This window comes from Grus americana, chromosome 5, assembly GCF_028858705.1.
Source record: "Grus americana isolate bGruAme1 chromosome 5, bGruAme1.mat, whole genome shotgun sequence".
Classification (NCBI taxonomy): Eukaryota; Metazoa; Chordata; class Aves; order Gruiformes; family Gruidae; genus Grus; species Grus americana.
Window position 1 is genome coordinate 61,117,714 of NC_072856.1, and position 268,706 is coordinate 61,386,419.

The window sequence follows — 268,706 nt, forward strand, 5'->3', positions numbered from 1 at the left end:
TTACTTCTCCCTGGGGATAACTCGGCCCACACGCTCTGTTCCCCAACCTTCCTTATCTCTGTCTTTTTTTTTTTATCTTTTTTTTCTTCCTTTTTTTTTCCCCCCCTGTGCTATCCAGGTGGTGTTACGAACCATCTGCTGCAGTGATTCAGCAGAATCCATTTAGCGCTTTCCCAGAGAGGCCAGCATCTGCCAGGCAAGGGGGAGACTGTGGGGAAGCCCAGCACATCTGCTGCTGTGTCTGCGAGCGAGGTCTTGGGTCAGCCCCTAATCTCCGCCCAGCCACCCCGTGGGGTGCAGGTTGTGTGTGGGAGCACAGCGATCTTCACCTTCATCATCGTGGCTTGTCTGGCTCGATCCGGTTGGTTAATTATCAAATGGCTGTTTTGGCTTCGGCCGTGGAAGGGAAGAACGTCCCTTGCACTTTGTGATGTTCTGCGGTGTCTGGTCGGTGCTTGGCAGGCGCTGGGCTTCCTAGCTGGCACAAGACGGGAATGAGACAGTGCCATCTTCGTTTCCAAGGTCATACTGAGAGAGCTTGGACTTGAAAGCACAAGTGCAAAAATGTAGTGTCTCCAAAGTGGGGGAAATAAAAGAATTGCTTGAATTTTGTTCCAGGATAGGAGGGAGAATGATCTTTCAGATAATATGAAGAATTTCATTAGCAGTGCTGACTTCCCAACCTATTGGTAAGACTCACGCTAATGCTTGGCAGCTACTGCCAACAAATACTGGGTCAGTATAGAAAGTAGCTACCTGACAAGGTGTTTCGAAAGCCTGTACACATGTGAGCCTCTGGCAGGAAACATAATAGATCTTGTGTTCAAAAATCTATCACATCTGTGCAACGGGTTATGGCGATGAGCACTGAAAAAGGACCGGGAATGGGTTGCGACATTTCTCATGCTCTGGAAGCTATCTTTATTTTACAGAAGGCCAGCGACATTTGGAGGAGCAGAAGCTTCTCTCTCCCTTACTTTGTAAATTAGATAAAAATACCTTGGTTTTGGTAGACCAGGAGTAGTCAGAATGACTAGCACTTCAACTCTTCTAATGTCTAATCAGCTGTCAGGAGGAGTTGGTTTCCTTTTAATTATTTCCTTAGCAATGCTTTTACATGTAAGTTTTGTTTCTGAAATGTTTTGTAAGCAAACCCTTTCCCCCTGCCGCTGTCAAAGAGCATGCTCATAGTCCTGGGAAGAGACCCTGTCTGGGCACTTGATCTGTCCTTCTGCTCCTGGGCAGGGCCAACTCACTGTTAGTTTTACCTGACAAATATGTGCCTAACCTGCTTGTGGGGACCTCCTCAGGCAATCTGTTATGGTGCCCACCTGTCCCTTAACCTGGAAAGCTTCCCCCCCCCCCCCCCCCTAATTTCTAGCCCAGGTCATATGCTCTGATGCTTTTGCCTTTCCAGGTGGATAAGGAGTGGTCTCTACCAACAGTGTGAGGACTGAGCTGTAAAAATGGGCTTACGTGGGGAACTGACCCAACTTAGAAACTAGACCTGGATGCAGAGTCTTGGGCAAAGCAGCCAAGCTGCGGAAGGAGCTTATTCTAAAGCCCCCTGGGTGTTTTATTTCATGAACAGTAAGATACAGGAGGCCCCAGGGCGTAAGCTGCTGTCTCTAGGTGGGCAGCATGAGAAATGGGCTGTTGGGTCAATGCATGCAGAAGTGCCTTCTGTAAAACGTGCAAGGTTAAGACCTCAGTGCTATGTTCGCTCTTCAGGAAACTTTTAGGGACGTACATATGCTTGGCCAAACATGAGCTCTGTTCTCCTGTGGCTTATCTTAGGCTTTTGCTTAAGGTAGAATTTTGATCTCCTTTTAATGAACAGTATTGACATTTTTAAGGCGGGGGGAGGGGAACCAAATGTGGTTGCCTTCCCTGTCTTGTAGCCTTCAAACTGAATGTCTGGTTCTAACTTCAGAACTAACCCAATTAGCCTCTTACAAATGATACTATTTTTTTCTTGCCTTAAATTGAAAGGAGGGTGTCCAGATACATCATACTAGGAAAAGGGAGACGGGCCAGGCTACACCAGGGGTTATTGTGAGACCCATTAAGAGTGGAGCTGTACCAGCGTAGGACCGTGTAGCCTGCGATGGTGTTGGTAAGTGAATGAGGTGGTGAACGTGACGGTCCTTCCTGCATTCTGCCCGGTAAGGTCTGAGCGCTTCACCTGACGTATGTTGAGAGTGTGGTGGGGAAACGCACTGCTGGAGGGGAAAGGGTTCAGTGCTGCTGGGGCACTGCCAGGAAACACCAGGTCTGTGAGACCTGGTGCTGCACATACCCCATCATCTCTGCTCTGCAGGTTCCCCCATCATCTCTGCCCTGCTCCGGGCTGATGGAAGGGTGAAGCAGGATTAACGCCTGCTCACCATCATCCCTGGTTTGGGCAGTGCTTTGTCTCCTGGTGCTTCTCCTACACCTGGGAGACAAACTTTCAGTTCCATGCCTCTGAGGGAGCACAGAAAGTTTGTTTAAGCTCAAGTTTACCCAGGGGGGTGAGTTTTGCTCTAGCTTGTAAGCAGGTCTGAGGGAGCTCTGCCGAGCTGCTCGGCTGCCACCCAGTCCTAGTTTCAATGCTGTGAAACTGGAGCACTGAATTCTGTTCAGCTCCGCATATCCAGAGGTGGTACAGTCTCAAACACCCAATGTTGTCTTGTCTGGACCTTCTCAAAGCTGGGGAAGGGAAGGAGCTGGAGTCAGTGATGCCATTCAGTGCAATAATGCAGGGGTGGCAGTACTTGCCCGGGAGGTAGGCAGACAGATCTTCAGGTCTTTCACAGCATTTTGAGACTTGAACTTGCTGTTCCCAACCTTGACAAGTCCCTCATTGCTTAGGGTGCAGCCAGCAGTGTCTGCAGGCGGTTCTCCATCCCCTCCTGCAAGGGCAATGGAGGAGGTTGGAAGAGATGAACAAAGAGGAGAGCCAGACTCTGCACTGAGCAGATGGGAACAATTTTGGGGAGGGAGCAATCTGAGGTTGCGGACTTGAATGCAAAAGGGGCAATTGGTTTTTGGCGCAAAGTAGAGGGCTCTGGGCCGTGGTCTCACCCTAAAACGATGGTAATAGCGCTGCCGCTTCTTGTTGCTGGTGCTCACGGGGCAAAGGTGCTCTGGCTCCCACTGGCACCAGGTTCCAGCAGGGCAGAGAAACTGCAATACTTCCTGAGCGCTGCATTTAACTCCTCGCCATCAGCAGAATCAAACTCTTGTTACCTCTAAAATTAGGCTAAAAAGTCACCTGAGACTTTCAACAACAAAAGCCACTTGTTTTATTGGACTCAGGTTTTTTTAAGCCTTGCTGCTTGTAAAACTAGAATTTAAAACATCAGACAACACTTTGTTCTACAGTATTTGCAAACATCAAAAGATGCCAAAACTTACTGAACACTGCTCTGAAGTACAGTACGAGCACAGTGACTTTCTTGCGGTGTTTCACTGTGCCTCCAGTAGCATACTGGCAAATTCTTGCAATGCTTTATTATTCACCTTCAAATCAGAAGTTCTGGCTTTTTGTTTCATTTATTTCAAACCCAACAAAAATTGTCAATTGTTTTCAGAATAAGAAAGCGTAGGAGATTTATCTTGCAAAATGATTTCTCAAAATGTCCCTTTTTGTGTGTGGTTTTGTCAGTTTACTGGGTCTTCAGGGTACACAATGTGGCTGTGTGCAGTTGATGGAGTGCGGGGATGTATCAGGAATGTAACTACAAAACCCGGATTTGTCCCCCAGGATGATCTCATGCACAGCCATGATATCTGGATCTCTTAATTCTCATCTCAAGTTGACATATCTAAAAGCCTTGTTGCTAAAATGTCAGTTCCGGGAGTTTCCCTGGGAGATCCTGTCTCCACATCATGACCTGGCACAAACTCCCTCAGCTTTTACAACTGCATGGTGTTAAAGGGTTCTGTGGAAGAAAAATAGATGTAGTGAGAGCTCTTACTGCATCGCTGGCTGTTGGCACTGCAGCCAAAGCTGACTGATTCAGTGGGTTTTAAAATATGATTTTTTTAAAAGTTTTTTTTTTTAAATTTGCTAAGGAAAGCATTAGATTTGCAGCTTTACAGGTAAAAGTCTTCAAGTTTGCCGTTGCCATAGATTTTTTCAAGTGTGGAGGTACCAAATTGCAGAAAATGTAATGCACTTTCTATGGAAAGCGCGTGGTTCATTGATCCTATCCTGCGGAGCTCTACCCCGGTGGGGCAAACTCCAGTGCAGCGGTGCAGACTTTTGCCCACGTAAAGGCTGTTGGACGGGCTCTGATGTTGCATAACTTCCGAGTGGGCACAACAGTGTCGGCTACCTGCGAGCCTCTCCCTCTTCCTTGTGTACTTTGAAAACCCGAGGGAGGGAGAGCAGAGACTGAGTAAGTCATCGGGAACAGATGTTGAACAGTAGCAGTGAAACAAATATTTTTATGTTTATGCTACTTCCATTCAAGGGTAATGTTAACACCGATGTGTCTGTGTTAACTTGCCCTTTCCTCAGTATAATCCTGTCTTAGAGCCCTCGGAGCTGGTTACTAATAAAAGTCTCCTTAGAGAGGGGTGAGCACTGAGCTCCTGAACATGTGCAGTTTGGGTTCTAATTCTGCAAAGCACGTTGGTTATTCCCTCGCTTATGTGTCATTCCTTCCCCTGCCTGACCTGTTTACTATCCCTCCACTGTGACTGGCATTTTGCTTTGCATAAGGAGGAAAGACACTACCCAGAAGGACTCAATTCCCCCCCTCCCCCAGCTTTTCTTTTCCCCAAAGGAGTTTCTGGGTAAGAAGCAGATACCCTGTTGGTTTGGGGTTATTTTTCTTTCTTTTTTGTTTCCAGAGACCTACCTATGCCTCTCTCCAGGCTTCTCCTTATAGATGTGATGGGCTTGGGGTGCACAGCTGCCCCTCCATCCTCTTGTCCTCAGCTCGGTAGGCTGAGAAGTGCCCGGTTCCCCTGCCCTGGAGGATATTATCCCCGTGGCAGCATCTGGCTCTTGGCAGGCTTTGCCGGCAGCCGTGCTGGCAGGGTTTGGAGTTCCCTTTTAGCTTTGTCATGTGGTAATCTGTCAGTTGGCTCCTCGGGCTCCCTTGTTCTCCTGCATGCTTTTTCTTCTCGACAAACCTCTTAATTCGAAGCTGGTCAATGAAAGCTTTGAGAATGCTCCTTGGAATTGCTCTCCACGAGGCATTTCTTTTGCTTTGCTCCAAAGAGGGACTTTCAGCAAATCTTTATTGCAATGGTAGCAAGAGGGGAGAAAAAAAGCTGATCGAGTTGCTAGCGGCTCGGTGGAGTCTGTTAGTGTCAGCGGACAGGATAATTTACTCAGCCGATTGTTCTGGCTCTGATTATTTACAGTAATCCTAAAAGCATTGCCTCCCTCCCCAGGAAGGAAGCACTGGTGGCTTTAAACAGCAAGAAAAGACTTTAAACAAACCAAGAGTAAAATATGAAACGCCAGTTCTGCTGTCCCTCTTGAAAATGAACGTGTTTGGGGACAGATCCTCAGCTGAAGTAAATCCCGTCTGTCCCCAGGATTGTGTCACTGTGCACCATTTCAAAACCGTCCCCCAAGGATATTACTATTCTTTTCTCCGTGTATGAATAAGCCACTTACAGTGCATAGCTGCTATATTACAATTTCCTAAGAGGTGCTGGCATCTGGAGAGATTACATTCCACTGGCCCCTGGGATGGAAAGAATGAGTTCAAGAACAAAGAATGAAATCCTCACTTCTGCACTCAGAAATCTGATATTTGCCAAAGGGTAGGGGCGAGCTGGTAGCCAGACCTCAACGTTGCCGGTGCTTGGTGCAACCTTCTCTTCTGCCAAAAATTGGGCTGCACTGAACCATCCATAAAATTAAACTTAATACCACTCAGGCTGAACTCGGTGGGTGGGAGGGGAAAACAAAAGGAAAAAAAATCTCACCGGTGAACTTTACGACACCAAAATGTGCAGGATTAACAACTCTGCGATCCAGAGACTATTTGCAGGACTGGCGCGGTTCACGCCGTGGTCTTGGCAGCCGTCACGCAGCCCCGGCACCTTGCTCTGCAGAGACACCTTTCTGGGTGGGAGGAGGATGTTGAACGCCTGGCTGCCTGCCAGCTAGCGTTGAACCGCCACGCAAATTGTAGCGTAGCTGCAAAAAATTGAGATCGCCCACTCCTAGCAGTCTGTGCCATCGGCTGTCTGGCAGGATTGATGGTTGTCACTACCGAACGCTGCTGAGCTGGAGCCAAAATCAAGTGAGTGGATGTCCTCGTGAGCCTGCCTGGGGAAAAACTAAAAAAAAAAAAAGCAACCTTAAAAATCTAAGAACTTCTTTTCAGTTTAGAAACTAAACTAAAGAGGCTTGTTCCACTTTATAATTGCTTAGCTAGGAAGAAGGGCTGGGAAACATTCCTGCTGCATGCAAAAGTGGAAGGTCACAAGTTTTCACCTGCTTCTTGGTACTGTTTTGGGGTGGCGGAGTCTCTGGCAGGGAGCAGGGAGTGTGTCTTCTCCTGCTCAGCTGTCCCTGGGCCCAGGAGGGATGTTCAAGTGTGGCCAGCCCTGATCTTAACAGCTGTGGTGTAACGCTGGTTGTGGCAACAGAGGACGGGCTGGTGTCTCTTAATGTCTTTTCCCACAGAAGGCCGGTGCCAGGCCTGGACATGCTCTCGGTGACAGTCACAATGGTGGCTAATGAGTGATTGCAGTGAAGCAACTGGTTATAACCTACTTGGCAAAAGTGGGGACTAGATTTCTTGAATCTGAGCGAGTGGTGTAACCAAAGGGTTTTTATAAAATCCTGGTAGGAATGTGGTGTTAGAGCCTGGTTTGGCTGTAATGGCTGAATTGAGCTAGACCTACACCAGCAAAGCAGATCAGGCCCTGGCCTCCTGTAGCCCTAGCATGGGGTCTCCTCACCTTTCAGTCTCCAAATCGTTCACAAAATAGAGATAAGACGTATTTGGACCAACTTGTGCTGAAGGGTGAGAACAACCTGGAGAGTGGTGTGCATTAACCTGTGTTCCCTCACCTCTTGAAAGAGGGACAAAAGGAAGGAAAGCAAGGCAGAAAGGAAGGAGACGTGCTTCCTTTTCTCCTCTATGTTGAAAAAAAAAAAGCTTATTCTTCTGCCTGCTTCCTCTTTCCTTCCCTCATGTCTTTAGTGTGGTAAGATGCAGAGAATAAAAAGTGTTTTCCTTGACCATGTGTGTCAAGTTCCTCTCTTGGGATGGGGACGCTGTGGTGCTGCTGCTCCCAGGGCTGGGGAGGGCTGGTTCTGATCCTGCCTCTCCTGTTATTCCTGCTGGTACTGGTAATTTGTATTTTGGGGGGGGAAGATCTGAACTATATGAACTAAATCCATTCAGATCTGGGCCCTGCTAGAAAAATGGTGCAACATATTCTTGAGTTACGTCAAGGGGTGTGATGCCGAAGGTGTCTCTGTGCTTGCCTGGAGCTCGGGAGAAGCCTCCTGGCTGGTGATGTGGCCTCTCCAGGATGTGTCTGTATGTTTTCTTCTAATGTGACCTGAGGGGACTGACCTGCAGTGAAGGTGGGTGCATCCTAGTGCCTGCAGTGGGGAGCAGGGAGGGGACAGGGGCATGCTTCTTTCCACAGCATTAGCATTACCTATGTTGCTCGTTCCTGGGGGTTACCAAGTTGTAGAGCTAAAATGCATGTTATTTACTGGCTTGGCAGATAGCCAGAGCACAGCTACGTATGCTGCAGAAATTTGTGCGTTTGTGATCTTGCTGAGAGGCCGAGCACCAGCTACATAGTCCTGCCTGGTACAAAACAAGCGGAGAAATCAGCCAGAAGGATGCAATGGCAGCAGCAAGGCAGGGACCATGTCCCCTGCCCTGCAGCCCAGCACTTCTTCAGGGTCATGTCATCCAAGAGATAAATCCCTCCCTGCATCCCCAGGTAGGGAGGTGAAGTTCTCCTCTTCCTCAGGAGCTCCTTCCCCGCTCGATCAGTGATCTTTGCTCTTCAGATGGGCTATGAACATTTATAGGAGGAAGCATAAGAGCACTGTACCGGGCAAACACCACCATGCCTTATCAACACAAATTAGACATCTAAGTCGAGTTCTCAGTTTGGAGGCTACCTAAACAGCTTGTTTGAAACAAATGCTTCCTACCTCCCTGAGCAGGCACTTTGTCTCTGTGTTGGCTTCAGGAAGGATGCTCACCCCATCCTGCCTCCTTCCCACCTGCGGGCCCAGGTCCAGCCTGGCTTTGCAATCCCACAGCCACTTTCAGCCTGAGGGATCCTTCCATCGCTTCTCTGCTTTAGAGAAAACCAGGTCCAAGTGTTGTGCCTACCCCCAGGCAGGTGCGCAGAGGATCAACTGGCCACTTGTTTGTATCCCATCAAAGATCATACTTGGTTCGGTTCCTTCTCCCTCCCTTTTCCCCGTTAGGTTGGATGGTAGCTTTATATTAAGCGGTGCAAGAGAAGAATGAAGATTTAAACTCATTTAACCTTGAACATAGCCATTAGTTAAGCAATTAAAATTAAAGGGTGAGTTAATGGGCAGTGTCAAACATTCGGAGAAACATCTGTTGTAATAGAAGTCTGCCTTTTAGCTGATGAATAATTGATCTGCTGTTCATCAGCACCTAAGCCCAGCCGAGGCAGCAGTGCTGGTGCTGCCAGAGCATCTCCAGTGCCCTCTCCCCAGCTGCGGGCTCCAGGAGAGCAGGAGGACTCGGCCTCCACCATTTGAAGATACATTAGGAGAACCACCTGTGTTGTGCACCCTCGGCTGAGGTCGTCCCTGTCGGGTCCTTTGCTTTCCTGGGATCAGACGTGTTATTTCAGGTCTAGAGCAATCGATGGTCTATTTTTAAGTCTTTATTAATGCATGCGTGGATGGATGTGGTGTCTGTCTGGACACCGATAGCCAGGGATGTAGATGACTCAAACCACTTTGAATTGTATCACCGACGTAAATTAACTTGCTTTTTGGCAGGCAACGGATGTGAGTGAACGTCTTCACTAATGCATTGAGGGCAATACAATAAATATTGACCAGAGTTTGAGGGGTAAATAGCAGAAAGTGTTTGTCTCTTGGCTGTGGGAGAGTCAATAATGCTGAAGTCACTTCTTCAATGCTGTCATCTCCCACAGAAAGCCCCTTCTCCCTAAAATAACAAAAGATATTTGGGTGAAATCTTGGGTCCTGTGAAATGAAGGAGAATTCTGCAGTTCCCAGCAGCAGGATGGGATGTTGCCCTGGGCACCTGGCCCTGCAGACCCATCTGGGAGGTGCTTCCATGCTGGGCACAAGCTGGGTTTTGGCCAAACCAGGCTCCGTGTGGGGTTGGGAGTGCCTGCAGAGGGTGAGGTGATAGAGCAGGGTCTAGTCCTCGTGCTGAGCCTCCTCCACATGCCCTGCTGCTGAGGCTGGGAGAAGTGCCAGAGTGACCCAGAAACCGAATTGAGGCCATGAAACATTTGTCGTGTGGGATGTGGGAGAAGGAAACCCAGGTCACGGAGGATTCTTGACGTGCTGGTTTGCATATTGTGTCTTAATCCCCTAAAAATAGTAGGACTGTTGTGCGATTCCTCAAACCTTATGTGTGTAAACCTGTGCAATAAACTCACATAAACCAACCCTAGCTTCTTGCTCCAGCGCAGAAAGGACAGCTGGTTATTAGCAAGCCAAGATGAGCCCTTCCTGCTCCCAGTATTGGGGTTCCATAGCACAAGCCTCTTTATAGAAGGAAGTTGGGGAAAAGTGATGGGAAGGAAACAGAAAAAAAGAAGGAAAATGAATTTGAAGGTATCTTGGAGACAAATGTTGACAGACGGGGTTCTTCCCTCATCCTCAAGCTGAGTCTGGTCATGTTTTTACCCTTTGAAGTATGAGGCAATAATATCCATTTGGCTATTTGTTAGAGAGAAACATAACAAAAATCACCTCCACACTCCTAAAGAACCCAGTTGTATTAATATTTGTTATTCATGTACTCATCTCATCCCTCTTTTTTTTTTTTTTCCTCCGGACTATCTACAGAACTTGAATTTGTGCAACAGTCCAGGTTTTGTTTAAAATCATGTTAATCTGTACTCACATCGTAAGCATAAAGAAAGGGAAATAAACTGGGATGGGAAAATTATGTCTGTGTCTTCAGCTCGTTTTAGCTGACAACAAGCAGAACCTGTACTTGAATTTCTTCCCGCATCTTCCTCTCTGCATGCAGAGGCTGCCTTAGCATCTGCCCACACTTCTGCTGCTATTTCAACTTCTTTCTCTGCTGCTTTAGACTAGAGCAGCTCTTTTCTCAATATAAAATTGTCCCTGGATTATCGTCAAATGTCTGATGCCTTGCTCCACTTCTACCTTTGATTGACTCGTCAATATTGTCTTTAATGACATGCGAATGCAAACAGACCTTGCTTTGAAGCCTGTGTACAGCAGGCAACAAATTTGGCTTGTTCTGGAGTTCTTTGAGGCGAGATGTGTTTAAACAAAATTTTAACTGCTGAGGTTATGACTGTGCATAACTGCCCGTCCGAATGTGTGTGGAACATGTACAGAAAAGACGTTCACGTTGAACTTAATATGGAAACTTTTTTAAAGCAAAGATAACTGAGAGGATGGATGAAGTAGAGTATTTTTTTTATCCTAGAGGAGTTTTGTTTCAGGAAATGGGACCAGTTAAAGAAGGAGATTGTATTCAAAACTGTAATTTAGCCAGCCCAGCTCTCTCCCGAAAAAGTGCCATTTTCAAACTTCAATAGCAAAAAAACTCCTCAAATTCAAAAAAAATCTCAGAACTCTTGAATTTTGAAATTTACTTATTTCTATGTTTGGCTATATCGTAGAGCCAAAAGTGTATTTTTTTACTTTCCCCAAAAAATGCATACTCATAGGTCCATCTCAACCGCAACTTTGGTATTGTCCCTGTGGTGATGTGAGTGACACTGTTTCTGTTATAATAACCTGGTTATGTGACACAAAAATCATAACCGTACTTTATTTCACCCAAAGATTTTGGATGAAGGATCTCTGAAGAAATCTCTGCTAAGTTGTTTAGCTGAGGTTTGTGTTTATTGACTTAAATGGAAGCAGATTTGAGCCTTGGGAAGGCTGCTGTCCTTCAGATAACTTCCCCAAACACCACTTTTTCATGTGTATTAGATATTTTCTGAGCTGACTCCTTCTCAGCCCTTCTGTTTACATCTACAGATAATAAAAGGGGATTTACCCCAGAGCTTTCTTGCCTGCGATGAGCATTTGTCCCCCACACGCCACATCTCAGGGAGCCAAGCAGTGCCAGTTTATCTGAGGATGCAGGTTACAGGAACAGCTATTTTAGAAAAGTGGAGTTTATGCATGTGAATACGGGATAGCTGGGAGCTGCCGACTAATCTGCTGTAAGCTTACCCTGTATATTGTTACAGCAAAGGATTTGGGTGGTAATGCTTAATTTTTAATTGCATTTTTATTAGGATTATCAGCTAGTTATTTCATCCTTGTCAGCAGTGGCTGGGCAGGGAGGAAGGTGAGCAGAGCTACATGCACAAGGGCATCCTCTGCCTCGCCTGGTCCGAACAAACGCCGCGGTGGGGACAAACTCAGTGTCTCTGCCTGAGCTTCCCCGAGCCCAGATGCAGGAGTCCTCGCCTGAAGAAAGAAAACTTTCTGGGATCCCTGTGGGATGGGCTCTGCTGTTTCCTGACCTGCCTGCTGCCCTTTCTGCCCAGCACGCGCGGGTCTGTGCCTGGGAGAGGGCTTGGCGTGGGCACGGACAGAGGCACAGGGCTTGCTGCCGACGACACAGGCGGGGAGGAAGCAGGTGGAGCTCGGAGTGATGGCTTCGTCGGCCAGTGTCAGCCATGCAAATGAGCTGGGGAAACTGCATGGATTTGACTTACTGGCCTGCTGGTGAGTTTGGCTTTAAGTTGTTCTCCTTCAAAAATGGGAGTAAAACTGTGTTTGGAGGCCTGATATGGGGATGCTTGGCATAGCTGGTGCTCTCCTGGCTCTTGGAAAGGCTGGATTCAGGTGCACGACCTCTTCTACAAGGCTGCTTTTGGATTTCTTAAGGAAAAGACGGGTGTGCTCCACCCTGCCCCATCCCTGGGGACCACCTCTGCTGTAGGCTGAGGGTTGAGCATCTACAAGGAGGTGGCAGCAGGAAAGGGGACCTGAGCCTGGACCCCTCTTCCTACGGCGTAGCCACATCCCTCCAGCCCCTGTCCGCGGGTTGATGTGGGCTGCATGGTTTGAAGCTGCCTGGTGTGTTGCTGTCCCAGCTTCACTCCCATGAGAGATGGGCCTGAAGCTGTTCAGATCAGGCTGGGCTGGTGGGCTTGAACCAATTTCTGTCCAGAGCTGCTGCTGCTCCTTAGCAAGAGCAAAGCAGGGACGCTGCCAGCTTTTCCCTTCGTCCCTCAGTCTGGCTTTTCCCAATGTGGCCTCAGAGCCACCAGCCCCTGCAGATGCTTGGGAGGACAAAGTGAAGTTGAGGAGAGAGGAGGAAACCTCTTCACACAGCAAAGACATCCTAGAGATGCTGCTGGGGAAGGTTAGAATGACTACTGCTTCATTTCAAAATGAAAGAGGATCAAGTTGGCATTTTCTTCTGAAAAGCTGTTTGCGATGTTAGCAACTACCCAGGCAAAATAAAGGAGAACGGTGCAACTTCCCAAGCTTCGGGAGTTCCTCTCCTGCCAGCGACTGACAGCTCCGCTCCGCCTGTCATCTGCAAACAAGCTGAATTCCTCACTGTAACAACAGTTGGAAGAATCTGTTTTCATAGCCTAGAAGTAGGGGGTTTGGCCTTGGACTTTTTTGGTAATCTGTTTAGAATTTGATGGTGGTGATGATCAACAGTTGTTTAAAGCTGCTGGCAGCCCGCTGGTCTTCATGCAACGGCTCGGTGGTCTTGGGCTCTTTCCAGCTCTGTGCATTAAACATTGCTTTCCCATGATGCAAGGAAAAGGGTGCAGTCGACACTAAAAGGCAGAAAATTTAAACCTGATGAAAGGAAATGCTTTTCCACACAATTAGCCTTTGGGATTTGTTACCACATGGAGCTGCTTAGGCCAAACATTTCGCACGTCTTTGGAGGAGGAAAGGGTATCTGGGGATTTATATGGAAAACAGATTTTCTGGGGAAAAAGGTTTGAATTCAAATGAGGGGTCTGAAGTTCAGAGCAGGAGTTTCAGCTTCAGTGTGAGTACTTAAGATGCTCTCTGGACTGCAGCAAGGTCTTGAATTGCAACCTGCAGTCCCAGGTGAGCATCACGACTGCCGGTTACACCGTTAATCTCCTTTTAGAAATGGTTTTCCTACACTGGTTCACCCAGCAGCACAACCTTCCCCATCAGAGGAGTTTCAGCAGCGATACAATTAACGTTACCTTCCTCCCTGGGGCCGTACCAGCACTACGATGGACTGGGCTTGATGGTTTTGTGTGTGGGCAGCAAAGGCATTGGCAGCTTCCCCAGTCGCCCCAGCTGATGGGTGACTTTGTGCTGTGAGAGAGGTTGAAATCTACTTTCCCTTCAGAGAGAAGCGAAGTACAGAAAGTTTTGCATAAGAAATAAGCTCTGCTGGATGGGCTGTCAGGGCTGAAGGCTGGAGCAAACCTTGCTCCTGGGAAAGGTTTCTCCTGGCTGCAGCCTTGCAGGCACTGGGCCCCTGAAGAGCCACCTGAGCTGGAGTTTTAGCATAGTTATGATGGACACGGCACCCTCTAGTCACCTCATGTTGAAATTAATGTGGCTTTTTACAGTGGGTTTTCCTTTCTCTTTTGTTCTGAGAATGCCAGGACTGTTTTTAAAAAACAAAAAATTCCCCTCCCCCCGGGGGGGTTTTCCACCTCTCCCTGAAATTGCAAGCCCTTCATTTAAAATCCTTTTTTTTATTATTAGTTTAAATCTCACCTGACAGTCTGAATTTGCATCCAGGTGTTTTGTTACACTGGATTTGTTCCAGTGCGCCGCAAAGGGTTTCATCCTACAAAATGAGGCAGTTTGCTGAAAAGAGGGTTTTTAGAGAAAGTCTTTCAAACCAGCAAAATAAAACCATGGCAGAGCAAGACACTATTGCCACTATAAACAAGGGTTTGGTACAAAGACAAATCTCTGCAGAAGTTCCCTCGTTACAGGTGGGAGGGAAGGTACGGCTGCGTATCTGGATTATACATGTAGATGTAATCTTGGCTCAACAGGAGCACTCGGGTGCTTAAGGGTGTGCTTAACATTTCTGCTGGTCTCCATCCTCCAGGCTGCTGTGCGAACGAGTCTTGGACCCAGTAACACCCCTGCGATACCCCAAAAGATGCCGGGAGGATGGGGGCTCCTGCTTTCACCCAGCAGCCTGAGAGCAGAGACTCTCTGAGGCTGAAATTCAGGATTTTTGCTGAGTCCTGGGAGCTCCCGGTGCTGCGGTGTGGTGGGTGCTGCTTCACAGTGCTGCAGAAATGCACATCAGCCCCAAATTTCCTCCTTTCTTTCCTTGTTGTCTATGACAAAGATTACAGCACATGAGGATTTAGAAGTGTCCTTTATCTCATATTTGCCCCATATTCTCTGTCAAAATTATATCCCATGTAATGTATAATGAATAGGTGATTTAAAACAAAAAGAAAAAAGAAACTATTGGGCTCGTCTAAGTCCCTGCCTGCATGCATGCATATTTTAAATGTATAGTGAGCAGTAATAGCATTGCAAAAGTAGGTGGAAGTAGTTTTTGTCACTACTTTGTCATTTCCATTACACTTTTGTCCCTATGTGAACATTTTCTTCTTATCTTCTCTAAGCCTTGAAACACCAGCTAAGCCTTGGCTAAGCCTTGAAACACTTTCTGAGCCTTGAAACGTCTTGAAGCGCTGCAGATCGAGAGCAAAAGGAAGCAGTTTGTCTCTCACTGATGACCCAAGAGCATCCTCTAGTGTATATTTAAGGTAATACTTACACATCCCTTGCCTGGTTACCCTAGGAAAAGTGATATTGCCAGAGCAAAGGAGCAAAAACCCTGCATGAAGTTCATGGTAAAAGGCAGCACAAGGTGCTAGCTAAGAAAGCAAATGCAAACACAGGCAGTAAGTGCTCGGTCCTGTTCAAGGCTGGCTTCAGGAGGAGAAAATCCCACGAGGCTGAGCCTTTCTATGGGGCAGTTGGGTAGCTCTCATCTGTTAAAACACTGAGCATAGTTGAGAGCAAACCATTTCATAATATTAAATGTTTTGAAGTGGCCAGGTATATTAAAAATGGAAGATTTGCTGCAGACAAACACCTTAAAATGAATTAAAATGCATATTATGTGCTTATAGATTACAGTAGTGTCTGTGACAGGCGTGTTTTGACTATAAATATATTTTCCTAATTAGAAAAGGTAAGTGATAAAGAAAGGTAAATTAGAAAAGGTAACCTTTGAGGTTGTGGGATTTTTTTCTTTTGCTGTGAAAACCTACTTTATATTTTCGGTAACAGTAAGCAATTTTCCCACACTGGGACATTTTGATTTTCACTGCACTGTGGAAAATAGTGCATAATGAAGAGTGCAGCTAAAAATTTTAAAATAGCCTCTACATAGCTATTATGTGTATTTATACTATTATGGCATTATATGACATGAATCTAGTCCCCCTGTGCCTTATTTTTTTCTCCTGTAAAATGGAAAAAAAGCTAATTTCCCTGCCTCAGAAGGGAATAAACCTATTATCCTGAGTGCTCAGCTAAAAGACGATGGAGAGCTGTATAAATATTACAGGTGGGTGGACAAATGGCCAGTGACAACATACTACCTTCCAATGTCTGGTCAGGAGAAATGATGCCATACTTTCCTTCCCTGCCTCACCGCACCTTAGCATTTGGCTTTCCTCAGCTAGCAATCTACCCAGTTCCAATAAAGTCACGGCACCGATGCGGTTTCCTCTTGCCACCTCCTTTTGCAGAAAATCTACTGCAAGCCTGACTGTGCATTCACATGTGCAAGTTCATAAAATAGATCACAGATCATAGGATGGTTCGGGTTGGAAGGGACCTTACAGATCATCTAGTTCCAACCCCCCTGCCATGGGCAGGGACACCCTCCACTAGACCAGGTTGCCCAAAGCCCCATCCAACCTGGCCCTGAACACTTCCAGGGAGGGGGCATCCACAGCTTCTCTGGGCAACCTGTTCCAGTGCCTCACCACCCTCACAGTAAAGGATTTCTTCCTAATATCTAATGTAAATCTACCCTGTTTTAGTTAAAACCATTACCCCTTGTCCTGTCATTACATTCCCTGATAAAGAGCCCCTGCTGCATCTTTCCTGTAGGCTCCCTTTAAATACTGAAACCCTCCTGTTATCAGGATGGTTGGTTTTTTCGGTTGTTGCTGTTGACTGCTAAAAGCCTGTGGCAAAACACTGCTGAAAACTTCTGCTGGAAAGAAAGGCAGCACATACGCTCTGATTTGGAGAAGCACAGATATTAGGACAACTAACGTACTCCATTTGTGTGCAAACTTGAAACAAGTAGAGAGGAAGGGTGAGATCAAGACAGCCACAGGTTAGATTAATCTCACCTCGGTGGGATGAAAGGCTTTGAAAGAAACTTTGAAGGGATGAGCACTTACCAACATGGAAGCAAATAGAAAATGAGATAACATCCAACAGAGCTTACCCAAAGTCGACCATGCCAGCCTAACCTGTTAGCTTTCTTTGACAAGAGAACTGATCTTCCAGGTAAGATCTAATGCATCCATACATTACCTACCTTGTCTCTTAGAGCAGTTGATAAAGTCCCATTTGGGAAATTATGCATTAAGATAGGAATTAGTAGGAGCGTTTTGGTGGGGCAAGGAACTGGCCAGGGCAATGCGAGTGGTAGGGAAGGCCTTGGGGGAAGCTGCTGGAGCAGTTCCTCAAGGAGACTGGGAAACCATTACCAGTACGTGGGAGATGGTGTGTCCCAGTGGGGCACAGATGGAAAGAGTAGGAGAAGGGGATGAAATTCAGTTGCTGTGAGTGTTAGCTTGTGGAGTAACAACAGTTTCTGCCATAAAAAAGATGCTTGATGCTTGGGAATGACTGAGAAGGGGACCACCTCAATGCCTCCTCTGAGAACAGGAGAACTGAGATCCACCACCATGCCATGGCCTTGATGGTGGTGTGTTCACTCCAAGGATGTAAAGGGTGGGGATGTATTTCCAGTAGATACAAGGCAGGAAAAGGCCATGGTACAGAGGTTGGTGAGACTTCACCTGGGATACACTGCTCAGTCTGGTCCTCTGTGTGAAAGGAAGACAAATGTAGGAGGAGGCAAGGAGAGAGGAGCACTTGAAGGTGATGTGGCCACCAACGAGAGCAGTCCTGCCATTGAAGACCTGTCCTGGGCTAAAACAATATGTTTTGTTCTTTGTTGTTTGGGGTTTTTTTTCCTCTTTGTTTATGTGCCCAATGTGAATTTTGCACTAGCACAACCAAGGAGTATCTGGAGTGGGAAGCAGCAGCCCTGGTGAGGAAAAGGAGGGATGACTATTTCCAGGATGGTGTAGCACTGCACAGCATGGAACACGGTCTTCCACCATCACCTCTCATGCCAAAGATACTGGAGATGGCCAGTGGAGCCCAGTCAAGCAAACTGGAGCTGAAGGGGCCATGGCCATGTCTCTGGCAACACTGCTGCAAGTGGTATGGTGTGGGGACCATGCGCTGGGGAGGGTGAAGGGACTGGCTTCTGGCTTCAATGGTGGCACCAGGATCAGCAGATCCAGGTTGTCCCATGAGTAGTTTTGGCTGGGAATGAGCCATCTTCCAACTCTTGAGGCTGGAAGAGTGCCCTTGTGGGGATCAGTATTGAGAAGAGAAGCCCAGAGTGATTTTCAAGATAGAGCCTGATCTGTTCATGTGTGGGGTGTTGTGATGTAGTTGCCTGAGACTAACAGAGGACGAGGCTCATCCTGGGAGGTGTCTACACTTTATAATACACCTAAGGAAGTCTATGCTAAAAAAGAGAAATGGGGAAGGGAAAAGGATTTGAAATTTGAGAACATTTGTTTCAATACTGAGCAGTAAGAAAAGTCAGATAAGGCTATTTTGAGTGAGTGCTCTGAATGGAACTGATCATCGGCATATTCCACAGCAAGCGTGGCTGTCACAGGAGGGCTCATTTTAAGGCATTCCCTGCTCCTGTTTCACCTCACTATTGCATCCTAGATGCAATCATTTGGGTGCAGAAGCACCATTTCTCTTTCTACCTCTTTAACTATATTGGTATCAACATGAGAGACAATTCCTCACCCATCTCCCTCCTTCATGCAGACACAGTTTTCAGTATAAAAAGGATTGTGACAATTCTTTTATTTATTTTTGGAAGGGAAGATGGCCAGACAGGTATAAGCCAGCCTTACACTGGTGGGCTGCATTATGATAAGTTTATTTATCTTTCAAAAAATAGAGTTCACATTCTCAAAGATTCTTGAAGGTTGGGGTTTTTCTTTTGATTAAGCACACACTAGTGTATACAAATATTCATATATTTGTATTTAAAGCCGATCGTTATGGTATTCATGTGCTGCCCTGTATGGGATCACTGTTGAAACAGCTGAAGGAATCACAGCAAAAGCAGGAACTTAGAAAGTCCATTATACATGAGGGAATTTTAAAATCCCTTATTTCATTTAGACATTCTCCAAATGATTTTCTAAATATCAATATCTCTTGATGTGATCAAATATATGAAGGAGCAAGTTTGCAACCTATTACAAATCTTGGAGAGGACTGAAACCACAAAATGTTGAGCTCAGTTGACATAATACCTTTTATAGGTGAGGTTGGCAGTGCTACTTCTAACTTCCTCTCATAAACCCATTTTCACTTAGTTATATTCAGTATGAGGCTTAGTCATTTGGGTTAAAGCCCTCCATCCTCCCTTTGCCTCAGGCCCAAAACTGAAGCCAAGGTTTTTTTTAGTTATTTCTAAGAAAGACTAGAAGGGAAAGAAATGCTGGCAACCCACTCTCTTTGGAAACTCTAGCAATGCACTGTGTTTCAACGAGATGGTGAGATCTGGCAGGAGCTTGGTCTTCACGCCTGCCTCTCTTCCAACACCTGACCCATCTTCCTCACTCAGACACACTGACATATGACCAAATGGAGGTGGCCAAGTTGCCACCTGTGCCCCTTCACCTGCCATTTCCCATTGCCTGAGTCTTCAGAGCAGACTCAATGATCTTAAGGGTCTTTTCCAACCTAAGTGATTCTATGATTATGAAGGAGTAAAACAGCACCTGGATGAACCCAGAGCATCTGAATATGGCCCAGTCCTTACACCCTGGGCTTCCTATTCCCATCTACTTCTACACCATTTCAAGCCATGATAATGCAGGATTTTCAGAAAGCCATCTTCACTGGCATCAAGGAACTTAAGTAAATTCAATCTAAGGCACCTGCTTGGCATGTCAAATTTTAAAATAAATGTTTCTTGTGGTAAAACTACAAGTAACTGAGTAAAGTCCAATCTACTGGGAGGTACTGGGCATATCTACTAGGCAAGGCAGGTGGCTCTGGGGAGAACATGCATAGCTTTTTATAGGCAAATATTGCAGTTGGACTAGATGATAGTTGTAGATCCCTTCCAACTATTCTATTCTAATACTTTAAAGAGAACTGCTGGGCATACACCATAATTTTGAGCTTACTTCTTTTGCTGACTTGTGATTTAATCAGGTCATGGAGCTAAACACAAGATAAACAGGTTCAAGCAACACAGATCTTGAACATCAAAGCAGAATTGTTCATGTCACCAAGGCCACTCTGGATTTTGCCTCTTCAAGATGCTAACTGAATTGCAGGTTGATGAGTTTTGTGGACTGATGCCCTCCCATCTACATCTGGTGTGGTTCTGTGTGTTGGGAGTGTAAGCGTGTGTGAACATTTGCCCATGGACATGCAGGGCTGATTGCTCACCTCCTGCGCTGCCTTGATCCTGTGTCCTCTGGGTAACCTATTGCAATCCCACCTTGAGAGCACATAGGCAGCATTCAGTTTATACTGGCAGTGGCTTCAGTAGGACAGTATAGATATAGAAGCATTGCAACAAATGTATATCATGAATAGACACAGGTGGAGCCAAATGATGTCATTTGGTCAATAGAAAGCCTCTTAATAATACTTGATCTAGATCATAGAGCTGCTGCATAACAGTGCTGAGGGGAGGTGTTGCTGGAGCTATTCATCCAACCTTATGCAAAATTTTGCAACCCCCTGCCACATCCCATCACGCCCTGCTGAAAAGAGCAGCGGCTTAGCTGCCGATCGAAATGGGCGTTGGATCAGGTGCTGCTGAATGCCGTATTTTCTTCCACTTTCTGTTTTAATTGGTAATGCCACCTGCAGCGCTGACTGCCAGTGTTCTCCCTAGATATTGAGTAATGCTGCCTCTGCTGCGTTCTTGGTTTCTCTCTGCCTTCTGTCTTTCTAACCAGGTTTTTACCCACCCACCCAACCTATGCTGTTTGCCCCATGCCTGCTGCAGGAGGGTGGGCTCTGGAGTCACTTCTGTGTTGCTCTTTGGCTCCTTGGCTTCTGTAATTTCTCTGGAAATCCATCCTACCTTCCCAACACCCATCCCTGTCCCCCAAACCCAGCCTTCTAGCTATGCCATCTCCCTTCAAGTCTTAGATATCCAGAAGCTGCTTTTCTGCAGCAAAGGACCTAAGCTTGATTTATAAAGTCTATGGTTGTGATCAGTGCTGGCGACTGCTGAACTTCTAAGCCTCTCCTTTTCCCTAGAAGGCTTAGCAGTTGCAAGATCCTTTGTATTCACCTCGTGGACTTGCTGAGCACAGCAGTTGTGGTGGGAAGCCTTCCAGAGCCACATCGCCTTGTGCATGACTCAACTCAGGTGAATCATTAGCGCTCAGTGCCAAGAAATCACAGTAATTGCATAAAGGCCTGAAGGAAAACTCAGTGCAAACTGGTCGATAACAGGCTTCAAATGCAGTGACTCCTTCAAATACAGGTGTCCTAAATCCCCTCTGCCCCCACTGGTACCGGGGAGCCCACCATACCCTGGTAAAGGAAGGCAAAACGCGGCCCATGCACATTACGTCTCTTTGGTGCAATATTATATTGTGAATGATAAAAATTATCCTGAGTTCAAGGAGAGGCTGGGTAGATTCACAAAAGGCTGTTTAGCAGAGGGAAACCACACGGATCTCAGGAAGCCCCTGAGCCGGGAATGGCTGGCAGCCGGGCGAAGCCCAGGGCAAGTAGGTATTTTTGCATTTTTCTCCAGGAATTGACTTTGGCTGTGGCCAGAGAGGTACTGCTGCCTAGGTGGCCCCTTGCCTGACAGGGTACGGCCATTCCCAGGAAAACTGTCACTCCCCAGAGCACATGTGAGCTGTGAGCTCTTGGGTCTCCTTCTCATCACGGACTGGCTCTGCCTCTGCGTGGCTGCCCTCGGTGGGAGCGGGTCCCGGGGGCATCGGGAGCCTTTGTAGCCTGGACTTTCCTGCCTTGTGTCAAGTGCAAAGCAAAAGCTAGCGTGCTGCCCGAAATACAGTTGGCGGTGCTAATTTTGGTGAAGAGCTTTAAGTTTCCCTTCAAATAGCAAAGACTGCAGTTTAAACCTTTCCCTGAGTGCCAGACAATGTGTGTCCCTGACAGACAAGGACACAACGTGTAAAAACTTGCCTTGCTGAAGTCAGCAGTTTACCCCTTCACTTGACTGAGGGGCTTTTCTGGCCATCCCCTACCTTTCCATCATGAAGGAGCAGAGAGGTGCAGTCCCACACAGCAGTTTCAAGTCAGCAAATCCTCCCATTGGGAGCAGCAAATTTATGAATTTTCATGGTATCCATTAGTAGTAAGCAGAAGTTGCCTTGAGACAGACTTTTTGTTAATTAACCTTCTGAACACACACTTTTGTTTCTACCTGGTGAATGAATTTGGTGTTCAAAGTCTTCCCCACATGCCCCTGCTTTTTCTTTTTCTCTTCCAGGTTAATGGCTTTGTAATCCTTCATGGATAGTAAAATAATTACCAGGAGGCAAGAGAGGTAATTACACAGAGCAGAAAAAATGCACATGGTTGGACCCTCTGCTAACGTAAATTGATTTTGAGGGATCTATTTCTATGAGACGAGGGTGTTCAAAGCCTGTCCTGCCCTTCTTCCTCCCCTAGAAGAGGAATTTGGAGCATAACTTCTAAGGGATGTGAAATCTCGCTGTGTAAAGACGTTAACATCTCCATGTTTACTTCTTGGCTTTTTATTTTTACACTGTCCAGCAAAGGCAGTCAGAACACAGATGAAGCCCTCAGCTGTGCTAAATATTCCCAGCGTGACTGCTTTGGTGACTGAATACCATCCCAAACACCGAGGCTCTTTGCTCCCGTGGGTCCATGAAGAGGGATGAAGAAGGTCCGTGCGGCAGACAGGGCTGGAAGGTTTCCAAGAGCAATGCAGGAGAGGACACGGCCTGTCTCCAGCCAGCGGGTGATCTCCTGATCCCAGAGGATCACGGGGAGATTGAGGGGCTCCAATGGGAGCAGTTCAGATCAACTTGTTTCTGCATCTGACCAGCACTTGTCCCTTCTGCCATGGCCAGGGGAGAGGCCCCAGGGCTGAGCTCCTGTCCCACACACGCTCTGGATTTCGTATACCCGGAGGGACCAGCTGCAGCCCGGTTATACAATGATATTTTTTCATAGCCAGTTGCAGAGGAGGCAGTGGTACAAAACCAGCTGCAGCTGGCACTCCTACAAACCATGACATCCCCATTTTTTTAATTGGAGTCAGTTTTACACAAACGGCACAAACCACTCACCTTAGAAAAAGCAGCTGGGTGATGTTGGCTGCAGTATCAGGACCTGGTTACACTTCTGCTTCTCGCTGAGTCTACTGAGGTCTGTATTTTACTTAAGGCTTGCCAGTTTGTCAGTCCTTAATTCACTTACCTGACACTTTATTGTTGTTAGTTATTGTGGTAATTCATAATGAGAGTATTGCAAATGATCAAGCAATCTACAAAAGGCAAATATCTTACCTCAGTTTAGTAGCTGTTATCAACCAAACCAGTAATTTAAGGAAAAGAGAAAATCAAGTTTCTTTCACAAGATTTCTTCCCTGTAAATCATGCTGACCCCTATTATTTCCACTGACATTCTTTATTTGCTGACTTCTACACTAGCATTTCATTACTTTGCCCAGAATTTCTAGGCTGACTGGCTTAGAATTACTTACATTGCCCTAGTGATTTTTTTTAATGATTTACTCAAAATGCAGCATTTCTCCAGTCCTCTAAAACATTTGAAGTCCTCAAAGATTAAGTGGGAGTGGGTCAGAGATCCCTTGAGCCAATTCATTTCAGTCGTGAGGGTGACAGTTGTCTGGACCTGTTAAGGTAATAATGTTTATCTCTAGTAATGCTGTTTAATAGCCTCCTTGGTTACTAATGGGATGGAAAGTGCATTGTCCTCATGACATCAGTGCATGATTCTTCTTGTTTCCAAATTCAGAACAAAAATATTTATTGAACACCTCAGTCCCTTTCACATCATCAGCAACAATTTTACCATTTCCATCTAGTGATGCAAGTGCTTTTGAAGCCAACATCATCTTAAATGTAAACTAGAGCCAAATGCCAGCTTATTGCCCGGTTCTATTTAATGTACTTGTGAGTGATTTAGGACCTGATTGTTCGAGACTGCAGCAATATGAAAATCCCACTGAAATCCTAAAGGATCTTCAGGGATGAACTCAACCTTCCAGATGTTGGTATCTTTGCTACTGGCTGCCAAAAAGACTTCAAAGATTGAAATGGGCAATGACTGACACAGCATACGGTCTTACCGTTTTTGTTAAAGCTAAAAATGGCTGCAATTCAAGTTTTAAATTAGTCGGAAAGGCAGCGCAGTACTTTTCTTAAGCCAATGGCATTCTTAAATTTATTTTATAACAGTGGGCATCTTTCATACAATGTTTTTAAAAGCTGGTTTCTCAGCGCCGTCCACTCAAAGTGCTTCTAATGTAAAAGTTAACCAGCTATAGCACAGAGACGGAAGAAAATGTCTTAACTCTGACAGCACAGTGCAGAAATGGCACAGAGCTACAAAAGTGCACTGTGAGAAAGTGCCTGATGGCCAATGATGTCATTGCTGTCGCTCATAACATCTATGGTCTATGACCTGATCTTGTGATCAGGGCTCTGAAGGTACTGGCACCCCTTCACATGGGTTATGTTACATCGGGTAGACTTCTCTCTTCCTGGATGCTCTTGGGCTCAAGGTTGGTGCTGCTGTGAGCAGGGCAGCGGGGAGGGGGCTGTGTTCCTGCCGCTCAGAGGGTTCCTGCGCTGGGAGCACCCCGGCCCCACTAGTTCAGGGCCTCTCCTCCTATTCACTGCGTGTGGGGCTCTGCAGCGCACTAGGAATGATACAGTCGCTCTCGTCTTCCAACTACATCCCCTTTTCTTTAAGGAAAAATAAAAAGCATATTTTAAAAGATAGCTATTTTGGGTGGGTTTGGGGGTTTTTTTGCTTTAAAGCAGGAAATGTCACGTCTTTGAAAGCTATTGTGCCCATTTCTGTTTGCAAAGGCTGATCTGTAGAGGCGAGGAAGCTTAAGCCATACTTCTGCGTGACTTTTTATCCTGCCGTGTGGAACAAAGAAACATGGCAAATAATTGGCCAATGCGCTAGTCAGAGTTCAAAATGCTTTCAAGTATTAACTGGAGATTTCAAAAGTCCTTTTGTGTCACCAGGACAGTATTGTATTGCTTTTTTTCCTCCCTTCAAGTACTTGCAAAAGACATTTGCATAAAGTTTGCTGAATTCACTGTGAAAAGGCATAGCAAGCTCTCTGCAGAGCACGGTTAACCTCAGCTCCTCTCCTTGTCCAGACGTGTCCTGAGCAATCAGCTTATGGTTGAATAACACATCATAGGACCAGTTGAACTACACACTGGAGAATTTCCTATTCGTCTTATCCTCATGTTAATAACATGACTTGTTATAAATGTGATCATTTGAGTAAAAGACATTGCTCAGTTTCTTTTTTTCTGTTCAGCTATTACCAGTCCATCGAAGAAAGAAATTATAGACCACATCATCAACCTTAACTATACCACCCTCACTTTATTGTCTTCATAGTTAAATTCTGTTATCTCCAGTTTACCTTGGGTCTCAAAGGGATCTGATTTTCAACATTGCCAGGTATACATTAGCTTCTGTTGAGTGATTATTTGTGCTGAGAAGCTCAATGCATAGTACAAAGTATTACAGTCCCTGATTCAAAATGCTTGCAGTCTACTTGGGTACCAAAGAAGACAGGAGGGAAAATAGCTGCAAAGTGGGACAACTCTCATGTCCCACCTGCTCTCAGTCTTGTGCAACCACGTAGGTGTACAGTCCTCAGCCTTTTTCTCGCTCTCTCTGTATTTTCTTCTACGCTTGTTTTTACCTGGCCATCCAGTCTCAACCACACCACTTGGAGAACCTCTTCATGGCATCTCTGCTGTGTTGGCTCCTCTATTCTCCACTATGTGTTTGAGCTGATGCATATGCAGGCCCAGGAACTGAGAAATGTCTAATGTAGAGTGGAGGAAATAACCCTTGAGAATGAAAGAGAAATTAAGATAAAGTGCTAATGAGTGTTTCTGTATTTAAATTCAACTCACAGTGAGTGGGTGGAAAGCTCTAGGATGTTTCTTCAAGATCCCAAGAGAAGAAATTTGACCTGTAGCAGCTAGTGGCAAAGGCAAGATGAAGCTAGACATGACTGAGATGGTGATGTGCCATGGAGAAGGCTCTGCCCTGTGATGTGATGCAGAAGCTATTCTGCATGTTCCAGTGCAAAAAAGGATGGCTACAGTCCCTTAGTGAGATTTAGTAGTGTAATCCATTCTTATCTCTAAGTACGTGGCTGTTGGGCAGGTGTGACCAGCAGTGCCTGGTGTTACAGTCACTGTTTTTTCCTAGAGGCACTGTTTGCTGGTGTTATCTGCCTCCTTTTCTTTCTGGAACCAGTGCCATGGACACAAGTTGTTGAAAAAGAGGAAACCTGCACAAATATGCTGTGCTCCAGGGAAAGGAGAGTCATCAGACAAAACTGATGGCTGAACCCTCCTCTGAGAGATCCTACACCCTCTGATACCAGATCTGATCAGTGAGCTACAACAAAGTCCTTCTGCCTGCAGTGGCCAGATGCGATCAGTTCAGAGTTGTTTCTGCTAAAGCTTTTCCTGCAGAAAATGCAATTCATCCCCAAACACTGAAGCTGATATTAACAATGGCAGTTGGATGGTGCCGTTATCTCCCCACAGGCATCCATCTTGTAGGTATAGGTATTGAAAGGGCCCAGAATTTTAGTCATCTCAAAAAACACTGCAAGATAGTGAAACTCAGTGGAGGTGAGAAGTATTCTGAGTCTCTTTTGGACAATTTAAACACAGCAGCCTGTGTGTGTGTGGGAAACACACAGTTGTTTTGTGCTTGGCAGATAACCAACACTGTGGTACTTCTGGTTCTTCTTCAGATGTCCCTTCGCCTTCCTCAATCAATTATCTCGCCTACCCACAACTTGGTTTTGGGAGTTAATTTCACCAGCATGGAAATACCCTGGCACTTGAGACTTTCCAGGAGCATTGAAATGATACAATGATCCGTGATCAGCTTTCCTGAGAGCTTGTGTCAGTAGGGATTGCTCTGTTTACCTGAAATGGATGGAGCTTCTACTTATAAATCTATGGTGAGAAGGATAGCCCCAAGCATGTGTGTGCAGTTAGCTAACACACATATTTTGCAGGGTTTTAAGATGATTTAATGAATGTGGAACACATGGGAGTTCACGCACCTGCTGACTAAAGAAGATTATCCCAAAGTATCCTGAAACTTTTAAGAATCGGCATGTAATGAATCTGCTACTACCACATCTCAAAAATAATGCTCTGCTGGTTTCCTTCTGGTGGCTTTTATTCTCCTATGGTGCTGCTAATCCAACTGTGTCGCCCAGAGAAATAAATATTGTTCTGATGAGTTCTTATATAATGGCTGACAAGCATATATATCTCCAACCAGTGGCTTGTATGCTATAAATTACTAAAGCTGCCCCTACAGTTGACCCCATTGAAGCAGGCTGACACTGCTGACCTTTTCATCCATATTCATAATGTTCTTCCCCACCATTCTCAAGTGAAGGAAGAGCATTGCTGAAGATCAACACAGTGGAATATGGTTTTAACTTCACAGGGCAGAAAATGGGTGAATCTCCAAGTGATTTAGTAAATTATTCCCTGCAGGCCAGCAAATTATGAACCTTCTCTTCCTGTAAGGCCTTTGCCTCTACACTGGATGTTACTGTAGACATATCCTTCAATTTAAAGGGAACTATGATGTTTTGGGTTTTTTTCAAATGAATCTGTTAAGTATTTCATCAAAGCCTTTCATCTTGCAGGCAAAAATTATAATGCAATAGAATGCAAGAAACCAAGACGATAGTTTCAAGCAGAACTGACATTTTCATTAAACTGGAATGGTATGATCTAGTATCAGTCAGCAGAGCAAACACCTGGCTACAGAGAAAACAGTAATGATTCCCCTAGAGATGCAGTTGTCTATTGTAACCTAAAATCTCCCTTCTTTGCCTTATTTATAAGGCCAGCAAAGAAAGTTCAGTAGTCTTGGATTTCCAGTAAAATACATTAATTAGATCAAAACATATAGGGATGGCTTCTTTTTTCACAAGTTCTCATTCGCCTGTTGCTAAGTATCTGAGTCTTGTCTTAATAAGTCTCTCAGGCAAGGAGCAGCTTTGTGCAGTTCATAAATCTGTGAGCTGTTGAATGAAAATCTCTGTTTTCTTTAAACTGGTGTTTTAATTCAAATCAGGATTTTCATCCTCTTCATGAATATCAATCAAATGGTCCCAGTGAACAAAATATCAAGAGGATTTTCCTAGAAAGGCCTGAAATTGATCCAGTGGGAGAAGTTCCATAAAGCATCTTCTGAACAAGCAAACCCTTAGGACAGGGTAGTAGAGCATCAGCTGCGTGAAGCAAAGTCTGCAGCGAATGTACTCCCAAAATAAACCGTGGGCTGGGTCTGAAAATGCACAACTGCATGAGCAGAGTACTAGAAGAAAAGGAAGGAAAAGAAAAACAGACGTGGTTGCTGGAGCAAAACTACTTAAGGAAATCTTGCATCTCTGGTATTCAACCAAATATTCTTGCCTTACTGTTATAATAACAACCACAGAGGAATGGGAGGAGGAATTTGCTCACGGTTTGGGGGGCAAAGCATAGCTCTCTGGCCATGCATATTGCATCGGATTCTCCAGGCCACGTGAAATCATTTTTCTGCCTAAGCAGGATTGCAACGTTTCTCATAAGAAATACGCACATACACGAAAATTAATTGAACGAATAAGAGGAAAAAAACTGAAATAGAGATGATCTCCAGCTGCCCGTTGTTCCCATTCTCCCACACAGGAGTCCTCAAAACCCTGCTGCTTCTCTTATGAAACCAATCAACTTTCCCTGAGAAGCTATTTCTTTAAACGTGATCTCAAAATAGCTTCGACTTTCTATAAGGTGATTCCTATTTAAGATGCCACACCATACAACCATGCATCATCTGACCTAATCTCATCAGACAGCACGACATCATCATTGCTGAGCTTTTACTAATTAAAAATGCCAAAAATGAGATCAGTTAAGCGTATGTTTTTAATTCTTTCAGCAAAGTTTTATACCACACACATTCTAGATGAGACATTGTGACAATGTTCACACTATACCAGCTCCACTCTTTTATTGCATTGATATTTCTTCCTGCCCTCCCTCGAGTTATGAGGGTCATAAATTAAAAATAGCTCTACAATTTAGGCTATATAATAAAAAGAAAATATTTCCTGTTGCATGGCAGGGGAATAAAAGAGGATGACTAGAGAAGGCTATACTGCACATTCTGATAAGAAGTGTTAACACATATAGGGTTTTATTTTAGTAAATTCCATAGTAATAAAATTAAATGTCATGTTGGTACATAGGACTATGTTGTGGGTAAAAAAAATATAGGGAAAACTCTACAGCTGCCACAAAACAAGGACACCAAACTGAAGCCGCTTTGTGCAATGCTGCTACACTCCAGCTAAGAATCTGTCTCTATAGCTGGTTAAAAACGGGTTAAAAATATTAGTCTTGTAAAAATCCATCTTGTAGAACCATCCGAATGAGAGAGGCCTGTCCCAGTCAGACTGTATCTCTGCAAACATTTATGCAAGTGAATAACCATGCACATGAATGGTCTTATTGTTTTCCAGTTGACTAGGCAGGATTGGGGTCTGTTCCCGGCCGTATGGGAGATGGGAATGCTGGCAACCAGCACAACCGAGATATTGGGCAGAGCGAAAGATTGATGCTTAGGCAGAGGAGGGGCAGATTGTTTTTGCTGGTCCAGACTGTTCAGCAACATTGTTACACCAGTCTAACGAAAATTAAGATAAACATACATACTCTTGACAAATACCTAGTCCTTTAAAAATCAATCAATCAACAAGAAACAAACAAACAAAAAAATCAAGGGAAAGATTTTGAAAATGGCACTTAAAAAGTGCATGTTCAGAAGGGAGGACTATTTGCATTTGATGATGATCCAGCTTATGCTGACTCCCCGAACCAGTGATGAAAAGGTCTGGTCTCAGGCTCTACAGGAAAGGGCTCAGTCCCACACTTTCTGTTGGCAGCAGCACCATTAGCTGTATAAAGGACACAGGTTCAGACCTGCAGTGTCCTCTTGCAAAAGTCCACAGATTTTTCCTGCTCGCATTAAAAATCAACACAGAAATCCTGATCCGAAGTGAGAACGCTGCAGGCACACACCGGGAACGTATGCAGCTCCCTGCAGTGGGGCCTGAAGAACTGGCCTGGCTGCAGTTTTGGCTTTCTGGAAAAGAAAGTCATCGCTGGGGAGCAGAATCCATCCGAGTGAAGAAAGGCGTTAAGAAACCCTGCGTGACCTACTTGTGAACTTCTCCTGATGCATCTCAAAGTAAGTTAGCAAAGACCAAATTAAATAAACTTGTAGAATAGTACCTGATGACTACTTCTACTGTCTCTTTGATGCAAAGCAGTCAGGAATTCACACGCTGCACACGTGCCCGTGAATATATGTGCATGCAGCTGCACACTCTGGATTTCAGCCAGCCAGTGATGGGTTAATCAGGCAGAGTTCACCTAGCAATCCTGCATGTCTTTACTTATAAGCCACCCATCATGTGAATATCTAAGCAATAACCAAAATTATTTCTTTCCCTTATCTCATCCAGAGGGAAAACTGCCCTTCAGGGAGGAAGCCACATGGGATAGCTGGATCAGGCTATGACCAGTCTGGAACATAAACCTCCTCTGCAGCAAGATGCAGCAAGATGGTTCATGTTTGGGAACTCTGTCAAAAATCTCCCTTACATCAGTGCCTGGCAGAAAGAGCTTGATTTAGTTCAGCTCCTCTGGGGATGGTGGGATCTTCGTTTGGAAGCAGGGATCTGAAGTGGTTCTGCTCCAAGCAGCGATAGCTCTGGGGTCAGGGTGTCAGACAAAAGGTATTTCAGTAGAGTAGATGACTTGATTCAACAGTTGTGGACACAGAAATCTGGCTTTCCTATAGCCCTGTGACCTGCTGTTAGGCTTCTGCCTGGACATTTTATCTCACCTTCAGTCTCCTCTTTACTGGGAATATGAGTGCTTTGGGACAGGGACAGGTCCTTACTCTGCATCTGCACAATGTTCGGTACAATGAACCTCCCGCCACCTGTTAAAACAGCCGTGGGCATGTCCCTCGTAGTTGGAGGTGATGCAGATGAATGTGGAGAGATTTGCATGATAAGCACCTTCTGTCGCAAACTCAATGTGAGCCACATTGTGCTGCACCCAACTTGCTGAGGTCTTTCCCCCTGCGGGAAGAGATGGTTTTAAGACACCTCTATAGTATCGTATTTTCAAAGGCAGTTGTGCGTTTGGTCAGCCTGCAGTGTAAACTAGAGCAACCTATGGGTTGCAGTGGCTGCCAATGGGGCTTGTTCCAATAGGAAAAAAACCTAAAAATCAAAGTACGGCAGTGCAATGCATCTCTTTCCCACAGAGGCACCCTCTGCCTGGGAGGTAAGGATGACGGTGCAACACCAGGCTCTTCTGCAGCCTTGGTGCCAACACGCTATTTTGGGAGGGGTGAGGAGAGAGGAGAAGGAAGGACTCCACTTATTAGCTTTTTTATTCCCTTTAGATTACTGGAATAAAATAAAGAGGCTGTAATGCAGCATTCAGCCAGGCCCAGTGTATTGGCCTAAACTGCATCTTCAATCAGGTCAGAAGGCACGTGGTAGGAACAGGGACTATTTTTCTTCTCTATAAATAGTGAAGTATTGACTGCTCAGATAAATACACATGTATAAATGAACGGTAAAACCGGGCTTAAAGAGAGACTAAAGCAAACACTAACCTTTTTATAGTAACTTATAACAAAGATTTGCCTAGATGGCAGGCTTGTATAAAGAAGTAAATTATCCTACTTCCTTACAGCAGTATAGAGATGATCTACAGATCGGCTCATAGAGCAGCCTCTCCTGTAAATAGATGTAGTTCAGAGAAAAGCAAATAATATTTATAAAAACCTGAGCTATAGGTCAGCTAATTCAATAATAAAACATCACTCAATGACTAGAAAATATGGTGGAAGTCCATTTTTATTTATAACAGATTTCTGTTACTTTATGGCAGCATAAAAGTCTTTAAAGTGGCTGCTGCTTACTCCATCCTCCTGCCTGGCGTCCGAGGGACACAGCATGCTGCAAGGGTGTGGTGCTCAGCTCTGAAGAGATACCAAGAGCACTCCAATAAAATACAGATGCTGCAGCCTCAGCCAGCTTTGAAACCTTTGAAGATAATCACACCTTGAAATCACCCTGAGGCATGATGTATTTGCCAGGGAAGAAGTCAAATGTTGATTAAAGAAAGCAATAATACCATTAATTAAATAATAATGAAGTCCTGTAGCTCTTCAGAAAGAGGACAGAAAAGAAAAAATGCTGTTTTCCTTCTTCCCTCGCAGTCCTGCTGCAGGTCGCTTTGCCCTCCCTGGCTCCTCAGCCTTGCAGTAAGGCTGTGGGGTAGGAGTAAGCCCACGGAGTGATGCTGCTGTAGGACTGCCCCCAGCGAGCAGCGTATCAGACCTACGGTTTCCATGCCATCAGACATTACTAAGGAAACATCTTGAGCCAAAAATTCTAAGTGACAACACTGAAGACACCTAGGGAAGCTCCTGCGGGTGACTGAGGAACAATACTCAGACACAAATGTACAGCATATAAATGCAAAGGTGCCTTTCTAGCTGGAATATGAGCCTGGGGAAACATTGCTATGAACTTGCTGTTTTCCTATAGTCTTTCCTTAGCAGCTCCTGCCAGCTGCAGCCAGAGAGCCAGTGCAAAGCTGCTGCCGTTTGCAGCTCCCCTGACTTCTACAGGAGCTGGGGGCTCTCGTGAAAAAAAGCTTTTGCATTGACAAATAGTTGGATCCATTACCATGATACTCAGTCTTCCTCCTGATGGGAAAAAACAGTGGTCATTGCTCTCTGCACTTAGTGCTTTTCAGGAATTTTCTAGTTACCTGCAACTGAAAAGAACCCATAAAATGGTGCATTCTTTCACAGCACCCATTTCGGGCTCTTATTCCATGGTCAGATCCTCAAGATTAATTCAGTCCTGTCAACTGCCTTTAGGTACTGCCCTGCGAGAGGACCTGAGGGGTGCATGTGGATGTCAACCTATTCCCTGGAGCCCGGTGGGGAGTGAGGGGGAAGAGGCTGGAGCTGGGACCCCCTTGGGCAGGAGAAGAGGCTGGTGTTGGGGCCGGCCCCGGTGGCCAGCAGAGGCACATCTCCTGTCCCAGGACCCCGAGCTTGTCCCTTGGGCCTCCCAAGGTCAGGGACAGCCGCACCCTGGTCAAAGAGGTGTCGTGAGGCTCCGTTGACGTTCGACGAGCCCCTCAGGGAGCCTGAAATGAGGGATAATGAGGGATGCTGAACCAGGGCACGGCTGTTACTGCGCTGAGGGGCCGTAACCCAGAAACACGTCAGCCTTTGTCACACCTGCCGTTCAGGTGCCGGGCCCCGGGAGAGCGACGGCCCGAGGCCGGAGCCGGGCGGGGTGGGGTGGGGGGAGCACCCGGGACGATGGGCCCGGGCAGGGCCGCCGCACGGGAAGCGATCGGGCCGCGGCCGGGCCCGGCGGCTGGAGCCGCCTCCTGACGTCGGGAACCTGCCGCGCGCGGGGGCGGGGCGGGCGCCGGGAGCGGCCCGCGGGGCAGGCAGAGCCGGCTGGCGGGGCGCGGCGCCCGGCCTGCCACCGCGCCGAGGGCCGCAGCAGGTAGGGCGGCGAGGGGCGGGCGGCTCCTGCCGCACTGGGTAGGCGGGCGGGGGGCAGTCAGGCCCCGGCAGACAAAGGGCCGGGCCCGCCCCGCGGTGGAGGGGACCCCGCGCCGCACCTGGTCCGCCGCGGCCCCTCGGCGGCTCCGGCTGGGGCTGCCCGTCCTCCCCTCAGCAGCGAGCGCGGCCTGGCCGGGGCCCGGGGGAGGGGACCGGCTCCGGCGGCCGCCCCGCAGCTGGGCTCGGGGCGGTGCGAGGCGGCCACGGGGCCCGGCCGGTGGCTCCCCGCTGCCCTCCCCGGGCGCTTTGTCGGGGAGGCGGTGTTTCCCCGGCAGGGCCGGGCGGCGGGCGCGGTGTGGCGCGGCCGGTCGCATGTCGTGACACGGGCACGGAAGCCCGTACCGCCGGCTCCCAGAGCGGTTCTGCGTGTCCGCAGCGACAGAGAGGGCGGCGGGGCGTGCGGTGTCTCCTCGTACCCCCCCCCGGGCCCGCGCCTTGCCGGGGGAGGTCATTCATCCTCCCGCGGGTGTCATTCGCGCTTCCCCGGGGCCGCTGGGGTGGGGGAGGCCGGCGGTAAGGCCGGGGAGCGCCGCGCAGCCCAGATAAAATGGAGATTTCCTTCCCTCGCTGCATTTAGGAATACAACTCCGATCCCGGGAGGTGGGTGAGGGGAAAGCGAGAGCCTGATGTGTGCCGCTTTTATTTTGCCTCAGCTAGGGAGAGGAAAATGCGATATTGTGGGAGAGGGAGGAGGAGAGGCCGCAGGAACAGGCTGCCTGCAGCCGGGCTGTAGCAGCGACAACAAACAGGTGTGGCCGGGAGAGTTCCCGATAAGTGCTGCACACCGCTGCTGCCCTCGCAGGTTATAGCTGCCTGCTCTTCTGCCTGTCGTGGGGGGAAAGAGGAGCGGTGTACGCCAAAACCTTACCCTGGGAATTGCAGCCTGTGTTTCCTGTCTTGGGGTAGCAGTGTGGTTTGGTTTTTGGACCAGCTAAGGCAGTGAGGGAGGGAGGGGGAGGAAGGAAGGAAGGAAGGAAGGATTTGTGGGCTCCCAACTTAGATCAGTGTGGAAGTGGGATGAGCAATAGGCTGTTCTCCTCCCAGCACCAGTGTAACCGCTCCTGGGAGTGTACCGTGAAAGGTTATAGGAGCCAGGTTATGTCACCTTACTGATGTGCTGGTCCAGGTTGCTGATGATGGGGAAGCTCAAGCTTTGATTGGTGCACAGTGCTGGCGATGAGGAAATGTTCTGGAAAAGATGTCTCTTTTTTTTTTTTTTCTTCCCACCATATTTCATCATTTCATTAATTGGATTCAGCTGCCTGCTTCATTTTTTAAACAATCCTTTCTTCAGCCCCATAGTCTTACTTTGCTGTGGGAATATTTCCAGGGCTGCAGCGTTCCTACACGTGGCACAGGGGCAAAAGATCCTGGCACACACTTCAAAACTGCTTTGCCATGAGAAATTTAAGGCATGAACACAAAAAGCAAAAGGAAACGCTGGTTCCCATGGCACAGGGAAGTTTGGGAGCTGCACCTATGCACTGGTGTACTTCCACACTTCATTAATAGCTCACTGTGTGTCATGTTTATTTTGTGTTTAGGATGTGTAAAGATTAAGTGCCAAGCGCCAAAATGAGCGTGACTTCGTGGTTCTTGGTGAGCAGCACTGGCATTCGCCATCGGCTCCCTCGGGAAATGATATTCGTTGGCAGAGATGACTGTGAACTGATGCTCCAGGTAACGTGGCTTTTTTTTTGGTTATTTCTTCTGAAGATGCGGTAGATGTGAATGTAACGCTGGCGATCTGTAGAGATGTTGCATGCTTCCTTCAAATGACATCTTTTAAAAGGAACTTCCTTTTTTATGTTGAGTCTGCGGTTCCCATGAAGATTTCATATGTTTGTGAAAGTGCAAGTGAGGTTTCTTTCAAATTGCTATGTCATCAGATGGATTGGAGCTGTAGTGGTGGGAGATTAATCAAATAGATTAACTATCTTGATGCTACTAGAAGCAGTAAGCAAAGACATACCATGCTGTCCTGATCTGCAATTATGCTGCTGTTTTTTGTAGCCTTTAATACGTGCACTGTTTACTAGCATGTGGGATTTGAATGGGGGCAGGGTTTTTTGTTTGCCTATTTTTCCCTTTAAGTTTGATTAAATTGGCAGTGTTTGTGTATCTCAGGGTTTTTTTTTTTTTAATCGTGGTACAAAATACTGATGTTTAGCAGAGAAACTGTAGCTGTTCTGGTGGGGTGAGTAAGGTGGTGACCTCTTCCCAAAGTAATTGTGTTATTCAGGCAAACTTGCAGCTTCTGTTAGTGCTTCCCATACCAGTGTGTGTCTCTGGTGGACCTAATCCAATGTGTCTGAAGCGTTGACTGTGGTCTGATGTTTGACAGCATAATGTATTGGATGTCACTCCAAACAAACGGAGCTGGAATCTCGCAAAGAGCTTTTGACAGGAGCAGTTTAGCTCAGGAATTTGTAGAAGTTTAGAATTAAATTAGTGTTTCTGCTAGACCCATGCCGTGAATACCTAAATGCAAAAAAAAATTTGATTGCACCTGCCTGCCCCTCTTTTACCCCTTTACAAAGATGTCAAAATTAGAAAGCTGCACAACAGGAATTCACTCCCCATAATTTCCACTGCTAACCTGAGCACAGGTATGTCCTAAATGCTTTGCTGATGTTCTACCAGGCAGGCTGTGTTTGTAGTTGCTGCAGTGATTTTGTATGATATGTTAGTAGTGAGGTCTGTTTAAGGGGGTAGAAGTTCTTGTACAAGGTGTACTTGGAAGGCAAGGTGTTTTCTGGCTGTAATAAAATGTTAGTGTCGACAAAAGGAGGGCTTGCAGTGTTTGTACTGTTCTGCTAGTTGGCAGTGAATGGTATGGCTGTGCTGCAGTGGTAGAGTCTGAAGCATACTCCTGTTCAACAACAGATAGTTGCTGTTGGGTTTTCCCATGAATCACACTATTTTTTATTTCATGTTTGTACATGTCTGATTGATGAGACATTAAAAGTGTCCTGATATTTTCTGTAAATCTGCATTTGACTGCTCAAAAGCCCGATGACTGTGTTCCCTTGTTACTTGAAGGGAGAAAACATACGCAGTGGCCTTGGTTTCCAAAACCAGCCTGAGTTTTAGGGTGCCCATCTTAATACCTTTTGAAGGTACTTGAGGTTTTTTTACTGTCAGGGTTTAGCACTCTGAGAATCACACGTTTCAAGTTGTGCCCCCCAAAATAAAAGTAGCCAAATATCAGTCATGCTTAAAATGCATTGCTTGTTTCTCTGGTTATTTATGGGGTTAACTGGACAGCGTGGATCGTGAGCTGCTCCATACCACACGGAGTATTTTATGCTTATTTGCAAGTCTGAGCTGGCTTGTCAGTGTTGCATGTGGACTAACAACCTTGTGACGCTCCACATTTGCTGTGCTCTTTTCTCCAAGGTAAATGAATTGGGATTACTGGATGAGCCAGCAGTATGCGTGACAGTGAAGCGGTTGTATCTGGGGACTCATAGGTGGTGATGGTGGTAGTAAAGGAGGTTTTGATTATTTCACCAGAATGAAGGCTCTGGATTGTTTGTAAAAGCCAGTTGCTTATGTTCATGGGGTGAATTACATGTGACCTTTTCTAAGCATATTAGTTTACTGTCTCCAGTAATAAAGCTTTTTCTAGGATCACATGTAAGGTCTTATTTTGAACAGCACAGCACATTATTTTCCTAGCCATTTGCTTATAAAGATGTTTTCCAGAGCTACCATGGGCTCCAAATGAGATGATTGTAGTAAGACTCAGTGGGGAAGAGAGGCTGTGAACAGAGACTTGATATCCAAGCAAAGTTGTGTGTGAGCAGATGGAGGATGAGATCTAAAAATAGGCTTTTTTTCTACTGTGACTGTCCATGTCACAAAATTGTTGTGCAGACTGGCACAATCATTTGTCTTGGGGAAAGCTTAAGGAGCAGGGCAGTTATCAGAGCAGATGGACAGAGCTCTTGTGACAGTGTTCGCACCTGTAGTATTTCTGTGGTACTGACCCTGAAACTGTATATTCACTGCACAGTTATTTTGCTTATATATTTCAAGAGACTGGCATTTAATCCCTTAAAGTGCACAACTGGGAACAGACTGGCAGTGTCTGGGGAATGGACTGGATGACCTGGTTGGTGTTTTTTTGTCTCTAAGACCTTTACTGCTTAGTGATTTCATCGTGATACGGTTTGTGGTTCCCTGTTGAGACCATGCGTATTAGTGCACAAACACGACACAGAGATAACCTCTGTCCTGGAGACCTTGCAGTCTTGCCTTTCTCATTTTACTGTTTTACGAGTGTCTTGTCTTTTGATATTACCTTGAGGACAACATGTTCCAAGAAATCAGATCCCTAAACAGCAAAAAATGATGGCTTTGTCACCAAACAATCAAGCTTTAGTTTTGCCTGTGTTTACTTGTTTCATACAGGCACTAGATTTGCTTTCTGGTTAACAAAGAGGTGAAGAAACCCAGAGTCTTTAAGCTTAAAATTAAGTAGGTTTGATAGAGAGGAAACATAATCTACCTTGAAATCTTCTATACCTACTAAGAGGATTAGAAATATTTTAAGTGTTTTTGCAGCACTATAAAGCCTCTAGTACAAGTAAATGTGAGATTTACATTGGGTTTGAATGTTAATGCATGGGCGAAAATGCCATGTAGCATAGCTTGGCATGCACAATGTTGTTATGCTGAGTCAAGGGCTCAGTTCTGCCCTTTTTCTGAAGAACAGTGCTTGATTTCTTCAACAGTCTCACTGACTCACTTCAGGTAACAGTCAACAAACAGCAGGAGAATGGAAATCTAGACCTTTGCTAACTTGCCCTAGTGCATTTGGGTTTTTTTTCTGTGAAGCTTGGTGGTGATAGGAAGTGATTCTCTGGAAAGGTTGTTTGGTTTTTTTTACAAGAAATAAGAGGATTTTTGGACCATCTTGAACAAAGTAATTCTCTTCCCCCAAAACATTCCCAACTTCTTGGGAAATATAATTGCAATTTTTATGAGCTTTGATCATTTACTCAGTGTGATAGGTATTTACTCAGGGGACAAACATTTTGCAAATTCAGAATTTTCACTTAACCATTAAAACCTTCCCCTCTGCCCCTAAACAAAGCATCTTTTGCATTTTTGCTAAATGTAAATATTTAACAGAAGGGAAGCAGGGTCATGATTTCCCTGTTTTTTTGTTTTAGAGATGTCTATTGGAAAATTTGGGAAAGCAAAATATTTAGTCAGTGCTCCCTTGAGAATTTCCCTCTCTTCAGAGTGATGATTTGGGCATACTATTGTCATATGCCATGTGAGTTTGTAAGTGTGAGTTACAGCAGGAGTAGGTGTAGATGGCATGATGCTTTCTGTTTTATGCCTTTGTCCTGTGTGCCTTTTAAGACAGCTTGACACTTCCTATCATGAGACATTGTTTTCAATTGCTTGTAACTCTGGTAAACTTCGTAACTGTTTGGGATGAGAGTTTATGTTCCAGGCGTCTGTTTTAGGCACCGTGTTCTGAATGAGATCAGCTCCCTTCTTCAATCTTCACTGTGAGGAACTCTGAGAAAAATGTTGTTTCCTTCATATAAAGTATTTAAAAGTACGTTTAACCTGTTCTTTGAGGTTCTGGTATTGTAGAGTTGGGAGGTGATGCTTTTTGAGTGTGCATACCTATGTCAGAGGTGATTTACTCCCTCCTCCATCAATAATCTAAATGTATTTGATCAAGTTCCAAACCTTTGGAAAAAATTTGGTGTTTGCATGTAGTCAGCAGGGACTTTGATACTACTGTCTTAAGTCATGTTTCGTCTGGGAGTGAGGTTGGTGAGGGGATGGATCGGAGGACAGAACTGTCAAGGTTGGGCAAAGAGGATCTAGGTGCAGGGATGTACAAGGCTGTGCTACATTAGATCAAGGTGCATCTAGCCTGGTATCCTGACTCAAACACTGGTCAAAACAGCTGTTGAGGCAAGTGCAAGGATAAGCCAAGAGTATAATGATACTTCCAGAGTACTTGCTCAACCTCTTGACCTGTGTTTCAGGAAGCCAGGGGCCAGATCTTTGCATTTAATCATTGGATTTCTGCTCTATAAAGCCTCACCAGGAGATTAAGATTTGGCTGAGCAGGGAGGCACAGCAAGGAGTCTGTCATGTGTGCGGAATGAGAGGAGGAGCAGCAGGACTTGGAAAAGCAGAGGATGGTGCATCTAAGGCAGAAACTGTTCAGTGTGGGGAAAGCGGGCATTACAGGATGTGACTGCTGAGTGGCATCTCCCTTAGGCCTGAGATGGGCTCAAGACTTGCTTTTATTCTGGTGTCAGCAGCTAGCTGTGAAAGCTACTAGCCAAGCATCTGTCACTAGTCCATATGGGATGTTGCATGCTGCTTATGGTATCAATTAGTCAGTTCTGGTGGTAGGGGCTTGTGAGCTGAACAAACAAGTTTGTTCTGCTGGCGAATCGGATACATGGTAACTTGGTACTGCTTGAATAGAAATTTTCCTCTTTTTAGCTTGCTTTGGTGAAAAGCTAGGAAGTTACAAGCGTTCTAGGCACTGAAGGAACATTCTTATGGCTACTAAGTCAAATGTTTATAACTACAGAGCAGTTATGACATACCAGTGTGAAGATTGCCTGTGTAATCCTGCTTCTGCCCCTGTGTACATAGGCATGAAGATGCAATCTGTTATTGTGTCGTTACCGGATATTTTTTCCCTGGAGGATCTGTTCTGTGTTTGGTACGCTGGGTGCACGGCACACGCCGCAAATAATACAGTGCGATGGTGAACTCTGTGTGTATGTGACATCTGGTCAAATTAAGATTTCATTGACCTGACGTATCCTACCTTCCCCAGGCCGTACTTGATAATAGTGTCTCTCCTATGTAGTTTAGTAAGTGTATACATAAACAAGTGTGAATAGGTGTGGTGTAGTTTGTCTACAGCATTATGCTGGGGGGAAGCAGATGCTGTGAACTTGTAGGTGAATTCGCTGCGGTGCAGAAGTCGTATCCATCCATCACTCAGGTATTTCCTGCATTGGGAGCTCCCAGTAGAAGCCATGGGGAATCTCTGCTGCCTTTGCGTCCCCATCTCCTTCCCTATGGAGCGGGAAGCTGTAGTCGGGACAAGGCCGTGCCCTGCTTGTGCTGTTTTGCTGCAGTTATCCAGTGGGTGTAAACCAGCACCTAAGTTAGTCCCAGGGCGTTTGGAATTGCAGTGATCCCGAGAGTCATTCATTAGGTGTCACAAGGGAAGTAGGTGTCTTACAGGCAGAAGGCAAAGGATCTAGCCTTGGGAAGGCTCTGCTTTTTGACAGGTAGTGTTTCCAGGTGCCTGGGCAGCAGCTGTGGGAGGAAGGATGCACATCCTGTATTTCCAGGCCTAGAGTTGTTTTTTTGGCTCTTTCGTCTCCCATTGTTTTTTGTTAACGTGCAGTTGATGGGAAGATTACGATGTCTGATGAAATGTGGGTTGAGGAGGCTGGAGGCATGGCAGGACTGGAAAACCTGGGAGGGGAGTTCATTGCTGGAGGCAGGGTAGGGAGAGAGGTGATGGTGGCACTGCAGGCAGGTGGTTATTAGGGGTGAGAGGGCTGCCCACAGCTGGCAAGGTGCTGGAAGCCTGGCCTGCAGAGGAAGAGTTTGTTCCTCTCCAGAGTGAGCATGGAAAAAGGGGACCCCTTCCATGTCTGAGATCCTGATCCAGGCACTAGCACACAGCTCGGCTGCACTATAGAAATTCAGGCTTCTGTCCCACCTAAGGTGATGCTTTTCTGTGCCTCCTGGGTGGCCATGTAAAATCAAGGGAAAGTCAGTGCATCTGTGGGCAGCATGTTCCCTGACTGTGGTCAGGATCTGACGCTGGGTCACTTGCCCAGTGCTCCACTTGGGGAAAAGGTAGCCAGCAAGCAAAAACCCATTCTTCCCCAAAATAACGGGTTAAGTCGATATGGGAACTATGCCAGCCTCCAAATCCCTTTGCCAAGCTGTGGGGATTACAGTTTCATTTTCCTGGGGGATTTCTCTCTTTTGTTCAGTGCCTTATTTTTTGCATGAATACTCAGGCCTTGGTTCTGTCACAGATCCACTAAGCCTATGATCTTGAGTGCAGCAAAGCTGAAGGCAGGAGCCTCTGCAGCTTGGGAGCTGTAAAATGAGTCCAGCCCCAGGATGAGGTGGCTACACTTGGTGAAGAGACAGTTGTCTGCTTAGGAGAGTCATTTAGAAACCGGCAGCACAAGCCCCTGGGAGCAATCAGGCTGCCTCTCTTGTGGGGGTGTCTCACTTGCAACCAGCCTGGGGCAGGACGGAGCATTCACTAATATTCTGGAAAAGTACTGAAGTGGCCAATGTACACAACTCTGTGAAATGCATAGTGGTGAAAGAGGGAGGCCCAGTGTTCATATCTGTCATTGTGTTATCTGGGGTTTGAGTTTTGAGGAGCAAAAATCATACTTCAGGCCAGAATGCAAGGGATTTTTGTTTGGGATTTTTTTGCTGTTTGTTTTTGCTTTTGTTTTGTTTTGTTTTGCCTGTCTTCCTTCAAAGTGGGACACTGGGAGAGGTTTGTATTTCCTTACTGAGACACTTGTGCAGAGCACAGTGCTGGCAGAAATGTAACCTGTTCACTATGCAAAGTATTTGAACAAATGTTTATTGCGTGCTGCCACCAGAATGCTGCAGTTATCTTGTGCCAGACATGCACAACAGACTGCAGTGAGGAATAGGGAAACTGGTCTCGTTTGTTTATTTTATCTCCAATACCACGATGCCTCGTGGCACTGGCAGGGCTGAGGTCCAAATCTCAGCCCCGAGCAGTAGGTTTTTGCCCATGGTAATTCTCCTGGGGAAAAAGCAGCATCTGTATCTACGTAGACAGCTGAGCTCCGTCTGCTCCCCGGCCCTGTGGGGAAATGCAGGCTGGTTGGCTGTATATTTCCCCCTACTTTCCTAAGCAGGTCTTGTTTCCATGTGGGTTTTGCTTGGCATCTCTGCAGCTTGCGGTTTCATCTCGAGTGCCCTGTTCTGTTTATCAGTCCCTTCACCAAACACAAAGCTGTAGGGTATCTTAAGCACACGTAGCAGCGCGATACGTAGCTCTGTGGAGACTCCTGCATACTTCTAAAGCTGCTTTTGCTTCTTCCATGCTAAGCAGGGGCTTTTGCTGATTTGGTGCATGCAGTTTTGCAAATCACAAGTGAGCTGCCTGGTTGCATGTCTGATTGGGGACTGATGATCCCAGATGTTGGTACAGGTATGGGACTGGCAGACCCAGATGGGCCACTCCTATCTTTGATTTGGACTACCTGTTTAATATGATCTTGGTAGAAAGAAGAGCTATAAAATACCTCTGTCTTCAGATATATGCCACATCACATGTGCATTTTGTCTATGAGGTATTTAAAACATGATGCGGTGCAGATAGTATGATGGAGCAGCAGGAGAGCCTTATATTAGGAAGCGATTTGAATGTCTGGAAATGCAAGCCCTGGATGAGCTTAGCGTAGTAACAAATCAGTGTCCATGTTTTCCTTTCAGAGAAGTGTAAATGTTGTTAATCAGAAAAGCACACACTGTGTTTTCCCGAGAGTTGTTTTCATTTGATAACAGGCCCAGTGTTGGGACATGGTGTGAACGCTGCGTTCTTCCTTCATTCACAGCCTCTTGGAGTGTGGCCTTATTTCTTGCCTGCAGATCACTAGTGCTTAGGAGGACACCTCCCTTCCTTGCTTTCTTTTCCCCTTCTCAACCTCATCTGAGGTGCTCCAACTCTGGTTTTGTTGTTCGGATCCAAGCAGAATCTCAGTGATCCTTGCTGTAGCTCAGGAGTGCGGCTCACCCCATCGCAAGCACTTTTCTAGTGAAACAGATTAACTGCTAGGGTGTATGGTTATTTTCTGGTTTTGACATCTGCATGTAGGCACTTCAGGGTATTTTTAACACTTTACTGGAAATTGGACTCCTGTGTCCCCTCCCGACAGATGGATCAGTCTTGCCTTTTGTTGTGGAGGTTGTGATTGATCATAAGCAAGACTCAGTATTTGGTGCAAGTATGCATTTAAGCAAGAGAGTCCTCTTATATTTATGATTCAGTCAATTTAATCGCAGCTTTTCAATTTATAGTTGCCTAAAATCTTTCAAGTGGCGTTGCAGATGGTTGGGAGCTCTGCACCCGTGGGCTGCTCTGTAACGTGTCAAATGTGGGTTCTTAAATCACTGTCTGTGATTCAGTGGGTCATACATTAGAAACCACTGGCCTGCTGGGCTGAAGTGACTTCTGCAGGAGTGTTCTCGGGCTCTCAGCTGTTACCAGTCTGGAAACTGGTTAGTCGTTTCTTTGGAAGTGGAATTGAGGCAGTCTGCTTCTCTCTTGAGAACAAAAGCACGATCAGCCGCTGGGCTGCTGCTGTCACTGCATACAAGAGCAGTTTATGTTAAATGTGACTGATGTTGAAATAAACCACACCTCGGCTCTCAAGTAAGAGTGACCTTTGGCAAGTCTGCATCAACATAAATAAGGTGTGATTTTAGTTATTTTAAGTTGAGTTTCCTTGGAGACAGGCCCTTAGGAACTTCTGCCAGTTTGTGTGATGTTTGCTGGTTTAACTTAAACAAAACTAAGAAAATTTCTCTCTTCTCCACAAAAGCATGAAATTTCACAGAAGTGCGATCTGTGTAACAGTTTGCTGTGTTCCTGGTGTGCTCTTTAAAGAGATGCTGAGAGATTATATCAAGACCGTGGGTCAGATTTTTGCATATTGTTTTGATGTCTTTTGCAAAGGGTCATCTTGAACACAGCTGAAACTTCCTTGGAAGCAGAGAAGTTTTGGCGTAAATTGGTTCTTTTGGTGACCTCTTCCTGCTTTTATGTAGGGGAATATCATGTTGCTGGAATAACATTTCTGCTCCCCTGTGATGACCCTGGTCTGGCTTGGGACCCCTGAGTGGCTATAGTCAGCTGTTGTAAAATACAGCAGCCCAAAGGCTGTGCTGACTTACATCAGGGTCAGATGTAGGGCAAATTGAATTTTTGGGAGACAGCTGGTTCCCAGAAATAAACCCTTTTTTAAATGACCTGTGATTCACTTAAAATCAGATGCCAGATAAAATCTACCCTAATTTTTTGTCTGGATTAGCTTTTTGGGGTAGAAGCCTTTCTGCCCTTGGAAGGGGGCTAGAGGGATTGTTCTGCCTTTAACATCTGTTAATCTTTAGTTGAGTCTCTATGACATGCTGTAAAAAGCTAAAGCAAACACTGGTTTTTTTGGTTAATGTTCCCTCACATCCTGTTAGGAACAGTGATGTCAACAATTTTGGGTAGCAGAGGGACTGGGGAAGACCTTGCATCTGTGCTGTGCAGGCAGGACCCCTGTGCGTTGTTGTCTTTGAGTCCAGCAGGATGAAACATATTTATATAAATGCCCATGGATGGGGAAAGGGGATTTCTACCCGTGCTGCGAGCAGGGATGGTCTTCCCCCTCTGCTTTGTAAGGAAGGTGCAGTGAGCCCTCTAGAAGCCCCAGCCCAGGTGTGGAGCCCACACTGCCGGGTGGTTGTGGGGATGGACCCTGGGCAGGCAGAGCAGCAGCAGGAGACCCTCTCACATCCTCCCAAAGGGTGTGAGGGACTGTGTGGCAGGTCAGGTACAACCCAAGCTTGTGTAGCATCAGCTGCTGCCGTACTCAAGACTGCTGCTGGACACGTTTCCATACTCAGGGCCATGTGCTGAGGTGCAGGTCCTGGGCAGCATCCCTCAACCATCCTTACCTGGACTGTTCTTACCTTACGCTGCATATACCTGCCACAGCCACTTGGGTGATTGCAAATTGGACTGAGGGGCTGCATCTAATGTGAATAGTAACAGAGAAGCAGCAGCTTTGCACTGCAAACGCTTAAGACCTGCCCTACCTCGAGGTCAGGCACCAAGTGTGGGGATTGCTTTGTGTCGCTTCCTGCATTTAGGACTCGGCGTAGGAGGACATACAAGTGGGGTGTCCCCAACCACATTGTCTCTGCCTGTCACACCAGTTGTTTGTTTCTTTGGGGAGCAATCGATGTCCAAGCGGCACCAGTTGAGCAGCAAAGCATCAAGTGCTGCCTCGCTTTTTAGCTGGGACTTGTGAGCTGACACCTTGTAAATTCAGCAGAGTATGGATAACTGTGTTAGTGAGGCAGCTGGAGGCTTGGAGTCACCTGCCCCTCTCCTCGCCACCTCTGCTTGCAGTGGCATGTTGTGAATGGCATGAGGGATATTGCAAGGTGGAAGGCAGTCTTCTGTCCAAGTAGGTGCTTGCTTCGTATTGGTACTTCAGGGTCATTCTGGAGGACAGGTCTTCTGGGCTGACAGTATGCTCTGCAGGGGCAGGAGGTGCCGTTTATCAGCTCTTGGGATATTACCAATGTGCTTGACACTGGCAAGGGCAGAAGAAATTTCTGCAAATGGTAGCAGTTTGTCTGGAAAAAGCCTCTGTGTTTTAACCAAGGAATTCCCCTGCAACAATCTTTGCCTCTGCATGTTCGCAAGGAAGTAGATAATGGCTTGCTGAGAGCACTGCTGTGGAAATCAGTGTGTTTATACATGGGAAAAGGCAAGGACTTTTCACCAGGAGCTTGTTGGTCGATGCCTAGGCAGAGGAGGATTAGCTGACTTGGAGTATGGCTCATCTCCCTGGTCTGGTCGCATGTGCCATGCTTTCCTGGCCTGAGATACCAGGGAGATCTTGGTGTCACGTGTGCGTGCCAATGGAGTGACTGTTTTCAGGGACTGGTCGAGGTCAACTGCAGCAAGAATTCAAGTTGCAAGAGGCAATAGGTCTAAATACAGATGGTCTTTATAACACTTTGTAACACTTCCATAATATTTCAAAATTATTCGGAGATTTTGTTCTAACACTTTTTCCCCAGAAGTCTGACACTATTCTTGCTGAAGTATCATACTCTGTTTTGAAGATAAGGTGCATTTGGTACTTGTGCGTTGTGGCAAAGCCAGTGGCACCAAATCACTGTCCGGTTCAGTGTTCTCAAACCTAGCTTTAAATTTGAATTTTCCTAGAGTTGTTTTCTTTCTCATACCAAGTTTATTAATCTCCCTCCAACTTGGAAAACATCCTAGAATTTAAGTCAACTCCGGGACATAATCCTGGGAACGGTATACATTGTTGTGAATAAGTTTGGTTTGTAACTAAAGAAAATTATTTTTTTTCTCTTTGAAAAATAGGAAGAAATCATCCCAAATAGGAGTGTCACTAGTGAACAACTTCAGCTATTGATAAATGGAGCTCTTCTAGTTTGCCCTGGCTGAGATCCTGCCCCCCAGGCTTTCAGTTTGACTGGTTTTGTTTTCAGTGTGTATTGATATAATTTATTGAAATTATGGCGTAGTCTTGACAGCATTCAGTGATTTTTTTTTTTTCTTTTAGTCTCCATGCAAATAGTGTGTTGTCTTCAGTGAACTGTTTGAACAATCATGGAAGCATTTTCTGTTTATTCTGTGGTTATTTATAGTAGTAAATAATATTTAATTTTTCCTGCTCTTCCCCTGTCTCCTCCCTACCCCATATCAAGTTAGTTTAATGTCTAAATGTTGTTTTGATTAACAGTGTCTCTTACGCCTGACCAGTCTCACATTCATTGTGCTTTCATTGCCAGTCCCGCAGTGTCGATAAGCAGCATGCTGTAATCAACTATGACAAGGAGAAAGATGAGCACTGGGTGAAGGATCTCGGGAGCTTAAATGGCGTAAGTAGCAAACCTCCCAGCTGATGGAGGCGAACATGCGGCGTGCTGAGTCTCCAAGCGCTTGTGCGCTTACTTAATTATACTGTTAGACCCTTTTGGGTCACTGCAGCTGTTGGCATGAGTTAAGCTAAACATACATAATTATTTGTAAGACCTGAGATGGAGGTCGTGTGGCATCTCATCTTAGAAGAGGAAAGCTTTGGTGAATATTGTATTTCTTTTTCCCTTTCTTCTGGTGTCCTTGCAGAATGCTTCAGGGTTCACAAAAAACCACAGAGCCTCTTGCAAAAGAAGAGGAAATAAATTCAGTGTCGTTTTGGGGATGTTAACATTAAAGTGGTGAAGATTCTGGAGCAGCTGTTCAGCATGAGCAGGGTGACCTTTTGGCAATTCAGTTGTCAGTGCGTGGAGTGATTTATGGGATGATGAGACATGTAATTTCTTTGGGGAGTAACTATTTAAAAACACCACTTTTTTTATTTATAATAAAGATTGCTCTTTTGCCGGCCTTGAGCCTGGTTTGTGTGAAGACTGAGGGATAATGTTAGCCCAGAACAGGGAGCTGAGCCTGCCTGATTCTTAACCCTTGCTTTGGTCCCAATTCACACAGTGGTGTTAGGCAGCTCCATGAGGGCTTTGCCTGCCCACCTGAATTCTGTGATTTTTAAATACACCATCATACTTAAAACTGCCTGGATGTCATGGCATGCCCTTTTTTTTGGCTGTTTCTTCATACCAGCTATTCCTCTGCTGGAGCAGGTCTAAACTAGATTCACATAATTGTCTTCCCAGTAGGGGTTTTACTGCATTCATTGTTTTAGGCTTAGAAACAGAAGCCCTCCATCACTGGAACCGCAAAACCACAAGATGAACCCAGAAACTTGTACAAAACCAGTGGCTAAAGCAGGCCTGAACTGTTCTGCCTTTTCTGGCATCTGAAAACAGCAAGAATGAGTGCTAATCCTTCTCAACTGAATAGCTGAAGGCACGGAGCCCTGCTGAAATGAGAATATTTCCAGTAACTGGTCTGGGCCCTAGCTGTATCCCTGGTTCAAAACCTGTGGTATTTAACTCATTGTGGCAAAATAGCAGCAGAAAATTCTGCTTGCAAGAGATGGATGGCTTGTACCACTAATTCTCCTCTATCTTCACATGCTAAAGCATGTGAATTGACATTTTAATAAGACTTGTGCTCAGAGGGGCAGTGGAGTAGAATGAGTTACAGCAGTGCATGTCTTCTGCAGCTGGTCAAACACACTTCTGCTGGAGAAGACTGTTGTGGCCAAACTGAAATTATTTTGCATGAAAGAAACATAGGTCCTTATTTGAAAATTTTCATGCAAACTTGTTTCCCCCTTGCCCGAAGCTAAAGAAAGCACTTTTGAGAACCTTGATTTTAATTCTGTTTTCAGAATTTGCTTTTATTTTGTATTTACTTTATGGCTCGTCAACAATGCATTATATGGCTTTGCTGGATAATCTGGCTTGTATTAATTGTCTAAATGTTTTGTATTGTTTTTATTATAATGTTCAGCTGATTCTGCAGTCTCTATTAAGGGTCTTTTGGTTTCGAAGGTAGTATTTCTATCTGCAATAAGCAGTTTGCTTGGGTTATTTTATTTGAAGTAACCATGGACGAATAGGTAACATCAAAATGGGTTTTGTTGCAGACTTTTGTTTTGCAGAAAATTCAGGAAATAATTATTCCTGTTCCAGATCTGACTGTTGTGGGATTTTTAAATATTAAAAAAATTCATGCAAATAGGAATTCCGTGCCTTTTAACCAGCTTCACTGCTTTTATTCTGAAATTACAGGCCTGTTCCCCAGCTCCTCTGTAAGTTGCCAGGAAGCTGGAGGCTGCTGTCTGCTGAGGTTCTAGTTTCCTACTCTAGCATTTATTTTTCCTCTGTGGTTAATACTTGGTCTTATCATGTTTGGCTTGGCTGAGGTGAGAAGACAGAAGATGACTGTGCATCTGGTGAACGCATGTCAGTTCATTTTCTAGTATAATTTTGATTCATCAGAGCGTAGCTGCATTCATACTGAGGCTACAAAGACCCAGCAGCAGGTTCCTGGTCTGTGGGGCTGGGTGAATCCCACCTTGCAAGGTAGGGTAACTCCTGCTGTCTGTGACTGCCCTGGCTGCAACTAATCCCCATCAGCACACTGGTGCTTCTTCAGCTGAGTTCCTGATTGATTTTTCTTTGGCTTGGGTTATTACAAAAGTATATGGGTTTATTTGTGAAAGATGTCCATGAGTGCTTGATTGTTCCTCCATTGTTCTGCGAGAATTGCTCCCTAGGGGGTCCCCTCGGAAAGTAGGCATCTGAGACATCCGAGGCATTTGTTCACAGCTATGAAGTACATTTCTTGCACCTTTATAAGGATAACTTAGTTTCTTTGGGCCTCAACTGCCTGGAGCATAGAAAAAAATGAGTATGTGCATCTTTTGTGCGTGGGCCCTGTTGTACTGTTATATGATGTCTTGGACAATGTGGCCTTAGACATCATGCAAATGCTTGTTCTCCTGTGCATTTTCATTTCCCCCTTCCTCTGTGACAGACTTTGTTAAATTATCAGGCCTTGGGGCTGACACCAGTCTTGTTTGACATCCGGCGGAAAGCTGATTCCCAGCTCAGTAATTAGTGTGTGAGTTGTACCGTTTGCTGCTCTTGCTGGTTGTGAAGGGTGGAGGACAACGGGGAGCATCTGAAGTTTCTAAGTTCAGGCACCTCATTTACGTGTTCACGTTGGGGACTAAAATTTCATTCGTAGTTGGTGGAAAGGTAGACCTCCCTAGAGGTCCCTTCAGAGCACCTTGCTTTGAAGCATGATTGGGGTGCTCCAGCTTGCTCATAGGAGCTACTTGCCAGTGTTGATTTTTCTTGGGAACTTAGGTCTTCACCTGGCTGACTTTGTGCTAATGCACCCTGAATGTGTGCAGTGCTGTTGGCAGATGGGCACGGGTGTCCTCCAGGAGCCCTATCCATCTGAGATGCATCACGTCAATACCCTCAGTCAAAAACCATTCCTGTGCTTCTTTCCTGCAGACGTTCGTCAATGACGTGAGGATTCCTGACCAGAAGTACATCACCCTAAAACTGAACGATGTCATTCGCTTCGGCTATGATATCCTTCTCATTTGAAGAAAGAGTGGGATGTGGTCTTTGGGTTTTGTGCTGTTTGCTGCATGGACAGTTAACAGTGCTAATTGTTGCTAATGAGTAGAGGTGTTTGTTTTGTCTCCTGGAGCCTTTGGATGGCTCATAAGCTTTTGTTTCTCCATCATGGACCTGATTCAGAGCGTATTAATCATGATGCCTGCTACCTTCATTGGACTTTGAATCAGGCCTTGCATTGGCACCAGTGGCTGTGGAGATGTTTCTTCAGTCTCTTTCTAAGGAAGGCTTGTGCTTTTTATTTAGGTGGCAACTGTAGCTGGTACCAGCCGGGGAGCAAACATATTTCATATACTTTTGTACGAACTAATATCTTTGTATTTTTTTAATCCAACTTGGTTTTTTGTTCATCATTTCACCCAAATACTTGCTTCTGGACAATTTGCAGATCTTCAGCCTTAAACATTTAGCTTTTGGGACTTGTGGTCAGCCCTGTGACTGTATCGATTGAAGCTTGCCTGTGCAAATTGCTTCTGCCACAAAATACAAGAGTAAATCTCTCTTTAGCAATAGCAAATTTCACCTCGATTAAGGGAGGCTAGGCTGCAGTTGCTGCTTTGTTTACAGAGTCACAGATCCTGCTACTGTCTGCTAAAACACCTTTGCCTTCATCCATTTCCTTTTTATCCTGATGTGACTGTATGCCTGGCTATAAGCGTAGCCTTTCTGAGCCTGTAGATCAACAGTGGTAAGTAGAGGCTCCTATTGCTGCCTTTTCGTGTAATCTAATCCTTTTTTTCACTTTTTTCAGCTGCTTCGATCTGCCAAACTTTAACCACTCAGGCTGAATTTAGAAGTAGCAACTGTCTTCTCCGTGTTTCTTTTTTGTGGAAATTTAAGTTAAAACAGTCCGGACATTTCTGAGAATAGAGGCAGAGACTAAGTTTTACTGTTGGGGGGGGAAGGAAGTGTTTGGCTGGCTCTTGTGCATCCTTGACCCCAAGGCCACATTCTTGTGCCTTTTGTCATCCCCATGATAATCAGTTTGTGCTTGGCCATGCTGTAGCCCTTGAAATACTCCTTGCTGGAGCCCAGAGAGCTGAGGCAGTGAGGAGAGGCCAAGCCTCCCTGGTCTTCCAGCGGTCTGGGTACCTTGAGTCTAAGCAGTGACAGTGCAGGAGCACTCACTATTGCAACAGGATGCTTAAACTGATGTGCATACAGTTCTGGATCTGCTGGAAGAGAGGGTTTTCTAGGCCTTGTGTAAGATCATACTTTTGGTCTTGGTCTCACTCTGTCTCTTGCCATTTTAGAAACAAAAAATCCTTGCTTCACAGTAGTTGTTTGGTAGTTTGGTTTTTCTGTTGTTTTGTTTGTTGTTTTTTTTTAAAGGGAGGTAGTTGCTGAATCTTTTGAAAAAAAAAAAAAGAAAAAAGATTATTTGCCTTCAGATCTGCAGTTGATGAAGGTTCAGGCATACATGGGGGGAGAGATACTGGGTAGCCCCTTACTGAGCACTGTCACCTGGGATCGTGTCATTACAAGTGGCCTTTCAGTGCACACGTGGTGAAGCTGTTACAGTCCCATAGGCAAACTCAGTTCTAGCTTTTTGTGACTTTGCGAATGTTCTTTTGATGTAGCTGGTCATGTGCCTGCTCTCTAGACGTGTGGGGAAAGCTATAAGTCAGTGCCTAAAGCCTGGGTAGGTTTTAATGGCTGCGATACAGGTTTGAACAACTTAAGGAAAGCAATTCTGAGCACTAAGCAGCTGTGTTGAAGTGTTTAGTCCTGCAGTCCTTACATGGATATTCATGTGAGATGAATGACTGCATTTATGAATTGTAGAATTTATTGCCCTCAACAGAAAAACTTTAGGGAATGTAGGTTTTAGACTCTTATCTTTACTTCAGCATGGTTGGTACAGCAGTTACAATCTCCACCTCTCCTTTGCTGCTTTGGTGCCACTCTCTTTAGAAGTGCTTTCTGTGCACACCACATTCAGCTCGGTGTGGATGGCAGCATCTCCCGAGGTCTCTGAGTCAGCTGTGTGCTGTTGCATAAGAGCGTTTGTCTCTTTTCCATTTACAGTTTCACTTACAGACTGTGCGGAGTTTCCCTGCTATGCCAGTATCACTTGGTTTATTTTTAGTCTAACATTTTCCATCTTTCCTTTTTCCTCCCCTTTGCTCTGTGCTGTGCTGATTGGGTTGTTCATGATGACATTGCCAGATGCTTTTTTTTTTTTTTTTTTAAAAAAAAAACCACAGTGTTGCTGAGGATTATTACCTAGGCTCAACCATGTTGAACGCTTCCCTTCCTAAGAGGTCACAGCAGCTCATGACCTGATTTACTTTTCATCCAGAAAACTGCAGTGGCTGAAAGGCCTTGTCAGGGCAAGAGAGCACTGTAGTCCCAGACATCCCTGCAGGGAGCCGAACTCTACTGTTCCCTTCTCCAGAGCACACAAAATTGCCCCATCTTGGCCAGGGTACCACGGGCAGAGTGGTCTGCCTGGAGCTGCCAGCGGGATGTGAGTTGAGTCAGGTCTCTGGTTGCTCCCCTGGGTCCTGCACAGAGCTGCTAGTGCTCCCCAAGCTTCTCCTACCCTGCTCCCCTTGTCTGCTGCCCTTCAGTTGGCATGGGTCTGGCCAGCAGATGGGATTGCTCTCTTGCAAAACAAGCACGACAAAGGCCATGGTGGGATACAGCGCAGGCAACTTCTAGTACCTGTGTATTTTAAGCTTCTCTGGTTTTATGATCTTGTTTTCTTTCTGTGACTAAATGCTAGATTTCTCTGTCCATCCAATTTCTTTGCCATTTCCTTAACAAGTTCTGTACATTCGAACATGTACGTCCTGGAACAAATTCAACACAAAGTCCCAGAAGAAGCATTAAAGGTAAGAGTGTCTGGGTGCAGGTGCATTTTTAAAATGGTCAAGCAGCCTGAAATATTAAAATACTCTCGACGGCAGTAAAATGTTCCACAATGTGAGGCTCTCCTTGGATTGGGACTTAACAAAACCTTCCTTTGAGGAGGGATACATTTCCCAGTTATCTCTGCTCTGATCCCTCTTATCCCTGTGCTAACATGTATATGAAGTTATTTATGATTTGATGACTGCCAACAAAAAAGGTTACTAAAGCTATAACATAATAAAGAGCAGTCAGCACATTAACTTGTGGGTGAAGCACAGCAGAACTTGGTCCTTTCCAGAAGTGGAGCGCAGATGACTTTTTCTGAGCATGGTGACTTAGGCCAGCTCCATTACACTTCCTCCAGCGGGCTGAAATTTGCTTAATTTATTCCTGTATATCATCTCATTTTTGCCTTCAAGCTCCAAATTTTTACTTGCTGAGCGAGGAGTTTTTTAAACAAAGAGTTCAGTAGCAGGTACAAAATATTCAAGCATTTTCTTATCTAAGGCAGAAAAGCAGCCCCCTCTGGGCAAGAAAGCTGTCATGTTCAGCTGAAGGACAGGTCTATCAGTGCCAGGCATCACCTCTTGGCTAGCAGATACTGTCTTCTTAGCCCTGGTTCCATGTTTAGGACTTGGAGAGGATTGAAAATATAACAGCTAGAATTGGGCAAATGATACATTGGACTTACTCAGGGCAATCTGGATGAGTACACCCTTTTATTAATTTACTTGTAATAAACCCACTTTTAAATAGCTCATATATTATGTTAATATGGAGCCTGTTTTTAAGGCAGAATCGCTTTCGTAGGTGGAGACAGGGTTTGGAGAGAAATAATTAAAATATATTTTAATTACCTTTGCTGAAAAGCTGAGATAATGCAGATGAGCGCCCTGAAATAATTTATAATATTGCTTTAAGAACAAAGGGGATTTCAGGATTTGAATCCCTAGTGGAAAATGGCCTAAGTTCTGATTCTTCTCAGTTTATTCTTTAAAGGGTTTCCCAATTAGCCGTTTTGCAGAGCTAAATCACAATGACCTTCTCATGGACTAGAATTGTCACTTAATGTCTTCCAAGTGGGGTATTTGAAAGCCTCTCAGCTGCCATTTCTGCTGTTCTGTAGTCTCTACTCAGGTGTGCTTTCTTCTTGTTGCAGAACATAGCTGCCTCTGCGTGATTCGTTTGCGGGGAAGGGTAGTTTTTCTTTTCCGTGGGCTCGCACACAGATTGCATGGGCATCCCGCAACTGTTGCTTGTGTCTCTGCAGCATGAGAAGTACACCAGCCAACTTCAAATGAATTACAAAGGCACGACAATGAAGAGGGTGGAGCAGCCCATGGAGCACAGTGTCTACGCTGAGTCCCCGCAAGCAAAGCTGGAGAAAGGAGAGAGGAAAGCGATTACAGGTACTTGCTCTGGAACCAGTTAATCAAGATTCAGAACAAAGTGCAGCTCAAGCCTGCACTGGGTCACGATTCTGACAGCACAGTGTTGTGGGTTGTATCTAGGAGCAGTTCCAGAAAGGTCGTCTTTCTAAACCTCCAAGTATTCCAGACACTCAGTTTTTGGAGATTCAGCCTCCAAAAACAATCAGGTGGTGTGATGGCTCACACATGCCTTGTCGCTGTGTGTGTGCTGGAGAACCTGTAGGCCGAGCAGGTTTGGTAAGTTCTTTGGCACCTGTCTGGTCTATTTTTAATTTCCTAATCGTTAGCTGGTGTTTGAACAGAGACGGTGACTCAGAGTAGAAAATGTGTGGCTGCTGTGGCGTGGCGTGGTGCTGGCAGGCAGACAGGCAAAGAAGCAACAAGCCATTTCTTTCAAAAAGCCCTGTATGGTTTTAAATGGCTGTATTTCCTAATGTGCCAATATGTGGGATTGAAACTGACTGCCAAACTGGGAGACGTTTGCTTCAGGTTCGCTGTTCCTCAGCTGCAAATCTCTTCCATTTGAAAAATTACTTCTGTTCCCCATTTCTTTACCCACTGCTTCCTTCCTTTAAAGACCCTTTGTCAAACTTACTTCCTCCCTGTTTCCCATCATGGTGGGCCAAGACCTCCCCAGCAGTCTTGTCTCACCCATCTCACCCAACTTCCTACCTCCTTTACGTACTGCCCTGGCTCTCCCCAGTTCTGCTCAGGTATCAGTTGGTGGCCTTCTAGAGCTTGATGATGGGAAGAACAAATATGGTTTTAAAGCATGCCAGTGACGGATGACTGCCAGCGGTGGTCTCGTGGCACCAGGGTGGCAGAACGATTGGAAAGCTTTAGGGTTGGCAGAGAGACTGCCCAGTGGATCTGTTGGAGGAAGGAGCAGGGAGGTGAATGGAGGGAAGAGGATGGGAGAGTAGAAGAGTGAGACAGCATCTTGGGTGAGGTGACCTAGAGATAGATACAGCAGCTTTCTAGAAATGTGTACAACTTTGGGTAAATCCGATAAGGCTTCATGATAACTAATCAGAGTGGGTTGGTTGACCTTAATCTCCCATGTATTGTCTTTATGAAAATTCCTCTAAGCTGATGCAGCATACTGAACCAGTGTAATTTTTCTCCCTAGTCTTGTTGCCTCCAGCTGTGTGTGGAAGCACATGCACACGCATTCATGTGCCCAACTCCCATTTTCCGCACCACAAAACCTTTCTTTGTGTTGCTTTAGCTGTGTCTGCGTGTCGCTCTCCCCTATGGATCTGGCATTCGTGACTTTGCCTCACAAGCGTGCAGTTAAGGGGATGAAGTTAGCAATGATTAATCATGACACCGCAGAGGGTGAGTAGAGGTGAACCTCGCTATGAGGGGACCTCTCTAGCAGCCTGGCAAGGGATATGGGGTTCTTCAAAAGCACTGCCAGTAACTGGGCCGGTTTGCCAGTAACTGGAACCAGTTTGCATTTGCTGCTGCTTGATTGCATGAACATTCTCATTTTTATTCTTGCCACCTTCCAAAATACGCTCTGGTCGGTTTTAACCTACATAGCGTAAGCGGTTGATATTTGGAACGTCTTCAAAGTCAGAACGTTTAGTGACTCTTAAGCAAGGTGACCCATTTCTCTAGCGTGTGGTTCACAGACCTGCATTACGTTTCTGTCATCGTTAGCGGGCACAGACCATAGCTCTAAGGCAAAAAGGGCTGTGAGTACTTATTGGGGATGCAGTGGGACTGAGACACAGATATGAAAAAAAAAAAAATCTGTGAAGTGCTGCTAACATCACTGAAAGATGGAGGAATTTGGGATGTTTTGTTGGACGTGTTTTACTGGGTTGGACTGAAGCCTGTGGAAGCAAGGGAGAGAGTCTGAGCATTAAACCAGTGCCTTGCTCTCAAGAAAGCATCTCTGTCACGTGAGCAGAATGGTCAGTGGGTCCCTTTTTCATCTGTGATGTGACTAATTCACCTTGTCTTCAGCTGCACACATGCACAGTTTCTCCTTGGTTGCTCAGAGGAGTGGCAGCAATTTAAAATGATTAGTGGAAAGAAGAATGTAGTATTCTTACCCGGAGTGGGCTTGCTTAGTGGCAGCAGAATGAGGCTTTGGGGAGAGAGCTGTTTTGCTAAGCCCGTAGGTATTTAGGAATTTGCATTGACTAATTAAAACAAGGTCTGGGGTGACAAAAGCCTTTAGAAGGATTGCTTCCCAGGGCCCGGGTGGAAAAGAGGGAGAGGGAATGCAAGCTTTCAGGGAAGAGGTTTAACAAAACAATGTGAACAATTAGAGCTGCTTAGAAATGGGAGGAGGTGAGGGGCTGAGGATAAAGAGATCCAGCGGAGTGAATGGGAAACAGCTCAGCCATTTAGTCTTTATGCTGTTGAACTTGCAGCTTTTGGGTGTTTGTTGCCTGTAAGCAGAAAATCATCAGTCTTTGTGACGTGTTTGAGGCAGGAGCTTGGTAAGCCCTGTGGGTTGGATATGGATATGAATAAGAAACGTGCCCACAGTTCAGCTAGTTAATGCTAAAAATAGCCATCAGCTCTCATGTTTAAAATCTTAAGTGATCAGGAGACCAGGTACAGCCTTGAACTGAGCAGGTGTTAAGACTGTCACAATCCCCATCTGTTGCTACCTGAGTTGAGGTACTGGAAGAGATAAGCTACTTTGTGGTCTTCTGTTCTCAACACATAGTTAATCCTCAGGCTGATCTTTATTTATTTATTTTTTTTTAAAGCCCTCACAGGCTGATGGCACTAGATCATGCCAAATCTGATGACTAACCTGAATAACTGCTGCAGGCCTGAGTTTCCAGGGGTGGAAGCTGCCTGCAGCATCCAGCTGAAATGGGCATCACCAGCTGCAGGAGCAGGACTTGAGCTTCTCCCTGGATCTGTGAAATAGGCTCACTCGTCAGGTTAGCGTCTGTGTCATCAGGGAGTCCTCTCAAAAGAGTGGCCAACTTGAAAGTCTTGGTGTCCGGGGCTGAGGTCAGCAGGCAGCGTGGAAGGAGGCAGTGGGAGTTGTGCCCAGTTGTGGAGTGGTTTCCATGGTCTTTGGCTGCTTTCCCCATGAAATCATCATAATAGCTATTTAGATGTACAGTTCTACCCTAGCCTTTAATTTAAGGGAGTGGTGGTGGTGTATCTGCTTTTCATCTGAGCTAGGGTGATGGTACCTGCAGCACATTAAAGGTTTGACCATGCAATTGATACAAATAAATTTGTGATTATCAACCTGATTGGAAAGCCTCTGGGATCTGTATACGTTCACAGCAGATACAAAAGACCAGGGTTTAGGTTTGTCACACACACATGATACAAATACTGCAGCAAAGAGTTAGAGAATTGCTTTATGGTTATTCCTACTAGGATTTCTGAATCCTCTATTTTGGAGAGGAGTTAAAAAGCAGAGATGTAAGGAATTAATTTTAAAATGTTATAGCTAGATCATCTTCCCCCCCCCCCGCCCAAGGCCTCTACCATAAGAAGCCTACTCTGCATCTTCTGAAGACGGACATTATTGTTATTAATAATGAATCAAAAATGGTTTGACTTGAAGCAAGCTGGATTTCTCATGCTTTTGTTATGACTAGCTGTAGAGAGCTTCAAAGCTGCGTGTGCTGCTGTCAGCAAAGAAATTTGCCGTTGCTGTCTGTCTGTGTCTCGTGATGATTTGAAGCTTTGTGAGGACCTGGGCGTAGTGCAGCCCATGGTTCTGTCCCCACCACAGGGAACGCCTTCAAGGGAAATCAGACCCCTCTGCAGTGGAAACTGCATGCTTGTCATGAAAGCTCTTCTGCCCACTTGCTGATAGAAAGCAACATTAACACAGGCTTTCTCCTTTCCCTTTCATCACCTGGACTGTATTTTTGGTCCTGCCCTTGTGTTGTTCTGTGTGATTCACTTCTCCATAAATACATCCTTTGTATTGACATGTCTCATTTTCTGTCATTGTGGTGCCTGTCCTTCAGGTGATCGATAGTTCTGTGTTAATTTAACAGGCCATGTTCTTGTCAGACTTGTTAAACAAATGGACCTCCCTTGTTCTGTGCTAAAACATCCCTCATTTTTTCTTTTGAGTGACTGCCCCAAAGACTGAAATCCAAGAGCAGAACATGTGCATGTCAGTGGTCTTCCCTGTATTACGCTGTCACCGGTAGCTCAGGATTTATCTGGCTGAATGCTTGTGCTGACCTCAATTCAGTTATCTAAAAGGATGGTTTTCGGGCTGTCTGCTGGAATTGATGAGCCAAGAAATATGTCTAAATGAATTGGCACCATCTGGGCAGCCTGGCACAGAGTAGAGAGAGGTGGTAACAAGCTGCCATCAATTGGAGGAAGTCTCATGTCATTAAAACGACTGAGCAGTTAACTTTCATTGGTATTCCTTGCTTCACCGCTGACTCAAGCCTCAAGTCTCTCTGCTCCTGCAAGAGCCTCCATGTTACACTAAAATATAACAGACAGGTGGTGGCTTCAGGGTGGTATGCCTGTCCTGGGACACAGGCAGACGTGCTGCTCTGGATGCTGCAGGTCCAGGTTGAGGTCACTAGCCAAAATGCGTCCCAGCTGGTGAAGAGCAAAGCCCCCTGGCACAACTGCATATGTAGCTGCTACCTGGCCCGCTTCTGTGACAGCCATCTGGTTTAGCTGCCTTCCTATCGCACTTGCATTCCCCTCCCCTTTTTATACAATATTGTTGTGTTAGAGCTGGAGAGGGAAGAGGCATCAGGTCGGTTGTGCTGGCAAATTAGAAGGGACCAAAGCATCTGACACGAGCAGGGCAGCAAATTCATGTAGTGCTTCTGAAGTCAGGGAAATTCTACTCTGGCTCAGGATCTGGCCACTTTCAGCAGTAGCCAAGAATGAGGGTGTCTGTGTCACTTGATAATGTTATTCAAAATGCAAATTAATGTGAAAGCTCAGTGGAAACATTAATTGCTCTTAAAACGTTGAAACTGTCCCCAAATAGCAAGGATGCTGACTCCTCAGCTTCCCCTCTGTGCTTCTTGCAGTCTTCAGAATGAAGTTCCAGTTTATTGTGGAGGCTGGGAGAGGGAAGGAATGGAAAAAAAAACCCAACCCCACAGAAGTGAGCAGATGTGTTACACACGCTGTAACAGAGTGTTGCAGGTGGGGCCACCTGAGCTCTGTGCCATGGGGCAGAAGGGACCCCCTGCTGCCATGCAGGGAGTGCAGCGGGGCAGTCTCCACTGTGGTGCCCCAGGTCTGGCACTCTGGCCAACCTGATGCACTCTGTAGGTGCTCCTTCATGTACCCTGCGGTTTGGCTTTGTGCTAGCTTTTGTCAGAGGGGTAATTTGGGGGATTTCCTAGCACCTATTAGGGCTCATTAGGGTAGAGGGGGAAATTTGAGAAGGCAGAGGAGCTGCCTCATTATTCTTTATAAATCCTCTTTTTCCTTCAGCTTTCCTTGCAATCCCAAACTTCCCCATCAGCAGAAAAGTCTGACCAAGGTTGACCTGCTCCCCTTGCTGCCTTTTTCCTGTAGTAGAAAAGCTCCTGGGGGACAAAGGCAGTAGCTCCTGTGTCCTGTAGGCAGGTGGGACACAGATCTTGGGGCTGGAGCAGCTGCTGGGAAGAAGTCTGTCCTGCAAGATGGATGTGAGTTCTCTTAGCTCACTTCTGCCATTTGCAGTGTGTGCCCCAAAGAAGTGCCTGACATGGGTAGAGCAGATCCTGCGTGGTTGAGGTGGGGGTCTAGTGGACAAGTCACGGCACGAAGAGAGGGTGGTAGGTTTCTGCTAGGCTGTGTGACAGAAGGTCTCAGTCTAGCAGAGACCAAACCCTACATTTGAGTGCCTCTGTTCGTTGACAAGCTTGTGAATAGAGGGTTTTTTTTCCTTTGTTTTTTTTTTTTTGTCCTTCCCCTTTCCCTTGAGTGGTTTACCCATCTTCAGTTATGAAATGTATTGCTTGGCAATTCCAATTTATTCATGGTGAGAAATGCTTCCTCCTTTGAACTTTCAAAGGCCGCCTACATAATGGGAACACAGTTTATCTTCCACGCACTCTAGGCAGAGAGGAGAGTAATACTTTCAGCCTCTTTTGATCCTTAGTGTGAAGGGAGGCAGCATGGTTAATTTTGAAACACGAAGAAGATCTCTTGAAAAGGGCCTGTGGGCTGCATCTGTAAAGCAAAATTTTTGCCTGTGGACTGTCAATGTATGAGCTTATATATCTCTGGAACTATTCTAGAAAAAAACACATCTGAAGTAGTGGCCATTGGGTCTGTGCAGCTTTAGAAACAGCAGCATAAAATCAGCCTTCTCTTTTTCTTTGAATTATTTAATTCCCCTTCCTCTCCTGCTTCCTTTATGCTAATGACTACTTTCTGTCATGTCCCTATTAAAGTAGGGAATGCAAAATTGCAGGGCTGTTTGAGGGCTGCTTTATACAGAGCAGTGTGTGGTTTTAAAACCACAAGCTGAGCGAGCAGCAGCTGGCAGTAGAAGCCCGACTATGGCTCTGTAGCTAGAGCCTGGGTTTAGGACGTGATCATTAAGGTGTGTGCTGATGGCTGTTAAGGGTAGAGGCAGAAGCAGCTAACAAAGCTGGAGCTTAACCTCAGCCCCTTACCTATCCTTGTGTCTATCACCTCTAGATGAAAGAACAAAAGCTACTTTATTTGCTTCTCTAAAACTATTATAAAAACATAATAATAACTATACCACAGGTAAATTGAGGTGTATTCTTTCTGCTTGTTGCATAAACAGCAGCAGCCCAAGGCAGTGCCAAAACATAATCTTGTTTTGTGGGAGACAAAACAAGAAGCAGTGGATCGGCTCCTTTGGGTGCCTGTTGTTGCAATGAAGCCTTGATCTTTCAGTGAGTGCTCTTTGAGCTGAGAAAATGATAAAAGTCTGGCTCTTCTAGGGGAAGCTTCTCCATGAGAAGTCCTGCAGTGACTCTGGAATCTACTTGATTTAGTTTGAGCTTTTGAGAGCAAGAGTTTACTTCTTTATGTATGTGTAAGGAGATGGTTTTATAATTTTCCCTAAATTTGTAACGCTTCAAGAATTTCCTGTTGTGGGATGTGTGCCACTTAGAGTGGGAGTGGTGAAGAGTTGGAAAAAAATTGCTCACAACATCCGAGTACGTGGTGGGGCAAGAAAGGGCAGAGCCACAGTCTTCCTTGTTAGGATCAGGACAAAAGTCTGAGTTTCACCTGAATTGCAGATGAGTTGCAGACAATTTTGTGGTTGGTGTTTTGCAGTCTGTCCTGCCAAACATCTTCCGTTTCCTGTGAATAATGAGGCTAGAGAGGGAGAAAAGCCAGTATTTGGGAGGCGCAGTTATGAAAGACAGCAAAGGGAGGTGGAGTCGGCATCATGCAGCAGAATGTAAAAAAGACAAAATGGGGAAATAAAGAAAAGCCTGAACATACTCATTATTGTGTATAATTTGCCATTGTTAATAATGGCATTGTAACAGGTACATGATCTCATCTGACCCTGCTGTTTTTCCCTTTTTGGCATGTGGTTGACTTCTGTGAACCTGGGAAATTGATATTTTCTGTGTTAAAAGTATTTGCTTATCCTCTTCCTAGAAACCAGTACTTACCGCACCCCTCTTTATGGGCAGCCCTCCTGGTGGGGGGAAGATGATGCAAATAACAAGGAGGACAGAAGGCAAGAGGAACATTACTCAGGTAATAGAGGTGATTTGGGGTGGGAGAAGATGGGGGGACGGACGGACGGACAAAATTTCTGCACGCTTTTGATCTTTATTGTGTGAAGCCATCCTGCTTCAAGGCTTTATTTACCACTTTCTGTGCTCGTACTTGCATGTTCCTATGTGTAGGTTGCTGCTGCTGAAACCAGAATAAGGGAAGATTAAAGTGTTTCACCTAAAATATTTGAACATTAGAAACAGCAGTTGTGGAGTAATTCAGTATGGATGAGAAAGGCCTCACTAAGCTTGTTTGAGACCTAATTAAACAACAGTGCTATATCTGTGATCGTGTGTAGCCCACCTGAATAAACCATCCACTGTGTCTCCCAGGAGCTTCCTAACTAAGAGGCACTTTAAGAGATGATGCATTGACTGAATTTGATTGATGTGGAAGCAATCTGTTTCTCACCTCATCATCCTTGGAAGCCATTTAGTCTTACCACTCCTGTTGTTATGAATCTGTATGCGTGGAAGATGCATCTTTTTTCACTTGTACAGTAACCCTGATGTTTCTATCAAGCATATGCTTTACTGCACGAAGAAGTTTATTTCAATGCATGTGCGGTGTATCTCTTCTCTAGCAGAGAGAGGTTGTGATTAGCAGCCCTCCTAAGAAGTTGAATTAAACTAAGTGACCCTCTAGCCAAGAAGGTTGGGTACTACTGAAAAAATGTGGGTTTATCCCCCAGTGATGTTACAGAATTAGGTGTTGATCCAGCAAAAACATACCTGTGATTAGCTTTGCACGCTCAAGCTTTTCCTTTGAACTGTAGAAAGTTGCATAGGTGTGCATGTAAGTGAATTCAGCAAAGTGAAACAGGACATCTTCCTTCCACATCAGCCCATGCATACAGAAGTGTTGAAATACCACCAAACGCATAGGTTCTGCCAAAACATACACCATTGTGCATGTGTGTCTGCTCAGCTCTCTCTTTGGGGAGCAATGGAAGAAAGGGCAAAGTGAATATAACAAATGTTAGTCAGACTGCAGCAGTGCAGTAAGCACCAATTTCAGTGATGAGGCCAGAGTACAAAGCTATCTAAAACAAAACTTGTATTTTTTCTTTAATTAATTTCAGCTAATGTTTGTGAATTTAAGGTTTTCTTGCTTTTTTTTTTTTCCCCTTTTGTAGAAAGATCAAAAGAGATAACCCAACATGAAGAGGAACTGAATGGTAATATTTCTGCTTATAGAGATGCCCAAGAACAGTCTGTGTTTTCCTTCCGGAGAGAGCCAAGTTACTTTGAGATTCCAACTAAAGAATTTCAGCAGCCATCAAAATCTCCAGAAACACAGGTCCATGAGATCCCAACAAAGGATGTTGATGCTGTAGTAGCCCCCGTTGTACAGAGTCATGCCTCTTTCACCATTGAATTTGACGATGGTACCCCTGGTAAAATAAAGATAAAAGACCATGTAACTAAATTTTCGCTCAGACAGAGAAGACCATATAGTAAGGAGCCAGCTCATACAGAAGTGATGTCAGCGGAGAGCAAAGTGGCTGACTGGCTTGTCCAGAATGACCCAAGCTTGATGAGACGACAGTCTCCGGGAGACGATGTGTACAGTACAAAGAGTGACCTGCCGGTTCATGTGAGGACGCTTAAAGGTGAGTGAATGTCTTGTCTTGTGGACATAGTTTCTCTGTTGGCCATGCAAATGCAGCATAATAAAGGGAGAAAACCCTTCTCCTGTCAAGGAGAACTGGACTTAATTATCTCTGCTCCATATTTGCAAGATGAAGAATATTTCTTTAATGACTGTTAATGGTTTTGAATTTGGCTAGCAGGCTCTTCACCTGGCCCTGAAGTCATGTGTGATGCTGGCCTGGGGACACTCTAATCTGGTTCCTCTACATCTATAATGCCAGCTCAGCAGTAACTGTGATTGAAAAAAGGATTTTGATTTTTAAATGTCTAAAATAATTTCCATGTGGTCAGGCAGGCTGGTAAACAGATATTTCAGTAGATTTTCTTCTCTTTGCTTCTCCTAGCTGAAGGCGTGACTTTTTATTTTAGCTCTAGTCCAGAAGAGGCTAAGGGTGATCATCCTGATGGCTGTAATGACCAGAGGTCCTAACATGGAAGCTGGTGATAGAATTGAGATATGCAGGATCACCAATGGACAAAATTGTGCTTGTAGAAGAAGGTTTCTTCTCTTAAACTAAAGCTTCTCTGAAATCCTGCTCTGTTCAGAAACTTCAGGTTTCATGGACCTGTGTCCTGTTAAGTGTGTCACTATGAGGAATTCTTTGGGGATTTTCAAAGGTCTGAAGTGTAGTTTGGAGCCCAGTTCTTAGTGCAGCTGGTGTGACTCACATGATTCTCATGCAACTTTGAATATATTTTGCAAGATTTGGGCTTGCTTGGATGTCTCTCTTGGACCATGCACTGAACAGCTAGGAGAAGACCAGAGATTCCTGCATTCTCACTGCCTCTCACTGCCTTGCAGGCCTCTGGAAAAGCTACTGTTTTGAACTGCAGCTTTAACTGATGAAGTCATGTTGAAGGTTACCAGACCTACTAGTGCTTGAGGTCCTTCTTAAGAGAGCAATACCTTGTTTTCCCTTAAAGGCATATTTGCTTCCTCCTTGTTAACAAAACCCTTCCTCTCCAATATGAAGACCTCTTCTCCAATATGAAGAGTTTTACCCATTACACCTCCAACTTGCTGTTTGGTGTACAGTTTTTTGAGAAGGCCCTATGGTGAAAAAGGTGTCACGTATCCAGCCCTGGGGTTTGACAAGGGATGGAGATTGAACTATTTTGTTGTCATGGCTTGTTTCTAGTCCTTCTCAATAAGGGACAGTGTTGAGGTGCCCCACCTTATTATTTAGGGTCTTATTTTCAGTCTACTGTGACTGTTTGATGGAGGGTTTTGGGGCTTAGGTTGGGATTTTTTTTGCTATTGTGATACTGGATTTTGTTGACTTGCTGGAGAACATTGTCGAGGATAGAAGTGCGCTTCAGTAGTTTTGCTCTTTCCTCATGGAGAAAACAAGAGAGTTAGGCAGCTGCTGCTCATCCTAGGATTTTCCTGAGTGATACACAGGAATGCTAGACTGACTGCACTTGCCTCTTTACAGTCCATATGGCCCAGGAAAAAAGCTGAGGTAATTTAATGCATAATTTGCATATCAAGAAATCAACTCTTTGGACATTTGATTAAAACATACAGTGTTGGTGGCCTGAGGAGTTTATCCACCTCTGTTTTGGCAGAAGACAGGGTGTCATTTATCTGCGATAGCTGTGTAACGTGTTCTTCAGGCAGGGCTAATTCTGAAGATGTCTTGGAGGCTACCGCTGGCTGCCTACCAGGTTTGGGTCTTCAGGATCAGACGCCCACCGTCAGGATTCATTAGCAGCATTTGTTCACTTTCAGGAACAATGTGGTGAACGTAAAGCCTGATATCAAGACTGGAGAGTTCAGGTCTTAGCAGCTTGAGGGGATGTGCATGGGGCATCCATGGGCACAGTGGGTGTTTTTCCTTGTGTCCTCACGGTTTTGCATTCAGTAGAGTTCTTAGCCAAGACCCTTTAATTTAAGAACTTTCCCTTCCAAGGACGAAGCTTATCAGCCCTCAGGGTACAATGCAAAGTGTGCTGGCTTCCTTCATGAGGGTGTTAGGAAACTCTTCAGAGGACTGACTCCTGGGTTGAATGGATCTTGTATTAAATTCTAATCTTTCACAGCTAACTCGAGGTAATAAATGGTCTTCACCCATGTGTCTGGAGAACTTGCAAAGTAGGTTTGAGCAGTTTTCCTTTCAAACACGTGGTATTTTAGCCAGTATATCTTGCTGAATATTACAGTCTAGAGCGCAGAGACCTCTTTCCCCGTTCTCCCGATGACAGGTTCCTGGTCGTTGACTGAATCGTGTTGTGTGCCTTCACACCTGTTTCCTTCTCCAAAAAAAGGTTTGTTTTTTTGTTTTACTTTTAACTTTTTGTTTAACTTACTTTCTGAGAGTCCTGAACTAAGGCACTGGGGGGCAGAGCATCACTGATACAAAGAGAAGGTTGTAAAAATGGTTGTTGCTAACATAAGTGAAAATAATTGTAGACTTACTTAAGCTTAGTGAACTCTTAGTAATGATTTAACCTTTGCTTGGCTGGTGATAGGATGGTGTAATCCATGGGGGTGTCATGGTGCAATTCTTAAATCTTCAGGAAAAGTAAAGAATCCTACAAATTCACTTTCATGTTAGCCTCTGGTTTATTTCCCCCTTGTAGTGGGGGTGATGTGGGTGCTCAGGGGTGCATGCACTTGTAGTGCACTGATCCGGTCTTTCATTGTGGGGATTTGGTTTCATGGGATGCAATGTGTGGGGTTTATTTACTGATCCTGCAGAGACATTTCTGCTCTGTAACACAGGGAATTTAATGAGGTGATCTTGGACTACAGTAATTGGGCAGAACAGCAAAATAATGTCATCTTTTTTATTTAAAAGGAAAAAAGAAACAAACAAAATGTAAGGTATCTAAACCAATCAGCTTTACAAAATCAGAAACCCTTGGGGTTAAAATGATTTCTCGAATTGTTTTTTTAAAAACTTAACAGCCAACCAGTTGTGAAAAGTGGCGTCAGGAGACAGTTGCCTTCTCTTTTATATCCTCTGATGGGATGCAGTCCCTGTACCACAGCAGATGTCTTTGGAGTTGTTTAATCCTATAGGATTTTTTTCTTTTAACTGAAATGAGAAATTTCAACTAGGAGGTAATGACAGGGCCACAGTAAATAAGAATACAAAAGTCAAATCTACATACCTTGTTTCCAGGCAATAGGCACGAGGACGGGACGCAGAGCGACTCTGAAGACCCTGTGGCACCTAAGGCAGAGAAGGAGACAACAACAGGCAGTGAACGCGCAACGGAGCAAACCAGGCTGCAGCGCCAGATGAGGCGCGATCCCCACGAGATGCTGCACAACAAGCAGGCCTTCGTTATTGAGTTCTTCGAGGACACGCCACGGAAGAAGCGGTCACAGTCCTTCACGCACAGTGCTCACTCCTCCCAGAGCGACACCGATCCGGGGCTGAAGACCAAGGTCGAAAAGCGCAAGAACGCGTTGCCAGCAGAGAAGCCGGGAAATGCGGTACCGCCATCCCACCTTGGGGCCCAGGCAGGCAAACCCAGTAACAGCTCCTCTGGGACCCAAAGAACTAGCTCCTTCAAGAGGGAGAAGACGGAGGATCGGATCAACTCTTCGTCCTCCTCTGCTTCCAGAGCATCAGCCAAAACTTATGGGAGTGTTGGAAGGAAGTCTAAAATGGCTCAGGATTTTATGGCTGAGTACTTGCGGGAGACTGCTCAGTCTGGGAAGCCAAGCGCTGAGAAACTGGCACCTCTGCCCATGCCGGTAGCTCCACGTGTGGTTATATTGTCAGAACCAGAGTCTGCCTCTGCTCCACCTCCAGAGGTAAAGTCTGCCCAGGGCAGAAGGAATGATGAGGAAGACAGCGTGAGCGAGACAGGCACATACACCATTGAGACGGAGTCGCAGGATAAAGAGGTGGAGGAAGCGCGAAAAATGATAGATCAGGTAAATGCTGGTTTTCTATGCTTGGCCAGTGAGCTGAGGGCTGAAGGCCTGGGCTTCCACACTTTGTGCTGGAGGGTCTAACTTCATTAGCTGCTGCTATGAAGGACTGCTCCCTTTTGAATTGGGTGTAGCGGGGTTTATGGATTGGGGTGGGAAATCGTCCTGGGTGACCTGTATTAAGGATAGGCCCCAACAAACTGAGAGACTAGTCTTTTAAAAAAAACCCCTAAACCCAACGAAGTTACAAACAAACAAAAAATGGAGTGCAAGGAGGCAGGGTAAGCCCACAGCAAAGAGCTGCCTTGCTTCCAAAATGGGATTTGGAGGCAAAAGTGCCAGAGTGGGCTTGCCATCTGTTTAGGGGAAAGGCAACAACAGAATAAAGATCAGGCTGATCCTGCTGAGAGCCATAGCTGGGAGCAGCTCTGGTCTCTAGGACTGCTCCCAAGCCTCTGCCTTGGCACAGTGTCACCTCCCGCCCGCTGTTACTATGAGTATGGGAGCTGCAGCCCATCACAGATGCAGCATCCCGTGGTAGGCCAAAGGAAATGCAGGCCAGGGGCTGGTGCTCTTGATCCATCACAAGCCTTAGTGATGGGCGGTTCTGTATTTGGCTGTGCCTGGTTAGAAAGGGAGTGCTTGTTGGCAGAGCAAGTGGCAGCTAGTTGAGATAGCGAAGGGTGTGGTCTAGGGCAGAGGCAATCCTAGATGGATCTATACTTGTTTGGATTTTGCAAAGTGAATGATAGCCTAAAAACAAAACCCCAGAGATGAGGGAGAGGCTTAAAAAAACCCCACCCAACTAAGGAGCTGTAGGGTAAACCAAAGTTTGGCTGATTTTCAGGTTTAACTTTCATCTGTGGTCTATTATGAAAACAAAACTGGGAAGTTGCTATGAAGATTTAGTGAAGTGTAGGCAGGAGGATGGTGAGGTTTAGAGGAAGCCTTAATTGAACCTGGCTTTAGAGTTTTGTATGCAGTGTTCTGTGAGCCTGGATCTAGCTTCCCTCTTTTATTTATTACACTTGTTCCTTACATCTTGTTTGAAATGTGATCAGAAGCTTTCAGGGCAGGGTGTTTAAGCCACAACAAGGCCCTAGTCCGGACATTAGATGGTTAATTGTTCTGGTGAGGAAATATGAGGAAAAAGGCCACAAAAATACAAATTATTTCTGGGAAGTAGTCTTGGCAGCTGTGTGACTTGGGCAGGCAAGCTGGCCAAGTTCTGCTTCTGACGCTGCTGTAGACTTGGTGCAGTGCAGACCCGCCACTTGGGAAACAACTAATAACTGGATCTCAGTGTTTCTGTCCAGGAAGAAAGATGATAGGAATTTTGGACTTGCTGAGGTTTTGAGGTGACTCTGCTTTTTAATCCCCCACCATTGAGGGCACACTTTTTTTTAATAGAGGTGAGAGTGGAGAACTTTATGCCCAGCCTAGGTACCATCCATGGTGACATCTTCCTCTGAACTACTTGTAGTCAGGGAAGAGAAACAAGCCCTTCGGAGGCATGGATCCTTGTCACCTCCCTGCAAAAACCTGTTTATCTCCACAGGGAATCTGGCCAGCTAGCCCAAACACTCACCCATCTCTGAGGTGCATCCTTTCTCAGGTCCTCACATGGTAGAGCAAGGCAGCTTTGCTCAGCCCACTCAATGCTACAGTCTATGAAAGATGGAGCTTTCCCAGCTTTTTCTAATTCTCTGTGAATTAGCTGGTAAATATCTTTCCTGACACTCATCCTAAATTTCTCAGGGCTGAAAAGGGACTCCTTTTCAGTGGAAGTTACTACTGTTAAAGGCAACACACTGAAATAATGAGGGTGAGAGAAAAGGTGGGTGTGAGTGGGATTCTATGAGTAAGTGTATTTAAAGCTGCTGCTGTGGAGTAGAGAAAAAGATGATTTAGTTTGTATGGAAGCGTTGGCAAGTGTTTCTGGCCCTTTTGGGATCATAGTTTGTGTGTGACTAATACTTCATGGATTTGGATTTTGGGCTACTATTTTCCTGTTTTCTTGGTTTTTAATCTTTCCCATGCAAACACCTTTCCAGGTTTTTGGTGTACTTGAGTCGCCTGAATTTTCCAGAATCTCTTCAGCATTTAGACCAATAATTAAAGGTGAAAAAGACGACTCCGGTTCTCATCAGCATCTAATCAGTGAAAATGGCACTAGTCAGAAGTCACCCTTGCTCCAGGCATTTGCCTCAAAAGCTGTGAGTGGGTCTCAGGCTGATGCACAGGTATGAGCAGTCCAGGTGGATTTGCTGGGATGGTGGAGGTGTAGATGGGTTTTCTGTCTGGATGGAAATGTCATGCGTAGATTGATTTCCATTTTGAGGAGACTGAGTGATATGTGTATGAGAGGAGAGATTTTGTGGCTAGGATTTGGTTTACAAGCTGTCTTTCTGAAACTGCCTTCCCCACCTTGTTGTAGGTGTCTGCGGCGTCTCAAGGGAGTCAGAAGTGGGTGTCTAGGTGGGCAAGCCTTGCGGACAGTTACTCTGACTCTGGGCAGGGTGATGGAGGTGCAGGTAAGTCTCATCCTGACATTACTTTTTGAAAGTGTCTGAATCTAAGCCAGGATGATATGAAAAGCAGGAATTGAGGGGTTCTGTGCGTCTGGCTGTGGCTTATTTTCTGGTTTAGCTAATGCGTTTGGCGATGGGAAGGACAGAGTGAATCTACTCCCAGTGGAGTAAAGATGGAGAGAGCTTCTGGTTTGCATTTCAGAGTCATCCAAGAAGTTCTTAAATGTTACATTTGACATGACTAAAGGGCACCTGGGAAGGAGAAAGATCGTAAGGGCATTGGGTGTTAACTAGCCCCGAGTAGTGATTCTTTAGACTGCCTTATGATGCCAGATTAAAGCCCTCTGCAAGTTGCCTTGGACTTAATTGCTGACTTGGGCTTTTTTGTGTGCTTCTCCTGTGTCTGGCTGTGCTGAGAATTTTAGGCTGTTCTGGGGTGTGCTGTCAGGTGGCAGGTTTGAAGCGTGGAGATCAGTGTAGAAAACTGCGTATGGAGGGGAGGAGCGGGAGGAGATCATGCTCCCATCGTAACTGGGAAGACAGCTTGCAGACCCTGTGGTCCTGTATGTGAGAAAGGGAGAAGAGTGCTTTGTTGGCTTTTGTAAACGTTTTCAGCTTTTTTTGTTGGAAATATTTGTCGTTATCTTCATGCCATCGGCAGCTACAGACAGATTCACTAAAGATTAGAAGAAACCTTTGTTTTGGAAGTCATTGCCACTGTTTTCACACTGTGTGAGAACCTGACTCCCGGAGCGTTTGAAATATTACCATAGTCAAATAACCAGTTATCCAGGTATTTAAAGGCGGTATCAGATATGAAGTCCTGGCCAGCAGCGTGGGTGAAATAAAAGCGCTCTTTCTATGAAGTGTGTCTGTACTGATAAGCCTACCCACGCTGGGGCGGTGAGCTCTAATTCAGAGCCTCCTCATTGTTACAGGGTCTTTCTCCTGAGACTTTGCTGTGGGATATGATCATATGAGAACTTGTACTGTGAAAAACACCGTCTATTTAGTCAAATGAGCTATGTTGTGTAGAATGGCACTTAAAACTCTGCATCTCTGCAGTGATTTGTCTGATTGCTTTTCATCTCCTTCCCATGGCCTGATTTATGGTAGATTGATGCCAGCAATGCTGTTACCCTCTGAAGTATGTGCTTGTACTGAGAGGTGTATTATGGGAGAATGAATCTGAAATCCTACCTGGAGACAGGGAAGGTGTTGAGCACTCTGATCCAGCAAAGGAATGAAGTACAATTTTACTTACTTAAGTGTCTGTACTTACTTACTTAAGTGTCTGTACTGATAAACCTGAGGGACTGAGCAGGAGGCAGGGCCTATTAGTGTTCATATTACATAAAAGCTTAGTTCTAAGCACGTAACTTGTGAGTGCTTTTGTGGACTTGCGCTTTGCAGGATCAGGCTCTTCCTAAATAAACAAGTGGTATAGTTGTACAACAGTTGATTCTTGTCCACTTAACTCTCTTCAGAAAGCAGTGTAGCCCCAAAACCCGGGGAACAAGAAAATGCTGTGCCCTTGAGAACAAGGCGCCTTCTTCCCCAGCTCCCACCAAGTGATAAATCAGACAGCCCCACGCCCACAGTCCTGGTCTGTCAGGAGTCCTATTCTGAGGTTACCAAGAGAACCATCGTGAAGGACCACTGCGTGGAAGCCTATAGCGATCCCAGCAGCCGCCTCTTCATCCAAGAGGACTTGGATCCAGATAGCCTTAGCGATGCCAGCAGATCTGATGATGGCTTCAGCACGGAAAAAGGCAAGAAATATAAAGAGAACAATAAAATGCTGGAGCAGATGGGGGAAGAAACAAAATCAGAGAGCCGACAGCCAGGAGCCTCCCGGGTCTCAAACGTGAGAGCTGTAAGTGAGCCAGTTTCTACTTCGTTCTACATTGGTGATGATAGCAGTGATGCGGGGATTCCCTCAAAGCTCTCTCTGAGCGTGTCCCATGCTCGAGCAGACAAAGACAGCAAGGATCAGGAGTTTCCCTTCAAGTCTGCTGGCACACCAGTTCCGGGAAAACCACCGGTCAAAGATGTTAGCGCTTACATTAATGCATCAGGAAAAGTGGTTATTTCCCTTCACCAGAGTCTTCCTCAAGATCAGGAAAACATGTCAGGAAAGGAAACATCATCTTTTGTTAGACAGGAAAGTTTTACCAAAGATAAATCAAGCGGTGGTGTTCCTCAAAATAAACTCCCACATATTTCAAGTCACCCTCTGCTTAAAGATTTAGAGGCTGTTCGGTCAACCCGTATGGACTTTGGTCAGGAGACTCATCTTCTCCTTAAGGACACTGAAACTGCTTTGGCAGCATTGGAAGCCAAATTACTTGGTCAAAACCAACAGCTGGAGCCCTCGGAAACTGCTGGTCAGCTGGAGGACTCCTTGTCAGGGGACTCAGACGTGGACACCGCTAGCACTGTCAGCTTAGTGAGTGGCAAGAATGTCCCAACGAGCGCCCCAAAACGCAAAGCAGTGACGAGCTTGCAGAAGGAGAAATCTTCCTCCACGCCATCCATCCAGGACCAGTGCGGGCAGCCCAGTGCTCGGGACAGGCTGACGGAGAAGCGGAAAACACAAGCGCCAGAGGCATCAAACCGTGCAGAGGCTGCCAAACGCTTCCAGATGAAGCGGAGCGCTGGGGCTCGAGGGTCGCTTGACTTCACAGATGATGAGAGAAGCTCAAGCCTGCCCTACTCACCGGTCCCTGATGCAGTCGTGTCTGACCACGAGCACTCTGTAACACGGCCGGTTCCCAGAAGGAAACCTTTTACTCAGGCCACCAAGGAGGACCACAGCAAAACAACCTCAAATGTGCAGAAAATCCAGCAAGTTCTCACCCGCTCCAACAGTTTATCCACCCCACGGCCCACGAGGGCCTCAAAGCTACGTCGTGCCCGGCTGGGAGATGCTTCAGACAACGAATGTGTTGATGCGGACAAAACGGCCTCCAACCCTGAAGCCACTGCTCCAGGCCCTAAGCAGTCCACGGAGACAAAGAAGCTCTCCCGGCTGGACATCCTCGCCATGCCAAGGAAACGGGCAGGTTCATTTACAGTGCCCAGTGACTCTGAGACAGCGCAGTCGAGAACGGGATTTTCGGGCCGGAGCGTGGAGACCTATCGGAAGACAGGTGTTTCCGAGGTTAGAGCCGCAGCGAGGAAAACAGCAGCCACTGCCTCCGCGAAGCAGCCTTTCAGCAGGACCCGTTCAAGCAGTGTCAAGTATTCCTCTTCGTCCAGTAAGTGCTCGTGCTTTATGTTTCTCTCCTACTGCCCTCTTTCTGATTTATAGGCTGCACGTGGTTGCTAAGGATTGGTATCTCAGTAATACGAGTGCTGCATTGGTGAGTACAAAAGTCTGCACTAACGAGCAGTACGGAGGTTGAGATTTCCTGTGGGTTTGGAGACAGCAGAGCATCTCTCATACCCAGTGAGATATTATTGTGGTGTTGTCTGTGAGGATATTGTAAATAGCTATTGTTCTTCCTCCCCCCCCCCCCCCCCCCCCCCCCCCCCAGTGATTTTTGGTTTTTGAACAACCAGTTGCCCTTTGACAGGAACATGTTAGCTATTTTTCTGGTAAAAAGGTAGAATTTAATGCCTTTCCAGTGCTACAAGGAATTCTGTTCTGTTTTTCTTTGACTTCTAAGATTCAAAGTTTGCTCCAAGAAAGCTTATAATGGTGTTGATGACAGCTGGTGTCCAAGGTGTCAGGTTTGAAGGCATCTGAAACAGGAGAGCAAGAAATAAATGTCCCTATGTTGTGAAGGCTGTTCCCTTGTTCTTCCTGTAAATGCAAATGTGGAGGTGGACGCTATGTGTTGATTGCCCTGAAAGATTCCCACTACTATGTGTCTTCATTCACTTTTGCCATAGGGAAGGCAGGTGCACAGTTGTCTTTCCCAGGAGGCGGAGGTTTGGAGCTATCATAGAATCATAGAATCGTTTAGGTTGGAAAAGACCTTTAAGACCATCAAGTCCAATTGTTGACCTAGCACTGCCAAGTCCACCACTAAACCACATCTACACATCTTTTAAATACCTTCAGGGAAGGTGACTCAACCACTTCCCTGGGCAGCCTGTTCCAGTGCTTGACAACCCTCTTGGTGAAGAAAGTTTTCCTAATACCCAATCTAAACCTCCCCTGGCACAACTTGAGGCCATTTCCTTTTGTCCTATCACTTGTCACTTGGGAGAAGAGACCAACACCTACCTGGCTACAACCTCTTTTCAAGTAGTTGTAGAGAGCAATAAGGTCTCCCCTCAGCCTCCTTTTCTCCAGGCTAAACAATCCCAGTTCCCTCAGCCGCTCCTCATCAGACTTGTGCTCTAGACCCTTCACCAGCTTCGTTGCTCTTCTCTGGACACACTCCAGCACCTCCATGTCTGTCTTGTAGTGAGGGGCCCAAAACTGAACACAGCACTCAAGGTGCAGCCTCACCAGTGCCGCGTACAGGGGGACAATCACTTCCCTAGTCCTGCTGGCCACGCTGTTTCTGATACAAGCCAGGATGCTGTTGGCCTTCTTGGCCACCTGGGCACACTGCTGGCTCATATTCAGCTGGCTGTCGACCAACACCCCCAGGTCCTTTTCCGCTGGGCAGCTTTCCAGCCTGTAGCGTTACCTGGTGGTGTTGTGACCCAAGTGCAGGACCCAGCACTGAGCCTTGTTGCACCTGATGCAGTTGGCCTTGGCCCATTGATCCAGCCTGTCCAGATCCCTCTGTAGGGCCTTCCTACCCTCCAGCAGATCAACACTCCCGCACAACTTGGTGTCATCGGCAAACTGACTGAGGGTGCTCTCAATCCCCTCATCCAGATCATTGATAAAGATATTAAAGAGAGCTGGCCCCAGTACTGAGCCCTGGGGAACACCACTTGTGACTGGCTGCCGACCGGATTTAACTCCGTTCACCACAACTCTTTGGGCCTGGCCATCCAGCCGTTTTTTTTACCCAGCGAAGAGTATGCCTGTCCAAGCCATGAGCAGCTAGTTTCTCCAGGAGGATGCTGTGAGAAAAGGTGTCAAAGTCTTTACTAAAGTCTAGGTATACAACATCCACAGCCTTTCCTTCATCCACTAACTGGGTCACCTTGTCATAGAAGGAAATGAGGTTAGTCAAGTAGGACCTGCCTTTCATAAAGGCCTGATCACCTGGTTGTCCTGTACGTGCCGTGTGATGGCACTCGAGATGATCTGCTCCATACTTTCCCCACACCGAGGTCAGACTGACAGGCCTGTGGTTCCCTGGATCCTCCTTCCGGTCCTTCTTGTGGATGAGCATCACATTGGCTAACCTCCAGTCAAGCAGGACCTCTCCAGTTAGCCAGGACTGCTGATAAATGATGGAAAGTGGCTTGGTGAGCTCTTCCACCAGCTCCCTCAGTACTTCAGTTTATCATATTGAAATCAACGTTTCATTAAGAGGTGGGGACAATGCAGATGACAACTCTAAGGTGGTAACTGGTAATCGGACACTGTCCCTGACACCTTTGGTCTAAGTCCTGGTCTGTGCCTGTAGTCCCTTAACCTACCGTGGATGTAGCAAAGTAGTTCTGTTTGCTTAGGTTTTTAGGAATGACGGGGGAGGTAAAGCAAGAACCCCTTTGGCTGGGTTTCTCAGGCATCTTGAGAGGGATGCTATTTTCAGCAGATCTGTGGTTTTGTAAGGTGTCTTAGAGTTCTGGATGTGTGCTTTTTGTGTATTTTCATACAGTTGAAGTAATTATTCTTCTTGCAGTATTCATTTTTATTGCATGCTAAAAATGTTATTCGCTGCTTATTTTGATTTGGATTGTTTTAGTGCATACAGCTTCCCTTTTAATGATTTTTTTCTTACACATTTGTATATGCATGTAAATCAATGTGAATAAGCTAAAAGAGAATGTACAGTCTCTTCTCTTGCCTTTTTTGAGATGATGCTATTAATGACTTCTTGTTAAACAATAACAAATTTGAAGCGAAATAACGTGGTCAGAGTTTTCCAAACAGGAGGCACTCTTTGCACTCCCTCTGCCCTTGGACCACAGACTTCAAATCATTTGGAGAAAAGTGATAAGTGTTGGCCAGTTCTTGGTTTAAATGAATTGGTTTTTGATTTCCAGAGCTCTGTAGCAGCATGCTAACACCCTTCCTTGTGCATAGTTGCAGCAGATGATGCTAATCCTTTCTCTGAATTAGTTGCTCTTAAAATACTAACCTTCTAATTCCTTGATAGGATTGTGGACCTTATACAAGCTCTAAGTATACTAGTGTATTTCATGCTTCATCGTGCTGTACCAAGTGTGTGATGCATGTTCCTGTACTAATGCTATTATAGATCTAGTGAATCAACACCTAGCACCCTGTTCCTGGAACAAAAGTGAAGTGTTGATAAACCGAACTCTTGCACTGTGCCATCAAGACATTTTTAGCATGATACAATAACCCTTGAAAGCATTGAGGGTCAAGCCTTGGGAGTAAGAAGGCAGATGTGGCTGATTTATTGAAGGATTTCTTGAAGTGTTTAGCTAACCACAATAGTTTCCAGCTCTCTCAGTGAGAAAAAGTTAATCTCGCTAACAGAGGAACAGAGTGAACTATCTGGCCATGAGACAAGAAATGCCAGTAGATTGTCAGGCCATCTGAAGTAACTTTATGTGAAACACAGATAACTTCAGAATAATCCAGATTACCAATTCTGAAAGCTAAGGGCCTGTCTTCCCTGCTCCTCTGTGTACACAGTGTGTTTACTCAGTGTAATTTAAATGGTACTGAGGGAGTTCATTTTGATTTCCCTTGGCATACAGGGATGGAAAATCAGGCTCTTAATTTTAAAATTGCTGTTAATGACAGGGTGACCTCTTGATTCTAAACCTGTATAAAAAAAAACCAAACCAACAAAACCTCTACTGATGGAATATGAACAAATTTATTTTTTCTGTGTGTGTATATATATATTAAGCTAAGAGCTTTATACAGCTCATAGTTGAGGAATACTAGGAATACTTTTTTTACTATACAGTAATTATCTATAGTTTTTACCTGCATCTTATATGCCAGATTCATTATTTTTATTTGTATGATCTATGATGCTGGCTTAATTTGCTTGCAGTGTTTCAGCGTTATGATAATCTTGGTAACACAGTGAAGCTTTTAGGTGTTGTAATTTTAAATAACTCAGCTGGTTCCATGTTTGGTGGGACTTCATTCTCGAGGGAAGGATGGAAGGGAATGAAGTGGTATCCATAGAGAACATAGTGAGGCAGCAAACACCAGGAGCCCAGTTTTCAAATAGGGACATCTCTATGCTTCCTGTGCAAGGAGGACCTGGGTGTCTACAGATCTGCAGAACCAGTTGGGATAAGTGGGCAGCTTCCACTTGGCTCCAGGGGTTGGAGCTGGTCCTGGCTGTGTGGACACTCTTTCTTGTAGAGTGTCATTAACGGTGAATTGCGAGGCAGGGGGCGAATGTGGGGGCGTGGACTCTTGCAAATAACACCAAGCACCATAGTCTGTTCTTCACTCAAAAAAACCTCCTTTTGCTTGTACTTGCAGCTAATTGACAAGGTGTCTGCAGGCTTGAAAATTGGGCTCTTTTTAGAAAAGGACTTCTGTGGGACTGTGAGGAGTCTGAAACGTGTGCTACTTCTACACAGAGCTTCTGTGCATGGAAAGCCAAGTCTGTGGTAATAATTTACTACATTGGAGTTGTTAACACAGTCATTTTGCTTTTCCATTGGAATTTCCCACACCAAATTTGTATCGTGAATTGGAGCCATCGAAGTGCTCAACTTTGAAATAAGCTCTGAGAACGTGCTGTTTAACTTAAAATCTGCACAGAAACTCTCCTTTCCTTGTGTTCTTGGGCTAGTTTTGTGTTACCTTTTTGCCCGTTTGTAGTTATTCTTTACTACTTTCCTCAGTCTGAAACCAATTCATTTTTTATAAGCATCAAGGCGGAGACCACAGGGTTCAGATTACACTTCTACTTCGGAGGAGGAATATGGCTCAAATCACAGCTCCCCTAAACACAAACGCTCCCATACTTCAACAGCCACACAAACACCAAGGATACGTGGCTCTGGGCTGAGCAAGCAGAAGCACAACGGCAGAGAAACGGATGACGATGAAGATTTTGATGACCACCCTGACCCCTACAACTTCATGGCGCAAACAGCAGAGATAGCAGAAATAGCCAGGTGAGGGGGGGCTTTATGCATCGGCCCACGTGCTGAAAATGGGATGAGTTTTCTTTGGTGTTCAAAACAAACCCCGGTGTGGAGGTAGAAGGAGAGGCGGTCTCTCCTGTTGTTTGTGTGCTTCCCATCTCCTTCGTGTCTGAACATCAGCTTGGAAGGTTTTCATGAAGCTTTACAGCCTGTGCTACGCAGAAAATGCCAAGGCACAGGGAAGTGAGGTTGTATCTCAGTTTGTTTCTTGTTCAAGCTCTGGACGGGTATCCTCTTTTAGCTCTAAGTTTGTCAAAAGATGTAACTGCCTATACTTGCTTATCTCTGCTTTCTGCTAGAAGTCACTGTGTGTGCACGAACCAGTTGGTATGAACTATCCTAATTCTCCACAGATGGATTAGCAAAGACTGAATATGTAAACTGTCGAAGCTGCTTTGCCTGAAGCCGGTGAGGGAGCAGTAAGCAGTCACTGTGGGGCAGAAACCTCTTTGCTTGGCACAACTGAATCCAAACAAGAAAATCTGTCTGGGCCCCCTGTATAAATGAGTTGTGGCTTAGCTTGACGTTCCTGGATACGGGACCTGTTGTGTACTGGTGGTCTTCGTGGTTGCCTGGAGGACCTCAGCAGTAAAGCAAATAGATTCTTTTTTTGAACAGTGGTATTTGAGGTTTGACATCTCTAATATGCAACTGTGTTATGCCAACTTTCCAGAAATACTGGTCTTCCATTGTACTGGCCGTACTTGAAATACTTTCAACTGCGGAAGCTGTCTTCTGTCTGCTTTTGGTCAGCATTTCGAGGTCATGCTTATTGCTTGCTGCACTGAACTCAAAAGGGATTTTCTTGCATGAACATTGCTGTCAGGCTGCTAGAAAGTGTGTCAGCCTTCAAACCAGGCCACATTACCTGCACCGCACAAAGTGCGCGTGTGGGAGACGCTGGCTTCCCTCCCAACAGTGTTCCTAGCACGGGAGAGTGCTTCAGGTTGCAGCAGCTATAAATAAATGGTTGCGTCAGACTTGTCTGGCACTGTACGTTGCAGGGCTCGGTCACAGAGTCTGCTTCATAATTGCAGTTCTGATTTCCGTTGCTGCTCCCAAATTAACTGGGAGGGGTTTAGAGGAGTCAGAGAGAGTTAAAAGGGAAAATGCCACTTGTTTATAGTAAGTGAATCATATAATGGATGTGTTCGGTGACAGCTCTATCCAACTCACGGATAGGGGGCACCTTAGGCAGGCAGATCAAACTGCTTTTTATTAGTTAAGTTATGCATTTTCTTTCCAAGGAAACGTTTTGATGAACTGACAGTTTTATTACATTGTTTGTTTTTTTTGAATTAAAGGAAGTGTCTTTCAGATGAAGCTAGCTAGCTGGAAGATTTTTTTTTCCTCTTAGAAGCTTTTCTTTAAAATTACCACAGCAGCTACTTTTAGTCTGAAGGACTTTTTTTAAGCTCTGCTAGCAACAATTGGAGACTTAGAAACTCTTTTTGAGATCTAGAGCAAGAGCAGCAGAATGCTGGAATCGCTGTGTGTTAACTGGATACCTGTCAAAGGGCTTGAAGTTTCAAGATTTGGTTGTGAAAACCAGATCCCTCTAAGGTATGCCATGCTTACTCTGGTAATCTCTCAGCCCTTCTGGAGAATATGGAGGTGTATTTTGATTTACAGTCTATAAACCACAAAGGAAAAGAGTTTGAAATTTTATTATTCAAATAATAAAGAAAAAAGCTTTTCCCTGTATGGGCTTTTTAATGGAAAAGAAAGAAGTCTCAAGAAGAAAAAGTGGCTGTGTTCTATTAAATTTAAAAAAAAAAAAAATTAAAAAAAGGAGGAAGTAGAGTGGATGGATGGGGGAGCATTAACATAACGCTTCTTTATGGATTGTGTCCAGTACTTTCTGGTAGCATGTAGTGACTAGAATTTGCTTTTTATCAAACCTCTGCTTCAAAGCTGGGCTCAGGAGGGGAGTGGATTTACTTTCTTCCTCTTGTATGCAGCCAGAGTATTCCTTGGCACCCTGCCAAGGCACCCCCCAAAAAACCTGCTTTCCCTAGCCTCTGCAGAGGTTATAATTAATACAAACTTTTGGTGGGTGCTCCTGTTATATTTTATGAGTACGAGGCTTGTTGTATCACGTGTCCTAATGGCTCATCTGCATGCCCTGTGCTTCAGACTCAGCCAGACCTTGGTGAAGGATGTGGCCATCCTTGCTCGAGAGATTCACGATGTTGCTGGAGACGGGGACTCACAGAGTTCATCGGGGACGGGACCAAGCACCTGCCTCAGCTCTGTGCCCAATACTCCTGCTTCCACCATATCAGCGAGAGAAGAGGTAAGATCCTGAACGACAGAAATCTCTGCCTCAATGCGAGCAAGTATGCGGGGTACGGTTGTGGTGGGAGACCAGGGCAGCATCCCCAGTTGCTGCAGTATTAAAAAACCCTCACACCCTGCTCCCCTATAAAGCCCCAGCAGAAAGATTGACTGCAGTCCATTTAGGGTGCTCTTTATTTTGCCTTCCCCTGTGCCACAGCCAGCCTTGCAGGAGGTGGGAGCAGGCTGCGTGGGTTGAGAGCTATATTGGATCTGGGCAGATTTTGCTTTTGTTAGGGGCATCCTTACTGTGCCTACAGGAAGCAGGAGGGCCCTAGTGTCAAAATGTTAGATTCCTCATATTATTTCCTAAGGATCTCGTGGCCTCTAGTTGGACTTTGGTCCCTGAAGTTTGCACTGAAGAACACGATGGCGTGGGTGTGCTGTGCTGCTGTACCAGGGAGCCTCAGCCTCTCTTCTTGTTTCAGACAAGGCTCTGACTGCGTGCTCTGGCTGCACGCTTTGTATCAGCTGTGTATTTTGTAACCTCTGCTGTGTCCTTTCTGCCAGGGCAGTTGAAGCACTGTGCAGGTGTTTCTTGAATCCCTTCCCCCATCTGTGTATTAATGGACAAGGCCAGGGACTCTGCTCTCCAGCTCTTCAGTGAAGCTGTGGCTTCCTCCTGAACTGTGTAACACAGTTTGTCTGCACTGGAGTGGGGAGGAGAGGGGATTTCTTAATTTGACTCACCTGGCTGCAGCGCAGGAACTCAGCTCAAACTTGGCTGGAAGGTCCCCAGGAGGCTCCAGCTGCTAACTCAAAATTGCCTTTGCTGCTGTTTAAATCCAAATTCCCTCCTGTATACCACCAGCGTGGGCTTAAAAATATACACAGCTCTCTTTATCTGCTCTTCAGATAGGCCTCTTGGCCCTCTGTTGTCTTTGGCTGTTGTGAGAATTGCAGACCCATCCTAAGCAGGGCTCAAAGCTGAGAACCAAAACTGTTACCCTGCCAAGAGAGTAATTGGAGGCCCTGTGACCTGCAGTGTTTGTCACTGAAGGTGCAAAGCAGAAGTTTAGGGAGATACCATACTTGTGTTAAACTGAGGCCAACTGGAGCCTGCTCAGGGAGGGATTTTTTTCCTGGGGCTGTTTGGAGCCACGGTGCACAAATGTTTCACAATCTCTTCAGGCTCTGAGATAAAGTGTTTTATTGCTTTGTTTCCATGCAAGTGCCACACCTGCAAAACTACCTTTTGTGTTATTCTTTTTGAGCAGTTAAAGTGATACGTCTACCTTACTTCTGACTTGCAAATGAAGCGTTTGCTGTGGGTTGGTAATGACCAGTACTCAGCACCTGCTTCCTTGCAGAAAATCAGCATACCTACTTTTTTGTTGAATGCCACTGAAGGGTATGGCCATAAGTCAGCTCATACAGAGGGATGCCCTCTACTGCTAGAGGAAGAACACCTGCAAAATGCAGTGTTTCTACTCTGTGCAAAATTATGGGCTCCAAAGCATATGGTTGTGATGCTGAGTGACAGGATCACAAAGCCAGGATTGCTTGGACCCAGGTGAATTGAGGGTTTTTCTGTGATGTGGCTTTGCAATGCTGTGTGGTACATGCCAGTCAGGCCCCCTCGCAATAGCTAGGAGAGCAAATGTAGGGCTGTGTCGCACTGCAGGTAATGCTGCCGGCAGTACCCACTGCTAGAGTAGGTTTTGAGATCTTAGTGGTATAAATGAAGAAGCACTGTTAGGAGCCTCTGAAGACAGATCAGGACCCATAACCTCTGGTGTGTTCAGCCAGTGGTGAAAACCATAAGGGCTTTTAACTAGACTCACTCCACATAGGATTGGAGAGCACTGTGATTTCAGCAGGGCCCAGCAGCTGGGAAACTGTTTAGAGTTACACCCAAAATGCCATTATGCATCAGTGGAGCTGCCCTATGTTAGGGATGGCTAGGAACGGGTGAAATCAGCAGGGCTTTCTACGATGTGGAGACATAGAGCTGAATCCTGAATAGCTTGGGATCCTGAACTGTGCATCTTGGGGGTCAGGTTATGAATGAGAGCAATATAAACTGATGTGGGTTTAATAAACATGCATTGCATCTTTGGAACTGGACTAGAATCAGCAGACATGCTTCCCTCGGTCTGGGTGCTGCTGAATCTGTGCTAAAATAATTATTTTGGCTTAAAGCAGGGAAGTTGCTAGGAAATATCTGAGGATCAATGTGCGTGATGCTAAGCACTATGAATTTTATGAATATTTATTAAACAACTTTATATTAAATATTCTAGGAAAGGACATAGTGATGAGAAGTAGCTACCATAGTTATAATATTAATGTGTTGAAACATCTGATAAAAGGAAATATGTGAATAAGAAACATTTGCTGCGTGTAACTGTCTCTTACACTGCTCTGGCTCTTGCAGTGTTGTATGCCGTTCTGCTAGCTCTTGATTTTCTACTACTAAATATTTATACCTATTCTAATAAAGTGGGGAAAAATGCAGGAAAAATAACTACTGATGCTGGAATCATTTTTGAGGGTTTAATGCCCTACCAGAAGCTTCACTTTGGACCAGTGTGTGGCACAGCATTTCTCAGCCTCAAATGAATTGCTTTTTCAATTACTTTTATTATGAAGCTTGGTTAAAGATCAGAATCATGAGTGTTCTCTTAAAAATTAAGATGGAGCCTTAGATTTAAACCTAATTCTTCAAGTTCTGTCCTTTCAGGTCCAGTGTTGGCTTGGATGTTTGCCAGGGAGGTTTTCAGTTTCCCCAGTGAATGTTTGGGGTGGGTTTGTTTGTTTTTGTAGCCTCAGCTGGATAGTTTATAATAACCTAGATTCTTGGCATACTGAGCTGAGTAGTGCTACAAATTAAGCAAAAAAAACCCCAAACAAACCAAAAAAACAGTTCAGCAAGGGTGAGACCTTCATGATTCCTGTTTACCAAAGCCATGGGTTGTTTGGGATGCCTGGAGTTGTGGGTGTGTAGGTTTCACAGGACCCTGCTTTCTGCAGAGCCGAGCAGTCAAACCGAAAGCTCAGCTGCTGCAAGCGCAGTCCAGTGGGTCATCCCAAATCACTGGCCACTCCTGCAAGTTTTATCCCTGCGTGAAATGCTTTTGGTTGGTCTTTTTTTCAAAGTTGATAATGATATAGCAAAAAACTTGAGCCCAATTATGTCTGTTAAGTTACTGTTTAACATACTCAAAGTTAGTAGAGTGTTGATATGATATGACAAGAGGAAATGCTTACAGGCGTGACAGAACAGAAAGCAGGAGAAGAGAAATCTCCTGGTGATGGGGGAGCAGGTGCCGTCCTTACCATGTTTTCAACTGGTTATGCCGAGAACTGCTGGACTGTAGGAATATCTCATTCCCTTCTCGTGCTGCTTCACTGCTGCAAGCAGCCTAACTTACTGTTTCTGCACTTCATGAAAGCCTGCTTAAAAAAGAGAAGCTTATTAGCTAAACATTTTGGCTCTTGTGCCCCGTACCATAATATCTCATACCTTCTGCCTGTGTATAACCCGAGTGCTATTGCATAGAGTGTGGGGAGCCTGGACCTTGGATGGCACATGGTTTCCTCACAAGAGCTCTGTGCTTTGGCAACCAAAGAGCCTCCTGGGCTCTGTTATGCCTTTGTCTGTGCTCGGAGGGCTGCTGGATTCCACTCAGCACAGTCTGTTTCGAAGTAGCTGGGGAGCTGCCCGAGACTGCCTCTGCAGAACTGGTTGGTGACCAGGACCTCCATGGGCTTCAGTGCATGCGGCGGGTGGGCACCGAGTGCTGGTCCTCAGGAATGCGCTTTTGGGAATGTCAACCCAAAATAACCCCAAACCACGTGTTCTCTTTGATAACTTGCTGTCACAGTCATTCACTAGCATTGATCTCTTTGTTTCTGTTTTAACACAGATTGCTCGTAGATCTTTTCGGCTGGCATATCCATCTCAGGTGCACTCTCCATCCCATTATTTTTGTATCTCTGTCTTGTCACTGTTATTTTCCTTCCCTTCTTTTAGAGTTTTTGTCTGTCAGTCAACCAAACAGGAGTTGGTGTCTGTCTTGCCTTTTCTGTTCTTCCTGTTAATTATTTGCGTTATCAGTGGGTTTGTATTGCTTTTTCATCTCTTCCATGTGTTACTACATGGTTTCTGATTAATTTTAGTGTGGCTTTACTGTTGTATTGATATATTAAAACATAAAATATGGGAAAACAGGGCCTTTTTGAGTTTTAGCCTAAATTCAAAAAAGGCAAAGAAGTACTTTTCAACTATGTGCTCAAGTCTCAAAATTATACAGTGGAATAGCCCCACTGAGTTTCGTAGGATGACTCCAGTGGGTAGATGCTTGCAGGATTGGGGTCTAGTAATTTGCTTAGGAACCCATACCTGTCTGAACAAGACTTAAATGAATCAGTGTTCCTCTGGGGCTTGCCTGAAAGTCTGCAATACCTGCAGTGAGTGCCTGTGTGCCTTCTTCCCTACTAATTTTTAATGATTCATTACTCATTATTTCCAAGTTGGTGCAGCACATTCCAGAAGCAAGTCTGAACTACCAGAAAGTGCCTCCGGGATCAGTGGAACTGAAGGATTTTGACCAAAATATGAACGATAATAGAGAAGAAGATGCCTCAAGAAAAACGAGGACGAGAAACCGTGAGGAGGCAGGCCACTTTTTTCTTTACTTTATATATGACATTGCTTTAAGCTGCGTATGTATACCTGCTCTTTCTCAGCTGCCGAAGGAGGCTATTCAGAAAAAAAAAAAAAACAAACCAAAAAACCCCACTTCTCAAGACTCCTGACTTGGAAGTATAGAAACAGTGAAACAGTGTTTAAAAAAGAAAAAAAAGAGGAACAGAATTACCCTTCTTGCCAATACTGCCTGGAAGTGTCCTCTCTTGTGTAAAACTTCATTAAAACCTGAGGCTTGGTCACTTGATATTTGGGAGGAGGCATTCAGTGTCACAGCCCACTTAGGATATTTCACTGTTCTTTTAAAGAAAACCACAAAAATCTCAACTTGGAAATCTGCAGCACTGGTAGTTTAATGGCAAGAACTCACGGCATGAAAACAGTTGTTCCTAATCAATAAAGGCACCTTATTTTTCTGCAGTGAGTGTGCTGGTCAGAGCTGCCCATAGAGTAGCAGTGGCAGGATCTGGACCTTATGAGGAGTTGGCAGCTGGGCTCCTTGCTGTGCCATGCTGTGCAGACAGCAAGCCACTTGTTCTGCATTGTTCCCTCCAATGTGTGTAATTTGATGCAATTCTGGGGTGAGAGAGCAGGGTAACATGGAAAACACTGGGATGATGCTAAAGGGTGAGGAAGCCTGGCCTGAAACTTGAGGCTGGGGATGGTGTGGGAGTGAGGGCAGTAACGGGGTGATGGTAAGCGGAGGAGCAGGCTGCTGATGCTGCACTTGGCTCTTGCTTCCTTTTGCTGTCTTGCTTTCTGCCTGCTGGCTCTGGTTGAGAAGGAAGAGCTGGGGCAGAGGCAGGAGGGGAGAGCTGGGCTCCAGCACAGTCAGTCTGCTGCTCTGGAGGGGGGGTTGATTGAAACAGACTGGCCTGAGCCAGTGGTGTGCCGATCCTGTCCTGTGACTGACTTGAAGCAATCCCTCGCTCCCTTGTGGAGACATGCCAAGACTAAATAAAAGGTGCAGGTTCAGAGTACCCCCAGCTGATGTGGGCTTTCCTGGCAGAAGCTTGGGGGCTCTTTCGAATCACAGGACTTGAATATTTTTTAGTGGTGTTGTTTTTAATAAAGCAGAGTGCAACATGGTGGGATTACATGGCTGTGAAGGTGGCTTGAACTCATATAAATCACATTAGATGGTTTTGGTGAGCCTGCTTGTGGGACTTCTCACATTGTGATTTGGCTTTTGGGTTTGGGGGGGGGGAGGTGCCTGTGAGGCTTGGAAAGTCTTAAACTTTTTCTTTCAGAAATGCTAAAAGAGTTATCTTACTGCAGACAATTCTGTCTCTTTGTACACTCCTCAAGAAAAAAATTCAAACAAGTTAGTATTAATCTTTTTGCCAAAGTGCTGCAACAAAACTGCATGTTGTCTTAATCTCCCTGAAACTTCAAATATCATCCCCATCAATGAAGATTTTTCAGTGGGGATCATTTACTGTAAAAATTTCCAGTTTTGTAGTATGCCTCTTCTGCTAAAAGTTCTCTGGTCTGCCCTTATATTTTAGGTAATTTTTGACAATCTGATGTTGAACCCAGTGTCCCAGTTATCACATACAATCCGTGAAAATACAGAAAACCTAGCTGAAAAAATGAAGTAAGTAATTTTTTTAGTCCTGGCCTGAAATGTTGATTTGTTGCTGAGTTTGTTGGCTTGCTACCTGTGGAAGATAATGCATTGTTGTCTTGAAAAGTCTTGTTATCAGGATGCTGGGAATCCAGATGTTGGAAACGGTGTGTAGTGAATAAAAGGTAACATGAATATTTGCCATGTCTTTTCCTCATACGTTTAGCCTTTGGAATTTTAATGCTGAATTTGTAATGCCTCTTGATGCCTTTACTTTGAAACGTTGCCTGCGCAAAGAATTAGCAGAAAATGTGTTCCTGTGGTGGATTGTCTCCTCATTCCTCCACTGTCCCAAGGCTCTTAGAAACCTTGCAGGTCACCAAGGCTTGTGAGGGCTCTTCAAAGCCTGTTGTTGTTCTAGAAGACATCAGTTAGGGAAGGACTTTGGATTGTTCCTAAAGCAGCTGAAAGGTGATTTGTTCAATCACTAATCCACTAATCTCCTTTGTTGCCACATCTTGTGATAATTAAGTCTTTTAAACAAGTGGCTTTTGGATGGCAGTTTTAAGACCTCCTCCGTTTTTTGTGCTGTAGGATTCTGTTTCAAAACTCGGAAAGGACATGGGAGGAGATGGAGGCCAAAATTAATTCAGAAAATGAAGTGCCAATTCTGAAGACATCAAACAAGGTAAGGCCATGCGAACGAGTGAAATACCAAAGGCTTGCATTCATGAAAGCTTTGTAAGAAACCAAAATAACAAGCTCTGTCCCTTCTTAAATCCATTTCTGAAATTTCTAGTCCATGTGCATGTGTTGAACTGCTGGGTTTTGTTGCTGTTTGAAGTATGACAAATTGAGTTCCCCTAGCTGTTGTGTTTCACCTCACTCTTCCCCTCTCCCTTTGTGATTCATCTTCAAAAGCCCAGTCCCTTAACAGATGTTTAAGTTCAGGGTCATTAGGCCTCATTTAAACATCTACCAAACGCATCATCTACCATGTGGTTTCCACAGCTTCAGTTGTAGACAAGTGTTTCTTGAGAACGTTTTTCTTCACCTGTAACAGTTCAATAACAGAGCAATAAAAAAGCTTCAGCCCTGGGGTGGTATTTGTGCTCTCATGACCTCTTATTGTTTTGTTTATGGGGACTGCCATCTGAGATTTAAGTACAATAATGGACCCGGCAAATATGGTTAATGCTAAGTGTAGAGATAACTATGCAGGACCTGCATAGCTCGGTGCTACAGCAGTATATATGTGGCCAATTGCTTTGTCTGGTCTAGGAGTTGAGTTTGCAAATATCTTCATGCATTTGGTATTAAGGAGGACGTGGAGGAACCTTTGTACAGTTAATCTGGCTAGTGTTTCAAATCTAAACCCCACTGTGGCTATGAACTGTGTGGTGTAGTAGCACTTGGTGAAATGATGCAGAGCAGAGGTTCCCATGCACTGACCAGTGCACCTAGACACAGATCATCCAATCATAGAATGGTTTGAATTGGAACGGTCCTTTAAAGGCCATCTAGTCCAACCCCCCTACCATGGGCAGGGACATCTTCAACTAGATCAGGTTGCTCAGAGCCCTGTCCAACCTGATCATGAATGTTTCCAGGGATGGGGCATCTACCACCTGTCTGGGCAACCTGTTCCAGTGTTTCACCACCCTCATCATGAAAAATTTCTTCCTTGTATCTAGTCTAAATCTACCCTCTTTTAGTTTAAAACCATTACGCCTTGTCCTATCGCAACAGGCCCTGCTAAAAAGACTGTCCCCATCTTTCTTAAAAGCCCCCTTTAAGTATTGAAAGGTCATAATAAGATCTACCCGGAGTCTTCTCCAGGCTAAACAACCCCAGCTGTCTTAGCCTGACCTCATAGGAGAGGTGTCTCATCCCTCTGATCATCTTTGTGGATACTAGCTTTGTCTTTTCTGTTAAATAAGCAAGGTTGGAACTGACTTTGAATCTTCTTGATCAGATAAGACAGAGGGAGCAAGACTAGATTCCTGTGTCAGTTGAGTACTTTGTTGCTTAATTTTCCATTCTGATGCTTTTGTTTCTAGGAGATCAGTTCTATCCTGAAGGAGCTCAGGAGAGTTCAAAAACAGCTTGAAGGTTGGTCATGTAAAATGTTCTTTTTGTCTTTCAAACGTCAGTAAGTTGCACAAAATAAAATAACATGGCTTGATTTGCCAGTGAAAGCTGGGAAAGGATGCAGAAGTTTAGTTTGTTAGCATAGTGCTTTCTGACAAGTGCATATGGAATGAACAGTAGATTTATCTTGTGCTGCCAATTTTCTTAAAAATTGTTGACTTTTGCAATGTGAAAGCTGTTGTTGTGGAAATGCTTCATTTGTGGTAATTAGCATATTCCCATAAGATGAGCTGGCAACGGTCTGTTTTGCTGAAATAATATTTAGCAGCTCTTTCAGCCAATAAGATATGCTGTGCTTTTTGGACTTGAATTTTGCACATACAGCTCCATGCAATAGAAGAGGCAAGACAAGCTCTTGCATCATCTAGAAGCTTAATAAAGACATACAGGTGTAATTTTGGGCTCCTGCTAAAAACTTGCCGTTTGGCTGCTGTAGTTTGTCTCTTCCAATTGAACCAGAAAGTTGAATGTCCTTGTAGCTTCAGTTTGGGAGGGGTTTTGCTTGTTAAAGCTGCTTAGGCCTGAAGGTATTAATGAAGAAAACATCATGACTAAAATGAACACTAGTACTGCCTACAGTTCTACTGCCTTCAAAATGAAGGCAGCAACCTTCTGTTTAGAAACTCTGCTGAGTGCTGCTAATATGTCTCTGTATGTCTCTTTTTTTCTTTTTTTTTCCTCCCCCCAGTCATAAACGCCATCATTGACCCTACTGGAAACTTGGACATAGTTGCCAGTAACAAAGCATCTTCTGCTGCTAAACAATCTACAGCCACTAAAGTCAGGACTGCTAACACCTCTGGGTCCACGCTGGAGACTTTGTCCCCAGCACAGATGAGAAACTACACGCAGAAATCGAACTGTGGGTCTGCTAGCTTACAAGATTCGAATTTCATTCCAGATGGAGAGAAATATGTGATTTGATGCGATATTTTGTATTGCTATCATATTGTAATCTACTGTTGCATTAGTATTGTGTATGAGTGGTTTGTGGACAGTTTGTGTGGAGCAGTTGTTTAGATTGCTAACACGTTGCACAAAAAAACCCCCAATCTATGCTGTGAGGGTGAATGGAAAGTCTGTGTATGCCTTTTAAACAAGACTAGCACTGTGGAGCAGCACATATTCAGCATAGAGGCAAACTGATTTTTAGAAAATTGCTCACTTATTCTTCCAGTGTGCCATAAGAAAACAGGCTTTGCATACGCTCCACTCAATACTGCCGAAGCTAAAGTGTTCTTGCATTGGCCTTTTAATTCAGTTGTAATGAGGCGCAATTTAAAAAACACTTTTTTTGGTACTATATTTGTTTCGGTTTTGTTGTTGTGTTTTGTTTTGTTGGGTTTTTTTTTTTTAATTATGCAAGTGAAGCATTACAACTCTGTTAGAATCAATGTGCAAATCCAACAGAATGATTGTGCAATATTGTGAGTTTCTAGGAGAAACTCTTCGTACAGTTGTGTAAGAAGTCCTTTTCAGCGGTCATAAAAAGATGACCACACTGAAGTTGTGCATAGTCTTATTTTCAGTCCGAAAACCAAAATAAGACAGAATAAACCCTTTGTTTTTCTCTTGGGAAAGTGTAAATGTTAATAATGGTGTGAATGTAAAGACTACTAATACAGTTACTATTTTAGATGAGCCCAAAGTTTGGGGTAGGTACAAAAAGTCAGATTTTACAGTTTAGCTTGCCAGATTTTCATTATTTTGGTACAAATGCTGTCTTTAAACTGTTGTTTGTTTTTGTTTTTGTTTTTTTTTTTTAAATATACAGTCTTTTTACAATGAGCTACAAATGCTCTTGGCTGGGCCAAAGACTAAGATGTTTGCGATTAGCTAATTGCTAAGAAAGACATCTGTTCCAATGGCTCATGTAATAAACTTAATTGCACAGTTGCTGTGAACTAGTGTTCACTTGACAGCACTGAAAAAATAATGGCTTAAATGTAGCTCCACCTTTACGGCTAGTTCTGTTACGAATTTTTTTTCAATACCAAAGTGCTTGAAGACCACCATTCTGTGGTATTCTTCAGAAACTATTCATCAGTGTCAAGCACTTGGTACAATTGGGATTTTTGTCTGGATTTTTTTTTTTGGTCTGTTATAATCCTAGAAATACTAAGGATTTTGTGCAGTTGCACTGAACAATTCCGTGCTTAAAGTTGGGCTTTGTATTCTGTCTTTCAGTTAAACTGCAAAACACTAAGCAATTTCTTGTTGCTTTAAGAACAAAAGTTTTGTTTTTGAGGGGACCTCTTCCACACATGTTTGCTCCCAGTTTTTTCTGTCTTGTATTGATTCCTTTTTCATTCTTCCTGGTCAATAAACAGTAATCGGGTAAAGAAATTCTTTTGTAGCTGTGGAGGATACGTTTACTGGGAAGGGTGAGCAGATGAGTTCCACTTTGCCCTCATACAGTGTGTAGTCTAACCAGTGAAAATGGTTTCCCAAGCTTGATTGCTTCTTGTGTGCTGACTTTATATTTTGGGGTGGGTAGTGGATTTCTTAGTTAGCTTCAGTAGTTACCTGAGCTTTTCTGCTAGACTGTTGTAACAGTGGGAACCTGTTAAGGTAATTTAAATAAATAGAGATGCTCACAAAGTGTTTAATCTTACTAGAAAGACCGTGACTGCTTTCCTAGTAAAGCCAGCGGGAGCTTTCTATCACTTTCAGCAGAAACAGGATCAGTCCCAAAATGGGAGTATGCTAACAGGCCATTCGTTTCCTTTTGAGCGTGCAAGATGCTGGCTGGTAAACAATAGGTGCAAATATCCTTCCAAGATTTCCAGTAGGTTATAAGACTCATCTGCTTGTGTGGAGATGCTCTTCCATGAAGAAATCTGCTGGATTTCATGTAGATGAATGCAGAATAAAAAAAGAATTTGCCCTTGATGTTGTTCTGCCCGTAATATACGCACTGTCTGAATGTGTTCATTCAGTCATTTATTCTGATCAGTCTTTTCTTGAAATACCTGACTGTGTCCTTGATGAATATCATAAGTGGTGGTATCATTTCTGACATATGAGACACAATTTTTCAAGCCCTTCTTGATTAGGGTTTGAACCGACCAGGTGCTACCCCAACTCACTAGGAGTTGAAGGACCTTCACAGATAAGGTGTTGCTGTTAGTTTTGCTGTAGAGACATGTGAATTACTCAGACATCTGACTTTTATTATTATTTGTTACCCACATTTCCACATCTTCATGGCTATGCTCTAGCGGATTTTGTTTCTCTACAACATGTCCTTGATGGGACTTCTGTTTACTTTCACTTGAAAATTGCTTGATTTTTCTTTCATTCATGAACACATCAGGGATGTGTTCTGAACTTGAGAGCGCCCACAGACACCTTACATCAGGTAATCAACCCGCAAAATGTGGTACCTCTTCGAGCGACTAATAAGGATGCAACAATCGGTGTCTATTTATACTTTGGGAATGTGTGTGTGAAGCAGGGGGAGGATGCACAGCTTGATTTGTTTTATTTGTGACTCAGCCAAACTATAAAATGCTTCTGTGTCCTGACACAACGTTCATCCTTGGCTCTTTGCATTTAAAACAGTTTTGCTAGTCAGTGATGAAATGCAACATATTTTCTCTTGTATTCGCTGCTTTGGAAGAACACCCCATTTGCACTTGTCTGCTCCAGATAAGCCAAAGAGCTAGCCACCTGACTGTAACTCCTTCGGTCACTCACTCTTCATTCTTACAAGCGTACTGTATGCAACCATGAAAACATGCCTCTGTGTGACTCCAGTGTGACCGTGGCGGATGTGTAGTGGTGTGTATGGGTGACCCAGGATCAGCGTGTAAGGTACCTGTTGGCTTCCCTGAGCTACGGATGGGCCTTGTGTTGAGCTTGGTAGGTGTGACGCTGACCTGTGGGTCACTCTCATACCATATTGCTTTCATGTGTTTTGTATCTGACTAAAGAAATGTAACAAAGGGTGGGATTTTCAGAGTTAGGGAAGCAAGTGCTCAGGTCTTTTTGGGTTTCTGTACACTTTGGGTGCCTGATGCCATGAGCACCTTTCAAAATCCCAGCCCTCAGCTCTTCCACTATACTTGAAAACCATGTTCTCAGTTTGACGCTTTCAAATGTAAAAACCTGTTACTCTGTTCTGATGGAGTGAATGTAAATTCCTGCGAGAATGTGTACGAGCTTTGTGAGCGAGGTCCTAAATGTATCTATGGTGATGTCATGTTGTGGTCGTGCTCCAGGAGAAAAGAACGTCTGCATCATCTTTGAGTATTTTAGTAAAGGTACAACTAGGGGAATGTTTACATACAGCCTACTGAAAAAAAAGAGGAGACAAAAAAAAAAAAGATTAAAAGGTGTAAAGTATTTAAGTGCAAGATTCTACTAGTTTTTTCCTTGTTTTGCAGATCACACTAGCTATTTTTGAAGTTCAGTAAATGTGTATAACTTTTGCAAAGACCAGACAGAACTACCTGTTCACTTTCGATGTGCCCCATGCTGAATTGTGCCTATTTCACTCTCTGCTGTTGTTATGCTGCTGATTCTGCTGTTCTGAACTGTTCACTGGATCATTCCATTTGCATGCAACACAAATGCAAGCTGAGCTGTCTGAGAGTAAAGCTGAAACACGTTTGTATAACTTGAATCGATTAATGACTTTCTTTTCCACACCCTCTTGAAATGCTGTGTATAATTTTGAGTAGTTTCTCCTGCCCTGATTTTTCCCCACTTTTTGGTTTGGTTTTTTGGTTTCGTTTTTTTTTTGAATGGTAATTTATTTTTGTTTGGATTATAGGCAGTATCTGTACATTTTGTTTCAAGGTGATATTGTGGACATCTTTAAAAAAATAAATTGTTATTTTATATAATTTTATCATAAAGTTGCTCTAATAAATCATTCTTTTATCATGTGACAATGATTCTGGATTTCCTGTGTTAATTCGGGGGGGAGTATGTGTTTGGATTAAATTTTTCAACTGCTTGTTTACATTGGTGTTAACTACAGTCTCATGAAAGAAGTGTCAGCAACTGCAGGCTCAGAGCGGAACTGGATCCGTCCTGCTGACACCGATGGCTGGGGCAGACCCCTCCCCAATAGTACCGGAGTCCCCTTTCCCCTGCCATTGCAGGACTGAAGTCCGCAGGTCCCCATCGCCTGAGGGTGATCTTACTTCTGAGTATGATACGGTGATATTTGATTTTAGTACTGTTTTATTTCATTGCCATGATTAACAATGGTAGTTAAATCCAGCCTGGATATAATCATTCTCCAGCAGGTATGTGATTATAGAAAAAACATTATTTATTATACTCACTCTTTTGCTCTCATCTAATATATATATTTATATATATTGGAGTTTGTGTCTGTGAAATTCTTTTTGTTTTTCTCTTCATTCCATCACTGTGCTCCTTTCCTCCTGCAGTTCCTGCAGTGCCTGCATCCTTCCCGGCACTTCTCAGATAACATTAATTCCTCCTTCCCCTCTGCACAGCTTTCAGGTGCCTGCAGCCTCCCCCACCGTGCTTGGTGCCACGTGGGACTCTGGCTCCACGTTCTCTGCATTAGCACAGCTTCTGTAGGGAGTAGAACATGTGTAGCTGTAAAAACATTACATTATTTGCCAGCAATAACTAAAACACAGACAAAGGGGGGAAAAAAAATATTAGTACCTAACCAGGATCAGTGGAAGACTTACCATCCCCTGGTGATCTTTGTATTAGATACTTGAACATGAGATCTTTCATGCTTATAGGGAGGGATCTTGTGTTAAAAAACAAAATAATTTAAAAAATTCTTCTGCCTCTCTTAAAAACCTTTCTTAAACTTAGCTTGCGTGTGCTGTGTCTGCAGAGAAGGCTTTTTCTGTTCTCTAAAATAGAGGGCTGGTTTGCACACTGAGTGTATTGCCTCTCCACAGGCTTCCCCAGCAGCACGGAGTGGTGGTTGAGTAGGAATGCTGTGCAAAGTGCCCTTTCGAAATCAATAGCGCATCCACTTCATTAATTTTTAACAGTCTGAATAAATATAAGTGGTAGTGGAACAGTGGCCAAAACTCTTTGCAACATAATGAAAGCTGCTATCTGACAGAATTTAAAAATAAAGGAGAGATGGCAAAAGTACTGATCTCCCCTGTACCTCTTCCTGCTGAGTGTTCAGCGGCGATCCTGCCTGGCTCTTCAACTTTCTCGTGTGCGTTGGGAAATAGAGCCTGGCTGGCCATGTGTGTGTAGAAGGGAACACCAGAAAGCGATGCCTGCAGCAGGGTTTGCAGGATCCTTCCTCAGAGCGAGACTTCAAGTCATCGGAGAGACACTTCATTTTTTGACGTCATGTGAGGATCTACCAATAGACCCTCCTCGTCTATTGGGTCCTGCCCATGTGATGCTGTGGGAGAACCGTGCCTTTTTCAACAAGGGCGTTTGTGAACTGTGCAAGAGCAAAGCCCTGCCCATCTCAGCTTTTTCTGGTGGGATGGGGTTGGCCTGGGGCAACAGTGGGTGGTTTGGCTGAGGGGGGGTGTTGCTTTCCTCAAGAGGGGTACAACCATTTGGATGCAGCCATGCAGATACTTGGAGCACCTGATGCAGTTTTTCTAGAAAAAGTATTTTATTTTAATGGTTTGGCTGCTTGACATGAGCTGAGCAAGGGAAGCCAAGAAAAATGAACATCAGAAAATAGCACTCACTAGGACACTACCCTGCTTAAGCTTTTTTTTTTTCCTCCTCTGAACAGAAATTACTGAAAATACTGTACTTTCCAAAAGAAATGGTGCCAGAAAAGTAACGCTTCTACCTCTGTCAACATCCAACTTGGGGAAACATAGGAAGGAAAAAAAATTACAAACCCAAAACATAGCATCCACCTGGCACCTGGGGACAATTTGTAGGTGAGGAATGATCCAGAGGCACGGGTGAAATTCGGTTTCAGCCAGAGGACCTGCGGCTTTAGCACAGCAGAACCCATCGATAGCAGGTCGCTCCTTTGGGTGGTACGTTTCTCCCAGGGAACGGAACTCCCTCCTGGCTGGTGATAGCTGGGCAGGCTCAAAGAGGATGGCTGGTATCACAGCCTGTAACACACCTTCTCCACAGGCAAAGCAACCTCTGTGTAAGCAAGAAAAATGTTCTTAATCTTCAGGAGGACAACTAGATGATCTTTAAGGTCCCTTCCAACCCAAACCATTCTATGATAGCAGTTGCATCGGGCCGGTGATTTCCTGGGTTGCCAAGTACTTTGCAAATTGGAGGAATATAATTTTTTTAATACTAAACCAGATATATTCAAGGCAGACGCAACATCCCAAAGCTTTTACTAATACTTGTAGGTCATCTTTCCTAGGCATGACTGGAGGGCGAGTGTCATGCAAGAGGAGTGACACGACTGAGATAGCAAAGGACTCTCTGAAAGAGCACTCATTAGAGCTATGCAAATCACTAATTATTTTTTAAATTGGAATAAAACTTTTTTTTCCAACCAAAATACAGATGACAAGCATTAAATTAATTATAGGTTGAACAAAATGATTCCAGGTAAGTACTGAATGTTAAATGCTTCAAGTTAAATGTTTGAAGTCTAGGGTTAGATATTTTGGTGAATTTATTGCATTTTTTAGAAAGTGGAAATGGATTAAATCTTTAAAAATATTTCCATTAAAAAAAAAAATCACAATATTAGTTAGACCTTGAAATTTTCTCTAGACTTGTTGGCTGAATCACTTCCCAATTCTTGACCTGAAATGCCTCCCCACCACCCCCTGCTCATTTGAGTATACAGTCTTTTGGCACAAAGTATAAATAGAGCATTTTTCTTTCGAAGCGTAAGGACCCTGGCTGTTCCTGCCTCCCATCCTTCTGTCAACTGTTGGTGTTGGGAGCCCAGCCGCCTAGTCCTCGTGAAACAGAAAGTGTAGTTTTGTAGTAATCTGCAGCGGTAGCGATGTTTTTCTCTATTATTAGCTCTTGGAGATGAGAACGTGTTAAACTGGCAGTTTCTTCTTAGCGAGCCTCCCACACAGGCATTAAAAGATCTTTCACTGTATCTTTTAATACACCCTTCTCATAAACTGGAGTCCAAGCGTGCTTTTTAGAGGGAGTACGTTAACCACAGCGTGGCATCCAACTGTGAGAGATGTATTTACTCCGTGTGTGGGATGGTGGCAAGCCAGCCAGAGCAACTGGTAGAAGAAGCCTTGTCTGAGACATGGGGAAGAGGAGGAATAAAAAAGATCACTTGTTTGCCCTGAAACTTGCCAGTCTTTTTTTCTTTCCTCCCTCCAATTGCATGAGTTGGTCAAATAAACTGTATTAATTCTCCCCACAAACCCACTTCCATCCTTAAACCCTCGCTGCCAGTGCGATCAGAAACACATAGTTGATGTTGGGCTGGTACGTGAGATCAGATAAGCAGAGGGAAACCAGGCCTTTGCAAGCTGGAGAGGAGAATGATGAGATTAATCAGAGCTGGAAGTGGTTAGAGAGCTGCAGAGGAGGAGAAATACAGTTCCATTTTCTGGAAGCTGCTTTTCCTTCTGATATAACGCAGCCTCTCCCAGTTTGAACTAAACTCATGGTATTGGAGGAACTACTGATAAGTCCTGAACTTCAAACAAATGTGCTGCTGCTTGTCTGGTACGATCCTGAACTCGCTGAAGTCAGTGGGAGCCTTTGTGATTTATGTCGGCATAGTTCATGCTGTGATTTCAGTCCGGCACATAAACAGAGCAGGGCGGCTCGTTGCTAAGCTTGATGACGTGTGCAGCACATGCTGACTTGAGCTCCTGAGGTGCTTAGCTGAAACATTTAGCTTGGTTGCTCAGCCTCTGAAGTCAGCAGAGGGACAGGGACGCTTCCCAGAGGCGACCTGGACCTTTAGCGTGGTGGCTTGCTGGAGTTGCCTCTTCTCCCTGACTGCAGGTGAAGCCTCGGTCAAGCAGGATCCTGCCTTCAGCTTTCTGGTAACCTGAGCCTAAAGGGATGGCGGTAGCCTTTGCCTTGTTTTTAAGCCCTGTTTTAAGAGAGATTTGGGATGGCCCCAGTGATCTGTCTACAGCTGTAAATTCAGGAGAGAGCTGGCTGGTCAGGCAGGCGTCCTATCCTGCTCCACCATCATCTTTTCTCTCACTTTTAGCCTTCATTGAGTTACTGCTTGTGCTTCGATCCCAGGGGAAGCAGAGGCTTCGTGACACCTTCAGCTTCCCAGAGAAAGGCCTCTTTCTGCAGTACCTGACCTCTCCTCTGGCTCCTCTTAGTTTTTCCACCTTCAGCAGCTTAATGCAAGGTATGACAAAGCCTCACGATCCTTCTTGGATCTCAGTTCTCTCTCCATTGTTTTTTTTTCCCCCTACAGCAGCCTTCCTCAGGTACTGAACTACAGAATTACATCCTTCGGTTCAATAGGTTCAAGGGGCTGCCTGGAGAATGACAGCATCATTGCCATATTCAGTTGTGTCGACTGAGGTGCAGCCTGTGGATTTTTACGGAAGACCTGATTTCTTAGGAACTGCCTCAAACTCAACATTGTATGTAACCTTCTCCCTCTCAATATGACTGCAAATTCCAAATACACTCGTTTTAAGACAAAAGCTGTATTATTTCAAAGGAGCTAGTTTGCTCCCTTTAGTTTGTCCAAGGATGATTGGTCAGGAGAGTGCTTGCAAGAGGAACTGAGTAGAGAGGTGGTTTTGGAGGGTTTGTTTGTCTGTTTAAAATGAAGCTTCTGGTGGGTTAAGAATGAAGCAGTGAGAATACTGCCGTGTCTGAGACGCAAACGGCACCGAAGCCGAGCAGTCCTTTCAGCCAGTGTCTCCTGGTGTGGATCTAGGCTCTGACCTTACACTGCTGCGGGCAGTGAGAACTTCACCATTCAACAGAGTTCAAGCCAGGTCAGGCACTGCAGAAAGTTATGTCAAGTAGGTGAAGATCAGGATCTGGAGTCTTAAGAACTGGGTAGCAACAACTAGATGATAATGTGGGACTCTGGCTGATAGTGTGTGTTGTGAAACTCGGTGTTTAAGAGGAAGTAAATCTGCAGCAGGAGGAGGAAAAAACCAGAAGAACCCAAAAGAAATCTGCTGGTGAAAAGCATGTATGCTGCCTCTTGTAAGTAGAGTTGGGAGTAACATCAGACTACAGTAGGATATCCACACAGGACGAGGTCTTCCAGGATGGTAAGTACATTTGCCATTGTCTTGAGTGTGCGGGGGGGTGGTCATGGAGAGATGAATGCACTTGGTTCATCTGAGGAACTTCAAACAGCTTCCGGGGAGGATTTTGTATGCTGAAAAGTCTCATCCTTGTGTTTGAAATCCAAAAGCCGAAACAGCTTGATGCTGATGGAGAAAAGAATTACCAAAAGTTATTTTGGGGACAGGGAGAAAGCAGCCTTAATGTTATAAACAACAGTCTCCCGTGTGTACTCAGCAGATTGTGGTGTTAGATTGTGTTCCAGTCTGTGAAGCAACGCTAAGTAGCGCTTGTATTTATTGCTCTTGGATGAACTTTAGTCATTGAAATTGGCAGCCGGTAAAGCCCTGAAAGCTTAGAGGGAGCCATAGCTAATTACTGACCAGCTACAATATTATTCTTAAGAATTCTGGTGGAGTCTGTGATGTTTTCTTTCTTGAAAATTAAACTGTGATTTTTAGTGCAGTTCTCATGGCTTCAGTGTAGCAGCTGGGAATCTAACCCATCAGCGGTCAAAGATATCAAGAAGGACTTCGAACCAAATGGTAGATGACTCCATTTTGGCACAGATGAGATCTCTTTGCTCTCATATTTTAAGAGAAATGCTGCTTTTTTAAGCCATTTTGTAACTGTTACTGAAAAAGAGAACTGAAACAAGTTGTTTCTCATAAGCCTCCTCCTTCTGAAGCCATCGCACAGCTGTAAGTGCACCTGCAGCTGCAGTTCCTTACCGAGACACTGCTTGGGTCGCCGAATGTATGGTGGGGGGCATTTCAGCTCTGGGGGGCTGGAGGGACAAGATGACACCTCTCCAGCTCTGGTTGTGTGATGAGAACCTCCCGGGAGGGCTGTTTGTTACTGGACAGCCCAGCCGGTTGGGACAGCTACAGCCAAAGCAGCGAGCTGCAGAGCGTGACCTGCAACCTCACTGGGCTCTCCTGGCCTAGGCTGAAGGGCTGCTGCCGTTGTTTTTCAGCTGCCTTTCTCCTCTTCCTCTAAAATCCCTTTGCCTCAGTTTCCTACCAAACTCCTTAGGCTCTCCTCTCTTGCTCTCTCCTCCTTTTGCTCCCACTAATTTTCTGGGTTGGTATTTGACCACTTTATCTCAAAGTGGGGGAATGACGCGTGTCGCTGTCACACAGCTTTCTCTGCGTGGTGTTACATCTCCCTTCTCTGCTTGGGCTGTAAGCTCTTTGGGTTAAGACAGCACGTCTTTGTATTATGCTTAAAGCATGAACTGAGATTTCAGGAGCATGGGGACGTGCCATTCACCAGGGAATGGCCAACTGTCTGTCACTGCTGGCAGCAGCTCAGTTTCTCCAGGGCTGGGGGAATGAGTGTTACCTGCCAGCGTTTCTAACTATTTCTCATGTAAAAGCTTGCATCTGGATCTGTAGCAGCAAATGAAAGTGCCAGTGAAAGGTGTGAGTAAAACTGCCTAGGAAAGTAGTCACTGCTGTACTGAGTGCAGCTGATAATAACAACAAGCAGACCCTCAAATGGAAATTTAGCTTTCACCTCTGCAGCTCCAGCATGCTTTTAAGCATGACTGTTCATACTTTTTCTTCCCTCTCCTACTTTCTCATTCTCCCTTCTCTGTTCTTGGGTCCTTTCTTTTCGCATCCCTCTCCACATTCCCCAAGTCACTGTTTCAGACCCACCTCCCTTGTCTCCCAAGACATCCTCCATTTCTTTGGTTCAGCCCAACCAGTTCTTGTGAGTTGGGTCCCACAAGAAGCCTTTGGGGCTACATCTGTGCTGTGTCCAACTCCTGCCTATTCCATGTGGCCACAGCATCCGTACAGAAAGGTGGAGTGGGTAGAGTTGGATGCAGCATGGACAAGTGTGGGAGGACAGACACCATGAGCCCATCCAGTTCAGGTGACAATAGCTGTGAACATATGGCAAGATGGATGGGACAAGCCTGGCAGGATCCTTCCTACCTAAAACTTGTTCAAGTGTGGCCACCCACAGAGCAACTGCATATCTGATACCATTACAGCATGCTCATCCTCCAGGCTGCAAACACCCAGTGGCTCAGGGATAGGAAGAGGTAGTCTGGGGACTGGACAGGTGGTGATATCATCTGGTAGCACTTTTTGAAATCTACCATGCCCCAGGATGTGCTTCTTGCTTCCGAGCATGAAAAATGACAGCTGACTCCTATGGGGTAAATTCACCTCTGCTGGTGCAGGGATGATTCATGACCCATTAGGCATGTGTGAATTTTTTGGTTTGACCTTTTGAGAAGGCAAAATAGGCAAGTGGCCAACAACCCCTGCCCTACCATCTGCTTTGAGTTTGGACATATTTTGGTATTTGCCCTTGTGGTTGCCTCTGCTGGTGATAACAAAAGACTAGGAGCAATACCGTCTGAGGAGGAAAAGAAGTTAGCTTACTTCCTAGAGTCGTGGTTGCAACGGAGGAAGAAGAGTTTAGATTTTAGCCTGGTCCCCGTCCCCTTAGCAGAGTCTCTTCTGGAAGAGACACCAACATTGAAGACAGCTCACGTGCATTAGAAGAGAGCAGGAGCCTAATAGAGTCCACACAGGATGACATTGATGCTGTGCACTATCACCCACAGCTTCTGCATTTAATTATTAGCTTGTTGGCAAACGTGTTAGCTTGCAACAGGACAAAAGTGGGTGTTGAAGGATAACTTGAAGAGGCAGGGATGCAGTTGTTTACACATTAATTACCACAGTGATTTTTGTGTGTAGATAGCACCAGGGAAAAACTGCGGGGACCTCTCTCTCTGACTTTGGAGTCTGTTAATGTCACTCAAGACCTGTAATGTAGTGAGGATGTTGCACAGATCTGTACTTAAATCTCAGAGCATTCTATAAAGCAATGGCAGTAACCTGCATTTTTAGTTGTAACTGGCTTTGTACAAATGTTGCCATAAAGCTTAATTTTTCCCCTTGCATACATTTCTGTTTTTCAGATTGTGAAAAAAGCATTAAAAACATCCCTGATGTTTAATGAGTCCTCCAACATGAAATTAAGCGTGAACAATCAAAAACACGTCAAAACGGTAATTATGGGGATACACTACATTTGCTTACAAGAGCTGAGATTACGCTGACATTTCCGAAAAGAAATAACAGATTAAGAATGATTTTATTGCCTGTTTTAGAAATCCACATAGGTTTCAATCCTATTTGTAAACAAGTGAGTGACAAAACCCTCATTGATTTATCCAGTAGACTGATCAAACCTTGCCAAGAGGGAGTGATGTGAAGCCTAATCCTGCAGCCCTGGCTCAGGACAGTAAACCTTGCTCGTATAAATAGCACAGCACTTATTTATTCAGCATGCCTAGAGCACCTGGACATCACAGTGTACAGCATGGTGACAGCCAAGATGCGACTTCAAAATAGATCTCTTACCTTAGAAATTTCTTCTAAAACCTGTGTGATGTTTAAGTCTTGCCAACGTGTTCACAGGATGAAATGCAGAGTTAAAAATGCATAAAATGCAATGTTAAAAATTGGAGGGATTTTTTTGCCGTCAATGAGAGGGAGAACAAACCAGAGGGCAAAATTTTAAGTAGTCAGTTAAAAAATGTTTTTCTCATTCAAATCACTGCCTGAAATTGATGGCACCACTGTAGATCTGGAGAAAAGCAGAGAAAATGAAAAGAAACTTTATCCACAAAGAAACTGAAATAGGTACTTTTAGAGGCAACTGGTTTCTGTGCAATTTTCATATGTACCCTTTTGGGAGGTCACGTTTATAGCTACAGACTCACGACCAGACTTGGTTCTCCTGCCTGGAGGTTGAAAAGCTCAACTCTGCAGTGCACATTGCCTGTCACAGGGTGGTGGATGGTCCCAGCTCCCAAGAATTGCCAGCAGGAGCCAGACATGATAATTCTTGGGGGAAATGGATCTGACCTGGTGGCTGTCCTTTCCTCCTTATATAGGGCAAGATATAGAGCTGTATGTTATAGCAAATGAGTGGCTGGACTCCAGATCTGGATATACCAGGTGGTCAGGATATTTTTTTTTCTTTCATCTATATTCAGGAAAAAAAAAAAAAGGAAGTACAGAAAAAGAGAAATGAAGCTAACTCACCACACTAGAAGGACAAGGAAATACTATACACTCACCATATGAATAAATGAAATTTGTGTAGTTTCACTTAAGTGAGGTCTAAGTTAAAAGGCAAAACCAGAACATGTTCAGAAACCACAACATGTCCTTCTGCTTCTGATATTTTCAGACCTGTTTTTTCTCCCCGGATTTCATGAACTTCCTCTTTATGGTAATGCTGGGCTTGATCCCACAGCTAATCTTGTTTTATGCATTTCCTTGTTTTGATTTTGGTAGAAATTTTGTTGAACACTTTTTTGTCTTGTGCTAAAATAAAGCTAATCGATGTCAAACTAATCATAAGTTTTGGGAAAAAAACAGGTTTTTGATATGTTGGCACAGGAAAAATCAAAACAAAACTAAAATCATGGTCCTCATAAACCAATCCCTATGTAGTTCGTGGTCCTCTCTTTCAGTCGTGTATCTAAGAATACAGTCTTTTAGTAGCTCAAAGCAGAACTATCATTCAGTGATTGTGATTTACTCACCTGCAACAGGTAGTCATCCATTAGCTGGTGTATCAGTGACTTGGTGATCACTTAAATCTTCTCTTATTTGGATTCTGTTCTAGTTTCAAATCTTAGGGACAATTTTGATACTTAGTCTTGTTGTCCTGATGGCTGTTTACTTCATGAGAGTGGACAGCATAGTTGATCCTAATGGAGAAGAAGCAGTTGTCAGCATTTATGAAGAGGTAGAGGAGGAAGAAGGACTCTATGGAGATCTCCCAGGAACCACAATAATTGAGGAGGACACCAATAGGTCCAATGATTCCTGCAGGTAAGCCATGTCCAGTGGCACATGGAGAAGTAATCACCAGGTGGAGAAATAGTTACAAACCTGACAATATCAGCATGGCTGTTGTTCTTTCCCCATTGTATAGTGAGTGATAAAGTACCACTAATTTGGAAAAAATGGAGGTGTTTAGGCATCGGATCGTTAGTATGAGTCTGTTATGAGGGGCGGTATTGCAGCTCCACTACTGGTCCTGTGCTTCTATGTTCAGCATAGCTCTGTAGCTGCTCCACCGCCTCCAGCCATCCTCCCTTTGTGGCAGTGGTGGGAGGCAGTGGGGCGACCAGTGGGCAAAGCAGCCTCTTTCAGGGGCTGGAGGGGGCAGTGGGTGTTTGTCCTGGCAGAGGGTGGAGAGGGTACAAAAGCGACACCCAGCCCCAGGAAGTTATTTTTCTCTTCATCTTTAGGATGGTAAAATTCAAAGCTCAGAATGGCTACTGAGAAACCATTCTGCTGGATTTGGGAGGACAATGTACACATAGGCTTGGCTATAAAAACCGGGGATGCAGAGTACTCCCAGCTTATTAGTCCAGCTCAACTTGTTTGCTTTTGAGGTTGATGTTCAAAATGGCCCACTGTACAGCAGGTGCTTGTTTTCTGGCTTGGGTCAAGTTGTTTGCTTCATGATATACATTTGCCATTGCAGCTTCGAACTTGTGGAAAACGTTCCTTATGACTTAGCTTTCGAGATAAATAGCACTGCAGCCAAGCCCTTGTACCAAGCCTGGATGAGACTCCTTGATATAGCCCAGGAAAAAATTCATGTGACTTCTTACTATTGGTCTCTTACTGGGAAGGATATCAACGTCAATGATTCATCTTCCAAGCAGGTAGGAGAAAATCAATGACAAGCACATCTATGATTGTATGTCTCTCATACTGTGTGGTCTGTCTCCCAGAGACATTGCTTGATTCTTCCTGCAAATGCAGAAGGGTTTTCCATGCTCGTCTGAAGCAGAACACCAACTTTCCTTCTCCAGTCAAGATAGACTCAATCTGAGTATTTCTATGCTGTGTTTTAAGAGCAACGCAGAGGTCAGTCTCAAACCCACACTTGCTTACCCTGCAGATTGTCAGCCTGTGGTAGGGGCAGCCCATGGCATGGCTGAAGAGACTGCAAGATCCAATATACACAAGTGAACATGCCAATTCCCACTGGCTAGCCAGAAAAGTCAGGAAGCAAAGTCTGCTGGACTTCTGTCAGGCGCTGCTTCTCCCCACCTACAGACACAGCATCTGCATTCGCCCGTTTTGCAGGTGTCCCTGAACCATGCCGTTGGACAGCAGCTCAGGGCATTCGCTCTCCTTTGCAGGGCTGTCCTCATGGGCACCCTGTGCCACCAGACTTCCTGAGGGGCGCCTCTGGCTCCACCACCAAAAGTAAATGACAGAGACCATGGCACAGGCTCACCTTGTGACCATCCATCGTGTTTAATTGTACCTTGGCTCTCTTTAGGCCTATGGCAGCTGGCAACCTCCCAGACAATCCTAAGCAGAGTCTAGGGGACAGTATGGGCTGGGGACTGTTCTGAGAAGCAGAAGAGACAAGGCCGCTCTATTTCAGGCAGGTAGGGAGTTTAGTCAAGTGTCAGGTATCATGTTGTTTGATGATAGACCAGACGCTGGCCCGTTTATTACTGTGGGCAGAGCCTCTGCCTCCCTCCTGGCACAGCTTTCTCATTGTCCTCACTCTCTGGGACTACTCTCCTTGTCTTCCTCACCAGGTGGGTCTGGTACTGTAAGATGACTTGTTTTCTCCACATGAGAAGAAGTAAAAGTGACAGATGTAAGGCTGAGCCCTGTGTCTGCTAAAGGCACAGCTCAGTTTCAGACAGTCTCTGTTACTTTTATCCTCAGGGAGAAATGACGCAGCGTATCTGTTGAGCATCAGCATACAACAGTTGATCTTCATTGGGGCATTCGCCTCTGAAGTCTGGGATGTTTGTGATTGTACTTTTAAACCTTATGTCTAATAGCATTAAATGATAGAAAATAAACTCTGATCCATACGTTGGATTAGAATCTTTGTTGCCTTTTTTCTCTGATTGAAACACTCCTGAAACAGGTGAAATTTCTGACCTTCCTTGTGTTGGTGTTCTTCAAAGGAAGCATCCATTAGTAACACTATATTTGCATATATTTTACTAAATGTTCTGTAACAAAATATAAAAATTAACAAACAATGTACCATGCAGGGTGAAGATATTCTGAAGAGGTTTGAGAAACTACTTGCAGAGAATGTCTCTGTGTATGTTGCAGCAAGTATGCCAACTTTGGCTACAAATTCAACTGACCTTGAGCTTTTAGAAGAAAAAGGTAATTATCTCACTTCAGGGATGTTCTCAGAACTTCAGTAATGCAAAAAGGCATCTGAGAGATACTGGTGTCCAAGGCCTATTCTGGCGTGGTGCTTACATGGGTTGACAGGACAAGCACTGCATTCACTAGTTCACGATTTCTGTGTATGTTGTCATGCCCTTAAGGATTTTTCTGATAGTTCACAATTTGTATATTTTTACAAGTTACCGTATTCCCAGGAATAAGTGCTTGTGAATTTTGGTAGTTATTACCAGTTGCAGCTATTGGACATGCAGACATGTTCTGGTTGTCAGGGGAGCAGTATAGATTATCATCGCTATGCTGTATCTGAACTCTTTTTTTCCCCTCCCTATCTTTCTTCAGGGGCTCATGTAAAAAAGATTGATTTTGGGCATTTGGCAGGAGGAGTATTGCATAGCAAATTCTGGATTGTTGACATGAAACACATATATATTGGTAGTGCCAATATGGACTGGAGATCTTTATCGCAGGTAGGCTCTGCTGCTGCATATTGAAAAATCTGGGGGAAAATTAATGTCCTAGCACATAACAGAGAAAAATCATAATGATGTGAAATAGTGACTGAGCGGGAGAAACAGCAAAGAAACCCCTGGAGGTGATTCTTTCTGGGGCTGTGACATAGCTTGCTCTCTTTGCAGGTGAAAGAGTTTGGTGCTGTGATACACAACTGCAGCTGCTTGGCCAAAGACCTCTGGAAAACGTTTAGTACTTACTGGGATCTTGGACATGCTAATGCTACCATCCCATTCCCTTGGCCTCTTAATTATTCTACCCACATTAACAAGCATCGGCCTCTGGAGGTAGAATTTAATGGAATCTTGACAAAAGCCTATTTTTCTGTAAGTATGTTTTAAAATAACAAGATAGACTGTAAACTATGTTTAAGCATGGCCAGAAAAGTTTATTCAGCAGTCCTCAGTTACTTGTGCTCCAGTTGGATAATAATTCATTCAACAGGTTTCTCTGGAACTACTCAAGGAATAAGGGTTGACGCAGGTTCGTCTGTCAGGTAGTACGGCAAGGATGGGGGTGCAGGTCTCCTTTAATCACCTGTGGGCTCGGTATATCAATGTTACCTGACCCATCAGGGCACGGAAGGCATAAGGCATGCTAGTGGTGCACCTCAAATGCTTTGTGCTGTTGTAATGAGAACTGAACAGATCTGAATATAAATGAATTGCAGTCTGACAGAAAAAGGATGAAATCACTGACCTGCGTGTTTTCTTCTTTACAGGCTTCTCCTCCACTATTTTGTCCAGACGGTCGCACCCATGACCTCTTTGCTATAATCAGTGTTATCAGTGAGGCACAGAAATTTGTCTATGTTTCTGTTATGGAATATTTCCCTACCAGCCGTTTCATTCATCCAGAAAGGTACAATTTTAATCCTGAGCAAATCAGCTGACTGTGCACTATTTAAAGGAAAAATGTGCTATTTTCCCCCTTCTGCAATGAAAATATTCAGCATGGAGAGAACTGAGGCTTTGCTCTGCATTTGTGCATTGCCTTGTGGACTGTGCAAATACTGATGCTACAGGAAGGATGGTATCCAATACTGCCCACGTGCTTCGCTAACGTCTTAGAGCAGCCTCCTGTGCCCTTCACACAGCAAGAAAACTGTGAAGTGCAAGACTAGGGACAGTCAGGTACAGCTCCCTTCAAAATACGACAGAGCAGAGGAATGGGAACAGCAGAAATATATCTGACATCATACTTTTCAGAGAAAAGATTGCTTTGCTCCTCTCTTCTGCTCTCTTGCTCTTCTTTTCTTTTGAAGACTATTGACTTCTGGCTCTGCTGCCTGTAGTACTTGACCCATAATTTAGGGGGTGATTCTTAACTGTCCTTGCTGACTTCTGCAACAGTAGCTGAAACAGCCTCTAAAAGAAACTTCTGGGCTTTTATTTTCATTTTTTTATAATTCCATCTAAGGACATCCAAGTTCCTGAAGTGTGCTGGTGCATGCAGCAGCAGCTCTCGAAGATAAGGTGGTAGTGGTGATCTGGAGTGATCAAGTTTTGCCTGGTGGACCACTGCCACAGTCCCAGTGGGCTGCCCAAGGTCACAGCAGAATCATGCAGACCCAGCACATCACTTCAAATCTGAGTAACACAGAAAGTCAGTGAGTCATGAGGCAACCACTGAAACTCCAAATCCTCTTAGATATGCTTGAATTGTGATGTTTACATGTAACCGAGTGCTCTGAGTATTATCTGTTTATAACATTTCTGAGTTTTCCAATCATCTAAATAATCTGAGAAAGAAGTTCAAGCAAAATAATTATGTACAGCATGGCTTGTAAAGAATAGGGTGAGCTCTAGGTGGCCATTTAGCCAGAATTATACCACACATCATGTCCTGTGGCATGACTGTGTAAAGTCTCTGTTGTTCAACTGGCATGGGTATATTAGCAGGAAGAGTGTAGGATAATAGGTAGACACAGATAATTCTGCTGTCCTTGAAACAAAATCTCAAAGACTAGCTTTCACTTGGAGGATATTTTTTTTACAAATCAAACAGCTTAGAGGATTTTTCAGTTTCTGTGTTGTACGGTTGAATCTCTGGGTTTCTCATCTCCTGCTTTTTAGCCAAGAATAGATTCACAGAAAGTCTCTTCTCCCCCTTAGGAACGAGTGTGTTAATACTCCTCATTCTTCATCTGAAGCCTTAATCCACCATTTGTGACATCTAGGGCCTGATCAGATGCAAACAAGAGTTTGAAAGGCCTAGGGAAAGCGGCGCAGGGCCTGGGGCTATCTCCACAGCAACCAGCTGTAGTGTAATGAATTGAGGCTGATTAGTTCAGGTTAGGTTCCTCCAGCAGCTGAGGCAGAGGGAACAAAGCTGCTCTCTTAATGCCTGAGTGTTAATCAACTAGAAACTGATATATTTGAAAAAGGGAAACTGTTCAAAATAGCATTTCTAAATAGTGTGTTTTTCCAAGTTTTTTAGGATCTACATGTCAGCCCGATTCTGAAAGCACATGGCCGGTCTGTTGATCACGATAGGACGATGTGTGAGGCAGGGCTTGAGAATTCAGGCCTTTGCACATAAGACCAAAAGGAATAAGTTAGGCAAATTAATTCATCATTGCTCATGGGACTTGAGCAAGTGCTAGACCTCTCTCAATATCAGTCCTGCAATCTGTACTAATGATATTTGTCTTTCTCCGTGCAGCACTTGTTAGGATCTATGGAATGAAAATGCTACATGGGTGTTTGGAATTATGAGTCCTCGGAAGCACATTAGCTCTTAGTGTTGTGTAGTTGGGTGAAGGATGTTAAAAATTTTCCCCTAAGCTACTGCCAACACAAATGTCAGGAAAAGGGACAGCCCTGTGTTCAGGAGAGCACAGCTGTTTGTTACCTTGGGGGCACACGGCATGCTACAGACAGCAAGGAGGGATGGGGAGGGATAGAGCCTGCCCATGCTGGCTGATGGCACAGGACCACTGGGGACTCTAGAAACAGTCTCCAGGGGCCTGAAATGGCCATATTCTGCCAAACGGCTCTGAGGCTTTCCTCAGGGCTCTGCACTGTCCTTTTTACTTCATGCTGTATGACCTGGCTTTACATTGGAGTTGCTATTGTTATTTTTAGTTTCCTAAGGAAATAAGCATGATGGCACCATGCTCTGTGTGTATCCGTGTACCTGTACTTTACTAAATTTTAAACTTTTTGATCAATTTCATCCCAGTTTGGCAGAGACAGGAGGTCTCAAAGGACACTGGGATAAGAACTGCCTGGGTAGAAGGCAGAAATCTTATTTAAACCTCCAGTGAAGGCACATGTGCTTCTCTTACTAGACATCAGAGATCCCATCTGTGCATGGCATCACTTGAACTGTTTCAAAAATATCCCTTTTTCCACCCACCTACTTTTCTCTAGATACTGGCCAACCATCGACAATGCTCTGAGACGTGCCGCTTTCAACTACCGAGTACAAATCCGGCTTCTGGTCAGCTGCTGGACCCACTCTGACCCAGCCATGCTCTACTATCTGAGGTCCCTGCGTGCTCTGAACAACCCGCATGCCCACATCAATGTTGGCGTGGTATGATAAGAAACCTGATTTTGGAAAGACAGCTTGAGGATATGGGCCCCCCACTGATTTCTGAGTCTAAGCTGCCAGTTGCATGTGCAAGTATCAGGTTTTAGAGAAGCAGATTGTCCATTGTTGCAGCGACTGTTTTGGGTCCTTGAGAAATTAAGGCCCAAGAGATAACCTTTGAGGAAGCAGCTATTGCAAGTTAATAGTGATACCAAGGGATGTGCCTAGCTGTAGCACTTGCAACATTATTCAGGCAATCACTTTTGCTGAGCACCATGACAGTTTATATGACAACTTAGTGCTCTTTTCATAGACCTTTTCCTGTAAGGAGTATCTTAAATGGGTCTAATTACTATCATTTTTTTTACAGTTGGGAGCTCTGCTGACTGCCTATATAAATGGACCCTTTTTTGAACACTGAATATTACACACAGGCCATTAGATACTAGGCTGGAATGTATTGAGTGGGGTGGGGATGGTGTGGAAGTTCCCCATGTAACGCAGTTAGAGAGAAGTCACAGAAGTAAGGAGGAATGGTGTTTTTTTAAAAAAAACCAAAAAACCCAAAAAAAACCCAACCAAAAAAAATCCCAACCCCAACAAAACCCAAACCAACGAAAAAAACCCCCACCCAGAAATGTAGATTTTAGTAAGAGTTAACACAAAAAGTTAGGCACTATTGTTGCCTGCAGTACCCCTCGTGTCTGTGATCAGCCCATTCTAGCACAAAATAAGAGCAGCAATCAGTGGTAAATGCAGATCTATTAAACAGCTGCCTAAAACTGCATTTAATTGTCTGCCCTGTAATGATAATAGCTGTGCCACTAATGGAACATTGTGAAGCAAACATTATCCTTATCTGATCTCAATCGCTTATCCAATTTTATGTATACTGGAAGTACTATTTGTTGGTTTTCTTGGCTAAGAGTAAAATCTCTTTTATGGTACATTTAATAACAGTGTGTGACATTCTCTTCTGTTCTTTCTGTACTATTCTATTCTTTGAAAATATAAAAAATCTGCATTGTCCAATTATTCGATCTGTTCCTCACTCTGGTATTTCTATTCATATTTTTAATTTCTCTCCCTCCAGAAACTCTTCATTGTTCCAGTTCTGAATCACACAAATATTCCTTATGGGAGAGTGAATCACAACAAATATGTGGTCACTGATAAAGTAGCCTATATTGGTATGTATTCCATTATTCAAAACACTTACAGTATCTTCAGATCTATAAGACTGAGACTGAGATAGGATGGGCTGCAATATCAAAAAAGATCTAATTTTGCCAGGTAAAATATATGGCTTTATCAGAATGTCTGCCCTGGGTAAAGAAGTAGAGTTGTGAAGGGAAGAAAATAATGTAGGTCAAGTTCAGTAAGAGATTATTTGATATGATTGTGAACCATTAAGAACAGAGCATGACAAGTCTGAGTGCACAGCCTGTGACAGTCACAGTAGGAATTTCACAGACTGTGTGCTCAGAATGATGCAGTGATAGCTGATGCTCTACTATGTAATGTTATTGCGCTTTAATAAAAAGAAATTGCTAGGAGGAATTAATTCCATGCACTATTTGCTGAACAGAACTCTAGGAATGGAAATGAGAAAACAGCAGTGTCAATTGGTGCTCAATTCCTGAAAGTCAGGATGGTGTTTATTTTTCACTCTTTTATTAGGATCCCTCAAAAAAGGGAACGTTAAAGGGCTCTGTCATTTCAGTCAGACTATCCTCCAAGCAATGCAAATCAGCAAATAGCCCGATCTTCCAACGGGCTGAGGACTTGCCATTCCAATTGCCTTTAATTGAACTTGTTTCTTACCGAGTTGTCTTTTGAAGACAGATATGCAGATAATTTGTTTTCATGCCTAAGCACCTTCTGGAATTGGCAGTAGATTTTTCTGGTTAAGGTGAACACTAAAAGTTCTAAGTGATAAAATGTATATTTTTTTTTTTAACAAGTAAAGAGCATTAAGTCCATTAAGGAATTGTTTTTTCCTTTAAACACAGGAACCCATATCAAGCAATGGCTTTTAACTCCTCTTAATACCCAAATGTTGCACTGTGTACCCATATTTATAATGAGTAGATTTGTGTATCTCTGCCACAGGCTGTAAGGAATCAGAAGGTTATGAAACTTCATGGTTGCAGTTAATACTGACTTTCCGAAACCTGAGGTCTGGAATAAGAAGGAGGTGACCTGGTTTTTGCTGGTCTTAATGTGATTTGCAGTTGTACAGCAAATCAGCAAAGCCAGGCAATGTGGGCTTAACAAGTATGGAGATCAAACAGAACACTGGGAAATGAATGTTTTCTAATTAGCTGCTTTTCCATTGCATAGGGACTTCCAATTGGTCAGAAGATTACTTCATTAATACAGCTGGCGTGGGACTAATTATCAAACAGAATTTGACCAACCTGCAAAGAAGGCAACTGCCTATCCAGGAACAATTAAAAAACCTTTTTGAGCGAGACTGGAATTCCAAATACGCAGTGAATCTGGAAGATGTGCAGGGACAGAAAGACTGTAACTGGAGGGACCAACTCTGAAGTGAATTAAAACATACATTTTAAATAGAAACAAAAATATATTTGAATCTTGTTTCCCGTGCAAAACAAGGACCTTTCTTCTTTATGTCTTTGTCAGAGAAATCACTTCCTTGTGATGTCCACACTGTTTGATGATGCAAGAACTTCTCATAGTTGACTCTGCCTGAAAAACTGTTAGCCAGTGTGTGACATTCCCTTTTCTGTGTGATTACCTCATCCCATAGTTAATGAAATGCATACAGCGTTATATGACAAGCTGTCTGATATTAAAGCAAACATGGAAGATACAGCCAGATCTTAATAGATCAGAGATGCAGATCATTATTGCTGTTCTATTTTATCTTAGGAAGCTATATATTTCAATCTCAATGTTCCATTAACAGTGTTTGCTTACATGTGTTTAAGCATATTTTTAATAAACTCCTAGCCACTTTAAGATTTGAGCCATGTAAGTAATCACCTACAATATCGAGGGCAGATTTTTAAAAGCATGTAGGAATTAGAGGCACAGGGAAATACCTGTATTTCAATGTTGAGGCTAGTCACCAGAGTTAAATGCCTGGGATTTGAATCTTGCGGCCAGCTTCCAGCTCAGCTGCCCCGGACCCCTGTGTGTCCGGAGGTATTTGGATGTCTGTGCAGTGGCCCCATGCAGTGAACAGGATGGGGGGGGAGCGGGGTGAAGCTGCTGCGTGAGTGCTGGTGTGGCAAAGGCATCCCACCTGCACTGTGGGCAGTGCTTGGAGACCATCCTTGCTCCTTTAGGGCTGTCCTGGTGCTGGCCCTGACCAGCGCTGTGTCTCTGGGCTGCCCTTCCTTCTGCAGTCTCACAGGGACCATAAAACTGAGCCATCTGGTGCCTCATGTCCTTATCTGTGGCTCTGCCCTGGGCGACTCAGCAGTGACGGGAAAGGAAAGCAGGGCATGTGCTCCAGCCATGGAGGGGTGTCAGTGACACTGGGCTGGGGCTCCGTGAACCTTGCCAGTGGCAGGCACCTTTGCCCAACACTGGAAATGGAGTTGCAAAGTGGACTTTTTGCTTTGGGACTGATGTACAGCACAGGTGAGAGAGCCCAAGGTAAAAGCCCAGAGCGTGGCTCCACAGAAGGGTCAGACAAACGCCCTGTCCTGGCACTCCATCCCTGAGCTGTGAAAGCACAGAGGACCTCTCCAGCCCCGAAAGACACGTGGCAGCTCGTGGCTTCACTCCCGTCCTGGCAGGGCCCCATTTGGTTGCATTTTAGCTCTGAGGCCATCTCTCTTGCCACAGACACAGCACTGAGTGGAGGGACTACAGACTTCCCCATCACTGTACAACCTCCCCATCCTCCAGAGGAAGTGTTTTGGTGCTTTTAATCCCTGCCCTGTGCTGAGAATGACAAAGGGACCTGCTGTGATTGCCTGTGTGTGAACTGATTTATACCTTTGTGAATACACACAAATCCCCGTTCACATAAGGCCCCTTCCCCATCAGGTCTTTTGAAGATGATCCCAACCGATTTTCCATTTTTTTGCTTCCAGGCTGCTCCTTAGCTGTCCCTGCCAGACACTTCCAAGATTCCTTGGATTGTAGTTACATTTACAGATAACACTGAAATTTTGTGAGTATTCATATATGTGCAAACATATTGAGGAAGATGCAGGTGCTTTTAGTGCTCTCCTTCCCTATTTCCTTTCTAGAGGCTGCATGATATTTTGAGATTTCCATTCACTAATTAAAATTTCTGGCAAAGCAGAACCTCCTCAGCTGGTTTTCTCTACCTCCATTTCATGGGTTTATTATCCTGTACCAGCAAATACATCTGGCCATGCGCTGTATTAATACTTGCAAGCAAGAATGACATCGGACAGATTTTCCCCAGTGCAATGAGCATACGTGAATGGTGGGTCAGTTTCAAAATCTTTGAGAAGTTACATCCTCAACCAACAAAATTTTCTCTAGAGGAGTGTAATCCTCTAGATGGCACTCGAAGCTATCTTTTCACTGTATGGGACAGTTTCTGGGCAAGCTGGGAGACTTGTCTTCTGGTAATGTAAGACTCGTGTGGGATATGGTTCAGCTTTATAAAGGAAAAATTGATGCTCACGAGATTGCTCTTTCTTTACTGACACCACCTGTGTTGTTTTTCCTCCACATATGAAGGAGGGGTTTACGATTAAGACAATGAGCTTGAGTTTATTTCCCTGGTTTCTTGTGAGACTTTTAGGCCCCTTCGTAGCTTGATTAGCATTTACTTGTTCTCTATTACAAAGGTGGAATATGGTGTAAATTATAACCAGGCTTTGAGTCTCTTAGTACTTTTCCATTTATGAAACAGGGTTAATAATAGTCCTTATCCACCCACCTGTTGTTTGTGTCTTTCATTTAGATTGTGATTTCTTCAAGTTAAGGACTGTATCAAATATAAGCTGGGCCGTCCAGCAGTATTCATTAGGATCTGTTTATTATCCTTGGATGGATTTTCTAGTTTGGAGCTCAGCTAAACCCTGGTTGCAGGCAGTTCAGACATTTGAGTCTTGAGCGTGGATGCTCTCCTCTGATCAGCTCATCTCATGTCCCTGTGTTATGATGGAGTACAAACTTTTAATTTACCATTTATGCTATATCAATGTACACTTAATTTTTTTTGACTGTCATAGATATCTCCATAATCCCTGAAAGATAGCTCTTCTGTCATGGGCACTGACTCCCGGACCTCTGCTCTCTACAGTTTCCTGAGGCGGGGAAGTGGAGAGGCAGGTGCTGATCTCTTCTCCCTGGAATCCAGTGATAGGATTCATGGGGATGGTTCAAAGCTGCATCAGGGGAGGTTCAGACTTCATATTAGGAAACATTTATTTACTGAAAGGGTGTTCAAACACTGGAAAAGGCTTCCTAGAGGTGGTCAATGCCCCAAGCCTGTCAGTGTTTAAGAGACATTTGGACAATGCCCTTAATAACATGCTTTAACCTTTGGTCAGCCCTGAAGTGGTCAGGGAGTTGGATCAGATGATCACTGTAGGTCACTTCCAACTGAAATTATTCTATTCTATTCTATTCTATTCTATTCTATTCTATTCTATTTTTCTTCATATTTATTACCTTATTCAGGATTAATTTCTCTGTCTTGTCTTTGGGATACATGAGAGGTCCTGCTTCAAATATAACAACAAAATAGCCAACCAATAGAGATGTATTCATGCCTTAACAATGCAAGATATTGTTGGGGTGGGAGTGTCTTTCTTTTTAATGCATTTATACCTTCTTTTGCATGTCAAATCACAGTTGTAGGTTTGTTTGGCTGGAGACTGCACGTAGATGTTTAGCTGAACAGCCTACGTCTTCAGATGTTAAAAAATAAGTAGCAGTAATCAAGGAAACCTACCACAGTTAAAAGAACAACCTAAGCATCTCAAACTAAGTATGAAAGTGGGGTCAGGAGCCTGTTGACAAAACGTTTATGTTCTGCAGGTTTGCGTCTGTGCTGCTTGCACCCTTTTGAACTCTGTTCTTAGCTATTCCTTTGGTAAGACCCTTGGGTAATATGCTTTTTTGCATCTTTCCCAAAGCTGACAGTAGCCTATTTGGAGGAAGATTTTATTGCTGCTTCTTTTCTCTACTGCTCTTCCCTTAACTATTGCATTCATCTTTTAAAAATATCATAGTGATTATTGCTCTGTGATCATTCTTATCTCAGAGCTCAATTCTAATTGATTTCATTCTTTCACCTTTGCAACAGACTCCTACATTCAGTGCTGTCTAGGTGGATTCCTGTTTGTGGGCGTAAGTAAATGGACACTACCTGAGAAACACTTGAACATGTGAAGGCTGCTTTGCAGGCAGACATGAACTGCTGTTAGAACAGGATGTCCTTGATTACATAGACTCAGAATGGTTTGGGTTGGAAGGGACCTCAAAGATCATCTAGTTCCAACCCCCCTGCTGCAGGCAGGGACACCCTCCACCAGACCAGGTTGCCCAAAGCCTCATCCAACCTGGTCTTGAACACTTCCAAGGAGGGGGCATCCACAGCTTCTCTGGGCAACCTGTTCCAGTGCCTCACCACCCTCACAGGAAAGAATTTCTTTCTAACATCTAATCTAAATCTCCCCTCTTTTAGCCTAAACCCATTACCCCTTGTCCTATCACTCCATGCCCTTGTAAACAGTCCCTCCCCATCTTTCCTGTAGGCCCCCTTCAGGTACTGGAAGGCCACAATTAGATCTCCCTGGAGCCTTCTCTTCTCCAGGCTGAACAATCCCAACTCTCTCAGCCTGTCCTCATAGGAGAGGTGCTCCATCCCTCTGATCAGCTTCGTGGCCCTCCTCTGGACTCGCTCCAACAGCTCCATGTCTCTCCTGTACTGGGGCCCCCAGAGCTGGATGCAGTACTGCAGGTGGGGTCTCACAAGAGTGGAGTAGAGGGGCAGAATCACCTCCCTCAACCTGCTGGTCACACTTCTTTTGATGCAGCCCAGGACACGATTGGCTTTCTGGGCTGCAAGTGACATTGCTGGCTCATGTTGAACTTTTAATCAATCAATACCCCCAAGTCCTTCTCCTCAGGGCTGCTTTCAATCCATTCTCCACCCAGCCCATATTTGTGCTTGGGATTACCCTGACCCATGTGCAGGACCTTGCACTTGGCCTTGTTGAACTTCATGCAGTTCGCATGGGCCCACCTCTCAAGCCTGTCAAGGTCCCTCTGGATGGCATCCCTTCCCTCCAGTGTGTCAACCGCACCACACAGCGTGGTGTTGTCAGCAAACTTGCTGAAAGTGTACTCGATACATACATCACCTTTTTCTGGACGCAATTTTTCTGATTTTATAACAATGTTTTCCTCAATCCTGGTATATGTGGTAATTTTGGATCTATTGAACAATGAATTTTAAGTTTAGGGAAACTTCAGGGAAATGCTGCATGATCCACATAAATGATAGATGCCTAACACTTACGTGAACAGTCTCTTCAGAGATAATTAGAGTTCTCTTTAGAATAACTGCCAGCAGTTAGAATATTTAAGCCTACCACAAAGATATAAAAATGAAGAACGTCTCAAGCCACAGATGGTTAGACAACCAAGTACGCTTCCTTTACAACCCAATTTCTAAATGTTTTGCTGTGTCTGCTTTCCCTGTACTAAGTAGAATATGGAGAAAGAAAATGGGAAAACTACTATAATGAAGCATGTCTGCACATGCAATTCCATAAAGCTCGGGATTGTAATGAGTGAAAAGTCTCAGATTAGTTTGTAACCATTATCACCAAATATGGAAATATTACCACTAAATATAGAAACTGTTCTGTCATTCAGCAGACAGTGGGGTATACTCAAACTTTTTTGCAAATTTAAGCTGGGATTTTCAGAACCAGAAAATGCTAACAGCACAATCAGTAACTCACACTACTCGAGTTGTTATTCATATGATGAGTTTATTGTGAATTAATAATACAGTGTTTCAATGATACACGTGAAGGCTGTCACATACATACTCTGTTTTCGTTGTGCACTTGAGAGAAGCATTAATATAAACAAAGAAGTAAATAATTATATACATCTCCTTTCCCAGAAAATCTTTGAAGCAATGCCACCAGTGTGGTAGATCACTCTGTGCCTTTAACTATCCAGTAAATATATACATTAACATTTATTTATCCACATTTTAATAATTATTCTTCGTCAGCATGTTTTATTTTGGTATCTTAAAAATGTGAATTAGTTATATGTTTTTGGTCTTGAATTTATTCTGTTGGTTTTTTAAAAATTCTTTTACGGCTAAATATGACCCACCAGAATAACCAAAAAATGAGAAGAGAGGAAGGGGTAAAGCGTTAGTCTCTCTAAACTAGTATTTTTTTATTATTTTGCATTGTAAAATGTTTGTGGAATATACATATTACCTTAGCTGAAATAAAGAAAAATATTTTAATAAGAAAGCAAAAGCAGGTCAGAAAGGTCCAAAATCTAAACAGGTAAGTATAGTTCTCATAGTACTAGTTTATACTCCGTTCCGCAAACAATCTATAATCTAAACGTGATCAATGTGTTTTTGAGAAGCCTATTTAACAAGTCTTTTTGCTATCATCAAAATTTTCAGTAATTTACTTTCATGGTTCAGGTATCTTTGCAGACTTTGCTAAAACTATGGGCTCCTCTGTACCTGTAGAAATTGTTGCCTTTGGGGCAGATTTGAAGAAATCAGTATTTTTATTAGTGCACAGTACAGCACATCCATGTAGTTGAAAATTTAAGTGTGCTAAATTCTGTTCAACTGTTTTCATAAATATCAGCTTTGGGTTTTGTTTAATTTTCAGTTACTAGAATATTAAGAAAATATTTTTTTCAGTACATGTAGATTATTTTATTTTCATTATTTTCATTGAGGGTTGCAAAAAAACCAATTTTCATTTGGTTGTATCTCCAGGAAAATTAGATTGACCATCTTTTTCTTCCTCCAACAAGATTAGTTCAGTTCTTGCTGAAGATGTCACGATAGTTCGAGAAACTGGAACATTAGATGAGGCCCCATCAGTTTCAGCTTTTTCACCCTCTGTTTCTTTAGGTGATAAGCTTTCTTGTGCATCAAAAAATACATCAGGTTTATCTGATGGGCTATCTTCATCGGAGATTCTTCCCTCTTTATGACCTGTCTCCTCTTTGTCAACAGCCTTAGCCTTTTTAGAAGGAGATGTGAAACCAAGCTTGGGAAATCTAAACCATCCAGTTTTTTCAGTTTGCTTAGAAGTTTCATTGTCTGATGTGTCAGCAGGTTTCACATCTTCTGGAACTGATTTTTTTACTTCTGTTTTTGAGTCTGTGCTCGTTTCATCACCAGATGATGAAAAGCCAATAGTTGGAAGCCAAAATTTGAATCTTCCAGGAGATCTTTTACTATCAGTCTTTTCTTTTTCACCGGTTATGTCTTCTTCTTCATCTTCTAGTGCTTCAGCTGCATTCTCATCTTTAGAGAGAGGACCTGCATTTATGCCCTCTGGTGACTTATCAGGATGACTCTCTTCAAGTTTACTGGAAGGCTTTACTTCAATAGCAAATGTTTTTACCTTTGACAAACTTACTTCTCCACTAGATTCTTTAGTCTCACTGTGTGGTTTGTCAGACAGTTTAAGCTCAGCACTGCCAATACTTTGTGCTGCTACTCCAAAGCTTTCATCAGCACATTTATGTTTGCTCACTGATACATCTTCTGTCGAATATGGCTGCTGGACTAGCACTTCTAAGTTGCTATGTGATTCAGGCAACTTCACCTTGAGCAATGAGAATCCCAAAGTAGCAGTTTTGACTTCTGATGAGAGAATCTCTGATTCTTTCAGTATTTCAGTAGTGTAAATCTCACACCTTTCAATAGCAACATGTTCAGGTTCTACTTTCTCACTAACTTCTTGGCCCTCTACATATGACCAATGAATGTCTTGCCCTGCATTTGAAAGGGAGGACTCTATGGTAGTAGTCATCTGTGCTGTTTTAATGTCAGGTTCAGTGAGTGTTAGAATTTTGCTTTTTGCCTTTTGAATACCACTCTCTAGAGCTTCTGGTGTTTCTTCATGGACAGCAGAGCTTGCTTGCAGTTGCACTACTTCAATGTCAGTACTAGATCCCTTTGGATCTGTTACCACTTTTGACATTGAAACATGAGCTTCAGTTGGGAGAGCTTCGAAAGTGAATCTTGGTATTTTTAGTTTGGGAATTTTTATATTTACTTCTGGGCCACCTTGTGATTTGTCCACTGTTGTTCTGGCAGACATTTCCGAATGATCTAGAGCTGAACTTTTCAGGCCAATGGATCCTTCTGATTTTTGAAACTGCATTTCTGCTGTGCCCAATTCTGGTTTAGATATTGAATCAGTTTCTGACTTTGGCAAATTGATATCATCTTCAAAAACCTTCACTTCTGAATGCAACACTCCAAACTTTGGGATCTTAAACTTGTATGTTTTAATTTTACTTGTTTCTTCTCTGTCTTCTACTTGCACTTTCACCTCTGCAGACATGTCCTTTTCAACACTTTTCACTTGAGGTTTCATTTCAGGATCTACTGTAGCAATTTTAACATCCATTTTCACTCCTGGAACTTCTACCTTTAGATCTTCCAGCTTAGCTGTAACATAAGCACCATCTTCTGATCCCTTTGTTGTAGACCGTTCAAGTGTAGACCTTTTTAATTGACTTCCTTCACTGTCTTTTCCTATAATTTTCATCTCATCCTTTATCTTTCCTTCTTTAATTACTGCCTCTTGATCTTGAATATCTAGCTCTTCCTTTGGAAGACTAACACCTATTTTCTCCTGTGTTGCATCCAGAGTAATTTCAGCTGATGATGGTTTACATCCTATTTCTGAAGTCTCTAACTTAGTGGAACTTTCTACCTTTGAGACCTGTATATTCTGTGATTTGACTTTATGCTCTTGAACAGTCAGAGTACACGTAGGAAACCTATTTGTTAAACTGTTGTCTTTGTCAATTTCTGAAGCAGTTAGGTATGATTTAAACAATTCTGCTGAAGACACTGTGAATTCGGAAGTATGTGGTTTTTGTCCTTCAGCACTGTGCTTAACTACATCTGCGTAAGTTTCAGTTTTTGGAATATTCACTCTACTGTCTGTTCTTTCTGGGGACAATGAAATATCTCCTTCCATCTTTGGCAAGCTAACATCAGAACTCTTCACAGAATCTCCTAATTTTGGAATCCCTTCTTTTCCAATAGTTATTTCAGCAACTGCATGTGGTAATGAGAAGGTATTTTCAGGAATACTTGTTTCAGTTTGTACTTTGGCAGAGAGAATGCCTGCCTGAATTTTTTCCATACTTCTTTCAACATCAGCATCACCTTTTTTTTCCTTTAAGGATGTCCTGCCAAATGCAGGTATTCTGAATTTTGGCATTTTAAACCATCCCTGATGTTCTTCAGTCTGAACTTCTTCAGCTTTTATTTCATGTTCTTCTTTTAATTCGATTTCTTTCTCTTCAAGGCTCTCAATAGCTCCCTCTGTCATTGGTTTAGACACTGTCTGGGGGCTTATGTCCACCTTTGGAGCTTCCATGCCAGCTGTCAGAACTTGGGGCATTTTCGTGGTACAAACATAAACACCTACTCCAGGATCTGACACATTAGATGTAAGTTCTGATGCTGGAACTCCCACAGCAATGTCAGCAATTTCATTTGTAATTTTTAGCTGGGGTAGCTCAGCTTCTATTTTTGGAGAGCTAATCTCTGTCTCTGGGCCCTTCCCTTTTGTTAAAGAGATTCCAAACTTTGGCTTCTGGAATTTGGGCATTTTAATCTTCCCTTCAGGACCTTCCAACTTCATCTTTCTTCCATCCACAACTGATGATCTTTCTTTTACTGTTTCTGGGCTCCTCAGTTCAGTTGAAGCTTGTCCTTTGGGGAACTTAATACCTGTTTTATGAATCTTATCTTCATCGGTAGAACTCAATTTTAGGACAACCTGTTGAAAACTCCCCTCTGAGGGAGGCTGAGCAGCATCAACCTTTGCTGAGCTGACTCCCACGTCAGTTTGGGAGGCTCCAGTTTCTATTTTGGAAAACTCTAGAGTGGGGATCTTAACATCAGCCAGTTTTATGCTTATTTGTGTTCCTTCTTCTGTCCTTTCAGAATGACTTTTTTCTATATCAGGTATCTGTATGGAAGCATCACACTCTCTCTCTGTTTTAGGAATAGCAGCACCAGCTTCAGCTTTTGGTGAATGTGTCTGAGATTTGGGAACCTTGATCTTGGAGAGTGAAATTTTAGGCATGACAAATTGAGGCTTTTTAATTGGACTTTTTTGTTCAACTTTTCCTGCAGATATGTCCAGATCAAGGGCTGGCTCAGTACCTTGATCATCAGTTAGAGTTCCTCTGACTTCTGTGTCAATTCTGCCTGACATTACACCAAGTTTATGATCTTCCAAATTTGCTCCAGAATCTGCTTTAACACTTGCTTCCTTCTTTGGTGACCAACTGAAGGATGGCAGTTTGAATTTTGGCATTTTGAAATGTCCTTCCTTTTCTTCTCCATCTCCATCTTGCTTTATTTCCCCTTTGATTTTTAGTGCTGCATCTGAATCCTGAATATCACTGTCTGGTTTTGGAATAGAAATGTCAGCTGATGGGAGGTGAGCATCAGCCTCTGCTGCCTTATTGTCAGCTTTGGTCATTTTGACTTTAGGGCTGTAAATTTCTGATCCTGTACCACATTCCACCTCCAAATGTGGTGCTTCAACAGCAATGTCAGCTATTTCAACCATTGCTTTTAGTTGGGAAACCTTGACTTCTGATTTGGATTGGCTGACCTCGCTTTCTGGCCCTTTCCCTTTAGAATGTATAATACCAAACTTTGGCATTTGGAATTTAGACATTTTTGGTTTCCCTTCAGGACCTTCAATTTTCATTTCAACGTCACCCACAGCAATTTCACTTGATGTGCTTTCAACACTTATGTCAGGAATCTTCACCTCAAGGGAGCCTTCAGTTATCATCTTAATATCTGAGGTGGAGAGGCTGGCATTAGCAGCAGCTGATTTCAATGTCAGGTCATCTTCTTCACATGTAGGAAGTATGACCTCACCTGTAGGCATGCTAATATCCATCTCTATTTTGGGAGCCTTGACTTCTGGTTTGGAAAATTCCAAAGCTGGGACTGTAACTTTTGGCACTTCCATGCCCATTCCTGCCCCTTCTCCACTACTCCCTTTCTCAGATTTCCCTACTGAAACACCTTCTTTTTCTTCTTTGGGACCACAAACGTCAGTTTCCAGCATGGGCAGAGGGACATGGACTTTCTGACCCTTCATTTTAGGAAATGAGATCTTTGGCATGCTAAATTGGGACTTCTTGTTTCTGCCCTTTTCACCATCTTTTTCTGTTGATGTATCAAATTCCTCATGAATGTATTGATTCTCAGGGGTAGGAAATGTTAATTCAGATTCTGTGTCTCCAGGTAAAGTAGATAAAGTGGGTTCTTCCAGATGTGCCTCAACTTCAGAAGAAGCAATAGCTTCTTTCTTTGGTGACCAATGAAATGAAGGCAGTTTGAATTTTGATGTTTTAAATTTGTTTTCTTTCTCCTCACTGTCCTTCTCTCCTGAAACTACTTCCTGTTCTGCCTTGCTCTCTAAATCTGGGCCATGGATATCCACTTCTAATTTTGGCACAGTAACTTGCATTGATGGGAGACTGACATCACACTTCGGTGAATCCAGAACAACTTCAGGTGAAGGCTTGTGCATCTTTATATCTAATTTGGCATCAGGAATCTGAGTTGGTTTCTCAGTATCAGTATCAGTCAGATTAGATGTCATCTTTCCCTTGGAAATTTCAGTTTCCATTTTGGAACCAACATCACTTTCTGATAGTTTTCCCTTAGACCATGAAATTCCAAATTTTGGTTTTCGGAATTTAGGAATTTTAACTGTAAACTCTGTGTCACTCACATCTATTTCAGCAGCTGGTGTTTTCTCTCCTGGCTTCAGACTTCCTTGCTCAACAGAACCATCGTCCTTTAAAATTTCAAAATCTGTTACTGAAAGATTCTCATGAGCAAGAGATGATAATTTTGATTCAGATTCTGCAAGATTAATTTCATATTTAGTAAGAGTAATATCCCCTTTTGGTAACAGGGAATCCTGTGCACTTTTAGAAGAACCAATATCGACTTTAGAGAAACCCAAGCTAGGAATTCTGAATTTAGTATTTTTAGAGCCACTATCTCCCATATTATCAGGAAGAAGTTTAGATTCAACACTGCCTGAAAGATGAGCAGGAGTTTCCTCTGTTACTGAACCACAAAGAGTTTCTGACACTGGCACTTCAAATCCATACTTACTCTGTGCCTGAGATTTAGAACATTTAGAAAGGGAAACCTTGGGCATTCTGAATAGGGAAGTTTTAGCTTTACACATCTCATCCTCTTTTCCAGAGGAGGAAGATGTTACAACTTGAAAACTAGGCGCTTGGATCTCGGCCGCGGGCAGGGTCACGTTGACTTCGGCGGTTCCCGAGGGCACCGTCACTTGGGGCTCCTTGAGGCTGACGTCCGCATCAGCGGCCACGGTGCCCTTGGCCTCTCTGCTGCTGGACCAGCCAAAGGAAGGCATGCCGAACTTGGGCATCTTGAACTTGCCGTCCTTGGTCTTCGCGGCCTCCTTCTCTGGGGCTTTTGCTTCCCCTTCGAGGGTGAGGGCCGCCTCGGGCGCCTGCAGGTCGACGCTGGCCTTGGGAAGGGTGACGTCGATGGACGGGAGGCTGACGTCCACCTTGGGAGCTTTGATGTCAGCTTTGGGCATTTTGAGGGAGGGCTTCTCCACCTTCCAGCCGGCCCCTTCGGCCTTGGCGCCGGGGACGTCGGCTTTGAGGGCCAGCGCGGGGCCCTCCCCTGCAGCCGTCACGGTGGCGGAGGGGAGCTCGACCTCTGCGGCGGGCAGGCTGACCTCGACTTCCAACCCTTCCGCCTTGGGAGGCGACACTCCGAATTTGGGCTTGTCGAACTTGGGCAACTTGAACTTCCCTTTCAGGCCCGCGGCTTCCGGCTCGGCGCTGTCAAGCGAGCCTTCGCCAGAGGGCACCTTGAGGTCTATCTCGGGTGCCTGGAGCTCGAGGGAGCCTTCGACAGAGGGCAGCTTGGTGTCGGGGGCCGCAATGCTGATGTCACCGGTGCCGGCCTTGAGGTCTGCCTCTGGGAGGCTGGCGTCGACTTTGTGCAGGCTGACGTCTGCGTCCAGTTTGGGAGCCTTGACGGTCGGCTTGGAGAAGACCACGCCGGGCACCTTGACTTTCGGCATGTGTATTTTCATGCCGCTGCCCTCAACTTTGCCGGCAGCCACCTCCAGGCCGCCTTCGGCGTCGGGGCCCTGCACGGCGACTTCGCCCTCCGGGACTTCGGCCTGGGCTTTGGGCAGAGAGACCTCCGCCTTTGGCAGGCTGACCTGCACGTGGGGAGCTTTGACTTTGGGCAGCTTGACGCTGGGCATCTTGACGTCGGGCATCTTGAATCGACCTTTCTCGCCGTCTCCTCCGGCGGCCGTCTCGACGGTCACCTCCACGCCGGGCGCTTGGATCTCGGCCGCGGGCAGGGTCACGTCGACTTCGGCGGTTCCCGAGGGCACCGTCACTTGGGGCTCCTTGAGGCTGACGTCCGCATCAGCGGCCACGGTGCCCTTGGCCTCTCTGCTGCTGGACCAGCCAAAGGAAGGCATGCCGAACTTGGGCATCTTGAACTTGCCGTCCTTGGTCTTCGCGGCCTCCTTCTCCGGGGCTTTTGCTTCCCCTTCGAGGGTGAGGGCCGCCTCGGGCGCCTGCAGGTCGACGCTGGCCTTGGGAAGGGTGACGTCGACGGACGGGAGGCTGACGTCCACCTTGGGAGCTTTGATGTCAGCTTTGGGCATTTTGAGGGAGGGCTTCTCCACCTTCCAGCCGGCCCCTTCGGCCTTGGCGCCGGGGACGTCGGCTTTGAGGGCCAGCGCGGGGCCCTCCCCTGCAGCCGTCACGGTGGCGGAGGGGAGCTCGACCTCTGCGGCGGGCAGGCTGACCTCGACTTCCAACCCTTCCGCCTTGGGAGGCGACACTCCGAATTTGGGCTTGTCGAACTTGGGCAACTTGAACTTCCCTTTCAGGCCCGCGGCTTCCGGCTCGGCGCCGTCAAGCGAGCCTTCGCCAGAGGGCACCTTGAGGTCTATCTTGGGTGCCTGGAGCTCGAGGGAGCCTTCGACAGAGGGCAGCTTGGTGTCGGGGGCCGCAATGCTGATGTCACCGGTGCCGGCCTTGAGGTCTGCCTCTGGGAGGCTGGCGTCGACTTTGTGCAGGCTGACGTCTGCGTCCAGTTTGGGAGCCTTGACGGTCGGCTTGGAGAAGACCACGCCGGGCACCTTGACTTTCGGCATGTGTATTTTCATGCCGCCGCCCTCAACTTTGCCGGCAGCCACCTCCAGGCCGCCTTCGGCGTCGGGGCCCTGCACGGCGACTTCGCCCTCCGGGACTTCGGCCTGGGCTTTGGGCAGAGAGACCTCCGCCTTTGGCAGGCTGACCTGCACGTGGGGAGCTTTGACTTTGGGCAGCTTGACGCTGGGCATCTTGACGTCGGGCATCTTGAATCGACCTTTCTCGCCGTCTCCTCCGGCGGCCGTCTCGACGGTCACCTCCACGCCGGGCGCTTGGATCTCGGCCGCGGGCAGGGTCACGTCGACTTCGGCGGTTCCCGAGGGCACCGTCACTTGGGGCTCCTTGAGGCTGACGTCCGCATCAGCGGCCACGGTGCCCTTGGCCTCTCTGCTGCTGGACCAGCCAAAGGAAGGCATGCCGAACTTGGGCATCTTGAACTTGCCGTCCTTGGTCTTCGCGGCCTCCTTCTCCGGGGCTTTTGCTTCCCCTTCGAGGGTGAGGGCCGCCTCGGGCGCCTGCAGGTCGACGCTGGCCTTGGGAAGGGTGACGTCGACGGACGGGAGGCTGACGTCCACCTTGGGAGCTTTGATGTCAGCTTTGGGCATTTTGAGGGAGGGCTTCTCCACCTTCCAGCCGGCCCCTTCGGCCTTGGCGCCGGGGACGTCGGCTTTGAGGGCCAGCGCGGGGCCCTCCCCTGCAGCCGTCACGGTGGCGGAGGGGAGCTCGACCTCTGCGGCGGGCAGGCTGACCTCGACTTCCAACCCTTCCGCCTTGGGAGGCGACACTCCGAATTTGGGCTTGTCGAACTTGGGCAACTTGAACTTCCCTTTCAGGCCCGCGGCTTCCAGCTCGGCGCCGTCAAGCGAGCCTTCGCCAGAGGGCACCTTGAGGTCTATCTCGGGTGCCTGGAGCTCGAGGGAGCCTTCGACGGAAGGCAGCTTGGTGTCGGGGGCCGCGATGCTGATGTCGCCGGTGCCGGCCTTGAGGTCTGCCTCTGGGAGGCTGGCGTCGACTTTGTGCAGGCTGATGTCTGCGTCCAGTTTGGGAGCCTTGACGGTCGGCTTGGAGAAGACCACGCCGGGCACCTTGACTTTCGGCATGTGTATTTTCATGCCGCCGCCCTCAACTTTGCCGGCAGCCACCTCCAGGCCGCCTTCGGCGTCGGGGCCCTGCACGGCGACTTCGCCCTCCGGGACTTCGGCCTGGGCTTTGGGCAGAGAGACCTCTGCCTTTGGCAGGCTGACCTGCACGTGGGGAGCTTTGACTTTGGGCAGCTTGACGCTGGGCATCTTGACGTCGGGCATCTTGAATCGACCTTTCTCGCCGTCTCCTCCGGCGGCCGTCTCGACGGTCACCTCCACGCCGGGCGCTTGGATCTCGGCCGCGGGCAGGGTCACGTCGACTTCGGCGGTTCCCGAGGGCACCGTCACTTGGGGCTCCTTGAGGCTGACGTCCGCATCAGCGGCCACGGTGCCCTTGGCCTCTCTGCTGCTGGACCAGCCAAAGGAAGGCATGCCGAACTTGGGCATCTTGAACTTGCCGTCCTTGGTCTTCGCGGCCTCCTTCTCCGGGGCTTTTGCTTCCCCTTCGAGGGTGAGGGCCGCCTCGGGCGCCTGCAGGTCGACGCTGGCCTTGGGAAGGGTGACGTCGACGGACGGGAGGCTGACGTCCACCTTGGGAGCTTTGATGTCAGCTTTGGGCATTTTGAGGGAGGGCTTCTCCACCTTCCAGCCGGCCCCTTCGGCCTTGGCGCCGGGGACGTCGGCTTTGAGGGCCAGCGCGGGGCCCTCCCCTGCAGCCGTCACGGTGGCGGAGGGGAGCTCGACCTCTGCGGCGGGCAGGCTGACCTCGACTTCCAACCCTTCCGCCTTGGGAGGCGACACTCCGAATTTGGGCTTGTCGAACTTGGGCAACTTGAACTTCCCTTTCAGGCCCGCGGCTTCCAGCTCGGCGCCGTCAAGCGAGCCTTCGCCAGAGGGCACCTTGAGGTCTATCTCGGGTGCCTGGAGCTCGAGGGAGCCTTCGACGGAAGGCAGCTTGGTGTCGGGGGCCGCGATGCTGATGTCGCCGGTGCCGGCCTTGAGGTCTGCCTCTGGGAGGCTGGCGTCGACTTTGTGCAGGCTGATGTCTGCGTCCAGTTTGGGAGCCTTGACGGTCGGCTTGGAGAAGACCACGCCGGGCACCTTGACTTTCGGCATGTGTATTTTCATGCCGCCGCCCTCAACTTTGCCGGCAGCCACCTCCAGGCCGCCTTCGGCGTCGGGGCCCTGCACGGCGACTTCGCCCTCCGGGACTTCGGCCTGGGCTTTGGGCAGAGAGACCTCCGCCTTTGGCAGGCTGACCTGCACGTGGGGAGCTTTGACTTTGGGCAGCTTGACGCTGGGCATCTTGACGTCGGGCATCTTGAATCGACCTTTCTCGCCGTCTCCTCCGGCGGCCGTCTCGACGGTCACCTCCACGCCGGGCGCTTGGATCTCGGCCGCGGGCAGGGTCACGTCGACTTCGGCGGTTCCCGAGGGCACCGTCACTTGGGGCTCCTTGAGGCTGACGTCCGCATCAGCGGCCACGGTGCCCTTGGCCTCTCTGCTGCTGGACCAGCCAAAGGAAGGCATGCCGAACTTGGGCATCTTGAACTTGCCGTCCTTGGTCTTCGCGGCCTCCTTCTCCGGGGCTTTTGCTTCCCCTTCGAGGGTGAGGGCCGCCTCGGGCGCCTGCAGGTCGACGCTGGCCTTGGGAAGGGTGACGTCGACGGACGGGAGGCTGACGTCCACCTTGGGAGCTTTGATGTCAGCTTTGGGCATTTTGAGGGAGGGCTTCTCCACCTTCCAGCCGGCCCCTTCGGCCTTGGCGCCGGGGACGTCGGCTTTGAGGGCCAGCGCGGGGCCCTCCCCTGCAGCCGTCACGGTGGCGGAGGGGAGCTCGACCTCTGCGGCGGGCAGGCTGACCTCGACTTCCAACCCTTCCGCCTTGGGAGGCGACACTCCGAATTTGGGCTTGTCGAACTTGGGCAACTTGAACTTCCCTTTCAGGCCCGCGGCTTCCAGCTCGGCGCCGTCAAGCGAGCCTTCGCCAGAGGGCACCTTGAGGTCTATCTCGGGTGCCTGGAGCTCGAGGGAGCCTTCGACGGAAGGCAGCTTGGTGTCGGGGGCCGCGATGCTGATGTCGCCGGTGCCGGCCTTGAGGTCTGCCTCTGGGAGGCTGGCGTCGACTTTGTGCAGGCTGATGTCTGCGTCCAGTTTGGGAGCCTTGACGGTCGGCTTGGAGAAGACCACGCCGGGCACCTTGACTTTCGGCATGTGTATTTTCATGCCGCCGCCCTCAACTTTGCCGGCAGCCACCTCCAGGCCGCCTTCGGCGTCGGGGCCCTGCACGGCGACTTCGCCCTCCGGGACTTCGGCCTGGGCTTTGGGCAGAGAGACCTCCGCCTTTGGCAGGCTGACCTGCACGTGGGGAGCTTTGACTTTGGGCAGCTTGACGCTGGGCATCTTGACGTCGGGCATCTTGAATCGACCTTTCTCGCCGTCTCCTCCGGCGGCCGTCTCGACGGTCACCTCCACGCCGGGCGCTTGGATCTCGGCCGCGGGCAGGGTCACGTCGACTTCGGCGGTTCCCGAGGGCACCGTCACTTGGGGCTCCTTGAGGCTGACGTCCGCATCAGCGGCCACGGTGCCCTTGGCCTCTCTGCTGCTGGACCAGCCAAAGGAAGGCATGCCGAACTTGGGCATCTTGAACTTGCCGTCCTTGGTCTTCGCGGCCTCCTTCTCCGGGGCTTTTGCTTCCCCTTCGAGGGTGAGGGCCGCCTCGGGCGCCTGCAGGTCGACGCTGGCCTTGGGAAGGGTGACGTCGACGGACGGGAGGCTGACGTCCACCTTGGGAGCTTTGATGTCAGCTTTGGGCATTTTGAGGGAGGGCTTCTCCACCTTCCAGCCGGCCCCTTCGGCCTTGGCGCCGGGGACGTCGGCTTTGAGGGCCAGCGCGGGGCCCTCCCCTGCAGCCGTCACGGTGGCGGAGGGGAGCTCGACCTCTGCGGCGGGCAGGCTGACCTCGACTTCCAACCCTTCCGCCTTGGGAGGCGACACTCCGAATTTGGGCTTGTCGAACTTGGGCAACTTGAACTTCCCTTTCAGGCCCGCGGCTTCCGGCTCGGCGCCGTCAAGCGAGCCTTCGCCAGAGGGCACCTTGAGGTCTATCTCGGGTGCCTGGAGCTCGAGGGAGCCTTCGACGGAAGGCAGCTTGGTGTCGGGGGCCGCGATGCTGATGTCGCCGGTGCCGGCCTTGAGGTCTGCCTCTGGGAGGCTGGCGTCGACTTTGTGCAGGCTGATGTCTGCGTCCAGTTTGGGAGCCTTGACGGTCGGCTTGGAGAAGACCACGCCGGGCACCTTGACTTTCGGCATGTGTATTTTCATGCCGCCGCCCTCAACTTTGCCGGCAGCCACCTCCAGGCCGCCTTCGGCGTCGGGGCCCTGCACGGCGACTTCGCCCTCCGGGACTTCGGCCTGGGCTTTGGGCAGAGAGACCTCTGCCTTTGGCAGGCTGACCTGCACGTGGGGAGCTTTGACTTTGGGCAGCTTGACGCTGGGCATCTTGACGTCGGGCATCTTGAATCGACCTTTCTCGCTGTCTCCTCCGGCGGCCGTCTCGACGGTCACCTCCACGCCGGGCGCTTGGATCTCGGCCGCGGGCAGGGTCACGTCGACTTCGGCGGTTCCCGAGGGCACCGTCACTTGGGGCTCCTTGAGGCTGACGTCCGCATCAGCGGCCACGGTGCCCTTGGCCTCTCTGCTGCTGGACCAGCCAAAGGAAGGCATGCCGAACTTGGGCATCTTGAACTTGCCGTCCTTGGTCTTCACGGCCTCCTTCTCCGGGGCTTTTGCTTCCCCTTCGAGGGTGAGGGCCGCCTCGGGCGCCTGCAGGTCGACGCTGGCCTTGGGAAGGGTGACGTCGACGGACGGGAGGCTGACGTCCACCTTGGGAGCTTTGATGTCAGCTTTGGGCATTTTGAGGGAGGGCTTCTCCACCTTCCAGCCGGCCCCTTCGGCCTTGGCGCCGGGGACGTCGGCTTTGAGGGCCAGCGCGGGGCCCTCCCCTGCAGCCGTCACGGTGGCGGAGGGGAGCTCGACCTCTGCGGCGGGCAGGCTGACCTCGACTTCCAACCCTTCCGCCTTGGGAGGTGACACTCCGAATTTGGGCTTGTCGAACTTGGGCAACTTGAACTTCCCTTTCAGGCCCGCGGCTTCCAGCTCGGCGCCGTCAAGCGAGCCTTCGCCAGAGGGCACCTTGAGGTCTATCTCGGGTGCCTGGAGCTCGAGGGAGCCTTCGACGGAAGGCAGCTTGGTGTCGGGGGCCGCGATGCTGATGTCGCCGGTGCCGGCCTTGAGGTCTGCCTCTGGGAGGCTGGCGTCGACTTTGTGCAGGCTGATGTCTGCGTCCAGTTTGGGAGCCTTGACGGTCGGCTTGGAGAAGACCACGCCGGGCACCTTGACTTTCGGCATGTGTATTTTCATGCCGCCGCCCTCAACTTTGCCGGCAGCCACCTCCAGGCCGCCTTCGGCGTCGGGGCCCTGCACGGCGACTTCGCCCTCCGGGACTTCGGCCTGGGCTTTGGGCAGAGAGACCTCTGCCTTTGGCAGGCTGACCTGCACGTGGGGAGCTTTGACTTTGGGCAGCTTGACGCTGGGCATCTTGACGTCGGGCATCTTGAATCGACCTTTCTCGCCGTCTCCTCCGGCGGCCGTCTCGACGGTCACCTCCACGCCGGGCGCTTGGATCTCGGCCGCGGGCAGGGTCACGTCGACTTCGGCGGTTCCCGAGGGCACCGTCACTTGGGGCTCCTTGAGGCTGACGTCCGCATCAGCGGCCACGGTGCCCTTGGCCTCTCTGCTGCTGGACCAGCCAAAGGAAGGCATGCCGAACTTGGGCATCTTGAACTTGCCGTCCTTGGTCTTCACGGCCTCCTTCTCCGGGGCTTTTGCTTCCCCTTCGAGGGTGAGGGCCGCCTCGGGCGCCTGCAGGTCGACGCTGGCCTTGGGAAGGGTGACGTCGACGGACGGGAGGCTGACGTCCACCTTGGGAGCTTTGATGTCAGCTTTGGGCATTTTGAGGGAGGGCTTCTCCACCTTCCAGCCGGCCCCTTCGGCCTTGGCGCCGGGGACGTCGGCTTTGAGGGCCAGCGCGGGGCCCTCCCCTGCAGCCGTCACGGTGGCGGAGGGGAGCTCGACCTCTGCGGCGGGCAGGCTGACCTCGACTTCCAACCCTTCCGCCTTGGGAGGCGACACTCCGAATTTGGGCTTGTCGAACTTGGGCAACTTGAACTTCCCTTTCAGGCCCGCGGCTTCCAGCTCGGCGCCGTCAAGCGAGCCTTCGCCAGAGGGCACCTTGAGGTCTATCTCGGGTGCCTGGAGCTCGAGGGAGCCTTCGACGGAAGGCAGCTTGGTGTCAGGGGCCGCGATGCTGATGTCGCCGGTGCCGGCCTTGAGGTCTGCCTCTGGGAGGCTGGCGTCGACTTTGTGCAGGCTGATGTCTGCGTCCAGTTTGGGAGCCTTGACGGTCGGCTTGGAGAAGACCACGCCGGGCACCTTGACTTTCGGCATGTGTATTTTCATGCCACCGCCCTCAACTTTGCCGGCAGCCACCTCCAGGCCGCCTTCGGCGTCGGGGCCCTGCACGGCGACTTCGCCCTCCGGGACTTCGGCCTGGGCTTTGGGCAGAGAGACCTCTGCCTTTGGCAGGCTGACCTGCACGTGGGGAGCTTTGACTTTGGGCAGCTTGACGCTGGGCATCTTGACGTCGGGCATCTTGAATCGACCTTTCTCGCCGTCTCCTCCGGCGGCCGTCTCGACGGTCACCTCCACGCCGGGCGCTTGGATCTCGGCCGCGGGCAGGGTCACGTCGACTTCGGCGGTTCCCGAGGGCACCGTCACTTGGGGCTCCTTGAGGCTGACGTCCGCATCAGCGGCCACGGTGCCCTTGGCCTCTCTGCTGCTGGACCAGCCAAAGGAAGGCATGCCGAACTTGGGCATCTTGAACTTGCCGTCCTTGGTCTTCGCGGCCTCCTTCTCCGGGGCTTTTGCTTCCCCTTCGAGGGTGAGGGCCGCCTCGGGCGCCTGCAGGTCGACGCTGGCCTTGGGAAGGGTGACGTCGACGGACGGGAGGCTGACGTCCACCTTGGGAGCTTTGATGTCAGCTTTGGGCATTTTGAGGGAGGGCTTCTCCACCTTCCAGCCGGCCCCTTCGGCCTTGGCGCCGGGGACGTCGGCTTTGAGGGCCAGCGCGGGGCCCTCCCCTGCAGCCGTCACGGTGGCGGAGGGGAGCTCGACCTCTGCGGCGGGCAGGCTGACCTCGACTTCCAACCCTTCCGCCTTGGGAGGCGACACTCCGAATTTGGGCTTGTCGAACTTGGGCAACTTGAACTTCCCTTTCAGGCCCGCGGCTTCCAGCTCGGCGCCGTCAAGCGAGCCTTCGCCAGAGGGCACCTTGAGGTCTATCTCGGGTGCCTGGAGCTCGAGGGAGCCTTCGACGGAAGGCAGCTTGGTGTCGGGGGCCGCGATGCTGATGTCGCCGGTGCCGGCCTTGAGGTCTGCCTCTGGGAGGCTGGTGTCGACTTTGTGCAGGCTGATGTCTGCGTCCAGTTTGGGAGCCTTGACGGTCGGCTTGGAGAAGACCACGCCGGGCACCTTGACTTTCGGCATGTGTATTTTCATGCCGCCGCCCTCAACTTTGCCGGCAGCCACCTCCAGGCCGCCTTCGGCGTCGGGGCCCTGCACGGCGACTTCGCCCTCCGGGACTTCGGCCTGGGCTTTGGGCAGAGAGACCTCTGCCTTTGGCAGGCTGACCTGCACGTGGGGAGCTTTGACTTTGGGCAGCTTGACGCTGGGCATCTTGACGTCGGGCATCTTGAATCGACCTTTCTCGCCGTCTCCTCCGGCGGCCGTCTCGACGGTCACCTCCACGCCGGGCGCTTGGATCTCGGCCGCGGGCAGGGTCACGTCGACTTCGGCGGTTCCCGAGGGCACCGTCACTTGGGGCTCCTTGAGGCTGACGTCCGCATCAGCGGCCACGGTGCCCTTGGCCTCTCTGCTGCTGGACCAGCCAAAGGAAGGCATGCCGAACTTGGGCATCTTGAACTTGCCGTCCTTGGTCTTCGCGGCCTCCTTCTCCGGGGCTTTTGCTTCCCCTTCGAGGGTGAGGGCCGCCTCGGGCGCCTGCAGGTCGACGCTGGCCTTGGGAAGGGTGACGTCGACGGACGGGAGGCTGACGTCCACCTTGGGAGCTTTGATGTCAGCTTTGGGCATTTTGAGGGAGGGCTTCTCCACCTTCCAGCCGGCCCCTTCGGCCTTGGCGCCGGGGACGTCGGCTTTGAGGGCCAGCGCGGGGCCCTCCCCTGCAGCCGTCACGGTGGCGGAGGGGAGCTCGACCTCTGCGGCGGGCAGGCTGACCTCGACTTCCAACCCTTCCGCCTTGGGAGGCGACACTCCGAATTTGGGCTTGTCGAACTTGGGCAACTTGAACTTCCCTTTCAGGCCCGCGGCTTCCAGCTCGGCGCCGTCAAGCGAGCCTTCGCCAGAGGGCACCTTGAGGTCTATCTCGGGTGCCTGGAGCTCGAGGGAGCCTTCGACGGAAGGCAGCTTGGTGTCGGGGGCCGCGATGCTGATGTCGCCGGTGCCGGCCTTGAGGTCTGCCTCTGGGAGGCTGGCGTCGACTTTGTGCAGGCTGATGTCTGCGTCCAGTTTGGGAGCCTTGACGGTCGGCTTGGAGAAGACCACGCCGGGCACCTTGACTTTCGGCATGTGTATTTTCATGCCGCCGCCCTCAACTTTGCCGGCAGCCACCTCCAGGCCGCCTTCGGCGTCGGGGCCCTGCACGGCGACTTCGCCCTCCGGGACTTCGGCCTGGGCTTTGGGCAGAGAGACCTCCGCCTTTGGCAGGCTGACCTGCACGTGGGGAGCTTTGACTTTGGGCAGCTTGACGCTGGGCATCTTGACGTCGGGCATCTTGAATCGACCTTTCTCGCCGTCTCCTCCGGCGGCCGTCTCGACGGTCACCTCCACGCCGGGCGCTTGGATCTCGGCCGCGGGCAGGGTCACGTCGACTTCGGCGGTTCCCGAGGGCACCGTCACTTGGGGCTCCTTGAGGCTGACGTCCGCATCAGCGGCCACGGTGCCCTTGGCCTCTCTGCTGCTGGACCAGCCAAAGGAAGGCATGCCGAACTTGGGCATCTTGAACTTGCCGTCCTTGGTCTTCGCGGCCTCCTTCTCCGGGGCTTTTGCTTCCCCTTCGAGGGTGAGGGCCGCCTCGGGCGCCTGCAGGTCGACGCTGGCCTTGGGAAGGGTGACGTCGACGGACGGGAGGCTGACGTCGACGGACGGGAGGCTGACGTCCACCTTGGGAGCTTTGATGTCAGCTTTGGGCATTTTGAGGGAGGGCTTCTCCACCTTCCAGCCGGCCCCTTCGGCCTTGGCGCCGGGGACGTCGGCTTTGAGGGCCAGCGCGGGGCCCTTCCCTGCAGCCGTCACGGTGGCGGAGGGGAGCTCGACCTCTGCGGCGGGCAGGCTGACCTCGACTTCCAACCCTTCCGCCTTGGGAGGCGACACTCCGAATTTGGGCTTGTCGAACTTGGGCAACTTGAACTTCCCTTTCAGGCCCGCGGCTTCCAGCTCGGCGCCGTCAAGCGAGCCTTCGCCAGAGGGCACCTTGAGGTCTATCTCGGGTGCCTGGAGCTCGAGGGAGCCTTCGACGGAGGGCAGCTTGGTGTCGGGGGCCGCGATGCTGATGGCGCCGGTGCCGGCCTTGAGGTCTGCCTCTGGGAGGCTGGCGTCGACTTTGTGCAGGCTGACGTCTGCGTCCAGTTTGGGAGCCTTGACGGTCGGCTTGGAGAAGACCACGCCGGGCACCTTGACTTTTGGCATGTGTATTTTCATGCCGCCGCCCTCAACTTTGCCGGCAGCCACCTCCAGGCCGCCTTCGGCGTCGGGGCCCTGCACGGCGACTTCGCCCTCCGGGACTTCGGCCTGGGCTTTGGGCAGAGAGACCTCTGCCTTTGGCAGGCTGACCTGCACGTGGGGAGCTTTGACTTTGGGCAGCTTGACGCTGGGCATCTTGACGTCGGGCATCTTGAATCGACCTTTCTCGCCGTCTCCTCCGGCGGCCGTCTCGACGGTCACCTCCACGCCGGGCGCTTGGATCTCGGCCGCGGGCAGGGTCACGTCGACTTCGGCGGTTCCCGAGGGCACCGTCACTTGGGGCTCCTTGAGGCTGACGTCCGCATCAGCGGCCACGGTGCCCTTGGCCTCTCTGCTGCTGGACCAGCCAAAGGAAGGCATGCCGAACTTGGGCATCTTGAACTTGCCGTCCTTGGTCTTCGCGGCCTCCTTCTCCGGGGCTTTTGCTTCCCCTTCGAGGGTGAGGGCCGCCTCGGGCGCCTGCAGGTCGACGCTGGCCTTGGGAAGGGTGACGTCGACGGACGGGAGGTTGACGTCCACCTTGGGAGCTTTGATGTCAGCTTTGGGCATTTTGAGGGAGGGCTTCTCCACCTTCCAGCCGGCCCCTTCGGCCTTGGCGCCAGGGACGTCGGCTTTGAGGGCCAGCGCGGGGCCCTCCCCTGCAGCCGTCACGGTGGCGGAGGGGAGCTCAACCTCTGCGGCGGGCAGGCTGACCTCGACTTCCAACCCTTCCGCCTTGGGAGGCGACACTCCGAATTTGGGCTTGTCGAACTTGGGCAACTTGAACTTCCCTTTCAGGCCCGCGGCTTCCGGCTCGGCGCCGTCAAGCGAGCCTTCGCCAGAGGGCACCTTGAGGTCTATCTCGGGTGCCTGGAGCTCGAGGGAGCCTTCGACGGAAGGCAGCTTGGTGTCGGGGGCCGCGATGCTGATGTCGCCGGTGCCGGCCTTGAGGTCTGCCTCTGGGAGGCTGGCGTCGACTTTGTGCAGGCTGATGTCTGCGTCCAGTTTGGGAGCCTTGACGGTCGGCTTGGAGAAGACCACGCCGGGCACCTTGACTTTCGGCATGTGTATTTTCATGCCGCCGCCCTCAACTTTGCCGGCAGCCACCTCCAGGCCGCCTTCGGCGTCGGGGCCCTGCACGGCGACTTCGCCCTCTGGGACTTCGGCCTGGGCTTTGGGCAGAGAGACCTCCGCCTTTGGCAGGCTGACCTGCACGTGGGGAGCTTTGACTTTGGGCAGCTTGACGCTGGGCATCTTGACGTCGGGCATCTTGAATCGACCTTTCTCGCCGTCTCCTCTGGCGGCCGTCTCGACGGTCACCTCCACGCCGGGCGCTTGGATCTCGGCCGCGGGCAGGGTCACGTCGACTTCGGCGGTTCCCGAGGGCACCGTCACTTGGGGCTCCTTGAGGCTGACGTCCGCATCAGCGGCCACGGTGCCCTTGGCCTCTCTGCTGCTGGACCAGCCAAAGGAAGGCATGCCGAACTTGGGCATCTTGAACTTGCCGTCCTTGGTCTTCGCGGCCTCCTTCTCCGGGGCTTTTGCTTCCCCTTCGAGGGTGAGGGCCGCCTCGGGCGCCTGCAGGTCGACGCTGGCCTTGGGAAGGGTGACGTCGACGGACGGGAGGCTGACGTCCACCTTGGGAGCTTTGATGTCAGCTTTGGGCATTTTGAGGGAGGGCTTCTCCACCTTCCAGCCGGCCCCTTCGGCCTTGGCGCCGGGGACGTCGGCTTTGAGGGCCAGCGCGGGGCCCTCCCCTGCAGCCGTCACGGTGGCGGAGGGGAGCTCGACCTCTGCGGCGGGCAGGCTGACCTCGACTTCCAACCCTTCCGCCTTGGGAGGCGACACTCCGAATTTGGGCTTGTCGAACTTGGGCAACTTGAACTTCCCTTTCAGGCCCGCGGCTTCCGGCTCGGCGCCGTCAAGCGAGCCTTCGCCAGAGGGCACCTTGAGGTCTATCTCGGGTGCCTGGAGCTCGAGGGAGCCTTCGACGGAAGGCAGCTTGGTGTCGGGGGCCGCGATGCTGATGTCGCCGGTGCCGGCCTTGAGGTCTGCCTCTGGGAGGCTGGCGTCGACTTTGTGCAGGCTGATGTCTGCGTCCAGTTTGGGAGCCTTGACGGTCGGCTTGGAGAAGACCACGCCGGGCACCTTGACTTTCGGCATGTGTATTTTCATGCCGCCGCCCTCAACTTTGCCGGCAGCCACCTCCAGGCCGCCTTCGGCGTCGGGGCCCTGCACGGCGACTTCGCCCTCCGGGACTTCGGCCTGGGCTTTGGGCAGAGAGACCTCCGCCTTTGGCAGGCTGACCTGCACGTGGGGAGCTTTGACTTTGGGCAGCTTGACGCTGGGCATCTTGACGTCGGGCATCTTGAATCGACCTTTCTCGCCGTCTCCTCCGGCGGCCGTCTCGACGGTCACCTCCACGCCGGGCGCTTGGATCTCGGCCGCGGGCAGGGTCACGTCGACTTCGGCGGTTCCCGAGGGCACCGTCACTTGGGGCTCCTTGAGGCTGACGTCCGCATCAGCGGCCACGGTGCCCTTGGCCTCTCTGCTGCTGGACCAGCCAAAGGAAGGCATGCCGAACTTGGGCATCTTGAACTTGCCGTCCTTGGTCTTCGCGGCCTCCTTCTCCGGGGCTTTTGCTTCCCCTTCGAGGGTGAGGGCCGCCTCGGGCGCCTGCAGGTCGACGCTGGCCTTGGGAAGGGTGACGTCGACGGACGGGAGGCTGACGTCCACCTTGGGAGCTTTGATGTCAGCTTTGGGCATTTTGAGGGAGGGCTTCTCCACCTTCCAGCCGGCCCCTTCGGCCTTGGCGCCGGGGACGTCGGCTTTGAGGGCCAGCGCGGGGCCCTCCCCTGCAGCCGTCACGGTGGCGGAGGGGAGCTCGACCTCTGCGGCGGGCAGGCTGACCTCGACTTCCAACCCTTCCGCCTTGGGAGGCGACACTCCGAATTTGGGCTTGTCGAACTTGGGCAACTTGAACTTCCCTTTCAGGCCCGCGGCTTCCAGCTCGGCGCCGTCAAGCGAGCCTTCGCCAGAGGGCACCTTGAGGTCTATCTCGGGTGCCTGGAGCTCGAGGGAGCCTTCGACGGAAGGCAGCTTGGTGTCGGGGGCCGCGATGCTGATGTCGCCGGTGCCGGCCTTGAGGTCTGCCTCTGGGAGGCTGGCGTCGACTTTGTGCAGGCTGATGTCTGCGTCCAGTTTGGGAGCCTTGACGGTCGGCTTGGAGAAGACCACGCCGGGCACCTTGACTTTCGGCATGTGTATTTTCATGCCGCCGCCCTCAACTTTGCCGGCAGCCACCTCCAGGCCGCCTTCGGCGTCGGGGCCCTGCACGGCGACTTCGCCCTCCGGGACTTCGGCCTGGGCTTTGGGCAGAGAGACCTCCGCCTTTGGCAGGCTGACCTGCACGTGGGGAGCTTTGACTTTGGGCAGCTTGACGCTGGGCATCTTGACGTCGGGCATCTTGAATCGACCTTTCTCGCCGTCTCCTCCGGCGGCCGTCTCGACGGTCACCTCCACGCCGGGCGCTTGGATCTCGGCCGCGGGCAGGGTCACGTCGACTTCGGCGGTTCCCGAGGGCACCGTCACTTGGGGCTCCTTGAGGCTGACGTCCGCATCAGCGGCCACGGTGCCCTTGGCCTCTCTGCTGCTGGACCAGCCAAAGGAAGGCATGCCGAACTTGGGCATCTTGAACTTGCCGTCCTTGGTCTTCGCGGCCTCCTTCTCCGGGGCTTTTGCTTCCCCTTCGAGGGTGAGGGCCGCCTCGGGCGCCTGCAGGTCGACGCTGGCCTTGGGAAGGGTGACGTCGACGGACGGGAGGCTGACGTCCACCTTGGGAGCTTTGATGTCAGCTTTGGGCATTTTGAGGGAGGGCTTCTCCACCTTCCAGCCGGCCCCTTCGGCCTTGGCGCTGGGGACGTCGGCTTTGAGGGCCAACGCGGGGCCTTCCCCTTCAGCTGTCAGAGTTTGAGAGATGTCTTCGTTTTCCTTTGATGATATACTGAATTTATCCTGTTTTATTTCAATAGCAGGTTTGTTAATGAGTATTTCTCTGTCTGTCTCTTCGAAATGTTTTTCCGTTGAGGAAGTTTTTACTGTTAGTGTTCTTAGACTCGGTTGCTCGAGTTCTATTAATTTTCTCATATGCTTGTCCTTGATATTTTCTTTGTAGATCCCAATTTCAATTTCAGCACTTGGAATCTGTATTCCTTCTGTTGATACTCTTATGTCTGGTTTTGCATCATCTTCCACTGATGGCCCTTTTCCTTCCCTGTCACTTACTTGGGTTTCAGTTTGCCCTGCCTCATCCTTTGTAGTTGCCCACGTAAATGTAGGTAATTTCAACTTCGGTAGTCTGAATTTGCTCTCTTTTACTTCTATATCCTTTTCTCCTGTCTTCATGCCAGTGTCCATCTTCAACATTTTATTACTCATGGGCATGCCGTCGTCTTCTGTCTGTTCCTTTTTTACAGTATCTACTGCTTCAACTGTGCTTTCTTCTGTTGATATTTTCTGGTCTGCCTTAGGTGTTTTTGTCATTTTGAACGTTGGTATTTGTATTTTCCATGTAGATGCTTCTGATTCTGCATCAGGCATATGAGGTTTCAGATCTAAATTCCTGCCATCCTCTGAACTTATTTCAGCAGTTTTTTCAGGTACTGAATGTGGAATATCACTTCCCGGTTTTGTTGTTTCAGTCTGTGGCTCTTTTCTTTTGTGCATTGAAATCCCAGATTTTGTTTTCTGAATCATTAGTATTTGTGTGTCGTCTTCTGCTTGTTTTTCTCCTGTTTCCACTGTGTCAGATTTTGTGTGTAATTCTGCTTTAGCAATGCCTATTTCTAGACCTTTTACTTGTATAGATCCTTGTGCTTTGTGACCCATCATGTCTATGTTAATTCCACTTTCTCCTTCTGTTTTATCTGCTTTTCCTTTCTGTTTCTTTTTTCGGGACTTTGATGAGGGTTGTGGTGTTTGTTTAGTTGGGCTTTCTTTCAGATCAGTTGTTTCTAAACTGGGCTTTGATATCTGTGTTGTTATAGCTGGTGCTTCAGGTATAGTAAATTTTGATGTTGATTCCTTGTCTTTTTCAACACTTATTTCAACTTCAGGGCTTTTTTTTGCCTGAGATGGAATGCCATTTTTCATATCTTTTAAGTCTTTTGGTAAAGTTTCATGTAGTTCCTCTGTTTTAATTTCATAAGCAGGAGATGTGGTATATTCAACAGTTAGTATTTCGGGATTTTCCAAGCTGGTATCTTCTTTACGTATTTTTTCTCTTTCAGATAACAGCGTAGTTTTTATTTCTTTTTTTTGCTTGTCTTGTGTTTCTGGTTTGGATCTGTGCATTTTGAATCCAATGCTAGGGAACTTCAGTTTCTTTTGGCTTCCTTTTTTTTGTTTGATAGGGACTTCTTGTTGAAATTGAGATTCTGTGTCTGTGCTTGTAGGGGAAATATCCTGTATAGCAGGCTCATATGCATCTGAGGTACTATGAGATCTTCTGTGCCCCAGTATTTTTTTATTTTTGATTGACTGGAATTTTGGCCACGATAATCTATCTTTTTTAGGTCTCTTGCTTCTTCCTACCCTCTGGCTTACAATTAATGTTTCCCTGTCTTCTTCTGCAATGGCTTTTCCTGAAACATGCAGTGTTTCTTCAGGAATGCTCTCACTGAGCTCTTTTTGCTGAAAGAACAAAGGATAGTCAGAAGATTAAAAGTAAACTAAATATAGATACAACACAAAATAAAATACATGCTATAAAATATACAGAAAAATGTGCTTTTTATTCACAGTATCTACTTGTTATATAAAAAAATCCTGAAGATGGTGTATATAATTCGGACAAAAATAAATAAAACAAATGGATTATATGACTGTAATATGTGGATTTCTGAAGGTTTATGTTCTTGCAAAACTCTGCAGTAAGTAGAGGTCTCTATATGTGTATCTCTCTATGTATGTACAAATATATATAATATTTATATAAATGTATATGAAGAGAATAATAATTTTCAATGTGATGGAGACCTATGAAAAGATCATGTCTATGGAGATACCAGTGATTAAACACATATTTTTAACAGAAAATTTCACTGATGAACTTTTGAGAAAAATATTTACTGATATTTTACATTTTGAAAAATACTGAATATAAATATTACAGAGCTTATCTGAGCCAGTTCTATCAGTGGACACAACAACAAAAAAAGTGCTGACTCACTAGAGAAGAATGTTCTTCTACCCTAACACAAGATTTTGGCTTTATCCAAAATCTATAGTCTCGCCCAGGATATTTATAAAGTTGCATATAATGTTTGGGATTTTTCTCTTTTCATGAATATTCATGTTTGTAAGTTTAAATACGTGCCTAAGTCTTAAGAAGACACAAGTGTGTATATTCTGGTCTGTCTTGACACAGCACATTACTACTAAAGTGTTATCCAAACTTTGTAAAATAATCAAATGACTACCTGACTTAATCTTTCCTTTTTGTACTGGGCTGCAGACTGAATGTATTCTAGTTCTTCTTTCCCAGCAATTTTTCTTTTGAGGCTGAATTGGACTCTGTATGGCTCAGAATACTGGAGAATCTTGAGTGCATCTTCATATTTGATATTATCGAAAAATATGGTAGCACTTAGAAGCTGATCACCTGCAAGTGGAATCAGACATTATTTTAATTAGTTTGTGTTTTCTTGCAGTTCTTCAAATTTTTTTGAATTGATGCTTATTTAAAAAAGTAATTATCACATCCTATTTATTTAAAATAGAAAATGATGTTCACAGAATCACAGAATAGTTAAGGCTGAATAGAAGGGACCTCTGGAGATCATCTAGTCCAACTGCCCTGCTCCGGGAAGGGTCAGCTACAGACGGTTGTCTATGTGCAGTCAGGTTTTGAATATTTCCAAGGATGGTGACTCTGCAACCTCTCTGGAAAACCTGTTCCAATGTCTGACCACTCTGATAGTAACAAAGTTTTTTTCTTATATTTTTCAGTATTTAGACTCTGGACTGTTCTTATTCAAATCATTATTTTTTGTAATTTTGTGGAATACTATTTTGTGAAAGAATCAAATAAAAGTTCTTCATCGATGTTATGACTTGGGGTTTTTTCTCCATTTTATTTATGTATACACTACTTTCTATGTATCTTTTCACAGTTCCAGTGAAAATTAGATAATTTTTTTTATGGCATAAAAAAAAAAATTCTTTATTGTTTAAGAAACTGATCTTTTACATTATTAATATGGAAAGGTTAAGTTCACACATAGTATTTAATTGGTTTGGGATCTACTTTTCCTGTTACCTAAAGAAGTGACAGATCAGGTAGCTTTCTATATGCACACACAGCTACATACCTGATTATTTTAAGATATATTAAAAAAACCACAATAGAAAATCAGACTGTACCTTCTCTCAGACTAAATATTTTTGAAGCAGGAGATTCCTTAAGTACTTTTTTAATAAATATTCCTTCATTTCCTCCACCCGTCACACTAAAACCACTAGCACCAGCTTCCACTTCTGTTTTCAGGGTCACTTCCATTGTCTCCTAGATATAGAAAAGAGTGTGAATTTATAACTTTTATTCATTTGTATCAAAGTGTTTTACATTATTCTACAATAAAAAATTGAGTCTCCTCAGGTATATTTTCAGTAACTCAAGAAAGATTATCTAAGATATAAAATGTACTTATTCAGCGTGGGTTTGATTCTGTTCTAAATTAAAATTAAGCACATGTGTTAGGATTATGCTGGATCACAGCCATAGGGAAAATAGGTTGTAATTCTAAAAACATGAAAGCTATGGAATCTTTTAGGGCTGAAAGATCATATTTTCTGTGAAGATGTTAAGCACCTGAATTAGAGTCAACGGGCCAGAAAAGTCAGACTAAGAGCTAATGCTGTACTGTAATCAAACCAGAGAAGGCTAAAGAATGCTGAAAAGAACTATGGAAGGACGCTAAACAGGACAAGTAAGTGTTCATGTCTGTGTCACAGCTAGGCAATTTGTGAAGTTCCTGGTCAAAACAAGTCGAAAGTGACTCTTTGCCTATTTGTCCTTCCCTCTGTTCACCCATCCACATCTCTGTGTTGTAATGGACTTCAGTATTTTGCAAACCACATGCCTAGAACTACTGAGTGCTTTTAGACTGACCTGTGGATGACTCTGTTTTGATTTGTCTGTAGAATATTTTTTGTTTTCTTCCTGTAGCTGAAAAATAATTTGCAATTTTTTAGTGTTCAGAAGTCGTGCTGTTGTAAAGTACAACAAAAATCCTACATCAGTTAAAATGCCTGGTTTAGACTAAGAACTGAAGCTGACTTTAATAGCAACAGAGCAAAATTGGAATCTACAAGTGCAATGGATAATGTGAATTTTTTAACCATATTATTTCCAGTAGTAAGTTAGATACCAAGGCCTCCCTGCATTGTACCAAAATTTGCATGAAATGAACACCAGACACCAATAGCACGAAGAGCTTTTCTGTGTGTTACTAATGTAGCACACTTCTCATGCTTTCATCTTTGTGAATATACTTTTTTTTCATTTATTGGACTTCAACATGAATTTCAAACTGTTGCCTACTTAACATGACGGTACTAGTTAAATCTAAAAGAGGTACAGGTAATTTTTAAATACTTATTAGTTAGATTTAAGCCAGTTAAATATTCTAATAGGGAAAAGTATTGTGATTTCTTGACGCTCTATGACCAAAGTCCTTTAAGGAATTAAATCAAATTATTTTTTTTTGCCAAGAAACAAGAACATGGCCAATGACAAGTTCAGTACACTATAAAACCATCAGTGAACATGGCCCTGATTTTGGTGGGGACAGGAAGAAAATATGGCTGCAACAACATCCTGCTGTGTATCAGTCTTGGCTAGTTGTAGGACCTAAAGCCTCTTGGCGCAACTTGATAAAGCCAAGCATGCATGAAAACTCAGTGTCTTGCCTTTAAATATTCCTCTTCTATGGAATATTCATAAACTGGAGAGGATCCTTGTGGCCTGGGACGGATGTCTTCTACTGCCACTTCATTAACCTGTGGAAAAGAAATGAGTCGTGGGAAAGGAATATCCACCATTAAACAGTGACCCATTTTTTTAGGAGAGGTTTTCTTCTTAGGCATAGTCTTCTTCTGTGTACCAATCTTTCATTACTAATGGTGGATGTGGAATAACTAATAACTCTTTCCTTAAGTCAAGAACAAATGCAATTCTCATTTATGGATGTTACTCAGGAACACAAGGGACAGCCTCCTGAGAGACAAAAATAATGGTATGCTGATTTTGGTTCTCTTTATGAATTGTATGCATCTATGGGTTGAACAAACTGAAAATACTGACACATCAATTAGTTATAATTGAAAAAGGCAATAAAAATTCCCTCCCCTGCTTTATTTGGACACCTAACCTTTGTATCCTGTGGCTTCAAACTTTATTGCCCTCTATAATCACGCAAACTATGGAAGCGTCCCAGCAGGAATTTCCGCTGACAAACACTTGGCATGTTTCCTTCTGGAGTCAACAATAGGGAACCTAAACTGGCTAAAGCTTTAAAGAAAAGTTACTGTAGTCAACAGCCATGAAATAGTTTGCTAAGTCTTGATATTAAACTTATGCTAGTGAATCATGGCAAAAAGCAGATCACTTTAGATTGAAGCATCATTCTGGCTTTTGAGATGGCAGGAGAATCCCAAGCAGAAATACAACATTTTTGATGAGGAAAAGAATCACCAGCAAGACCCAGCTATAAACAAAATAAGATTCCATCTTAACAAGGAAACTGCCAAACCCCCATCCCAAAAAACCACAACTCTCAAAAAACTCACAGAATCTTCATCTTCTGCATCTGCATCAGCATCAGCATCTCCTGGAGGCTCAGCCGGTCTCAGCTGTCGTCCAGAACCTGAAAGCAGCATATAGGTGGTTGGTGTCTGTGAGCCGCACAGCGCACAGAGCAGTTAGCTTGCAAGCTGAAGCTCTCCAGAGCAGCACACCTGGGGAACGCGCACAGGCCAGCTGTAGAAAGTCCTGCTTTCATTTAGATTCCTTATCTCAGATCTCATCATGTTGATCTTTCCAAAGATACCAGAAATATTCATACTCAGAAATGTAAAGGCTTTTGTGAAGGAAAAAATCCCCAGATTGGAGAAAACGTAGAACTAGGTCAGATTTATTTTTTTTTTAATTACCAAGGAAGTCTTGAGGTGTGTATTGGGCAGAATTGGCAGGGTTTTGGCAGCAGTGTGGCTGTGGGGTGGTTTCTGTGGGAGGAGGTCATGGACCACCCTGTGCCAGATGCAGCCACTTGCAGCCAGCTCCGCCTGCAATACAGAACTGATTGGAGGAGTTTCTGGCACCTCTTTGAAAATGTGTTTAAGAAAGGGTGGTAAATGCTGAGAAAAAGAGACACCACCACTAGAGGAGGAGGAGAAAGACAGCGAAGACCACACCAGAGCAGGAAGAGAGAGGAGAGATGGAAGAGCAGAAGAAATGCTGGAGCAAAGTAGGATCTTGAGAAGGGGCTGGAGGAAGAAAAGCCACCTGAGCAAGGGCAGAGAGGAGGAAGCTTGACTCTGATGGGTCGGTGGCTGCTGGAGGAACCCACCCTGGGGCAACTGAATACAAAACAAACAGTGGAAAAAGAAAGGCTGCCACCGTCAGCTGACCCCATCTCCTGCATCAGCCCTCACTTCCCCAAAAGGACTGAGTACAGCCCACAGTGAGGGGACTGGAGACCAGAAAGAGGGGAGGAGACGTGTACAGAGGGGAGCTGAGGTGCTTTTCCCTAATTGGTTTTATTTTTTTTTAAATATCAGAATCAGTAATTAAAAGTTCATTAATTTGCAATAAATTAAATAAATTGAAATTCCCCATCTTGAACCTCTTCCTCTCTTGATTTTTAAAGGTATTGAGGGCAGAGAGAGATGTGATGAAGGAGATGGGTTGTTTGAAAGTATGATTCTGTTGAAATGCCTTAAACTGGGCATCAACAAATGAAAACAGTATGAATACATTCTCATTTTCAGAGATCCAGGCTTAGCCAATAGAGGACGGTGTGGCTGAATTACGCATTCGCTGATGCACAGGCTATTCTAATACATGCACAAGTCCTTGTCCTGATAACTACGTCTCTTTCCTGTCTCCATGGTCCATTTTTTCAAGCCATCAGGCTGTCTAGCTGTCACACCCAGTTCTGCAACTGCCATTAGTATACATAGTTTTGACTCTCCTAAACAGATCCTCTGGCTTAAAAATACGCTCAAACACTAGAGAGAACAACCACAAGCAGAAATGTGCAGCTCATTCATTGTCTACTTTAAATGAAGAATCCTTGGGCTGGAACACAACATTTCTGGATGTGGCTATTACATGCTGTTTGTGCAGACAAGCTGGCATGACTTATGCATGTATGCAATCACTCTTACACAAGTTGCCAAGCTCTTGTTAAAATGGCTGTGATTTTGCTATCCTTTCTTCATAGTTTTCTGATCTCCTACATTTATTTTTTCCTTGACTTTTTTGATGAAATTATTTAGTACAGGCAGGGTTTTGAAAGAGTTATGCCACGTGATCAGTGATGGACCACTTTGTTAAGACGAACAGTAATAGCATGCTTCCAGTGGGGATATCCCATGTCAGTCTGTGGGCCAAGTTTCCAATCTTGACAGAATAGAGGGCATCCACATTAGCCATATGTACATCATCTAAATAGCTCTCCTGTGGTATTTTAGCTCCAGAGAACTAGGATCAACTCTGAACACATCAGGGCTGCCATATCATGCCTCGTTTAGCCTTCACAGGACTAGTCCTGACGCCTACGATGGACAATTCTAGAAAAAGGTCTTAATGCAGACCCTAATTCAGATTAAAAAGACATGCATAAATTGGCTTGATTTTTTTTTTCAAATGCTCTAGCACTGGCAATTTTCAGAAGCTCAAGAAAACTGGAAAATAAGCATAACCTTGTTAAAAAAATTAGATGTGGATTTATGAACCTGATTTTAGGCATTTTTGCTTGAAAATTCTGGAATCCATTCATGAAGCTCTTCACCACATGTATTTTAATAAGCATCATATGTGGAGAAGAGCTGCAGGTCTGAGGCTTGATTGTTTAATTTGCTTAGTACTTCTAAAGATTCAGGTGACAACAGCAAATTTTATGGCTGTTACTAAAATTCCAAGAAATACTAAGAACTTAGTCTTGTGGCATTGCTGTATTTTTCACTTGGGAGAATCCCACCCACAAGCCCTGCAGTCCAGTAGAATGACTTAACAGAATATTGCTTGGATTGCATATACTCTTCAGTGCTGCACTTCAAGGCTAATTACAGCATTGATCCCTGGTGGCTGCCAATAATTTTGCTACTGGAAAAGAAAAAGGAAAGAATTATCTGGGTGAATTCTTGGGCTGGTTCACTGCTGTTTCTCTTGGTTTACTCTGTTGTAACTTCAGTCACATTTTAGTTGCTAGAACTGGAGCAATGCAAGTATGGGGAGCTCCGTTCTCAGGACTTGAATGGCCCTAGGTAGTTTATGCAGTCGATTTATCATCACCCAGTTGGGCATATCCTTTGAGTCTAGGGTACTGTACAGGTGGTAACAGAGGTAAAACTTTTAAAACCAGATGTTTTAAAAAAGGATACTTAGAATGATTAGGTGACCAACAACTTCAAAATCTTCCCGTTGCTAAGACCGGGCTACTCATAAAATCCAAGAGAATTAGATCACTTCCCTCATTGAGACTTGAACACTTATTTCCCATTGGGATGACATTATAAAACAACAAATGACACTGCCAAGCCTTGTTCAGTGTGGATGCAGAGAGATAGACCTGGTCTGGATGACAACTCACCTGGGCCTGGACCAGGACAGAAGTTTCTTATATTCGACCAGGTGTTGATCAAGCAAAGCAGTGGTGCATGAGGCACAAGGGTGGCTTCACACGCTTGGCCCAGTATTGGGAAGCGACTGCTCCCCTTGTCCTTGCTAGAGGGGCTGCAGATCAAGGTTTGCCAAAATGTCACCAGGAAAATCCTCTGCTGTTAAGATGAAAATCTGTCAGCATAAATGGCCTCTTTCACCCACTTCACGATGGCCAGGAAGGGACAGAGTCCTCCCGTAAAAGCCTTTAGTAAACTGTTACGTCTCCTAAATAGTGGTAATAGGACACTTTCCTACAAAATGGAGCAACAGACTACTGTCCCCAGGGCTAATAGGGATGTGACTGAGATTGCATGGAGGGACATCAGCTACACAAATGACCTTCCTTCCCAAAACTTCACACTGAGGCCTTTCCATCCACCCTGATTTCCCCAAACTTTGCCTACTCTGCCCTTCTACCGTAGCTGACCCATGTCATGAAAGACTTCTTGTGCCCCTGATTGCCATTGTAGACTAAGATTTGCTTCAGACTTTTTTTCCAATTCAGAATGCATTGAAAACAAATCTATAAAAGAGGGGAATTACAGTACATCGATGAATTCCATTTTCAGCAAAGCCTTCTCTCTGTGTATAAAAGACTGTGCCAATAAACTATGATTTATGTGCATGTCATTCGCATGCCCCAAATAGTAGCGATGCCAACATTTTATAGGTTTTAACTTTTTTTATAAACTCTGGACAATCAATGCTTTGTTCAAATTGTTTTCATAAACAAGATGGAATTTACATCAGTGACTACTTCTAATAGTCACTGAACTGACTTCAGAACAAGGGAATTTTTTGAAAGTAGGCAGTAGGAGTTATATAGACTGGAACATTTTCATATCATATGACTGAAAATTGTGTTTTCTTTTTTAAATGCAATTTAAAAAAAAATTATTTTATTTTTAATCTAGCAGCCCAGCTGGACTGTTTTGGGTAAAATCGCAAAAATGTAAAACTAAGTTATTTTTTTGGTATTCACATTCAGTGGGTAACAGTCTCCAAAAACACTTTTGAGACATTATAATAAATTTAAAGTATGACAGACTCATTAAATTCCAATCAATTCTACTTTAATATATTGTATAAACTGAAGAGAAACTTAGTTTTAATTGGGACACAGGTATATTAATTTACCATAATCTGTATGCTTTAAAATCAAATTAACAATAAACCAGCACATAACAATATCTGAGATGTTGTTAAAAAAAATAAACTATAATGTCCTTTGCTGATCATCCTAGCTTACTTGCTTACAAATGATATTTCTTTCTCTGCAATTTTTAGATTTGGGCTTTCTGTCTTTGAAGACTTTATACTAAATTTGCGATTGCATATGAATGTAGAGATTTTAAGTAATCTGCTCTTATTTTTAAGCATATAACTTTTCCTTGCATCAACTTCTTATGCATTATCTTTCCTCCTAAAAATGGTTTGATTTTATTTTATTTTATTTTTGTTTTTGTTGGAGAGAACTAAAATGCTGCTGTTGTGTTGCTTTCCCTGGGATTTTAATGTAGATCAGTTTAAAAGACAAGAGTAGCAATGGTTGTAATGCACATGTTTTTTACAAAGGAGCAGGTTAAATATTCCCCATTCTCAAGTAAAACCCTCACAAGGAGAAGAGGTTCCTTCTTGCCATATACTGACTGGCATGAATTATCTAAATTCACTTCAACAACTGATTTCTCTTAAGAGACAGAAACCTGAGCTGTGGTAAACATCTGTCCACAGGTGAAAACTTGTATGCTTTGCTCACTCATTTATTACTGTTTGTTGATATGTGAAGATCACAATCTGTGCCTTTTCTTTACTAGGATTTTGGTGTTTGCTAGTTACCATTTCTTAGCTATGATAAGAAACAAAGAGTGCTGTTTGTGCAGTATTGTGGAAATGAATAGCTTTGAGCCCATGGCCTGTTAGAAGATTCATGCCTAGACACGTGGGCAAGGCTAGGACATCTTTAGATCAGGTCTCTTCTGACAATGCAAAGCACACTCTGGGCACATAACCTGATTTGTATTGTTAATAAGGAGAAGGAGGAGTGAATAATTGCAAGACAAACAACAATAATAATTTAGTATCATTGACATTGTTGGCACTGTGTTTGACCCAGCAAAGAATTCATACACGTAGGTCAGCAGTTTTCACAGTACTCCCTCATGTGGTTATGTCTCATTGTAAATAAGGTTGTGTTGTCATGGACAGCTTCAGCTGGGTCCTGTATCAGACCCCTCTTCCTGCAGCCATCTGTCCCTGTATCAGGCATCCTGTCATGGGCATGTTACTTCTCATGCATGCACGGCTAGTCACTGCTAATGCACTGCTCCAGAATTCCTCATATTTTTTAAATTAAACCCCTTTATCAAAATGCCTGATTTTTTCCCCCCACAGCTTGTTCTCCCTCTCTTGCAGGTATCGCAATTACTGGGATTCCTCTTCCTCCCTCAGAGCTCTCACAGCCGCCTGAGCAGTGCTGCTGCAAAGCTCCGCAGCCCCTTCTGATTCACTTCTTATATTTGAAATAGAGAATATTTAGAATAGTTAGAATGTTTAAAATTGTAGGTCCCGGTTCAGAAAAGCACTTGATAACAGGAACGCTATGTACATGCTCGGCATTCATCTTGGCCTCTCAAGAGCAATTTTTCAGATATGTAAGTTCACCTGACTTTAGTTTACTAAGAGAAACTTTTCACTTCAAGGTTATGGGCAAAAAGGCAGCAATTCAAACATTTTACTTTTTCTTTGGCAACTTCAGTGTTTCAGTTTCCATGTCTGCTTCTTTCTTACACCCAGCCCAATCCACTGTCTCTATTATTTTGAGGAGTTATTAAATTAATGCACCTTGCAATGAGTTCTTTAGGTTTCGCAGGATATCCCAGAAGACTAGAGACTGATGAATAAATGTAGATCAACCAGCTAATTAAAATGTCACTTCAGCTAGGCAGCGTCATCAAGCATGTAAGCTATTGCATTCATGGTTTGGTGGTTTTCTTAAAACTCCCATGACTGAAAAATGGCCTAAATAATTTTTTTTTTTTTTAAAAGCCCTCACAGACAACATTACAATGACAGCAAAAGGACTACCTTTTCCATCTCAGCTACCATTTTCTGGATACAAACATGAATTTTTGACACTTAACTATTTTCACCACTTTCCAAAACCAGCTCTGCTAAAGATCTCTGAATCCACAAGTAGATCTTTGTTTCCTGCTAACCACATCAACTGGCTTGACGAGATGAGATTTGCTGATCCCTGCGCTAAACACGTTGTGCAAATGATACACACAAGCACAAAAATAGTTGCTCAGTATCAGCAGCAGCCCAAAATGTTTCACTATTTCTCTTTGTTTCCCCCCCAGTTTTTTTCTTCAGCTCACATCACAAGTGCAAGTGGTGACCTAATGCTACACTGAAGAGGAGTAAAAGCCTGGAGATTTTGTAATGCTTCAAGGTCTATTATTAAAAAGAAACAAACCATGGCAGATTTGTTGTCCAGAACTCCTGTCTGGAGGCTACATGCAAAGAGCATCTGCTCTAACACCGCACCTCATGTTCCACTGTGAATCTCTTTATGTTTAAATGCCATGGTTCAGTGTAAAGACCTTGAACAAAACCAACTAGGAGCACAGGAGTGTAGCCGGGCTGCTCAGTGAAGGGGCTTAGCTATGGCAGTTCAGAGCAATCATTCCTACCACCCAAATCCTCCTGGCCAGTTTGGTGGAGGAGTCACGTTGTTCCAAGCAAGCAATGCTGGCTGTGAGGGAAACCATCCTGCAAGCATCATTTGATGAAGATAAGAATCTGAAAGTGCCTGCAAATAAACTCATTTATGCATGCACTGTGTTCCTTGAGGAAGCTGCCACGAGCTTTAAAGCACAGCCCATGGCACAGGCTCCAGCACAGTCTATGTAGGCTTGACCATGAGCTCCAGCAGGCCCATGGCATTCCTGGTAAGCAGCTCCAGCTATGCTGGGAAAACCACCAGTGGAAAATCAAGAGATTCATCTTCTACAGAGATTTCCTAGCACATTCCAGAGACCTGGATTCATTCCACTGTCCTGCAAGATCCCACAGACTGAGTTACAACTGCTGGGCAGGGCTCTGGGGCACAGCAGGACCGCAGCAAGGAATGCCGCGGCTGTCACTCTATCCGGGCAGGATACATGGCAATGGGGAGATGCGGGCGCAATGTCACGGAGAGGACTGCCTCTGCCAGCCCTCCGTCATCACAGGAATGTAATGTTACTTCACTTGAGCTGCAGCCAGCGGGACAGCGGGGGCACCCAGTAGCTCCACCTAGACAAACCAGCTCATCAGCTCTGAAATGAATGATTGCCACAGCAGAAAAAGCAGCCGTTTTGCCTCAGAAAAAGTGATAAAGTGAGGAACAGCACCTCCCCTTTAGTGTTTGCCCTCTGCCCTGTGCTGGGAGTAGGACCCTCCCCACCAAGCCCTGAAATTCTGGTCTCCCTAACTGTTTCTGCGGGGTGAAGACAAAGCACGAGTCTGTGTAACGAAGATAAAGATTTTGCTGCTGAAGGGGTTTAACAGGCCTTATTATCTGCGGGATGCTATCAGAACCAGCTAGGCCTGTGCTGAAGGTATACTCCCGCCTTTGTTTTGCATTGGGTTTGGTAATGCCTCCTGGCTGCACCCTGTCACTGGGCTGCATTCTTGTGCTGTGATGGATGTAGCTCAGGCTTTGGAGCAGAAAGCAGGGGCTCGTAGCACCGCAGAGTTAAAGGAGCAGCTACTCCCAAATAACCAATGTGTGAATAGTTTCCTTCCATTCAAGGCACGAACAAGATGTTTTGTTTCAATGCCGTGGTATGTTAAGCCGCCCTTGTCGGCAGTTAGAGTACTTCATTAAAAGACTTCAAATCATCTCATCTCAAAAACCTTCTGAAAACAGAAAATATGTGTAAGTTACAATCATCGGTCTCCTTGCCCAGCTAGAGACCTGTTCGTGAAGTTAGCTCCTACTTTTATCAAAAGGAAAGGGACTCTGCTCTGCAAAGTACATCCAAGTAGAGAAATGTCTAGGGAATTAAGGTTTCTTGCAGACTGTACTGAGTTCTGTAGGATTTTATAGGGCATTTTCTACAAGTTGACTAATATCAGGGAAGATGTGGAAGAGCACTGGCAACTAGGAACAGATATAAACACTACCATAAAAAGAGAAACTAACAGCCCCCAGATGAGAAGGAGAATGAATGGCTTTCCTGTGAGTGTGTGTTTATTGATAAGCTCTGCCCACAGATTTAAAACTATTAAAAGCATGCCTGCTCACACGTCACAAAAGGACCAAAACCTTTAATGACACCAATCAGAAAGGAGCTCTTTATTTTTACAGTGGTCCATCTTTCCTCTGATGGTAAAGATAAACTTAATAGAATAGAATCCATAGGAGATTTCAAAGCATGAGAATAAATCATTCTGGTGGGGCTCTGCACAGACTTTCTCAGCTTGACTCATCTTTAAACATGAAAAGCACAGGGGACTTTTTTTTTTTCAATTGTCAAATTGAAATTTCCCAGATCCTGTGTTAATGAGTTTCATTCAGCTATCACCATTTTTTGGTTACTTTGCTATATAGGAAATGTAATTTGGCCAGATCTACATAACTCTTCTGGTACAAGAATAAAATATTTGCTAAAATATTTTATTAGTCTAATATTTCACCTGTTGCTAAAAAAGAATAACGTTTCATAGGAGTAACACAGTGTTTGAAAATAAGCTTTCAACCAAAGTTTATTGGGAGAACATGACTAGAATGATGTCCAAAAGAGACAGCGAAAGCAGGTGGCAGTGGTTGGTACCTGAATTTGTCCCTCCTGGTCCATCCCTCCTCTCGCTAGCTAAAATACAGCTGCAAGTGGCAGGGTGAAAAAGACAGCCAGAGAAATGCTCATGGCACCCATCAGATGACCAGAGGTTCAGTGCTGTTTCCCTCTACACAATGATTCTGTCTCAGAAGTACAAGTTCTGCATAGTCTCTGGAGTTTCAGTCTAACGATTGCCTGGAGGGTAAATGTAATGTCCTGTCCTGTGTCTGTGTGTTTGCTTGTCTTAGGCAGGAATGCTCCTCTCGCTCAGGTTTTACGTGACAGAATGAGTTTCCAATGTGTGTTTTACTTCCTGCATGAATTCCCATGCTGTTCTGGTGTATAATTATTGTGATGATGGTGTGACATTAGGGCGCTCTCTGATAATTACCAATTATGATCATTTTTCCAGGACTGCAGGGCCTCTATTGTTACAAAGTCAGTAAGAGAAGGGAATAATTTTTAGCAATTGTTGTTATGTATTCAGTCCTACCTCCTGGACTGAACCAAAATTGCTTACCACACTTTTGGACAGGGCAAAAGCAAATTAGAGATTCATAGCCAAGTAAAGCAATAAAGACTGGTCTAATCCACTGTGATCCTCAACAGTTTTATCTCCTGGGACTCCCAACAATTTTATCTCTTGGGATATACTGCTTTTACTTGCGATGGAGTCTCTACCAGTGACACAAATAGCTGCACAGATACCCAGCTAAAATATCCCAGGGTGTCACTGTCCATCTGGATGTTCTGGATTTTAAGAAGGTCTTCAGGGGCATGTTGCAAGTGAAGCACTCTCACTTGCTTACCAGCTTACCAGCTTCAGAAACCCTAGTAGGAACTACTCTGCAGTTATTTGGTTATCCAATATATTGACAAGGCATGTTGCAGCTTTTATCACTCAAAAGAAATGCCTTCACCTATATAACAATCTAGTCTTTGAAAGTGAACGCAAAGCTGCCTTCCTCTCGAAGCGAGGGGCAGTTGGTTCCTACTGTCCCCCCTGTTTGATAGCTGTGAACTCAGCTCTTACCATGCCTTGCCTGGAAGCGGAGGCAGGTGGGTGCCTCTTGCAGATAAAGCCCATAAAGCTCACACAAATTAACTTTCCCACATTCCTTCTCTTCTGATTCATCCCCCCAAGAATCCAAGCTTCTCCCAGAGCAGATTGCCTGTTCCACTGCCAAAGCACAGCCCTGCTCAGATTTAGAAATGAATCAAATGATTACATTTATTAAAAATGGTCATACTGCCCTTGTAGGCTCGAGACTCAATTTCTCTGGCCACAGAGCCAATATTGCTTGAGAAGCAGGGGCTGTAACATCAAGCTCTCTTAAAGTACTCACCCAGAGAGCCAGGAAGGGAAGTTGACTACAAAGAGTAGTCACATTAAAGGAGGATGCTAATTCTTGGTGCTTTTGGTAGAGAGCACGTTCGTCCCCTAAGAATAGGTCTTAAGAATAAGAATAGAGGATCTACTAACATTATGCAAAAAGCCCAAAGCAACTGACACAGGCTTTATATAAATGGCACTTACCATTCCAAATTAGAAACAGACTTTTCAGACCAAACTGCTCTTCAAAATCACTGCTTAAAAATATCCTCATCAGAATCAATGCACAGTAAAACTTTTTGTATTTATATGTAAATACAAACATATACAGACATACATATATATAGAGAGAGCTCACATTAAAGATAATTATGGTCTAGGAAGACTTTTATTTCTCTTTACTGATAAAATTCAGTGCAAAATTAAGTGTCCAGATGCAGCAATATTAATGGAATGATGTTAATTTGGCTGTTTCCCTGGCATGCTGAACATAGGCCCTCTCAAAACAGGAATGCAGCAAAAACCTTGTAGTTTTTCCACAACCTTTTATGGGGGATTTTATATAAATATCTGCCCTTGGAAACAGGTTTTTAGTTTGAGAGAAAATTCCATGGGCAACTTGTTTGGATATAGATCACCATAGAAGAAAATATCTTTTAAGCTTTTAAATTCCTTAATGTATATGTAATACAAGAGATATGGGATAAAGGTGACAGAAAATTATTATGGGAAAATATTTTACATCAAAGATAAAGTTAGCAGTTCCCTCACTTTGTTAAGATAAAAATCTTTTCTGTCAATAAACAGTGATGGTAGCAAAATAGTATTTGGCACAGCTCACTTTCTCTTGTTTTTGTGTGGTGTAGGAGAGTCTCTTTAAAATTCAAGAGAATTTCTGGATGCAGACTGTGGGTTTACAAAAGCATAAAAGCTCATTTACAGATAAATTAATCCACTGAGACAGATAAATAAATTAATTAGTATAGTTCTGTTCACATCAATGTAATTCAAATCAGAATAAATGGACTATAAACTTGGTTTTCAGTCCAAAAAAGGTCAGATTTCAGAAGAATTCAACAGGTGAGCTGCCAAAATATTTTTAAAAATGTTGTCTCCTTATTTCAGTCCATTGGTTTACACATCTTTTCTGAACATCTTTCTCTAGCAGATGTATACCTTGCCCTGAAATTTTCTAAACTTACTGTTTGATAACTTTCTTATTTTAAAAATTAAATCTGTGAACTTAATCTTCATCATTTGAAATTAGAAATAATTAGATATGTAAGACTGAAAACCATTGGAATTTTAAGTGCATATTAAGTTATAGAAGAAAAACTGAAGATGACAAACTTTCATTGCATTATATTATTGAAAAAAAATAAATTAATCTTTGTGTGTGGTTTTAAAATTATTCAATGTTCATTTTTCCTCTCTGTGCCTTCTAGCCAGTACTGAGGCACTGAAAAATAACAAACCAGCATGCTTGCCTAATGGATTAGAAGAAAACACAGTTTAGTTAAGGAAATAGATTTCCGCTTTATGTCTCACAGAGGTTAGTATAAACGATAGGGAGAAACCATTTTTTAAAAGACTCATTACTGCAGTTCTGGATTTCTTTTTGATTAAAGACTCAAATAGCGAGAAAGTAACTACACTGCAGATCGTCCATGTAGTAACTGGAGAATGAATTGAGATGGGTGGAGTTGTTTGAAAGCACTAAGAGGACTATTTCTTGGATTTGATTATCAACCCTAAGGCTGATTCATAACATTTCCAAACATTCAGAGCCTCTCTGTAATAAGAAAATAATGATATCTTATGGAAATGAGTTTCTTTATCATAACGGTCTATTCACACACAGGTTAAATATTTTTTAACTCAGTTAAAACAGGATGCATTCTTATTGAAGGCACATGGCAATATTTGTCTCGATGAACAGCTGTGCCAGATCCAGACTAATGTATAAGGGAGAGTAAATTACATTTTGCCCTTTAGCTACTGAAATCAACAGCCTTGTACCAATACAAAGTTAGTATAAGGAAAAGGAAGACCCCAGGGCTTCAGTTACAGTCTTTGAGATCTAATGCAAGTAGGAGGACCTGATCCTTCTCTCAGGTGGCTTCTTCTTCAGTCATTTAAATCTGTGCAAGAGGAGGGCAATCCAGTGGCTTGTCCCCGCTTTGCAGAATGGCAATGACCACCTTGATTTGTGGAGTTGTGGAGAGTTTGAGTGCAAGAGGATAGAATGGGAGGCACCTAGAGATGCCCCCCCCCAGTCCACCTGCAGGTTTTTCTGCACATCCTTACAAAAAGTATTTTAAAACCAATGGTGTTTTACTACTTATGCACCGTGCCTCATGCAACAGCCCCAGTGAGGATTCTCTGCTTTCTGCATGTGAGCTGCGGTTCATCATGTGCAGCAGAGAGACAATTACTCTCTCCTAGGGAAGGTGCGTTTGCTTTCCTTACCCCACCACTGTACACAGTTTACAGTCAATGAAGCCAGAAAAAGAGAACGATTGCTACCATGAAATTATCCTGTCTACTGTTTACAAAGTGGAGTAATTTTTACTTTACTGCCAACAACCCACATGTAGCCCAGAGTAAGTCCTACTTTCAGGGCCTGCTAACTGAAAAACAGGTCCTTTTACACTTCTACACCAGGTAAATCTACCATTCAGATTATCTCAAAAGGTTGTGAAAAGACGCCAGGTCTCAAGTGCGTAGGACCCTGAACCAACAATGCTAAGCAAAGCACAGTGAGCAGGGCCAGGGTTGAAATGTAGGATCTCCTGGGGCATGTTCTTCTGCTTACGGGTTTGGTTAGGGAAAAGAGCTCTTTGGTTTTGGAACACAGCTTGGCCAATGCTTGGTGCTAGATCTTATTCTTGATTCGAATGGGAATTTGAGGGTCCATTCTCAGAGGGTCTCTGCATGCATGTGCAAACTACATGTTGCTGCGGGAATATCCTCTGCAGCTGGAACCACTGGCCCAGTTAAAAACTTCTGGACTGGCAGGTACAAGAGGCGCTGAGGGTTTTGTTACTGTCATCGCTTGGACACGTGGATATTATACACTACTCTGCACACCTCGGAAGCAGGGAAGGTCACGAACACTTCACAGCTGAAAATGTATCTGAACAATTTCTAGGGAAGTTTAAGCTCTCCTTGCTGAGCAGTGCCAGCTCAGGGATACTGGAAAACACATTTTTCATGCATGTGTTTTTTATTAAATGCAGCTGTCAAAAACGAGGAGGGCTCATGTTCCTGAAAAGGTGCAGTGAAGAGAAGACAAATGGCTGGAATAAGGCATTAACAGGAACGTGCCTACTCTGCCTAGGCAAAAATCACCACTTCTGCAGAGCCTTCAGGGCAAACTTTAAACTAGCTGGCTCAGGGACCAGTAGCTGCCTAGCTGTGGGATTTCAGCGAATGCCGTACAAACCCCGCCAGCTCCCCAGGGGAGTCAGTACTTGCTGCACAATCCACTCCTCCCCGTCCCCACATGGGCTGGATAGACACGGGCTCTGCACAAACTACACCTTCCCAGTGCTGCGTAGGCACATCTGGAGAGACACTATCTGTAACTAAGCCTCACTCTCCCTGCCATGCTGCAGATAATGTTTTCCAAGTGTGTCGGCAGTGAACTTAAACCACCTACCGCAATCTGATAATGCCTACCTCTAATCATTTTGCTGCACTAAAATTATGGAGGTGAAAACAGCAAAGGCAAAGTGAGTCTTTATATGCTTTATGATAATTTTCTTCTTATTCAACAGATATAGATTCAGATTTTGTACTCTGATCTAAATGCATATTCTGAAGGAGTTCAGCTGGATTTATACCAGTGCAATAGCAGAATTTGGCTTGTGATCTTCAGATGACAACATCCGTTAACAGACTTGCTTATTTTTCTGGGTTTTCTATGAAGATCCTATTCAACAAGCATACTAGTCTAACTATGATGCAGTTCTGTGGCAACAGCGTACCACATAAATTAAGCTAACTCTGGGTAATATCACAAAAAAATATGTGTTTATAGCTTCATGCCAGTTTCTGACTAATGCTTTTGTTTGTTGCTATAGCAAACCACACATGAATCTGATAGCCAAAAGCATGTTTATGACTAACCTTAGCTCTCTGGGGATTGAAAATATGGAATTAAAAAAAAAAAAGCAACCACAACACACAATGCGAGGAGAACATGATAGGAAACACCTTTTTTGGCATGAATTACTACGAACATTAAAATGAAGAACATTGTGAGTGGAAAACATTAGGAAATGGGAACTGTGGGAATAACCGGCTTTAACCCACGACGATTCAAACACAGCTTTTATTTCACATCGCAAAGTTGTCTGTGCAGGACTAGAGTACATTGCAGGAAGTCCTGGCTGCATATTAAGGGACAGATTTAAGCCTCTGAAGTCTGGAGAAGCTTTGGATCACACTTTAAAACATACACACCACTTTACTTGAGATAATTTTTACACTCTGCCTTGACACCTAGGACACTGGTATTCACTTAATTAATTTTGATTGCAATTTATACTTTGGTAGTTTCCAAGAGCCTGTCGCAAGACTGACACCTCATTATGCTGCACAAATACACAGTGGAGAACAGTGCCGGCCCCAAAGAGCTTTCTGTCAAACTAATGGGAGAGCCGAAGGGAGAGGAGGATGGACAAAGAGTGGGAGGCAGAGGCGATGTGACTGCACCACCCACCAAATCAGAGGTTGAACCCAGGTGTCTTGCACCACAGTTCACTCGACTGATTCAGGTTGCCAAATACGTTACTGTGGGAAGAAGAATACATCATGTACCCTGCAGAGGAGGGAAAATCAATACAGCTAAAGTGATTCCTAAACTAGGATAGCTTACAACAAAGCTACATTATGTCAGGCAAAATTTATACTAATGTTGCCCTGTTAGTCTTAATAACCTCTTTCCTTCATGGGTGAAAAAATAAAGGGGAATATTGCTGTATAGTGTACAGATACAGACCAGTTTCTATCAATGTTTTCTATTGATATTAATTACTCTGGCTCTAGACTGCATATTGCATCTTTATTCACAGATTTGTACTGTGCATAAAGGCATATGATTATCACAATTCATGGCAAGCTCTTCCATCATCTTTCCCAACACTCAGCAGAGAGCCTTGAGATCATATACAGCTTTGTGGAGAGGGAGGTCTGACCAAGCTGTAGCGTTCCAGGTATTTCCAAGGAAAGTTCATGCAAGACATCTTGACCTATCGGTAGGTTAAACAGGACAGTGTCATAAATGGAAGCTCACAAAAATTTGTAGGACTTGGATGATACCTGCTGGTCATTTAGTGCCACAGGATCAAGTATTGAGATTTAATTCTGTGCCTGCTCAAGCAAGACAACCATTGGCCTCAATGAAACTGATATATGGCATGCTACATCACATTCATCTTGTAATTCAGACTGTGATATGAGCCGAGATCAGCTTGGATTCCATCTTGTAAAATCCAGCAGAGCACACAGCATTGCACACAGTAATCATGCCTGCATCCTTGTAAGAGTAAATACTTTTAGAAAAAAAAAATGCAAGCATTTTTTAGATTAGCCATTAATTCAATTGATGCATACAGCAAGTAGCATTAAGACATCAGTGTTGTATAAAGCGAAAAACAAAGGCAAATAAGATACAGGCAGAAGTTTTCCAGCTAGCCTAAATATCACTTCTGGACTACAGAGCAATTGCTGGTGACAGGCAGAAGGCCATATATGACTGTCTCTTTGCTTTCACATGCTTTTTCAGTTCTTCACATTTGGCAGAAAATACATCTTATAGAAAAGAAAAAAGAAGTTGCCAGACGTTGCCAGGCTCATTTCTTCCACACTGAGAACCTGAAAACAGCTTTGGGTACTGGAAGCACCATACAGAGACCATTTCAAAATAGCTACCTCATTTCCCGTGACTTACCCCAAAAGCAACTGCTCTTCCCTGCGAATGGTGCAAAAAAATGAGATAAAAGGTCATAAGTGTAGGTGAAAGATGTTGCCAACTCAGCTCCTGTTCTGAATGACTTTCTGATCTGTAGCAGCAGAAGGCACTGGCAACTGGTACATACAGATACGTATTTATGCAGCCGCAGTGCTACTTAGTGAGCATTTTTCTCTTTGGGCTCTCAAAGGGCATAGCTACCCCCCTTGCACCCTCTGGAGCATCGATCTCACAGACAGCATTGCCTGGCACATATGAAGATGCCAGCTTGGCAGCTGCAGCATTTGGTCATGGTCACCAAGAAAGTCCCTGCACCTGCCCAGAGCCCCACCTGAAAGCAGGCGAGCTCTCCCTGCCTCACAGAAAGTAAGGTAGCAAAGCAAAAAACCGACTCGCACAAAGTCACAAAGCAAGTTGGCAGCAGAGCCAGCACTAAATACAACCCAGATGTCCTGGATTCCACCTCCTCCCTGCACCATGCTGCCTCTCTTAGCTCAATGCTGGGAGGAAATGTTTTACATTTACTCATCCCTCCTTTTCCTTTGTCAATAGAAATTAAAGCAGGCATCTGACTGCCTGAGCCTTGAATACTCTGCTGGTTTCCAAGGCTTGCAGTGAAGTCAGCCAACATTTCTATTGAATCCAGCCCTAATGGACAACTAAAAGTGATTTCTTTGACAACTAGCCTATCAGTGCAAAACTCACCTAAACACATATTACTTTTATATAGATATGCATCGTGTATATATATATATATATTTTATGACTTTGCAAAGAACCACTAATTACAAAAATACTGTTGTTGCAACTCAGCCAAACAGTGAATAGATGGATCTACTACTATTAAAAAATCATTGTTTTTCTAAGTATAGGTTTAAAACAAGCTTCTATACCTTTTTAATGTGTTGAAAGGTAGGAGGGTCTGTCAGGATGGTTCTTGGTTCTTGCATTGAACCCACTCAGGTCTGCTTAAAGAATGATAACTAATTATCATTAATTGTCCGCTAATTTATTTTGTGAGCTGACTGTCCAAAGATTTAAGGTTTGCTCATTAAGCTATGTAATGGTGTCTGTGTGGAGGGCCACTTCCATGTATTTTCCAAAAGCAATGTAAATCTCATTTCCGTGGGAATACATCATGTCCTGTCAGCAAAATATTCATACTGCTGTCAGCCCAAGGTGAGTCCAGGTCTCTGAGTGGTTGAACACACTCTTACCTGCCTTTTTTTTCACCCTCAAGGCAAATGCCACTCCATTTTTCCTGCCTGCCATCATAAAAATCCATCTGGGAGTTGTAGGTGTTGTGCTGCTGTTGCTATAACTCCACTGCCAATGTGTTGCTCTGGCTACTGAAGGGAACTTCAGAGGAGCCGGACAGAAGTTAAAAAGAAATGCATTGCGCATTGTATCCTCCTCTCCGCTGAACACCCGAGGGGCATGAGAGTGGGAACAGAAACTTTAGCAGCTGCAGGTTGCCTAAAATACTTAACGCGTCTTTGCAGGGCTCCCTCATTTTTCTTGACTAGAAAACAAACGCACATTTTCAGAGCAAGATTTTGCATTCAGGTCTCCAAGCAGAGGTCTCTGACCCTCCGCAGGGCAGCAGAAGGAGATCCCACCCATGGCAAGATTGCAGTACTCCTGCTCGGTCGTACTATGTGCCTCCACCACGAGCACTTTGCATGAACCTTCTTGCTGGATAACTGCATCCACAGCTTTGCTCCAGCCAGCAGGGATTTATTATGACTGAGAACTTCTGAGATCTTCTAGACAATGAAACAAACCAAAATGCAGCCCAAAAAAAAGGCTTCCTTCTCTCTCTGTAAAACTGTTTCCGCTGTTTCCTCATTACTGCCACCTCCGTTTTGCTCGACTTGCTTGACACAAAGCTTGTCAGTCCTCCGAGGCACATCCGGGTAGGTGGCTATATATCACTTAGCACAGTGGGAACCTTAACCTGCCATCAGACGGGAGCAGCAATAAAGGACAAGAATAAGCCTTGACAAACATGGCTGGGTTGTGCCATTTTTGCACAACAATAGTAAGTTTGCCTGATTTGAGTCTGCCTTCATCCCAGAGACATCGCCTTCTGCAAAGCCTCTGCAAAGCACGAAACCCTTGCTCCTTCCCCTCAGAGCTGTTGGAGCCAGGTTAAGGACATTGCTCCTCGCTGCCATTTGTCAGTGCCTACTTAGCAAGTCCCAGCTCTCTTTCCCCGCGCGCAGGCTTTGGCTGGCCTCGCACGTAGTTCCAAGTGTGTCCGAGAGCCAAAACCTTATCGCAGTCCATCTCTGTCTCCTTGCAAGAACAGTTAGTGGAGGAGTTAGCGTGGTCTGTTTGTGCTGGTGTGACAGCCAGCTCCTGTTTTGGATTAGAGGATGATGGTTTTCCCTCCCTCTCCATCCCTTATTTGTGGGAAGGAGAAAATGCTCATAGCTTTTTGTACCTCTTTTGCCCTCCCTTTGCTCTGGTGCAAATGAAAGCCCCAGGCCCAGGCTCTGTGTGTGCTGCCCAGGGGCCTGACTTTTGTCTCCACAGCGTGATAGTGGAGAGGTGTTCATGCAGCACCTGAATTTACCTGCATTTCCCCCACACAGAGGACTGCTGGCAGAAGACCAGTTTTCAATGCATGTCACAACTTGGGAGAGCATTGCAAAAGCACTGCTTCCCTATCACAGGGCAGGGTGGAGATCTGCTGACTCCAATTCCCATTTTTCAAAGCAGGGCAGAGACTGAACATGAACCAGCAATGAGCCCCAAACACAAAGGAGTGCAAATAAATTATAAAACACAGCTGAGAATGGTGGGGGCAGCGGTCAGCAGAAACACCGCAACCCCCCTGCCCGCTGTGAGGACTGCTGTGTGTCTCACCGCTGACGTGCCAATACAGCTCCGCAGCGCCTGGGTCTGATGGAACGTCTACGAGGTGTTTCCCCTGGGCTGGAAAGGCTGTGGTTGCCCATGGGGATGAGGAAGGGGTTTTGTTGTGTGGGTTGTCTCACCCACACTGGTTTTCACTGTTGTGTGGCTGGATGTGTGTGTATGTGTGTGTGTGGCCCTGCTGGCTGCTCGCTCAGTGCCTTTGAGAAATAATCCAAAATCATTGGTTTTCTTTCCCTGCCATTTGCTTCTGTCCCTGCTCCGGGGTTTTCTTTGACTCCACCACTGCATCATGAGGGTTTGCAGGCACCTTTGGGCAGTCTCGCTGAGGCACTGGCAGCGGGGCGTGCTGTGGGGTCCTCTGCTCCCAAACCTGTCTATTTGCCAGGGTATCTTCTCTCAACGCTGCCTCTGCCAGGTAGCCTGACCCCAGAGATACCAGCCTGCAAAGGACTTCAAGGTGGGCCTGTCACAAGCTTCCTTCATGGGTGTTGTACAAATTTAAACTTTTCTTCAGGAAAAAACCTCTAGAAACTGAAAATAGGAAATCAGGTTTTTTTCCACAGTTTTTCCTACCCAAGCTTTGCCATCAGCTGTGGTCCATATTCAACAAGTTAATCTGACTCAGCTACTTCAACCCCTCTGTTTCAGAGCACCTTGCACCTCTCCAGTGGTGAACACCCCTGCCAGCTTTGTGCTGCCGGGCTGAGCCCCATTTGCATGCATGCAAACACCCCACCTGCTGATCCATCAACCCATCTGCTCTGCCATCTGCTCGCCACAGCCTTCCCCACTGCTGTGCAGTTGTCTCCTGAGCAAGCCATGGTCCTATACTGAAAGAGAGGGATTGCATCATTTTTTAAATCAAGAGAGAGAGGTATTTCTGCATTTGTATGGCAAGGTGCTCCAGAACCTATAGGTTGACTGGGACGTCATCTTGCCAGGCACTGACTGGATGTACAGTAAACGCTGCTGACACATGTAGCTATGGGTGCTGGCCCTGAAGTGACGAAATTCTGCTGCCCTCCAAACAACATTTGTGCTACCAGATTCCTCCTACCTACAGCTGCTGAGATCCTGCCACTCTGGGACGCTGTGTTTCCCGATACTCTCTGAGCAGCCTGGCCTCCGAATAGACACACCTCATGCGTCCTGTGCCCCACACGCTCCCAGTCCTGCTGTGCTTAGTAGCAGCAGAAGAGGAATGGTGTTCCAGATCTCTGGGACAAGCCCCATGAATTAGGGCTGGCCTCAGGGTCGGGATGTGAGTGATTCTGCAGGATCGGGACTGTTTATCCACGATAGCAAAGCAGAAAAAGGGAGAAAGGGAGAGAAGGAGGGAGAAGCACAGGGCAAAGCTCCTAGGAAAATGTGCTGTGGACAGTTTGCTTGGGCTCCTCAGAGACTCCTGACGGCTGCTGCGATCTCACCATGAGACCCAGGGATGATTTGTTGTCACATGCACTGAGCACCCTGTTTTCTTTCTAAGAAACAAGCTGGTATATTTAGGAGAGATTACATTCATTCTTGAGCTTATCTGCAAGTGCTAGGCTTATTCTCTGGGCTTTAAGGTTTATTTACGATAAATAAGGTTTATAAATTTGGTTGGTGAAGTATGCGTTATAATTATGTAATTAATGCCCTAATCTCTGTGATGAGCTTTCCTGGCATAACCCAGTACAGTTATCCAAAAGCTTCTTTTTAATCTCTGAGGAAGGATAATTCTAAAAAGAAAAATATGATTTCTCCTACTATCTCTATCCAAAGCATTTCATTCACATATTCCTCTTAGACTGACTGAAGCAGTTGTTAAATCCACTGTGGATATATAATCCAAATACAGACGTAAGATCACAGTGCCATTACTAAATATATTTCTTTCATAACGGTTCTGTGGGGGTCCTGCTTCCATCCAGCTCTGTAAATCACTGAAATGTCCCCTTATAAATACCTGTGTGTGAAATGCCTTTCAAAAGTCTGTTTCACACCACTTACACAGTTAATAATTTTCTAGTCCAACACATGCCCCAAAAGAAGAGAGTGATAGCAGAGCCTAAGAACATATTACCCTTCACGACCATTCCAGCACTGTCTGTTCATAGGAAGTCTGATTAATAAGTTAGCATCACAACTGCAGGCATCATTTGCCTTTGTAGCCATCCATCACCATGAGTACAAATGCCGCATGTAGTCATTCTCATGTGAAAATGCCCAGTTTGCCTCCAAAATGGGCTCTGACTAACTGGTTACTTTAATTAGGCACTGAGTTGTCTGAGCTATTTGTTGCGCAAATAATTTTTTTCTCATAATCAAGCCCATTATGTGAAAAAGTCAACCTTGAGGAGTGTTCATATAAAAATCAATGCAACCTTTCACTAAAACATAAATCAGATCAACTCTGACATATATGAAAATATTTGGGGAATGCTTAATGACATTTTTGTGTTCTTGTAAATTATTTGCTTTCGGCTGATTTTAGAAGCAGGGATAGGGAAAGCTCAGCTCACACCAGGAAATATCAGCAATCGAAACCACTAGCTTTCTCATGATAGTGTCACAGATCTTCGGCTCATATACCTTCCAATAAACCCACATACATTTCAAACAAAAAAACCCAACCCAACCTTTTGGATGCTTATCTGATCTGAGGGAGAGTTGCTAACCTCTTTGAGGTTCACCAAAAGCTGATTTCTAACTATTTTTTCAAAATAACGATGCTTAGTCCCACTTAGACATTTTCCCCCTTCAGAATATAATGCAAACATCAGTTAAAGCAGTTCTTGCTGTGTAGAAAATTTATTATCCCATTCACTACCAAACTCTGATTTTTGCTCCTGCATGCATGTCCTTTGAGTTTCTTCTTCACGCTAAAATCTCCATTTTGGAGTTCACTCCTCCAACTAATTCTGCTAAAGCTGGTTCTTTGGATTAAAATGAGTGTGACATGAGGGAAGGAAAAGAAAAGTTCCTGAATGTACTTATTTTGAGGGAAAAGGAGAGTGTTGTGGCTGGCTGACAGTCAAAAGGCTGGGTGGTGGGACAAACCACACAGCAAATAAATGCAGAGGTGACCTGTGGAAAGCAGAATGACATTAGCTTTCTAGGGCTGGTATGGAGTATGGAAAAAATAACGATGGCTGGACTAATAAAATGTGTGAGCTTTCAGAACTCACTGCAAGGTGTAAGATTTTATATCTATACTAGTTTATTAGACTATTTAGCTAGGACTTGTAGAAATGGGAAGAAATATGTTCAGCTCGAAACCTTTGCTTCTCAGTGCTGGTTGACTGAGGCGGCAAACCTACTGCTCTTCAAGGGGAGAGAGCTGAGAGTTCAGTGGGCAGGTAGAAAGGTATTTAAAATCAGATGGCTGCATGGATAACAGCTGCTCCCCAGACTCTGCGAATGTCAGGCACTGCCCACCGCTATCGAAATCAAGTGGTGTTTGTTCTCTTAACTACAGAGAAGAAATAACATTTGCCCAACAGTGAAGAACAGTTACTATGTCTTTGGAGTCTCGAGCATTTATCAGCAGGCTTGGAAATCATATAAACCTTATCTCCTTGTTTGTGTTTTTGAAAAACAGATAACTGCCCTCTGAAGACACTGCTATCTTTATTGGGCAGATGAAGAGGGCTTGGTGCCTGTTCTTCTTCAGGCATTCACATTCCTGCTCCCTGAAATTTTGCTGGGATTTGGGCTGTTATTTACATGCCATAATAACCTTAACATATTTTGACCTGTTCCAGCCACTCTGGACTACACATTTGGCCGGATTTGGATGGTGAACCCCTGGGTTCCCTTTCTCTGATAGAAAGCTGTAAACCCATTCTCTGCAAAAAGTCAGCAGATACTTCCAGATATTTGGCTACTTATAGCCTCCTTGCAGGAAGTAAAAATGTTAGTAGGAAGTACTTAGTACATGAAAGGTCATCTCCTAGCCTAAAGTTTTGTTTTCCAATATAAAATAATGAATTCCAACTTTGACCTTAAAATCTGGAGTGACATGAGCAAATGTGTGGATTTAATGAGTTTCCCTAGGTGCAGCCATAATCCTCCTGCACCGGGGCCAGGCACAGCTGTGGGCCATCCAAAGGATCTTTCTTGCCACAAGAGTGCTGTCCTGATTTCTGTCACATGTGGAAAGATGGCAACCAAGTCTTGGTAGGGTTTAATCTGAGCTCCCTCAGGAGCTGAATCTCCTATGTTACTCTGTGCAGCTCCACCACTTGGCTTTGGAGGCAAAAGCCTGCTAGGCAGATTGGAAGTTACAGCTAAGGGAAGCAGGAAAGGCAGTAGTTGTGAGATGACGTTGTCAGGAAAACAGGTTTTTAGCGCACAAGGGCTCAGGGACATGGCAAGCTGCCTGAAAGCAAAAGCTCGCCCTTGCTCGATGTGCCTGTGCTGGTGCAGAGGGCCAGGTCCCCTCCTTGCTCAGAGCAGGGATAACACTGAAGCTGTTTCCAGCCTTACTGGTTTGGATTGAACCTGCAACATGGAGCCCAGAAAGACAGTGAGATGTTTTTCCAGAGGTAGAAACCCTGATTTTTTCAGTGCATACTTTGCTGCTCCCTGATGTGAGGGACATTATGGAATGCAAAAATAGCTAGATGTAAAAAAATAGATTGAATCTATTTACTCAAATATTTACTCAGAATATAAGCCAGTAACTTTCACACCTTTCAAATACACTGCCTTGTATTCTGATTATTTAGGTCTCCTGATGTGAGGAATCCTGGAAAAAATCTTACTTAAATACCTCAGTGTTTTACACTTGCATAGGATGAACTGACTTCTTTGCCCTAGTAGAAAACTTGAGGGGAAAAAAAAAACCCAAACCCCAACCCAAAGCTCTGTGCATCTTTAGAGGTTCAAACCAAGGGAATATACATTCCTGTGGCTCCACAGAAGACACAATACTTCAGTAAGATCCCGATGCTGTACATCCTACTCCCTTCGCTCACACTGACAACGTTGAGCAGCCTGTGAAGCTCCTGGCATGGTTTCCCAGAGAAGGGTGCCTCTGAGCACGGCCTCTTTGCACCGAGCAAGGGATGCTGAACCCACTGAAGTCAACAGGAGGTTAACTCAGATCATAGCTATTCCCCTGACCGTGTATTACAGACTGTTGGATTTTGTTTCAGTGATGAGCTTCAAGTACAGCCAAAAGTGAATAGAGGCATGTTGACCTCATAGTCCTGAATACAGATTGCGCGTCCAAGACAATTAAAAGCAGAAAATACGTGCCATCTCCAAACCCCTGCTGAATCAGTGCTAGAAGTTACCGCGGCCCCATCTGACTGAAAAGATGTTAACACCCGCTGTAGAGGAGGTTGGAAGGCAGCCATCCTCGATGGATTGCTTATAAGCACTGAGTAGAGTCAAACCAACTTCAGTCGGGAGATTTACACAAGCCTCGTAATCTAATAGTAGAGTTTACTTTATGAGAGTGCCACACCAAAGATAGTAAAATGCAATTTTAGCTAACAAATCTACATGCTTCCACAGAAAAGCTACAGCCATCATGGAACATGTCAGCACTACAGAGCGCCTGGCGCAGATTTATAGTTTTCAGTTTATTGCTGAAGAGTTATTGTTAATTCCATTGTTATAGAGTTACTGCAATTAAAATTTCCAGTCACACTTATCATTTTTAAACATAGCTAATAAAACCCAATAAATTCTGAGACATTATATGTTTTCCTGTGCTGTTAAACATCTGAAACTTTTTCATGCTGGATTTTCGACCTAAGTTAGGATAGATTTTGGAAGTAAAATGGCTGTTGTAAGCTGCTTTTCCTCTAATTTGCTTGGATCTGCAAAATTGCTTATAGTTTTTCTTTATTGTAGTAAGAGATATAGCAAGGCAATACTTAGTTTTCCCTTATGCATGCCACAGGTGATCATAAGCTAAGCGCTGTATCTCCTAAGAGTCACCTTTCAACTTTTTGTGTTTCTTGTTTCATAAATTATGAAGAAGAATGGTTATTTTTGTTGCAGAGGGGTAGACTTTCATGTGAGTAATGTTTTTTCTCTTTTCTGTCAAAGCTTTAAGAACACGTACTTTTCATTCTCTCTACAGGCAGCTACAGCGGCTACAGCTACAAATCCTACTTCTGATCATCTGTATTCATGTGTTCGGAAACACACTAAGATACATGGATGGGGAAAAGAACCTAGACAGGTGGACAGAATAATTTTACCCAACGTATTTCCTAGCACTTTGTGAACTAGCCTCAGCAGCCTCACAGTGAACACATACAGGATCCCACTTCTACTGACAAGGTTATGGATCTGGTTTTTAAATGCTTCAAGATTAATCTTAGTCTCAAATACCAGTAACATACAGAGGTCCTAGTGCCAAGTCAGTGTATTATGATATATGTATTGCAAATGGTAGCTATTGAGATATAATATCCACACAAATAGAATTCCTCTTGTAGAAGCACAGATACTATAAAAATCCAAGCATATCTACAGGGAAAACAAATAACAGAAAACTCATATTCAACAGAAACCAACTTCCCTGTAAGTAAATTGCAATTTGCATCTTGCAACAACAAGGACTGGCTCTTTGTACTACAAAAGAGAGTTTCACTATCTTTGAGATCATACGATGGGTTAAGTATACAGACAGAGGAAGTAAGGAAAAAAACGTGCAAGATGTGGAATAGAGATTACTGAATGGAAGGGTGTGTATAGGACTGAGAACCAACCTCCCTCTGAAAGCTTTGGGAGGCTTAGTGCACAAGCTTGAAACCCCTGCATAAAAAATGTGGATCAGAAACTTTTTAGCAGGCTGAATGCATTTGTTCATTCCTGATCTCTCTTCTTCCCATACACAAGAAAGAGACAAAGCTTTACGCCAGGTGGGATGCACCTTGGCTGAAGTTCTGGCCATATTTTTCCCCAGCACTATTGCTTAATGCACAAGCATCTTCAGGTTTCACTTATCAAGCACAGCAGCTGGGAACATTATGTCTTTATAATCAGAATGTCCAGTTTCTGTATCAAAGGACGTGAAATACACACGCCCACATCTCTTTGCAATTTTAAAAGCCCATCACCTACTGCAAACTTGTGCAATCCGCATCAGAGATCAGAAAAAAAGAAAGAAAGAGAGAGGGTTTTGTTTAAAAAAAAACAAACTTACCAAAAATAACTGAAGTTCTCTAAAGTTGCCCTGAAGTTGAAATAGCCCAGAACACCAGTGCAGAGCTGCCTTAAACTCTCTCTCTTTCTCACTCCCCCTCTCTCTCCAGCAATTGGAAGGAGGGCTGTGCAGAAATTCAGCAAACAATTTTCCTTCTATGTCGACCGGGGCGTTCCTCTACGGGCAGAAAGGGGATGGCTAAGCCTGGGTGAGGCTTGTTGCTATCCCTAAGCCAAAGAGCGCTGTCGCAGATTACACAGCCCGTGAAATCCAATCCCTTTCTCTACTAAGGCAACAGCTGTACGGCTTCAGCTGAGGCGGGAGCAGCGGATAGACCCTGGGCTTGTTGCTGGTCAGGCTTTCCATGCGGGGGGACGCAGAGGAACGGGGGTACACGGGCTTTCCGTAAGCTCTGTGTCTTCTCCCTGCTTACTGCCTACAGCTACAGGCACGAGCGTACACAGGGTGGAGATACGGGGCAATTTCCTTGGGACTGAAAGTATATGGGATGTGGGCGCCCGTGCAAAACAAACATCTCTTTTCCTGAAATTCATTCCCAGCCTTGCTTCAGGACATAAGTGGGTAATTAACATTATATGTATTAGTAAATTCTCATGCAAACATGCACACACACAGGATGCAGTCTGTCACAACAGCGTGGTTCAAATGGATTTCAAGGCTGTTCTAGTGTCCTCTTAAAGTTCATTTTTCCTTGTCATTTTTAGTCAGCTGTTTAATTCTTTCCAAAAAAACCCAGAACGCTGAGCTGACAGATCTTACACCACACGAAGTGTTACTGTGGCTCGCAGTGTGGGAGCGCCGGTGTGCTTACTGCTGCCTTGGCAGTGTGTCCTGATACTAACACATGAAGAAAGCTGCTTAGCACCAGCAGAAATGGATTTATTAAAATTCTCAGCCCCTCCTCTCACCTGTTTCCCCACCCCCTGCAAAGGAAAGAAATTCGTAGTACTGCTGATTCCTCCCTCTCTGAGGAATTCCACCGATCCTCTGATTCCTCCTCCCTGAAGCTTTAAAAAAAATCACAGCAACAGATTTCAGTTGGGGCTTCCTTGCTTCACAGAAGTATTTGGCTGCTCTTTTGCATCCTGTCAGATAGGTGTGAGGTGAGAGAGGAGCAAAATGCAAATAACACATAAGCAGCCCTGGAAGCGTCCTGCAATCGCTCTGACTGCTTTGCCAACACGCCAGAGCAGAATGTGAACAGGTAAAAAACCCACCACTTGAGTGAAAACCCCCATATTTACAGAGCAGCCTCATTTCGTGCTGGAGCAGATGTCGTGCTGGGGATTTTTATGCTGTTGGCTCTGAATACACTTCAGTACCTGCAATTCTGTAGATGTCAGATTTCTGAACCCAACTTTGGAATGGGCATATAGCATTTCTACAAAGGTCGTATGGAAATTTGACAGTGAAAACTGAGTGTATAGCTCTGCTTCCATCCTCTGTGGGTACTTAACATAGGCATTTGTGAAAACTGGTTCCTAACAAAACTCAGTATATATATTAAATAAAATTCTGTAATGATTTTTGTGTAATTAATGCATACTATTGTATCTAATGATATACTATATATTAATTATATAAGATCACCTATATAGCATAATTTAGAAATACTATGTGTAATTTTATCTAATTATAATGTACAGTTTGTCTGCATATGAACTGGAAAGTTGGTCATAAAATGTGCATTTTTATTATGATTATATTGTATGTATATTAAAAATATATCTAATATAATGTATAATTATATACTATATATCTAATCACATGTAATTAATATAAATGTTATGTGAGGCACTGTGTAGTTCATACGCAACCTCCATCTGCTTGTGAGTGTAGCATCCACATCAAGAAAGAAAAAATATGTTGGCTGTAGCCAATGCAGGGAGGTACGGCAGCGAAGGAGGTGATGGGACTGATCAGCACAAGGGATGTGAGACTCTACGAGGTGACACGTTTCAAGCAAGACCTGCCACAGCTGCCTCGAGAATGAAGGCAACCAGAAGCAAGAAAAGCCTCCTGAGGTGCAGTCAGCAGCAGGAAAGGCAGTAAACTGTGACGGCTGGGGAACGGAGCAAGACCTCTGTAATAGTCAGCTAGTTTGGGGCTTGCTCTGCTGCTATCCCCATCTCTATACCCAGTCCTTGGGACTATACCAAGGTCCAGCCTTTCTGAACCATCTTTCAACAACACATATTTTTAGAAACAGACATGCAAACAAGAAGTCCAACCTGATGCCGTGGTTTGATGTGGAGACAGCTCATTTGGATGCAGAAATCTGGCTCCTACCTCCCAAGCCAGCAGAGCAAGCAGCAGCACTTCAGCAGGCACAGACTGTGGCGTAACAGCAGCAGTGTGCTCGATCCCCATGCAGTGCTTTATTTCAGCTGTCTTTGCTGGATATATCGATGGGCATCATTTCGATCTTTTAAGATTTTTAAAGCCCACATGAGACAAAACCTGGCTAAGTTGAGAGAAGCCAACTGGTTTTCCATAAACCTGGAAGAAATGACTATATTCTTTTTCAAGGTATTGGGAAATCTATGTTCAATGTCACTGGCTTTTCTCCAGTTTCATCTCAGAACTGAACGTGCAAGCCCTAACGTCAGAGCAGTGCCCTGCTGCTGTAACTCTAGTGAATGCAATTCCTATATTGGAGATTTATCCCCACATAACTTCAAGCCTAAAATCTTCCCTCTTGTCAGCCAATATGGTGGAGTTCTGTGGCTATTATATCATTTGAACATTATTCGACTGACATGAATGCATAACGCTCACTTGGTTTATTTTTAAATATTTATCGAATCAACTGCTTGTCTACTGAGCTATTAAAAAAATGCTACAAAGCTGATAATTTCCAATTCTCCAAATGATTCCAGCACAACAGAGAGGACTTATTCAGTGGGCATGCTCCAAATAGCCCTTGTGTTTACTCTTCTTGACAGATGTCTAAATATTAAAAGATAAACTCTTTGAATTATGCTGAAGCAATATTGAATGTTCCTCTCTGCTTTATTGCCTTGCCAGGGAGTACCACTGTATCTCACATTTCTCTATCCCACCTCTAAGCCCGTTTCCCAATTCCCTATATTACAACTTTGTTTTCTTTACTTGGTTCACAGGTAAGGCTGGGAACACACACTTGAACGACACAAGGTTTCTTTTATTAGTGTTATCCATACCCTGACCTGTGAATGGACTGATGTTAGGCCTGAGCATAAGGCACAGTAATTGAGAAATGAGATGAAAAACAATGGGAATTTTCTTTTTTTTTTCTTTGGTCCAAAGAGAGGGAGACAAAATGTTCACTGAGATCATAGTAAAGCATGCTCTGGAACAGAAATTCCTGCAGTTTATTGTGGAGGATGCAAAGGTGATCATTTCTATTTTTTCCTTTTTAGCAATTATGAATCTTTAGACATTTAGGTGAAAAATATGAGGCCACAAACTTCCACATGTAGACGAGACTGGGTAGCAGAGATGACCAGCTACAGAAAGTGAACTTGTCAGCACAACTCAGAAAGGAGTTAAAAAATTGAGGATCTCCAGCTTAAAGAGAAATGGGCTGCCAAGAGAAGGAACCACAAAAGAAAGAAAAAGGAAGGGAAAGCCAAGATCAGTGTGAACAGAAGATGTAGAGAAGTAGATGGAACGGAATGTCAGACTAGCAACAAGAGGAATGAATAGACGGCTGTGGAGGGAGCTGGCCACCAACTCTCAGATCAAGCCCAGAGGAAGATAAATATAACATTAATCACCAATTTACAGACATCTATGCTTTGTCTTCCATGACTCCACATTTTGTTACGACATGGAAATGTATATATTTATATATTTTACAATAATTTGGTTTGAATGAAAATGTATGTCAGCCAGCCGCACAAACTTCCTCTGAATTTCTTCTCTTTTGCAATATATAAGCCATTAATTTGATTGATTTGCTTCAACTTTTTTTTGCATAAAACTCTTCCAGCTGCAGGTAGGCATATAACCTCATAAACAGAGAGCGAGCCAGGTATGGAAATGAGGTTTCATCACTGCCTCTTTTAAGAAGCCTTGGTGTTGGACTCAAAGACCTCATTCTGAAGTTAGTCAATTCAAATGAATAACCCCCCCAAAAAAAGTGAATGGGTGTCATTCACGTATCTTGTAACGTAACTGGAATCTGTCCTCCAAATAGATTAGTCTTGTGTTCTTTATGACCTTTTCATCAGAGAATTTACTTAAAAGAGGCTCCAGTGTCTACCTGCTCTTGGTAGGTTCTACCAACACTACCTGCAAGCTGCACTGACAGCAAGCTGCAACTGCTAGTATTTAATGTAGTAATACCTTTCTCCTTTGTGAAGATAAACAAATGTCAAATCCACATCATGCAGGGACAGAGTAGTAAAAGCCAAGCTCAAGGGAAAATAGCCCAAACGAACCCAGGGAAGAGTTGTATGTTTTTCAGAAAGTCAAATGTTCTCTTCCGGGATTCCTAAATACATATTTTTTTTCATTTTAGTGGTTAATATTCTTGCTGATGAAAAAAAAAAAGAAAAGGAAGCTAAAACTGCTGATCCGCAACAGCATAAATAAAAACCCCACCAACAACAGAGAAAGCATTATTTAGAAATGAAACAAAATGAGACATTTCCAAGGCCAATCCTTTCACTAACAGGAGGAGAAGAAAAAGGAAACTAATTCACTCTGGACAGTTTCTTTTACTTTATCCTGGGGCATATGCTCCATCTCCCTTTGTCCCCCAAATGCGTTTCCACTGGCCCTGACAGTGCTGGCATTCACCTTCTGCAGCCAAAATAGCTCGGACAGAATGAACCAGAAAAAAGGAGCCAGCCAGATCAAGGGGCAATGCAGCCATGGCCACGGACCTGGGGGAAAACTGCTATAATTAGCAAGTCCTGTACAGGAATTGCAGAAAACCATGGTCCTCGTGGAGTTGGTGCCTTCCTGCCCCGTCAGCTGCGTATTAGCTCATTCAGAGCGGAGTGGAGCAGAGCCATCGCCTGCAGAACTCCTCGCACACCCCGGCCCCACGAGCCACCTAACCATCAACGTCCTCCTCCTCTGCCACTGGAGATCTGTCTCTGGACTGTGTGCTGTGGAGGGCTTTAATTAAAAGTTAATATTTACTCCATGTTCCCCCCAATCATCTCATTCCCTTCTCTCTGCTGTTTTTAACTCCCCGCTCAAGTGGAGTTCAGAGCTGGCTGACCCTGGACCTTGATTATTTTACGGTTTTAAAACCTATGATATTGGATAGAAAGCAGAACCAGGCTCCTCCCTGAAAAGTGAATATTAGTGACAAATAGCCAACACCATGAGAGCAAAAGCATCTTTTCTAGCTGGAAAGATAGGTGTTAAATGCCCATGAATAACCTGATTGTACTAGGTGGTAATGTTCAAGTATCTGAAAAATCAATTATTTGATCCAAATTATTTTTCTTTCCGCAATGTCATTATGCTGCCTTAAGGCCTTTTCTTGCCACAGTTTTGATACTTATCACCAAGTCTACAGTTTGGAAATCTAGGAAAAAAAAAACACCCTAAAGCCTGCCAAACTGTGCATACAACATTCACAAGCTCTGTATTTTTGAGCCACTGTCTACTGAGTTGGGTATTTCTGAAGAGAACAGTACTTTTAAGAATCTTTGTGGGACATTTGTTGTATTTGATTGAGATACTTTTTTCCTATTAACTTGAAAGTTAAAGGGTGTTGCCACTAATGTTTCTAGATCTCACAGAAAAAGCAGACGCTGGTAAAAGGCAAGTATAAACATTTCAAGTAGTAGTTCAGATACCATTGGAAAAAGCAAAGTTTTCAGTTGTTATAACAAAACACATTTTGGTTACTTCACTATGATTTTTTTTTTTTTGGCTCTTTTCCTTTTTATCAGTCACTGTATGGAGGGGTGGAGGGGTATAAACTCTTGCTTTTTGGGGGGGGCTTTGTATGGTCAGGGCTTATGACAAAGTCTATTTCCAGTTGTGGAAATTATTCTCTGTGAACCCTCCCTTGTTGGTTTGGGTATTTTGGGGTTTGGTTTTTTGGTTTTGGCTTTTTTTTGGTTGTTGTTGTGGGTTTTTTTCCAAAGCCTTAAAAACAGTTCTTAAACAAAAATCTTAAAATAAAAAAGTACTGGCAGATGATCTCACTATGTGCCCGGGGGTTTCCATGGCATTTAGCGAACCACCAGTACGTTTGCTGAAGTGGAGCAGATAAAGGAGTAACTGGGAAGTGCACTGAAATAATCCCTCTCCTCTGGCTCCAGGGTCCCAGTGAAACCTGCCCTGGGTGCTGGAAGGGGTGTCAGTACGTCGTCACTGCGGGACCTGGCTGTGCCCGTGCAGTCTCGCTCCGACAAGGGCAGTTTGCCGGCAGTGGCTCCGGGCACAGGGGTACAGTTCTTACAGTTACTTCTTTTTGAGAGTGTTTTAACCCAGGCACTTGCATGCATCTTCAATACTATCTGTTATGGGATTACCTGCAGCGGATACTGTGCCCTGCTCTGTGGGCAGGAGCTGGCAGACGCTGCCGTGGAGCACAAGCGAGAAGCCCAGGTGAATGGGAAAAACAGGAGCGACTCCCTCAGACTGGGAACAAGCAAGCACCGCTCCTGTCTCGCTAATAAAATAAACCGTCTGCCTCCAGATCGTGAATGATCACCCTGTTTTGTCCCTCCGTTGCAGGGGCACGCAGGGACTCTGGGGATTAAACGGGGGTATTTCACACACACAGGGGTTTGCTGTGTGCCCGTGGCTGGCACACACAACCATGGAAAAAGAGGGTCAGCGCTGCTGAAGTGCCTGTGACTCGGTGTGCATCTTCAGGGCGTGTGGGCTGGGACAGGGAAAGGACTCAGCAGATGACAATGGGGCTCACTGTTTGCCGTCGAAGGTCGGCAACACAGCAGGGTTTATTTCTTAATGAAGTGAGTCACTTGATCAGCATCAAGTATCTGTTAAGCCGAGTGATGGGGTGGATCCAAATGTTAGAGGACCTTGTTTTAAATATACCATTCACTGCTCTGGACTGGCTTGTGCTGTGTAAACAACATCCCTGAGAGATGGAAGTACATTTGGTTAATTCCACCTGGGGCTGCAAGGTCTCCTGCTTCCTTACAGAGCTGAGACTGATTTTCCAATGACACAAAACTCACCTCAAAGCCCTGCATCCCATTACACGTAAGCCTTCCCTTGGAAAGGGAAAAGCCAGAAGTACAGGGTAAATAAAATCAGATAATCTGCACAGTTATCTGACTTCTGAACTTCAGCTTACTCAGCTGAACTGGCTGAAGGAAACCTGTGGGAAACGGCAGCCAAGAGGGAGTAAGAAAAAACTGCTCCTTCCACCATGCATTTATGGAGCAATGTTGGCTCCATCCTCTGCCGTTCTCAGCATCCTCAAAGTTGCCATGAAATCTTTGGGCATGAATGGTCTTGGCACATAACACCTCAGCATCTCAGTGCTTTGTAGATTCAGGCTTTTTCATCCCGTTTGCTGTCACTGAAATCAATTGGAGTTTTGCCTTCGACTTTAGTGGGTGCAAGATTGAGCCCTTTAATGCTTTGTTCCCAACTTTTTTCCTCTGAACAGGAGAGGGAACAACAGGAACTGACCTCAGTCAGGCGTGAGAAATACCTCATGTTGCCTTTCAGCAGGCTGGTGCTGGAGAAGGGTAAAATATTACTGATGGTTAGCACTGACGCTGCCCGACTCCTTGATACACATCTGAAAACTGAAGCTAAACTGTATTTGATGCTGCTGGCAGAGAAAATCAGCTTGATCAGTGTGAACAGGGTTTCTTCACGTTCTGATGAAGTACTCAGTAGCAATGTAGCATTTGTGTGTGAAGTGGAGAGAAGGAAGGAGCCTTGGTACTGGTCACATCATAATGAAAAAAACTTTCCCCAGCACTTTGCTAACATCTTTGAGTTCAGCTGCCAACCACTTGGTTGAACAAACAAACCCAATGTGTAATAATTAATTCCTCCTAATTTGATAATGATGCTAATGGTAAACAACATTGCTGTTCGGTCTGGCACAGCACACGGTGCTATGTTGGTTCTGGCTGCGTTTGCCCATAGACAGGAATCAATGAAATCAGAGCAAGTAACTCACATTGTTTTAAGAGGAGATGTTATACATATTGTTGAGTTTTGACAGCAGAAGTGTTCTCAGTTTCTGATGCAAACTCCCTGAACACAGGCTGAGTAGAGCCCGAAATGGCCAGGGGGCTGGGGAGCAGAGACGAGCCCTTTGGGAGCAGAGCCAACTGAATACTGTCAGCAGTGTATTCTTCCATAATCTGTTATCTCACATGAGTGCTTGTGTTTTCAGTCTTTCTTCGCTTGTAAAGAAAAATATTTTCCTCTTCCTAAAAAAAGAGGTTTTTGGAAATAATTGGGGAGTAGGAGGAGAACTGCATTTTAAAGATTTTTCCACAATGTTCATTAAAGTATTTGGAAAGATAAATCAAGAAGTACTGATAGTTTGGCTTTTTCTTTATCTTTTTTTCAAATAAGAAATTATCTAAAATTATGTTACCAATTAAAAGAATCCCAAGAAGTACCTAGATTGACCAGTGACAAAAATACAACAGCAAAAATGGAGAGGGGATGTAACTTTGCTGTTTTCTACCTTGTGCTTGGTCAGCTTAATTATATGTTAGCTTTGTTTAAATACCTTTCTTTTTTTAAAAAATGGGGAAAAGTCTCCTTAAAAGTTTCTTATTTAAAATGAGTATTCCTATGGATAAATGAGTAAGAAGTTATTGGGGAATTTTTAAAACATATTTTTTAGCCGCTGCTAAAGTTCTTGCTCAAGGAAGTAAAATGAATGCCTGCAGTGCTCCTTATGGCTTATGTGATCCTTCTCGCTCACACGGTCCTGAGCTCCCTCCGAGCCCCACTGGCAGTTGCAGGATCCTGCGTGGACCAGGGTCCTGCCCCGGCAGACCCGCGTGCTGCATCCCAGCCTTCGTTTCTGAGTAACGTCGGTGAGTCAGGCAACAAATGCACGTGGCAGCTCACAAGCAGCTCTGTGAAGGCTTCCCATTTCACACTGAATAGACACATGATTCATCACCTTCTTCTGCTGACTGTACCCTATGCGTGGAGTGATTCACTTAAGCAGCACTGACCCTACAGATTTCCAAACTCTAAAGCATGGTTTCAGGAAACTATGCCTTTTCCAAATATTCAACAAATACATGAGAGAGGAAAATGTGTGGTAAGGAAATAGAAGAGCAGAACTGCAATTAGCATCTGTCACTTGTTTAAGTCTGATCTTAAGTCCTTAATGAAGGTCTTTGGATGCCTGAAGAGAAGTATGTTATCCCTAAAGCAGTATCCATGAAAAATCAGGATACTGAATGTGCTGGTATCCAGCACAGGTCACGCGGAGCCACGGACAAGCAGCGTGGGCTCTGTCCCCGGCGCTGCCTCTGTCTCTGCACAAAGACCCACTGGAGTCATCACAGCTACGTGCAGCAGGGGCCGGCTCAGCCCCTAATGCAACAGAATAAAGCTCGATTACACAGCCTTATTTAGTTGGATTCAAAGAAAGTTTACCCAGGCATTTATTTACAGCAGCAGAAGGGCTCAGCGTGTCTTACGATAAACTGCTGCCTGAAGCCCATTTCCATCTGTAATTGTTAACGCAGCTGATTATTGTCCCTGGGTTAAAGGAATCGCTCGTTATTCTGGGCTCCGCTTCATGACTCAGCTCCTGAGAGCTATTTCGAGTGGCAGAGGGGAGAAGCTGCCAGGCTGGCATCCCCTTCTGTTTTCTTTGTGGAAATAGGATGTGGCTTCGCACGACAGGCATTTTATCTGCGGAACAAAGAAAGTGCGTTCGTGCTCTGCGAACTGTCTGAAGGGATTACACGGACTGAAGCTATAATCGTATGCTCTGATATTGTTGATGTATTATAAATGGTCCATTATTCATCCGCATGAGAAAAGCCAGAGGAATGGAAAATTAAAATGTGAAACTAGTGAGCACAAAAAGAGCAAGTGATTCATGCTGTGTGGAAAATGGGCCTCACTGGGTGTAGGTCTGTAGTTCTGTAGAATTAAGTACAACTACACGGGCTAATAATTTAGCTCATTAACAACAATATTTGTCTTTCGGTCCTGAAAAATGCACGGGTAAAAATGGCACATGCACCCGGGGTGAGACTTGGTTCACCAGATCTGTTTCCCCAGGTGCCTTTCAGGTATCTCTGACGGCAGAGGGAGGTGTAATTATGTCCTGCCCCCGTGAACGTGGGGATAAGATGGCAGAGCAGGTTTTGCCTAGCATGTAAACCCAACAACATAACAACAACAATTAACCAGATTTTGATCTGACTGTCATGTCTTGTGTCCTCCTCTCATCTTTGGTTACGCTGGGTTCAGCGGGTTTCTCATTCACTGTTTTTTCTCACCGGCGGGGTTCAGTACGGAACAGGAATATCACCGCTGTGCCTCCTGCTGAGCTGCAGATGGGAGCTGGAGGGACTGAGCACCTCGCATCAGGTGCTCAGCGCTTCCAGCACGGCACCCTCAGAGACAGCTTTCTGCTCACCTTGCTTTCAGCATTTTCAGCTCCAGGACTAACTCTGGAAACACATCTGTAGTGCTATGGCCTAGGACTATTCTTTCCCTGGTATAGACTATTTCTGTAGTACATTTTGCCAAGGAATCACAGCGGAAAGGCTGCAGATTGTCTTTCCCAAGTACCCTCTCACTCCTTGCTGAAAAGGTGCTCTCATCCCTCTGCTGAACAGCAAAATTTCAACAGCAAAGTGCAAATGAAACACCGTTTATATTCAGATATAAAATTCTCAAAGTGAAATTGATTTTTTCTCTGGGGAAAGTAATGAATTTCCTCTCATGGATTTTGAGCTTTTTAATTCCTTCCTTAAAGATCCTTCTGCAAGAAATGAGGACCCATTAACCATGACCAATTCCAAACTGATCATGCACCACAGAAAACCAGAAGCCCTTGGAGGCAATGGGAAGTCCCCAAGCGACAACCTGAAACTTTAAAACTGGCGAAGGAATGGAAGAGTGAAACATCCCAAATGCCCAATTAGTCAGTTTTATTATCATATCGTGTGTGGTCTCTGTGAAAAGCTAGCCACATCTCACAAACTCTGAGAGCATCAAAAAGATGTTGTATGTGCACGCTCCATAATGTTATTAGAAATCCATGAGGAGGTTTCTAATGTGAGTCATGCTATCCAGGAAGAGATGAGACAGGGCAATCAATTCACTTTTAAACAGGCACATGAGCCTAGTGCAAAATCAGCAAATCCAGGTGACCATGGATATTGCAGACAAGTTTGAACAATGTTTTATTTACAGCCTCTCAAATGCCTAAATCTCAACCAAGCTGCAAAGCTAACTTCCTGCACTGATTTGGAGGAAGGAGGGAGAGTGCAGATGCCAGCAACAGCTTTGAAGATTTGTTTGCACTCTGTAGCACCCACCTAACTTTCCAGTAAACCTGGAGAGAGGAGGACCAAGGGTTGTGAGACAGAGGAGCAAGGGCATGGATGAATTGATCCTGGGTGACTGCACAGAAGAGAAGCCTTAGTGAAACCTTAAAAGGCAGCCTGGAAAAGAGATTAGTTTCAGGTACAGTATTAATCTTTCATTTTCTTAGTTTACACTTTTTTATCTGAGGGAGCTTTTCACTTGTAAGAAGGGAACAAGTTGTAACAGAGCAGCACTGCAGAACAGCCCCTGGGGTGCCTACGAACCAGAACAGGTTTGGGAATCAGCAGCACAAGCCCCACAGTCATCTTCCAGTGATCTGCTAAAAGGAAAAAGTAATTCTGCCAGAAGTTACCTAGATCCTTACCAGCAAGACAGCCCATGAATTTTAAGAAACAGTCACTTTATGAAGACCAGACTGACCAGGCAATAGACAGAGCAGGAGAACAGTGCCAGAGCCAGGATGGTGAGACCATTGGGTATGGGCTCCTGATAAAGCCAACATGAGACAGACAGGAGCCTGAAGCAGCTGCTCCTTCCCAACCACTGCAAGATTTTCTTAGCTCCATAACTTTGTTCAGGGGCCTGTTTTTTTCCATGTTAAAACTTCTCAGTTTCTGGACAGAACATGTTCCTACAGGGAACACCCATCTCCTTGGGCAGGAGGGGCTGGTGACAGGTCAGCCCCAGCTTCGGACAGTCCTGCAGATTGCAGAGCTGGAGAGAGGAGACAGTGGACAAAAACTATATCAGGCATTACTGCGATACTTGCTGGAGGAATTAGGCTCAGGTACAGGTTGGACCTAGTCAAGGCTTGGCCAAGGAGAGCACATCTTCACCTGAACTGTATGAGGAGCATGGTGGAAACCTCCTGAGCCCTTGGAGACAGATGCCAGCAGTGCAGAAGAAGCTGGAATTTATCGTGTGGAGCAAGGAGGAAGGGAGCCTTGGAGAGATGGGTCTGGTGGGAAACAGTCCTCTCAGGTGTGATAGCTGAGAAATGCAATTGCATTTTAGAAATCCTCTAGTACACAAGTTCATAGGGAAGAGCCTAGAGGAAGACTTTAAGCATGTATTAATAGTAGATGTAGAAACTGGATGGTAAGATTTCTCTAGCCAATGTGTATCCAGCGATGGTCAAACAACACAATTCCAATTTTAGACTGTGAGTGCTCACAGCAAAAGTTAAGAAAGACCAATGTACAGAGGAGCCACAGCTGGATATTTCAAAACTATTGTTATTTCCCTGGAAAGCTTGGAAATCATGAAAGATTTAAGCTTTTAGGTGGCACTTTGCCAGCAGAAAGAAAGGTGGTGCACATCAAAACTATTGTTGTTAATTTTGACTGCACCTGTTGACCCTGACCTGGTGGCAGATGGAACACATTAAACGTTTCACAATGTATAAACACTGCACCACTCTGCGTAGGACAGACTCAAGACTTCCCATAGCATGATGCACCAAAAGACCATCCTTTCTCCTGTATCTACTAGCCCCACACATCTAACAAGGCAACTAAAAGCTGATTTCAAACCCACTGCTCCTTCCTGGGGATCCCACAGCCTTTGTATCCTTTTCTCTTTAATTTCAATCGGTACCATTCTCTATTTATTTTGAGAATGGGGATATCCCCCAGCATTAGGCACGTCCATGAATCTGCTTATCTCAACAGTGATGACAAGCAATGAAGGACAAGGAGAGTTGGCAGAAATAAGGTTGTAGTTACAGACAGGCTTTTGCACCAAATCACACCTTCCCCCTAACCTCTAGCCTGAGAAATCTGTACACGTTCTAAGTCTGGAGGGGTGTCAGACTGTTTACTGAGAGCCAGCATGGGTTGATGCGTGGTTTAGGACTTTTCCACAGTCCTTTGAAGTATCCATACAAGGTAGAGCAGCAAGAATTACCAGAAAATTGACACCCTCAAGCAAAGGCAGACTTTTATTCTGAAAAAACTACTTAAATCCAATCTGCTGCTGTGTAATATATACGCCAGAGGGACAAAATATGGTGTAAAATAAGATCTCAGCAAATTGAGATCCAGCTTACATTTTTGGCCTGTTTAATCCAAGGATGAAAATAATTACACAAAGTCAGTCTAAGCAATCCCAGAAGGATTTGAACATATGAAATATAGTCATTGCAAGAAGCGGAAGGAAGGGAGAGCTACACCAGTTTCAGTTCCCTTTGGCTTTCTCAGACTTGTGTGTGAATTTGGCCCAGAAAACTGTCTGGCATTGGGGTTGGTGATCATTCATCCCTTCTATTTGCACAAGAATGTAGGAAGGGCTTAGAAAAAGCTCCTCTTCTCCCATCTGGGGGCCTGGGTGGGTGCCAGTTAAGTTCAATGATTCATAACCATTTCAAGAAGCTCCTTGCCATTCTCTATTTTGCAGGCATTTGAAAAGAACACAAATGTAAATGCCGCAGCAGCACGTAGGTTGCTCTGGCAGGATGGGGGAACCTACTTTCCTCTGTTTGTCATGACAGCAATACCAGGAGAAGAGAAATAAAACCAGTTTATCTCCTTAGCACAAATCCAGCAAGATTTTCAAACCCCAGCATCTGGGGAAAAGAGAGAGAAGATCTAACACACAGGTAGAAGCTCTTGATGTGGTACATGCTCAGAGAAGCAAGAAACTGCATCTTCTTGAGGGCACCAGATGCCTCTCCTCCTGCACGTCTGCAGGAGCGACTGCAGCGCAGCAGGCAAGGCAAGGCAATGCAGATGTGCTGCAAGAAGTAAGCTCCTACCTGGAAGCTGTGGTCAGGTCTTGGTCTCGGTCTCCTGGCTGACAGCTGTCCCCGCTGTGATGAATGAGGTGCTTTGGGTTGTTCATGGGCCCAGGTCCCAGGGTGGGGCAGATGGGGCGGCTCCGGCTCCAAACCCCGCCTCACATCATGTGAGCCCTTCATGGCTAGGTCTTCCCAAAGCCAACTCCCTTCACCCGTGTTTCTGTAAGCCTTCATGAGCTTCTCCACGTGTTGAGCGGCGAATTGCAGCCAGTCTGCCTTGCCTTTGAACACTTGCCAGGACTTTGTTTGTTTTCTCTTCTTTTTCAAACATTCTTTGTGTCTTTCTGGCTCAGTTAATTAGCTACAATACTCAGCTTCTCCAGTTTTTAAGTCCTGCCCAAATAATAACTGATCAGATGTAGACAGACTTTAAAGCCTAGGCTGTAGCTACGCTGAAAAACTGAGGTGCCACTCTGCCTATCCCAGCATGAGTGTGGCACATTTGTCCAGCTGATGCACATAATAACACTGGAGAAGACATGGTGGTGGCTTGGGGTTTATGGCCATAGTAGAGTCCATGCCTCGGCTTCTGCAGTGCCCTGCAGCCCAAACTACCACATCTCTGCTCCTAGTCCTGGCACTGTTCACTGAATTAATGTAATACTAAGGTAATTAACAACACTTGCAGGTGCAGGAGGGGTGACTGGAACATACAGAGAGGATGACACTGAACCTCTCCAAGGGGTCCTTGGCAGTCAGGAGGAGTGGGAATACTGAGAAAGAAGCACCTTGGGAATGGGAGGAGCCCCTCTGAGAACGCTCAGGAGGAGAGGTGAAGAGAAAAACAGAAAGGCTGCGCATAGCCAAGAAGATCAGGAAGAAAAGTGGCTTCAGATACCTGGAGCAGTTCTATCAGATGGAACCTCAAAATGTGTTTGACTGAGGGTCTCTAGGTTTGTCTGAGCTGGACTATTCTCACAACCCCATGAGGCTGCTTATCTTTACCTATCACAAAGCAATCCAGCCAGGGGTTAAAACTGCAGTTTTCAGCCATGTGGCAGGCTGTTGTAATCCATCTCTATTACATAACCCAGCAAATATTTTGCTAAAGTTCAGTTAAATTGCAGGATTGATAGTGGTGAGGAGCAGATTCTCCTTTATGATTTTTTCCCCCCTTTGGAAATCAGAACAGCAACATGCAAATGGCAGCTTTTCCTCTGCTTCAGTGGCCAAGCAAAGGCACTGTGCTCCCCCTCATTCCAGTGATGTTCTGCTTATCGAGGAAAAGGTTAACATTTCTCCTTTCCCTTCTCACTCCTGCTGTGGCACAGGACAGAGATCAGAGTGTAAGAAACAAGCATGGCACAAGTCAAGCAAAGAAATGGAAACGGTGTAGGGAGGAGGTAGTCCTTAGACCAAATTAGGTGGAGCCCAACTATTCTTGTGTTGTTTTGCTAAGGTCACTCTGGACTAAGAGAGGACACAAAGAGGGAGGAAGGGAGACAAGAAAAGTCTTGTTATTTAGTATCTCCTGAGACTGTTTATAGGTTGCTTGACATAATTTCATGATCATTCATGGCAAAGCTTTCCTAGGATGTTTTCTTCCTCCACCCTTTAATGCTACTGCTGCCTTTCTGGTGATGAGGGATCTGGATGGCTCCCCAAGTCTCATATTTTCTCCTGCTTCTCCTCATCTGTGTAGGAACTGGAGCCCAGCCCTGCTTCTCTCTTCTCATGGGGTTGTTGGCTCTTCTCTGTAATACAGAGAATAGCTGTCAAAGGCTCAGAAACTCTAACAGTTGGGCCAGATCACCAATTGCTCTATCCTTCACAACAGCCTGAGATCCAGCTCCTTCACACCTTTCTGCTGAGACTCACCTTTTTCATCTTTTCTCATACCTTCTATTTTAATCTTTTTTGTTTTCCTAATCATTGCTTTAACCCCCATTTACTAAAGCTTTTTGTGGTCCAGCTACCTCTCCCAGTTACACTAGTGTAAATCTAGAGTAAATCTGCTGGTGTAATTGGGATTATAAGATATGAGATGACTGTACGTTCCATCAGCTAGAGCCAAAACCAATGTCACCATTGTCAGCATCTTTCTCACTATTGTTCCAAATATCAAAGACAGACTGTAGTCTGGGAATGGTGATACTAATCATCAGACCTGGAGTTAAGTTGCATAATTTGCTTACTTCAACCTTCTCCAGATGCTTTACAGCCATTAATTAAATATAGGAGCCCAATAAAGACGAGGGTATTCATTTTCAGGGTGAGGCACTAAGAAGGCAGCAATGTTCTCAAAGGTGTATATCAAGGGTCCAACCTGGCTTTGTGGTGAAATGCCCCATTGATTTTTATTAGCTCACAGTCAGCGATAGGAGTCAAGAGAAGAGTCCCCATCTCTTGTCCTTGTCCTACCAAAACATTGATCCCCCTGGCAAAATGGGTGCCACAGAAGTGTTGGGTCTTTTCCATGGCACGGCTGTATCAAATTTGGGGTCAGTGAAAGAATCCTTTCTTGTTATTATGTTAAATAGTGGCAGAGACCTTTATAGAATGGAAACTCAAATATAAATGTCTGGGACAAACCACACCATGTAGCATTGGCTTCACTGAGGGCTATCACATTTCCTCTTCCAGCCCATGGCAGCAGGACTCCCAGTCCCCCAGGAGTCTGGGGTGGATTTACCCCTTTCATGCTACTGCTTAGTCCCAAAGGGATTTACTAATGTTGATCATCAATCCAAGCTGAGCACTGCTTTGGTACTGCCAGGCCTTGAAATCAAAAGCATGGGGAACCTGATCTGTTCTGTATTCATCCTCATTCACAGCTTCTCTCCTCATCAATGTGTGATGCCACAGTAGCTTAAAGCATTCTGCTCCATGCTGTGTGTCATGAACTTCAAAAAAAATAGAGAGCAAGTCTGGAAAACTTCCCAGATTGTGCAGTACATCTGCCTTCTGTGCCCTAAGAAAAGGGTGAAGGTGATAGGGCCGTTTCCTCTTCTTTTCTTGGTACATAGATGTGCATCATGCTCTGACACTGGGCTAATCCGCTGGTCCATGCCAGCTGTGTGTTTTGTTAAAAAAAATTAATTGTCTTGAGGTGAGATGGAAAGTCCTGTGGCAGTAAGGACAGATTAAGCAGTTTTGTTTCTTTACTCTTACGTATTCTGTGAATGTAGCATTAAATGCAGGCAAAAGTGTGCATGCTATAATTGACAATTAATTTACCAGCATAAATTTACTAATACTTCTCTCACAGTGATTTTACGAGCTGGGCACATTCTTTCCAGCCTGTTCTGACAGTGGAACTCACACTGATAGAAATCTAATGGTGCAATTGTACTAAAGAAAACCCTGCAAGCCCAGCCAGTACTAATTACTCTAACCTCAGACCTGGCAGCTATCCGCACGGCCAGGCTCTGTGCAGGCACATGGGCTAGCAGGGTTAATAGAGGAACAAACTAATGGAGAAACAGGTATGAAAGGTTACACTTGTGCAAACCTTGTGTCCCCAAAGATACTTCAACACCAAATGAAGATGTTACACCAATGAGTTTTGGTACATAGATATTATTTAGTAGTAGTATTATCTACAACTAGTGAGCACCTAGGGTTGAGGATCTTGTAGGCATTTTAAAAATTGTCTGTATCTCGTAACTGAATAAAATTACATAATTGTCTGTGTTGACATAAAAACAGGGATGTGTGCTTGAGAGATGACTAATCTTTTGGTGTTTGATAGTTTGGTGGCCTTCGTTTCCTAGGATGAACAGGCTCTAGCGTGGGCCAGCCAGGGTGGAGGAAGCTTCCTCCTGCAGAAGACCAGCTCCACATACCTTTTCTTTGACAGCAACGCTTGCCTTAGGAGCTCCTCATTATCCCCTCTCCTGCACCTTCTCACTGCCATATCATCCTCAAAGGTGCACTCTAAGTCAGAATGGGGTGAAAATAACTCTCCTGCAACCTTATTGCCAACCAAAAACCTGTGGGACATCCCACAGCTAAATAATGCAGCCCCGAGCATCCCAGGGATTCAGGTTTCTGTGGCGGCTGCGCTGGCCAATGCTACGGGAAAGATGCGCTGGGGACGCGGTTGTGATTGGGATGAGGGTGCACAGCGCTGTGCTCCCAGGAAATGCAAGGTCCATTTGCACGGGACACTAGCACTGGGTGACCGCGTGTGCTGCAAGCTCGGATCCAGGCTTATTTTGCAGCTGCTTCTCTGTACGGACAAGCCCAGCCTGGCTGTTTGTTTGACTGTTTGTCTTGGCAGCAAGTCCCCGCATCGAACCAAGGGTGTCGTTTATCTGCGGCAGCAGCAGCCCTCACCAGAGTGAGTAGCAATAGCAGCAGCCCTGGAGGCCCTCGCTGGCGGGGGCTCTCCCTGGCCTTTGCTTTGCATTCCTCCACCTCTCGCCCAGTAACAAGGGTCCTGAAAAAGAGGTTGTTGCAGCCAGAGTGACTTGGACAGAAACAGATGGCGCACAAACCACTGGGCAAATGCATCTCAAGTCCAAATTGCTCAGGGAGGAGCGGTCTACCAAAGCTGACTTGAGATCTCTATTAATTCTTCCTCCTCCTTCAAGTTTTGAAATGCAGCAGTAAAGAAATATCAACATTTTTCAGCTGGTTTTGGTTTGCTCCTAGGGCATGTCCATTCTTCTCATGAATCAGAAACTGTGGCAAACACAATGTGCTCTGCCTTTAATGGGTACATACCATCCTCATTTCTTGCAGTTAGATGGAGAACAGCAATACACTTTATTGCAGTGGATGGACAAAGAAACCCTTGTGGCCTGCAGGACTCTGTCACACTGATGTTTCTTTTCCACTTGGTGCTCATATGTCACCAAAGGGCCAGTGTGTACCCATTGGAAATAGAAGTGTGAAACTAATAACCAAAAATAAAAACTCTGGAGGGAAGCAGATGACTCTGGAGGGAGGGAGAACAGAAAGAAGCCAGAGAGATGCAATTTACTGAGCCTGATTCACAGTGCTGGCAGGGAGCTCTCTGCCAGAGCCAGATGAATCAGATTCCCTTTCGGTCTGCGCTGGCACCACAGTTATTTTGGTGTCACCATGGGCAGAAGGAGTGTATATTTGGGAAGCATCACTGGACAGTGAGTTTGACACTCTGACGTGTCTGCTGAAACTGGAATGGCTTGTGTCATTTTAACATTATACTCACTGAAAGAAGTAAAAGGAGGGAAAATGAAATATGCTGGCATGTCAGGTCAGAGCCTCTCCTGAGAGTCGGGGAGGGTGTTCCTCACCCAAGCTGGGAGTCTGGCTCCTACAGATTTTATTTATCTCTGTCTCGTAATGGGTCTGGAATAGACGCTGTTACAGCTCATAGACAAACATCTTGAGAAAATATTTCTAAGAAAAAATGCAGCTTAGCTGGCATTTTGGTTTAGATCCTCAAAATTTGTGGGCCATATTCAGCGGCTCGTAAGACAGAATGGACACCCAGCCCTCACCATGCCTTTGGCATTGCAGGTAAGGGCAGAGGAGAAGGGATGTCACTGTGGTTTTAACATTTTTTGGATGTCACAGCTTGTGATGGAGTCCTGCCCAGGGACTTTCACAGCTCTGGCTGATCTCAGGAACCCACTTGTATGCTATTCTCACACAGTGCAAAGATGAGAACCAGCAACATTGCTGTTCAAGTGCCCATTCAGCAAAGTCCTAAAATACGTTTTGCTTTGACCCTGTGCTCCAATCCTGTGGCAATCAGGAGGCCACACAAACTTGCTCAAGTGTCTTACTGAACTGAGTCTTTTAAAGACTGCCATTAATTTCTGGGAATTTAGATCATGCTCCAAACAAGGTAAAAAATTGGTTTAGAAAACATTTTTGCTAGAAAGACCTTTATGTTTTAGGATCTGGCCAATTGCCACAGTTTGCTGATGCAGATGTTCTACTTATTTGTTGTTTTGACTCAAAAATTATCCATAAAAAACATTGTCTTAGTCTTCATCAACAAGTGCACAATGCTCCCAGCATCCTCCAGATGTCAGATCTGAGTGCATGCTTGTGCTTGCCTGGCTAATGAAGAAAACTGGCAGATTTTTGTTTATCTGTTTCTCACCTGTGTCATCATGACAGTCAGCTAAAGCAAGGGCAGATGAATATAGCCAGCAGAGACAGCAGCTTACGAAACGAGCCTATTTTTAACAAGCCTTCCCTCCATGCTGCGGAGGAAACAAGGGATTTAATATGTGCTTCTTGATGTGGGATTCATCGTGTGGTTTCCCCACCCTTGTTCGCATGAGCCTGCCTCATCACCGTGCTGATATTCCTTCTCTGTTTCTCCTGCACTTGGCAGGCTTTCCCAAAAGCATATCACATGCCCCGGGCAGGCAGCCAGCCTACCTGTCTGAGAAAAACAGACCTGCTTTTCCCTGCCGCACCCTGACCTCTGAGGATGATAACCCGTTGTCAAGAAACATCAGCAATAACTGTTTGGAAAACAGATGCCTGTCAAGTTTCACATGCAATTGGTTTTCCCTGCCACGTCTTTTGCCAGCATGGACCTTGTTGTCCATGCCATGGCCCCACTCCTGCTCTGCACCTCCGGGGCCAGGCACTGGGGTCTGGTCGGTGCTGTGGCATGACCTGCCATGGGAGATGCTCCCCTTCAGCATGACCCACCGCAGCATCCTTTCATGCCACCAGAAAACTGGTACCAGAGAGATAACAACCCATGTTCGTGACATGGGAGAATTTTGTTTCCTTAGAAAAAAAAAACAGAGGGAACCCCCAAACCCCAAACCTTTTGGCTAATCAGTGGTGGAAGCCTGGAGGGTGGAGCACTCTGTTCGTGTTATGTTTTTATTTGTTTCTGTTAGGTAGCACCTAGAAGTCCCAACAATGTCTCTGATGTGGTAAATACTAAGAGCCACAAAACTAGTTTGTTTGCTAAACAAGTAAATCTGTGCAGGCAGACAAACATTAAGTATATGATACTACTGAAAAAGTCACATTTGTAAAAAAAAAAAAAATCTTTCCTCCAAAACTTTTATCAAGTATATTTAGAGTAAATCATATTTAATTACTGTCTGGGTGTAGTCCTAAAATACTTGCCATAACCTTATACCAATTCAATTACTTAATTTAAACACCAGGTAATGAGCAGAGGGTTATCTTTTCATCGGGTGGAGAGAAGTGACTTACTCCTTGAGTCGTCTCCTTGATTTCAACAAGGCAACTTAAACAAGAAGATGCTACTTTGTATGGCTGGGAGTCTGACAAGCAATTTCTGACTTTCCATTGTTGTGGAAAATATAATCCTAAACTATTTACAAAAGAAAAGCAGAAATAATCAGGCATATTTAAAAACCCCAACCTCTACTTTTAGGCTATCAAATTGTTTACAGACTGTGTTTTGTGGATTATAACTTCTTCTACCAGAATAAATAGTGAGGAAATTTATCGCAGAATGTAGATAAACATAGATTTTGTATATTTTAGGGGAAAAAAAAGATACTGTAGAAATTTCAGGTTCTTGGCATTTTTATAGACATAACCTTAAGACTACTAGTTGCTTATTTTAAAACACATTAATCTGTGCATAAACTAAAGAACAGATTTGTAATTTATTGATACGCTTCTGCCAGCTAAGAACTGGTTTTCATTAATCTGTTGACTCATTCCTCCAGTCATCACTGTTCTGTTTCAGCAATATTTCATATTAAAATGTGTATATTTTCCCCTTTAAAAAAAGATGTTAAACTGCTTATTTCCGTCTGCTCTGCAGTAGGGAAACACAGGAAAAAAAAAAAAGTACTTCTTCCAGAGTGCTGAATTGTTCAGCCAACAGATCGAATACAGAGCATAGGACACGTTGAATTTGCAAACATACACTACACAGCGCAGCTTTTAGCTATGGTAAATGCCAGGTGGATTGTATCATGCACTGTATCCTGCTAGTCGCTTCCTAATCGCTATGAGAAATGAAGGGCAAGCATGTGAATTAAGGCATGCAACCCGAAACAGTTAATTTAGACACAACTGAATTTAATTTGTTTACAAAGTCAAAGGCTTCCTTAAGCTTAGCTTCAACATAATACAGGCACCAAGGAAAGTTTAGAGGAGGTAAAGACAGGCTTTTCTTAACTCTATTTTTCCTTATCTGATTCATGCAGCATCAGAGAAAGCCACACCCTAGAAGCTGCAGGGTTTGCCTCGGAGGTTGATTCGCAGCTAGCAGAGCACAGAAAAGCAGAAGCAGAATACAGAAAAGTATAGAAAATGTAAGCCCACCACTGGCTGGAGATCCTGGCCAGTTAGGAAGAACTAGATGAAAGCAGTCACACATCTTGGTAGATTATGGTGGTACAGCAATAACAAGAGAGGAAAACTCTGTCTTTTTCAGAGGATCCCACTGTAGAATCAGTCCCAATCCAGAGGAGGAGGCGAAGACTTTGTGATTCTGTGCTGCAGGAAAAGTGCAGCTAGACTGAAACTAAATGCTGACACACTCCTTAGCCTCTCAGTGAATATACATCCTTGGATGCCAACCAGATTATTCCGGGCTGCCCTGCATTGCATTATGCCTGACTGATCACTGCTTGCAGAGCTGGAGCTTCAGGTCATTGCAGAGAGAGAAAAGGAGTGATGTGGATGTTCCTAGCGGAGCCTGAAGACACTTAGGGAGATTGATGAAGGATACCCAGGCTGCCTGGCTGCCCGATTGGCTGCTGAGCTCCCAGAGCTCCAGTGGAGAGGGCAAGCTGACACGGAGACCGCAGCAGCCTCCCAGTGATGGAGAGAGCCAGGAAAGCCCCCGGGGAAATGGGACCGAGAAATGGCAAGGCAGGTTTCTGCATGCCTCCCTGGGAGAACGCAAGGAGGCGTGCAAAAAGGGGGAGCAGACCCCGGGATTTTCCCTTCCCTGTGAGGCAGGGCTGGATCCAAACCCCCCTGAAGCCAGCAGAAGGGATCCCGCTCATCTGCCAGTGCTTAAAATCGCATATTTAAACCCTGGACACCCAACCAAGGAAGGGGCTTGGGACATATCCTGGAAACAAATTTCAATTCATGGCCATTACTTAAACCACCATCAAGGATGAAAAAGAGCAAGAGATAAATTATACTTAGGTTTTCCGTGTTGTACTTATGACAATGCTCAGACATTTATGCAATGCACATCACACAAAGAAATCCCAAAGCCCCTCTATGCCTTTCATTAGTAATTTTTACAAAACATGGAAATCATGCTGCCTGTTCTGCATGCAACCAGCCTGGGGCCAAAACCAGCTGCTGTGCAAGAATGCACATTAGGTCCGATCCAGTGCCACTGAGATCAGTGGGACAAGTTGCCCCGGTCCTAGTGGGAGCTGAGGAGAAAATGAGAGCAATCAGTGTGAGCCAGGAGGCGGGTGCTGGTAAAGGCAGGTAATTTGCAAATACTGTCACCCATTTTCTGGTTGTGAGTATTGCAGTGGTATTGGTAAGGAGCACAGGGTCGGAAGGGATGTCAAGGCTTCATGCTAGAGTTGCCAAGGCTGGCAAGGAAGGCAAGATGTGTGGCCGTACTGCTTCTGGCACCCAGCAGCCCTTTGTCTTAATGAGCATAACGGCCATGGCACCAGTTAGCTGGGCCCAGCCAGGACTGTGGGGATTTGGTGCCTCAAAGGGCATAGGAGAGCCGACTCCCACCAGAAGTAGGGTCTGTGGACTTCTGAGGCTAGGATTCAACTCCCATGGCTTCAGATGTCTACAGAATAAAAGCTTACACTCTGTGTCCCATTGTAGTCAAAGGACTATAGTCATCCAGCCAAATGTGGCTGTTAAGAGACTGTGCTTTTGACTTCACCGTCTATATGGACCATGCAATCTACAGTCTTGATTCCATGACTGTAGACCCTTGACCCTTTGAACTGCCCTGGGCGCCCAGATAGGTGTAGAGCTTAGGTGCTTTTAGCCATACATTTCAGTTACCTACAGTTAGGTGAGAGGAATGCTACCACAGGTGTCTGTGGGACTGTAGATGCCTGTGATGAGGTGAGCTACTGCAGAGGATCAAGAGATGAGACCGAGCTTTGTGTTAAATACATCAGCCCATATTAACCAACTGCCACAGCGCTGGGCCAGTGCTTGTGACAGACACAGCCTTCACTATAGGATGGCAGTGTAAGGTCACATCTGCTCTGCTTGTGTGAGTCCTGACACCCACCTGGACCTCAACAGAGCTTTAAAAGAGGATATTCACCATCTCAGCATGGTCTATTGAGGCACCACTTGGGTAGGAGCAGTAGTGGCAGTTGATAAACATTTTGCTTGAGTATTATATTCCTAAGCTTTATATTCTGCTACCTATGCCTGATGACATATATCCTTGAATAGCAGAGCCAGTCCAAGGCCCCCAGACTGTCACTGTTCAAACATGGAGAAGATGAATAGGAAGATAGAGAGGTGACTCAGGGATTCTCTGTCCGCATAGAATGTGGTTTCTCTCTATTTGCAGAACCAGCTGAGCAGGAGAGCGATGTGGCATCTGACAAGTGAATTATTTTTAGTGCAGCAGAGGAATAAAAATCCGTGTGTTGTTTCCTACTGTTGACAGCCCTTTAAAAATTATGCTTTTGAACATAGTAAAATATTTAGTGAGGATGACAACAGTTTGAGTAAAAATGCAGATGCAAGCACACACACACGCACACACGTACACACGAGAACAGCTCAGCTGGAAGATTCCCCTTATTTACTCATTTCAGCCATGTGTTTGCACCTACAAAGCCAAAATACTTCTTGTAGCAGATCTGTTTTGGTTAGCTTTATTTTTGCGTCTGATATCCATAGTGAACTCCTGTAGAATGCAAAAAAGTGTGCAGGATAAGGAATGCACCAATATGTCACCATTCAGCACAGGAAGCAGCAGGGCAGGACCTGGAAGAGATCTGTAGTTGGGGACTAGATTCAAATGAGGTTTTGGAGCCTGAAGCATGATGTGTGCAGAAATTAGTCCAGCACTGTGCTGCCAAGTACCCCAGCTCTCTGCTTGGGCTGCTGTCGTGTATGCTGAACATACATACACTCTGGAGGTACCTCATTTCTGTTGCCCAAGAGATTGGATCTGCTCCCACATGTGCCCACAGCTGTCCTGTGGGAGAAGTTCAGTCCATCTGGACTCCTGAGCCTCCTCAGCCACTGTTTCTCAAGATGTTTTGTTAGGTGTCCTTGCAGCATGCTTTATCCACACTAGCAGGCCTGGTTTTCTCCACCTGCAATGGTTTAGGGTGGTACCTTCTTTTATCATAACACTCTGGTCCATAGAGCACTCTCCTGGCATGCTGATGGTCTAGGTTCAGTTCTCAGTCTGTTTTGTGAGGGTAAGGGTTTGGATCAATATCTTCCTTACCTCAGAAGAACCAGAGACATGAATAAAGAGCAGCATTGGGTCTGGAAAACATTTTCTGTTGAGGCCGTTATGAAAGCTCTGTGCGTCTTGCTGAACGCACTCCATCAGAATCTTCCCAAATGCAGATGAAGGGAAAGTGACAGCCCCTTCATAAAGGAAATGGCAAGAAATCAGCAGCTCCTTGCCTTTGGACCAGAGGTCACCACAGTGGCAGTTGCTGCTGAAACATGGGATTGTCTGAGGTGCTGATGGAAGAAACCAAGACTTGGAAATGGCACGGCACTCACACAGCTGCTGTTCCGTTTGCACGTGCTGGCTACGTGGAGCCGGGTTGCTGGTTTGTTGTAGCTGCACAACCACATAGAGAGACCAGCCAACCTCTGCAGGGCTGAAGCTCAGCCTGTCCTCCCTAGGCTCTTCCCAGCCTTCCTGCTGCTCTCTGCAAGCATTTTCAACTTGTGAATCTAGCTAATGCTACAGTTTTCTGAGTTCTCTGTAAAATCCAAATGTCTCATCCTCTGAAAATGTCCTCTCTCCATTGCTCATTATGTTTAGCCAGGTGGAGATGCCCTCAGGGCTGGCAGCTGGGTCTGATGGCCTCAGGGCAAGCGTGTCATGGAAACATCGACAGATGACAGAAGAGTAGGGAAAAGCAATTGCAATGTGCTAACGCTCCCCAGGGGCTGCGAACAAGAATAAGACAAAAAAGACAATACCAGACCTTTCTTGTGACATTTCGTACCCCAGAAGGGTTGTGGCAGGAGAAGAGCAGCCCCTGGTGCAAGTGTCCCAGTGGGTCGTGGTTTGGGAAAACTGCCTGACCGGGGGCCTTTTTCCATCTGCTGTGCAGCCATGCGGCTCTGTGTCCCTTCACTGCTTGTCATGACTTCAGTCCCTAGACCAGGCTGAGTTGGCCATGGTATGGCAGAGCTGCAAGGCCTGACCAGGCCACCAACTGAGCAATGTCCCAGAGCGAGACAAAGTCATTACCTAACAGAAGGAGGTTGGTGGTATGATATTTCTGGTCCCTTTGTTTCCCACTGAGTCTGTAAAGACCCAGAAGTGAGGTGTTGAGGGGGGGAGTATGTTTGTGTGGAAGGAAGGGAATAACTGAAGTGTCATTTGTTTTCTAAGAGGGATATGTACTGTGTAAGTTAATTTTCAAGGATCTTTTTACAGTGCCTGGAAAAATAAATGCACCTCCAAGAGGAGATTCCTCCCCCATCTCCAGCGCCGGATGTTGAAGACACAGACGCCTCTCCATTACTGCACAGGGAGCCTGGAGGATGGGTTCAGTCCAGTTTCTCCATTTCCTTGCTTGTGCATGGGTGCAGAGTGCCCATCCAGCCACCTTAGGGCCCCGAGACATATGCATGGGGCTGGCAGATCTGACACAGGACCTGGGATAAACCTGTCCCCTTCCAAAGAGGCCAGCTGAGGCAAGGCAGGATACCCTGGTTGTCTCAGAGAGCACCACTTGCCTACGTTTGGATAATTGAACCTAGCCAAGAAGGTTTCACCTTTATATTGTTAAAGCAGGGTCAACACATCTGTTCTGGATCTTGACAATTCAAATAACGGGTAAATTGGAATTGTTCTGACCTGCACATTTATTTTTCTGCATTAATTCCTACTTCTTTTGTTTGATTGCCTCTTTCCCTTGCAGGTCAACTTTTCCAAACGCTGAAGCACCTGCACAGACAGCTCCTCAAGGGAGCTTGTGTTTCTGTTCTCTCTGTATGTGCTTACTGGATAACAACAGTAATTGGGCTTATGGTTAGAAACTTCCTTCTCTGGCCATGTTTCATATCATGGGCAAGGCTCTTCCAGTGGGATTTATGGCTCTGGCCCGGCACGCCATGTTCCCTCCGCATTGTTGGAGGAGGGCAGCCTGTGCAAGAGCACAATGGCAGGGTGGGAGCAGGGCATGGACCAGCCATCAGCTGGTGTTGGCTGTGGCACACCTGATCTCCTCCCCCAGCCGGTAGATTTGCACAATAACACCATAGTCTTGCCAAAAACATAAATACTACCAGAAAGCAGGGGCTAGAAGTTTACTTCCTGGAGGAATCCTGAGCAATTGCTCCAAGTATCGACTGGGTCAGCCCTCACCATTTCTCCACACCCAAATGCATTCAGATGACTTTGCTATAGGTCAGCAACAGTATGTACGGGAGAAAAAATTCCAGCTGTCCTTTTGCTTTGCAGCTTTCATACCACTGAAAGGTTAATGGGGCCAAATGCCTCCCTGATCCTGAAATACATGGGCAAAACACGGGGAACATAGCTAGTGCCTTTGAAACTTAGAGCTAGGGGAAGGCTGATCAGCCACCGGCATCTGTTCTCAGTGGGACCGGCTGCGTGAGACTTGCAGTGTCTTCTCTAGCCCTCCAGCTGCTCTGCAACGGTACATTTCTGAAGTGGGAGAAGCTCCTTCGTTTCCATGGGACCTGATGTCACTGTCACTCTGCATTTTAACTTCCCAGGTTGCTCAGCTATCTCCCAGCCTCAATCCCTACATTCCTCTCCACATTTGCACTCTAGCAGCCAAATTAATATCCTTGCTCTTGTAAAGGCCCTGATTCCTCTCTCCTCCTTCCCTTCTTCCTCGCTCTCAAAGCAGGGGTCCCTCTATTCTTTACCATTGATCCTCAGTTGCTGATTACTGGTCAGATGGTGCTGGCACTGCATGGGCAAACAGGGAAAATGGTTGGCAGGAGATTTGTCCACTGAGGTCTACTGGGGCCACTGGGGAGCTGCATTGTCCTGGGAAACATGTTCACACTGCCACATCCAACAGAAGGTCCAGCTAGTCCCTCCCCAGCCTCCCCCCTCCCCTTCAATGGTCTCCTGAAGTGTGCCCATTCTTACTTGCTAGATGTCTTCTGCTTAGATTTATCCCCTGGCCAGTTCAGCTATTTGAGATCCTGCAAGGTCCTGCAACTCCTCCTGAATTACCTATTGTCTTATATCTGCCTCTGTGCTTTTTTTTTAGGATGTTTTACTTAACTTTCTAGATGATCAGGTGTTTTAGTCTATGTGGCATGGACAAGTTCCAATGAGTTTTCCCACCTGACTTTTGTGATTTGGCATCTGCTGAGCTGTACAATCACCTCTGCCGGTAACATCCAGCTAGTCACTTCCCCAAGGTAAAAATCTGCTTAGGGAGCTGCTCTCATCTCAGCTGCACAAACCTTTTCTGGCACAAATGCAACATGAAAGTAAGGCAACAAAGTTCACTGGAGCCAAATGGGTGTCATTCATATCTGCCATGTCTTGCTGCTTTAAGCAGTACATCAAGAACAGAACAGAGAACTTAGAAGCAAGTTTAGAAGTTGCCTGAAACATTCCTACAGGCAAGCAAAGCTAATAATTGTGCATGGAAAAAATAGATACAAAACAGTAAAATATTTTGCCTGAAATAGAAAAAGCCCTTCTCAACTTCTCCTTTCCTGCTCCATCCCTCCTTTTTAAATTGATTTGCTCAGCTGCCGGAGCTGTGCACATGCAGTGTCCAAAGTGAACATGCGAGACACCGCATGGTTTCTGCTGCAGCCCCTCTGATGCTGGAGGAGCCCAGGTGCACTGGCCTTTAGCCTGCACAGTCCAGATGCATGAAAAAAATGGACCTTTCCTAAGAAAATTTGGCCCAGCTGTTTACACTGCTGTTTTCCCTTTAGCCAGTGATCTTTTCCAAGCCTTAGTTACTTGGGGCCACACCACTTCGCCGGACTGAGTGATGACTCCAGAATATGGCTCCTGATTTTCAAGTATCTTGCTGGTTTGGGGTTTTTTTTCTGTGTATGTATATGGTGCATGCATGTAAGCATGTATTGGCACATCTATGGGGCGAGGCAGGAGGAAAATACTCATTGTCCAGTGAGTCTCTGTAGAGTCATGTTTTGATGTCCTGACTCAGGCAGTCCTTAGGACAAGCTCCACTGACCAGCTAGCTGTTCAAAGCCATTTCGATACTGGACTTCTCAACATAGTTCAGCCTCTGACTCAGGCTGACAAAGGACTGGGCAAGACCTGTAGAGACTGACCCCCTCCATGGTTATTATTTTTAAAGACATTGGCTTTTGCTGCTGCTATAACTGGACCCTCTGTGCCTCAACTTTTTTTTTTTTTTTTGACAATTTCTATTATTTCTCTTCATGCCTTTTACAAGAGTCCCTTCTTTGCTCTCTGTTTTAGCCTCCTCCTGATAAGCCTTTAGACAGAGATCGAGGCTTGGGTAGAAGAGAATTCACTGCTGTAAACCATGGAAAAGACTTAGGCCAGGTTTAGTCTCCTGCACTGTCATCAAACTATAGCAATGAAAAAGTCCAGTACAGATATTCCTAGTAAAATATATTAGCTTTCAGGCTTCTTTTTTGAGACAATTAGGTGTAACATCTCAATGTTTTACCCAGAAAGACTCTTTTAGTTAGTGTTCTATTAAAAAAAACTTTGAAAATTTCATTAAAATGTATCTGAATGTCTCTGAGTGAAATATATCAACCTCAACTATAACAAAGCTTTCATTTTTATAAGAAACTGTCTGCATACTCTGACTTGTCCATTTATGAGGATAGTTCATTTTTCTCCTTCTGTCTCAGTCATTTGAGTCCCAGAAAATCAATTACAGAAGTTTCTTCCCTTTCACAAGCACACAGTTTTCATTGTTATTTTCCTTGGGTTATGAAAAGGTACTGCGAGCTTGGAAAAATGCCCATTGGTTATCTAAAACCTGCTAGTTCTCTGCAGGTCTGTTTCCCAATCTCCTCTTCCCAGCTGAAGAAAAAATATCAGTGCAGAAAGACCTCTTCTTCCACAGTGGTCAGATCAGTGCTCCTCCATTAACCAGCCAAAAAATAATGATCTATTAGCTAACTGGGTAACATGCATTACCCACATAGACACACACAGGAGACTGTGAAAGGACTTAGATGCTGCAAGGGTGAGTATTTCAGGGCTTTACCTCACATGTATCCATCTCTGATTTGAGTCCTGAGAGAGTTGGACATGTACGAGTGGGATTCACCAAAGCCAACAAGGAGCAATCACCTGAGTGAGCCTGCAGAAGATGGCAAGGAGAGTAGCAGGGACCTGCAAAGAGATATAGATACTTAGCTCTGAGCTGTAGAGGTACCTGCTCACACCTTGGATTTGTAACCATGGACTCTTTCCAGGACATTATGTCCAAGCCGCCCTTTTGTCACAAGACACAGCTGAGGAGATGCCTGTCTTCCTTCGCATGCAATAGCTCAGTGTTTGGAGGACTCTTCTGGTAGGTGAGAAGCTGAAGAGCAATTCCCTCCATTTCCTGGAGAAGGGTGCCTGAAGGTGTACAAGAGTCTTTTGTGAGCATTGGCTACACCATGGGGAACCGCTGCAGTAGAGAAGAGGCACTGTGCCCTACATGAAAACATCCTTCGACCCAGCAGGGAAAGTGTTTGAACTGGGCTCTTTCATGTCTGGGAAAATGCTTTGGCTGGTGGGCGCCTCTTCTTTCTGTGTTGCAGAGGCCCTGCTCCAGAGCTTGCTGGCTTGGAGGATGCTTGATTTGTAAAGCTCATCCATGAGTCATCTCTGCAAAGTAACCTCCCACATGAAAAGGGCCTTTTAACCTCAGGGTTTCATGCGTTGCCCCAGTGCTGAAACCCACACAGTCCATCCTTGCTAATATGTCTTCTCTATCTACTGTAGACTTATGTGGCACTTGTGTAATGCTTGCCACTCCGTTAGCCTTTGCTACAGCTGCTCTCTCTTTCTCACAGCTTCATCCATGCCAAAATCATTCCCCTGATTTCCCAAGGTCGGCTTTGTAAAGAAAAATCTTTTACAGAGATGAGTTCATTACAAGTGGATCACCATCCTTCTGGCCATCTCCCTTCCCCATCAGTGGGATTCCCAAAGGGACCACTCAGGAGGTGACGATGCATTAAGGCCCTTTTGAGTGTTAGCTGACTGCCACGCTCTTGTGCTGGCTCTGTGCATGCACAGTTTGTGCAGCCATGGTAATTCCTCAGTGACCAGGCAGGGAAGGCTGATGGGTTTGTTTTGCTGTGTGTGCACTTTGCACTCAGCCTGTGCCTATCAGGTGGCAAGAAGCACCCAGTAAGCCAGAAAAAAGTGCACTAATGAACAAAAAGCTGGCAAAAGTTAACATCTGAGTTAATCACAAGCCATCCTCAGAGACCTAGGATTACAGAAATATCTGCGAAAAGTAAATCTTACAGCTTAAGCCTGTGGCTTCCAGGGCAAGTGCTAATGTAGGATAAAACTGTCTAATGGTTAAGGTAATGGGAAGAAAATTCATTCCCGCTCAGGACTCCTCTGCTGAGGTGACAAGAGCTCTCAGCCTTGGGACGTCAGCCAGTACAGACCTGGGGTCAGTCCTTCCCACTGGGGACCACTGAACACACAACATCACAGTGGTGGTGTCCCTCTGTGACTCCATGGGGGTGACCCATGGTGCTGATACCAAATCCCCACTGGTGGCCAGGCTGGGATGGGACCCCAGGAGTGGCAGAGGGGCAGGGAGCTGCTCTGCCCCAAGCCCAGCTCCGGGATGCTGCTACCACTGTGACAGCCACCGGCTCGTGCACGGTACTTACCCACCGAGACCTAATGCGTGGCTTGGGGTTAGGAGCTGCTCGTGATTTCCACATTTTGCCTTTGCCTCTGGAAGGGGGTCTCACGGCTCTCCAAATGATGCTGCTTCATAAACAAAAGCATTTGTTTGGTTCCTTTATCATTTCCTGAGCGGGCGCATTCATCTCCGTCCTACTTGTGGCTGACAGCCAGCGCCTGGATCTATGCAGGAAATCTGCCTTGAACAACATGTGAGCGCTGCCAAGAAATGCATTGCTGGTCCCCACAGGCACCAGCAGACAACGTTATAATTACTTATCCTCTGGAGATCGAGTTGCACATGGTGTTCTCCAAAACCCTAAGCACTTTCATATTGCACAGTAGCTCTGCTTGGGGAAAGAGGAGGGACAGTGCCTGGGGCTGTTATTAGACCCAGCCACAGAGAAGTGCGGCAGGATCATTTCGGTGTTGCAACCTCAGCTTGCTGTTGAGCTCGCCAGGCACTATCAAAGCGGGGAGAGCTGTGACTCACATGGGATCGGATATTCAGAGCACGGCGTGCACTCGGCTTCTTGGAGGCCAGGGTCCGGTCTGCAGGCTGCTCCCTGTGTGCAAGGGGTTTCGCCTTTCCGCTCGCTCATGCTGTAGGCCAACCTCAGGTCGGCGCTGGGGCCGTATCCACTGATCTCTCTGGGTGGGGCTGACACATCTTGTGTGTTTGCAAAACTCTTCCCATCCTGGGGGCTCTCCCAGGGATGAGGGGAAAATGTTTTTCTTCCTGCTTAAAAGCACAGAGGCTGAAGCCTGAAGCCCTGAAGGAGGTTTCATGCAGCCCTTACTCTGCTCTTGCACCTCTCCCTGGCAGTGAGAGCTGTGCCCCTCAAAGCCCAGGCATCCGCTCTCCCCCCAGGATGGGGACTGGCCATGGCTGTGGGATTTTTGCCCCTCTTTGCTCATAGAGAGCAGGGAGAGCAAGCTCACAGGAGGAAGAGGCACCGAAAAGGTGATCCTGCTGCCTGCTGCCGTTTCAGCCTGGTCCCCAGTAAGGCAGGAGCCTTTAAACATCAGGGCTGCTGCTATTTATGTATTTCAAACGTGCCGTACCTTTGCAAAGAGAAAGCATGAGAGTGACTCAGCTGCTGCTGCAAGGGATTTACAGCTTCAGCCAGGCACACAGGGAGGGACGACCGTGCCGCCAGCACACATGGACACACCATCAGCTGCAGCCGCTGCTCATCGCCTGCCGTAAAAGTTTGGAACTGGTTCCTGCACTGCTGGTAACAGGAGCTGTCGCCGTGCACAGCACCGTCTCCGGCCGCAAGCCAGCTGGGAGGGCTTGCAGAGATGGCTTTCCTCCTCCTCGGTTGGCCTGACTCTGCCGGGCAGGCTGCGCTGTTTTCCAGAGAATAGGGACAAAAATCAAGACTGATGCTTTTGTACTGATCTCCCTAGGAAAATACTCTGCTTGTGAACAAAAAGATGATCCCAAACACAAAAGTGATCACAGAACTGAAATATGTATATGGCTGGAGGAGGGATAACCAGTCGGTGAGGGGGAGGTTACCCCCTGTACCATCAGAGGAAAGGGGACTCCTCCTGCTTAATGGAAAGTGAGGGCATCTCAGCACAGCATTGTGCCTTGCAGAGATTCTGAGCATTCAAGCAGAGACTCGGTAACTGTGTACTTGAACAGAGCCCTCTCCAGCAGCTGTCGAGGGTCTGCTGGCTACCTGGCCTCTGCCCTTCTCCCGGTTTGCACCTGCCCATTAAACGCATTGGTTTCTTTGCACTGATTGTCAGTGGCTGACGTTGCCATGGGGGTGTTACCATCCAGCACAGGGTATACCTGAAATCTTGTCCCTCTATGGGACCAGCATTCTTTTCAGGATTGTGAGGAGATGCCTACACCCAGCTGGGATCCACCACCCAGGACCCTTTCCTGAAGGCAGCTGTAGACACCACACCTTTCACAGACCTCACCAGAGCTGCTGCTTTTCTTTCCAAATGATTCCCATTCCGCCTTTTCAGTGATTATGCAGAGGCTGGTGCATTGATCCAAGAAGTGGGGGATCCAGGTTTGGGATTCAAATCCATGCTTGCTAACCAGTTAGTCCAGTGGGGGCTGGTGGGACTTCCCATCACTCACGCTGAAAATGGGTCTGCTGGGCAGCAAGGACCTCTGATCAGATTAAGAGGGCACTGCTGCAAATTTGACTGTGACTTAGTGGTCAGGGTATGGAGGTGGCTGCCAAACCTTGTTGTGCATTTTGCATTAAATATTTAGCAGATAAAATAAGGAAATGGTTTTCTGGAGCAGAGTGCCCCTTCTCCTAGGTGAGTGAGTGGCTTGGACTGCTAAACCATCAAAGTCATCATTTTTCCCCTGCTGCAGATGTGCTGAGGTTTCTTTGCCTTCTACAATCCAAAGAAAAAACTAAAAGTTAAGAGCATCCTGTCAGACACAACTTGCAAAATACTTCATTGGGGAATACCAGAATGACATTATCCTAACACTGCTTTTTGGTGAGGTTATGGGATTTTTGTCCTGGCTTGAGCTTGCAGGCTTTTGAGTTATTTTACAATGCAAGACTACACTGAGACAAATGGAGTGAAATGCTCTTTCTTTTAAACAGCTCCACCCCTATGAAAAATGAAGGTGATAACACGGCTGTTTTCCACTCTACTTGCCTACATGGTTTTGTTGTGAACTCTGAGCAGCCAAAGGCACAAAGAGATTCCACAGCTCGGTGTGAGAAGTGGGTCCATCCAGCTGCAGCACAGGGCAGTATTTAACGGCGACTGTAATTATCCAAAGGGGTTGCTGAAAGAGGCTGCCATGGCTTCTCCACTGCATTAAGCCCTTAAATGAAGATTGCTATCTTCAGTAAGTCTAAAGGTTGCCTAGCATTTATCACAGAGTAAAAGTCAGCACATGGGTATGAAGAAAAGGAGACAGAGGGCGCAGGGCTGGGGATGACTCGGGGAGGAAGAAGGTGCCGAAAAGGAGGGACCACAGGGATGAAGCCAGAGCTCAAGGAGGGAAGTGTACAGCCAACAGGCAGGGTCAGGGACAGGCTCTGAAGGGGGAGCACTGCATGGGAAAATAACATCATTTGGCTTTTTTGTTTTAACGAAAAATAGTGTCCTCTGTGTAAGTCCATGCTGGGACGCCCTGTCTGACCTTGCTCTGAACCTGGGTGTGTGACTAGCCATTATCTGGGGCCTTGTAGCTGTCTGTCATAAATACTGTTTGCAGGAGATATTACTACCAGAGGAAGAAGAGTTGTGCCAGGAGCAAGGGTGGGGGACAAAGCCCCATCTGCGGTGAGGCTTGGATGGGGTAAGGGCAGGACCACGGCTGCCCAGCTCCGGCACCTTGGGGCTACCCGTGCAGCACAAACGCACCTTCCCAGTGCGCACCCCGGTGCTGGCTGCTTCATCTGTAATTCATTTTGCATGGTTAACTTGACATGATGTAACCCCTGTCCTTATGACTCAGCATGCCAATTATAAGCATCAAATGACTACAGAGTCATCTGATTTACAGGAGTCCCACTTATAACAGCTCATTACTGAGCCAGCAAAGTATCTGTGAGCCAGCCAGCGGAGAGCAGGTTGGAGAGCTTGTGAAAGCAGATTTTGGGAAGACTTTCCTAGTCAGGCCTGTGAAACCATCTACTTGCAGCTGATAAGCAAAACCATCCTGCCTTACTTTTTGTTTTTTCCCTTCTCATTTCATTGTGGCTCAGGAAGCCAAGCTGCACCAACCAAAGCCACCTGCGGAATGGTCTAGTGAGGCTGTTTAAAACCAAGTCGAAAAGAAATCTGGCTGAGTGCTAGGCACTGGAAGCAAAATTTTCCACCAACATAGTGTGAGAGCAAAGAAAGCTCTAGGACCTGCGGCTCTGCTGATGGCAGAATTTGTATGCAGCATCCCTGCATCTCTGCTAGCGTGTCCTTTCGTGAGTCAGTCGGTGATCAGAAGCTCCTATTGGGTGTGAAGTATATTGTTCACACAGGCTCTCTGTATTTATTTTATTGCATAAGGAGAGCCAGACCCCCTGATGTTTTTCTTAAATCACCCTACTGTGCTCTACAACTCACTCTTAAAAATGCTAGATATGGTCAGTGTCTTGGGTGGGTAGTTCAGGCTAAGATGTCTTCTGAATTGCTACAGCTAAAACCACTACCATGGGAATAACTCGGGCACTATGCTTGTGTTATTTGACTGCAAAGCACCTGTTTGACATCACCTGTCTTTAAGCTAGGTTAATAAAGGAAATGGAAACTCTTACATTCAAATGTGTAATGCCACTGACATTCAGCTCTTGCCCAATCTGATCCCCGCTGTCACATACATTTTTCTTTCTGGGTTTGTACACAACTGCCTGTGCCTTGAAAACAAGAAGTTAGAGGGATGGGGCTCCAGCTGCTCTCAGAGAGTTTGTACTTAAGGATAGAGAAGACACATACCCGAAGCCCTTCTCCACACAGTACGATGTAAACATCTCTCCAGCAAGGTAGTTCCCTAACCTCCGGGCCATACGATACTTGGGGTAAGGGTTTTCCAGGAGCAGAGATGGGCACCCAGGTCTCCCCACAGCTATATGGATGTAACTCCAGTCCCTCACAGCCACAGAGGAAACAAAATGGTTTTATTCCAGATCTCTGGGCTATGCCCAGCCCCACTTTGCTTGAATCATGGCTGCACCCATGTAATGGCCATGCTCCCTACCTGCACGTCTCTTGCTAGACAACAGCAGATTGCCATCATTTAGGAAATGCAAGTAAGGGACTCAGTTTTTAAGGAAAATCCAGAATGCTTGGGTGTATGGTAATCCATGGGTATTTTTCATACTCTCTCACCCTTTTTATGCAAAGCTGTCATGGGAGATGCGACAGTCAGAACCTCTTGCGCTTTGTCCATGTATGACCATTGTTTGTATTTAAAAAAATAATCCTGGAAATGCTGGGCCCAGTTCACGTGAAGTCTGTGAGATCCTCCAGGATCAAAGCAGCCTAGTGAAGGTAAGGTGCTGTTATATTTAAGTGTTCAGACACCTTATTTTCCCCATAGGGAGAAGTAATTGTGAATGCAGGTTGTGTCTGGAGGCAGTATATTCTATAGAAATGCCACTGTGTTGCTTTTCATCTGCACAGGGGAAAAGCAATGTGAAAATGCCTGGAGGAGCAGAAACATGGAAATATGAATCTCATTTTACTGTGCCTAGAAGAACCTAGTGCAGACAATGACTTGATAAGAGAGAGTCAACGCTGAATAAAAAATTCCAATTAGAGCCCTATCAAAGGCAGCACTTACACAGTGAGATGTATTAGCTCTCAGCACTTTTACAGAAGCCTGTGCTAGCATGCGCTTGCTTGGCTTTTTTATAATCTGTCTGTACATCTCCCATCTTGAAGTTGTTGATTTCTTTCCAGCTACCTGCATACTGCTTCAAACAGTTGGATGGCCAAAAGCGCTGGGTGTGGTGCTGGGTAATTGGGCAGAGGTGCTGCAAAGTCATTGCTCCAAGATAGGGCACTGGAAATTCCCAATCCCGAGATAAAGAGTTTTTACCTGTGGCCAGTGGGTTACCATCACTTTAAATGGAAACATCCAGTTAGACCTGAACTCGGTAGAAACTGATAGTGCTCAGCAGCTCAGAGCCCGCTTGTGTCAATCTGGGGTCTGAAGTCTCGTTTTCAGCACTGGCTTTGGAAAGCAGCCTACGAGTGGAGGGAGGGCATGTGGCTGCTGTCGTGGGGCCCAAAGGTTTTTGCGGTGGCTGGAAGACCACAGTTTGTGAGGGTTGCCTGCACCCCATGGGTTGGGGCACAGCCCTGGTTTGCACCAACCAACAGAACCCTTGTACAGGGGCAGGTTTTTGAAGATCATGCCTGGTTGAGCGAGGGCTCATCCCGGGATGCCCAACCTGGGATCTGGCAGCACTCCATTTGTACCAGCCGCCGCTGGTGATGTGTATCGGTTGTTTTCCTCACTCTTTGCACCACGTAAGCCTGTGGGGCATTTCCTCAGGCAGGGACGTGATGTCACAGGCTCACTTTCACCTTTTCTGCCCTGGAGTTTGTCCCTGCAGCGCTTTGCGGTGGGCTTCAGATTTATTTGCTTTGCTTTTTCCATCCCATTACGTTTTGAGGGGGTAAAGCACAAACACCTTTTTCAAATCTATGCTCTGTGCATGTATCCCCTCGGCAGCCCCCGCTGCCTCCTTGAGACTGCCAAGGTGCTGGGCTGCACCTTGCTCTCGCGCCTTTTGTGTGCTGCAAGCTCTTGGGGCAGCAGATATGCCCGCGGTACTCCTTGCAGCGATGGCCATCTGTGCGGTGGGTCCCTATTTGCTCCCCGGCAGCCATAATCACTGATGCTTCAAAACCTCAGTGCAGGAAAGTCCTCTTGCAGCGTGCTGCTGGCTGGAGGGACGCTGCTGAGCACCACCAGCACTCTCTCTCTGCTCTCAGCACTTACAGTGGGGAGGCTAACTGATAAACCAGGGCAACACCACTGGAGCCTGTGTTATGTGCATCTTGGCTACACATGCAGAAACACACGTGCGTGTGCACACACACACACACACACACATTCCTGCCAAGCAGGAGGCAGCAGCGAAGCTGCCAGCAAGCTGGGAGGGACTGGGAGGGCTCTCAGGGAAGAATTTAGGAACCCCTTTGCATTCAGCCTCTTTCTCCAGGTAACAGCATGTTTCTAGCATCTGATTTTCCTCTCAGCAAAACCATGTCACCTGCTCTGACTGAGTTATTTCTGATTTCACCCAGCATAAGTTAGATTCTTCTGCTGGGCCATTTATAACTGACGCATCACAGGGTCCCATGTATGCTGCTGTTGGAGTGAGCAGTCATGATTTATTTGGTCTCCTTCTGTTATGAAATTGCTCATTTTCATTCAGAAGGGAGAAAAATTACACTTTTTCTTCATTGTCTCAATTTTTATCACAGCATCATTGAAAATAAGGGCTGAAAAGAACTTCTGAAAGTCATCCAGCCCTGGGGCAGAGCCAGGACAGACTGAGCATCGAAAACCCTTTGGGCTCTACTTGGCCCCAGTGTAAGGGCACAGCCACAGTCACAACATTGCAGCGTAACGATTGCTATGTAGTAGGCAATTTGCAGGATTGGTCTCACCTAATATTTCAGGAGCTCTGGGGCAGACCTCTATCCCTATACCAGCGACAGTTTCATTTTATTCTGTGTCTGAGAGTAAACATGTGTCCCTCAAATATACTCCTGATGGGGAGGTTTTCACTGGAAATAAGTATGTTGGCATGAGACAACAGAAAAGAAACATCTACACCTGCACATGCAGAGTCCTGGTGGTCACAGGGGTGAGGGAGCAGCAGGCGCAGCCGGTATTTGGCCAACAGATGTTGCTGGATGAGCTGATGTGGCACGAGGGAGGTCTCACCAAAGGGAAGGATGCTCCCATCCCTTCATCTCAATCACCCAGCAGGACCGCTGTCTTCTCAGTAATCGACGCGCAGTTATACCACCAGCAAGACAGACCAAGCAAGTCCGTCGGGCATCCAGCAAACCTGCTGTGAGCAGCTGGGTGGTGGTTTCCCCCGTGGGGGTCTGTGTGGAGAGTTTGGTGCCCATGGTACCACTGCCTCCAATGCCAAAACATAAATCTGCTACTTCCCACAGCAGGAATAAGGTGTTTAAAGCAGGCCACTGTGCTCCTGATGAGGTGTGCATCTTCTTTACAGTCACCAGATTTCCAAGCAGATGTGTTTCAGTAGTTTTTTTAGCTGGGTGGGAAGCTGCGTGTTGCCAGCGTTACTGCTGTGTGAATTCCTTTTTCAGACATTTATTTGTTTTGCCAGTGTCCTTAATGTGTCCTTGCTATGGGTGTAGCATAGTGCCAACAAAAACCTCCAGAAATTTCAGCAAGGGCATCTGTTCCTATCTTGGTTTGCAAGAACAGCGAGTGTTTTTCAACTGGTACTTGAACTTAAAACCTAATTGTAATTTACAGCCCCACAGACCTCCTTTGCTAGCTCTGTATCTTTCCTCCTTCCTTTGGAGGACCTGGGCTTTGAGTTGGGAGTGGTGACACGGCTCTGCTACGGCCGCAGTTGGTGGCACGGGGGACATTAGGGGAGTGCATCTCAATGACGCATGTGTTGGTGATCCCAGGAATCTTTCACTGGAGTTTGTCCAGGGACGAGTCCTTTCTGAGCGGGGATTCACTCTTTTCCGAAGTCATGTCTTGCAAAAAAATGGAGTCATGAGGAAGGTTACGGCATGTGGGCATGGGGCGATGTTAAGGGGGGACAGTTGTTTGAGTCTGTCTGCTCTTCATTTAATCCATGGAAACAAACAGTTCAGCCTCAAGCGCAAGGTGTTGCTGCTCTCCCTCGCTTCTGCAGTTTCAGGATCAAGAACATTTATCTGCAATTTAATATCTACACAGAGTGCTCAGATCACACTGGTCATTGTATTTAGTGCTGGTAATGTGCTGCTGAGAGAGGAGGCTGTACGGTCTGAAGCACATTTAGCAAAGTATATAAATGTGTGGTGGGGGGGAAATCCCTAAATACATCATTTGTGTAACTATATACATAAAAATTTAAGCCACTTCAATAAAGTATGCACAAATAGTTTGCAGTCTGTCTTGAACTCTAGCTGTTCTACTGTGATTTCTAAATAGAATATGATTAATGATAAAAATAATCCAATAGATGAATTCTGTCTTTTGGATTGTTTTTATCAGGTCAAAGGCCATTATTGCAGTAATTGAATAATCCCACAGACCTTTGCTCCAGACATTCACTATGGAAACTAAGCAATGAGGACTGGCTATTCTATTTTCCAGTCATCCAGATAGCATTTTAATGGGAAAGAAAAGTCTGATGCAGTTAAAAGCCCCTCTAAAAGCAGATTATGGGGAAAAAATAGATGCTCAGATGAGATGTAGGCTGGTGATTCACTTCAAAATGCTGTAAATGTTAAAGACTTTGATAATCGCTTTGGCAGGAATGCAAAGACATATAAATGCTTTTTTTCTCCTTCGTTCTCTAGATTGAGAGACAAGGGAGAGGGCTGTTTTCTTTCCACAGGAACAGTGAAAAGCAGAGTTTTTTAAAGTAGGAATCAGAGTATTGTTCTGAGAATGTTTTGAGACTATCAAATGAAACATGCTCTGCTGTTAGAAGTTTTGCATGTCATATATAGACACCAGTGAACACGGCCATGTTTATTAATTATAGGATAGGATCATCTCATGACTCCAGCTGAGACCATGACATAGTGTGCCAAGTATTATATGCACATCGTGAATTGAGGTGTAAACACAGCCAGGAACACCTTAACTCTAAGTAGACTTGTAACCAATCACTGTTTCTTTCACCCAGTTTTACATCCTTGCAAATTCATTGACTCCAGTTGAGAAGCTCTTGACTTACATCAGCTTTGGATGGAGACAAATCATAAGCAAATTTTATTAGTCTTATTTTATATGATAATGAGGCAAGGAAAAGGTAAGTTACTTGTCTAAAGTCACAGGAGTAATCTATGGAAAAGGTATCATTGACTCCAGATACAGTGTCTTAGATGCATAAGCCTTTTTTCCTCCTATAACAAACCAGCTAAGCTCATTTCAAGATGAGTGAGAGTTTGCCAGAAACATTCAGGTACTGTTTGGTGGTGGGTCTCCAACACTTCCTCTACTCCCTTGGAGCTTTTGTGAGCATCCTGGTGGGTTCGCATCCCCTGTGGTCCTTTCACAACAACCAAGAAAGATTCTGTAGATCTTGGGAGATCCAGAGAAAGCAATTGCAATCTGAAATGCAGCCATGATGCATGATCCAAACCTTTGACCATGCAGGGCTGCCAACGCAGCACTCATCAGGCCAGTAACTGAGCCAGCCAGACTCAGATGATGTTGCTAAAAACATAATGGAATTTTGTTGCAGAACTTAATCTTTAGAAGTCCAGCAGCTTCTCCACAGGTCCTCTGAGAGGCTAAGCAGTCAGCATTTAAGATCCCAGCTTTGAAGCATTGCAGATTCATTTTTTTATGCATCTTCAATAACCTAAAAAAAGCTAGGTCTGCTGAATAGGTACAGCTGCATTACCGGGAGAGAACCATTTAAGATCTGGCACAGTGAAGAGCGAATGTTTAAAAGACAAGCCTATCAGTCTTTAATGAGGTTATATGGGGACTGAGTGGTCATCTCATTACTGAGTAATCCCTAATGCAATGTGCACTGAATCTATAATTAAAGCAGCTTCCACCTTTATCTCACATGCTAAATCTTGATTTCTCCTAGTTCTTGCAAAACCTCTCCATTTTAAAGGTGTACCTGATCTATCCATGAGCCCTGAAAGCATTCATCTTGACTAACCTAGTGGCACTGTGAAGGGCTCACTTGGAGTTTTGCAGGAGAACGAGAAACTTGGATCCAATGTGATGTACTGGTTGGGTTTCAACAAAATAAACCAGGTTTCAAACAAATGAAGCACCTTTATCAACTGTTGTTACCCACAGTCTCTTGCCACAGTATGTCTCCTGCCTGCTCACACTCCTTCCCTATGGAGAAAGTCTTCTCTGCTCCTTCTTCAAAAACTCCTCTCTTAACCCAGAGGCCCTTCAGAGGTCCCAGGAGTCTCCTTGCCTTCTCCCCCATTGACATCTCTCCCACCTGAGCCATTGTAAAACTCTCCAACAGCACCTGTTCCTGACAAGGAACTCAAGGCAAAAATAATTACCTATATTTCTGGAAATGACAGCTGGGAAGCACTTACTCAGGCTTAATGGCTGCCAAGATACCCACAGAGATAAGAGAAAGGAGGAAGTCTATAGGTCCTAAAGGGTAAAGTCTCACAGAGCAAAACTGGCAGGAGTTGACTTATGCCAGACCAAGCCCTCTGCTTGCCTTTCTTGGGCAACTGTGCAATTGTTTTAAAAGCACAATAAAGAACATTATCAGATAATTTCCTTGCGGTCCAGGCACTGACCAGCAATTTGGCATTTTCTTTCAGTTCCTAACTGTACCCCGGGTTCCCTCCGTAACCTTCAGCAAGTGCCTTAGACTAAACTTCCTCTCGAATACCCGGGTTCCTAATTCCCACCGAGTTAGTTCAGTATGTGCTAAGAACCTCTGCAGAAGTCAAGCTCTGCTCAGGGCCCAGCCTGTACAATCCTGCCTTTATCCTGATGACTTTCTTGCTTATTTAGATATGTTAAGAGTGGGTGACAGAGCCTGTCTCCTCTGCAGCATCCACCAAAGGAGAGTTCCAGTTTCAATTTGGGGCTGTAACACATCTTCCAACTGCAACATAGTAGTCATAAACTACAGATGGTGGCAAAGCTTTCATCTCTAAGCAAGAAGTGCACGAAGCATTTTATCTCCTTGCAGCAGATAACCTAAATAATAGTTTTCCTCCAGTTATTGAGCTAGAAGTGTGCACCAGGCATAGTTTCCACAAAACAGTAATTTATCTAATCACATAGTCATAGAGCAGAGCCACACTGATAGCTGTCTCAGCACAAAGAGATAAACATGTCAAGAGTTTCTCCTGAAGTAGGAGCAACACTTAGGCTGCGACTGTGGGAACCATGTTGCCATCATCAAGAATTCAGGAGAACTGATGTGATTTCATAGCACCACTTGTACACAAAATGAGAGGCTTTTGAAGGCAGGCGAGCTGAGGGCATCTTTCTAAACACACCAAGCGTGTTACAAATAGTTCCTGAGAGCTGCAGCCAAGTCCAACTGAGCTCTCTCTGCTGCCTGTTGGAGAAGGCTTCAAGTGCACTCTGCCTGCTGCCCAGATCCTTTATGTAACATCCAACGGATGGGAATGGCTCAGCCCTGGGGTCTGGGTGGTCCATGGTACAAACTACAGACTTCACATGTCAAAGCAAGACCACAGCATGGTTATCCTCTTCCCATTCACTGTGCCCAATTTCTGCACAAATCCTGGGCTTGCAAGCTGGAGGAACATCTTGGTACGGTGTGGCTAGGGAGGATGAAGAAGGCCCGCTGCTGAGGGAACGTTTAGATGGTGACCCTGAAAGGGAGTCCCATGATCTGTTATGCACTGACCGTGGTCTTCATCCCTGCCCTTCACAGGCTTGGTGGGGAGCTGGGGAGCCCGGGGGTCTGAAGGGAAGTCGTCCACCCAAGGGGACTGTTGGAGCTGGGATTTGGTGAATTTGCTAGACCGATGTAACAAAAGGAGAGTTTAACACTTTTATCAAAAGGTTGCATTTTGTTCCTCTGACATATAAAGCCATCACAGCTAAATGCAAAGGGACCCCACAGTGGTATTTTCGCACCTCACTCTTACTGAAATTAATGGGAATTAGGCATGAAGCAGCTAAATGCATTTCTGGCTCTAACCCTAATTCTGTAACGTGTCCAATGCCCCATTGAGAAGACAAGCTCATTAAGTGTCACAGAGCCTCTGAAACAAAGGTGACTGATGTGTTGGTAAATTAGAAATGCAATTCACTCTGTCTTCAGTTAGAGAACCATGTCCTGCATCTGACATTGGTTGCTTTATATTAATGTTTTTCTTTTTCTTTTTGGGAGATCATGCTCCCAGGGAGTTTGAGTCATATGTAAATCAACCTGGCTTACATTTCAAATTTTTTTTATTAAATTGAACAACTACTGGAAGTTACTGTTTTAGGAGAGAGCTTTCAAATTAATGCAAGCCTTGAATTATTCTTATACTGCAAACCAGTAGGAAGGAATAAAGTTCCTTCTGACTGGCAGCCAACAGCCACTTAAATTAAGGAAGAATCAAACCTTTTGCCAGTTTCAAAAAAGTCAACACATCTGTCTGAATTATGAATTAGGGATGCTGAGCCGAGACCAAAAATATGGACAAAACCAGATCTGGATCTTCACTTTTGATGTAGAGGACTGAACTCTATTACTCCTACTTTTATGTGTTTGTCAAAACAATGTTGAAAAGCCCCCTGCTTAAATAACTTAAATGCTCAGTAGAATACTAACAATCCTGGAATCCCTTGATACTTTAATTTAGGCTTTCCTTTGTTGGTTTGCTTACACTAAAACTCCAGCTTGAAATTAATGGTGGTTTTGCTCTATATTGAAAGAACTTGTGATCTTCTGGCTTACTGGGAACTGTTGTGTATGTTGTTTCAAGTCATGAAGAAAATAAATTTTAATAGCAGTTTTAATTATAATTTAATCATGATGTATATACAAATTAGATATATATAATTTGATTATAATTTCATCATAATAGCCATTACCAGCCCTGTAGGTAACATTTACTATGAGTAGGTTTCAAAGCATTTCAAGAAGGGAGTAAACATGTAATTAGCACTGTTTTACAAATGGGAAAACTGAGTCAGGAGCTGGCTTGGCCAGAAGAAGGCAGAAGGTTAGCACCAGGAACCACACCTCAGTCTGCTGAGTCCAGCTCCATGCTCATGCCCCAGGGTTGGTTGGATGCTCTGGCATCTTTCTGACAGCATAAGCTAAACTGTGTATTTGGGAGCTGTAATTTCTTTTTCCAAACCCTCTTCTCCCTGTTTCTCCCCTGCAAAGTCCTAGACATTATCCACCTCCAAAAAAAAAAATACCCGTTAGGCAATATCTGCTAATTATTATTGTGGCAAAATTTTCTGTCTTTGACAATCAGTCAAACAAGACATTGTCATGGAAGGCTTATAGACCTTTAGTCACCTCTCTAGCTGCTAAAAAAATACCTTTGAAGTGACTAACCCTGTTTAGACCTCTTGAGGCTTCACTCGTCCAAGCCAATGTCCCACTTGCAAGCCTTTTGCTATTGGGCCACCTCCAGTGATCCTTCCTGGCCATTTTGCTACAGCTGCAGCTTAGCCAGACAGACATGCCAAGAGCTCATGGTATTTTTCTTTGCCAGATCATCATACCAAACAGATAAGCAGATCTGGATTGCTGCAAGAAATCTGCGGGCAAGGAATTAATCCTTGCTTAATTTGCTGCTAATAACCCCCTAGCTGTGACATAACACCATACCAAGCATTAGACTGTACACAGTTTCAGACCTTATGCAAGCAGAAATACGTACCTAAACCACGATGTGATCCAAAAGGTATAAAAAAAGGTGTGTTTATAAAGAAAAGGCAGCTGTAAAAGGAAGGATTTATAAGAACAAATGAGGATATAAAAAAGAAATAGAAAAATAAGAGGTAAAAGGCTTGTCTGTGGCAGTAACTGATCTTCCTGACTTGTGGGTTGTTGATGATGAATTCTGTCATCATAATGCGAAAGAGATTGAAATAGGATTGCTTTTTTCTTTACTTTTAAAAATTCACATTTTTTCTCTGCACTGGTGAAATGACAGTGCATTCTCCAGAAGAGAGAAGAGAGAGACATAGTTCAAATAAATTGACAAGGAATGGGAAAAATATAGTGTAAAGATATGTCTGATTGAATCAAGCATATACTGCTGGGAGAGAAGAAGTTACATAGGAAAGTTGGTGCATTTGTAAAATTTCCTGCCCAGATTGTGCCAGCAGAACTCACGCATGGCTTTTGAACCTGCAATAACCCTCGTGTGTCCATGCCAGGTGCTTTTGTCCGTGCAATAGTCTCTTCTGCTGCTTTGAACGACCCTCCTGGTCCCGGTCCAGATGGGAGGGTGGAGGCAGACTCACACAGGCAATGTGTGAAACATGACCTGGGACTTGAAAGTCATTCTCGTTATTCCAGGAAGGTGAGAATTGCAGGAGAGGTGTTTCATGCCAGTTTGTTTAAAGACCTACGACACAGAGCATTGCACTGAAGTGTAGGATCCCTAGATTTCAATCCTGGCTTGCTGGGTGACTTCAGACAAGACCCGTAACAGCCTCAGCTTCCCCCTCATGCAAAGGAGACTGTCTGGGCATCTTTCATGGAGCACTCCAAGATCCACTGATGAAAAAGACATATATGTTGTTATTACCCTTCTTTAGCACTTCTGAGTATGTGCAATGGGCAGGTCATGTCCAGCAGACAGCAGGCTCTGATTCAAGAGGAGTATATTTAAGTTCTAAGTAAGTGTGGCAACATGACATGACATGACTAGAATATTATCACAACTACTTCATAGCCAAAGATACCAGTGCCTGGAAGTGGGAGGATGAGTAAAGCACACGATGCAGTAAGCTCCCCTGTTACCCCACTCACAGCCCCACTCTGACCAGGAACCTCTCTGCAGCTCCCTCAGCTTTTCCTGTGCTCCTGCCCACGGGCACCCTGGTGCTCACCAAAGAGGTCCAGAGCTTCCTTCTCCCTCAAGTTCTGTCATTGCCTAGTTGTGGTGAAAAGTTCAGAGAAGTTGACTTGTGCGCTCACCTCATCCAAGGGCACAGGAAGGAAAATAGAGGGGGGAAGGTACAGGAGAAACACAGCACAAACCAGCAAGAGGAGTGAAGAACTGCGTGCAGGTCCGTTGTGCTGATGTTGCGTGGAAGAGCTACCAGCACACCTTGGAGATGATGTTCCTGGTGGAGGGGATGGCGTGGAAGATGGCACAAAGCAAGGTCAAGGTGAGCAAGATAGGCAGTACACTTGGGTGCATATGAGGGGGGTGTGGGACTAAAGGGAAAACATGACTTACAAACAAGAGAAGAATCCAGAGACAGGGTAAAGAACCATGGCAGGATAAGAACAAGAGTGTTCGAGGGTAAATAGAAGAGAAAATCCCCCTGTGATAATATTAAATAAATAAGTCTGAACATTGCATCACATTAGTGCTGGCTTGCTTTCACTGTAGCAATTACTGAACAAACTCCCCAACTTATTAAACACACACAGATACACAAACGAGCAGCCTATAAAGACCGTGTCAGCTTGCAGCCCTGGGGCAACTCACTTGCAGCAGTCCCTGGGTTAATGGGCTTTGGGGATCCTCTGGTCCAAGCACGATTTAATCATCACCCCTGGGACCAAGCGAACTGATCGCAATGCTGTCCCGCTCCCATCATTGCTGTTAGGTGCTGCTTTCATCCCAGGCTCACTGGACTGAGTCACAGCAAAAGGAAAGAGAATAAATAATGTGGGAAGGAAAGAGAACAAGTGTGGGAGAGGTATTAGGAGCTGGTTTAGGTCTTCTTCAGGATTTAGCCAAAGCCTGTGACAGGAGTGGTGCTGCCAGCTTGCCCACCCTAAGCAAATCCATAGTAAGACCAGAGACGCAGGAGCTCAAAGGCATAAACCAGGGGCCACACAACTCCTGTGGAAATCAAAGAGCTAAATTCTCACCCAGGATAAACCAGAAAGCACTGTAAAAAGCAATGGAGAGACCCTGTTTTCCAGTGGCTGGAGGGCTGGCCAGGAGGTGCATCCAGAAGATGGGCTGTGCCCTAGTGAAAGGGCTGAGTCCCATGAAACCGGATGAGGGAAGCTACAGGCAACCCTGGGATGTGCATGGAGAGTCAGAGGCCCATTGTGGACCCCTATTTGTTTGGTGATGGGAAAAAAGGAAGGAAAAAAAAAAGATAGAAACAAAATTAACAGTTTGTCCTAAACTAGGTGCAACTTTCAGGGTCAGGACAGGAGGTCAGAAGCTCTTTGCTGTTGCCCAGCCCTCTCTGAGCTCTCTGTCCTCCCTAAGATATTTGGGCAAATCTCCCGAGGAAGACTCCACAGGTGTAAATGCCTTAACTCCCCTGGCTTTGGGTGGTGATGGGGATATTGCTGATTTGAACCCGCTGAGGCTCTACCTTCTCCGAGCCCAGAATGGTTTGACCTGAGAATAAAATGCCATCCCAAGCAGGAGTGTGCAGGAAGATGACCAGCCTAACAGGTGAATGCTGTCTTGAAAAACCTGATTTTCTGCAGTAGTTATGGCACTTGCATTTGTTATTCTTCATCCATACCTAAAATCTAGCTTCCAGGATGTCTCTGTGCTACTGTAGCTAATGGGAAGCCTGTGTATCTCACTCAGATGTTATTAATTCCAAGCAAATACACTTGTTAGCTTTCTCTACTTACCCTCCTCATGTTCTCACATAAAAATGACAAAAAAAAAAAAAAAAAGTATTTCCTGGAACAGTCCTTGACAGCCTGTTTACCATCTTAAATTGATCACCCATCACAGACTCTTTCTCTGCCATAACCACTCAATATTTCAGGGCCAGGCCAAGAACTCACATTAAGTAGAGAAGATTTGCACGGTGTGTCTCCGAGACAGAGGAGCCTTTTGAAAGGTTAAATGCTGGGGTCTGCAGTACTCTTCTTGGCTGGAGGCTGAAATGCTGCAGGCAGGAGTGTAAGACAAGTGCTCTGCAGCAGCCCTCACCAGGCCTGGGGACTGCAGGGAGCTCAGCAAGGGCTCATTTATGTTTCTTTTTCTCCCCTGCCCCAAATTTGTCCAATTTGCAGTAAAACTATGTTTCTCATTTTGGCTCAATGTAGTTTAAAACACACAAAAAAGGGAAGTGTTTTGGGTTTTTTTTCCCTCCTTTTTCTTTTCTCCAAGTTCTGTTATTGCCAGATAGGAGGATTCAGGATGGAACAGCAGAGAAGTAGAAACAGCCACACAAAACCTACATAAGTGAAAAATGTGAATGATCTTGAAACACCAGGAAATGTTTCATTCTACATCAAAACTAAATAAAATTTTGCTTAAAAATTGCGAGTGCTGAACAAGTAAATAAATAGTCAGAGCTCTCGAGCTATTTAAAAAGTAATCTCTTATTTCAAAAGCACTGCTCACTGACAATATTTCAGGTTCTTACCAAAATTTGCCATCCAGATTCCTATAACACATAAGGTCCCCAGGGATGGGCTGAGTTAAAGTCAGTGAGATGGGCTATGGGATATTTGGAAAGAGAAGATGTTCCTTGCTTTGCACGGCTGGAGCATTATGAGTGGCTCCAGCCACAGTCTGGACAGTGACCCCTTGGTGGCGGTGGCTGAGCAGCAGGATGGCCTGGCTGAGGGTGCACGTCCCAGGAACAAAGGGTCTCTGAACTGGACCTCCAGCCAGAGGCAAGGATGCATGGCTGCAGGGGTTGATGCTGCCTTCGGCCACGCAGGACAGAGAGAACACTGGAAATTGTGCCGAATCAGTCCAGAGCCAGCATGTGATTGTTCGCAGCATGATATTTCATTAGAGTCATTTACGTTCATTAAAACAGGTTGGCGAGCAGCAGGACTTTCCAATCAGTCCATTTCTGGGTAGGCTTGTGAGGTCCTTTGTTGCCATTGTCATTAATTATCCATGGCTAGCTGTGCGGGGGTGTTATGAAGGCAAACCTTTGGAGGTGGGGACCTGCACCAAACCACTTTTGAAGAGGAGATTCAGGGCATTTGTGTGCAGCGAGATGCGAGTGATCCCGGTGGGCTGGCAGCGTGATACAGCACAGCACGTACTGTGCAAAGAGAGGAGCAGGGAGCCCTGAGATACACGCTTCCTTTGGCCAGGGCTGCACAGCCCACCTTCACTGGGAGATGCTCCCCTCGGGTACAGCAGTGCTACAACCCGGCTATATGGCTTCTGATCCTATAGCCTGCAAAACCTGTGCTCATTCGGGGCCTCTGCACAGCGTCTGTCACACGGATGGGTCTGGTCTGGGTCACCAGTGTCATGCAGGTCTTGCAAAGCTTGGGCAGTGCCTGAGCTCCTTGTGTTGCAGCTCTTCAGCAATAAATTGGAAACTGTAGGGCATTTACTTTGCAGGGGAATTCTGGGTTAAACCATTAAAATTCTGGGTACTGCTGAAAGGAGGCTGTGTATGTCCCATCTATATTTTCTGAATTGTGTTTAATTTGATTCAGGCCTTGTCTAGTCATGCCATTGTTTTCAGAGAAAAGTCAGTGTCATGTGAGACATTTCCTAGCAAGGACAAGCTCCTGCTGATGATCCCTGTGTGCCCTGGTCCTGAGGACTGGTGTGTTCCAGCTGTATAAGCAATACGAACGTTTTCACTGTGGGATTAGCAGATCCCACCTGAAATCCCTATGGATCCATTGTAAAAGTGGAGGGGGATGTCCTTTGATCCCTGTCTGATGTTCCTTGCCATTTCCCCGCTTCCCTGGCTGTTAATCTGTCCCTCACCTGGTAGTCAAATGACCCCAGTGCCAGAGTTCCCAGGTGAGTTCATTACTGATTTAAATCCCCCTCGTACTGTGAATCAAGCACACAACTGTCTGATCCAGCTCCTACCGGATTTAGCCTTGGTTTTGCCAATGGTTTGTCACGGAGCAGAGTCAGGCCACTCTGAGCATCAAACCAGTCACCCCAGCACTGCCCCTTTAATCATCACCCAACAAAGCAGATTAATGCCTCTCTCCCTTTCTCCCTCCTCCACGCCGTGCCTCCCCACATTAATAGCTTCTGAGCAGCTGACTTTAGCATAATGCAGTGATCCAAACGTAAGCAGACACAGCGGGATTTACTGGAAGATGTTGTCTCTCACAATTCATTATTTATAACAGTGCTTTATGATTAAACTTGAAGCCATTAGAATGGCGAAAGCTCAGGCTGGGACAGTGTCAGCTTACTCAGACACACACGGACATGGCCATACCAGAAAAAAGCATGTTTGTACACACTGTCTATGGGATATACGGGGAAAGGCTGAGCAAGCAAACAAGATGACAGTGTAAGGCTGAAGGGATTGATTCTGATCTTGTGGGAAGGCACTACGATTTGCGTGGGTAGCGCTGGGGCTGCTTGCTGGGGCCATCTTGTCTGCACAGACCTGGCTGGGGGTGCAGCAGCATCTGATTTCTCCCTGGCTTGCACTGCATGCAGGTGCTCTCTGGGGAGGTGTACCAAGTCCCTCTGGAGCACCCACACCCTGGTGTCCCCCACAAACCTCAGCCCCAGCAGTGAGCTCTCCATCCCTCCGACATTGCCAGTTACCTACGGAGGTGTGCAAAATCCTAATGCTTAATCCTTCTGCTGATGGTGCATCTACAGAGAGCTCCTCACCACACGTGGGTTTGAGGAACCCCCATGTGAAGCTGTCAGTCATAGCTGGCAACTACAGCTAATATTCTGGCAGCACAATTGGTAATAACCAGAGCACCCAGGACACATAGAAGTCCTGGCAGATCTGAATCTACAGCCCTCAAATCCCAAAGTGGATGAAGGACTGCCTGCATGTTCACATCCTGACTGTGCTCACCAGCCCTCATGCTCAGGCCAATGCAACCCCATGGTGGTTTGGGTATAGCTGCTGCTATAGACACTGCCTGAGTATGACCACAAAGCAAAATATGCCTCACCTCTGCTTGGTCATCACCCTGCCCCCCTCCATGCCACCATCCGCCCTACAGATGGGTCTGTGCACTTGGGGAAGGGGGGCAAAACCCTGTTGGGCTGCTCTTCAGCTGAACAGCAGCCTGTGCTGACCATTCAGGGCTGCTTTATCAGAGCTTTCTCCTCCTGGAGAGCTGTTCTTCTCATAGCACCACCAACATGGGTCATCAACTGTTCATAAGCAAAGAAAATACTTTTAGCATAGACTGATGGAGGCTTTTGCATCCCACCGTAGCACAGGGTCTTAGCTCTCAGATGGAGCAGAGCTCTCAGCCAGCATTCGCTTGATTTAGGTGAGAGCAGTGAAGGTCCCAGAGGAGACTTAAAAATAAGCCTCTCCAAGCCTTCTTCATGCACTGCTGCTCTCAGCCCCAGCGAGTCAGAGGCATGGGGTGATTTATCCCACCCCACAGCGCTGCCAGGGAGAGCTTTCTCCTGCAGTGAGACAGAGATGTCAGGACCTCCTGGAGGAGCTGGAAGGGGTGTGGGAGTGCAGGGGGAGGCGAGAGGAACTGCTGCTTTTCCCTCTGTCATGGTTTAACCCTGGCAGGCAGCAAGCATACAAGCTACTATGAAGAAAATTAACTCTACCGCAGACAAACCCAGTACACCCTCTCTCTGCTCTCTCCAGCACGTAGTCTTGGCAAATGAGGAGAGACAACCAAAGAAAGTGGAAAGGAAGAATGAAGAGAAAGGTCCATTTTTCTTCTCTGAGAGTACAAGGGCTCGTGGCTGTAGAGCAGAGTTGTCTGACAGCTCCCTGACATACCTTCTAGCAGGAGAGCTCATCTTCATTGGCTATGATGGCTCCACACAAGACATATCAGGAATAGTTTTTCAGTGTCTTTCAAAAATGTTTGCAATCATGCTCTCTAGAGCCATCATTCTGATATCCCTTGCTTTGACCCTTTCCTCACCCAGCTGACCCTTAACTGCTCCATATGCAGATGGGGCTTGAAGGCCAGACCAAACGAGCAGTGAAATAAGCAATCTCTCTCAGCAAGCATAACACCAGCATAGCATCTTTCTCCATTGCTAAAGAGTAGGAGTTGTGAGTAGGAGTTGTAAGTCCATCGCAGATTTCTCATAGCCAGCTTCACAGCTCAATCTGTGGAGCCACACTTTTTATCGCTGTCACTTCTAGTTCAGTACAGAGTACAGGATATTTCAGTCATCTTTGGTTTTGTTGGATATGCCTTACTTTATGGCCTTAACTCTGCTCCAGCTTCACCAGGAACAGGATCAGGGTCAACATGCTCAGTTCCCAGCACTGGGCAGAGTCTGTTCTTGGTTTTTGGAAAATCAAAGAAGTTCCTCTCCCTCTGCCAGGAGCCACAGCCTAACAGTGCGGAGAAAGGCTTGGAAAGACTGAGAAGGCTGGAGAGCACGAAGTGCAGAAATCAGTGCACTTCTGGGGACAGTCTCACCATCTTATAGAAGAAACCATCTGCGTTCTGCTTCTAGGTCCCCTTTCTGTCCCCAGTCACTCTGTTTCCCTCTGAATGAATCCAGACAAGATATTTTCATATATTTTTTGCTGAGAATCTCTAGCTGCCGCATCACTACAGCATCTGAACTTACTTGGTCCCTTCCAGGAAGCCACAGGAGAAATCCCACACTTGCCCAAGCACCCAGTCCATCATGAATGGGGTCATTGGGTGCTCCTGGCTGCAGGTGCCAGTAACAGCTCTCCACTGAGGATTTCATCACTGGCTTGCCAGCCCAGGTAAAAACCACCAGCAGGTTGTAGTTGTAGTATGGTGATGGCTCCTCAGAGACCAGGATGGAGCTCTGGGACCGGGGCTGTGCCCAGGCAGTGCCGTAGGTCAGTCTGTGGCTGTTCACCATTAGAGCCCACATTGTTTGGAGTAGGAGACCTATTTGGGCACCACAGATCCCTTCTGACCTTTTTCCTGACCTTCTCCCGTGGGGAACCCCCCAGCTGACAGAAGAGGAGCTCTGTGTCGGCATAGCGAGTGAAACACGTAGAATTTTATTTACACAACCACTCACACAGCGGTGAACTCCTTCAGCTCACCTTTGCACTGGTGCAAATTAGGAGTAGCAACACTGCGGTCCAGTGAGATAAACCTATGATGAGTAACAGATTTCCTTGTATTTCCTTATCTCGTTGCTGTGACCTCAATCCATCACTTCTGGAGAATAAATTCCTTTAGCAAGCTTCAGGCCTGGAGTCTTTCAGTCCCTGGCCATCAGGGTTAGGAGATTACTTTATGCTACCTGACCTCTGATACCATTTTAAGGGCTCGCCTACAGCTACCAGTATTGATAACTTTTTAATATTTTCATATTTTTGTAGACATGCTTTTATCTGCCTGCCTGTCATATTAATAACTGAGAAAAAAACCAGGTTTGTTAAAATGCCTGCCTTGTAGGGGCACATAAACAGTGGGCATAGTGGGCAGACATTTTTTTCTGCACTTCTGTCAAATTCCTTTGGTATAACCTTATCTTACACTGGTCCGATGGGGTCATTCCCATGACTCATACTGATTTCAAATTGCATTGTCAAACTGTTTTGAAAGAGGAGTGTTACAGCTTGTTAAATGGTCATGAGATGCCAACAAACACGGCAAGCATTTGCTTGTTCTAATGAACAAATCCTCTTCCCATCTTGGATAATTAGCTAATTTTCTATAACCCTAAACAATTTCTGGGGTTGTTTGAGGGTCATTCCATTCTTTTAGCAAGAAAAAGCATCTGAGCCAAAGGATGCTGCACTTACAACCCAAAGGAATGTGTGGTTTCAATTGCATTTCCACGTCTTAAAATTCCAATATCGTACGTTTATGTCACTTAAAGAAAAGCAGAGCTCTCTGTTGGTGATAACTGGGCATCAGTGATCTCCTTTGAATTCTGTTGAGCTGTACTTTCAACTAATACATCCAAGGTTTTGTTACTGAACGAAACAAAGTCAAGATGGGTTTGTTTTAACCAGGAGACACAGTTCTGTCCACAGTGTTCAGATGATTAGCCTGTTGAGCTCAGTTTTGCTTGGTTAAACCTGTAGCAAAACAGACTACAAGACCTGGTGCACTTGTAGAAGTAGAAGAGGCATGTCTTCCTGCACGTTTCACCATCCTGAACTGATATGCATGAGCATTTATTTTTCATCTTTTCATGGGTATTTTTACCTTTGGGTCATAAAGTGGGCGATACACTGCATAAGGATCATTATTGGTTCAGGCATCTGTGTGTTCTCCTCAGAAAGCACAAGACTGGAAGAACAGCTTACAGGTCTGACTTTGGGTCCAGTGAGAATGCTCACAAAGCAGGCAAGGTCTCATCCTCTTGGCAAGAAAATATGAGGTGGCCTCCCAAAATGAGGGTGCTGTCAGAGACAAATAAATCCTCGATTCAACTTGATTCTGCCCATAGTGAGCACCAAAAGCAAACTTGTATCTTGTGCTGTAAGTCTAATTTATCTGCCACTAATTCCAAGCTCGTTGGCATTTATAGGTGGTACCAGACTACTCCGCCCCTGTGGTACTGCAGAAAATACTGAATTCCACTGATCTTGTTGGGAAGGACACGAGGAATGAGTAAAGGGGGGTAATAAAGAGGGTTTTACAGTCACAAACAAGGTGGATAAGGTGGCTGAGGAACAACAGAGCATTATTTGTTATGCATGAGAACTGACTGGGTGCCTGGTGAAAAGAGCAAGTAGCAGATTTATTTTAAAATAAACAAGGGGAAGTACTTATTCACACAATGCATAACTGAATCGTGACTCATTGCTGCAGGATGTTGTGGAGGCCAAAAGCCTACACAGGTTTAGACAAACTCAGTGAAAAGAAGTCCATGGAGAGCTATTAAATGAGATAGTTCAGATGCTACCTATAGCTCACAGTCCCTAAAGCACTCGTTGCTGGGAACTAGGCTGGGATGGGAAAAGCAGGGAACAGGTAACTCGATTGCCATGTTTCCTACCTCTTCCCCCAGGAATCTGCTTCTTGTTGGTATCAAAGAGAAGACCGTGCTAGATGGGCTTTCTGACTTAGCAGGCATTTATGTTTTGCAACACAAGCTTATTTGTGAAACAAATTGTGGTGGTATTGATGACATGCCTGTGGGGAAGATTGCTTTGAGGGGGTCTGCTCTGTGTGTGTGGGATGTGTGTGGATGCCTCTGGTACTGAATAAATTGATGGTCAGTTATATGTCTGAGTGTGGGAGTGCCATTACTCATTTGCTTTGCTTCCAGACTGTGTGATAGGCAATTGTGAGCAAAATCACAACTGACGAGTGCTGCTTTTGTCACATACTTGGGGTTTTACTGTGAAGGTGAAGGGCGTAGTGCTCAGCCAAGGACCAGGGTCCAGCTAGTTTTGATGCGTGATGTTCTTCAAAGAGGTAAGTGAAGGAAAGAAAATGCAAAAGGCTACTTAAATGTCACCTATAATAGGCTGTCTAAATACAGGCTTGACATCTCATTGTTGGAAAGCCATGGTCTGACAGCCCCAGCAGTAGATGGAGTGAATAGCTCCCTCGCAGAGCAGCAAGAAGCCTAAATGTGACCTTGAAAGTTTCTGCTCTCCAGCTTGTAGCAACTCATGTGGGTCCCTCACACCATGGGTAATCCTTGCTGTGACCCCTACCAGTCTATGGCCCACCACTAACCTCAGAAATGTCTGAAGACTGGGCAGAGCACTCACCGGACTCTCATAACAGTTTTGGATAGCCTGGTTTTTCTCTAGCATCTCTGTCTGTTGGCTACGCCTCTGAAATACAGAGGGATTAAAGTGATTAGACCTCAAATTGGTAAGGAGGTTCTTATTCCCATCCATTGCTCAGCCTCTCAGGAAGATCGCTGCAAATTTCATCTCTGTGTTTATTTAATCTACGTAATCAAATCCGTAAGTCCCTGTAAAGCTTTTATGTCTGAAGATGGCTCTGCCTGCATGGGAGGAATGGGGAGATTCGTGACTGGGCTAGAGAAACAGTGAGAATTACAAAACTGCTGCTTTTATTCTCCTAAAGCAACTTCATCTAAGCGTATCCCAGTCCCCACTGCAAAGTGTGAGTACATTACACCAGGGAATGGTGGCCGGGTAAGTGCAGGGTAAATAATTTTATAACCACAGAAGAGAGCAAGCCTCTAATATTGTACAAAACACAAACATCCCTGCAGAGCAGATGGGCCTTCAGCTGTGAAAAGCATTTTCTTTCTGAATTTCAGACAGAGAGTGAGGTGGAGAGACCCTGAATGACAAGAAAGGTGTGATCAGGTAAAACTCAGGAGCCAAACTTGAGAAGATAAGCAAATACCACAGTGTGGTGGCTTTTCTCCCACAGAGCTAAGTCTTTGTTGTTGTATTGGTGATCTGTAGTAAAACGTTTTCTTCTCTCTCTTTGCCTTGGCTCATTGGATGGAGATTAGCTGAACCATCCAGTTCTAAAAGCATGGAAAATTCATGTTTTTTCCTGTGGTTCACTTTCTCCTGGCCTTATGTGTAGAAAAGGGATATGCCCATGTTTGATCTGGCTTGTCTCTCCTGTCAATTCTCTGAAAATTTTATAGAAATTGGATCTGGTCATGTTCCCCCCTAAAAGTCTGGAAAAGTTACCGGATCAGTCAGATGAAGGCAGCTGTACAAATTAGCTATCAGCTTCTAAATGTTTGGCAGCCTGACGGTGCTAGTATCAATCAAGTTAGCAGTTCGATATTTTACTCATTCTGCTAGATTAATGAAAAAACCGAATTGCTCTGCTTATGAAGAAAGCCACCAGAAGTCATCTTCTCACTACTTGAGTTGCTCTTTGCCCAAGAAGACCTCACTAACATTTCATTTGCAAGTGCTGTGTTGTGGAATTATGGCTTATCTCCCCATGCTATCTGAGAAGGTGATTTGTTATGCAGTATTTTGGCGAGATGAAACAAATTACAGGAAATCTAGCTTAGATGGATGGGAACTCTGGCTGACACTGGGTGGCACTGAGTCCGTACCGAATCCCTCAGGTTTTAATTAAGGGGCCTTTTTGCTTTCTTGTTCAATTTCCCTGCTTTAAACCATATGGAATTAACTGTCCTTGGATGAGGGAGGGATGAGGTGCAGAAACTCCACCAGCTTTGTGCTTTCCTTGTCCTGACAGAGCTGAGTGAATCCTGAAAGGTATCACAGCTCTTGCTGCCAGTGATCCCTTCTCCAGGCATTATGAAGTGCTGCACTGAGCCCTAGCCTTTAAGTCCTTAAAATAAGAAAATCATTAAAGAAACCCCCTATGTCAACAATAAATAGAAGTAGTGTATTTTCTTAGGCAATTCACTTCTGAAAAAGGAACCCTGTTCTCTGTTAGTCTTGAACTGAAGACCATGGCAGAAGACCTTGTCCTGGCAGAACCGACCAGGAGACTGATCCTGTCCTGCCCACGTGCTCCTGCTGCCAAAGTGCTTCACATCCAGCCCCCAACAGCGTGTCACCACAGCAAGGACACTGTCACTACCAGCCATATCTGAGTTGAAGGCCATCGAAGGGGACAGGATGGAGGAGAACTGATTCTGGGGAAAGTGACATCCCTTTTAGCTTTATGCCCTCTGCAACATAAGAAATGCTCCTAATACAATAGTTCTACAATCTTCCTTTTTATGCTGTTCCTACCAGCAACTCCACAGAAAGCCCCTAACAGAATATACACGCTCACAGGTCCCAGAAGTTTTGTCTGAGGTGATGTTGTTAAAAGTGAAATCCCTTATTCCACAACCAAAAAGAGACTGCAGTTAAAGACAAATGACTTAAGCCATTTGGTAAATACATATGTGCTTTACCATGTTGGCCGCGCTGCTTGAAAAGACAGGATGGGGAGCTGTGACTGCTCCTACCTCCTCCGTGCGACTTGCTGCCTCCAGAGCCTGCTCACTTGAACACGCTGAGCACATAAAACCCGCAGACAATTCCAGTGACTGGAATGTCATACGCCGGGATGCGAGAACTGTGCAGAGCCTCCAAAGACGCCCTCTCTAGCCACCTTTCATTGCATCCAACTGTCCTGGGACACCTCTGCACTGTGGGACGTGCACTGTGTGTCATCCCGTGAAGGCTTTAGGTTTGTTTCCTTAAGCTACAGTAAGAGCCCTTTAGACTAGATCTATGTGGCTGTCCTTTCTTAATGGAAAAAAAGCACTACATTTCTTACATTACTATTTTCTCCAGGTTCAAATATAATTTGTTCTGCTCCGTAATGCAAAATTTCACCAATTTGAACTGGCCTGATTGCTTATCCAATTACATAATTGTTTCAACTACAGAAAGCTAAATAAAGAGTTTCCAGAGATTTTTTTAGGGTTTGAAGCACTAGAATTTAACTGAGCTTTAAAAAAAAAAAAAGCCCTTATGCTTTGGAAGATGTTAACTTTGGCTCCTAAAAGGGATTAGCCATAATGCTAAACACATGTTATCATAACTCAGGAAAACAGAGACACACAGACTCTTTTTTTTCAGTGATTTTGGACATTGTCTCCATGTGTAACTTTATACATAAATAAGAATTCTTTCTCTCTCACCCCACCCATGCATTTTTAATATTGTCTCTGGAAAGAGTTTCCTTAAACACTTCAAGGAAGCTGCTGCTTCTCCAAAGACTTTTTCCTGCCTCCCTCCTTAAATCAAGAACTTGGGTGGCCTCTTTTCTGATAAAGGGCGTCAGCCCTGCGAGCTTTGGGGTTTCAGCTCTTTCTCTGAGCATCTGTCCTGGCTTATGTCTGCACACGTGGTGAATGAAGCAGGTGCTCTAGAAAGACTCCAGGAGAAAATGTTATGCCAGCAATGTTCCCATAGCAATAACGGCAATGAGCAGAAATTTAGAACTACCTTGGCAGCAACACTCATGAGCACTTTTGAACCAGAGACTGCTGCATTTTAAAAATTGCTGGTTTAGGAATGTTTTGGAGCCCAGATAGCTCTGGCAATGCCCCAGTAACCTCAGTGCAGTTGCTTCTCACTCTAGTAGGGCACAATTTGGACAGTGGGTCACTGTCCCTCTCAATTGCACTGATCTATACTTGATTTAAAAGGTCTGAGAGGAGAGAGGGTTTAGTGGAAAGTATAGGTAGGGGTCTGGAGCACATGATGTACAGGGAAGAACTTGTTCAGCCATGATGTACAGAGAAGAACTTGTTCAGGGCAATTTTACTGCTGTCTTCAACTACTTTATGGGAGGGTATTGGAAGATGCAGCCTGACACTTCTTGGAGGTGCATAGCAATAGGACAAAAAGCAACAGACATAATTAGGAGAGTGAGAAACACCAATCATATAAGGCAAAAAATTTTTTACTATGAGGACAGGCAAGCACTGGGCAAGCAGGTTGCCCAGAAGATGGGAAATCTCCATCCTGGAAGACAGTAAAAACCTGGGTGAGGCCCTGAGCAACCCATGTAGTTGGTCCTGCTTTGAGTGAAGAGCTGGATTAGGTGACAGCTAGAGGTCACTTCCAACCCGAATTTTTCAATGTTTCTATGATTTCTCATGTATTGTTCCTTTTAATTTTCTTCTGTGCTGGGTCCTTGGGCTCCTTATAGAAGGAGTAGGTCCTCAATGTGTAATCCAGAGTCACCAGGTTGCTGTGGGAAGAACAGAAAGAATTGTATAAACCTCACCCACATGCAGTGGGTACTTCCTAGAGCTGCCAACCTGTGCCCCCATCCACTTGGGATCCATATTCTGTACCCCATCAAGAGAGGGACCTCAGCACTTTCTTTCATAGGAATAAAATCCACTCTTTTCTTTCAAAATGTGGGAGACAGCATCATACTGAGGAAGGCGTTTTATGCAAACTCTTCTGTGAGGGGTGTTCAGAGTTAAGACATGGGGCACCCAGTATCAGTCCCCGTCTAGTGGTTCATCACTTAGACTTTCAACCTGATTTCCAGCCTCTCTTCCCAGGACTATCTGTGCACTACGTGTGAATTCATCTACATGAATAGATCCAGGAAGAAAGTTTATACTATAGGATTCCTGACCCTCAAGAGATTGTCTTAGTCTTAACAGTTGTATTTGCTCTTTCTGACAAAAATGTATATCTTGAATACCTTTCGTGCGCAAGCTGGGAGAGGCTTTCTGTTTGAAACTCAGCGGTTAGGGTGGTGTCCTAGGAAGAGGGAATGCCCCTGTAGGTATAAATGAATAATGAACCTGGCTTTCCTATGATCCCGGTGAGTGCTTTGCTGATGGGGTCTTCACTTCTAGGGGGACAATGTTGAGTTTGCTATTCTCAGGCGGCCACAGTTGTCTGCACTTGGTGGGAGTCCCTTTCTGTAGGAGTCTCCTCAATGTGCTAGGAGACAGCCTCCTGTATCAAGCTCGTGAGATGTACTTGGACAAGGGCCTTATTTGTAGATCTGCAGGCCCAGACCATGATGGTCAAAAGTCAGAGGAACTTTAACGTCAGCAGATGAAGGACCTTTGATGTTTAGATACTCTGGCCCTTGATATCTACCGCAGTAGGATTCCCCATTTAAATGCCTTATCAGTATTTTATTGGGTGACTAAGACCCATCCAGTGGGGATTTTAGGTACCTAATCCTTATGTAGGCTGCACAGTTTCACTCATGTACTTGGCCCAATATGTTGAGTGTGTGATGGATGCCAGCATCTGCTCCATCTCCCAGGTGGTACCCAATACACAGAGGCCAAGGACTGCTCACACTGCTCAGCTTGAGCGCTAGGTTTTTGGCTGCAACCAGGCTAGAAGATAAAATGGGCCACAGGCTGTTCCTGGTCATGGCATTGCACAGTTCGCATTGATACAGCTCACTTCTCTTACTGCCCAGGATGTGGTGGCTATGACCAAGAGGCCTGCAGGAGCAATGTTGACCCGCTAACTGTGGACACTGTGAGGAAACCATGCCGTGGTGCCCACCAGCATCTTAGTGATGAGCGTGATTATGCACAGTGCTCAGACCCAGGGCTTGCCCTATTTATTCACAGAGAATGAACTTTTAGCTCAAACTACAGAGGCCCATACTTCTATTTATGGAGGTGGCAGGTTTACTTTGCAGTGTACCAGCATCCCTTGGGTGATGTTCTCTTTCTGCTACATTTCCTCCCAGGTAAGGATTGACAAAAGGTCTCATTTTTTAATTTCTTTTTAGGATTTACTCTTGATGGTGAATAACAGGTATACCAATGCTGGCCCAGCTATGAGCACAGACTATCACCCACACAAATGTAATCGGCGTATCAGATTATAAAGTCTCTGATGACAAACAGTATCTTTCCAGTGGCTAGAAAGGTACCTTCTAGCCAAACCAGTCTGAACCCTCACCAGCTTAGTGCTATCTTTTTGATCTCTCTATCCCTGTCTCTTAAGTTAGGGCTTGCTTGGGAATTTATTCATACTTGTGCTTCTGCTTCCAGTGCCAAAAAGTGGGTGGTTTGACCAAATCCTTGCTACTTGAAATCCTGCTGAGATACATCTGAGAGAGGAAAAACCAGATGAATCCAGCAGATAATGTCATAGCTGGAAGTGAAAAGAATCAACATTCTTCCAAAGTTTTGAATGGGAAGTACAACTACTGATTGTAATTATGAAGATGAGCAACTCTAAAAAGTATCTAACACCTTCAGCTCATGCAGGTATTTCAATGTCAGCACATAGCATGATATATTCCATGTATGACAAATATCATAGTATGATATGCATATGGTGGATTACGTATATATATAGTATGCACTAGGGATGCACCATACAAGTTACATCCAAGCATTTCATTCATAAAATCAAGACCACTCATTTTCTCACAATTTTGCAGGCAGAGAGCAGCTCTCCTTGCATTCTTCTCTGCCCAGGTCTAGCCCAATTCACCTCTGGGAGTCCTGGAAAAAAAACCTTTTGGGCCCTGATCCATTGTGATTGCTTGACGGAGGGTCTGCACCTCCAGAGAGGTCACTTGAGCAGAAGTCTGCCCATGTGGAACTCACGGGGCACCAGCGCCCTGGTCAATACATCTCTGGAGCACAGATGTCAGCTGGGAAAGGCCAAGTCTGAAAATTACTAGAAATGTTTCATAAATAACATGGAGGATAATTAATGACCCTATTATAAAGACACAGCTATGGAAACAATTGCAAATTGATTTTTGGCAGACTTTTTTGGCAGACTTGATCTGAAATAGCAGAGAGGGTCTCCTGGGATCTGGATCTGTTTGCTGCACTACTTCTGGGGAAGCCGAAGGTCTGTACAGAGCACCAGATCACTACTGACCCACAAAGACAGGTGGCTTGGGACCAACCTGTTATTTAGTCTTCCTCCTCTAAGGGGATTAAACTTTCTGGCATCCTATGCAGAGCATGAGCCTCGAAACTTCACCTACCCTTTCTATGGGCAAAACCCAGACTCACACCTACAAATGAGCAAGTGTGCAGACTTCTGCTAACGTGCTACAGGGATCTGCACCGTGTGCAACCCACTAATGGCACAGTTGGCGGACTTGGGCTTTCAAGACTGAAAGAAAAGGATGGAAGAAAAGAATGATATTAATTTCAGTATTTACACTCAGGACTTCATCAATTGTGTTAAGATCTTTGAATTTTGAATGTCTGCTCTCCTTTCCCTCTCTTTTCTCATTGTTATATTTTTGTCTTTTTCTTGTGTGTGCTTTTTTCAGAAGGTAAATTAAAATGGAAAGCAACAGAGCAATGAACAGAGCATTGGAAGTAGTGTTGCGGCCCATCAGATATGGATCATCATGTTCACATCTGTGATTATGCCACTAACTGATTTAATTCCCCAGAAGACAACAAACAACAAGGACAAAAATAACCCCCAATATCAGACCATCGAAATATTTCTTTCTGGAAAGCTGGACTATCCCATAGAGATGAACAAGTATTCCTTTCAAGTCTGCCAAGCACTCCCTTGCTCTTCCTTAAAATCACTTCTCCTGCTGCCTCTTCCAACCCCAGACTCCATGCCACTTTTCCTTCCCAGGCCTCTCCAGTTTAGTCCCATGACTCATTTGATAGGCTTACTGACGGCTTTTCCTCTGTGCAATCCAAGGGCAACATTTTTAAGTGCCTTGTCATTTCAGGTGCCTCTTGGATATTTTAGGCGTCCAAGTGAAGACCCATTAAAAAATTCAGATCTTTCAATCTTTTCATGCTCAGAAGCTTTGGCCTTCCTATACAGTTTGCACTGCATTGCAGGTCCCAAGTGATTTGCCATCTCATAAAAAAACCCAAACAAACCCAAAACCAGAAAAAAAAAAAAAAAAAGAGAAAGGAAAATGATGCCTTATGTGTCTGTGCAAGGAAATGACACGCATCCACCTCCTCTCTCAAGCAAGAAAACCATTTCAGAGTGGTTGGTTGAGTCACAGCTGCCCGAAGAGGGCTGAGTAGTGAGCTCCAGACCTGCTCACCCAGGACACCACAGAGATGCTGGCCTGTGTCATAACTAGCAAGTGGAGCTGAACCGACAGCCAGTGGCAATTTGACCACACAAAGATACACATCTGTCTGTCACTTCGTTCTGCATAAGCCCACTTCGAAATAACCATACACAAAAGCCACTGCAGCCATAGGAACTCTTTTTTAAACAAACTGCTCCTCAGCATAGTTTTTATACATTTATGTAACCCCTTCTTAAGCAAATGTAGCAGTATGTATACAGTGTGTCTATAGTTACTATTTAAACAGGCATATATACATATTGATCTATATCTGTGTACGTATAAGTGTGTGTACATATATATGTACATATACGTAATGCAGAATAACGGTGATGCTCTATAAGGCACAGAGTTCTGTGAAGATGCTCGATGATTCAAAGTACTGCTCATCACCTTGTGAGGGGAGTCCCTACCTAGAGAAGGTCGGATCACCCCGTGTGCCTGTTCAGCCACCAGCCTGGCAGCAGACTAACCCAGCAGAAAGATACGGCATCGTTGTGTTCGGTGTTGGAAAGCTGATCTGGCTGAGGGGAAAGCCCAGCGAGTGCACGAGTTAGTTGGAGGGAGCAGACAGACTGAAGGAAGGGGCATTGCTCTTTCAGCATCCTTTCATGAAATCAGTTCAGTGGATCCACAGCCCCAGCTATTCTCGAAAAGCCTTTTTCTCTCTTTTCTCTCTCCCGTGACTATGGAAAGAGCCTAGGGAAACAAGTCTTCCTTGTCTTAGCCTTACTAAATATCCCTCATAATGCTTACACTAGGATTTACAACAGCTTAACTAAACAGATCACAGAACTGATTAAAGTCAGTCCATGGAATTCAAGACGCATGAATTTCCACAGTGTAACCACATCAGTTAGTTTTAATTTCTTGTCTTTTTTTGTCCCCTTTTGCAGCATGTCTAAAGCAGCATCACACGGCCCTGCAGATTAGGGGTTCTTCAAGCTGTTTCTGTTATTTGAAGACAACTTGTAATGGGAGGGTTTCAGTGGAGAGCAGTGGAACAGCTCAGGCAGAATATTAACATACTTCTAAGTGGTATTATGTAGCTATGACAGCTAGAACAGCTTGGACATTTCACCCCATGCCTCTCGCAAGTCAGAAGATAAGAACACAATCCCACTAAGGCAAAATATTGTCATATTTCTTACTTAACACTCTGTATCCATGAAAAATGCCTTTCAAAATTACTCAAATAATGGGAAAATAAACATTAAGTGTTCTTCAAGCATATGTTTTCCTTAAGATGACTATTTTGCAATTTTATATATACACTGTGAATCATTTAGTCTGATTATTTAAACTGCTGCATATACACCTACTCTTTTAGCACTATGAATCCACCTCAGAAATGTAAAATACTGGATTAATTAATTCAAAAGCTCAGCTCGCAAGTCCATAAAATGATCAGACTCATTTTTATATTACAGGAAAACTGTTGGATCGATTAGAACAACCAAAGCTTGGTGTGAATTTATCATTTCATACAATTATTTCATATATGATGATAGGGTAAATTGCTATTTAAGAAAAGGGAAGAAGCTTTTAGTATGGACTTTGTAAATCTATTTCCTGAGCTTAGTTATTAAAAAATTGTGATAAAGTTGTTAGAAAATCTGGGCAAATGAAGGAATAGTTGTTCAGGGACTTCAGGGCATAGCCAGCAAATCTCTAAAAAGCACTGTTGTAAAATCATAGACTCTGGATTTTATTGAAAAAGTCTCTTCAGTTCCTGGGAAAAGCGTAGAGACGGAAAGGGGTATGGTGCTAGAACCAGTCTGCACTTCTGCACACATGTCATTTCTACTAGTTGTAATTGATTCAAGACTCTATCCATGCTACAGATCAGACATTTGAAATCAGTAATTTGATCTGGTTCATTGAATGTTGAAATCCTTGCAGTAAACGAAGCCAAATTAGCTAAGATTCTGCAGATTTTTTGGATATGTAGCAAAAGAAAAGGGTAAAAATAACAGCAAAACCATGCTAGAACAGACAACTCTTACATAAAGAGTGCTCTGAATTGCAGACTGCTGGCGTGGCTGTCTGGGGAACGAGGTGCAAATCAGCCCTTTAGTCCCTTGGCTGAACCACCATCTCGTGCACAGTTAAGCTTGAGAAGGGTAGCAAGTGACGGGTAATCATATTTTTATCCTCAAACCCATGGGTGAGGAAGGGAAGAACCTTCAGCAGCCCACCTTGCAGCGTACCAACACGTGATTGAGGCATGTGGTGTCCTTGCACAGAGGTAGGTGAAACCTGGGTAACAGATTGCAGCGCTCTGCACAAGGGGTGATCAACCAGCAGCCACGTGCTGCTTCCAAGTAGATGAAGCACAGATTCTCTCCAGACCTATGCCTCACGTTCTCCTGGGTTAGCGAAATCCATAGCTTGGAGGGCAAATAGAATATGCATGCTCAAATTGAACTAGCCAGGCTGCCCTGGTACCAACCCAAGCCTTGTTCAGTCTACCAGTAGGATGGAGGGATGGCTGCTGGAGTTCCCCCAGCTCTTTGGATGCCTGTAATGTAAGACTGTCAAACTTTGGCATGTGGCTCACGGGACAAGAGGGTTACCCTCTCTCACCTGCACCGCCAGCTGAGCATGGATCTGAGCCTGCACTACTGATCACACCTGACCGCTACTGAAAGTGGTCAACATGAATGTCATCTTCACCAGCAAACATCCTGAGACTTACAGGGTGGACAGTCGGAGCCCAACCCACCATTTGGGTGTAGAGCGTGGTGTCAGGGAGGCCTGTTCCTCATCCCTGCTGCAAGAGGAGCAGCAGTCAGCCTTGTCACTTGCTTCAATGGCCGTGGGACAAAGCATTCACAGCAAAGCCACAGTGCAGCCCAAGAGCTGCCGGAGCGTAGCAATGGCTCAGCCGCAGCTGCTGCGGGTCACAGAGCTCCCACTGCAATGGCTCTCTGGCCAAGCTGACGTTCCCCTTGCCAGCACTATGTCTGAAGATCATTTTCAACCTGTGGAATCACCTCAGCTCTGTTCTCCTATATTACAGGCTCTGCTCTGCTGCTTTTCTCTTCCCACTTCACTAATGGCCCTTCAAATACTCAGCAGTCCTGCAATGAGATTTTCTAGACATAATTTGCCCCATTGGGGGAGTATGGAAAACAAGATACTGTAACACACACCAATACACGCAGGGTGTGCTGAGGGCCTAGAAAAATTACATTGCGGTCCTCCACAAGGCTTCTGCCTGGAAAACAGCAGCTTGAACCCGATTGTGGCTCAGAAGGACCACTTGCAGCAAATGCTGTCATGATGTGCTGATCCAGATGTGCTTGGCTGTGTGCATTGGCCATCTAATGGCATTGACTTCCGAGTCTCCATTTGGGATTCTCTGCAAAAGGGTGCTTTGTGCTGTTACAGACCTTCATAAAGATGTTGTCAGATGGTCCTTACTTACTCAGTGGAGCTCACATTGCCTGGAACTAAATTTAGCCCTGTGCTTCTATGTTGAAAGATGCTGTATAGAAATGCAAAATTTAAACAAGGCAAAGATCTAAAATATTAAAGTTACCCTACCATATTCAGTCCTGTCCTCTCTATATTCAGAATATTTTTGCCAACCACCCTTTCCGTATAAATTGATTTAAATACAGAAACCTCAATGTTGTTATTTCAGAAGAGAGGACCCAATCTTTTTTCCAATTATAGTTAATGAATCAGTCTCACTGACCATAGGGAGAACACCATCCAGGTGTTAGCTATAAACTCAAAAATCTGAAGTTTTCAAGTCACCTTATTCTGCAAGGTTCTACTCATAAACAGCATATAAAACATCAATAGCTTGTAAGTAGAGAGCAACTGGTGAATAGACAGATGGTCCAGTACATGGTTAAGTGTTTTATAAAATATAATAGCTCAGTAAATTTACTTTTAAAGAACTTTTTTAGTTAACAAAATGCCTTTCCTTGACGTGTTCATATCCATATAACTCATGTCTTTCCCTGACATGTTCATACCCAAATAAATCATTTCTGTATTCAAGCTAATAATAAATTAGTGCTCTCTTATAAAATATTCAAATATGGAAAATTAATATAAAGTGTGACCAAACTTCTCAACATGAACTTTTTAAAAAATAAACTATTGATGTGTCTGTACATCTCAAGTTTATAGTGTGCTGTATTATTAATTTACACAAACCGCGTGCTTTGATGCTGCCTGAATTGAACAGCCTTTTACTGCAACTGTTTCCTTTAATGTAAAATGTGTGTGGCATAATTCCCATCGCTAATTGCGACCTTATGATAATATTCTGCAGAATCCTGCTAACCTCATTTACAATAGCAGAAGCAGCCTAGGCCAGCTGCTAATAGATGCGCGCTAAGCTTTTGCTGGGTTGTTTTTTTTTTTTCTTTACCATAAATAGAAATGAACACAGTCTAAATCTTAAAATGCAAGTTCTTGGGCTCGAGGACAGTCCTTGCATTTGGGGAGAGTTTGGATCTAGACTCAAACTTTGAATTTCCAGGCCAGACATAGTTGCCGCAGCAGAGGTTCCCCGCTTTTACTGCTGATTTGTTTTGCTCTCAGAAATGTGACCTCAGTGATGGAGCAATCTAAACCATTAAACACATGCTGCCCTCTGCCAGCTTTAGCTGTGATAGCGTCGTTAGCAGGAGGAATTGGTTGGGTACTCTCGCCTGCCCTCTTTTGATCTTTTCTGTAAATTATCTGCCCTTATTTTTATGGTGTGAGACACACGGAGCTGGAGAGCAGCCTCCTTTACACACCCAGCTCCTGTTAGCTCTAACCGTGTGGGTTCAAACAGTTTTCTCTTTTCAAAACCAGCTACGTTGTGATCCATTCAGCTGTATTTAGGTTTCCGCTTGCAATACAAAGTGAGGTTGAAGCCTACCTTCTTATTAACTGCCTCAAGGAGACAGCTGAATGAGGCTTAAATGCAGTTCAGATGCCATATGCACACTTCTTAAACATTTGTCGGAGTGTGGTACACACTGTATTTTTAGCTGTGATGGGAAGGGAGACACAAGGCGAGAGCACCTGTAGGATGATCGCAAGGTGGGAGAGAAGGGCTTGTTCCCGCCGACCCTCCAGCCAACAGCCTGCCTGGCCGCTTCGGGCTCACCCGCAGCCCAACACCATCCAGGTACCACAGCTTCGCAAGCTGCCACCTGCCCCCGCGCTGCCCTCATGCCCAGGACACGTATTCGCAGCTCAGCTGGGCTATGAGACACACGTGTCCTAAAGCTGAGTGAGAGGTCCGAGAGAGCACGTTCCCACCTGCCAGGGGTAAGAACAGGCACAGCAAGGGCTCGAAAGGTCAGCTGGCAGTTTACTTCAGCTCCAGAAATTGTCACCTGTTTTATTTGATAGCTAAGCCTCTGCCGGGTGTCTGTACCACAGCCATACTGCTCTACCAGAGTGGTGGCACCATCCGGCAGGAAAGGCAGATGACTGCCTGACCCACATACGCAAAACTCACACAAATTCTGCCTTTTTGCCATTTAATTCCACGGTTTTATTTTCTTGCAAGGACAGCATGTATTTTTCATTCATACTGCAGTGCTACACTTCAAGCAATAAAATGGCATCTTTGCTGATGATTCATTTAATTTCATTTCACAGAGTTCGGGACATGGAGACATCCACCAGGGACTTGGTGTCTTCTTTTGGGGGCAGATAACTTAATCTATCTTTAATTCTGTTTTCCCCTGTGCAAAGTGCAGTGGTGACCACCATTCCACCTGCCTGGGAGACCTTGTGAAGCTCACTTGGAGAATAAAGAAGTGAGATCCTTGTAATTAAGGAGCTACAAAAATGCTAATCATAGAATCATAGAATCATAGAATGGTTTGGGTTGGAAGGGACCTCAAAGCCCATCTAGTTCCAGCCCCCCTGCTGTGGGCAGGGACACCCTCCACCAGACCAGGTTGCCCAAAGCCCCATCCAACCTGGCCTTGAACACTTCCAGGGAGGGGGCATCCACAGCTTCTCTGGGCAACCTGTTCCAGTGCCTCACCACCCTCACAGTAAAGGATTTCTTCCTAACATCTAATCTAAATCGACCCTCCTTCAGCTTAAACCCATTACCCCTTGTCCTGTCACTACACTCCCTGATAAACAGTCCCTCACCAGCTTTCCTGTAGGCCCCTTCAGGTACTGGAAGGGCGCAATTAGATCTCCCCGGAGCCTTCTGATTCAGTGTTCTTTCAAATGCTGCTTGAAGTGGGGACTTGAGTTTTTAAAAAATATTTTTATGCTAATGCTATATTTGATTTTTTTTTTTCCCCTAGAGATTTGTTAAGTGTCAAGTGCTATGGCTTAAAGTTGAAGCACAACACTTCTAATGGAGTGACCGACTTTTCAACAACTTTACTGAACAGCACAGATGAAATTTCCAGGCCAGCTAATTAATACACCGGTACAGCACCAGTCGGGCGTACCTCTAGCAGCTTGACTCTCAGCCAAGAGGATGAAATCCTCCAACCCTCCCCGCACCCACAGCTCACTAACAATAATGGATTTGGGACCTAATCAGGCATTAAAACAGAGGATTAGTGAGCTGCAAACTGCAGCGATCACAACTCAGTTTACAGTGCATGCAGGGAACTGGCAAAAATTACAAGGCACGCTTTCAATAAATTAATGTCTACGTATCTGAAAAACCCATGTAGGCAGCAGAGACTGTTGGACTTACACTCAATGCAGTATACGATGATTTTGAACGATCAGCAGAAAAAGTGACGCACAACAATTGCTTAATAGGAAATCATAATAGAACAAGAAGCAAGTATACGTAGGTGAGTGTGAAGCACCAAATACAGCTTGATCGTGGTACCACATGCTATTGCCATACATTTAAACAACCACCTTTCTGAAGATGTGGGATATGTAGCATCCTTCTACGAGTTCTAGCAGGTCCAGGGAGTGTAGAGCCCACTTTCGCCTGTGCTCAGAAGGGGTACTGTAAAGAGAAGATACGCTCCCAGCTTTTCTGCTTTGACTACACTCAGGGCAAGGAGAGATTTAGGCAGGAGAAGAAAATAGCATTAAGAGAAGCAGGAGTTGGAGGTTTCAGAGCTAGAGAGACGTGTAATTGTCTGCCTTGAGGATCCTTTTCTTGGCCGGATGGATCATGAGAAGCAAAACTTTTAGATGGCCATTGGCTATGCCTACAATAGCAAATAATTTGGTGCAGTTAGACTGTCTCTGTGAGGACTGTACTCACACATCAGTCACTGAAAGGTGCTGAACTCCCTCCTCTTCTGGCTCCAGCTGCAGGATGTGTGTGCAGCAACTTGGTGGCTCTGGAGGGACACACAGTTGCGGGCCATGCCACCTCTCCAGAGCCATTGTTTCTGAGCAGCCGGTCTGGCACATGGAAGGGCCATCAGCCCTGCTGAATGAATGAAGGAGCCGTTCTACCATCTCTGTTTTACACATACAACGTTTGTCGCATGGCTGTGAGGCAAAGTCATCCATACTGGGTCAGGACTGGGCAGGCGTTTTCTGATCATTGCTAATAATTTCATGTAGGGTCTGTGTGAACGATTTCTCTTGCAGCTCATAGCCCCGGGGGAATTGCTTTTAAAGGTGTGCCAGCTCTCCTGGGCAGTCTGGTGGTATTTATCACTTCCCTGTGGATCTGAACCCAAAGGTGTAATTCCATCAGAAGCTTTGTCCCCCCTGCCAAGCAACATGTATAGAAAAGCATTGTGCTTACTGTGTTGGAAACAGGAGTGTGCGTATGGGGGTGCTGATGCCAGTTGTGGTGAGGAGGAGGTAAAAAAGGTATCTTACCCTGGACCCGTGTCAAAGCACTGTCATTTCTCCAGGTTCTCCACTATGGTGACAGAGTCCATGTGAGCAACTGCTGCCACGTTGTGCTTGCATGGTAGGTGCACGTCTGCCATGCTCTCACTGAAGTGTAATGGGACTTTAAGAGGATCACCTTTATTCTTCTGAAATCTGTGGACTATTTCTTACCAGTGCTCTCATACCAAGAGCAGTCATGAGGTTGGCAACCTCCTGCTTAACCTCCTGCTTCTGCCACCAAATGATTCTGCTACCCAGGAAACCTTTGTCCCTCTCACGGAATAACAAGCACTACCACTTCCATAAGGGGCCCAAGTCGCAACTCTCAGGAGGCTAAAGGAAAAAGAGAGCAGTTGGCAAATGGATAGTAAGAAAAAGATCTGATAAAATAAATTTGGGGTTGAGCAAATGGCATTGACAACAGAAGGGAAAGCAGCTGAGGACAGGAAAGGATTTCAAACTAGAGTGTCAGCAGATGATGGAGCAGTGGCAAAGAGTTGAAGGCTGGCAGATGCTGGCAAATAAGAAGGTGCCTATGGCACTTTGTCCCTTACATATAGCACAAGAACCACTTCGGGATCTTGTGGGAGCTCTGAATGGTTTGAGAGTCTTCTTTTGGCACATGTGCTAGGTAACATGCTGGAGGATCTTAAAGCAGTGCAGCCCACACTTTGGAAGACGGTGCTCCCATGAAGTGCCGGAGTGAAATGGCATTTCACTGCCTCTCCCCAAAAGACACCTGGTTTGTGCTCCTCAAAATCACTCGGGGAACCAGACTAGCCATAGAAGCAAATGCGAGCTTTGCTTCAAAACCACACTACCGGGCTAGGCAAAAGCGGTAAAGGCAGCCACTGAACCCAGGGCATATACGTCTCTTGCACATCTAGCTTTTTTGAGAGGTGGGTTACAGCTCCCTTACCTTCCACACCCAGGAGAAGAAGAGAGGGACCTAAAGTATATCTTACTCGTCCTGGCAAAGGATGTTGCCTTTTTTATGGGTAGCTCTTTCTACACTGACAGCCCTTACATGTAGGGGTCCTGGGAAATGGCTTTTCTGTGGTCAGCAGGTAAGCAAGTGGTCTAATACCTTTTTAATGTAGTGTGTAGAGGGGATGAATTACTTCCCCTGCTCAAGAGAACTAACAGCATTGTTGCGTGCACGAAAGAGAGACAAGGGAGAGCTGCCATCTGCTGTTGGAAAGATTCTGGTTCGTCTTTTAGCCCAGGCACTGCTAACTGCTGCAGGTGCCAGTGACTCCCATCCCACTGTTCTAGCAGACAGAGCAATATTTCGTGGGGGGTGTCTGGGAAATCCACACCCGTTGTGCATTGGGGAGAAGTAAAGTTTGCCCTCAAGTGCTGCTGTTCTCATTTCTAACTCAGGAAAAGAATGATGGGTTTTACTGACCTTTCGAACCATCCATACCAACAGCAAAGCAAAGCTGGAAGGTATGGCAAAAAATACTATGCCTCCAGGAAGGAGTTTAATGGAATAATCAACTACATTTTCAAATTTAAGCCATAGCTAGACAATTAAATCAGTGGTTACACCTGATATCTACAAGGTTTTGTGGTTGTTTTTTGGTTGTTTTGTTGTTGTTTTTTGTTGTTTGGGGTTTTTTTCCAAAAAGCTGAGCACTCTCTATTACTATGGAAATGAAAGAATTGCTGATGTCCTACACTTCTACAATCTGGATAGTTAGGGTGAGAAAAAAATTATTAATCATCTATTGAAAAGAAAGCTCATGTAATGAAAAGTCGCTTTGAGCCAAAATTATTTATTGACTTCTGAAAACATGTTTACTCTTACTTTCTAAATGACATTTTAAGCCAGTTTAGCTAAATGTAACTTACTCTTTTTTACAAGACACCCAAAATTTAATACAAATTAAAGAAAATATTTCAGTCATTTTAAAAGCAAGTTAATCTTGTTTAATGCTTCAATTAAAAAAAAAATCACTGAAAATTCTGCATACAAAGGTACTGCTTGTTTATATTTTTTTCCAAGAAAGAAAATGAACAAAGAAAAAAACCATCCATATCACCCTAGTCGTTTACAGGGGAACCACGCAATTCAATAATTCAGGACTAGATCTTTCACAAACAAATAAAAATTCATATTACAGCAGTGTGGTGCTGATTTGCTCTGAAAGTAAATACTTTTCAGTTATTCTGTTGAGTTTTTTCATTGCAAATTGGTATTTTCCCAAAGGATAAAATGAAAAAAAAAAAAATTCTAGAGTATGTGTACTAAACTCAAATAATTTTCCAGCAGGAATGGTGGCAGGAGCAGTAATAGCAGCTGCAGATGAGTGTTCAGTCAATTCAGTTGTTTGCATTGGTGAATTTTTGAGTAGCGAGGTTCTGCTCTAGTAGATGCATACATTTAAGTGTCTAAATACAAGCTTATAGTCCATATTTGAAGCTTTTAGCATAATTACCTTTTAAATAAAGACTGGGTTATTTTTTTTTTTAAATAAAAGTGGTAGTTCAAAAAGAAATTCTAGATTTAATGCAGTAATTATGGGGTAAATCCCATGGCCTGGTATATGTCAGACAACATTGTAAGACTTAGCCCCCAAACGGATAAAATTAATTTTGTCCCCAATATACTTCAGAGGAGAAAACTCTTAATCCAACTGTGATACTGCTTTTAACTTATAGTCAGTCGATGAGAGGGTGTCATTTAAAACACGAATTAAGGATCTCATCGGCAGCGGTCACACTCACACTCAGCTGGGCTGAGTCAAGAGAAGTGAATTCAGAGACAGGCAGGTGAAACCCACTTTGCAGGGCAGCCGTGCTGACTCCTCCTGATTTGAAAACCTGCCCAAAACACACCAGTGCAGATTTTTTTTGGGGTGATTCTGTGGGTTTTCAGCTGCATTTGCCTGAGAGCGGAGGCAGCAGTAGGTACATCCAGCAGATGGTGCAGCCGGTTGCTTGCTCTGCAGGGACTCGGCATTAGCAACTGGTTTTTCCAAGGTGGGTTATAAGGTGTGCTGGAGAGAGAAATAAACACCACCATTATGTGGCAAGTCCTTAATAAAGTTACTGATGTTACCCCGGGAAGAAGGCACGACAGTTTCTTCTGTCCCTACACTGAGGCGTCTAAGGTCCGTGGCAGCTCCTGATGCTCACCAGCTCTCCCACCGCTCCACTTGCACTACCGCAAAGACAGCTTCAACTCAGCAGGGCAAGGGCAAGGACAAGTTTGCAAAACTCACACACCCCTTCCCCTCCGGATGCAAAGCGTGGTATGGAGAGGAGCATCTCAGCCTTTGTGCAGTCTGTTTGTAGCCTTTTCCTTTGAGCAGACAAAGGTGAAAATGTGAAGTCGTGCAAAACGGGCTCAGTGGCTGAAAAAAAAAGCTGAGCTCCCTTCAAAACTGGAAAGAGAGCTGGAACCCCAGAGGTCCCTGCAGCACAAAGTTACTGCAGCACAGGGTGATGACGCTATCCCAGTAAGTGTCAGACGCTTTGGGGTGATTCACAGTCTCGCTGATCTGGTCGGATATCCTCAGAGCTGCAGGCTGCCACAGGATGGCCACGGAGGGTAAGAAAGCAGAAAGAAAACAAATTAAAAAAATCTTTCAGAGACTCTCCAATAAAATTTCTTTGGCTTTGCATCTGGGCATTGTTCCCAAATTCAGCCTCTTGCCCTCAGATAAAGCACTACAGCCTGGAATGAGAGTCAGATGCGTGGGAGGGGAGTGCACGTATCTGTGCCTGAGCTGGAAAACATATGTACTGTAATGCCTAGAAAAAGCTTTTTACTTTGGGCCTTGCTCCAGAAAACCTTTTTCCTTGCTTTTATAAGTGTTCCTGGTGGCTTGGGACCGCCCAGATGTCAAACCCAGCCTTGAGGACAGGGACGCTGGGCAGTTTCCTTCCCTGGGCCACCCAGACACGGGAGCAGCCAGTCCTGGGCACACCATCTCCAGCCCACACCTCTGCTCCTCAAGCGATGATCGAGAAGGGGTGGTTACCCCAGGATGCAGGGTGACATGTGCCCCATGACTGGACCCACAGCTTCTGGCTTTACCTGCTATGAATGGATCAAGTCCCAGCCTCAGCCGGGTAGGGGGGCAACCAAATACCTTGGGGGCAATAGGAGGAAAGGAATAGGAGGTCTGCTGGCTGCCGCTGGCCTATCCCTACCATTTTATCGTGAGGTAATATTACTGGGTGGATTGATTGTTAGGTTTTTTTAAGTCCATATCCTGGAATTTTGTAATTAGTTGAGGGTTTCAGCTATTCTCAAATTAAAAGTGGACACGAACCACCACCATCAAACCATATGCCCTTAGCCTGCTAGATCACAGGAAGATGCTGGAAAAATACTTTTGTTTTTCACCTCATGATTTTAAAATCAATCTCTTTCTGTGGAGCAGGAGCTGGCTTTGGGGTCTAAACCGGTGAGGCCGTTGTAACCCAAGGAAGATGGAGGTGAAGACAACCACAGTGCCCCGGGGTAAGGCCGGAGAACCAGGGAAGTACTTGGCAAACCAGGGAAAAAGGAGAGAACGGGGACTCGGTCAGGGCCGCAGCCAGACTTGGCTGCGGGAGGGCTGAGGCTCCTCCGCCCCTTGCTGCTCCCCGGGGCGGGTGGAGGCCGGGCAGGCTCGCGGGGGATCGGACCCGCCGTCATGGCTGGGCCTGGCGAGCCTCTCCCGCCCGCCGCGGGAGCAGTACCCTGGCCGAGAGCGTCCGGCGGCTCCGCTATGCCCACCACACCTCACAGCGGGCCCCACCCGGCACCCCTAGGCCCCGCCCTCCGGCCGGTAACGACCTCCTCCCCCCCGCCGGCCCCGCAGCCCCGCCTCGGCACACCTAGGCCCCGCCCCTGGCGACCTGCCGGCGCGGCTCGGCCCGGGGCTGTCGCCGGGCGGCGGCGGCGGGGCAGTGGATCGGTGGTAAGGCTGTTTCCTCGGGGTGGCGGGGCCCCGAGCTGTCCCAACGGCCAGCGCCGCTCGGGTGCTCCCCCCGTAGCGGGGATCGCTGAGGCACGGCCGCGGCCCGCCGCTCCTCGGGGCTGTGGGGCGAGGCGGCTCGCCGTGCCCCCCCCCCCCTCCGCCTGCCTCCTCCTCCCCAGCAGCGCGGCTCCCCGCGGCGGGCAGGTGCCGGTGCCCGTGCCCGGTCACCGCCGGGGGCTCGGGCTGGCCGGGCCGGCGGTGGGAAGCACGGGTGGAGGAGCCGCTTCCCTCGGGGCAAGCGCCGGCGGCTCCGGGTCGGGCTCTCGGCTGCCGCCCCCCGGGGCAAGGGGGGCGTCCCGGGGCAGGTCCCGGTAGTGGGCAGCCCAGCCGTGTCCCGGCCGGCCCCTCCGAGCCGGGGTCCCGCCGCTCCCGCGGTGTGTGCCCGGCCGGCCCGGTGCCACCTCCGAGGTGAACCTGGGGGAAAAAACTCTAAGATTTGTTCTGTTAAGCACAGAAAATACCTAATAGCGGCCAGTGTTCAGAAGTGGTTTTAGTGTAGCTCCTAACCCGCCGCTCAAAACAGCTTGTCGGTCGGAAAAATGCTCGAGGAGACATGATTAATTTAAAATGATAAATGCAGTTTTGCCTGTATCATTTACAGATGCCAAACTGAACTTATTAAATCTGTCTTAATTGCTTAAATAGTTGGAAGCACCATATTTTTCACAGGATTAAACGGCCAGTTCCCATGTTGCTGCAAATCGCATTCACCTCTCCAGTAATCTTTTGGACAGGGAAAGCCCATGGAAACAAAAAGGGCACTGTTAGAGCATGCATGAGATGGATGAAATAGTTATAGAAAATATTTAAGAAGTGTTGGATATTGTCTGTAACTACTTCGGTTTGTGTCCTGTGTACTCAATCAGTACTCAATGTCCAACAAGGTCTGTTAAGTGTTCTCTGACTGTCGTTCGCTAATTTAATGACACGCTCATGGTGTGGGCAGATAGTTAAATGTAAATTTTAAACCATTTTGCCTATGGCAAGGCAATTTTCAGTTGTATAATACTGGAATGTGTTTCTTTTAACCTGAGCATTCTTTCTTATACCTTATCAGCTATCTTTCTTAATTCCTACAGAGCCCTTATCACAGAAGTGTTTATGTATCATTCTTTCTTTGCAGGCTAATATCCTACCCAGAAAGTGAGGTTGAATAACATGCACATGCTGATTACTGGAGGAGAGGCTGAAGGACATCCTGTTTTCATTTAGCAGTGTTGTTATTCTTTAGGGTGAAATGAAGAATTTGATTCTGTTTTGGAAATATTCAGATTTCTAATGCAACTGAACTTCGGTAGCCTTTTTTGCAGTACAGATTTCAACAAATGAATTTTTCTTAAAGATGCAGAACCTGTGACTAGTAGAAAGTCTTACCAACACAGACACATCTCACCGGATGTCTCTGAAAGACCTAGCAGTTGAAATAGGTGGTATGTGTCTCCATGAAATTGACTGTAACTTGAATGAAAGGACAAATAATGAAGAAATTAGTAATCTTGAAGTAATGCAGCAAAGCCTCCGGGCAGTGAATGGCAGAGGAGGAAGTTGTGAGGGATGTTCTGAGAGCAGTTACAGTACCTCAGAATCCAGCAGTTCCTGGGGTGACTTTGAAGGCTTCAGGGAGTCCTCAGACAAATCAGAGAGATTCAGTCATGATCTTGAGGTTTTGGTAAAGTCAACAAAAACTCGGAGAGGTGATAGGGACGTAAGCAGCGGGCATTGTAACGCTTCTGCTGGTCACTTTTGTTCTGAGTCATCTCTACACAGTGGGATACAGGAGGCTCCGAGCTCTCTAAATGAGGTATGTGTTAATAGTAAACCGAAGACTAGAAATGTTTGTGTTACTGCTTCCTACAGCTCAAGACTTGTATCTGAATATCTTCTCTATAGAGGATAATGCTGTACAGAGAGAGAAACTGTCAAGCTGCTTTGCAGCTAGCTCAAGTGGAACAAAAGCAACTTCTTTACAGTGTTTGACAAATACTTAAGTTATCCTGCTGGAGAGCTTTAAAGAATGTAATGCGTTACTTTGCTTCTAGGCACTAGGAGTAAGTAAGCACGTAGAAACGATGAACCTTGCCCTGAAGCACATGCAAGTTAAGAGCTAGACAAGAATGAGCATAGGAAACAAAAAGTGGGGATGGTGTATAATAAAAACAGAGTGGACAAAAATTCGATGAGTTGCCTGCAAGTTTATTGAAGTAAATCAACATAACATTGAGTTAGAAATTGAAAAACAACAAAAAAACACTTTGTTATTTAATATACTGCCTGAATAATCCAACAGTCTTTCTGGAATTTTACACTGATTGTGGGTGGAAGTTAATGACTCAAATGAATATAAATAATTTAATATAATGTATTTTTTAAGATAGGATGTTACCTTCTCTCATAGAATGTTAGAAGTAATATTCTGAATAAATAATATAATGTGTCCTTATCAGCACAAGAAAAGGTTCCGATTAAGGGCTATACCTTGTTGCAATTAATGTGTTTCCATGTTTACCAAACATGCATCACCAAAGCAAAGTAACAAAAGGAAAATAAGAATGTAAAAATACAAAACGAAATGGCCTCATTCTTACTACTTTTATCCTAATTAAAACATTTGAGAAAAAAAAAAGAGAGCAATCGACTAAGACTTCCATGGGGTTAATCAGTAGCAGCAATAGCTTACTGCTTGTAGTCTGTTAGATGAGTTTTAGTATGCGTAGGGAACTGAGGGATTTCTGGAGACAGGCTTTCTTGCCTTTGTCTGGGAACTTTGCCTGTTGCAGAGGTATTACTAGGGAAAGCACAAAGACGCGTGTTGGGATCAGCTGTCCGGCACCGACAGAGTGGAGATCACAAGATACTTGGTTATTGGTATGCATAAACAGAATTTAATTTGTTTGTAATGCTGGAAATTGGGGACAAGAAGTCTTATGTTGAAAAAACAGTATGTAATGTCTGGAGCTGAAATAGAATATAGCAGATTGTTTGGTTTCTTTCCAAAAGTGGTCCATCTTAATCTTACTGAAGCCTTTGCTTTATTTTTGCATTTATTAAAGGCAAAAGGAAACGTCCAGTCCAAGCTAAATAAGTTAACCATGCCTGGAGTTTCAAGTTGTCTTTTCTTGTCTCAGGGTAGAGAAACAGCTGCAGAGCTGTTGGAGATTCTCTGGGTGTAGAATATACGTGTAGCTTGTCCTTTATCCCTGTGCTTTCTGTATGGTTTGTTTGAGATCATAAACTCTTCAGGTCGGGGGTCTGTCTTCTGTATGGTCAACAGAAAAAAACTCCAGGTGGGTTGGAAGGGACCTCTAGAGATCATCACAGGTCTGACCTTCAGTATCTAATGCTTCAGTTAATTAAACAATGTCGGTCTGGAACAGAATCATGTATTTTAAGATGAAAACTATCACTAATTTCCTTGCAGTAGCTGGATATTTTGCCTGCATGATTGAATAACTTTTTTCGTGTGTTCTTTAAATACTGGCCTTTGTGAGAGGGACTAGTGCGCTTGCTTCAGCACTGGAGTGTTCTGATTTAATAGGATATAGAGGATTTAGTCAAAAAGTATGGATGTGAAATTTATGCATTCATATTTTTATAATTAGTACAAAGCTACAAGTAAATGGAAATATACCCAACTTTTGTTTTAGAAACACCCACTGAAGTAGACAGTAATAAAGGTAATAAAAAAAAAATCTTGCTTTTTTCATCTGGCATGGCTAAACTATAAGCCAGTGACTCATACTCATGTCAGAGTAACATCACAGGAGATTTGAAAAATAAGGCAGACCTGTGCTTCCCCCCACTCACGCTGCTGTGGCTGTAATCTCCCTCCACCCCAAGGCCAAGAGCAGCTGCTTGACTTTTCCTTACCTCCCATCCCATTTAGGTTTTGGTACCTACCTGGAAGCTTGTTTTGGTTTTTTTCCTTGACTGTGACTCTCCATGTATGCTACAGCAAGTGTGCTTTCACAGAATTCTGCTTCCCAGACATCTTTCTCTTCCGTATAGTATCCCTAGTTGTAAGTTAAGTCTACTGTAATAATTTACAAATTGATTTAAAGTATTCTGACCCTTTGGGCAAGATTCAAAAGATTTTACCCAGGAGTTTTTGAATGCCCCGGCTGTCACCCCTCAGGACAGGCAGTTTCGCAAGGCCTTACTTCAGGAGGGGGCAGCCTGGGGCACAAATTCTATTTCTAGAAGCATCCTCAGAAGTACAGAAGCCTTCTACCAGCTCTGTTGATTTTGCCCACTCATCATTAGATTAAATCCGTACTCTCTCAGTATTCACTGCACTTGTCTGAGTTCAGTATAATGAAACTGTGGAAATATCTCTATTTCAGCTGTTTGAGTTACAATTACACGGAACTGTCAAAATGCAGAGTATCCATACTTATGTTTTTCAGATTAAGTTGTTGATTGCTAGGCAAAGAAAAACAGTCTGGTTTCATTCCCTAGTTTTCACACAACATTGCTGCTCCTGGGTTGCATTCCCTCTGCAGGGTGTTGAAGTCAATTAATTGCCTTGATTTAGAAAACTGCAGTAGCTCCTTCTTTGAAGGAGTAAAAGGACAAAGCTTCTGGACCAGATGGCATGATAACGTCCCTTTAGGATAGGATGTAAATTATACACATTTTTCCTTGTATATGTATTTCTTAGTTTTCAGATAACCCTGTTACTTCCAGTAGGCCTGTTGGGATCACTCATGTGGCTATGTTCAGTCCTCCAAACCTCCTTCTCATTACTGCCGGAGGAGGAACAAGTATGTCAATCTTGCTCTGATTTTTAATATAGGCTGGAAAAAGTTTGGTGCAAATGCAAGAATGTAGAGACATACCCCAGTTTTTATGCAGACTTACACAGTGCAAGTATTTATTGGTAACTATAGCATTTAGTAGTTGTGTTACATTTGGCTGAATTGAGTGTGTTCAAATATGAAGTTAGCAAAACAAGCTTTTGAATTGATGTATACATCAGTTTTGACCTGGACTGAATTAGCCGAGCAGATGAAGGAGTCTTGAGTGCTAATAGGCAAACCGGGCTATAACTTAGTAGCTGGGAAGCTAGAGGCTGAGGTTCATCAGAAACTCTTGCACTCTTGCTTCTCCTTCTCTAATTCTAAGTAAATACTCAAAACACTGAACTATGGGCTCAGTCCCTCTGTGCCATTAATATTAATACAAATTTTAAAAATCAATCAATAATACAATCTCTAGAAACATCGTAGACTTTGGACTAGGTCCTTCATGAACTGTGGGGATGGCCTGTATAACATATGTAATAAAACTCTGTTTTTCCTAGGCAAACCACAGCTATGAGGATATATTTAAGGTGGGCTTTCCAGAAGTCTTTGTATCACAGTCCAGAGAGAACATAAGAAGCTTAGATCAAGTACTTGATACAAATAACGAAGATGTTGGGAATCCTGAATGTGTGAAGAATCAACTTTGGTAATGAGTTTAGATGAACAGTTTTTAAAGAAAAAAAAAAAAAATAGAAGTTCCTCAGCAATTACACTGTTTATTTCATAATTTAAAAATCAGTGGTACTTGCAGGTGAACTTAAAAATCTTTTTAATCACTATGCTCTTCAGCACATAAATCTTACCAATTTTGTATTGTGTTGTTAAAGGAAATGGATTGTGTTTTAGCCATTGGAAAACAAGGAAGAGAATATATCAAAATTACAAATTCCTGCTTAGGGGTTTTCCTGCTGTTGGTGTGCCTTCTTATGACTAAGCCTCTGGAATGCCAGAACACCCATTAGGCAGCCTGTTCTTCCTGTTCGCTTGTCCTTTCTTTACGACACATCCGACTTACTTCTCCACCATCTGAGGCAGGAGCATTGCTGCTGCTTCTGTTGAAAACCCACTCACTTTATTTTTTTCTCCTTCTCCAGTTTTCCCAGGTGGCAACTTCTTCTCATGGTTAACCAGATGTGCTTCAGAATCTGTGGTGCATCTGACTTCTTTCCTGGAGTTTATTAATAAAAATTAGTATCATTAAATTAGCTTTCTCTTAAGACACCTGGAATGCTTTGAGATTTGTTACATGTTTTTGAAGGATCAGCAGCTTCTGAGCAGTATTGTAGTTACTGAACAGTATTGTAGTTATTTTTGCATACATCTGAGGGTTTGTATTTAGAAAGCTAGGTCAGACCATAGTTTGGATATGTCCTAAGAATCACAAGAAATGTTAAAACATTTAATGTGGGCATCCTTTTGGCAGGTTCCTTGTATATGCACTATATTTTAATCAGCTTCAAACTTGTGGAGAAATAGGATATATATGTAAAAGGGACTGCAGTATTATAACAGAGTAGAAACTACAGACAAAAAAGCCCTGATGTACTGTAGTGACTAAGATCAACGATAATAGCATCCTGTACTAAGCAAGAAACATCTGGATTTATATAGAAGAATGAATGCCATGTAAGAACCCAAAGCAGTATGTAGAGGGAACTCTTAATTCTTCACTGTTTCAGCAGTGTGTGCCTTTGGCTTGTGCTGTTGTACCTGCGTGTCCAGAGCAGATGCAGGTCACCCACGTGTGCTGCACCACAGGCTGCTGCAGTGGAGAAGCATGACTGATAGGAAGGAGAAAGGTTTGAGAGACAGAAAATGCAAAGTGCAGAATTAATAGGGCTGCACTCTACCCACATTCCACAGAAGCAATTGAATAATGCAAGTTGTTGGCATATAACAGTCTCCAAAATATACTTCTAATGCACTTCTTATCTGAGAAGCCCAAACATACAGTTATGTTGGCTTACTGTTTCCGTTAATTGTCATGCAAGCTTATTAGTACGTTGGGCTGATAGTCTGAACGAATGTAGAAAGAGTTTTAAGATAAGTTGCTTTTTATACTAAGGTAGACTAGTACACGACTGTATGTAGTGAAGATAACTAAGTTATATACGTTCACTGGAAACTAACACCTTCTAACCTCAAAATTGTGTTTTCTTTCCTAGCATTGATTCTGGAAACATATGGAGAACACTTAGAGACTTTGATAATACCGCCAGCTTAAGACATCCCTGGAGTAAATCTCATTGCCAAGAAAACCTCTTGAGTGTTCTTGGAATAGATGCAAATGAAAAGGTAATTGAACAACGGTTTGCTAGTGCGCCAGCATAAACACTTGGTTACGAAACTGATTTTCTGTGAGCTATACGTGCAGATGCATGAGGAACTAGATCTGGGTGAGTCATAAGGTTTTTTACAAGAGAGCCTTTTAAAATGACAGTCAAGTGTTTTCTCATCATTATATGTAACTAACTATGAAATTGTGCAGGATCAAGTTTTGATCATCTTTACATTGAAGTTTCCACTATGGAGCGCCCTGTTGTTAGGTGGTACATTCAGCTCTACTATAGATGTAGAATTAGCTTTCAGATGTGTGTGCGGTGAGGTAATTTTCTTTTTTGCTGAGAGTATGAGAAAATTGCTAGCATCTAATATCTTTCCATTAAGTGAAAATCAGATTTGAATCAGAGAGGCTGTTAAAGTAATTACTGAATTTTTTTACTGTATACGAACTTAAAGTGTGTTCCGCTTCCCTTTTCCTCAGATTATTCTGTTTTTGCAAGGCTTGAGGGAGAGTATGTTTTAAATTGAATCGAGACCAAACCAACAGTATTGAAAGATCTCCAAAAGACATGTCTCTGTTTAATCTCTTGTTTTGAGAAGATAAAGGTATCAGAGATGGTTTAGTACTCAGCCTAGTTATTTAGTTAGGATAAATTAGTCACATGTGGTTTTCAGAAGTAACTGTTTCATTTGAAAATTTGATTGCTAAAGCATGGGGGGGGTACTGCATTCAATTTTGATTTTATGGACATATTTGACCTTTCATGTAAGTTATATACAAACAGAACAACAGGTATAGGAAGGTATTCTGCACTTGAAAGTCACTTTTATAGAACTGTCACTTAAGAGGAGAGAATGGGAGACATTTCTCCAACATAGTTAAACTCCCCTTCTGTTCCTTTCTTCCCACAGATACATCAACATTAAATCAATGCCCAGGTAGCTTAAACTTATGTCGTTACTTCTTTTCTGCTACTGGAAAATTGTATTGCTTTTAACAGTACCTATGAAGGTGTATTTCTCAGCTATTTTCTGGTGTAGATTAAGGTTAATTTTAATTGGAAATGGCTTTTTTATTTATTTAAGTCACAATTAGATTTATGTGTGTAGAACTTGTTCTGGTGTAAAATTGTTTTAATGCAGGGGAGGTGGGCACATGATAAATCAAAATACAGCTTCAGAAAGTAAAATTTAGTGGTTATTGTTATTTGAAGGTGTGGTGGGTTGACCTTGGCTGGAGGTCAGGTGCCCCCCAAAGCCACTCTATCACTCCCCCTCCTCAACTGGACAGGGGAGAGAAAATATAGTGAAAGGCTCCTGGGTCGAGATAGGGACAGGGAGAGATAATTCACTAATTACCATCATGGGCAAAACAAACTCAAAAAAAAAAATCGTTTGATAATAAATTAGATGAAACAGGGTAGAGCAATGAGAAATAAAACCAAATCTTAAACCACCTCTCCCCACCCCTCCCTTCTTCCCAGGCTCAACTTCACACCTGATTTTCTACCTTCTCCCCCCCCCAGCAGCACAGGGGGATGGGGAATGGGGGTTGTGGTCAGTTCATCACACGGTGTCTCTGCTGCTCCTTCCTGCTCAGGGGGAGGACTCCTCACACTCTGCCCCTGCTCCAGCGTGGGGTCCCTCCCACAGGAGACAGTCCTCCATGAACTTCTCCAACGTGAGTCCTTCCTAAGGGCTGCAGTTCTTCACAAACTGCTCCAGCATGGGTCCCTTCCACGGGGTGCAGTCCTTCAGGAGCAGACTGCTCCAGTGTGGGTCCCCCACAGGCTGCAGGTGGAATCTCTGCTCCCTATCATCAACCTCTATGGGCTGCAGGGGAACAGCCTGCCTCACCATGGTCTTCTGCTCCAGCACCTGGGGCACCTCCTGCCCCTCCTTCTTCCCTGACCTTGGTGTCTGCAAAGTTCCTCACATTTCACTCTGGCTGCAAAAACTGCTGCTTCTTTTTTTCTTTTTCCTTCTTAAGTCTGTTACCCCAGAGGTGCTACCACCATCGCTGATGGGCTTGGCCTTGGCCTTGGCCAGCAGCGGGTCTGTCTTGGAGCTGGCTGGCCTTGGCTCTGTTGGATAAAGGGGAAGCTTCTCGCAGAAGCCACCCCTGCAGCCCCCCTGCCACCAAAACCTTGCCACGCAAACCCAAACCAGAAGGAAATGTCTCTCTAGGTTATGTTCTTTGAGATCAGATAGAAATTCATGAAGAAAATGTAAATTATGTTTTATTAGGACTTTTTGGAGAGCCAGGATGACATTTTTGAGGAATCAAATGTTAAAGATAATGAAGACTTCAGATTTGATGGATTCAATATTAATGACTGCAAAGCACTGATCCAGACCAAGGTAAGAATTGCTCTGAAAGCAAGGGCTTCAGGGAACTACAGAGTGTCTTTTACATGCTCCTCATGCTGTAGTCAGCTGTTCTAGCATATGTCATAGAATCATAGCATATTTTGGGTTGGAAAGAACCACAGAGATCATCTAGTTCTAACCCCCGCTGCCGTGGGCAGGAACACCCTCCACTAGACCAGGTTGCCCAAAGCCCCATCTAACCTGGCCTTGAACACTTCCAGGGAGGGGGCCTCCACAGCTTCTCTGGGCAACCTGTTCCAGTGCCTCACCAGCCTCACAGGAAAGAATTTCTTCGTAATGTCTAATCTAAATCTACCCTCTTTTAGTTTAAACATGTTACCCCTTGTCCTGTCACCACACTCCCTGATAAACAGTCCCTCTCCAGCTTTCCTGTAGGCCCCTTTAGGTACTGGAAGACTGCAATTAGGTCTCCCTGGAGCCTTGTCTTCTCCAGGCTGAACAACCTTAACTCTCTCAGCCTGTCCTCATAGGAGAGGTGCTCCAGACCTTTGATAATCTTCGTGGCCTCCTCTGGACTCGCTCCAACAGCTCCATGTCCTTCTTATGTTGGGGCCCCCAGAGCTGGATGCAGTACTGCAGGTGGGGTGTCATGAGAGTGGAGTAGAGGGGCAGAATCACCTCCCTCAACTTGGTGGTCACGCTTCTTTTGATGCAGCCCAGGACACGGTTGGCTTTCTGGGCTGCAAGTGACATTGCCAGCTCATGTTGAGCTTTTCATCAATCAGCACCCCCAAGTCTTTCTCCTCAGGGCTGCTCTTAATCCATTCCCTGCCCAGCCTGTGCTTGGGATTGCCCTGACCCATGTGCAGGACCTTGCACTTGGCCTTGTTGAACTCCATGCAGTTCACATGGGCCCACTTCTCAAGCCTGTCAAGGTCCCTCTGGATGGCATCCCTTCCCTCCGGCGTGTTGACCACACCACACAGCTTGGTGTTGTCAGCAAACTTGCTGAGGGTGCACTCAATCCCACTGTCCATGTTGCCAACAAAGATGTTAAACAGTGCCGGTCCCAATACCAACCCCTGAGAAACACCACTCGTCACTGTTCTCCACTTGGACATTGAGCTGCTGACCACAACTCTTTGAGAGCAACCATCCAGCCAATTCCTTATCCACTGAGTGGTCCATCTGTCAAATCCCATGTGTCTCTAATGGAGGATGTCGCGTGGGACAGTGTCAAATGCTTTGCACAAGTCCAGGTAGATGACATCTGTCACTCTTCCCTTATCTGTCACTGTCCTGCTCTACCAACGCTGTAACCCTGCTCCATGATGCTGTAATCTGCTCCATGATCTTGCTGGGCACAGAGGTGAGACTGACTGGTCTATAGGTCCCTGGGTCTTCCTTTTCTCCCTTTTTAAAAATGAAGGTTATGTTTCCCCTTTTCCAGTCAGTGGGAACTTCACCAGACTTCCACGACTTCTCAAATATGATGGAGAGTGGCTTAGCCACTTCATCCGCCAGTTCCCTCAGGACACATGGATGCATCTCATCAGGTCCCATGGCCTTGTGCACCTTCAGGTTCCTTAGATATTCTCAAACCTGATCTTCTTCTACAGTGGGTGGTTCTTCATTCTTCCAGTCCCTGCCTTTGATTTCTGTGACCTGGGCAGTGTGGCTTGAGCACTTGCTGGTGAAGACCGAGGCAAAGAAGTCATTGAGTACTTCAGCCTTCTCCATATCCTGGGTAACCAGGTCGCCTGTTTCATTCTGGAGGGGACCCACATTTTCCCTCATCTTCCTTCTATCACTGACATACCCACAGAAACTTTTCTTCTTGTCCTTAACATTCCTGGCCAGATTTAATTTTATCTGTCCTCATGTAATTATTTGGATGCAGAGTTGTGTTTTGCTCTTTGAAACCTATCTGACAGCTTTAGAAAGGGTACAATATAATGTACCAAATGCAAAGAACAGCAATATATAAAATGTAGTCAGGATGCTCTGATGACAAAGGAAGATTAGCGTGTCTGTAGAAAGATCAACACGTCCATCACCAAGAATGATGATTTTAACTCCCTCCTGACATCTATGGGAAGGGAGACGTTAGAAGCAAAGCTGGTAATAGAAGAAATTGCATTCAGACTTGCATTTCATATATTCAGAATGAGTCAGGTTTGGTTTGCTCACTTGAGGAGAAAACAGGAACTGCTTAAGGAGGAAGGCAGAATTGATGTTATAATTTTTGAGATTTGAGAATGTTACTGTTTTTAAGCTGTGTTACAAAACATAGAGAAATGAAATTGAAATACTTTGTTGTTAGTGCATTTATGTCTGTGGTCAAACCGACCTTAATAAGCTCTGTTTCTTTCTTGCTAAAGCAATGGAAGTCAGAAAGAAAATTCTGTCTTCTCCATTGCTTTAAAAAAAAAAAAATCAGTCACATTGTGTTTTTAACAAACTATTTTGGATTAATGTTCTTAACCCAAGGTCCCTTCCTCAGTGGAGAATAAACTTGAGCAATGGTTGTTGCTGTGGAGATGCATAGTTTGAGGCACGCTTTCCTTGCTCTGTTTTATTCTGTTTACTGCATTGGACAATGAAGATGTATACTGTTCTGGGAACCTTGTACGTAAGAGATGTTAGACTGGAGAATTCAGAAAGAAAACCAAAAGAGACTGTCCAGCTTGTTCCTTCATAATTCAGTTCTGCTTCCTTCAATGAGTACATGAGGGTGAGATCGCAGTAGCTGACACATACTTGGAAATGTGTAAAATACGGACAAGGTTTAGGCAAAGGAGAAGTGGTTCAGGTCAGTGAAGAAGGAGTAAAAGTAAAAAGAATCATGATCCAAAGTTAAGGTAAATGGACAGTATTTTTCTGGAGCAGCCTCTGAAGGGAAGGAACAAACCCAGCAGCTTTTGGTGTCTCAAAGTAAGGCTCATTAGGAAATGTATGTTGCCATTTCTAATTTTAAGTAAGTTAAATCATATAGTGGGATGTTTTCAATGGATCTTCCTAGTTATGTCCTTTTTTTCTTCTTATGCTAATTTTATTTTTATGAAAACTGTATAAAAATTAGATTCAAATATGCAAAGTGATTAACTTACTGTAGGATGGAAAAAATTAACTTAGTTTTTCTTTTTCACTCAGCTTTCTGTATCACCGGATTCCAGACATGGTCATCTTTTTACCTGTAACCTCTTTTTGAAAACCACGTCGTCAAATGGAAACATGCAATATATAACAATCCCAAGGAAAAAGCACATTTTTGCTACACAAAACCTAAAAATGAAATTTTTCAGTAGTGATGTTTGTTGAACCAAATGCACTTTTTAATCTTTTTTGTTTTTTCTTTTTGAACTGAATGCAGTTTACCTTCATTTTGTTACTGGCTTGGTACTATAGAGCACATATGTTCTTTAGGGAAGTGACATATTACTGTATATGAGGTACCTAAAGCCACATTATTAGAAGATATTTATCCTATTTAGTTGTGAAGTCAAAGGTGTAATTTTGTCCTGCAAAGTTTTGCTGCAGAGCGGTGTCTCTTGCAGTAAATCCAGCTGCAATCACACTTTAACGATGCTCTGGTGGACTACTCTCGTGAACTACCGACCTCTCAGGCCTTAATGCCTCTTCAATCAAAACCCTTGTTTCCCTGCCAAAATCCTGCTCCTCAGGTGTGGTGTAACCTGTGCCTTGTCACCATCTCCGGCTTGGATCAGCTGAGATCTGTTACTTTGCCACTGCTGACCCTGACAAGAGGAGCCTTCTACATCTGGTGGCTTCCGCTGGGCTGTAGGAAAATAAACCTCTTTTAATTTAAAGCCTACTGTGGTAATACGGGTAGAGTCAGTGAAATGTTTTGTTCTGGCGTTGGTTTCTAACTGAAATAAATCACCTCTCTGAAGCTGATTTTAGCAGGACTTCTTGGATTCATTTGGCTACCAAACACTTACACCAGGCATAACCGTGCGTGTTCAAGCTCAGTAGCGCTGTAGTTCAGGATGTGTGCTGCACAGTGCTGTAACTCGCTGCCCTTCGCTTCACTCTCCTTCACATCATCCATGGCGCTTCCCTGCCAACTGCAACAGCTTTGTTTATTCACTGGCAATAACTTTTAAGCAAGTTACTAATCTATTTACTGCTTTGCCATTCTGAATATGGCTCTTTATTTTAAAGAGTTGCTAAGCCCTGCAACTGCCATTTTATGTGTTAAAAGCAGGGAACACGCTTGGATATTCCAAAACTACATCAGTTAATTTAATGATGTGCCTATTCTGTTCTTCAAATTAAGACTACTTATAAAAGCACTGGCAGACTCCAACCCTTAATCTAGTTAACTGTTCAGCAGCAAAATTACAATTGTTGTAATAACTCAGAACTTTAGTAACATTTATGATACCTCAGTGCTATTACATGGGCTGAGCTGTGTGTTGGTTACTCAGTAAATGGAAACAGGCCACTTGGAAAGGTGGTGTCTGAAAGTGGCTCAGCAGCTTCCCTGGCCCTGGAGGGACACTGAAAACTCCCCGGGGATACAAGAGCAGGGTTAACTTTTACACTTCACACTGGATTTGAATTCATTTTCAATTTCCCTTTTAAGTCTTTCAGAGCACTTGAATATGCATTAAACAGGTTGCAGTCATAAATTCACAAAATAGTAAATTGCCAATAAATGATGACAGGATAGTTGAGGTTGGTAATAAACATTATTGAAATAAATTTTAAGACTAAAATGCCATTGTTGTGCTTTCGGACAAGCAGGGCCCTGCAGAGGGGCTGGAGGGGGCAGTTTGTACCAGATGCGACACCAGCTGAGGCACTGGACCCCAGAGGCTCTTTTCTTCTGGGCTTTCAAGTTTGCTTTTGCGGGATGAAGGTATCAAAGATTGTTTTGCACCGTTACCCCAGGGGAAGGGTGAACACGTGGTCTTTCCCTCACCCTAGCCAGTTTTACAGCCCTGTCCAAGGTACAGATTGGGATAAAAAAGGGTTTCAGCCCTTTATGGTTCAGTGCGAAGAAACCTCCTGGGGTTCCAAAGGTGACAGGGCTCCACATTTCAGGTTTTTCTTTTTTGGACAGATGCTTTGGGCCACTTGAGCCCGTCCTGCCTGTAAACACTGACTGTGCAAGACAACAGAGAGACTTTTGAGTCCTGTCTTCAGTCTGAGATTAACAAATTAATCTCTTCAAATAAAAAGACTAGCAGATTTGAAATTAAAAATAATTCAGCTTCAAGTTGGTGGAGTCCTGGCAGCCCTCAGCACAATTTGGACACAACCTGTGTATTTGGGGCTGTTCACAGAGAATTGCACTCCGTGTCTCTTTAACTGACAAGAGAGCATCCTCGGGGAGGGAAACCAAGTGTTAGCGGCCCGCTTTCTGGGGTATTGCGTAGTAGCAATTAGCCTCTGGGAAACGAGGGGTGCCGGAAACCCCTCTGGTGTGTTTTGCACAAAGAGCAGTGGTTCGTTTCCTGTAGTCATTTCCTCGTTCCTCCTTCCCGGCGCCCAGCCACACGTGCCAGCGCTGCGCACCCACCCTCCCGCTGCACGGCTGCCCTGGGAAGCGGCACGTGTTGTGGGTGTGAAAGCGGTGCACCCAGGAAATAAAACTTTGTATCTTAGTACGTTTTAAGCTACGCCTTTCATCATTTTTAATCTTAGTTGTGAGCTCTCAGCTGTGAAACACTTGGGTTTTGATGAACTAAACATGTTACTGTACTCTGTGTTTGCGGAAAGCAAATACCATAGACTTTTGACATTTGCTTAGGATTTTGAAAAGGTGAAAAACTAAAGCAAGGTAAGAGTTTGAGAGAGCAGAGCTAGACAGAAATGCCTTTTCCTTCCACTGAGATTAGAGGGAAAATATACCCACAGAACAAAGTTTTAAAAAGTTCAAACCAGCAATGTAATTACTGAAACGTTTCCTTTGTAGGAGGAACACTGTAAACAGCTTCAAAAAAAAAAAAAAAAGAACTACTACATTGCAAAAGACTGGAAATATTTCAATGCATATTCTGTGGAAAGCTATAAGTACAATTTTAGGGAACTTATTTCAACTAATAATCCTTAAAATTGAGCGGAGTAGGAAGGCAAAGTTTTGTTTTAGAAACAGCATATTGATAGTATTTGTAGACTTATTTTTTTCAAGTCCAAATAAAATGTAGAATTTGGTTAACAAAAAAAAAAGGGGGGCATGCCACACCTTAGGATGATTTCCAAGTATACCATAAGCCCACCATTGGTTGGACATATGCAGAAGACTTGGAGTAAAAAAACCAACCAAACAAAAAGTCTTTGAAAAGAACTTTTAAGCTTTTACAAGTGCAAGGTTATCACAGGATTTAAAAGCACTCTGATCTTTTTAATCGTGAAAAATCAGTTTTAATAGTCCTCCCATTTTTTTAATGGAAGGACTTACTGGAGTACTCCTACTCCAATTAAGATGGCAGAGGGAATTTGGCTACAAATGAGCTGCATTCAAATTAATTGTTACCCCCTGAAACTTCCCTGTGGATCTGTGTTTAACTCACCAGATCCACTCTGGAGGATCTCAGAGGCAACAAACCTGGAGCAGCGTGACAGCAGATGCTACAAGCTTGCTTCAGTTACACCTAACCAAGTTCTCCGTTCCCTCTCCTGAAATACGGACGAAGCCTGAGGAATTCTCATCCCGAGGTGCAGCCAGGGTGCCAAAGCACAGCCAGCCCAGCTTTGCGCTCTGCTGGGGTCACTGGGTCCTAACCAGGGAAGAATGTATGGAATGAAGTTGCAACATTTCTTTCTTTTTCAATAAAGGCAAGATGTCTGTGAATGCCGGGCAAATACTTAAATGCCAAGAATCTTCCAGCTTCCCTGAACATCTGCTTTAATAATACATACTTTTATAGACACACTTCTGCATCTCAATAGCTTAACTCCTCACTTCTAATATTTTAATAGCTCAAAATTAGTTTTGCCACTAATCATAACCCATCTTCCTCATGGAGCTAATGGGTAAGTTTGGTTTTTGTGTGTTCAATTCTTGCTTGAGCTGAAGTCTTTTTAAGTCTTACTTCCAGTGTACAGAATACTGAACTCAACAGAGCACTCAGGGTAGTACCTGCATCTCCCCGGCTAAGCCCTGTCTTAAACCAGCATTGCACCAAGCTGTGCTGTTCAGCCTCTTTTAAGCCCAGATCTTTCATCATGGCTGCCCTGGTTTCAGCAGCAATAGAGTTAATTTTCTTTCTGACAGCTAGTGTGGTGCTGTGTTTTGGATTTAGGATGAGGAAAATGCTGATAACACTGATGTTTTTAGTTGCTGCCAAGCAGTCAAGGACTTTTCAGCTTCTCATGCTTTACTGCCTGGGAAGGCTGGAGATGCACAAGAAGCTGGGAGGGAAGACAGCCAGGACAGCTGACCCAGGCTGACCAAAGGGATATTCCATACCATATGACATCATGTCCCATTTCTAATCGGTCAGCTGGGGGTCTTGTGTGGTAGCCAGGGGTCTTGCACAGCATCGACTTCTGTGTGATGGCCTTTGTCTTCCCAGGTAACAGTTACACATGATGGAGCCCTGCTTTCCTGGAGACGGCTGAACACCTGCCTGCCCATGGGAAGCAGGGAATGAATTCCTGGTTTTGTTTTGCTTGTGGATGTGGGCTAGGAGCTGGGGGTGTTACGTAGCATTGACTTTGGGTGGGAAATGGTACTATTCATCACTTGTTTTGTACATATTAATACTATTATTAATAATAATTATTTTCCTTTTGGTGTTTGTCCTATTAAACTGTTTGTATCTCAACCCACAAGTTCTCTCACTTTCACTCTTGATTCTCTCCCCCATCCTGCTGGGGGGAGTGAGCAAGCAGCTGCATGGTGCTCAGTTGCCAGCCAGGGCTAAACCACAACAGTGGCTAAAACTGATGAAAGTATTTGCAACCCTACACCACCTTTAGAATCTCAACATGAGCTGAAAGCAACATACTTCAAAAATATTTTCTTAAAAGACCAAACCCAAAGACCCATCAGCACGAGAGCAGGTCCATTCTGCAGTACAGGTAGTGTCCTGCTCAGTGAGGCAGTCATAGTGTAACGTCATGCTAGTAGCCACCTCACAGCCCAACCCAGACTTCCGTGAAGTTGTTACCTCTAGACCTATGCTTTTCACTCTGTGGTCAGCTAGCTCCAGGACAAAAGGCAGGAAGAATTCCTGGTCTGGCAGTAGCAGACAATGCATTTATCTCATCAATAAGCGAAGTTCATTGTGGAAGAGTCAGGATCTTGTTTTAGAGGTCCACAACAGGAAGGGGTTGGAAACCTGGGAACCTGCAGTCACTGGTGTAATTTGTGTTAGCACAGACTGGTGAACAGCATTCCCCAAGCACCGAGCAGCAGTGTTTTTGTCCCAGACTG

At 45.4% G+C, this 268,706-nt stretch overlaps 4 protein-coding genes across 6 annotated transcripts; 3 read left to right on the forward strand and 1 right to left on the reverse strand.

Annotated features, from left to right (window-relative positions):
• The first annotated feature begins 33,271 nt into the window (after positions 1-33,271).
• On the forward strand, positions 33,272-94,198 carry CEP170B (centrosomal protein 170B). 3 transcript variants are annotated; one of them, XM_054827486.1, is made up of 21 exons: positions 33,272-33,371; positions 34,975-35,110; positions 47,057-47,146; positions 50,198-50,276; positions 53,105-53,163; positions 54,453-54,591; positions 62,179-62,280; positions 63,437-63,913; positions 66,159-66,221; positions 67,082-67,845; positions 69,897-70,085; positions 70,280-70,376; positions 71,861-73,633; positions 78,431-78,575; positions 80,742-80,901; positions 84,812-84,850; positions 85,419-85,562; positions 87,102-87,190; positions 87,755-87,848; positions 89,221-89,272; positions 90,000-94,198. In XM_054827486.1, exons 2-21 carry the CDS (start codon positions 35,006-35,008, stop codon positions 90,233-90,235), a joined length of 4,896 nt encoding a protein of 1,631 aa, XP_054683461.1. In that variant the 5' UTR covers positions 33,272-33,371; positions 34,975-35,005; the 3' UTR covers positions 90,236-94,198. The 3 variants fall into 3 exon arrangements, with proteins under 3 accessions (XP_054683461.1, XP_054683459.1, XP_054683460.1); XM_054827484.1 differs by lacking the exon at positions 66,159-66,221 and having other exon boundaries at positions 78,326-78,575; XM_054827485.1 differs by lacking the exons at positions 66,159-66,221; positions 84,812-84,850 and having other exon boundaries at positions 78,326-78,575.
• Positions 94,199-99,017: 4,819 nt separating this feature from the next.
• Positions 99,018-113,739, forward strand: PLD4 (phospholipase D family member 4). Its single transcript, XM_054828487.1, has 11 exons — positions 99,018-99,459; positions 102,420-102,509; positions 104,141-104,349; positions 105,011-105,194; positions 106,560-106,680; positions 107,047-107,174; positions 107,343-107,543; positions 107,939-108,078; positions 110,592-110,757; positions 111,848-111,944; positions 113,098-113,739. Exons 1-11 carry the CDS (start codon positions 99,457-99,459, stop codon positions 113,304-113,306), a joined length of 1,548 nt encoding a protein of 515 aa, XP_054684462.1. The 5' UTR covers positions 99,018-99,456; the 3' UTR covers positions 113,307-113,739.
• Positions 113,740-118,704: 4,965 nt separating this feature from the next.
• LOC129207274 (protein AHNAK2-like) lies at positions 118,705-147,059 on the reverse strand. Its single transcript, XM_054827958.1, has 6 exons — positions 146,970-147,059; positions 146,091-146,180; positions 145,291-145,347; positions 144,543-144,684; positions 143,600-143,781; positions 118,705-142,811 (listed from the first exon to the last, which is right to left on the reverse strand). Exons 1-6 carry the CDS (start codon positions 147,057-147,059, stop codon positions 119,694-119,696), a joined length of 23,679 nt encoding a protein of 7,892 aa, XP_054683933.1. The 3' UTR covers positions 118,705-119,693.
• Positions 147,060-250,601: 103,542 nt separating this feature from the next.
• CLBA1 (clathrin binding box of aftiphilin containing 1) lies at positions 250,602-264,212 on the forward strand. Its single transcript, XM_054828374.1, has 5 exons — positions 250,602-250,820; positions 256,180-256,328; positions 257,848-257,977; positions 260,213-260,326; positions 263,450-264,212. Exons 1-5 carry the CDS (start codon positions 250,629-250,631, stop codon positions 263,615-263,617), a joined length of 753 nt encoding a protein of 250 aa, XP_054684349.1. The 5' UTR covers positions 250,602-250,628; the 3' UTR covers positions 263,618-264,212.
• The last annotated feature ends 4,494 nt before the right edge of the window (positions 264,213-268,706 follow it).

Bases quoted from the DNA above. Each gene is read 5' to 3' on its own strand.
- CEP170B (XM_054827484.1), top strand. From the start codon at position 35,006: ATGAGCGTGACTTCGTGGTTCTTGGTGAGCAGCACTGGCATTCGCCAT. The intron at 63,914-67,081 runs GTGAGTGAATGT...CCTTGTTTCCAG, and splicing joins TCATGTGAGGACGCTTAAAG to GCAATAGGCACGAGGACGGG. The intron at 84,851-85,418 runs GTGCACTCTCCA...ATTATTTCCAAG, and splicing joins GGCTGGCATATCCATCTCAG to TTGGTGCAGCACATTCCAGA.
- CLBA1 (XM_054828374.1), top strand. From the start codon at position 250,629: ATGCCCACCACACCTCACAGCGGGCCCCACCCGGCACCCCTAGGCCCC. The intron at 256,329-257,847 runs GTAATGAGTTTA...TTTCTTTCCTAG, and splicing joins TGTGTGAAGAATCAACTTTG to CATTGATTCTGGAAACATAT. The intron at 257,978-260,212 runs GTAATTGAACAA...ATGTTTTATTAG, and splicing joins GAATAGATGCAAATGAAAAG to GACTTTTTGGAGAGCCAGGA.
- PLD4 (XM_054828487.1), top strand. The intron at 110,758-111,847 runs GTATGATAAGAA...CTCTCCCTCCAG, and splicing joins CCCACATCAATGTTGGCGTG to AAACTCTTCATTGTTCCAGT. The intron at 111,945-113,097 runs GTATGTATTCCA...TCCATTGCATAG, and splicing joins TGATAAAGTAGCCTATATTG to GGACTTCCAATTGGTCAGAA.
- LOC129207274 (XM_054827958.1), bottom strand. From the start codon at position 147,059: ATGCTGCTTTCAGGTTCTGGACGACAGCTGAGACCGGCTGAGCCTCCA. The intron at 146,181-146,969 runs GTGAGTTTTTTG...TCTTTTCCACAG, and splicing joins ATGCAGAAGATGAAGATTCT to GTTAATGAAGTGGCAGTAGA. The intron at 142,812-143,599 runs GTAGTCATTTGA...TTGTTCTTTCAG, and splicing joins AAAAGGAAAGATTAAGTCAG to CAAAAAGAGCTCAGTGAGAG.